The sequence below is a fragment of the Lissotriton helveticus genome, chromosome 1_1, assembly GCF_964261635.1.
Source record: "Lissotriton helveticus chromosome 1_1, aLisHel1.1, whole genome shotgun sequence".
Lineage (NCBI taxonomy): Eukaryota > Metazoa > Chordata > Amphibia > Caudata > Salamandridae > Lissotriton > Lissotriton helveticus.
This window is the reverse complement of record NC_136057.1, coordinates 67,630,780-67,919,137: the sequence shown is the minus strand read 5'-3', so window position 1 is coordinate 67,919,137 and position 288,358 is coordinate 67,630,780. Positions and strand designations below refer to the sequence as shown.

Sequence of the window (288,358 nt, the reverse complement as noted above, 5' to 3'; positions counted from 1 at the left end):
AAAGAAGCCGGCAACCCTAGAAGAGGGGTTGTCGAAGGAACATTAATATTGACCACAGGAGGTACAGGAACTTGATTCAGGGGAGCGGGAACAGGGACACCAGGTTGTCCAGCAACCGGTAATTGAACATTCGGTATAGGTGGAGCCGTAGCACCCTGTGCATACGGTGGGGGTGATCGTAACAAGTAAGACAACAGGGGATCCTTTTCAGGGTCCTCTACTATCTTAGCCGTACTCGATGGCAAAGCAGGATAGCACTTGTCTATCGCTAAATTACGCTCTCTATCGGCCACCTCCACCGCTTTCTCAGACTCGTTGAGTTGCAGCTGCCTAGCAGACTGTTCTAAAGTCAACTCTTGCTCTTTCTGTTCTTTCTTCAACTTTTTATTTTCTCTCTGTTTAGATTCTTTTCGCCAATAACGGAAAGAATCAAACATTGCCGGCCGGGCTTTCTTCTTAAACAACCTTCTTTCTAGATTATCGAGAACTTCAGGTTCAAAACTACCATGTAGTGGCCAACTAAGGACACCATCTTTCTCTGTGAAGCGGATCCATACCTCATTATAAGAGATAGGGCCCACACCAAATTTGCAATATAGATCATAAAGGGGAGTTCCAATCGGAGGAACCAAACACGAGTCCTCCAACTGGGAATCACTGTTGCAACTAAAACAAGACAACATACAATTTTTCCGACTTACCATTTTATAATCCGGAACATAAAACAAACAAGACACAAACAGAAAAGATGCGCACTCGAACCAAGAACTTAGGCCTACCAGAACTGACAAATGTATCGATACCTGAACTGAACAGAATGATTATCGTAACCAGAATAACCAGTGATAATCTTACAGAACTGAACTGAACTGAGAACTAAAAGGATTATCCAAACAGGAGCAACCCTCACAAAATACTTAACTGAGGTACTGAAGACGTCACCAAGGAGAAACCCGTCACGTCTCGCCGTACTAAGGACTGCACCTCGGGTCCAAGACAGGGCGACGGTCAAGGCAACGGACCACTGCAGCCGTCTGAACGGGAACCCTCGTGGAAGAGAACGTCGGGGCCACTTTTGCGATATGCCGGGATCGATGAAGTGGGGCGCCTCCCTCTGAAATCTTCACACGAAGCTCCTCGAACTCTTCAGGCTTTTGGACCGGTACCGAATGACGTCGCCCCACGTTGGGCGCCAATTGGAGTTCTGGACTTTTTGGTTCCGTCCAGAGGTGTCAGGGATAACACCCGAAGACCCCGGAGTTCCACCTGTCTCGGTGCACAAATCAAACAGAAACACGGGCTTCTCGATGGTGGCGTCAAAGACCAAAGGTTTATTACTGCAGGGACACAGAAGTCACAGAAACTACACATGGGCAGTATCTAGGAGCCTGTTCAATTTGTACAAAGAGGGTTGCTCCTTATATACTAAATATTGGGCTTCAGGCAAATTCTTTACATGTTACCACAGTTCTAAACATTCGTGTCTTAAACAATAAATATTTGGCGTTGCACAGGAATCGTCAACAGTATCTGATGTCAAAACATTACGAATGAGGGGTTCCCACTAGTCCATCATAATCCCATGTCAATTCTTCATTCAAGACCCGGACCGCCTCATCGTAAATTTCGTTACCTCCCCCTAATAAAGGCCCAGAAGGAAAGGAGCAGAGCCAGGTGCAGAAGATAGAAAGACAGGATAAGAGGTGTTTGTGGGTCGTAAATGGGCACGGTTACCAGCTTCGGCCGCCTAATCATGATCAGGCCAACGAACACAAGAACCAGTATAGCAGGACTGGCCTCAGGCTGGGGAGGCAGCTCTTGCCGAGTCATGCTGCCACAGCGTTGCTGGCCTAAGGTGCACGTGTCACTAGCAAGGTGAATCGCCGGTTAAGGCCTACGTGTCCTTAAATAAAAAGAGGTCATTGCGTGTCCATTGACTATGTGAGGGCAAGGAATACAAAATGGCTTCCGTGTTCTAAGATGGATGTCATGGGTAAATCACAAATGTGTTGGTAACAGGAGTGCTCTTGCTCGTAGCATAGCGAAAACACCAGGATATACTAAATGGATCATTTGCGGTTCACTGATACCGAAATTATGTATTTACGACAATGTTTACAAACACGAGTAAAATCGTCACGGAACCTCACCGTGCTAAAATTAGCCCGGAAGCCCGACTGAGAGTCGTGCAGAATGTTATTACTCTCTATGAAGGTGGAAATAGAGAGATGCACGTGCTTCTCAATCACTTTAGCCAGCGAGGGGAGGAGGGAGATTGGTCTATAGTTCGCATGTGCAAGGGGGTCTAAAGATGGTTTCTTCAGCAGCGGGAGGATAAGGGCGTGCTTCCATGCATTAGGTACCTCTCCAGAAGTCAGGGAGGCATTAAGCATAGGATTGAGCAGAGTGTTAACTGCCGGTGCAATTTTCCCCAAGCACTTAGCAGGGCAGGGGTCAAGCGGCGAGCCCGATTTAAGCCGAGAGAGCAGATTCAAAGAGGAAGCATGGGAGATAGACGGAAAGTTCCAGAGCAAAGGACCCGCAACCTCTGCAGCTGAAGGCCTAGATGCTGGGTGGTCGGCCAAAGGAGAAGGTGCCGGAAAAGAACCCTGGATGAGTTACAGATTATATATACAGTAATCTAAAACAATGCAGAACAAACAATCTATTACACATGTTTGTTTTAAATCAGAATCACATATAATTGCGGATTATACAAACAAGAAGTAAATGAAATTTCAAAAACATTCACGAAATCTATATTCAATAAACTGATGCATTTTTAAAGACTGCCCGGTGCATTTCGGGTCATGGACCCTTCTTCCGGGGCTTGATCTAAAAAAATAATGAGCACATCCATTTTATTTACATTTGAACCTTGAGTGTTGCAAGCAAAACAACCTTAAAATAACTGTAATACGTTGGGAGAAAGCTTCTATCAACATGTAATATCCTACGTTATACTGGAGACCAAGAAAAATGTGAAAGAAGTAAAGATAGTGCTCTGTGCATGACTTGGAAAAGAGAAAGATCCGCACTTTCCCATCAGTGTTATATGAAAAAACTAAAAAACGAGACCCGTGACTCTCAACCATGCTGTCGTGAAAAAAACTAGCAAATACATCAAAACCTTGTACCTGTTCTCATGTTGTTAGCCAGAAATGCCACACTGAAAAAAACAGGTAACTCTTCAAGCTTTCGAAGAGCAAAAAACGTACACTAACCTGATGGAATCGGTAAAGGTTCCGACACTGATGCCCCTTCAATACAGTCCCCAATAATGAACAACCGTACACTGCAATCTGCTGAGACACAAAGAAAACAAGCTCTAAACTACTGTTCCTCCACAAAACAAACTACACGATATTAAAATATATCAAAGTATCCTGATGGATACCGGGATGCTGTTCCAGATCATGGATTCATAGATGGAAAAGGCCTGCTAACTTGTTTTTTTTGTTACAGTTCTAAGTCTGTAAGCATGGGCGTAAAATCCGTCCCACTCGCGGATTTTGCGGATTTTCGGCAAATTCGCAATCCGTGAACTCTTGCAAACTTGCTGAAAATTCGTAAATCCGTGCGAAGCGGATTTTTTGCTTGGTCACACTTGCCAACTAGAATACTATACAATTTCACGGGAGTAAACACTTGCGAACACGTAGATGCGGCGGGCAGCGACAATCTCGCAATTGCGAGATTGCAAAATTTGCAATTTCGCACAAGAAATCCACCAGCAGGCAGCATAAACCTTGAAAATTATGATTTTTATCAGAATAACTCCTCAGGTTGACATTTGCCTGCACTTTTTTTTTGCAAGGAGTCCATTTTGGGGGTGGGGGGGGGTGGGAGGAAGGAAGTGCCCCACAGTCTCCAACTTCCTGTTCCTGTCCAGCAGGCTCCTCTCAGTGCTTTCTTCATGTGCTGGTCACTTTGATTTGGATCTTGACCTGGAAGGATTACTTTTTGTGGATGCTGCTGGATATTTGGATTTTTGCTAAACTGAAAGCACTCAGCAGGTGCAAAAGTTCAATCTTATCATTAGTAACCATTCCCTGTAGTGCCTGGAAGGATTACTTTTTGTGGTTGCTGCTGGATATTTGGATTTTTGCAAAACTGAAAGCACTCAGCAGGTGCAAAAGTTCAATCTTATCATTAGTAACCATTCCCTGTAGTGCCTGGAAGGGTTACTTTTTGTGGATGCTGCTGGATATTTGGATTTTTGCAAAACTGAAAGCACTCAGCAGGTGCAAAAGTTCAATCTTATCATTAATAACCATTCCCTGTAGTGCTTCCTGAGGGGCCCCTTCAGAGTTCAGTTGCCTACTTGCAACTATTCTATGACCCTGCTCTGACCCTCACAGCAGGCTCAGAGAAAGCAATTACAGATAAGGAAGCAGGTGCCAGCCAGGAAGTTCAAATTCCGTGACACATTAATCAGCCCCTAATTCATTTATGTCAGTTGAGGCAGGGCAGGTGTGCTTTTCCCCTCATAATCTACAGTGGTGAACTAGAGGGTGGCATGGGTGAGCCAGAGGGTGGCATGGGTGAGCCAGAGGGTGGCAGTGGTGAAACAGAGGGTGGCAGTGGTGAAACAGAGGGTGCTGTGATGAACCAGACGTAGAAACAACATGTTCGCGACTGTTGCTACCCGACAAGTAAGTTTGCGTTTGCGAACTGGTAAAAAACTCTTGCGAAATGGAAGAAACACTTGCGAACACACAAAAAAAAAGGAATTCGCGAGAGTTCGTGGATTTTGCGGATTGCGAATCCGTAAATACGCCATTTCACAGATTGCCAATTCGCAAAATCCGCCCATGCTTATAAGTCTGCAGTCTGATGGAGTTCTCCAACCTCACATTTGTTGCACTTGAAAATAAGAGCTGAACTTAAGGACAATGAGAATGATGAACAAGTGATAAGAAAGAGGTAATAGCTACAAAAGAGGAACTTTTAAAGGGAAAAGCAAGACTACTGTCCTCAAAGAGTCTTAAACTTTGTAAGATGATACGAATAAGTAAGGAGAGCAGTAAAAATGACACTGACACAAAGACGACATGAACTTCTGACAGAGGAATCAAGCTCAGAAGGTGACTCAGACGACTCTGCTAGCAACTACCTAGGAAAAAAACCTACTTCCCACTTTTTTTCGCTGAGTAGGGTTTACTGAGACAAGGACGAACAATGGAATATCCACACAAACAGAGGAAGAGAAAGACAGGAAAGAGCACATGAAAAAGATAACTCACCCCATAGGAAGAGAAAATAATTAATTCTCCATTATTAACTCATCACAACATTAACTGACAATGGATGAACTAAATATCCAGAACCTTTGGCTTATATTTCTGCCCCACTAGGGACTTAAATTACAGTTCATGTAGAATTGACATATTTCCGTTTCTAAGATATCAACATAAAATCAGACCCAAGCCAATGAACATGAGAATAGGGGAGCCCAATACAGACAACATGACTTGTGTTCAAGAGACACTGATACTTCATGGCATTGGCTGGTCTGGATAATGGAAATATATGTGCAACGAAATAGCGGGAAGCGTTACTAGGAAAGGGGGCACAGACAGATCAGGGAAGCCTAACTCGCTTCAAAAAGCAAGCTAAATATAACTCCTCCTTGCCTCATGATAATCTGGATGTCTTTAGTGACTTGGTCGCCAAAGACTTGTTCAAATAAATTGTTCACCAGTCCAGGCAAGAAGGGAGGAATCAGATCTAACTTGAGTAATAGACAAAGGGAGGCCATTAACACATTCCGAAATGACAACATAAGTACCAATGTCATCCGATAAGGGGCAAGAATGTGGTTTAAATGATTGTTTGCAATTATGAACAAAAGGCTTTTCAATAAGTATTAAATACGGATTGTTGTGAAATGGGAGTGGCAAAATTTCCATTTGTGTAAAACACTACCCTCTACTGTGTTTTGCAAGAACAAGGGGGGCGTATAGTGCCCTCCAACAATAGGTCACTGGAAAGCACAGCAATAAACTAAAACCATGTATTGCTGATTCTTGTTGGGAGCCTCCCATCATATTGTATAGATAGTGAGAATTATTTTCTACAAAAGATATACACAGAAGACAATCATATTTGACAATTACCTAGGATGTGATCTTGATAATTATGTATAAAACACATGCAAGGTGTAAGAGCCTATGAACATGCTTTTTGCAATAGACCAATATCTCCATATGACTATACATGGATGCTTAGGACCATGACTTTTGCCTAAATAACAATATTTTCATATTTAACAATAGATATTACAGACAAATCTCAGGGACAGCAATGGGCACCTGCTTTTCAAGCTAAGCAAATGTTTTTGTGGTCTGGTGGAAGGAACAAGTGTGTTGTGTAGTTCCCACTAATCCGTAGGACCTGCGCGTTTGTTGGACAATATAAACTTTGGATGAGGTGCCTAGACTGGCTCCGCGCACCTCCGCAGGATGAGTTGGCCTAGAGACCAGCTAGCTCACAGTGCCACCATAAGACTCCCTAACCTTACCAGGAAGCGAATGGTTTCTGGCAACCTCTGAACGTGACAACTCTGACCACTCAGGGATCTTGGAAACAGAACAGAACCTTTTGCTCAGTGACTCAAGCTTACTTGTTCTCAGAGAAATATACAGAGAATACACAGTGGGACATTTTCAATATATTTATTGAACCAACGTTATTCTTGTATAGAATATATAAGCTGAAATAATCAGGAGACCGAAGCAGCTGAAAGCGATTAAAGCACGTAAATAGTAGATATAGTTTTATCACGATGCTAAAACAGTGTTTATATGCAGGCATATAAGCAAGGCAGTAATCAGGTGGACTCCTACTATGCACTCCCTACTCTGCGTGTACCTAGAGTGTGTGTGGGTGTGAAGCCAAGAATTCCCACTAAGAGACATGACAGGAGAGAATGCAGGCCACAAATTGGTTACAAACTGTACTTCCCCTCACGGAGATGCCAGCCCGCTGCATAGTGAAGTCTCAGCCCGCACGGACCCTCTGTGTCAGCTGTAGCGCCTCCTCTACTAATCTATTGGGATGCTCATTATTTATAATAGAAAGCATCTTTGTGATGTACGTATAGGTTAGACAATGCTATGGATATGTAGATAGCCCTCTCACCCTGTGGATGAAGATAGAGATGACATTTGTACATAGTGCATCAAGAGGCCTTGTACATGGTGTTCGAGGCATCGTGGTAATGTTGGGAGAAGGTAGATGTGTAAACAAAGTAGTCTCAGAGAAACTAATCCAACATTGTCATGCATGCAAATAGGTGCAAAAGTTCACAGCTGAAATGTTACTGTAAAAAATAGGACAATATATGAAATGAGCTACTTCGCTACATGGGCCTAGACCGGGCACATAACAGGTGGTCTGGATATCACAAAATGAAAATATGACAAACCATACGCTGATTTGGATCGGGGATACAGATGGCCTTTCCCTGCTGTGGGACGGATGTTAAATGTAAGACGATAAAGATGAACATTGCCGGCTCCATCTTGTATAACGAAAGCCCCCACGAGCATGTAAGCGGCAACCATTTTAGTCTCTGCAGCCTTTTACCACATTGCTGGTCACCTGCGCATCACCCCGGCCGCCCTCATCCCCCCCGCGCTCTGACTGAACCCGAGCACACATACCGGGGTCGTAAAACCATGTCAGCATGACAATACCGTAGAGCCACTTCCCGCACCAAACCCACTTGTCATTTCATCCTCTGCGCACGATCAGGCCCCTCTGATAACCTCCTCCACTGCACCTGGCCACTCAATCCAGTCCCAGGCGCTAAACAACCCCCGTGGACTTAGTTTATTGCCCATGTAACAACAGAACTTGCTTCCCCAACAAAGAGGCCGGAATTTAATCAATGACCCGACCCTTTGATCTGACCTATCCCACGTGTTTTAGGTCCTGTTGGAATGTCCAGCTGCGAGATATCGATCATCTGTAAGGTCAGGGAGGGGGAATATTTGCTGCTGGACTTGAGTGGGAACTATCTTAAGGCGGGGATTCCAAGGATGTTTCACTATGTTGTGGAAAAGTAAATTTTGCCATGTTCTGTGTCCCTACGCGTCATCCATCATATGTTATCTGCGCATGATGAATATGCCTATGTATTCCCCATGTTCGATTAAAGACGCAATTATAGTTGTGTCCACCTCTAGTATGCCAGTTTCCAGTCCTCGTGAATACTACGAATATCAGGCCTATGTAAAGCTACGTCGCCACGTTTCTCAGTGTGCACGTTATTCCATTGTAAAGTCCCCGTTTCTAGGCCTCAAAAGAGCCCGAACATCAGATTTAGCTCCTGTCTCCTGAGCCCTCGCTGAGGAGCGACACAGCCCCCACCTGTATCCTCGACCCTTCACTTACCTCCTGCCTCACAGTGCCCGGTTCAGCCTGGCTCTGCCTCTGAGTCTACCAAGAGTATGTTATGATTCCAGTTATCAGTTCAGTCCTCCTTCTCTGCATTCCTAAGCTATTGAATCGCATCAATAGTTACTGTCATAGTCTAGCTTTTACGTCTCCATGTAAGAGAAATACTGCATTTAATGGTCATTTAATATTCCTCATCACGCACTACATGTAGAATAATGCATGCTTCAGTCTTAGAGTCTGTTAGCTTTTCCCCTCCTGACTTCTAGTTTATATCAACATGTTCCCTAAACATCAGATACTAGATACTGCTTAGGTACATGTCGCCCTGACTCTCCAGACTTCAGTCTCTGCTCCTAGCACAGAGTTCATAGCCCCCAGCTTCTCCTAGTAACACGTCATTGCCAAGTTTGCGCGCACCATCAGGTTAGAGGTCCCGGCTCCTTAGGTAGCCCCCTCCAATGTTTCCGCCCCATTCATGACATATTCTGTTACGTTTGCATCACATGTCTATGTATACGCCCTGTTACACCTCTTTTCACCCTTATCTTTCGCGACTGCTACGCGTCACACCCCTCTGCTCCACCCACTGCTACGCCTATTGCAATGTAATGCCATGTGTTTGCGTTATGTATATATGCTCATGTACTGTTATTAAAAGTTAGCTTGTCCTTTTCCCCGATCCTGACCCCGGCAGCGCTGCCAGGGCTTGCCATCCTATTCCTGTGCAGGTTGTCCTGTTCCTGTCCTTTATGCTGTATTAAACCTGCAAAACTCCTACTACCTCGAATCTTGACTCTTATTTATTGAGCTATCTGTTATTCATTTATGCATTCAAAAATAGGGTATTATTTATTTATTTACCACATAATGGCGCCCGAACAGGGACTTGCCCTCTCCCCACGCGCCGGTGAAGCCACGCCGGCCCCCTGACCCTCTGCAGCCGTGACGGAACCATACCGTGCACGTGCAGATATTTCTGCTTCAAGTATCCCTCAGGCCCACGGAGGAGACGGAGGAGGCGGTCCAGCATCCAGACGAGGCGGTGGAGGAACGCGGCGAGTCCCGACCAGAGCCCAAGCCGAGAGTCCAAGGTCCGAGGTATCCGGAGGTCCACCCGTAACTGAAGTCCGAAGTTCGTCCGTCCGGCGTCGAAGCAGTCCAGTCCAGTCCGAGGCTTTCCGTTCTTGCTGCCCGGTGAGTACCGTTACTGGGGTAGTATCTAGACAGGGTCAATCTAATTGACTCTGGTCCGTGGGTTGGTGGTACACAGACCCACAAACGAAGTGTCCACTTCGGTGGATGCGGGTCCTGACGTGTCTCTTTATGAGACCGGTAAGTTTCGTACTGTTTCAGCAGTGCATCTAGTTTCTGTTCTAGCCAGTTCTGTTCTCGAGAAAATTCATGTATTCTGTTTTCCGTATTCCAGGTAATATTCTGTTCGAACTGTTATTCATATTGTTCTTCATGTATTTTAATGTCGTGGTATGAGTGCGAAGTGAATCTCGTGGTTATTGTGTATTGTATTGTGTCCAGATTATAGTTCAGTCATGCCACTCTTTTCAAAACTGCGTCAGTTAAAAACCAGAAAAGGTCTGCTGGAGGCAGCAGTTCCGGTCCCGCCTAGGGACAGTCCAGGTCATTTCATGTATCAGAAGCATGGCATAAGCGCCATATTGTATCTAGATTTATGGGTGGAGTATACCAAGGAGTTAGAAGAAAAGTATAGATGGCCCGTATCAGGTACGTGGGATGCCGAGTGCATCATGAGAGTAGAAGAGGCATTATGGAAAAAGAAAGCCAGACAGTCACAGAAAGATGCCATCGAGTTATGGCGCAAAGAATCTCATAAAAGAACCGAAAAAGAAATCAGAAAGTCAGAATTAAGTAGAGAATCCCTAGAACGAGCCCAAGAAAAAGAATTAATCGAGATAGGTGAACGAGTTAAAACCGAACAGTCAGACAGACAGAGGAATGCCCTCATTAAGGGTATGTACCCTCTTCTTGCCGAGGGCTTGCCAAAAGCGACCCCGGAGGCATCCAGTAATTTCCCGCCACCATTAGTTCCGACCAAGCTACGTCACAAACCGACCGCAGCTGATATTTTCATTTCGTCCTATTTGGACGACACAGTCCCAGAATATGCAAATCCTGTTCGCGCTCCGCCAGCCCCTGTAAATCAGGCACTTCCCGTTCCTCCAGACACCGGGGCACCCCTTGCAGTACCTGCTACGGTCCCCCAGGTCCAGCCCGCCACACAAGTTCAGCCCGCATTTCAATTTCCCGCCCTGCCAGGACGAAGAGCATCAGTTGACAATTCTAGTCTAGGGGCCGCAGGAGGAGGTCCTCCTCAGACCCCGCCGCCACATAAGCGTTTAACGTCAGTCGAATTACATGCACAAGCGTCACAGCGCACGCCCAGATATCAGACTGTAGCAGAAATAAGAAAAGCCCTTAATGAATGCGGCTATGATCCAGTCCCAGGCGAGGATAATATGGTTTTATATTCATTACGCGTAAGAAAGGTGGCCGAGTATCTAGTCACCCTACCAAATATGAAGGAAGATCTAGACAGAATATATCGTTTCATCCGTACAGGGGATGATCCAGAAAGCATTGGCGAAGCCATGTCTCAAAGGAAAGCTGAGATCCAGCTTATGATATTAAAGTTTCTGATCAATTGCCTAATAAGAGAACAAGATTACCCGTCCAAAGATCCGGCTGAAATGAAAATCCTGACAAAGTGGAGTGATAATATAGCCGAGGGTAAGCACAAGACCATCGGTGGTATGGAGAGTATGTACAAGAAAATCCGTAAAGAAATAATAAAGTTACACGAACAACGTAAAGCAGCACAAGTAAGCGAGAAAGAAAGTAACTCTGATCCTGAAGAGTTAGACGACGAGAATCCCGCCAGAATAGCGTATGTAGGAAAATCTAGATTTCCAGATCGCCATTTACGCCTAGAACACAAGTCTACTTTCCATCATCCAGCACCAGAACAAGGTTCTCTAGAACAAGTATTTCAAGCTACCGATCACATTCTGAAATCACGAATCGGTTACAGTGAGTTAAGTACTATGCATGAACAAGAACTAGCCCGATCAGCAGTCCAATGGATTACTGATTCTACCACTTTTCCAGACGAAATAGTGGCACAAATGTTTCTGAAACTGCCCCCAGGCGAGCAGCGACTGGTGGGTATGTATATGATCCAGCACCTCATTACTCTGTATGAGGGTCAGCACTCTGATCCAGGTCCGTTACATGATGTCCTGAACGAGTTACTCCAGTATAGATGGAAAGGTCTAGGTACCGATTTAATTAGTGTCATTCTAGAACAGCGCCATAAATATAGAACGTTTCTGAACCCGCATTTTGTTCATGTCTCACCCCCAGAAAGTAAACCATTTTACATGGAGAGACAGAATCCGTTACGAGAAGTCCACCCAGTTAGAGGAACGGGTGGCGAACTAGAACGAGTGTTTGTTTACACTCCGATCACAAAGATGGAACTCCTAGAGATGAAAAAATTAATTCCTTGTCATGATAAAGATCCAGCAGGGTTCCATAGAGAATTAAAAGACATGCTCCGTATGGGAGAATACACGTATCCAGATATAATTAAAATGTTAAAGGTTCTGTTGCCCGCAGGGGTATATGAAAAGCTCAAGGAAAAAGAATGGGAGGTGGGAGAGAAAAAGATTGATTGGGCAGTTCTAGAATCTGAAGACAAGGCACGAGTACCAGGTACCGGTCTTGGAGCGAAATGTAAAGAATTACCTGAATTATTGATTCAAGTTTTACCCAGATTACTAACAACGAAAAAGGAAGACTGGGATGCAATCTCAGCCTGTAAACAGAAACAAGACGAAGACATTAGTGATTTTTATTCTAGATTTGAGAAATGCTTTAGCATAAACAGTGGCCTCAAGACAAGTAGCGAGTCATACCCTCATCTTTTTGTTACCAAATTAGTTGAGAATTCAAGTCCACAAATTAAAAATCGAGTTTTGAAAGTCGAAAGTACCTGGCAAGCTAATACCCCGTCCCAGATGTTACAGATGCTCCAATACCACCAGAATAGAATCAGAGAAGAACAAGAACACGAGAGAAAGCGTATGAAAGACACGAAAATGAAAGTACTAGTTGCACAATCTGTTCCTCAAGACAGCCAGAAGAGGGGTCCGAATCAAGCCAGTCATTCTGCAGCTCCCGTTAAGGGGAATTGCAATTATTGTAAACAACCAGGTCATTTTATAAACGAGTGTGCAGTTCTGAAACACAACATAGCTACCGGTAAGACTAAAGAAAGACCACGTCCGCCTAGACAAGAACAAGTTTCACAGACTCCTCAGCCACAGAATGCACCACAGACAGTTACAGTACCGCAGCCCATTGCTGCAACACAGCATGTTACACAGCAGATGTACCAGTATGCACAGTCCGAGTATCCAGAGTACCAACAGTATTCATGAAACAGCCTAGAGAGGGAGGTAGGCTTGCCTCTCATCGAGATACCTGTAGATCAAGAAGGTCCCTATGTTCACAGTCAAGTATTAGGGAAAGACAGAAAGTTTTTGATTGATACAGGGACAAGTAGGACCACAATTAGTCACGCCGAAGTTCCAGGGGCTCCGCTCTCAGGCTCAAGAAATGTTTCCCTTGGATTTTCAGGAAAGCCTATTGTAAATGAAATTTCAAAGCCAGTTACTCTAGAAGTAGGTCCATTGTCCCGCACTACTGATCTGTTACTTACTAAGTCATGTCCAGAAAATCTATTAGGCATTAAAACACTGAAAGAGTTAGGTGCAGTCATTTGCTGTTCCCCAGAGGGAATACGATTGTTCCTACGTGACTTTAAGGGTCACTATGTATTACGAGATTTTGATCCGAGATTGTCTAATGTTCCGCAGCATCTATGGGCGCAAGGTCCAACTGATGTAGGTTACATGCAAATCACACCCCATCGTGTGACTCTTAAGCCAGGTGTAGTGTTACCACGAATCAGACAGTACAGATTGCCACCTGAGGCTGTAGCAGCCTTATCCAAAATTATTGACTAGCTCATCGCTCAAGGAGTAGTTGTAGAAACTGACTCCAATGTATGTAATTCCCCGATCATTCCAGTCATGAAACGTACTGATCCAAATGCACCCCCAGTATATCGATTAGTGATTGACTTACGAGAACTTAATAAATGTATTATTCCTCAGTACCCAGTTGTCCCAGATATCTCTTCCCTATTGACAGCCATTGATTCCGAAGCCACGTTCTTTACTGTAATCGACCTCAAGAACGCATTTTTCAGTGTCCCCATTCATCCAGACAGCCAGTTTCTTTTCGGATTCTGTTTAAATGGAAGGAGCTATATGTTCACACGAGCTCCTCAAGGTTTCACAGAAAGTCCTAGTATTTACAGTCAAGCACTCAAGAGACAACTAGACAACATTCATATGCCAACTGACACTGCCCTGCTCCAGTATGTCGATGATCTACTGATCACAGCCCGTTCTGAACGTGACTGCGAGCGAGCGTCACTGACGGTTCTGTATTTCCTGGCCGAGATGGGGCACAAGGTGTCCCCTTCGAAGCTTCAATTCTGTGTCCAGCAAGTGGTATACTTAGGACACTTACTGTCCAAGAGGGGTAGGCAGTTGACACCAGACCGTATCCAGTTAATAGCGAGTCTTCCTCAGCCCAAGACCCAGAAGGAGGTACGTGCTTTTATCGGCCTTACTTCTTATTGCAGACAATGGATTCCTCAGTATGCATTTCTAGCCAAGCCACTGATACAGTTAACGACACAGGAGGCAGCCGTAGCAACTGTCCTCCCTTGGACATCTGAACATACACTTAGTTTCAATGAATTAAAGAAAGCTTTATGCCAAGCTCCAGTTCTAGCTACACCGAACTACAGTAAGCCTTTTACACTTTTCGTCACAGAACGTGAAGGTACAACATTATCTGTTCTCACACAAGATCAAGCAGGACAATACAAGCCATGTGCTTATTTTTCGAGCACATTAGATCCTGTAGCCCAGGCTCTGCCTGCGTGCCTCAAGTCAGTTGCAGCCACAGCACTAGCTATCAGACAAAGTGATTCCATAGTATTAGGACATTCCTTGACAGTACAAGTTCCACACTCCGTGGAAGTTCTTTTGAATCGAACACAAACTCAGCACTTGACAATTGCACGTTTAACAGGTTATGAATTGACACTGTTCCAGCCACACATAGAAATCAGACGCTGCAACGTTCTAAATCCTGTCACACTGTTACCATCAGCTAATCTGAATTCTGCCGCACACGATTGTGTGGAAGTAGTCAACATTACGACAAAGCCAAGACAAGACCTGACCGATATTCCGTTACCAGACCCCGACCTGACACTTTATGTGGATGGTTCATGCATGAGAACAAGTACAGGAGAACTAGTCGCCGCGTATGCAGTGACTACTGACACCGAAGTTATTGAGACACACCGTATTGACACCCTGTCTGCTCAAGCAGCAGAGCTAGTTGCTCTGACTCAAGCCTGCATACACGCCAAGAACCTGAAAGTTAATATTTATACAGATTCACGCTACGCATTCGGAGTCGTACACGACTTCGGAGTGCTCTGGCAGGAGAGAGGTTTCATGACTTCTCATGGAACCAAGATTCAGCATGGTCTCCTTATTCAAGCTCTGTTAGATGCCATACACTTACCGACATCCATTGCTATCATGAAATGCAAAGCACATACGAAAGTTACTGACATTATTTCCCAGGGTAACGATCTAGCAGATCGCACAGCCAAGCTTACAGCACAGACTCCAGACATTCCAGTTAATCCGACACCGACACACACTCCAGATCCGATTACATGTATGACAGTTAAGGACCCTACACAAGATGTCATAGACATACAGTTACATGCTACTCCTGAAGAAATCAAGAAATGGTCCGAACAAGGAGGGGTCCAGACAGATCAGGGATGGGTGACGAAGGGTAGAGCCACATGGTTTCTCCCCGACTCTATGGTTCAAGTCATTAATAATACCGCACATAGTCCAGCACATTTAGGAGAAAAAGCTATGTTAGACAGTATCCAGAACATTTGGTTCAACAAGCATTTACGAGCTGCAGCCAAGCAGAAAGTCCGTACCTGTATGATATGTTGCCAGTTCAATCCAGGTAAAAGTATCCCGGTGGAACAAGGGGGATTCCAGCCTCCTGACCACCCTTTTGAAGTCCTCCAGATGGATTACATTCAGATGGAGCGATGTCGAGGTTTCAAGTATGTTCTTGTAGTTGTATGCGCTTTGTCCAGGTGGACAGAAGCATATCCAGTCCCAGATTACACAGCCGCGACCACTGCCAAGCAGTTGGTTCGTGAGTTTTTCCCCCGTTATGGACTCCCTAGAGTCGTATATTCTGACAACGGCCAGCCATTCTCATCTGAACTCATGAAGCATGTTTCCCTGTTGTTAGGGTACCAGTGGAAGTTCCATTGTGTACGCCACCCTGAAGCAGCAGGTCTCGTAGAGAGACATAATCAGACCCTGAAAATCCGCATCGCCAAAGTATGTAAAGAGAAAGGTGTGGACTGGCTGATAGCTCTGCCAGTCGCTTTGTTCTATATGCGCATGGTCGCACATTCCAGATCAGGTCTGTCCCCGTATGAGGTCGTATTCGGCCGCCCCCCTAACATGTGGGGTACACCTAGACCCCGAAGTATTACCGATGTTTCAAGTAATATGCTGACAGATTACCTAGCTTCCTTGATGTCTGCCCTCAACTCTTGTCGTTCACAGGTTGCCGCCGCATTTCCAGACAATACCGAGGTGGCACCGCATGAAATCGTTCCTGGATCCATGGTTTTAGTGAGAAATTTCGACCGATCAAGCCCGCTGGAGCCTCGCTGGAAGGAGCCCCGACAGGTCCTCCTCGCCACCCGTACAGCCGTGAAGTTGGAGGGTCGCAAAGGCTGGGTGCACCTTTCGCACGTAAAGAAATTTTATGGACTGAAACCCGTCTCAAAGAACATTTCCCAGGATTTGAAGGAATGCCAAAGTACTATTCTTAAGGACTGTCCCGCAAAGAACAATGATACTGCACCCCCCCTGTTAGAGAAAACTCCGCAGCAGGAGTATAAGTTGAAACTCCGGTCTAGTAAAATAAGTCAGCCAGTTTGATTGTCTAAGTCCTCCCCTAGGTGAAACGGTTAGACTGTTTCTGACATGTATAAAATAGACCCCCATAGTGAGAGAGTTAGTCAAAACTCAACCCGATGTATCGTTTTCCTAAGTTTTATATTGTTTCTCAGCATTATGATTTCCTGCACCAGTTATGCATTTTACCTGTATCTTCCAGTTTCTCACGTAAATAAGTTTTCTAATGTTACAGTAGAGCACACGTTTAGTGATCTGCCTCCTCATGAACTCTCTTACCGCCTCGCTATGCGAAATAATTCTTTCATCCGCATGTTACATTATTCACACCAGACCAGCAATGCCACTAATTGTTGGGTGTGTGGTCGACTCCCCCCTTTCCAGACACCGAAGGGAGTTCTGCCACTCTTTCCTTATCCGTTTTCACATAATGGTTCGTGTGGAGCATGGTCCACGTTAACGTCATCCTCAACAGATATGTCTTTTCTTAACAGTACATGTTTTCCGGACAAGCAAGGTCTTCCCCACAGAACCGGGTTAGATCTAGAAAATGAAGTGTATAATTTAGGTAATTATTCTTCGAATTTCATGGTCCTGAATGTTCAGTCTGATACTACTCCAGACTTACCTGCTATTTCAGTATTACCAGTCAAAGGCGAATTATGTGTCCGAAATAATGGTTCCGTACATGTAGGACATAGTGATTGTACTACTATTGTCAGTTATAGTGACAGTGGGAAATCTATTTTCAAAGCTTCACGTCATTCATATTTTATTTGTGGTCAAACCGCATATGTTCGTCTGCCCCTCGATTGGGAGGGAACCTGTTACATTGCCTTCCTACTGCCACCTGTTTTCCTAGCCCCATCTGATTATCATAGAAACACACATCTAGTACACATTAGACATAGAAGGGAGATTGAGTCCCCGATTGTCGATTATACTGAAACTGCTCTAGAACAGTATACAGATTTCAATAGAGGTTTCTTCTTCTTTATAGGACCTATCCAGAATAGTAAGCTAATCCATAGGTTAACAAGAACCCTTGAAGCTGTAGTAAATGAGACTGCCTCTGCTCTAGGTAACTTAACCGAAGAGCAATCTGCTATGAGATTTGTAGTTTTGCAAAATCGTCTCGTCCTTGACGTCATATTGGCCGATAGGGGCGGGGCCTGTAGAGTCATCGGATCTAGTTGCTGCATTTTCATTCCAAATAACGCGCCGTCTGTTTATTCAGCTATAACCAGACTTCATAAAATTGCCCATCTGTTACACCAAGATCCAGGCACCTGGACATGGTCCGGTTGGTTCTGGAATATAATTTCCGCCTGGGGATGGAAAGTCTTGTCCTTTCTAGGTATTGCAGTAGCGATCATATTCAGCTGCTGCCTCTGTATACAATGTGGTCCTGCGATTTGCGGCATTTGTGCTACATCATGTATTCCTAGTCCCAAGCCCCGTTCTAAATCCCGTTCAAAAACAATTCGAGATGAGCAAATGATACTGTATGAAATGATAGATGGTATCATGAATATTGATGTTTCCTGATGGAAACGTAGTGACAAGGAGGGAATGTGGAAAAGTAAATTTTGCCATGTTCTGTGTCCCTACGCGTCATCCATCATATGTTATCTGCGCATGATTAATATGCCTATGTATTCCCCATGTTCGATTAAAGACGCAATTATAGTTGTGTCCACCTCTAGTATGCCAGTTTCCAGTCCTCGTGAATACTACGAATATCAGGCCTATGTAAAGCTACGTCGCCACGTTTCTCAGTGTGCACGTTATTCCATTGTAAAGTCCCCGTTTCTAGGCCTCAAAAGAGCCCGAACATCAGATTTAGCTCCTGTCTCCTGAGCCCTCGCTGAGGAGCGACACAGCCCCCACCTGTATCCTCGACCCTTCACTTACCTCCTGCCTCACAGTGCCCGGTTCAGCCTGGCTCTGCCTCTGAGTCTGCCAAGAGTATGTTATGATTCCAGTTATCAGTTCAGTCCTCCTTCTCTGCATTCCTAAGCTATTGAATCGCATCAATAGTTACCGTCATAGTCTAGCTTTTACGTCTCCATGTAAGAGAAATACTGCATTTAATGGTCATTTAATATTCCTCATCACGCACTACATGTAGAATAATGCATGCTTCAGTCTTAGAGTCTGTTAGCTTTTCCCCTCCTGACTCCTAGTTTATATCAACATGTTCCCTAAACATCAGATACTAGATACTGCTTAGGTACATGTCGCCCTGACTCTCCAGACTTCAGTCTCTGCTCCTAGCACAGAGTTCATAGCCCCCAGCTTCTCCTAGTAACACGTCATTGCCAAGTTTGCGCGCACCATCAGGTTAGAGGTCCCGGCTCCTTAGGTAGCCCCCTCCAATGTTTCCGCCCCATTCATGACATATTCTGTTACGTTTGCATCACATGTCTATGTATACGCCCTGTTACACCTCTTTTCACCCTTATCTTTCGCGACTGCTACGCGTCACACCCCTCTGCTCCACCCACTGCTACGCCTATTGCAATGTAATGCTATGTGTTTGCGTTATGTATATATGCTCATGTACTGTTATTAAAAGTTAGCTTGTCCTTTTCCCCGATCCTGACCCCGGCAGCGCTGCCAGGGCTTGCCATCCTATTCCTGTGCAGGTTGTCCTGTTCCTGTCCTTTATGCTGTATTAAACCTGCAAAACTCCTACTACCTCGAATCTTGACTCTTATTTATTGAGCTATCTGTTATTCATTTATGCATTCAAAAATAGGGTATTATTTATTTATTTACCACAATGTAATAAACGGATGTCAGGATTGTTTGATCATGTAATAAACGGGCGAAAGAAACATATAAAAGGCCAGGCCTCAGAGATGCAGTTAGAGCACCTCCTGACGATAGCCCAGGTGTCGGATGCGATGTACTCTCCTCTAGAGCAATAAACTTGTTCTTCGCCTATCAACCCCCAGCGCCTGCCTCGTTATTTTGATCGCTAATCTTAAGGTGAATTAGAGGTGGTTTGCACCAAGTGGCATCGAAAGTCTTGAGAGTCTCGCTGCTTTTCATCACGGAAGTAGGGAAAAGTCTAAAAGATTACTCCAGAGACAGACAAAAACTGATCTCAACCTAAAATTCCCTCATTAGATAAGAAATAAATCTATAAATGATCTGGCTATCCATACTGAGCTAGAGAAGCACATATGGTCAAAAGCCTACATAGAAAGGAAAAAGCAGGGAGTTGTGAATAGCGTGCATCCACAGAAACTGATAGAAAGTATTCCCTATGGTGAAATGCTACGGACCCGTAGAAACTGTGATAGCCAAGAAGTGTATGAGAAGGAAGAAAAAAGTAAGCAGCCAGCAGCCAAGCGAGAACCCAGAACATGAATAAACTACTTTTAAATCAGAGACACCAAAGGAGGGACTTGATATTACCGTAAGGTTCATCACTACATACAATACGAGGTACACAGTAGCAAGACAAATTCTAAGCAGTGGAAAATATTAAAAGCTGATCAGGTGATTAGACACAATATTACCTCACATCCCTCCATCACATATCGTAAAGCCCTATCCTTAAAGGACAAACATGCTCATAGCTATGTAGATAGTCCAATGAAAGAAAGGGGCCATTCTAAAAGGTTTCTGAAAATGAGGGAAATGTATGGCTTGCAAATCTGGTGTCAAAATAAAGGAAGTTATTCTGCATAACAGGAAGGAAAAGCAATCAATTCATAACCTATAGCACAGATTTCTGTGTATATATAAGTGAAAGAATGTACACACAGAAAACAACAACAACTAGATGTTCCCCATTGGCAAGTGATGGAGCACATGAGAGACATCAAACACGCGGACTTAAATTCACCAGTGTCTGGAGATTTAGTAAAATGCCATGATAGCATTGTAGACGAGCTCGGTTTCTTTGGCCTTATATCAGAGGAGGTAATCAAAAGAAGAAATTAAAAAGAATCAATTTAAGATATAATAAAGAGCTGGGTACCGAGGAAGTCAAGGCCCTGAATAAAGATTCAGAATTACATGGGCACATATGATGAATACTGATGTCGAATCTGCAAACTTTCCCACTACTGACACTCTCTGGAACACATGTTAAAAAAAGCCATCATTTTGGCAGGAGATACATTGGGGAGTAGGGGCGCTACGTGGCGCACAAGCGGAATGGCCGCGGTTGTCTGAGGCTCCCGCAGTCCGGTTCCTGATCCTGCATTTATCCTCGCCTGATTGACCCCGCTGATGCTCCAACATGCTCGGCATCGATGGCTGACATCCCTGTGACACTAATGAACTGACATCTGGCCGCCTACATTGCGGAGATTACCCTAATCTGTTGCCGTGTGGCCGCCGCGTACATACGGTTGAGCTGCCCTGTAGCGCTGCGGGACGCCGCCTGCTACGCAAGAGCCGGGGACTCCACGTGGTGAGTGGGCCGCATGCGAGACGGGGAGACCTCTTGGGTGGAGCGGATCCATTCTGGTGGCAGGCGATAAGCGGAGGACCTCGCGGGACAGGGACGCCTTCCTCGGCGCTATCTTTCAAGTCGGTCCTATTTCCTTGCCGACAGCTTCAGGGTACGGGACTCAATAAGTAATATATTAATTTCTGGATGGACGCTATGATAGGTGTCCCTGGATGTAACGCTTTTTCGCGCAGGTTCTGAGCAGGACCGACCCTGACGAGGAAACAGACCTGGATGCTGGATGTTTTCACGGCGCTCCGCAACATAACTCGTTACATTCAGGGACACCTATCATAGTGTCCATCCAGAAATTAATATATTACTTATTGAGACCTGATTACTATACGTACTGGAGGAGAATTAATTTGAAAGTAAACTCCTACGCCAGGACCGTGTTCCTGTTCAATGCATACTGGCATTCCTCTATATAACAGAAAGTTGTGGACCTCACTACTTATAGACAGATTTAATTCAGCACCTGAGAATTAGGTTTGCCACCTGGGTAGCATTGCACTGAAGTGCTGCAGACGCTCAAATCCTCTTTTCTCTGCCCTGAGGAAGCCCAATTTGGGCGAAACACGTTGGCTGCCATCTCTGTCAAGATTGTGTTTGAAGACTGCAATAAAAATATTTGAAGAAAAACTTGAAGGACCGCACTCCTTTTTGAATATATATGAAGATGTCAGAACACAAATACCTGATTAGGCTTGCTGACTCTTGCACAGGAACAGAGATCCTTGAACCCAAATCCCTCTCAGCAATGCTGGTAGGTCTTTATTCAGAACCTCCCATCATTACCTGAAGGGACGGGGGAATTGGATAAAATAAAAAATAAACAGAGAAGAGACTTGTCCAGCGCTGCTTCCTTCAGTCCGCTACTCTTGGATGAACTTGTTTATGGAAACCTAAAACAACAACACAACATTACAGTCTGCCCTTCTGTTAACTATCAATCAATCAATCAATCAAAGACATTTGTAGAGCGCACTACTTACCCGGAGGGTCTCACGGCGCTTGGGGGGGGGGGTGCTGCTACTGCTCGAACAGCCAGGTCTTGAGTTTCTTCCTGAAGGAGAGGTGGTCTTGGGTCAGGCGCAGGTCGGTCGGGAGGGAGTTCCAGGTCTTGGCGGCCAGGTAGGAGAAAGACCTTCCTCCTGTTGACGCTCTTCGGATGCGGGGAACGGCGGCGAGGGCGTGGTTGGTCGATCGGAGGTGGCGTTTGGGAGCGTAGAAGTTGAGGCGGTTGTTGAGGTAGCTCGGGCCTTGGTCGTGTAGGGCCTTGTGTGCGTGGGTGAGGAGACGGAAGGTGATTCTCTTGTTGACGGGGAGCCAGTGCAGGTCTCTCAGGTGTCCGGAGATGTGGCTGCGTCGGGGGATGTCGAGGATGAGTCTGGCTGAGGCGTTCTGGATCCGCTGGAGTCTCTTCTGGAGCTTGGCGGTGGTTCCGGCGTAGAGGGCGTTGCCGTAGTCCAGACAGCTGGTGACGAGGGCCTGGGTGACCGTCTTCCTGGTCTCGGTGGGGATCCACCGGAAGATCTTCCGTAGCATGCGCAGGATGTTAAAACAGGACGCGGAGACGGCGTTGACTTGTCAGGTCATGGAGAGGGAGGAGTCCAGGATGAAGCCCAGGTTGTGTGTGTGGTCTGTCGGTTTGGGTGCGGTGCCCAGGGCTGGGGGCCACCAGGAGTCGTCCCAGGCGGAGGGCGAGGAGCCCAGGATGAGGACTTCCGTCTTGTCTGAGTTCAGTTTCAGGCGGCTGGTCGTCATCCACTCGGCTACGTCTTTCATCCCTTCGTGAAGGTTGGCTCTAGCGGCGGCGGGGTCGTTGGTCAGGGAGAGGATCAGTTGGGTGTCGTCAGCGTAGGAGATGATGTTGAGGTTGTGTTGGCGTGCGATGGCCGCGAAGGGGCTCATGTAGACGTTGAAGAGGGTGGGGCTCAGCGAGGATCCTTGAGGGACGCCGCAGATGACTTCGGTGGCCTCTGACTTGTACGGTGGTAGACGGACTCTCTGTGTTCTTCCGTCGAGGAAGGAGATGATCCATTCCAGTGCCTTCTCCTGGATTCCGAAGTTGCTGAGGCGCTGCACTAGGGTGCGGTGGCAGACAGTGTCGAATGCCGCGGAGAGGTCTAGGAGGATGAGGGCCGCTGTTTCTCCGTTGTCCATCAGGGCTCGGATGTCATCGGTGGCAGCGATGAGGGCCGTCTCGGTGCTGTGGTTGGCTCGGAAGCCAGACTGTGAGGGGTCGAGGGATCCATTCGTCTCGAGGAAGGCAGCCAGCTGTTTGTTGACGGTCTTCTCGATGACTTTGGCTGGAAACGGGAGGAGCGAGATGGGTCGGTAATTCTTGAGTTCGGTGGGGTCCGCTGTGGGTTTCTTGAGTAGGGCGCTGAGTTCGGCGTGTTTCCAGCTCTCCGGGAAGGTGGCGGTGTCGAAGGATGTGTTGATGATGTCCCGCAGGTAGGGTGCGATGACAGCGTCGGCTTTGTTGAAGACGTGGTGAGGGCAGGGGTCGGTTGGAGATCCGGAGTGGATGGAGTTCATCCCGCGGATGGTGTCTTCGGTGCTGATCGGAGTCCAGGCGCGGAGGGTGGTGGTGGGGGGCGGTGGTTCGGTCGTGGCGTGCATCGGTTGAGTGCTGAAGCTGTTGTGTATGTCCGCGATCTTGTTGTGGAAGTAGGAGGCGAGGGAGTTGCAGAGGTCTTGCGATGGGGTGATGTCGTTGTTTCCGGCGTTGGGGTTGGAGAGCTCTTTCACGATGTTGAAGAGTTCCTTGCAGTTGTGTGCGTTGTTGTCCAGCCGGTCCTTGAATGCAGTTTTCTTGGTGGCGCGGATCAGTTGGTGGTGCTTCCGGGTGGCAAGCTTGAGGGTGGTCATGTTGTCCGGTGTTGGTTCCCTTCTCCAGGCTTTCTCGAGGGCTCGGCAGTTCTTCTTGGAGCTCTTGAGTTCGTCGGTGAACCATGGGGCCTTCTTGCTGCCGGGTCTGCTGGGCGGGGTCCTCAGTGGGGCGAGTTCGTCCGCGCAGTTGCTGATCCACTTCGTGAGGTTGTCAGCGGCCTGGCTGGGGTTCGCTGAGCTGGCGGGAGGGTGCTGGCTTAGGGAAGCGGCGAGCTGGTCGGCTGTGATCTTGTTCCAGCTTCTTCGAGCGACCTGTTGCTGGTGGTGGTGGATCGTCGTTCTTTTGAAGGTGAAGTGGACGCAGCTGTGGTCCGTCCAGTGGAGTCCGGTGGCATGGCTGAAGGCGATGTCTTTGCTGGATGAGAAGACGGCGTCGAGTGTGTGTCCGGTGAGGTGGGTGGGGGTGGACACCAGCTGCTTGAGACCGAGGTTGGCGAGGTTGTCGAGCAGGGTGATGGTGTTGCGGTCGTTGTTGTTCTCCAGGTGGAAGTTGATGTCTCCCAGGAGGATGTAGTCAGCGGAGGGGAGGGCATGCGGGCTGATGAAGTCGGCGATGTCCTCGCTGAATTGAGTGCGTGGTCCCGGGGGTCGGTAGATCAGGGTGCCTCTGAGGGTGGTTTTGGGGTCCGTGTGGATCTGGTCTATTCTACTATTTTCTTTTGTCTCCTCTCACCCACCCATGCGCTGCTGGACCTGAGCTCCTCTTCTGGCTTTTGGTTATGATTCTCTTCACCTCTAATTAGTTGTTACTATATAAAAGAGATAACAGAAATATTAATTTCTTTTCTAGTGAGTTAAAGGCTGGTTTATCTATAGGCTTGGGACTCTTACTGTTTTGCGAAGAGGCCATTGACTGCACAGCGTACCAGCTGCATCGGCGTGCGAGGCTCCCAGCTGACTACTCGCCGCACCCGCTTCGCGGGCGCCGCTTCGCTGGGGAGCCCCCGTCTCGTCTGCTGTGTGCGTGTACCGGAGAGGACCTCGGCTGAAAGGCGGTAAGGGGCGTGAGGCACCAGCGGGGCTGCGAGTGTGCAGGGACTTCATTCTCCAGAAGTCCCTGCGAGACCACGGAAGAGCTTCCGGTCCGCTCTCCCTGCTGGCCCGCCCCCCGCCCATCTAAAGTATTCAAAAGTGCACCGGCAATTCCTGCCTAGTGGGACACTTACTGTTTTGCGAAGAGGCCATTGACTGCACAGCGTACCAGCTGCATCGGCGTGCGAGGCTCCCAGCTGACTACTCGCCGCACCCGCTTCGCGGGCGCCGCTTCGCTGGGGAGCCCCCGTCTCGTCTGCTGTGTGCGTGTACCGGAGAGGACCTCGGCTGAAAGGCAGTAAGGGGCGTGAGGCACCAGCGGGGCTGCGAGTGTGCAGGGACTTCATTCTCCAGAAGTCCCTGCGAGACCACGGAAGAGCTTCCGGTCCGCTCTCCCTGCTGGCCCGCCCCCCGCCCATCTAAAGTATTCAAAAGTGCACCGGCAATTCCTGCCTAGTGGGACACTTACTGTTTTGTGAAGAGGCCATTGACTGCACAGCGTACCAGCTGCATCGGCGTGCGAGGCTCCCAGCTGACTACTCGCCGCACCCGCTTCGCGGGCGCCGCTTCGCTGGGGAGCCCCCGTCTCGTCTGCTGTGTGCGTGTACCGGAGAGGACCTCGGCTGAAAGGCGGTAAGGGGCGTGAGGCACCAGCGGGGCTGCGAGTGTGCAGGGACTTCATTCTCCAGAAGTCCCTGCGAGACCACGGAAGAGCTTCCGGTCCGCTCTCCCTGCTGGCCCGCCCCTCACCCAAACCACCACCTACTTAACACCAACTCACTCCCGCAGCGCGGGACGCAGCCCGGGCTAAGACTGGGCAAAGACAGGGCCGTTTGAGGCCGTTCGAGGACGGCAGAGGACGGCCCCGGCCCTGTCACCCTGCATTTTACTTCGTTCCTTCAGATCCGCACGATTCCTGACTTATTCCACCGAGGAACACGATGCGTCCCAAAACCAGAAGTACATCTAAGAAAGCTACTTTGGTGACACAAGTGACCGGTCCCATAGACCTCTTCATATCCAGGGTAAACGATACCATTGATAAGAGCATAATTCTACTGGAGAAAAGAGTTTCCTTGGACCTCATGCAGGCTAAACGCTCTTCGTTAGGTTCACTTGCCACCGCAAACTCCCCTATACACCAGGTCGCTAACAACTGCTCTTTACCAACACCACCAACTATCGTTCCCACGATGACTGTCCCAAACTTTGTAGATTTATCCGTAACCCAAACAGATTCCGAGCAATCATATGTTGACCTCGAAGCGACTCCAGACTTAGAAGCCTGCCAAGCACCAACCGAAAAATTAGACCAGAGTGCCATTAGTAACTCCATACTACCTGATCCAGTAACGTCCTTAGAACCGATAAAAACAAGGAAAACCACCTCCACTTTCACCAAGGCTATGCCAAATATCAAGGAAAAACCTAAAATAAAAATAAAGAATCACAACCTGATCACGCCCACCTCAAATTCCTCGGCAGGTATCCCCTGCTGGGTGGAAAATATGGTAATGGACCTCAAATCAGACCTCGAAGCCACAATTTCAGCACAAATTAAACCTCTAATATCCAAGTTGGACAGACTCACCTCACTAATCAACACGAAATGTAGTTGCAAGATAAGCGGTAATGGCCCCGCACAAACGCATGGGGCAAAGGAAATACTTCAAAAAAAAAACACACCTTGTATTAAACAAACAACAGGCATAACGACCAAGCCTAATACCTTACCACTAAGAAAGGCGTCAGTAACACAACTTTCAGCCAAAAAAGGGAGCAACTCAGATGCTCCCCTTGACACCTCGGTTGCGGTAGATCTCCCCCCCGCAATACAAATAGACCCAGCAGGCCAAACCAAAACAAACAACCGACAAGTAAGAGGTAATAATGGAAACACCACCATTCCAGTAGAGACCCCTCTCCGAGAAAAATCATTAGAACCTAATATCAAGCAGTCTCGGCCCAAAATAATAAATTTACCCCCGGAAGCTTCTCCCTTCGTGGTGGTGCTAACAGCTGTACCCCCACTGAAGGAGGGTGTAAGAGAAACTTTCGCAGAGCTGAGGAATAAATGTGCCCAATGGCTCCAACTCCATAAACCCTTACCCACTCACATCAGAGGTGATATCTTCTCCGTACGTAGAGGAGATTGGGTCGGCAGAAGCACAAAGTCCATAGCGGGGGACGTTATCAGCATTAAATTTAGGGAGATAGGGGTATCTAACTACATCTGCAACTCACCCAATAGCGGACCCGCCACCCAAATAAATCCCCTCCCCCTGTCCTATTTCCTACCCCCATCCTCAAGGCAAAATTTTCCCTGTCCCGCCTTCCCATTAAACACCGGGCCCATAAATCCCTCAGAATATAATACGCATCAATACCACACGCCACGGTTTCCACAAATACCACAACAATCAATCTTCCAGTGGCAACCACCTCCTCAATTTCCTCAATCTCTACATCTCGCTACCCAACCACCTGTTTATCCTCCTCAACACTTACACCACACATCCCAACAGTGGTGGCAACCCCATCAATCCATGCAACACAATATTCACCAATGGCAGCAGCCGCGGCAAGGACGGCTCCCCCCACTCAACCCACTAGGCCTTAATCATCGAGGCAGAGAAAGGGACGAATGGAGTGGCCAGGATCACTGGAGAAAGCACAGGGATCCCACATGTTGGGATGGCTGGAATGATCTTCATTTAGCAAATAGGTATAGCGCCTTAGAGGGCGTTGACTGACTACCACAGCTACAAGAACACCTTCAAATTTACACAGACCCATCGGAACCCACGGTCTCTCCATTAGTCCCTCGAGACCCAGAGATCCCTCCAGCCCCAGAGATCTTTAACGAACCAAAAATTGCAAAAAGCTCAAGGGATAGTCCAACAATCCTGAGCCTGATCTCGTGGAACATCGCAGGGTTAAGGACAAAAATAGAGGATGGGACAATTATGCATCACATGCAAAACCACCAAATAATATGCATACAGGAGACATGGTCATTACAAGAACACCACCTACAGGGTTATAAGACGTACTCCTCTCTCGCAAAGCCGGGTCAGATAGGCAGACCAAAGGGAGGCCTGTGTATCTACGTAGCCAATACTATCCAAAACACCAAAATAAAGGTCATAGAACTGGACTCTAATTCGCAGATCCTTGGTCTCTTCTTCCCAAAAAAAGAGTCAATGATAATTATCAATTTTTATAACAACATGGATGAACTAGACTTTCAGGGAGTCCTGACCCATCTCCACGAAAAACTAAACACCCTCAGAATGAAACAAGGAGAAAGAGGCCCGGCAACAATAATATGGGCAGGTGACTTCAACCTTCACGCCTGTACCCAATCAAAAAGAAAATGTCCTGGCATGGTGACAGAAGAAGGCCTCTCACTCACCCATTTTTCGCATAACAACATGGGCAGACAAATGAACGATCTCCTATCCGACCTGGATCTCCAGATAGCAAACACCTTGGATCATGGAGGTAATTCACTAGCACCTACTTACTTAGGAAGAGGCTATAAAACCACGGTAGACTTCATACTAATATCAACATCCTTACAATCAAGAGTAAAAAACTTTGAAGTCAAGCCGAATCCTCAAAGTGACCATGCAATGCTAAATCTGGAAGTCTTACTAAACCACCAACAATGTTCTCCAGTAACAATAGCCAATGCACTGACCCAAGAAAATATCAATATGGATAAAATAAATGGGTATTCAATAAGATGGGGAAGGATTAACCCAGAAGAACTTACTAAAGAGCTAATAAGATTAGCCCATCCCCAAATCAACATTTGTTTGGACATAGCAACAAAAGACGAGGAGCTTCTTAACAACTTTGCCCAAATTATGGACAAATTAAAGGTTTTACTTACAGCAAAACAAAAACCCGGTCTATCCCGACTCAAAGGCTGGTTCAACCAAGAGTGTACTAAGGCTCACACAAAGCTGAAGCTAGCCTTAAACAAAGATGAAAGGGACCCTCGTACTATAGCCATCCTCAGAAGCGAATATTACAACATAAGAAAAAAGAGGAAAGAGGAACTCAAGCAAGCGCTTTGGCACGAACTCCATACCAGTGCACAAGAAAAAAACCCTCAAGCTTTCTGGAGAATCTTAAGAACTCCCTTCTTGGTAGACGACACGTGCCCAAAAATCGAAGCCGCCATAGATGCTGCAGCTTGGGTATCACATTTTACCAGCATCTTCCAAAAACCATCCTCTGAACTAGAGATGGAAGAGGAGGAAAAAGCATTCTTACCATACCCCATAGACATAAATTTCGAAATCTCCGAGATTCTTTTGGCACTGAACTCAACCAAAAAAGGAAAAGCTCCAGGCCCGGATGGAGTCCCGGCAGACTTTTTTAAATACCAAACAGAACTTTGGGCACCGATCTTAACAAGGGTCTGCACCGCAACGGCAAAAAAAGGAATTTTGGAGTCATGGACAAGGTCCATCATGGTGCCGATATTCAAAAAAGGTAACCGCATGGACCCTGCCTGCTACCGCCCAATTTCCTTGCTGGATTCACTAGGGAAAATAGCAGGTAGAGTGATCCTAGAAAGACTTCAGGATTGGGCGGAAGAGAGAGGCATCCTATCCGACCTACAATTCGGATTTAGAAAAGGACTAGGTACCGTGGAACAAGCCCTAAATCTATCGGTAATTTTTGGAAAATATGTGCATGCAAAGAAAGCAAAACTCTACATGACTTACGTAGACTTGTCTGCGGCTTTCGACTGTGTCTCCCACACAAAATTATGGTCCCTTTTAGCAGAAATGGGGGTAGATCCATCACTCCTGAATTTCTTAAGGGAACTCTATTCCAATCCATCCGCAAGAGTCCGCTACGGCACAAAGGGGGAACTGACGGCGTCCTTCAGAGTAGAGCGTGGGGTTAGACAAGGATGTGTCCTGGCACCCTTCCTTTTCTCCCTCTACACTAACAACCTGGAGGTAGAGCTCCTGAAGGGTGCCCGAGATCTTCCACTGGCCAAACATCGCCCGATCCCCGCTCTGCTCTACGCGGACGACGCCGTCCTCCTTGCACAAACCCCTCGCGAACTCCAAAGATCCATCAGCAGATATTCGCAGTTCATGAGAACCCTTGACCTTCATATAAATGTAAAAAAGACTTTCGTAATGAAGGCCGGGGTTGGGAGAAAACAGCAAAAATCTATCTATCTTGACACCCAAAGAATAGACTCTACAAATGAATACTGCTATCTGGGAGTTATGATAGATAACAAACTCTCCTGGAAACCAGCAGTAGAAGCCAGAAAACATTGCTTTACAAGAGCACTAGCCGCATTGGTGTCGTTTACACAAAAATTAGGAAAACGTCCGCCCAGAGAATTGATGACCATATATAAAGCCAAATGCCAATCTACAGCTTTATATGGAGCAGGACTATGGGGCCATACGGATGTTACCTCTCTGCAAACTGCAGAAAACAACTTTTTCAGATTTCTTTTATCAGCCCCCAAAAGTTCTTCGACCTACGCCTGCCATGTAGAATTGGGTGTTCCATATATCGAAGATCTTGCGAAAATCCAACCACTTCTTTTATGGCGACGTATCTGGGCGTCAGAAAAAAACGACCTTACAAAAACAATACTGGCAGATGCAATGTCTCTGGACTACGCTTTAAAAATCAAATGGCTGGCCTATATCCGGAACTCTCTCTTTGATCTTGGAATGGAAAAATACTACTCAAACCCCGAAAAAATTGGAGAACTCTCAATAAATAACTTAAAAACACGAGCTTTGGACCACTTGGGTAACCTGAGATTACAATCAGAAGCCGGGAAACAGTCGGTACAGCACGCAATAATGGTCCAATCTACTCTTTTAATGCAGCCCTATTTAAATCTCGACATTGGCACCTTCGACCGATTTCTCCTGATAAGATTCAGACTGAACATATTTCACATATTGGTAGCTTTTCCAACGCCAAACGTTTGGGACCCAAATCCACTCCCATGTCCATGCGATGGGAAATCAAGACAAACCACCCTTCATACCGTTCTGTTCTGTAAATTTTACCAGGAACACCGCAAACTTTGGTTACTGACTCTTTTAAAATCTTGGGGTCTTAAACAATGTCGAGTAGCCATGTGGAGTTTGCAGCTTTTGGATACTGAAGCCACATGTTACCATGTTCTTAATTTTCTGAGATGTATATACGGACACAGGAAAAACCTTTAAAATATAATAGTGCTGGATAAACTACCGAAATTCCTTTTGCTATTTTTAAAGTTATCTGTAATTATTTTGCACTACAGATTCATTTTTTACTATGTACTGCTTTTATGGATCTTTGTAAAAAATCCGAATAAAGTTTATTATTATTATTATAGGCTTGAAAGTGCACTTACTTCACCAATCAGGGTGACTGCTTCTAAATGGGTTTCTGTTATTTTCTGTACTTTCAAATCTGTTCTTTAGAGGGACTAATTCAGACCTTTACTTGTCTTTTGCAGGCAGATGAACCATTCCCTCTTAGTCGCTTTCTTGGTGAGTATTACACATGTACTTCGTATTTATTTATTTCCTTACATGACTGAGAACCTTTCTACTGTACTTCCTAGAAGGCCTCTGGCCTCTCTGTTCTCTGTTACAGGACTACAGCACTCTAGATGTTCCCTTCAGGACAGGTAAGTAATCATGAAACTTTTATTCAGTAACTGCGAATGTTCACTTAGCTTTTGTCTTCTCAATGTCTGTGTTCCAGCGCTTTGCGTTTCTCCTCAGACACTCTTTTTAGACTCCTACTCTTCGACCTCCTCACTGTGGGTTCTATTGCTCCTCTACGCCGACTCCCAGCTCAGACGATAAAGTCTTTTGAATGACGGTAAAGTTTAACAGGGAACTCGTGCTTGACTTCGTGCGCCAAGATTCAGAGTTAAATACCTCCGCAGCAAGATTACAAGACAAGCGGATGCTCCACTTATGATTTCTAAAATTACTTCAGCTAATTTGTGTCGCACCGGGAAAACAAACCACTTCTGGCCAGGTTCTTCAGTGAAGTGCGCAGTTCCCTGGGCTCTCGCGCTCCACATCAAATTTTCAGCAGTAACGGTCAGAAAGACTGGAACGTCTACTGCCCTCTGCTCTGGCGTCGACGGCAGCCATCTTAAGTCTCCACGACAGTACCCTATCAGACCAAGTGTTCTTAATAGGTTGTAATCCAGAATGCACCGTAGTTGGACAGAAAAGAATGGAACCAAGGATTCGGGTCCTGACAGAAGGCCATTTGAAAATAACTTGATTCATACTCTGTTTTCTATATTGTTGCCTCTCTGTTCTTTATGTTGTCTGTATAACTAGGGTTCTCTAGCAGTGGACCTAAGAGGTGGGCAACTATGGCAAATAAGGTTTTGCATTGACTATCGTATATATATTAGGGTTGTGCAACTGTCGATTCCATACTGCTATCTTTTGCTTGTTAGGACTACTGAAAAACGCGGCGGGATGATAGCCTTTCCTGTGCATACCCTATGCATTTCTGCTAGATACGCGAAACGTGGGACTGCATGGGTATATGGCTTTAAAGATGCTGTAGTTACATTAACACGCACCGTCTCTCCAATTTTTTCTCAATCCCGGCTAGTATTTGCGACTCCCACATGCCTTTGGCCCCGGTTGAACTGTCCTGTGGGCTGAGTCTGTGAGGGAGCTTCGCGGCTTGGTGCTGCACTACGAGGTGGTCGGCCCCCTGGGCCTGGCGGTAACCAGTGTGGAGCTTCATCCTGTCTGAGGAACTCGAGTGGGGTGCCTTGCTGGGGTCCCGGGGTGCGAGTGGCACAAAGCGACCCATCAGCGTGCCATCTGTCTCTCTGCCCTGACGATCGCACAAGTGGATATTGCTGCAGGCGTAGTATCTGACTATCCAGTGGACCTTGGAGTGTTGCTTGATGTTACACATTATATTGGGCCTTGATCCTTCACAGCGATTTGGCTGTAATTGCTCTATTTTTTCTAGGCTCTCTGGTTGCCTAGCCCTGTGGAAGTGCGAGTCCTTACCCTTGCTTGGTAGTGGTGGGAGCTGCCTCCTCGAGATACTATGGGTCGTCCGGATCCTAGGCAACCACGGATCACTTTTGACAATAACAGAACGGATAAGAAAGCACCGGGGACTGAAGTGGACCGGCCAGAAGATACGGCAACCGCTTCTCCACCTGGGTCGGACACTGACCTGCAAACTATCCTAGTGGAAATGCGTCAAGGCTTCACGATAATTGCAGACAAGGTCGACACCTTGAAGACACGAATGGACAGCATTGTACATAAGCTGGATATACATGAAGGCCGCCTAAAGGACCTTCAGAGATACTCTGTTCCTTTAGGCGGCGGAACAGCGTATCTCTGAGACTGAAGACGTCTCTGAGCAGCTAAAAAAGGCGGTCACTCAAATGGACAAACAGATGCGCATCATTGACGCCAAGAATGAGGACATTGAAGCTCGCAGTCGGCGTAACAATGTTCGTATTCTTGGTATCCCTGAGAGCACCAACATTGGCCGACTAGAGCTGTATGTTGAAAGGCTGCTTCTGGCGGTTGCAGGTGACGGGGCCCTCTCAGCTCAGTTTATAGTTGAACGTGCGCATCGTTCGCTGGGCCCGCGACCCAAGCCGGGAATGCCTCCAAGACCCATAATAGCGCACCTCCTCAACTATCGAGACCGAGATGTGAATCTCAGGGTGGCTCGAGAGAAGAAACAGCTTAATTAAGCAGGCGTATTGTTCACCATCTTTCCAGACTTTACCGCCCGGGTGCAAGAAGAGCGCCGCAAGTTTACCACTGTCAAACAAAACCTACGAGAAGCACAGGTGGATTTTGCTCTCCTCTACCCGGCACGACTTCGCATCACCTATCAGGGGACGCAGACCTTCCATACCACGCCTCACTCAGTGGATAAATTCCTGAAATCATTGAAAACAAGGAAGAAGGGTCAGGCTACGGTGAATGAGGAGGACGAAGGCTCCTTGTCTGGGGTGGAATGAGCCTATACTGGGTGGCTGCTGTGGCTCCTTACCCCGGCAATGAGTCAAGGATTCCAATGCCGGGATGCTGCCTGAGGATGTCTGGGACACTCTAAGATTGTAATGTATACAAGTTCTATTGTTGATTGCCTTTTGAAAGTGATATTATTATATGCCACAGGTTATATGACCATGGGGTCTCATGGATGATGTTTCCTTGTTAACTGGACACCCCTGCTGTCTTTGAAGTTCACTCCCTATTGGGATCTCCTTTGCATCGGCAGGGTTATTGTGTGCCATCTGGATGGTTTATCCAAGGGGAATTCCCCTAAGTACTGATGTTTCCTATTGTTTATGGGGGGATGGTGAGAAAATGGCTGGTTCTGTTCCGTTTGTACTAATTGGTGAGGTCATAGACCCGGCTGGGAGATTTGTTATTGTATGGGGCCGTATTGGTAAAGATACTGTGACTCTGGTGAACTCTTATGCTCCCAATGTTGATAAGCAGTCATATTTCACGACACTATGGGGCAAGATACTGGAAATCGGTTCCCTACAAATGATATGGGGAGGGGATATTAATGTGGCGATACGACCTACACAGGATAGAGCTGATATTTTTCTCTCGTCCTATTTGGACGACACAGTCCCAGAATATGCAAATCCTGTTCCGCCAGCTCCTGTAAATAATGTAATTCACGGTCCTCCAGTCACCGGGGCACCTGTTGCAGCACCTGTTACGGTACCCCCGGTCCAGCCCGTAGTACAAATTCCCGCCACATCAGTCACCTTGCCAGCACGAAGAGTATCAATCGACGATTCCAGCTTAGGGGCCGCGGGAGGAGGTCCTCCTCGTACCCCGCCGCCAAGTAGACGTCTAGGGGTAGTCGAGTTACATGAACGTGCATTACAGCGTACGCCCAAATATCAGTCCATTGCAGAAATCAGGCGAGCTCTTACTGAATGCTGTTATGATCCAGTTCCAGGCGAGGATAGTATGGTTATATATTCCGTACGTATAAGGCAGGTGTCCGAGTATTTGGTCACCCTACCGAATATGAAAGAAGATCTAGACAGAATGTATCGTTTCATTCGTACAGGACAAGATCCAGAAAGTATTGGTGAAGTCATGTCTCTCAGGAAATCTGAGATCCAGTTCATGTTATTAAAGTTTCTGATCAATTGTTTAATTAGGGAACAAGATTCCCCGACTAAAGATCCGAACGAAATGAAAATTCTGACAAAGTGGAGTGATAATATAGCTGAGGGTAAGCACAAGACACTCAATAGTATAGAGAGTATGTACAAGAAGATACGTAAAGAAATAATAAGGTTACACGAACAACGCAAAGAAGCTCTAGGAAGCGAGAAAGAAAATGACTCTCCTACTGAGGAGGTAGACGACGAGCATCCTTCCAGAATAGCGTATGTAGGTAAATCTAGATTTCCGGACCGACATTTACGCCTAGAACACAAGAAAACTGTTCATCTTCCAGCACCAGAACAAGGCTCTCTAGAACAGGTATTTCAAGCTACCGATCACATTCTGAAATCACGAATCGGTTATAGTGAGTTAAGTACCATGCATGAACAAGAACTAGCCCGATCATCAGTCCGATGGATTACTGATTCTACCACTTTTCCAGACGAAATAGTGGCACAAATGTTTCTGAAACTGCCCCCAGCCGAGCAGCGACTGGTGGGTATGTATATGATCCAGCACCTCATTACGCTGTATGAGGGTCAACATTCTGATCCAGGTCCGTTACATGATATCCTGAACGAGTTACTCCAGTATAGATGGAAAGGTTTAGGTACCGACTTAATTAGTGTCATTCTAGAACAACGCCATAAATATAGAACGTTTCTGAACCCGCATTTTGTTCATGTCTCACCCCCAGAAAGTAAACCGTTTTACATAGACAGACAGCATCCGTTACGAGAAGTACACCCAGTTAGGACAACGGGTGGTGAAATGCAACGAGTATTTGTTTACACCCCAGTTACCAAGATGGAACTCTTAGAGATGAAGAAGTTAATTCCCTGTCACGACAAAGATCCAGCAGGGTTCCACCGTGAATTAAAAGACATGCTCCGTATGGGAGAATACACGTATCCAGATATTATTAAAATGCTAAAAGTCCTGTTGCCTGCGGGCATATATGAAAAACTCAAAGAAAAAGATTGGGAGGTGGGAGAGAAAAAGATCGATTGGACAGCTCTAGAAGCTGAAGATAAGATACGAGTACCAGGTACCGGTCTTGGAGACAAATGTAAAGAATTACCAGAATTATTGATACAAGTTTTGCCTAGGTTATTAGCCACTAAAAAGGAAGACTGGGATGCAATCTCAGCCTGTAAACAGAAACAAGACGAAGATACTAGTGATTTTTATTCCCGATTCGAGAAATGTTTTATAATAAACAGTGGTTTAAAGACGAGTAGCGAGTCATACCCTCATCTTTTTGTTACTAAACTAGTCGAGAATTCAAGCCCACAAGTTAAGAATCGAGTTTTGAAAGTCGAAAGTACATGGCAAGCTAGTACTCCGTCCCAGATGTTACAGATGCTCCAGTACCACCAGAATAGAATCAGAGAAGAGCAAGAACACGAGAGAAGACGTATGAAAGACACGAAAATGAAAGTACTAGTTGCACAATCTGTTCCACAAGACAGTCAGAAGAGGGGTCCGAATCAAGCCAGTCATCCTGCAGTTCCTGTTAAAGGGACATGCAATTATTGTAAACAGCCAGGTCATTTTATAAACGAGTGTGCAGTTCTGAAACACAATATAGCCACTGGTAAAACTAAAGAAAGACCACGTCCGCCTAGACAAGAACAGGTTTCACAGACTCCTCAACCACAGAATGCACAACAGACAGTTACAGTACCGCAGCCTATCGCTGCAACACAGCATGTTACACAGCAGATGTACCAGTATGCTCAGACAGAGTATCCAGAGTATCAAGCGTATTCATGAAACAGCCTAGAGAGGGCGGTAGGCTTGCCTCTCATCGAGATTCCTGTAGATCAAGAGGGTCCCTATGTTCACAGTCAAGTATTAGGGAAAGACAGAAAGTTTCTGATTGATACAGGGGCAAGTAGGACTACTATTAGTCATGACGAGGTTCCAGGGGCTCCGCTCTCAGGCTCTAGAAATGTTTCCCTTGGATTTTCAGGAAAGCCTATTGTAAACGAGATATCAAAACCAGTTACTCTAGAAGTAGGTCCATTGTCCCGAACTACTGATCTATTACTTACGAAGTCATGTCCAGAAAATTTGTTAGGCATTAAGACATTGAAAGAATTAGGTGCAGTTATATGTTGTTCCCCAGAGGGAATACGTTTGTTTTTACGTGACTTCAAGGGTCACTATGTTTTACGTGATTTTGATCCGAGATTGTCTAATGTTCCGCAGCATCTATGGGCGCAAGGTCCAACTGATGTTGGTTTTATGCAAATCACACCCCATCGTGTGACTCTCAAGCAAGGTATAGTCTTACCACGAATCAGACAGTACAGATTGCCACCTGAGGCTGTAGCAGCCTTATCCAAAATTATTGACGAGCTCATTGTTCAAGGAGTGGTTGTAGAAACTGACTCCAATGTATGTAATTCTCCTATCATTCCAGTCATGAAACGTACTGATCCAAATGCACCTCCAGTATATCGATTAGTGATTGACCTTCGAGAGCTTAATAAATGTATCATACCCCAGTATCCAGTAGTCCCAGATATTTCATCCCTATTGACAGCTATTGATTCTGAAGCTGTATTTTTTACAGTCATAGACCTCAAGAACGCATTTTTTAGTGTCCCCATTCATCCAGACAGCCAGTACCTTTTCGGATTTTGTTTAAATGGAAGGAGCTATAAATTTACACGAGCTCCTCAAGGTTTCACAGAAAGTCCTAGTATTTACAGTCAAGCACTTAAGAGACAACTAGACAGTATTCACATGCCAACTGACACTGCCCTGCTCCAATATGTCGATGATCTACTGATCACAGCCCGTTCTGAACGTGACTGCGAGCGTGCGTCACTTACAGTTCTGTATTTCCTAGCCGAGATGGGGCACAAGGTGTCCCCTTCGAAGCTTCAATTCTGTGTCCAGCAAGTGATCTACTTAGGCCACTTACTGTCCAAGTGGGGTAGGCAGTTGACACCTGACCGTATCCAGTTAATAGCGAGTCTTCCACAGCCCAGGACACAGAAGGAGGTACGAGCTTTTATCGGCCTCACTTCTTACTGCAGACAATGGATTCCTCAGTATGCCTTTCTAGCCAAGCCACTGATACAGTTAACGACACAGGAGGCAGCCGTATCGACTGTCCTCCCTTGGACATCTGAACATACACTTAGTTTTAATGAGTTAAAGAAAGCCTTATGCCAAGCACCTGTTCTAGCTACACCGAACTACAGTAAGCCTTTTACACTTTTTGTCACAGAACGTGATGGTACAGCATTATCTGTTCTCACACAAGATCAAGCCGGACAATACAAGCCCTGTGCTTATTTTTCGAGCACATTAGATCCAGTAGCCCAGGCTCTGCCTGCGTGCCTCAAGTCAGTTGCAGCCACAGCACTAGCTATCAGACAAAGTGATTCCATAGTGTTAGGACACTCCTTGACAGTACAAGTTCCACACTCCGTGGAAGTTCTTTTAAACCGAACACAGACTCAGCACTTGACAATTGCACGTTTGACAGGTTATGAACTGACACTGTTCCAGCCACACATAGAAATCAGACGCTGCAACGTTCTAAATCCTGCTACACTGTTACCGTCAGTTACTTCAAATCCTGCCACACACGACTGTGTGGAAGTAGTTAATACTATGACTAAGCCAAGACAAGACCTGACAGATGTTCCATTACCAGATCCCGACCTGACACTTTATGTGGATGGTTCATGTATGAGAACTAGTACAGGAGAACTAGTAGCCGCGTATGCAGTGACTACTGACACTGAAGTTATTGAAACACACCGTATTGACACTCTGTCCGCTCAAGCGGCAGAGCTAGTTGCTCTGACCCAAGCCTGCATACGTGCCAAGAACCTGAAAGTTAATATTTACACAGATTCACGTTATGCATTCGGAGTTGTACACGACTTCGGGGTGCTTTGGCAAGAAAGAGGTTTCATGACTTCTCATGGAACCAGGATTCAGCATGGTTTCCTTATTCAAGCTCTGTTAGATGCAATACATTTACCGACATCTATCGCTATCATGAAGTGCAAAGCCCACACGAAAGTTACTGACATTATTTCTCAAGGAAATGATCTAGCAGATCGAACAGCCAAGCTCACAGCTCAGACTCCAGACACTCCAGTTAGCAAGACACCGACATCTACTCTAGAACAGACTACTTGTATGACAGTTAAGGACCCCACTCAAGATGTCATAGATATCCAGTCACATGCTACTCCCGAGGAAATCAAGAAATGGTCCGAACAAGGAGGGGTCCAGACAGATCAGGGATGGTTGACGAAGGGAAAGGCCACATGGTTTCTCCCCGACTCAATGGTTCAAGTCATTATTAATACCGCACATAGTCCTGCACACCTAGGAGAAAAAGCCATGTTAGACAGTATCCAGAACATTTGGTTCAACAAGCATTTACGAGCTGCAGCCAAGCAGAAAGTCCGCACCTGTATGATATGTTGTCAGTTTAACCCAGGTAAAAGTGTCCCGGTGGAACAAGGTGGGTTCCAGCCCCCTGACCACCCTTTTGAGGTCCTCCAGATGGATTATATTCAGATGGAGCGATGTCGAGGTTTCAAGTATGTCCTTGTAGTTGTATGCGCTTTGTCCAGGTGGACAGAAGCATATCCAGTCCCAGATTATACAGCTGCGACCACTGCCAAGCAGTTGGTTCGTGAATTCTTCCCTCGTTATGGACTCCCTAGGGTCGTGTATTCTGATAACGGCCAGCCATTCTCATCTGAACTCATGAAGCACGTTTCCCTTTTGTTAGGGTACCAGTGGAAGTTCCATTGTGTACGCCATCCAGAAGCAGCCGGTCTCGTAGAGAGACATAATCAAACCCTGAAAATCCGTATTGCCAAAGTATGTAAAGAGAAAGGTGTAGACTGGCTAGTAGCCCTGCCAGTTGCCCTATTTTATATGCGCATGGTCGCACACTCCAGATCAGGTCTGTCCCCTTATGAGGTCGTATTCGGCCGCCCCCCGAATATGTGGGGTACACCCAGACCCCGAAGTATTACCGATGTCTCTAGTAATATGCTGACAGATTACCTAGCTTCCTTGATGTCTGCCCTACACTCTTGTCGTTCACAGGTTGCCGCTGCATTTCCAGACAATACCGTGGTGAAACCGCATGAAATCGTACCAGGAAGTCTAGTGCTTGTCCGGAATTTTGATCGTTCAAGTCCGCTGGAGCCTCGCTGGAAGGAACCGAAGTTAGTCCTTCTGACCACCCGCACGGCCGTGAAGTTGGAAGGCAGAAAAGGCTGGGTGCATCTGTCTCATGTCAAGAAATTTCACGGACTCCGACTAAAAACTGTTTCCAAGAACATTTCCAAGGATTGCCAAGATTTTAAAGACTGCCAAGATACTATTCTTAAGGACTGTCCCGCTATTGACTTTGACTCAAAGCCCTCCCTGTTAGAGAAAACTCCGCAGCAGGAGTATAAAAGTAAGCTCCGGTCTAGTAAAATAAGTCAGCCAGTTTAATTGTCTAAGTCCCCCTCGGGTGAAACGGTTAGACAGGTATCTGACATGTATGAGATAGACCCCCATAGTGAGAGAGTTAGTCAAAACTCAATCCGATGTATCGTTTTTCTAAGTTTTATATTGTTTTTGAGTTTGATGATTACCTGTACAAGTTATGCATTTCATTTATGTTTTCCAATTTCTCATGTAAATAAGTTTTCTAATGCTACAGTAGAGCATACGTTTAGTGATCTGCCTCCTCACGAACTATCCTATCGTCTTGCTATGCGCAACAATACATTTATCCGTATGTTACATTATTCACACCAGACCAGCAATGCCACTAATTGTTGGGTGTGTGGTCGACTCCCCCCTTTCCAGACACCGAAGGGAGTTCTGCCACTGTTTCCTTATCCGTTTTCACATAATGGTTCATGTGGAGCCTGGTCCATGTTAACGTCATCTTCAAATGATATGTCCCTTCTGAACAGTACATGTTTTCCAGACAAGCAAGGTCTTCCCCACAGAACAGGGTTAGATCTAAAAAAATGAAGTTTATAATTTAGGTAATTATTCTTCGAATTTTATGGTCCTGAATGTTCAGTCTGATCCTACTCCAGACTTACCTGCTATTTCAGTACTACCAGTCAAAGGCGAATTATGTGTCCGAAAGAATGGTTCTGCACATGTAGGACATAGTGATTGTACTACTATTGTCGAGTATAGTGACAGTGGGAAATCTATTTTCAAAGCTTCACGTCATTCTTATTTTGTTTGTGGTCAGACCGCATATGTTCGTCTGCCCCTCGATTGGGATGGAACCTGTTACATTGCCTTCCTACTGCCACCAGTTTTTCTAGCCCCGTCCGATTATCACAGAAACACACATCTAGTACACATTAGACATAGAAGGGAGATCGAGTCCCCGATTGTCGATCAAACTGAAACTGCTCTAGAACAGTATACAGATTTCAATAAAGGTTTCTTCTTCTTTATAGGACCTATCCAGAATAGTAAGTTAATCCGTAGGTAAACAAGAACCCTTGAAGCAGTAGTGAATGAGACTGCCTCTGCCCTAGGTAACTTAACCGAAGAGCAATCTGCTATGAGATTTGTCGTGCTCCAAAATCGTCTCGTTCTTGACGTCATACTGGCCGATAGAGGAGGAGCATGTAGAGTCATCGGATCTAGTTACTGCATTTTCATTCCTAATAACGCGCCGTCTGTTTATTCAGCTATAACCAGACTTCATAAAATTGCCCATCAGTTACACCAGAATCCAGGCACCTGGACATGGTCCGGTTGGTTCTGGAGTATAATTTCTGCCTGGGGATGGAAAGTATTGTCCTTTCTAGGTATTGCAGTAGCGATCATATTCAGTTGCTGCCTCTGTATACAATGTGGCCCTGCGATTTGCGGCATTTGTGCTACCTCTTGTATTCCTAGTCCCAAGTCCCGTCCTAGATCCCGTTCCAAGTCAATTCGAGACGAGCAAATGATACTGTATGAAATGATAGATGGTATCATGAATATTGATGTTTCCTGATGGAAACGTAGTGACAAGGAGGGAATGTGGAAAAGTAAATGTTGCCATGTTCTGTGTCCCTACGTGTTCCCCATCTTATGTTATGTGTGCATGATTAATATGCATATGTATTCCCCATGATCGATTAAAGACGCAATTACAGTTGTGTCCAACTCTAGTATGCTAGTTTCCAGTTCTCGTGAAAGCTACGAGTATTAGGCCTATGTAAAGTTACGTTGCCACGTTTCACAGTGTGCACGTTATTTCAGTAAAAGTCCCCGTTTCTAGGCCTCAAAAGGGCCCGGACTCAGATTCAGCTCCTGTCTCCTGAACCCTCTCCGAGGAGCGATACAGCCCCCACCTGTATCCCTGACCCTTCACTTACTTCCTGCCTCACAGTGCCCGGCTCGGCCTGGCTCTGCCTGCCAGTCTGCCAAGAGTATGTTATGATTCTAGTTATCAGTCCAGCCCTCCTTCTCTGCATTCCTAAGCTACTGAATCGCATCAATAGTTTCCGTCATGGTCTAGCCTTTACGTCTCCTCGTAAGAGAAATACTGTATTAATGGTCATTTAATATTCCTCAACACGCACTACATGTAGAATAATGCATGCACCAGTCTTAGAGTCTGTTAGCCTTTACCCTGATAACTTTTGGATTCTATCAACATGTTCTCTAAACATCAGATACTAGATAGTGTTTAGGTACATGTCGCTCTGACTCTCCAGACTTTAGTCTCTCCTTCTAGCGCAGAAGTCATAGCCCCCAGCTTCTCCTTAGTAACACGTCATTGCCAGCTTGCGCGCATCTCTAGGTTAGAGGTCCCGGCTCCTTAGGTAGCCCCCTCCATGTTTCCACCCCATTTATGACATATTCTGTTACGTTTACATCACATGCCTATGTATACGCCCTGTTCACGCCTCTTGTTACACCTACTTTCTGCCTTATCTTTCGCGACTGCTACAGGCCCTGCCCACTGCTACGCCTATTGTATTGAATACCATGTATTTTGTTTAAGTATATATACTTGTGCACTGTTATTAAAAGTTACCATGCCATTCCATTCCTTTGTCCCTGCCCCAGGCAGCGCTGCCATCCTATTCCCGTGCAGGTTGTCCTGTTCCTGTCCTTTATGCTGTATTAAAACCTGCAAACTCCAGCTACCTCGAATCTTGACTCTTATTTATTGAGCTATCTGTTATTGTATATCCAGTCAAAAATAGAGGTATTATTTATTTATTTACCACACTCTGTTCTTTATGTTGTCTGTATAACTAGGGTTCTCTAGCAGTGGACCTAAGAGGTGGGCAACTATGGCAAATAAGGTTTTGCATTGACTATCGTATATATATTAGGGTTGTGCAACTGTCGATTCCATACTGCTATCTTTTGCTTGTTAGGACTACTGAAAAACGCGGCGGGATGATAGCCTTTCCTGTGCATACCCTATGCATTGCTGCTAGATACGCGAAACGTGGGACTGCATGGGTATATGGCTTTAAAGATGCTGTAGTTACATTAACACGCACCGTCTCTCCAATTTTTTCTCAATCCCGGCTAGTATTTGCGACTCCCACATGCCTTTGGCCCCGGTTGAACTGTCCTGTGGGCTGAGTCTGTGAGGGAGCTTCGCGGCTTGGTGCTGCACTACGAGGTGGTCGGCCCCCTGGGCCTGGCGGTAACCAGTGTGGAGCTTCATCCTGTCTGAGGAACTCGAGTGGGGTGCCTTGCTGGGGTCCCGGGGTGCGAGTGGCACAAAGCGACCCATCAGCGTGCCATCTGTCTCTCTGCCCTGACGATCGCACAAGTGGATATTGCTGCAGGCGTAGTATCTGACTATCCAGTGGACCTTGGAGTGTTGCTTGATGTTACACATTATATTGGGCCTTGATCCTTCACAGCGATTTGGCTGTAATTGCTCTATTTTTTCTAGGCTCTCTGGTTGCCTAGCCCTGTGGAAGTGCGAGTCCTTACCCTTGCTTGGTAGTGGTGGGAGCTGCCTCCTCGAGATACTATGGGTCGTCCGGATCCTAGGCAACCACGGATCACTTTTGACAATAACAGAACGGATAAGAAAGCACCGGGGACTGAAGTGGACCGGCCAGAAGATACGGCAACCGCTTCTCCACCTGGGTCGGACACTGACCTGCAAACTATCCTAGTGGAAATGCGTCAAGGCTTCACGATAATTGCAGACAAGGTCGACACCTTGAAGACACGAATGGACAGCATTGTACATAAGCTGGATATACATGAAGGCCGCCTAAAGGACCTTCAGAGATACTCTGTTCCTTTAGGCGGCGGAACAGCGTATCTCTGAGACTGAAGACGTCTCTGAGCAGCTAAAAAAGGCGGTCACTCAAATGGACAAACAGATGCGCATCATTGACGCCAAGAATGAGGACATTGAAGCTCGCAGTCGGCGTAACAATGTTCGTATTCTTGGTATCCCTGAGAGCACCAACATTGGCCGACTAGAGCTGTATGTTGAAAGGCTGCTTCTGGCGGTTGCAGGTGACGGGGCCGTCTCAGCTCAGTTTATAGTTGAACGTGCGCATCGTTCGCTGGGCCCGCGACCCAAGCCGGGAATGCCTCCAAGACCCATAATAGCGCGCCTCCTCAACTATCGAGACCGAGATGTGAATCTCAGGGTGGCTCGAGAGAAGAAACAGCTTAATTAAGAAGGCGTATTGTTCACCATCTTTCCAGACTTTACCGCCCGGGTGCAAGAAGAGCGCCGCAAGTTTACCACTGTCAAACAAAACCTACGAGAAGCACAGGTGGATTTTGCTCTCCTCTACCCGGCACGACTTCGCATCACCTATCAGGGGACGCAGACCTTCCATACCACGCCTCACTCAGTGGATAAATTCCTGAAATCATTGAAAACAAGAAAGAAGGGTCAGGCTACGGTGGATGAGGAGGACGAAGGCTCCTTGTCTGGGGTGGAATGAGCCTATACTGGGTGGCTGCTGTGGCTCCTTACCCCGGCAATGAGTCAAGGATTCCAATGCCGGGATGCTGCCTGAGGATGTCTGGGACACTCTAAGATTGTAATGTATACAAGTTCTATTGTTGATTGCCTTTTGAAAGTGATATTATTATATGCCACAGGTTATATGACCTTGGGGTCTCATGGATGATGTTTCCTTGTTAACTGGACACCCCTGCTGTCTTTGAAGTTCACTCCCTATTGGGATCTCCTTTGCATCGGCAGGGTTATTGTGTGCCATCTGGATGGTTTATCCAAGGGGAATTCCCCTAAGTACTGATGTTTCCTATTGTTTATGGGGGATGGTGAGAGGGAGGGCTGGTTCTGTTCCGTTTGTACTAATTGGTGAGGTCATAGACCCGGCTGGGAGATTTGTTATTGTATGGGGCCGTATTGGTAAAGATACTGTGACTCTGGTGAACTCTTATGCTCCCAATGTTGATAAGCAGTCATATTTCACGACACTATGGGGCAAGATACTGGAAATCGGTTCCCTACAAATGATATGGGGAGGGGATATTAATGTGGCGATACGACCTACACAGGATAGAGCTGATGGGTTCGCACTCAACAAACCTAAGTCAATGGAGGCTCTGATGGGGATCTTAGATGGGGAAGCGCCTTGATGCCTATGGGTTTAGTTGCGCTATCTATATATTTCATTTAATAATAATAATAATAATAAGGTGACTTGATAGACGGATGGAGACATATGTAGCCCCATGGGAAGGAAGGCACTCATTTCACCACTGCCACAAACACATGGGCACGGATGGATTACATCCTGCTGTCGAGGGGCCTCGTAAATGGGTTGGACAGAGCAGCTCACTTACCCAGGACGTATTCTGACCACAGTCCAGTCCTGATTCATTTGCAGGTACCAGGGTGGGATAGCCCCAGGCCACAGTGGAGTTTACGCCCTCTGGCCTTGCTAGACGAAGTCTTTAGGACAGAACTTGGGGAGGAAATTGCTGATTTCTTCCCTCGCAACAAGGACACTGTTGATAGTGTTGAGATCATTTGGGAGGCTTTCAAAGTGAAGATACGAGGATATTGTATCTCCAAGAGCTTTGGTGACCTCCGGGACATACAAAGGACGATACGTACCCTTGATCGTGAACTGAAAGACCTTGAGCGACGGATGGCAGGGGGGACAGGGTCACAGATACATGCCGCCTTAAGTGCTAAACTAACGCAATATGAGGAAGAAACAGAGAGCGAATCCAAGTTTCGAGGTAAACACTGGATGGCTAGGAATTATTGTGAGTGGGAACGACCTGTAAAAACTCTTGCCGCACTGATACGCACCCCGCGCTTTAACAACACAGTGTTAGAACTCACCACAGCGGCAGGGCAGGTGGTTAGGGGGACTGAGAGTATACTGGAGGCATTTCACTCCCACTACACTACGTTGTATACCACCAATAATGCTCAAGACGTACAGTATGATGCCTTCCTTGCTGAGCTTGCCTTATGCTGGCTTAGCGACGGACATAGGTCCTTCCTTGGTGCCCAATTTGAGTCAGACGAAATCAGGGACGCTATAATGTCCCTTAAGAATGTATTTAGTGTGTTTTATATAGCCCGCAGCTACCCCAACGGGGTGTCCCGGCGCTTTCTGTGTATATGCTGGGTCTCACTCATAGGTAAATTAGCAGAAAAGGAATGTTTTCAAGGCCTTACGGAAAGGCAGCTCCTCCTGAATCTGCCTAATGGAGTGAGGCAGTTTGTTCCATTGATAGGAGGCACAAGCCTGGAAGGTTTTCCCCCCAGAGCGTTCTTTCTTAAATCTGGGGGTACACAGCAAGTTTTTTTAGCTGGATCGAAGGTGTCTTGCATTGCTGTAGGGGCGGAGACAGGAAGAAAGATATGCGGAGCCCTTTCCCTTAATTGTGCGATGTGCCAAGGTGAGTGCTTCGTCGATAAGGAGAGATATGTACCCGAAGGGAGATGCCACAGACCAACCGGACTGCAGCATTCTGGACTATCTGTAACCGGTAGCAGAGGCCCGAAGCAAGGGCAAAGTACAGACTGTTGGCATAGTCCAAATGAGATGTTATTAATGCCTGGACAATGCTTTTCCTGGTATTACTAGGAAGAAAATTAATACATTTTTTAATCATCCTACTTTTGGAGAGGCATGCGGCAGTCACCGTCTGGACTTGGTTTTGGAAGGAGAGGCTGGAATCCCATCTAACCCCCAGGTTTTTTACTGATTTCTTGGGGGAGGGGGGCATGATCAAGTCATGAGGCCACCAGAGGTTTGAGTCCAATGGAGAGGATTGGTGGAAAAAGAGGACCTCAGTTTTCCCCGCTTTTAACCGAAGGAAATTGTTGTCCATCCAGCGGGCGATGTTGCGGAGGCAATCTTTTAGTGGGTCAAAAGTGGTGTGGGTAATAGTGTCATAAGAAAATAAAAGCTGAATGTCATCAGCGTAAGAGGTTGCCTTAATTCCTGACTGAGCAATGAGCTCTGCCAGGGGGGAAAAATAAACATTAAACAAAAGGGGGCTCAGTGAGGAGCCCTGTGGGACTCCCCATTTTATCGGCCGACTTTCGGAGGTGTGGGGGTGGGGGGGTAAACACCGCCTGTGTCCAATTGGATAGGAACGAGGACAGCCAGTCCAAGGCTTTGCCTTGGATGCCTTTAGCCCGGAGACGGTTAAGTAGGACGGATTGAGAGACGGTGCTGATGGCCTTCCAGCAGAGTTCTATAAAACGTATATAGACATAATGGCCCCCGTCCTTCGAGAAGTCTTCGAGGACGCACCGGAAGTGGGGGTACTACTGAGATCAATGCGTGAGGTGATGATTACCTCCCTTCTAAAGCCCGTTAAAGATCCCACCTCCTGTGATGCATATCGCCCGCTCTCCCTTATTAATTGCGATGCAAAAATCCTTGCTAAGGTTCTAGCCACTCGATTATCCCTGTTGATGACCAAAATTATATTGCCGGACCAGTCTGGCTTTGTCCCCGGACGCTCCACTACACACAATTTGCGAACCTTGTTTTCGATGATTCGGACAGTGGCCCCGGATTTTCCCGTAGCGGCGATTTTCCTTGACGCCTCTAAGGCGTTCGATTCCGTTGAGTGGAATTACCTCTTCGAGGTGTTGCGCCGAATGGGATTCCCCACGATATTTATTTCTTGGGTGCTGTTACTTTACACCTTACCGACTGCTAAGGTATTAATTAATGGCCACTTATCCCCTTCGATTGCTATTACCCGTGGTACCAGACAGGGATGCCCCCGTTCCCCCCTTTTGTTTGCCATTGCCATTGAGCCACTTGCATGTCGCATCCGACAGCTTCACCCCAGCGGAGCCTTTCGGTGCTTACAGCGCCAGATAGCTGTGTCGTTATACGCGGACAACCTAACACTGTGGAAAAGTAAATTTTGCCATGTTCTGTGTCCCTACGTGTTCCCCATCTTATGTTATGTGTGCATGATTAATATGCATATGTATTCCCCATGATCGATTAAAGACGCAATTACAGTTGTGTCCAACTCTAGTATGCCAGTTTCCAGTTCTCGTGAAAGCTACGAGTATTAGGCCTATGTAAAGGTACGTTGCCCTTTCCCCCCCCATTCTGATCCAGGTCCGTTACATGATATCCTGAACGAGTTACTCCAGTATAGATGGAAAGGTTTAGGTACCGACTTAATTAGTGTCATTCTAGAACAACGCCATAAATATAGAACGTTTCTGAACCCGCATTTTGTTCATGTCTCACCCCCAGAAAGTAAACCGTTTTACATAGACAGACAGCATCCGTTACGAGAAGTACACCCAGTTAGGACAACGGGTGGTGAAATGCAACGAGTATTTGTTTACACCCCAGTTACCAAGATGGAACTCTTAGAGATGAAGAAGTTAATTCCCTGTCACGACAAAGATCCAGCAGGGTTCCACCGTGAATTAAAAGACATGCTCCGTATGGGAGAATACACGTATCCAGATATTATTAAAAGGCTAAAAGTCCTGTTGCCTGCGGGCATATATGAAAAACTCAAAGAAAAAGATTGGGAGGTGGGAGAGAAAAAGATCGATTGGACAGCTCTAGAAGCTGAAGATAAGATACGAGTACCAGGTACCGGTCTTGGAGACAAATGTAAAGAATTACCAGAATTATTGATACAAGTTTTGCCTAGGTTATTAGCCACTAAAAAGGAAGACTGGGATGCAATCTCAGCCTGTAAACAGAAACAAGACGAAGATACTAGTGATTTTTATTCCCGATTCGAGAAATGTTTTATAATAAACAGTGGTTTAAAGACGAGTAGCGAGTCATACCCTCATCTTTTTGTTACTAAACTAGTCGAGAATTCAAGCCCACAAGTTAAGAATCGAGTTTTGAAAGTCGAAAGTACATGGCAAGCTAGTACTCCGTCCCAGATGTTACAGATGCTCCAGTACCACCAGAATAGAATCAGAGAAGAGCAAGAACACGAGAGAAGACGTATGAAAGACACGAAAATGAAAGTACTAGTTGCACAATCTGTTCCACAAGACAGTCAGAAGAGGGGTCCGAATCAAGCCAGTCATCCTGCAGTTCCTGTTAAAGGGACATGCAATTATTGTAAACAGCCAGGTCATTTTATAAACGAGTGTGCAGTTCTGAAACACAATATAGCCACTGGTAAAACTAAAGAAAGACCACGTCCGCCTAGACAAGAACAGGTTTCACAGACTCCTCAACCACAGAATGCACAACAGACAGTTACAGTACCGCAGCCTATCGCTGCAGCACAGCATGTTACACAGCAGATGTACCAGTATGCTCAGACAGAGTATCCAGAGTATCAAGCGTATTCATGAAACAGCCTAGAGAGGGAGGTAGGCTTGCCTCTCATCGAGATTCCTGTAGATCAAGAGGGTCCCTATGTTCACAGTCAAGTATTAGGGAAAGACAGAAAGTTTCTGATTGATACAGGGGCAAGTAGGACTACTATTAGTCATGACGAGGTTCCAGGGGCTCCGCTCTCAGGCTCTAGAAATGTTTCCCTTGGATTTTCAGGAAAGCCTATTGTAAACGAGATATCAAAACCAGTTACTCTAGAAGTAGGTCCATTGTCCCGAACTACTGATCTATTACTTACGAAGTCATGTCCAGAAATTGAAAGAATTAGGTGCAGTTATATGTTGTTCCCCAGAGGGAATACGTTTGTTTTTACGTGACTTCAAGGGTCACTATGTTTTACGTGATTTTGATCCGAGATTGTCTAATGTTCCGCAGCATCTATGGGCGCAAGGTCCAACTGATGTTGGTTTTATGCAAATCACACCCCATCGTGTGACTCTCAAGCAAGGTATAGTCTTACCACGAATCAGACAGTACAGATTGCCACCTGAGGCTGTAGCAGCCTTATCCAAAATTATTGACGAGCTCATTGTTCAAGGAGTGGTTGTAGAAACTGACTCCAATGTATGTAATTCTCCTATCATTCCAGTCATGAAACGTACTGATCCAAATGCACCTCCAGTATATCGATTAGTGATTGACCTTCGAGAGCTTAATAAATGTATCATACCCCAGTATCCAGTAGTCCCAGATATTTCATCCCTATTGACAGCTATTGATTCTGAAGCTGTATTTTTTACAGTCATAGACCTCAAGAACGCATTTTTTAGTGTCCCCATTCATCCAGACAGCCAGTACCTTTTCGGATTTTGTTTAAATGGAAGGAGCTATAAATTTACACGAGCTCCTCAAGGTTTCACAGAAAGTCCTAGTATTTACAGTCAAGCACTTAAGAGACAACTAGACAATATTCACATGCCAACTGACACTGCCCTGCTCCAATATGTCGATGATCTACTGATCACAGCCCGTTCTGAACGTGACTGCGAGCGTGCGTCACTTACAGTTCTGTATTTCCTAGCCGAGATGGGGCACAAGGTGTCCCCTTCGAAGCTTCAATTCTGTGTCCAGCAAGTGATCTACTTAGGCCACTTACTGTCCAAGTGGGGTAGGCAGTTGACACCTGACCGTATCCAGTTAATAGCGAGTCTTCCACAGCCCAGGACACAGAAGGAGGTACGAGCTTTTATCGGCCTCACTTCTTACTGCAGACAATGGATTCCTCAGTATGCCTTTCTAGCCAAGCCACTGATACAGTTAACGACACAGGGGGCAGCCGTATCGACTGTCCTCCCTTGGACATCTGAACATACACTTAGTTTTAATGAGTTAAAGAAAGCCTTATGCCAAGCACCTGTTCTAGCTACACCGAACTACAGTAAGCCTTTTACACTTTTTGTCACAGAACGTGATGGTACAGCATTATCTGTTCTCACACAAGATCAAGCCGGACAATACAAGCCCTGTGCTTATTTTTCGAGCACATTAGATCCAGTAGCCCAGGCTCTGCCTGCGTGCCTCAAGTCAGTTGCAGCCACAGCACTAGCTATCAGACAAAGTGATTCCATAGTGTTAGGACACTCCTTGACAGTACAAGTTCCACACTTCGTGGAAGTTCTTTTAAACCGAACACAGACTCAGCACTTGACAATTGCACGTTTGACAGGTTATGAACTGACACTGTTCCAGCCACACATAGAAATCAGACGCTGCAACGTTCTAAATCCTGCTACACTGTTACCGTCAGTTACTTCAAATCCTGCCACACACGACTGTGTGGAAGTAGTTAATACTATGACTAAGCCAAGACCAGACCTGACAGATGTTCCATTACCAGATCCCGACCTGACACTTTATGTGGATGGTTCATGTATGAGAACTAGTACAGGAGAACTAGTAGCCGCGTATGCAGTGACTACTGACACTGAAGTTATTGAAACACACCGTATTGACACTCTGTCCGCTCAAGCGGCAGAGCTAGTTGCTCTGACCCAAGCCTGCATACGTGCCAAGAACCTGAAAGTTAATATTTACACAGATTCACGTTATGCATTCGGAGTTGTACACGACTTCAGGGTGCTTTGGCAAGAAAGAGGTTTCATGACTTCTCATGGAACCAGGATTCAGCATGGTTTCCTTATTCAAGCTCTGTTAGATGCAATACATTTACCGACATCTATCGCTATCATGAAGTGCAAAGCCCACACGAAAGTTACTGACATTATTTCTCAAGGAAATGATCTAGCAGATCGAACAGCCAAGCTCACAGCTCAGACTCCAGACACTCCAGTTAGCAAGACACCGACATCTACTCTAGAACAGACTACTTGTATGACAGTTAAGGACCCCACTCAAGATGTCATAGATATCCAGTCACATGCTACTCTCGAGGAAATCAAGAAATGGTCCGAACAAGGAGGGGTCCAGACAGATCAGGGATGGTTGACGAAGGGAAAGGCCACATGGTTTCTCCCCGACTCAATGGTTCAAGTCATTATTAATACCGCACATAGTCCTGCACACCTAGGAGAAAAAGCCATGTTAGACAGTATCCAGAACATTTGGTTCAACAAGCATTTACGAGCTGCAGCCAAGCAGAAAGTCCGCACCTGTATGATATGTTGTCAGTTTAACCCAGGTAAAAGTGTCCCGGTGGAACAAGGTGGGTTCCAGCCCCCTGACCACCCTTTTGAGGTCCTCCAGATGGATTATATTCAGATGGAGCGATGTCGAGGTTTCAAGTATGTCCTTGTAGTTGTATGCGCTTTGTCCAGGTGGACAGAAGCATATCCAGTCCCAGATTATACAGCCGCGACCACTGCCAAGCAGTTGGTTCGTGAATTCTTCCCTCGTTATGGACTCCCTAGGGTCGTGTATTCTGATAACGGCCAGCCATTCTCATCTGAACTCATGAAGCACGTTTCCCTTTTGTTAGGGTACCAGTGGAAGTTCCATTGTGTACGCCATCCAGAAGCAGCCGGTCTCGAAGAGAGACATAATCAAACCCTGAAAATCCGTATTGCCAAAGTATGTAAAGAGAAAGGTGTAGACTGGCTAGTAGCCCTGCCAGTTGCCCTATTTTATATGCGCATGGTCGCACACTCCAGATCAGGTCTGTCCCCTTATGAGGTCGTATTCGGCCGCCCCCCGAATATGTGGGGTACACCCAGACCCCGAAGTATTACCGATGTCTCTAGTAATATGCTGACAGATTACCTAGCTTCCTTGATGTCTGCCCTACACTCTTGTCGTTCACAGGTTGCCGCTGCATTTCCAGACAATACCGAGGTGAAACCGCATGAAATCGTACCAGGAAGTCTAGTGCTTGTCCGGAATTTTGATCGTTCAAGTCCGCTGGAGCCTCGCTGGAAGGAACCGAAGTTAGTCCTTCTGACCACCCGCACGGCCGTGAAGTTGGAAGGCAGAAAAGGCTGGGTGCATCTGTCTCATGTCAAGAAATTTCACGGACTCCGACTAAAAACTGTTTCCAAGAACATTTCCAAGGATTGCCAAGATTTTAAAGACTGCCAAGATACTATTCTTAAGGACTGTCCCGCTATTGACTTTGACTCAAAGCCCTCCCTGTTAGAGAAAACTCCGCAGCAGGAGTATAAAAGTAAGCTCCGGTCTAGTAAAATAAGTCAGCCAGTTTAATTGTCTAAGTCCCCCTCGGGTGAAACGGTTAGACAGGTATCTGACATGTATGAGATAGACCCCCATAGTGAGAGAGTTAGTCAAAACTCAATCCGATGTATCGTTTTTCTAAGTTTTATATTGTTTTTGAGTTTGATGATTACCTGTACAAGTTATGCATTTCATTTATGTTTTCCAATTTCTCATGTAAATAAGTTTTCTAATGCTACAGTAGAGCATACGTTTAGTGATCTGCCTCCTCACGAACTATCCTATCGTCTTGCTATGCGCAACAATACATTTATCCGTATGTTACATTATTCACACCAGGCCAGCAATGCCACTAATTGTTGGGTGTGTGGTCGACTCCCCCCTTTCCAGACACCGAAGGGAGTTCTGCCACTGTTTCCTTATCCGTTTTCACATAATGGTTCATGTGGAGCCTGGTCCATGTTAACGTCATCTTCAAATGATATGTCCCTTCTGAACAGTACATGTTTTCCAGACAAGCAAGGTCTTCCCCACAGAACAGGGTTAGATCTAGAAAATGAAGTTTATAATTTAGGTAATTATTCTTCGAATTTTATGGTCCTGAATGTTCAGTCTGATCCTACTCCAGACTTACCTGCTATTTCAGTACTACCAGTCAAAGGCGAATTATGTGTCCGAAAGAATGGTTCTGCACATGTAGGACATAGTGATTGTACTACTATTGTCGAGTATAGTGACAGTGGGAAATCTATTTTCAAAGCTTCACGTCATTCTTATTTTTTTTGTGGTCAGACCGCATATGTTCGTCTGCCCCTCGATTGGGATGGAACCTGTTACATTGCCTTCCTACTGCCACCAGTTTTTCTAGCCCCGTCCGATTATCACAGAAACACACATCTAGTACACATTAGACATAGAAGGGAGATCGAGTCCCCGATTGTCGATCAAACTGAAACTGCTCTAGAACAGTATACAGATTTCAATAAAGGTTTCTTCTTCTTTATAGGACCTATCCAGAATAGTAAGTTAATCCGTAGGTTAACAAGAACCCTTGAAGCAGTAGTGAATGAGACTGCCTCTGCCCTAGGTAACTTAACCGAAGAGCAATCTGCTATGAGATTTGTCGTGCTCCAAAATCGTCTCGTTCTTGACGTCATACTGGCCGATAGAGGAGGAGCATGTAGAGTCATCGGATCTAGTTGCTGCATTTTCATTCCTAATAACGCGCCGTCTGTTTATTCAGCTATAACCAGACTTCATAAAATTGCCCATCAGTTACACCAGAATCCAGGCACCTGGACATGGTCCGGTTGGTTCTGGAGTATAATTTCTGCCTGGGGATGGAAAGTATTGTCCTTTCTAGGTATTGCAGTAGCGATCATATTCAGTTGCTGCCTCTGTATACAATGTGGCCCTGCGATTTGCGGCATTTGTGCTACCTCTTGTATTCCTAGTCCCAAGTCTCGTCCTAGATCCCGTTCCAAGACAATTCGAGACGAGCAAATGATACTGTATGAAATGATAGATGGTATCATGAATATTGATGTTTCCTGATGGAAACGTAGTGACAAGGAGGGAATGTGGAAAAGTAAATTTTGCCATGTTCTGTGTCCCTACGTGTTCCCCATCTTATGTTATGTGTGCATGATTAATATGCATATGTATTCCCCATGATCGATTAAAGATGCAATTACAGTTGTGTCCAACTCTAGTATGCCAGTTTCCAGTTCTCGTGAAAGCTACGAGTATTAGGCCTATGTAAAGTTACGTTGCCACGTTTCACAGTGTGCACGTTATTTCAGTAAAAGTCCCCGTTTCTAGGCCTCAAAAGGGCCCGGACTCAGATTCAGCTCCTGTCTCCTGAACCCTCTCCGAGGAGCGATACAGCCCCCACCTGTATCCCTGACCCTTCACTTACTTCCTGCCTCACAGTGCCCGGCTCGGCCTGGCTCTGCCTGCCAGTCTGCCAAGAGTATGTTATGATTCTAGTTATCAGTCCAGCCCTCCTTCTCTGCATTCCTAAGCTACTGAATCGCATCAATAGTTTCCGTCATGGTCTAGCCTTTACGTCTCCTCGTAAGAGAAATACTGTATTAATGGTCATTTAATATTCCTCAACACGCACTACATGTAGAATAATGCATGCACCAGTCTTAGAGTCTGTTAGCCTTTACCCTGATAACTTTTGGATTCTATCAACATGTTCTCTAAACATCAGATACTAGATAGTGTTTAGGTACATGTCGCTCTGACTCTCCAGACTTTAGTCTCTCCTTCTAGCGCAGAAGTCATAGCCCCCAGCTTCTCCCTAGTAACACGTCATTGCCAGCTTGCGCGCATCTCTAGGTTAGAGGTCCCGGCTCCTTAGGTAGCCCCCTCCATGTTTCCACCCCATTTATGACATATTCTGTTACGTTTACATCACATGCCTATGTATACGCCCTGTTCACGCCTCTTGTTACACCTACTTTCTGCCTTATCTTTCGCGACTGCTACAGGCCCTGCCCACTGCTACGCCTATTGTATTGAATACCATGTATTTTGTTTAAGTATATATACTTGTGCACTGTTATTAAAAGTTACCATGCCATTCCATTCCTTTGTCCCTGCCCCAGGCAGCGCTGCCATCCTATTCCCGTGCAGGTTGTCCTGTTCCTGTCCTTTATGCTGTATTAAAACCTGCAAACTCCAGCTACCTCGAATCTTGACTCTTATTTATTGAGCTATCTGTTATTGTATATCCAGTCAAAAATAGAGGTATTATTTATTTATTTACCACACTCTGTTCTTTATGTTGTCTGTATAACTAGGGTTCTCTAGCAGTGGACCTAAGAGGTGGGCAACTATGGCAAATAAGGTTTTGCATTGACTATCGTATATATATTAGGGTTGTGCAACTGTCGATTCCATACTGCTATCTTTTGCTTGTTAGGACTACTGAAAAACGCGGCGGGATGATAGCCTTTCCTGTGCATACCCTATGCATTGCTGCTAGATACGCGAAACGTGGGACTGCATGGGTATATGGCTTTAAAGATGCTGTAGTTACATTAACACGCACCGTCTCTCCAATTTTTTCTCAATCCCGGCTAGTATTTGCGACTCCCACATGCCTTTGGCCCCGGTTGAACTGTCCTGTGGGCTGAGTCTGTGAGGGAGCTTCGCGGCTTGGTGCTGCACTACGAGGTGGTCGGCCCCCTGGGCCTGGCGGTAACCAGTGTGGAGCTTCATCCTGTCTGAGGAACTCGAGTGGGGTGCTTTGCTGGGGTCCCGGGGTGCGAGTGGCACAAAGCGACCCATCAGCGTGCCATCTGTCTCTCTGCCCTGACGATCGCACAAGTGGATATTGCTGCAGGCGTAGTATCTGACTATCCAGTGGACCTTGAAGTGTTGCTTGATGTTACACATTATATTGGGCCTTGATCCTTCACAGCGATTTGGCTGTAATTGCTCTATTTTTTCTAGGCTCTCTGGTTGCCTAGCCCTGTGGAAGTGCGAGTCCTTACCCTTGCTTGGTAGTGGTGGGAGCTGCCTCCTCGAGATACTATGGGTCGTCCGGATCCTAGACAACCACGGATCACTTTTGACAATAACAGAACGGATAAGAAAGCACCGGGGACTGAAGTGGACCGGCCAGAAGATACGGCAACCGCTTCTCCACCTGGGACGGACACTGACCTGCAAACTATCCTAGTGGAAATGCGTCAAGGCTTCACGATAATTGCAGACAAGGTCAACACCTTGAAGACACGAATGGACAGCATTGTACATAAGCTGGATATACATGAAGGCCGCCTAAAGGACCTTCAGAGATACTCTGTTCCTTTAGGCGGCGGAACAGCGTATCTCTGAGACTGAAGACGTCTCTGAGCAGCTAAAAAAGGCGGTCACTCAAATGGACAAACAGATGCGCATCATTGACGCCAAGAATGAGGACATTGAAGCTCGCAGTCGGCGTAACAATGTTCGTATTCTTGGTATCCCTGAGAGCACCAACATTGGCCGACTAGAGCTGTATGTTGAAAGGCTGCTTCTGGCGGTTGCAGGTGACGGGGCCCTCTCAGCTCAGTTTATAGTTGAACGTGCGCATCGTTCGCTGGGCCCGCGACCCAAGCCGGGAATGCCTCCAAGACCCATATTAGAGCGCCTCCTCAACTATTGAGACCGAGATGTGAATCTCAGGGTGGCTCGAGAGAAGAAACAGCTTAATTAAGAAGGCGTATTGTTCACCATCTTTCCAGACTTTACCGCCCGGGTGCAAGAAGAGCGCCGCAAGTTTACCACTGTCAAACAAAACCTACGAGAAGCACAGGTGGATTTTGCTCTCCTCTACCCGGCACGACTTCGCATCACCTATCAGGGGACGCAGACCTTCCATACCACGCCTCACTCAGTGGATAAATTCCTGAAATCATTGAAAACAAGGAAGAAGGGTCAGGCTACGGTGGATGAGGAGGACGAAGGCTCCTTGTCTGGGGTGGAATGAGCCTATACTGGGTGGCTGCTGTGGCTCCTTACCCCGGCAATGAGTCAAGGATTCCAATGCCGGGATGCTGCCTGAGGATGTCTGGGACACTCTAAGATTGTAATGTATACAAGTTCTATTGTTGATTGCCTTTTGAAAGTGATATTATTATATGCCACAGGTTATATGACCATGGGGTCTCATGGATGATGTTTCCTTGTTAACTGGACACCCCTGCTGTCTTTGAAGTTCACTCCCTATTGGGATCTCCTTTGCATCGGCAGGGTTATTGTGTGCCATCTGGATGGTTTATCCAAGGGGAATTCCCCTAAGTACTGATGTTTCCTATTGTTTATGGGGGGATGGTGAGAGGGAGGGCTTGTTCTGTTCCGTTTGTACTAATTGGTGAGGTCATAGACCCGGCTGGGAGATTTGTTATTGTATGGGGCCGTATTGGTAAAGATACTGTGACTCTGGTGAACTCTTATGCTCCCAATGTTGATAAGCAGTCATATTTCACGACACTATGGGGCAAGATACTGGAAATCGGTTCCCTACAAATGATATGGGGAGGGGATATTAATGTGGCGATACGACCTACACAGGATAGAGCTGATGGGTTCGCACTCAACAAACCTAAGTCAAGGGAGGCTCTGATGGGGATCTTAGATGGGGAAGCGCCTTGATGCCTATGGGTTTAGTTGCGCTATCTATATATTTCATTTAATAATAATAATAATAATAATAAGGTGACTTGATAGACGGATGGAGACATATGTACCCCCATGGGAAGGAAGGCACTCATTTCACCACTGCCACAAACACATGGGCACGGATGGATTACATCCTGCTGTCGAGGGGCCTCGTAAATGGGTTGGACAGAGCAGCTCACTTACCCAGGACGTATTCTGACCACAGTCCAGTCCTGATTCATTTGCAGGTACCAGGGTGGGATAGCCCCAGGCCACAGTGGAGTTTACGCCCTATGGCCTTGCTAGACGAAGTCTTTAGGACAGAACTTGGGGAGGAAATTGCTGATTTCTTCCCTCGCAACAAGGACACTGTTGATAGTGTTGAGATCATTTGGGAGGCTTTCAAAGTGAAGATACGAGGATATTGTATCTCCAAGAGCTTTGGTGACCTCCGGGACATACAAAGGACGATACGTACCCTTGATCGTGAGCTGAAAGACCTTGAGCGACGGATGGCAGGGGGGACAGGGTCACAGATACATGCCGCCTTAAGTGCTAAACTAACGCAATATGAGGAAGAAGCAGAGAGCGAATCCAAGTTTCGAGGTAAACACTGGATGGCTAGGAATTATTGTGAGTGGGAACGACCTGTGAAAACTCTTGCAGCACTGATACGCACCCCGCGCTTTAACAACACAGTGTTAGAACTCACCACAGCGGCAGGGCAGGTGGTTAGGGATACTGAGAGTATACTGAAGGCATTTCACTCCCACTACACTACGTTGTATACCACCAATAATGCTCAAGACGTACAGTATGATGCCTTCCTTGCTGAGCTTGCCTTATGCTGGCTTAGCGACGGACATAGGTCCTTCCTTGGTGCCCAATTTGAGTCAGACGAAATCAGGGACGCTATAATGTCCCTTAAGAATTTATTTAGTGTGTTTTATATAGCCCGCAGCTACCCCAACGGGGTGTCCCGGCGCTTTCTGTGTATATGCTGGGTCTCACTCATAGGTAAATTAGCAGAAAAGGAATGTTTTCAAGGCCTTACGGAAATGCAGCTCCTCCTGAATCTGCCTAATGGAGTGAGGCAGTTTGTTCCATTGATAGGAGGCACAAGCCTGGAAGGTTTTCCCCCCAGAGCGTTCTTTCTTAAATCTGGGGGTACACAGCAAGTTTTTTGAGCTGGATCGAAGGTGTCTTGCATTGCTGTAGGGGCGGAGACAGGAAGAAAGATATGCGGAGCCCTTTCCCTTAATTGTGCGATGTGCCAAGGTGAGTGCTTCGTCGATAAGGAGAGATATGTACCCGAAGGGAGATGCCACAGACCAACCGGACTGCAGCATTCTGGACTATCTGTAACCGGTAGCAGAGGCCCGAAGCAAGGGCAAAGTACAGACTGTTGGCATAGTCCAAATGAGATGTTATTAATGCCTGGACAATGCTTTTCCTGGTATTACTAGGAAGAAAATTAATACATTTTTTAATCATCCTACTTTTGGAGAGGCATGCGGCAGTCACCGTCTGGACTTGGTTTTGGAAGGAGAGGCTGGAATCCCATCTAACCCCCAGGTTTTTTACTGATTTCTTGGGGGAGGGGGGCATGATCAAGTCATGAGGCCACCAGAGGTTTGAGTCCAATGGAGAGGATTGGTGGAAAAAGAGGACCTCGGTTTTCCCCGCTTTTAACCGAAGGAAATTGTTGTCCATCCAGCGGGCGATGTTGCGGAGGCAATCTTTTAGTGGGTCAAAAGTGGTGTGGGTAATAGTGTCATAAGAAAATAAAAGCTGAATGTCATCAGCGTAAGAGGTTGCCTTAATTCCTGACTGAGCAATGAGCTCTGCCAGGGGGGAAAAATAAACATTAAACAAAAGGGGGCTCAGTGAGGAGCCCTGTGGGACTCCCCATTTTATCGGCCGACTTTCGGAGGTGTGGGGGTGGGGGGGTAAACACCGCCTGTGTCCAATTGGATAGGAACGAGGACAGCCAGTCCAAGGCTTTGCCTTGGATGCCTTTAGCCCGGAGACGGTTAAGAGAGACGGTGCTGATGGCCTTCCAGCAGAGTTCTATAAAACGTATATAGACATAATGGCCCCCGTCCTTCGAGAAGTCTTCGAGGACGCACCGGAAGTGGGGGTACTACTGAGATCAATGCGTGAGGTGATGATTACCTCCCTTCTAAAGCCCGGTAAAGATCCCACCTCCTGTGATGCATATCGCCCGCTCTCCCTTATTAATTGCGATGCAAAAATCCTTGCTAAGGTTCTAGCCACTCGATTATCCCTGTTGATGACCAAAATTATATTGCCGGACCAGTCTGGCTTTGTCCCCGGACGCTCCACTACACACAATTTGCGAACCTTGTTTTCGATGATTCGGACAGTGGCCCCGGATTTTCCCGTAGCGGCGATTTTCCTTGACGCCTCTAAGGCGTTCGATTCCATTGAGTGGAATTACCTCTTCGAGGTGTTGCGCCGAATGGGATTCCCCACGATATTTATTTCTTGGGTGCTGTTACTTTACACCTTACCGACTGCTAAGGTATTAATTAATGGCCACTTATCCCCTTCGATTGCTATTACCCGTGGTACCAGACAGGGATGCCCCCGTTCCCCCCTTTTGTTTGCGATTGCCATTGAGCCACTTGCATGTCGCATCCGACAGCTTCACCCCAGCGGAGCCTTTCGGTGCTTACAGCGCCAGATAGCTGTGTCGTTATACGCGGACAACCTAACACTGTTTGTCACTGATCCTCTTACTAATCTTAACCCCTGGCTTCGTGAATTTGTTATTTTTGGCAGAATGTCTGGATTTCAGATTAATTGGAATAAATCCCAGTTTTTCCCATTAACTGACGCTGTGGCGGAATTTCCCTTAGACTACCCATTACAATGGTGCCACTCAGACCTCAGGTACCTGGGCATACAAATGTCCAGAGATCGCGAAGAGACACTTCGTCTTAATTACGGAGTGGCTATTACAAAATTAACAGCTGAGATCGACAGATGGATTTCCCTTCCTCTGTCTATGGTGGGGAGAGCCTCCCTCATAAAAATGGTGGTGCTACCTCGTTTTTTATACCTTTTTTTAAATATTCCTTATTACACTGGTGCCTTTTTTTCAGAACTCTTCGCATGGAGTTGATCAGGTTGTTTTGGGGGGACAAGCAGCCCCGACTGCGGTGGTCGGTATTGACGCAATCCTATGCTAAAGGAGGTTTCGACCTGCCTGATTTTGAGGCCTATTATATTAGTGCCCAGGCGCATTATGCCTACTTCTGGATGAAACCCGTGCCTTTCATGCCACAATTGGCGGCAGAAGACTGGATAGCTAACCCGATCCCCTTAATTGGCCTATTATAGGCCTCTGTTGCGGCCATTGAGACACCGTACACGACGGTAACGTGCACTATAGATGCTTGGAAGCGTATTGCTAAAATCCTCTGTTCCCCTCTGCTATACTCAGCGAAAATGCCCCTTACTTATCATCCGCGACTGGCACTCCTCCAGGAGACGGGTTTCCAAATGTTGTGCAAACGCCTACACATGAGCACGTGGGGTGGCCTATTTACCGAGGGACACTCCACCACAATGGATAGCTTTTTCAAGGAATACAGACCTACTCCTCTTGATACCTTTTATTACATACGATTGCGACAGGGGATGAAGGGGATTTTACCGGACTTCCTGCAGGAACCTGCTAACCTAGCACCGCTGCACTACATGTTGGGGTCTAAGGATGGTACACATCTAGTTTCAGGCCTTTATAGTCAGATCAGGGAGCACCGACCAGGAGTAGATGGGTCCACCCGGCTCCATTGGGAGGAGGATCTGCATATTAAAATTACGGATGAGCAGTGGCTTTATTGTTGTAATATTACCGCCAGAATATCTGCTAGTTGTAGGCTCAAAATAATACATTATAGATTTTTGCAACGATTGTACTATACACCACTAAAAAAATTCAAATTCCGTCTATCTGACAATGATAAGTGTGAACGGTGTCATGCGGAACATGCTGGTTTTTTATTTGGCGTGGGAATGCCCTGGTGTCTGGGAATTCTGGCAGCATGTACATGAGGCCTTGGAGATTATGGTAGGAGCTCCCTTGAATGTTGACCCCTTACTGCTTTTGTTGGGTTGCACAATGTCTGTCCCTAAAACTTATAGGAAATGTCTCGACGTTGTCACTTTGCTAGCAAAGAGAAAGGTGGCATGTCGCTGGGGGAGGGGTAGAGCCCCGAAATTTAAAGATTGGTTGGATGATGTCATATATTGTCAGGCACAGAATGCAATCTACGCTGATTCGCAGCCGCTCTCATGCAGACAGAAGGACATTTGGGGGCCGCTGACTGTATATCTTATCTCTCAAGGAGCAAATGATGGTGACTCTATATGTAATGATATGGGCAGCACTGATGTTGGGGGTCTGGTTATGTAAACGTATTCACAATATATCATTTTTCAAGTTTGACACCTTGCGAATGTACTGCTTTGAGATATAATTGCTTTCGCTTTACCTTTGGATTGCCGTAGTGCCTTAATTCGACTGCTATGTTTCCACTGTTATTATGATATGCTCCTTCTACAGGTTATCGGTGATGTCCTGGTATGAGTCTATGGTTGGCACCTGATACATTTGCTTTTCTATGTCATTACCACTGTATGATGCTTGTCTTATTGCTCAATGATCTGTCTTAAATTGATATGCTTTCTTCTTACCTTGCATGGAACACGTACTATTATACCCTTGTACTGTTGTTGTATATCTATGAAAATACCAAAATAAAGATTTAAAAAAGAAAAAAGAAAAAAAGGCATCATTTCCTTGCAAGATTAAAAATATAGAATTTAATCTACATTTCACAGTGCACTACTTAGGGTAAGGGGGGTATACCTCACAATCATACTAGATTGATAATGCCCACTGAAGGCACAAAAAGTTGAACTTAAAAATCAGTGATGCCACTGCGATCCCCTGCGGCTACAAAATCACCCGCAAAAACAGCGTCGACCGACCAGGAGAAGGCAATGCCATCATCCGCAAGAACACCCACCAACTGACCACTTACTTGAATGACTCAACGACTACCATGAAACACCTCCCCTTCCAGATCCAGAACAACCCCAACACCACCCTAATCTACAAGACCCCCAGCCCCCACCCGACCTACAATGAAGCCACCGTAGACCTCATCGCACCCCAGGCTCTAGCATCCACCGATTACATCCCACTCGGAGACCTCCACTTCCACTTGGACAGCCCCAGTGACCAAAACACCGACTCCCTACTGGAGAACCTCGCCAACATTGGACTTAAGCAGCTAATCACTACATAGACCCACGCAGCCAGACAAACGTTAGACCTCGTCTTCTCTGTCATCGGGAACATCATCTACAGCCACACTACCGAACTCCTCTGGTCCAACCTGCACTGTGTGAACTTAGCAGTTCCCACCGTTCACCACCACCCTCACCCCCCTCCGCCACATCTGTTGTAGCTGAAGCAAGGCCACCGAAGGACTTCTTGTCATCTTATTCAGCATGACCGCACTACCAGAAGATGCCAACACAGCAGCACACAACCGTCATCAATGGATCTCCAACTGAGCAGACACACCAGCACCCCTCAAAAAGACACCAGGCAGGCAAAACTTCAAGAAAGCCACCTGGTTCACTTCAGCCCTCCACAAGTCCAAACGTACCAGCAGACAACTCGAGAAGAGATAGAGGCACAACAAAATCCCAGAAACCCAAGCAAACCGCTGTCAACACACACCACCTTCTCCTTAAAACCACAAAGAAAACGGCCATCAAAGACAGAATCAACGCCTATGCACACAACAGCACAGAAGTCTTTGCCATCGTCCAGGAGTTCTTCAGGCCCAACAGCGAGACCACAGACGTTTCACCCTCCCTAAGACCTGTGCAACAAACTCAGCACATTCTTCACCACAAGATCAGGCAGAACTACGACAGCTTTGACACCCAAGACCCTGCTACAATGCCTGCCACCACCCCACACAACAAGGCCTTACCCCAACATATCTTACTCAACTGGACTCCACTCACCACAGATGACACACTCAAGCATCCATTCCAGAGCCCCACTGGATCCTTGCCCGTTTCACATCTTCCATTGAGCAGCCGCAGCACCATCAACTGCGCCATCAAAACTGCCACATTCCCTGCTGCCTCAAAACACGCCAAGATCAACCCCCCTGCTGAAGAAGCCATTTGCAGACCCGACAGACCTCAAGTACCTCTCCCTTGACAAGGTCATCGAAAAGGCCCTCAACATCCAACTCTCCAAGTTCATCGAAGCGAACCATGTCCAGAACAACTCCCAATCTGGCTTCCAAAGCAATTATAGCACCGAGCTCAGACTCCTCGCCGCCATCGACGACATTCGCTCCCTCCTCAACTGGGGCGAAACCGCCACCCTCATCCTACTGGACCTCTTGGCCACCTTTGACAACATCTCCCACCGCACAAGATTCCAGGATGCTGGTATCCACAACAAATGCAGCTACAAGCTACAATGCACGGAAACCTGTAGGGATTCAAAAAGGCAATAATGTATTCACCAGACGTGACACTGACTGAGTTCAAGGCCGGGGTCTACGTGACCCAAGGGGCACCAGATACCTGCTGTTGAAAGGGGACACAGCACACAGCTTCTCGAAGAAGCAGAGACGGTGACAGGCGGACTCCCAGGGACCACAAGTCTTGGCTGCAGGGGTCCGCAGCGTGCACCCACAAGGATACCGGCACTCTGGGACAGGCGGTCTCTCATGCGGCTGCGAAGGCCCGGGCTGGTGGTGGCGATTACTCTCGTCTTACAGCTCTGTGGTGGGCTCACAGCGGCAGCAGCTCTCTCTTAGCTGCAGCGGCCCACAAGACAATAGCGAGAATCCTCGACAATGGTGAGCAAGATGCGGGCAGACAGCGGCAGCAGCTCTCCCTTAGCTGCAACGGCCCACAGGACAAATCACAATGAGGCAACGTTGGCAAAGGTGCGGGCTCTCAGTGGCAGCAGCTCTCTCTCAAATGCGGCGGCCCACAGGACAGATCGCAATGATGCAAAGTTGGCAAAAGTGCGGGCACTCAGTGGCAGCAGCTCTCTCTTAGCTGCAGCGGCCCTAAGGACAAATCATGATGATGCAAAGTTGGCAAAGGTGAGGGCACTCAGCGGCAGCAGCTCTGTCTTAGCTGCGCCGGCCCACAGGACGAATCACGATGATGCAAAGTTGACAACGGTGCGGGCACTCAGCGGCAGCAGCTCTCTCTTAGCTACGGCGGCACACATGACTAATTACGGGATATAAAATTGGCAAAGGTGCGGGCACTCCACGGCAGCAGCTCTCTCTTAGCTGCGGAGGCCCACAGGAGGAATCACGATGATACAAAGTTGGCAAAGGTGCAGACACTCAGCGACAGCAGCTCTCTCTTAGCTGTGGCGGCCCACAGGACGAATCAAAGTGATACAAAGTTGGCAAAGGTGCGGGCACTCAGTGGCAGCAGCTCTCTCTTCGCTGCGGTGGCCCACAGGACGAATCACGGTGATACAAAGTTGGCAAAGGTGAGGGCACTCAGCGGCAGCAGCTCTCTCTTAGCTACGGCCGCCCACAGGATGAAGGATGGTCTCGACAAGGCTGGCACAATGCTGGTCACTCAGTGGCTACAGCTCTTTGTTAACTGCAGCGGCCCACACAGATTCAGCGAAGGTTCTGAAGGTGCATATTCAGGCAGGCTCTCAGCGGTGACAGCTCTCGCTTAGCTGCAGCATCCCACACAGATTTAGCAAAGGTTCCCAGTCCGCGTTCCTCATAGTAGAACTAGAGAATCCGGATTGCAAGCAGAATTCCTCACACAGGAATTCCGACGGCTGACGGGGTGAAGTCTAATATCCCTGAGACTTCGGCAGGAGGCGCTCTCGATTCAGGCCCTCGAGTAGTTTCTTCAGAAAGCTTGGTGAAAGTTTCAAAAGCCCTTTCCTCTGTTCACTCGGACAGAGTTTCGTCTTGACATCCAGAAGGAACACACCTGGACGAGGTTCCAGGGCCGTGTTTTATACCTAAAAAGTCTTTGTTCTCTAAAGCCACAAATCACTCAATCCAGTCAGAACCAGTTCGGTGGGGTCGGGGAGAACTTAGTTTATGAGACGGCATCTTGCCCTTTCAGAATGCCGGGGTCTCCTATCAGACGCCCAGTGTGTGGGGGGGGTGGAGCCATCATTCACCTTGCCAGGCACGGCCTTGCTCAGATCAAAGAGTCACCCCTCCCCATGCTCTGAATACTGATCTCTCTCTCCAGCCAGGTCTGACCCAGCTGGTCCCGCTGCTCCAAAACCAGACGGCCAATATATATACTAGCAAAGCCTACAGGAAAGCTCAGGCAAGAAAACACCATCATTTCCAAAAGAGCCGTTTTCGAACATGGGATATATAAATGGTTCTTACTACAAGGTGTATCTCAATGTCCTGAGCATAAACATATCAAACTTGATGTTCCTATCAGGTTCTGGGGGTTAGATAGGATTATAGAAGGTTATCGTCAACCTGCCCATTCTGGCTTATGAGAACGGATAGCTTCACGATGGTAACAGTGAAATGGAGGGTAACTCGCTATTAGAACATGCTACACAGAGCTGGGCATTATGGTTATCCTAATTCATACAGTCATCTTTACACAGGGAGCATTTGTGCTGTGGCACAAATGATTAGCAGTAGCACGGTGTCCAGAGCATCTAAATCCAGCCAACATAAAAGATAGGAAGCGAAAAGAGGAAGGGAGACCCACACCAATGATGCTAGGTCTAACAAAACATAATTGAAGCAGCGGTTTAAAGCAACAAATGGAACGTTGATTTTCTTTCTTTTGCTCTATTTTGCTAGCTTACTGTGACAAACAGAGAGAACACGATTATTTATTCAACTCCTTAGATAGAGGAAAGGTGGAATCATGGAATCTTTCTGCATGTTTCTACATGTTCCGAGGTACTGCAGCTTTTTTTTATGACTTGTATTGAACTGTTTCTAATATCTGTGTGCAAAAATCCCACAGGTTTTTGATGTGTGGAGAAGTGTGGCTCAATGGGTGGAGAAGTGTGGCTCAATGGTTAGAGCGGCAGACCCTGATGCAGAGGTCTAGCCCGGGACCAGGGCTCAATTCCCCGCCTCGGCGGGTCTTGGGCTAAAAAATTCCACGGACCTGATAACTCTCGCCTCGGGGCCTATTCCAATCATGGAGTCCCACTCTGCAACTCTGGGCAATAGCTTGCTTAATCTCCACAACAGCCCCCACAACTCTAAGGATGCCTGGCCTCCACCTTGGGGGTGCCCAGGAGTGGACACCTCACAGGGAAAGCCAGGATGGGTTCCACAGCGGTATTCGTACAAGCGCCTTGAGAACCTTGTGGGTGAGTAGCGCGCTATACAAGTATCAATTTACATTTTTTTTACAATTTACATTTATGTGTTTAATTTTGCACTAGAGCCTTTATTTTTATTCTTCATGTTTGCAAACGTAATTGCTCTTTCATATGAAAGAGCTGCGCACAAGGTTTTAAGTGGTTTGTGGTAAAGGTGATGGTGTGAACATGCATTATATGAGCTAAAGTACCACCTGGCGCACATTATAAGATTACTGCAAGTCACCTCGGAGTCACATAACCTTATAAATTAACTCTGCCTTCGGCCTCGCTCCTCTATATAGTTATGGAACGCCTCGCTGACATGCAATATCCTTATAATGTGTGGCCGGAGGTACTTTATCCCTAATATATTTTCACTGAATAAGGTTAAAGTGAAATTATAGTTGGTTTTGTTACACCTTAATGGATCTTAAAAAAAAAAAAATCGCTTAAAAATCAAGGGTAAAGAGCATTTATAGTTAAAACTTAAAACGGATCAAACCACTGCAATATGCAAGTTCTAGTTAGAACCACAATCCATAACTCGCACTACGGGTGTGTAAACCCTAACTCATGATGCGATGACATTTTACATAAAGAGTTTGCTGCCTCCTCTTAGCAATTAGGAAAATCACTATGCAGTGGAAGTCCACGAGGGCGCCTAGGATAGAAACATGGCGAGCGGATGTTATGAAGTGGGGCAGAATAGAAGGGGCAGCCCTCAGGAAGGAGGAAGAAGGTGGTAGGAGGAAAGCCCCGCTAGCGATGGACTGGGAGGTCATGCTATTGGAAATGGCGGACAAGGACCAGCCGCCGTCCCGGGACACCTGAATGCATTGAGGCCATGAGGGAAGTGGGTGGATTAAAACGGACCCACGGATTGCACCAGGGGGGTTGGTAGAATCGCGGCTCAATATTTCTGGAGGGGAGTGGATAAAGCAGGGGAGTAAAAACTAGACCGGCTAGGAGAAATGGAGCACCATAGTTGGCAGGGAAGGGGAGGGATAGTTGGGGAGCGTGTGGGTGGGCATACATAAACCCTGCAGTAAACAGAGTCACTCCCCACTGTATGCACAACTGGGAAGTTATGTACTAGACGGGGATGCTACGATATGTGTGTGGAGTTGGGGAGAAAAATGAAAAACGTGTTGTACTGTAAATTTGCCATAATGATTACACTCAACTGTGATGATTGTACATTCACGAATAAAGTTCGTTTAAAAAAAAAAAAAGAGTTTGCTAAAGGCAGGATGTTGCTGTAGGGAGATCGCTACTTTTGTCTGCGCATAAAACAATTCATAACACACTTGAGACTGAGCTAGAGGTTGGGAGGGTGAACTCACCAGTGACACATAACAAATCACTTTGTGTAACTGTCTATCAGGAGAAGGTGTGCACTCCTAGAGAACTGTTGAGGCTGAATACAGGCTAGGATTTTTATATCAGGAACTGGAGATGAGTGAGTTTTACCCACTGTAACTGTGCAACAGGAAACAGTTTCCTCTCTAGACTGCGCATGTCTGCTATTTTCAATGAACACCACATCACTTGCATCAGACTAATAAGTTTGATTCCAGCCAATAATTCCTCCCATGAATAGCGCCGTTTCCAGTTCCTCAGCCTGGAATGGGGACGAACAAGGAAGGACGAGAGCTACTGGCCTATTTGTCTCATGCAGAGTCCCATCACCAGGCCTGTTTCTGCACAGGAAGGATGCAGTCCTGGGTGGAACCAGAGAAGTGTGCAGGGACACATCTGCACCCTGTGTACTCTGGGGGTCAGTATCTCTCAGGGGGTTCCACCCACCCAAACCATATTAATTCCCTCGGAGACTTACTAAAATCTGCCCATATGCATTCTAAAGAGGTTACATGTGTTAGTATGCCTTCCGCGTGTCCATTTATAGTGAAACACATACCTGGGGTGGCTTTGGATGGCAATAAATGTGACTGTGTTGGTCCTGTCTCCATTGAGTCTGAGGGGGCGTCTTCATCTGCAGTAATTGTGTCCAGTTCTAGGTATGATGGAGGCACAGGCTGACCCTGTTCTTCAGGACAGAGCAGTTCTGCCTTGCAGTTCTGATGTTGATGCTGTGATTCAGGATGGAGTGGTTCGAGTATGTAGCTCGGATCTGAACCCTGTGCATCAGTACAAGCTGGTTCTAGCTTGCAGTTCTGATTTGAATCCTGCTCCTCAGTGTGCAGTGGTTCCACCGTGTTGTTTTGATCTGTTTTTTGTGCTTCATGAAGCACCGATTCTCTCTCTCGATCCAGTGCAGCAGTGTGCAGTGGTTCCACCGTGTTGTTCTGATCTGTTTTTTGTGCGTCAGGAAGAACCGATTCTCTCTCTCGAAACACTGCAGCAGTGTGCAGTTGTTCCACCGTGTTGTTCTGATCTGTTTTTTGTGCTTCAGGAAGCACCGATTCTCTCTCTCGATCCAGTGCAGCTGTGTGCAGTGGTTCCACCGTGTTGTTCTGATCTGAACCCAGTGCATCTGCACAGGTCTGTTCTAGCTCATCTTTCTGCTCTCGTTCCAGTGCTTCAGGATGCATAGATTCCAGCTCGTAGTTCACATTTGGATCCTGCGCATAAGGACGTTCCTGCTTCAAGCATAGGTGTTGCTGTAGGCGCTGGGTTTGTTGTGACCCCAACTCATCCAAGGACAATAGCCCAGACTCTATGTGTTCGTCTGATGACATCCCATCAGGTGACACGGGTTGTAGGCTGCGGTTCTCCTGGGAAACTTGGAAAACAAAACACATAAATTCTTCCTCCAAGGGATCATCATGTTCCTTCCCATCTGGTAGCGCAGGTTGTATACAGTGGTTTTGCTGTGGTTCATGTCCTTCAGGAAATACTGGGTGTGAGTAGAGGTTCTGTTGCTGGTCCCAGCTATTAGCAGACAACGGGGATGGTTCTTGCTTCAGGTGCCCTTCTGGTTCTCTCTCTTCTGGGAACGCTGACTGTATGCTCTGGTCTTGCTCTGGTGCCTTGCCAAGCACAAATTCTGAGTGAAGACACGGGTTTGCCTCCAGTGATCTGCCTGGAGGATCCATCTGAGAGCATCTGGATTTAGTACAATCCAGCTGTAGTCCATTTCCATCTGGAAAACCAGGTTGCATGCACTGGTCCTCCCGTGGGTCACGTTGATCTGGAAACACTGGCTGTAGACAAAGGTTTGGCTCATATGGACGCACTTGAACATCGGTCGGAGAAGAGAGCTTACAGTCCTGCTTTGGTGCATGCCTATCAGAAAACACTGTCTGAAGACACAAGCTCAGATCCCCTGGCCTGTCCAGTTGAGGTGTCGCAGGAGACCGGCTAACAGTACAATCTCTAATGCTCGCTGAAGAGACCATCTCCAAAGACACCATATCATTATCTAGGTAACATTGATCCTTTTCTATCCAGATTTTCTTAATCAGCCCAGCGACTCTAGAAGGTACGTCCTCCACAGCATTCATCAAGTTATCCAGTTTGGCTTCCAACTCCTCCAGCATGGATAGAAGGATAATGTGGGGCAGGTTCTCCGAAAGCGGTTCCAAGTCCTGGTCCCTCTGAGCATCATTTCGGGATCCTGAAGTTGAGATGTCATGGAGAGATTCACGTGAACACTGCGCTGTCACTTTCTTTCCTGGAGCCCGTCTTCTCTCCATTCTGGTACTCTGATATTCAAGTCTCAAGTGCCTACAGAGGAGAGGAAAAAAAAAACGACAACACGTTATCACAGGACCACTAGGCCAAAATATTCCTTCCTGTCTCACCAACCTCAGTGTGATCAGAGGAAATTGCGAATTTCTAAAACCAGAAAATAATTAAATCATTAAAATATAACAATATCCATAACATAGTTCATATATTATGAAACGCACTGATTTGAAATGTATTTCCAACACTATGTGTGTTCCTTGGTCTGCTCAAATTTCACACATTTATGAAAATAATTTATACTGTAACAGCCTTGCAGCAATGAAAGGTTTATAATACCCTAGCAGACAAGACTGCTCTTTCATTCTCACTTGCACTGTACACCTCTCTTTTGCAATATTCAGTTCAGTGACGGAAGCACGCACCAACATACCAAACCTCTACAGGATTTACAAGATGCTTATTATGTCTCCACATATAAAGAGAGCATGTTCAACCTGGGGTTTCTTGGAACGGAATCAGAAATATGCAAAAGAGAAGACAACAAATCAGACCAGGGAAGAATGTGGTATGAGCAGGCTTGTGGGCTGTTAGATTTCTGGGAAAACACTTGAAGTTAGATTCAAATGGATTTAGCTGGGAAAGAGCTCCGTATGGAAGGAGCTTGTACCACAAAGCTGCGTCCACCTGATCTGATCTTCTGTAATTTCGGAATAGCAAGTAAATTCAAGTGAGATCGTAAGTTTTTTGCGGGTGTATCTTGCAATGAAGTGAGGGGCTAGACCTCTCAACCCTTTAGGGCTGAGGCAGAGGGTCTTAGACTGGATTTGTTATTTCAATATAGGTGTGACGTGTGTCCACCTCGGTAGATGATGTAGTAAACAAGCTGCGTCGCTGTGAATTACTTGTAGTCTATGAATGGTGTTATTGGGTAATCTTACATATACTCGGTTGGCATAATGCGATCTAGATAGGACTGCTGCCGCCGCAATTGCTTTTCTTGTCTAAAGTGGGAGGAGTGGGGTTAGTTTCTTAAGCAGTTTCAGCATAAATCTGCATGTAGATCCTACTGCTCCAGCAGCTGTTTCTTGCTAAGAATACTTTCGATTATCACTCAGTAGCTTTTAGCTGTGGGTTTAGGCTCCAGTGTCAATCTCATTTTTGTTGGTGAGTAAAGTTGTTTCCAAACGTTGGTCTTATTCTTTTGAATTACAATCTCAGTTTGGTCAATATTCAGTTTTAGCTGATTCAACCTCATCAAGTAATCATCAAATTGCATCATATTTTGAGACTGGAGAGGTGAGGCTGACATTCCATTGATAAGAATTATCTGAGAGCTGGAGTATTTATAAAGCCTGGAACCTCTTGAAGACAGTTCTCTGACCAATAGTTTTTGCAGGTTAAGGGAGCAGAGGTATTACCTGATAATTCTTGGTTAAATCCGGGACTTCTCCCTGGTTTTTCAGTATCGTGAGCTCTACAGAATTTTGAAAAACACTTGGAACGACAGCTTGAGCTGCTGAATTGATGAAAACGCTCTGCAGGGGATTGCTCAAGACCTCGCTTTTCGACGGAGACACAGCAGCCTCAGCGTCCAGATACCATTAGGGGTGTGCCTTATAAATGCTGATTGATTGATTGATTGGGAGGTCAGAGATTCCATGACTGCTGGAGGGCAAGGTCATTGGTGACCCGGATTTGACCTTGATCACAAATACATGAAGCTTGTTTATTTCTTCAAACAAGGATAAGGTGGTTGAGTTCTTTCAGACTTGACTTCAGAAAATATAGCCTTACATAAGAAAGTAAGAGATAAGGAGATAAATAGGAAATGTAGGAAGCTGTACAATGAAGCTAGAAAAACTAGGATAAATGAAATGAAAGAGAAGGCTTGGGAGAATCTTAAAGAAGCTTCCACAAGTAAAGACAGCTCCCTATTTTGGCATGGCGTGAACGCACCTTTTTTTACTAACAAGCCCCATGCGCCTTCTATTGAGGTAGCAATTGATGAAAAAACTTGGGTGGACTTCTTTTCAAATGTTTACTCCCTACTGAATGCCACAGAGAAGGAAACAGACTGCATGCTAGTGCTCGGGGGGGGTGAGGGCTGGGGGGAGGGGGCTGCGGACCACCAGGGTTTTCTGCCTATTGACTTTTATATCATGCTGGAAGATGTAACCATGGCCACAAATGCAAGCAAGAGTGGCAAGGCCCCAGGCCTGGATGGGGTACCAATTAATGTATTTAGGTCAATTCCGCAGCTGTGGTCCCCAATATTAACACAGGTTTATGAGCATGCTGTGTAAAAGCATTTATAGATACATGGTGCGAATCGATCATTGTCTCACTTTTTAAGAAGGGGAATCGGGAAAATTGCGCCTGCTACCACCCGATATCCTTATTAGAGTCACTTATGAAGGTAGCAGGAAGGATTGTTTTAGATCGGTTGCAAACACGGGCAGGAGAAAACAATATTTTAAGTGATGTACACTGTGGTTTTGTATCTGGTTTCAGAATCAACGAGCAGGCTCTTAATCTTAGTATTTTAAGTGGAAAGTACACTCAGGCTAAATCAGGGACATTTTATTTGGCATTCGTCGACCTTAGAGCCGCATTTGACGGCATTATACACAGTACACTGTGGAGCATTCTTAGTGATCTCAAGGTCGACCCAACACGAGTTTCTAAGACATTTACACTCTGGTGCCACAGCTAAAGTTCGTTATGGACTTAAGGGAGAGTGTACCGCACTGTTCAAAGTGGAGAGGGGAGTGAGGCAAGGATGTGTTTTGGCACCACTCCTGTTCACTCTTTATACCAACGCATTGGAACAGGAGTTGGTGTCAAATGCTGGGGACCCGCCATATGTAAATAAGCGTCCAATAGTCTCCCTTCTCTACACGGATGATGCGTTACTTATGGCACATACACAGATTGGTTTACATGGGGGTCTTACTTTTTATACTAGTGTTATGGACATCCTGGGTTTGAAAATGAATGCAAAGAAAAGCTTTATAATGACTTGTGGGAGAGGGAAACAAAAGTGTAGAAGCTTTCAAACTTCAGGGAGCAGGGTGGAACCTATTAACTATTTTACATATCTGGGTGTCCTATTTAACCGTACTGGGTCTTGGGCTCAAGTGATCAAGAATAGGAGCCTTTTGTTTATGAAGTCTACTGCGGCCTGAATTAATTTTATGAAAAACTTGACAAAAGGCCGTCCGAAATTCTCCTGAAAATCTACCAGGATAAATGCGTGAGCATAGCAACCTTTGGGACAGGAATATGGAGATTTCACGATTGTGCACCAATCCAACATGTCGAAAACGCTTTCAGATTTATATTGACAGTTCCCACCAGCACCCCAGTTTTTAGCTGCCACACGAGTTAGGTGTATCATACATCTCAGACTTAATCAAGGTACAACCTGTGCTGCTCTGGCATAGAATTTAGACCTCTACCAGCACAGGCCTAAATAAGGAAATCCTAACTGACGCATTAAAATTAGACCATGCCAGCAAGATTACTTGGCTAAAATACGTTAAAACCTTTATGCAGGATATTGGGCATCCAGAATACTTTTCCCTACCTGAAGCAATGAATTCCATACATCGGAAGGAATTCAAAAAAGCTTGTATGACTTTCCTGGAAGAGAACAGGTTAGCTCTGGAAATGAATAAACGTATGGTGGTTCAGCACCAAATAATTACTATAACGTATGTTAGAAATGGGATCTCTGGCTGACTAGGGCTCGCGCCAAAACAAGTCAGAGACCACCACTCTAAGTCAGGGCAAGGGAGTTACACGCCAAGATAATCCCTGCTCACCCCCTTAGTAACGTGACACGAGCAGTAAGGCTAAACTCAGAGGCTATGTAAGTTAAGCATTTGCGCGCGCACCCAGCAACAACACCCAAGGCCCATCACAAAGGAAACTCCAGACAAGGTTATGTATAATAATAGCCTTTGTATTGTAGCAAACACATTAGATAAAAACACACACTTTACAATGTGCCAACAGGCACGGGCAGAATTTACAGGGGATGTATGTACAGGACAGGGCCACATGGACCACTGTCAGGAATATGCACTTGTAGATTTAGAATACTTGTAGAAATATCACTTGGCACATAGAATAATAATCACTGTTGTACAAAAATAGAAAATAGGGCACACAAACAGTAACTACCGGTAACAGGTAAGTACCACCCACGCAACCCTAACCACCTTAGGAGAATATTACGCAGGGAACCAGGACCTCACTAGCAACACCTGTACTAGGAAGAACAACCACCTAAGTATCGCTATACATTTAGGGGTGTAGGCATGAACACATTACACATGATGCATCACAACATTCAGAGGTGTAGGGAAGAAAACACATGATTTATAAACATACATTCAGCGGTGTAGGGAAAAGCGCATGACACATAAAAACACATTCAGAGGTGCAGCAAAGAACAATTGCACGGAAATTACATATACCACAACCTGTGACTGTTCCCAGGTCAACTGACCTCTCTGGGGCTAGGACGCCCTGTGTCCCAAATGTCAGGGCAGGCTTGTGGGTTTGAACAACCACTGGGGCCTTAGGATCTTCAGGGGCTCTAGAAACAAAATGGTGCCTTCAGGGGGGTCCCTCTCGGGGGACTCGAGATAAACAAAAATGACCTGAGCCTCTAGTGGGCTCTTAAGAAATGCCTCAATGCCCCCTGAAGCCCTCGTGGGCTAAATCAAGAATGTGCCCGGAAGCCTCGTGGGCTTTCAACAATAATGTCCCCCGGGAGCCTCTCAGGGCTTGGAAGAACTGTCCCACACGTTGGAGTCCCGCTCGGGGGACTCTGAATCTAAAAATGCCCAAGAGCCTCTCCCGGGCTCTGAGTAAAGAATGCCCCCGAAGCTGCTGGGTTTAAGGGGGGGGAGCGGCCCGCTGTCTTCCGGGGCCGCTCCAGGAATATGCTAGGGCCCCCACGGGGCCTTTTAGAACAATGCCCCCAACGTCAGAAGTGCCTCGACAGGCTCTGAATCACAAGTGCCTTCCCACAGAGAGAGCACACTTGGGGGGGGCGGGCAACGGCAATGTGTCCCGACGCCCCCCTCTGCAACTACCAATACTGGGCCCCACTCACCGGTCTTTCCTGGACTTTTCTCGTCCTGCGGCCGGCTGTTCTCGGTGAGTGGACACGCGCAGGGCTCAACCGCCGATGCGGAAGCCCTGACTCCTCTCTCCTTCGCCGGCTGACTTCCTCCTCTCCACACCGGAGCGCGGGGTGGGCTCCCGTCGACTTCCGGTTTTTGGAGGCAGTACTTCGGGGTCGCCGGGGGTAACGCAGCGGCCCTTCCAGGCACTGCAGGCTGGGGCATCGATCAACCGAGGGGTAGGCTCCCTCGAGTTAAATAATAAACTGGGCCACACGAGGGGTAGGCTCCCTCCTTAATTTAAATATAAAGTGGGCTGGCCACCCGCTAGCTAAATTATGCCACGAGCGGCACAAATGCGAGGTGGGCACTCGCTTGGGGGCACAAAGTGGGATCCCCACACCGGGGAATCCCTCGAGGTAGGGCTTTGCCGCTCCGGGCTACAGGAGCTAACAGCAGCGTTCCTGGGTAGGCAGAACCAAGCGTTGGTAGGAAGTAAAAGTACAGTGCTTCCAGGCGCTAGGGCAAAGTCCAGTAAGGTTTTTAGGCAGGCAGGGGATCACTCAGAGCTGCCTGCAGAGCGCCCCCAGGTGCTACAACAATAAGGAGGTAGGGGCACAGCGCTCCCCAGCGCTAGGATGCCCCAGAGTCCAGCAACAAGTCCTTCAGGAGGTGGGGGGCAAGGCTGGGCCCAAGTGCCAGCTCACAGGGTCCTCCTAGGCAGGAAGGCAATCCCCAGTGGCAGTCCTCCTGGCACCCAGCAGCAGCAGTCCCTCTCTGGAAAGGATTCAAGAAGAGAACATTTTCATGGGGTCACAGCCCCTCTTTTATACACCTTTTCCCTTTGTCTTTGTGTGCAGGATGGGGGGAAAACCAGTCACAGCTGGTTTTGGAGCACTTTGTTTTCCTCAGCCACCCTTTCCATTTACTAGGCAGGCTAGGGTCATTAGGCGCACCACAGGGGGCGGAGCCAGCATTGTGTGGGAAAAGCCCAGCCCTATTCAGGTCCCAGGTGTACTCCTCCCTCACATCACTCATGCTAATCTCAACACTCACCACCGTGGCAGACCCATCATGACTCATGGAGCCAGGCTCACCAACCAGCTCCAGCCAATCACAAGCCAGACACAAATTACACAAACATGCCAACTTCTAGAAGTGGCACTTCCACACTAGACACAATCATGCCGCACACATCATTGCGCAGCATTTAATCAAACGAGTCCGCACATACCAAACTCGAGCCTGCACACCCCACGCATCAGGAATTACCCCAGGGACACATACATTCTCCATGCATTCCTATGGGAGGGCAGGCCAATGTCACCACACGCACTCAGAGTGCGCACGCACTTTCCACTGGGACACAGTGAAAGTGCGCAGAAGCCAAAAATCACTAGCACCAAGTCACATATAATAAGCAAAAAGTTATGGGGTGAACCTGCCAGAAGGGCCAAGTCCAACAACATATAACATCCAACCGGTTTTTTTGTGCTGTATAGGGGGATACCATAGGAACGTGTTAACATGTTTTAGATTTGGGACCTTCCATCGTTTGATTAGTCACCCAGACATGAACAATTGGTCAAGGGAATAATGCCTGTGCCCCTGCGATAATATTTCTTTGTTAGACCTGTCTGGATTTTTTTCGCAGTCCCTCCTCATTATTATTTATTTTGTCCCCTTTTTGCCCCTCATACACTTACTATTTTTGTGTCTACTATTTTTTTAGGTGTTGGTCAAGGGGATAGGTGTTCTTTTTTCCCCCCATAATCTTTTACCTCAGGCCCAGAGGCCTGTTCTGACAGGAAAGTTGGAACCACCCAAAATGGTGGCTTCCAACTGCCCCAACTGTCGCACCTAGAACTTGGCCATAGCTTAACATAGGGCATTCCAGAACCTTCTGGTCCATGCTGGACCATTGAAGGGCAGCCTATAAAAGGCGGAATGCGGGGCAGCCATTTTGTCTACCTGTGGAAGTCAGCTGGAGGACAGGTGGTAGCTGAGAGTGGGAAGAGGTTAGACTTAGGGTTGACCTCCTGGACTGGGAAGCTGCCTTATTGGCTCAACCCACTACTCCCCTGTTGGTTACTTGTCCTGGCCCCGCTGTGGGAAGTTACTTGGAGACCCTGGGCGCCTAGCTGGCCCCTTGTCTAAAATTATACAGGGACAGCTTCTGGAGAAGGAGACTGCCGCGCTGCGGAGCGCAGTCCTCTGCCCAGCTGGTGAGACTTATTAAGGAGTGCGCCTTCTTTCACCCCCAGCCCCTGTCCAGGAACTGCCAACTGCCCCAGGACTGCTAATTGCCCCCCCTGGGGTTGATGTGTGCCAGTGGGCTTGGATTAACTCAGCCTTTAAATTGCCTTTCCCTCTCACCATCTGCCCCTCACCTGCCTTTGCTGCCGAGTGCTCGCTATCCTGGTGAGGCGTGGGAGGAAGGTGACGCGATCGCCTTGAGGAGGTGGCTGGGCTTGTTGCCCTCATCCTGATAGTGCAGACAGGGGCTGGTTGACCCATCGACTGAAGAGGGAAGAGAGCGCCTGGAAGGAATAGCGACTGAGGAGGGAAGAGAGCGCCTGACTGTGGAAGCGGCCCGGAGTCTACAGCGGTAGTGTGGTAGAGTCGCTAGCTCCCCGCTCATGCTCCGTGAGTAGGCCAGCGAGTGAAAGCGAGGCGGCGCTTCCTCAGAGCCGCTAATCCCCTGCGCTTGCCCAGTGAGCAGGGGATCGGTCTGAAGAGAGAGGCGGCGCTCGCGTAGAGATCTTATCTCCCGCGTTTGCTTTGTGGTGCGAGCGTCTGGAACCCCCAACGACCCCCTCCCTTACTGAAGAGCCTAAAACCCCCAGCGGCCCCCCCTCCCCCCTTTTCTGAAAAACATCGGCGGGAGGGAGTGGAGTGAGGCCGGTGGGACCTCGAGAGAGCCTGAAGTCGTCAGCGACGCGTGGGGACTGGGACAACATCGTCCCCACGCTACAGTAAGGAGTGGGGCTCTCTATCTCTGGGGAGTTCTGAGCATAGGGGTGAATTCTCACTTTTGACAGTTGCCCCCCCCTGAGTGGAATAGAAGCTCTGAGGAGCAAAAGACAAATAAAATACATATTTAGCTGGCCTAAGAAGGTATGAAGATTGCCTGCCTGTTATTGATATAGTGCCTGTTAAATGTAATGAAATACAGAAAGTCATTGATAATTTGCATAGTAGATTAAACGTGTTATTGCAATTGCTGAGACCAGTGATAGAGTGTAGGTCCTATGTAGAAACTATGCCTGATTAAATGCTAGGATCTCTAGTGATGTAAAGCGGATGACTTAAGCTAGCACCTTAGTGGAGATTATAGTATTGTCCTGATTAAAAGGTATTGTGCTTTCTTCTCCAAAAGGGAATCTGCATAAAATGTAATTCAGTAATGGTAAAAGCCTAAGCATAATTACAAGTTACATGTATTGAGTTGTAATTCTCTTTCCACAGACAAACAGTGTTATAATTTCTCCTGAGCTAAATGTAAATTTTTCCTGTGTGAATATTGAGAGTTAAACCAAAGAGAATATTATTTTTTATAAAGCAGTACTTATTTTCCTACATTTTTGGTGTAGCGTTTTCTTTTGTGTGATATTGTGTGGTTTTACTTTTGGGTGGTCTGCAACCTTAACACTGTGCCTCTGAAGTTTATGTCTTGCCCTAGGCCAGGCTACCCCAGGTTCTAACATTTGGTGCCTAGCGGTGGGATTACTGACTTGGTTGCAGCTACTCACTAGTAATTCAACGCAATACACTAACCTACACCAGGAGTTTTCTCCCTGCAGCCCTCCTAATTTAAATTTTGTTTTTTCTAAATTTATTTCTGGTGGTGGGTGGAGGTTGACCCCAGGACACTTTTGGTTTCCTCCTGTGTGAAAAGCTTATACTCTAGTAAAAATGGAGATAAATGTGGAAGAGCTGGATAACTATACTGTGACCCAACTAAAGGACTGGTGTCAGCAGCAAAAAGTGTTTTTTAAAAAGGGTGCCAGGAAAGGCGAGCTGCTGACAAGCATACGGGCATGGGTGGAGGCTCATTCCGGGGAGGTACCAGAATCAGAGGGGAGTGACAGGGACACTGTCATTGAGACTGCAATGCTGTACCAAGCGGGAGGGGGGAATCTACTGACAGGTCCCAGGACACCTCCCAGGGTGGGCAGCAGCGTCTCGGAGAGGGGTTTGACCCAAGCCGAGCTAGAAGATAGGAGGGAGGAGAGGAGGATGAAGTTAGAACTAGCCAGAATGGATATGGAAAGGGAGGACAAGAGGTTAGCTCATGAGAGAACCATTAAAGAGATGGACTTACAAGCTCTCAACCGTAGGTCTCCCAATCCAGACAATGGTGGCAGCGAAAAGAAAGTGGACACCAGGGAATCCAGACCCTATTTACCTAAAGATGTCATCGCTAGTTACACCCCAGGTGATGACATTGCCAAATGGTTGGCCGCCTACGAAGTTTCTTTAAGGGCTCACGGGATCCTAGAAACTCACTGGGGAGGTGGGCTGTATAAATACATGCCACCTGCTGGCAGAGACACCTTGTTGGCTCTGGAGCAGGATGAGCAAACTCACTACCCTGCCATGAAGGTGGCACTGGTGAAAAAGTTTGGACTTACCCCTGAAAGGTACAGACAAAAATTCAGGGGAAGTCACAAAATGAGTACCCAGAATTGGGTAGACTTTTTAGACTACGCCAAGAAAGCTTTGGAGGGTTGGGTCAAGGGCAGCGAGGTAAAAGACTATGAGGGGCTGTACAATCTATTTTTGAAAGAACACCTCCTCGAGAAATGTTTTCCCGAGTTGCGCCAACACCTGGTGGACAGCAAGCTGACCGATCCCCGGAAGCTTGCAGAGGAGGCGGACACTTGGGCAAGTACCCGGGTGTCCTCCAAGGGGACTGGAGGGGATTCACAAAAAGCCGGACAGGGCGCCCCCCAGAAGAAAGAGGGAGGAGATAAAAAGAAGGAGTTCTCCAAAGGTCCCCAAAATAATTTCCAAGGTAAGGGAGCAGGTTTCACCCCTAGGGCAAACCCGCCCAGAAACCCTAATCCTGGCCAAAGCCAGCAGCCAAGGGTTCTCCACTGTTTTGAATGCGGTGGTGTTGGACATTATAAGGGAGATGTCAGATGCCCAAAGAGACCACCCCCTCCCACCGGAGGAAAGTCACCGGGAGTAGCTAGAGTAGCGCTCGGGGAGGAGTTGCCCTTAGATAAGGGGGGTGAGTGGGCGGGTGTCACCTTAGTGTCCCTGGGAGAGCGGGAGATGGTGCCAAAGATCCAGGTGCCCCCAAATACTACAAAGTATGGGCAATGGGTTACCATCAATGGCCAAAGAGGGGAGGCTCTGAGAGATACAGGAGCCAGTATGACTATGGTGAGAAGTCAACTGGTGTCTCCAGAGCAGGTTGTTCCTAATGTACTCCACCCCGCCGCGATGGCTGATGGCAGAATGGGCCACTATCCAGTGGCTGAGGTTCCCTTTGAGTGGGAAGGGGTTGCAGGTTCACTTCGAGTTGCCGTAAGCCCTGCCGTGCCAGTTGATTGTCTGTTGGGGAATGACATGGAGCACAACACTTGGAGAGAGGTGGAATACCGGACGCATTCTGCGATGCTGGGTACACCTGACTGGGCCTGTGTAAGCACACGGTCTGCGACTGCCCGGAGAGGGAGTTCGCCTGGGTTGGAGCCTGGAACAATGGCCCAACCCGCTGCCAAAAAGGGTCAGAAACGGAGACAGGGACAGCCTGCTCCGGCTTCCACGCCCCATGTGACAGATCGGCCACCTGCGGTGGTAGGCCAGGAGTCCGTGGAGGGGGGAGTAGACTCTCTGGAGGACTTACCCATCCCTGCTGAATGGCACGTGGAGGGAGGTCCTACCAGAGAAGAATTCTGTAAGGGGCAGAGGGAGTGCCCTACCCTTGAGGGACTGAGGCATCAGGCTGAAGCCCAGGCAGCAGGTGATGCTACGGGACACCACCATATTTACTGGGAGGATGGCCTCCTCTACAGTGAACCCAAGGTACCTCTACCTGGCTCATCAAGGGCCTTGGTGGTCCCGCAGCAATACCGAGCCTTTCTGCTGGAATTGGCTCATGCGATACCACTGGCAGGACACTTAGGCCAGGACAAGACCTTTGCACGGCTTGTCCTCCACTTTTACTGGCCTCAGATGAAAGTGGCGTCCAACACATACTGTAGGACATGTGTATCCTGCCAGGCCAGTGGGAAAACAGGGGTGAAGCTAAAGGCTCCTCTGGAACCACTTCCTGTCGTTAGCACCCCCTTTGAAAGGGTGGGCATCGACATTGTAGGGCCATTGGATCCACCAACAACAGCTGGTCACAGGTTCATCCTGGTTCTGGTGGATCATGCCACACGGTACCCAGAGGCCATCCCTCTGAGGACTGTTACTGCACCTGTGGTAGCTAGGGCCCTGATGGGAATCTTTACTAGGGTAGGATTCCCGAAGGAGGTTGTGTCTGACAGGGGGACTAACTTCCTGTCCGCTTACATGCGGACCATGTGGAAGGAGTGTGGGGTGACCTACCGGTTCACCACTCCTTATCACCCCCAGTCCAATGGACTGGTTGAGAGGTTTAACAAGACCCTGAAGGGCATGATAAGAAGTCTGCCAGAGAGCTTACGGAGGAAGTGGGACGTCCTCCTACCTTGCTTGCTGTTCTCCTACAGAGAGGTGCCGCAGAAAGGAGTGGGCTTCAGCCCTTTCGAATTGTTGTATGGGCACCCTGTGCGTGGGCCTCTCAGCCTGGTGAAGGATGGATGGGAGAAGTCTCCCAGAAAACCTCCCCAGGATGTGGTGAGCTACATGTTGGCCTTCAGAAGCCAGATGGCCAAGTTGTGGAAGCAGGCTGCTGACAACTTGGAGGCCAGTCAGGCAGTCATGAAGGAATGGTACGACCAAAATGCTCACCCGGTGGAGCTGGAGCCTGGCCAGAAAGTCTGGGTGATGGAACCTGGAGAGCTAAGTGCCCTTCAGGATCGTTGGACAGGCCCATTTGAGGTGTTGGAGAAGAAGGGTAAGGCCACTTACTTGGTGGATCTTAAGACCCCGCGGCAGCCCCTACGGGTGCTGCATGCCAATCGCCTCAAACCCCACCATGAGAGGCCAGAGGTCATCCTGATGTTGGTGACTGATGGTGCTGAGGAAGCAGAAAGCGAGCCTCTCCCAGACCTCTTTTCATGTCAAGAGAAGGATGGGTCGGTGGAGGGAGTGATTCTCTCCCCGTCTCTCACTCCTGAGCAACGAGAGGATTGCCAACAGGTATTGGGGCAGTACTCTTCACTGTTTTCCCTTGTCCCGGGAAGAACCCACCTGTGTACCCATGATGTGGACACAGGAGACAGCCCCCCAGTGAAATCCAAGACCTATAGGCTGTCGGACAAGGTGAAGGCTAGCATCAATGGCGAAGTTGCCAAGATGTTGGAGCTAGGAGTGATAGAACCGTCCAGCAGCCCTTGGTCCAGTCCGGTGGTGCTAGTCCCAAAAGCCGCCCCACCGGGCACCACACCAGAACTGAGGTTTTGTGTGGATTACCGAGGACTGAACTCAGTTACCAAAACTGATGCTCATCCCATCCCCAGGGCGGATGAGTTAATTGACCGGCTAGGAGCTGCCCAATACCTAAGTACCTTTGACCTCACTTCAGGGTACTGGCAGATCTCCTTGACAGATGGAGCAAGGGAAAGGTCAGCCTTCTCCACGCCTGAGGGACACTTCCAGTTCTGTGTGATGCCCTTTGGGCTCAAGAACGCCCCTGCCACATTTCAGCGACTGGTGAACCAGGTCCTCTCTGGAATGGAGGGTTTCTCGGCTGCTTACCTGGAGGACATTGCTGACTTCAGTAGCAGTTGGGAGGACCACTTGCAACATTTGCAAGCAGTTCTCCAGGCGCTGAAGCAAGCTGGATTGACCATCAAAGCCAGCAAATGCCAGATTGGGCAGGGGTCGATTGTGTACCTTGGACACTTGGTGGGTAGGGGGTCAGTGCAGCCCCTGCAGGCGAAGATTGAGGCAATCATGGCCTGGGAACCCCCCAAGACACAGACTGAGGTCCGAGCTTTCCTGGGCCTCACAGGTTACTACCGTCGCTTTGTGAAGGGGTATGGCACTATTGTAGCGCCCCTCACAGAGCTCACCTCTAGGAAACAACCTCGACGGGTAGTTTGGACAAAGGCTTGTCAGCAAGCCTTTGAAAAGTTGAAGCAGGCAATGTGTGAAGCACCGGTCCTGAAGGCTCCCGATTTCTCCAAGGAGTTCATTGTTCAAACAGATGCATCCGAACATGGCATTGGGGCAGTGTTATCGCAACTAAATGAAGAGGGCTTGGATCAGCCTGTAGTCTTCTTATCCAGGAGACTGCTTCCCCGGGAACAGAAGTGGAGTGCAATTGAGAGGGAAGCTTTTGCGGTGGTGTGGGCTCTGAAGAAGCTGCGGCCATACCTCTTTGGCTCGCACTTCCTGGTTCAGACTGACCACCGCCCCCTTCGTTGGCTGATGCAAATGAAGGGGGAAAATCCCAAGCTGTTGAGGTGGTCCATCTCCCTACAGGGAATGGACTTCCGGGTGGAACATCGGCCCGGAGTGGACCACGCCAATGCAGACGGTCTCTCCAGGTATTTCCGCCTTAGTAAAGAGGACTCCCAAGGGGTTGGGTAGTTCTCCCCACTTTCAGCTGGGGGGGACGCGTGTTAGACCTGTCTGGATTTTTTTCGCAGTCCCTCCTCATTATTATTTATTTTGTCCCCTTTTTTCCCCTCATACACTTACTATTTTTGTGTCTACTATTTTTTTAGGTGTTGGTCAAGGGGATAGGTGTTCTTTTTTCCCCCCATAATCTTTTACCTCAGGCCCAGAGGCCTGTTCTGACAGGAAAGTTGGAACCACACAAAATGGTGGCTTCCAACTGCCCCAACTGTCGCACCTAGAACTTGGCCATAGCTTAACATAGGGCATTCCAGAACCTTCTGGTCCATGCTGGACCATTGAAGGGCAGCCTATAAAAGGCGGAATGCGGGGCAGCCATTTTGTCTACCTGTGGAAGTCAGCTGGAGGACAGGTGGTAGCTGAGAGTGGGAAGAGGTTAGACTTAGGGTTGACCTCCTGGACTGGGAAGCTGCCTTATTGGCTCAACCCACTACTCCCCTGTTGGTTACTTGTCCTGGCCCCGCTGTGGGAAGTTACTTGGAGACCCTGGGTGCCTAGCTGGCCCCTTGTCTAAAATTATACAGGGACAGCTGGAGAAGGAGACTGCCGCGCTGCGGAGCACAGTCCTCTGCCCAGCTGGTGTGACTTATTAAGGAGTGCGCCTTCTTTCACCCCCAGCCCCTGTCCAGGAACTGCCAACTGCCCCAGGACTGCTAATCGCCCCCCCTGGGGTTGGTGTGTGCCAGTGGGCTTGGATTAACTCAGCCTTTAAATTGCCTTTCCCTCTCACCATCTGCCCCTCACCTGCATTTGCTCCCGAGTGCTCGCTATCCTGGTGAGGCGTGGGAGGAAGGTGACGCGATCGCCTTGAGGAGGTGGCTGGGCTTGTTGCCCTCATCCTGATAGTGCAGACAGGGGCTGGTTGACCCATCGACTGAAGAGGGAAGAGAGCGCCTGGAAGGAATAGCGACTGAGGAGGGAAGAGAGCGCCTGACTGTGGAAGCGGCCTGGAGTCTACAGCGGTAGTGTGGTAGAGTCGCTAGCTCCCCGCGCATGCTCCGTGAGTAGGCCAGCGAGTGAAAGCGAGGCGGCGCTTCCTCAGAGCCGCTAATCCCCTGCGCTTGCCCAGTGAGCAGGGGATCGGTCTGAAGAGAGAGGCGGCGCTCGCGTAGAGATCTTATCTCCCGCGTTTGCTTTGTGGTGCGAGCGTCTGGAACCCCCAACGACCCCCTCCCTTACTGAAGAGCCTAAAACCCCCAGCGCCCCCCCCCCCCTCCCCCCTTTTCTGAAAAACATCGGCGGGAGGGAGTGGAGTGAGGCCGGTGGGACCTCGAGAGAGCCTGAAGTCGTCAGCGACGCGTGGGGACTGGGACAACATCGTCCCCACGCTACAGTAAGGAGTGGGGCTCTCTATCTCTGGGGAGTTCTGAGCATAGGGGTGAATTCTCACTTTTGACAGTTGCCCCCCCCCCCCCTGAGTGGAATAGAAGCTCTGAGGAGCAAAAGACAAATAAAATACATATTTAGCTGGCCTAAGAAGGTATGAAGATTGCCTGCCTGTTATTGATATGGTGCCTGTTAAATGTAATGAAATACAGAAAGTCATTGATAATTTGCATAGTGGATTAAACGTGTTATTGCAATTGCAGAGACCAGTGATAGAGTGTAGGTCCTATGTAGAAACTATGCCTGATTAAATGCTAGGATCTCTAGTGATGTAAAGCGGATGACTTAAGCTAGCACCTTAGTGGAGATTATAGTATTGTCCTGATTAAAAGGTATTGTGCTTTCTTCTCCAAAAGGGAATCTGCATAAAATGTAATTCAGTAATGGTAAAAGCCTAAGCATATTTACAAGTTACATGTATTGAGTTGTAATTCTCTTTCCACAGACAAACAGTGTTATAATTTCTCCTGAGCTAAATGTAATTTTTTTCTGTGTGAATATTGAGATTTAAACCAAAGAGAATATTATTTTTTATAAAGCAGTACTTATTTTCCTACATTTTTGGTGTAGCGTTTTCTTTTGTGTGATGTTGTGTGGTTTTACTTTTGGGTGGTCTGCAACCTTAACACTGTGCCTCTGAAGTTTATGTCTTGCCCTAGGCCAGGCTACCCCAGGTTCTAACACTCTTCATATACAACTATCCATGTAATCCTATTCTGTAAATGTTACCTAAATGAACGACGTAGATGGATTATACCTCTATTAAAACAGGGGGGATGGAGACAATGCCGTCCTGCTCTTTTGTATTTACAGATGTTGAATAACTATTATCGCATTGGAACGATGGTGGGTTTCCTAAAAAGCATACTGACAGCAAGGAACATTTTAAATGCTAGGTGTCTGACAGAAAATATATGGTATGTGTTATTTATGTTGACTAACTAGAAATAGCTACAGTAAATGAACTGTTTTATGAACTTGTACATATTTATGTTTACCATTGTATTTTTAGAAGTGAGATGAGATGTTTTTAATTGACTGCTTTGATGATTTTACATTTTCTACTTGTGGATCAAGTTAGAAAAATCTACCGGAATACGCTGACCAAATACTGATTGGACCATATGCAAGGAGAGATGATTATATTGGATTGATTCAAATTATACACCCAGATCAGATCTAAGGGATTTTGGGGCATATTACCAACAACTAGCGATAATTTTTGTCTCTAACTTGTTTAGAGACAAAAATTATCGCCGCACATCGGCGATATTTATCGCAGATAAACCTTGCTATTAGCAAGGTTTATCGCAAATGCGATAAAAAACGGCCGCAATGCATGAATATCGCTGAAAAGTCAGCGATATTCATGCATTATCGAGCAAATGCTCTTAGCCATGTTATCCACCTCCCATTGGATAACATGGTGAAGAACTGCTCAGGGCAGGTGTTAGCTTTTGGAGATATTCGCGCTTAGCGCGAATATCTCCAAAAATTGGTAATAGGAGATAGCGATGTTAGCGACTGTTTCCAGTCGCTAACATCTTGGCACGCCCACTTTGCATGTCATTAGTGATAAATATCACTGACATGCAAAGCGGGGCCCAAGATGGTCGCTATCTCCTATTAGCTGTCACTAACTGGTGTTAGCGACAGCTTGGTAATAGGGAGATAATTTTATCTCCGCTTTCTTGGCTTTTAAAGCCAAAAAAGCGGAGATAAACCCCTTGATAATATACCCCTTTGTTTTATGTGAGCTGAGAATGTAATGTGTTGGTGTAAACTTAACATTATTCACTCAGCAAAATCATTATGTTTAGGGACCGAGTTGAAGTCATCAATTCCAAAATTGAGAAAGGGAGCAGATCTACCCCTTCAGTTTGAGTCATTTGTTTCAGAGATACGCGGATCCACTGGTGAATAATTGCTGCTATCTCACCTCTTTCTCTGAGCTCGTTCTCTTTGGGTTATCTTCGGGTATGGCTTCTGGAGATCTGGAGTAGATTCCTCTGACAACCAGGTTTCAGTTAAGAACAGGATATCCGGCATAGGAGATTCTAATAATTTTAGTATTTCCACCTTATCTTTGCCTAGGGTGGGTGGGTTTAGTTAAGCCGCTTTTAACGAGTCCTCAATCTGAGGATGTAGAAGAGTCTTATTGTTTGTTTGTCCGCAGTGAGGGCTGTTGGATACCAGATTACTCTATATATGTGGCTGGCATACATGCCATTTACTTCTAAAGTTGAGACAAGCATAGGGGATACTAAAATCTCTGTACCTGAAAGAGAATAGATCTCATGCTGAATATGCAACATTTTGAGTATACTACCCGACTCCTGGTCCGAGCGGATGTGGCTAGGAATGCCTGGGAGCAGACAGGCTTGTCTTTGGCAAAATGCTTGCAACACACACACAAAATGTTTGCAACACACACGCACACAAAAAAATTGCTCTTTAAAAACTACATTCAACTGTATACTCACAGATGTGACACAAACTCCAAATCTTCTTGCACAGCCTCACACCTCATTTATAAATGAATTAATGTAACACACCAGATATCTCTCAAACAAATCAAAAATCTTCAGTTCCACGCAATGCTGCACAAAGACATACAATTACACAGACATGCAGCTCTGCCGTGCACACACATTTCATGAAACACAATTCATACACAGATTGTACCCCAGGCACAAAGACGTACACATTAGAAAGAAGCAAATGTTTTTATCAGACTGATCAGTCGCTTTCAGACTGATATATTATTTATCCAGCCAAGACGACCAGTCACACAAACAAACACATACACACACACAAATCACTTCCATACATTTAGTCACGGAACATTAGGCTCATTTAAGCCATTCACAGCCATCACCTACTCCCAGAGATCTACACACAGGGCGGGCAGAAGGCGGGCACAGTCCTGCACAATGACATGCAACTGCCCAAATAATCACGGCTCACAAAGTTCTTGCAGCCTGTTCAACAGAGCTGTGACATCCCAGAGTCTCTGAGGCAATGTGGATTGCTGTTGAGGGAGTTGGAAGGTGTCAGTATCTGAGGAGGAAGCAGATCTGTGGATGGAGCATTCTGTAAGGAAATAAACTCCTCCTTTCTATCACCACCATGGACATGCAATACTTCATATATTAGCAACGCGCGGAAATATGGAAAAATGTACAGTGCTTCAATATAGCATTGTGAGAGTACTGAGGATCTGTGAATTTTATGTTAAAAAAGCCACCGAAGCGGGTGATAACACAAAGAAACTTTGTCACTTCTTCAAACACTCCACACATTGCATGTGCGCTGCACTTCACAGCACAAACACAACCTGCGGATTGTGTAAGGATTACTTTATGTATAGGATTTTGTACTGGAATGGTGTGTTCCCAGTATGAATCCTATGCTGGACAGCACATACGCCTGTGTCCTACGGTGTAAAGGTTTGGCGTGGCACTAGGTAGACTGTGTACTTGTGCTGGGACAGTGAGCAGCAGCGTGCAGTATTTCATAAATCTGGCTCAGCGCTGTTTCTCCCCCTCACACATCATCCTGCTCCAACTAATTGATGCACTGTGTTGCACTAAAAAATAATAAATCTGCTCAGTAGTGTGCATGCTTGGTCTGCTCAGCCTTAACCCTCACATTCTCTAGTACATGCTTGGTCTTCCCAGTCTCAACCCTCACATTCTCTTGTGCATGCTTGGTCTGCCCAGCCTCAACCCTCACACTCTCTTGTGCATGCTTGGTCTGCCCAGCCTCAACCCTCACATTCTCCTGTGCATGTGTGGTCTGCCCAGCCTCAACCCTCCCATTCTCTTGTGCATGCTTGGTCTGCCCAGCCTCAACCCTCACATTCTCTTGTGCATGCTTGGTCTGTCCAGCCTCAACCCTCACATTCTCTAGTGCATGCTTGGTGTGCCCAGCCCTAACCCTCACATTCTCTTGTGCATGCTTGGTCTGCCCAGCTTCAACCCTCATATTCTCCTCTGCATGTGTGGTCTATGCAGCCTCAACCCTCACATTCTCTAGTGCATGCTTGGTGTGCCCAGCCCTAACCCTCACATTCTCTTGTGCATGCTTGGTCTGCCCAGCTTCAACCCTCAAATTCTCCTGTGCATGCGTGGTCTAAGCAGCCTCAACCCTCACATTCTCTAGTGCATGCTTTGTCTGCCCAGCTTCAACCCTCATATTTTCCTGTGCATGCGTGGTCTATGCAGCCTTTACCCTAACATTCTCTAGTGCATGCTTGGTGTGCCCAGCCCTAACCCTCACATTCTCTTGTGCATGCTTGGTCTGCCCAGACTTAACCCTCCCATTCTCTTGTGCATGCTTGGTATGCCCAGCCTTAATCCTCACATTCTCCAGTGCATACTTGGTCTGCACAGCCTCAAACCTCACATTCTCTAGTGCATGCTTGGTGTGCCCAGCCCAAACCCTCACATTCTCTTGTGCATGCTTGGTATGCCCAGCCTCAACCCTCACATTCTCCTGTGCATTCGTGGTCTGCCCAGATTTAACCCTCACATGTTCTTGTGCATGCTTGGTCTGCCTAGTCTTAACCCTCACATTCTCCAGCAGCTAGTGACAATTGCAGTGAAATGAGTGTGTCTTATCACTCTCTCCGTACTTCACCTCACCGTCCTGCTTAACATATCTATACTTCTCTGTGTACCTCCACCCTTGCTTTTATCTCTGAAATCTTTAGCTCAGCTTCATCTACCTCACCTCTCATCCAATATATGTCACTCTTTTCACCCTTTGTATACCTCTTTCTCATGCCCTTGCCTCTCTCTCTCTTTAGTCTCTGTACCTACATCTATATCACTCTTAATCCTCGCTCTCTTACTCAACTCCATCTACCTCATCCCTATCTCTGTACCTCACTTATTTTGTTTCTCTATTACACCCCTGTTTCTCTCCTCCTTCCATTTCACTTCTCACTCAAACTCATCTCCAGCTTTACCTCACTTCCATCCTCTCTCCATGTTCTACTACATTACCCCCCTCGCCTTCTCTCTCATCCCTTTCCATGCCTCACCATTCTCCTCTGCTCTATAGCTCATTTCTCTCTGCCTCACCTCTCTCTGCCTCACCAACTCCTCACTCACTGAATATATTTTAGATTTAACTAATTATTAATTTACTACCTAATCTCTCCAACTCCCTTTCTCACCCTCTACCTCTGTTCCATTTCCTTCACATCTCGAAATATCTTACTACTTGCTGGCTACCTCAATTGCTCTACCTCAACCATTAACTGTTCTCTCTTTCTCTCTCCATCACTTGCTCTTTCACTCAAACACACATCATTCTCTGGACCTCCTTCTCCATTTCACCTCACCCCCTCCATCTCAACTATCTCTCTCAAACTTTATCTGTCCGGATCGCTCTACCTAACTGTCTCTTCCTCTTTAATTTTCCCACAACTCGATATCTCCATTTTGACATCACCTATCTTTCTCCAGTTCATATATGTTTTCAAATTCCTTGTTTCACTCTACAGCGGATTCCTCTTTCTACACTTCACCCCTCTTTACTCTTGTAACCTGAAATGTTGTGCTCTATCCCTTCTCATCTTGCACTCTCTATTGTGCATCGTCCACTTCTTGCTGCTTGTACCTCTCTTTAATTCACCTTTTATCTACATTGCCTCTCTCTTTACCCCCCCCCTTGGAAAACTGTCCTCATCTGTCTCTTTACATTACCTTCTCCATAAACTCTACCTATTTTTCTACCTCTCTTTCACATCTTCCTCTATCTACGACTCTTCATCTTTCCATCTAGCTACCTCACATTTTTCTATATTCTTTTCCTCTCGCCGCCTCCCATATCTTTCTACATAATTTCCGTCTCTCGCTTCCACCTCTACTTCATGTATCTGGCTCTACTGTTCTCTTTAAGTCTCAGTGCACTTCCTGTATCCTGGCCGGTCCCATTATCTTACTCAGCAGGGTCACACGTAAGTGTCTAGCTGGAGAGGTTTACACATATATAGAAGTGATGATGGACATGGCAGAGGAAGAGAAATAAAGGGAAAGTTATTAGATGGGACTTTGAAATTCCGCAAAGCAGAGCTTTGATTTTTCATTGCTGTAGCAGGAACGCCAATGGTGAAAGGGGCTATATTTACGGTAACATATTTTCTGCAACTAAAGCTACAATTTCCTGTGCTATATGCATATGTCTTTTTATTGTAATATTATGCACTAGTCCACTAAACGTAGCAGGTTTCCCTGCAATGGGAATAACACGCTGGCTGGATATCCACTTAAAATGTTTTTGCAAGTAAAAGATCTAGAACCAAACTCAAAAATAAATATCTTTATCAATGTTTGTTCAAGCTTCTTTTGATATTACTTGGCTGGTGGACTATAGCCAGCTTGGGCTTTTAGATGCTTTTGCCGGCCCCGGGTTCTGAAGGTTTAACATGATTCAGTCTTTTTTTGGCATCATAGGGACTTCAATTGAGCCTAAAAGTGGTAATAAATTCAAATGTATTCCAAATAGGGAGCTCCAAATATATGTAGCCCGGGGTTCTACGAACCCTTAATATCTCAATGAACTGTAAGTTATAGTTTTATAAGCTAGTTTGAACAAGCATCGCCAACTGAATGCAAAACGACTGCCTCAAACTCAACACAGAAAAAACAGAAGAACTGATCTTCGGGAACACCGACTCTTGGTGGTTTGCTGAACTAGGACCCTCACCCACTCCTACAGACCATGCCCGGAACCTCTACATCCTCCTGGACAAACTCACTGAAAAACCCCATCAACGCAGTCTCCTCCGCCTCCCTGTCCCTCACCTCCCTCCCACTCCTTCCTCCTCTGCTCCAGCCCCTCCTCCCTCCTCTGCTCTGGGCTCTCCTCCCACCTCTGCCCTGGGCCCCTCCTCCTTCCTCCCCCTCCTTTGCCCCTCCTCCCAATCCTCCCCCTCCTCTGCCTTCTTCCTCCCCTCATCTTCCCCCCTTCCCCCCTTTCCCCCCTCTTCTGTTCCCCCCTACCTCGGGCCCTCCTCTCCTCACCTTCCTCTGCCCCTCCCCCATCTGCTCCCTCCTCCTCCCTCTGCCCCCTCCTCCCTCCACTTCTGCCCCTCCCTCCTCTACCCCCTCTCTGCCACCTCCTCCCCATCTCTGTTCCTCCTCCCCCCTCCTTGCCCCCTCCTCTTTCTCCTCCTCTGCCCCTCCCCCCTCTGCCCCCCTCCTTCCCCCTCTACCCTCCTCCTCTCTCCACCTCTGCCCCTCCCCCCTCTGCCCCCCTTGCCCCCCTATTGGTGCCCCTCCTCCCCCCTCTAGTCCCCTCCTCCCTGCAACTCTGCCAATACCCCCTCTGCCGCCACCTCATTTCCCCCCCCCTCTATCCCCACTCCCCTTCCTCGCCCCCTCCTCTCTCTCCTCCTCCTCTGCCCCTCCCCCCTCTGCCCCCTCCACCTCCCTCTGCCCCCTCCTCCCTCCTCTGCCCGCCCTCCTCCCTCCACCTCTGCTCCTCCCCCCTCTGCCCCCCTCCTCTGTTCCCCCCTCCCTCGGGCCCTCCTCTCCTCACCTTCCTCTGCTGAAGAAACTGAACAGTTTCACTTCCGGGTCAGCACACGGTGCTTATCCCTGGCCTGTGAGTCTAGGAATCACTCCAAGCTTGTTCAGATGTTTCAAGAATATTTATTGTAGAACAAGAGTTCATCAGTAATACAGCCCCACCAGGAGCAGCCAGCAAGGCCCTCAGAACTTCTCCAACTGCGGTTTTCATACAACAACATTCCATGTTACATCATCCTTACAGGGTTCCACTGGTAGAGAGATGGATGATACAATCTACAAGATAGCTAAAATGTAATCTATGTTACATCATCCTTACAGGGTTCCGCTGGTGGAGAGATGGATGATACAAACTACAACGTAGCTAAAATATAATCGATGTGACATCATCCTTACAGGGTTCCACTGGTGGAGAGATGGATGATACAAACTACAACATAGCTAAAATATAATCCATGTTACATCATCCTTACAGAGTTCCACTGGTGGAGAGATGGATGATACAAACTACAACATCGCTAAAATATAATCCATGTTCATCATCCTTACAGGGTTCCACTGGATGAGAGATGGATGATACAAACTACAACATAGCTAAAATATAATTCATGTTATATCATCCTTACAGGGTTCCACTGGTGGAGAGATGTATGATACAAATTACAACATTGTTAAGATATAACAGAGAGTAATAAAGACAGAGTCAGCACATGAAGAATTTCACTTCCGGGTCAGCGGTGGCAGCGACAGTTGAGCTCTGCTCAGGTGTGATAGTGTGGGGTAATTTGTGGCAGAATCAGCACCAGCAGCGGAGGCTGAGCTCCTCTCTTCAAGTCAGTGTGATCGTGTCCGAGTCAGCGGGGGCAGAGTCAGCACCAGCAGTAAGTCCTGTCCAGTCCCAGCCTCCTGCAGGGGGAGGGGCCTCTGAGGGTCTATGCCCCCTGCAGGGGGAGGGGGCCCTGTGGGTCGATGTCTCCTGGAGGGGGAGGGGTCCCTGAGGGTCTGTGCCTCCTGCAGGGGGGAGAGGGGCCCCTGATGGTCTGTGCCTCCTGCAGGGGGGAGGAGCCTCTGAGGGTCAGTGCCTCCTGCAGGGGGAGGGGCCCCTGAGGGTCTGTGCCTCCTGCTGGGGGGAGAAGGGCGCCTTAGGGTCTGTGCCTCCTGCAAGGGGGAGAAGGGCCCCTTAGGGTCTGTGCCTCCTGCAGGGGGGAGAGGGGACCCGGAGGGTCTGTGCTTCCGTCTGTGCCTCCTGTAGGGGAAGGGACCCCTGGGAGTCTGGGCCTCCTTCAGCAGAGAGGGGCCCCTGAGGGTCTGGGCCTCCTGCAGGGGGAGGGGCCCTGAAAGTCTGTGCCTCCTGTAGGGGGAGGGGCCCCTGAGGGTCTGTGCTTCCTGCAGGGGAGAGGGGTCCCTGAGGGTCTGTGCTTCCTGCAGGGGGGAGAGTGGCCCCTGAGGGTCTGTGCCTCCTGCAGGAGGAGGGGCCACTGAGGGTCCTTGCACTTATCCTCATTTTCAGACCCTCACAGACCTCAGACCCCAGGGGGAGGAGAGGGCCTGTAAATGTCTGCTCAGGGAGGAGACTGTCAGCCCCTCCTCTTGAGTTTAAAGAAAAGACTGATTAATCCTTGAGCAAATCTATGAGTGCTGACCCTGGACCTCACGCCTTTGACCCCTAACCTCATGCCTTTGACCCCTGACCTAATGTCTTTGACCCCACTCTTTGTTGAACTGTGCTTAAAATGGCCGCTGAGACTCCATTTTGTGTTGCCATGCTCTCGGCAACCTGGTGAAGGATTGATTTCTGTGTCCCTGTTAGAACTTGCTTAGCCCTCCCCGCTCCTTGCGGTTGAGCCGATTCCGAGAAGCTGCTTGTGCACCTCTCCCCTGGTTGTGCCAAAGACTTAGCCACATCCTGTGCACTGTCAGTAGTTCAGCCTCCCACGACCAACGGCTGTGCTCCGTGACTACGACATCTGGGCGCGGAAGCCAGAGGCTTTGTACATTGTGCAATCAGAGACAGATGCTCCCTGGCCACGATTACGCCACCAGAGACGGATAAGGAACTTGTATTCTGATTGGATATGTAAAGGGTGTGGCTAGTGCTATAATTGTGTGTGCGCTGCGGAGTGAAGCAACAGTCTCCGTAGAATTATCTTTGTACCATTCTCCGACCGTGTCCTTAGCTCAAGCTAATAAAGTAACTTACTTTCCTCCACAGCTAAGTTGCCCTGGTCTCTTTGGTAATGTATGAGTAAGGAAGGTGAACCCGTAGATTCTAGGTGTCCCCTGCACCACTGGCTTTGACCCTCCAGTGGGGAGGGGTCTCCAAAAGCCGGTATCTCCACAACTTGCCTCTATTTCACTTCACTGACTCAAAAGCATATGTTTTAAAATGTATCTTTTTAATAAATGTTTAAACATATCTCCATATACAAGAAAAAGAACAAGAGAAACTAAAGACTGGCAGTTCCATTTATAAATGTAAATATAAGGAGTGACAGCCAAAGTTGTAAAAAAGATATCCAACTTTCCATCACACTTAATACATCTGTCAGTTTCCCAAGTCAGCCTGCAGTATCAGGTTGGTAGTTTTCTTCTTTAGGGCCAGGTGTGGTGCAGCGGCCAGGGCAGCTGACTCCGGCGCACAGGGCTCACTGCTTGAGCCCCAGCATTGGCCGCAGCTCAGCATCATGTGACTCTGGGCAACCAGACGGCCCCAGCACCTGGATACCCTTAGGGGTGATCAGTCACACTTTACAAATCTGCAATTTAGGGACATGCTTGAGTAAAAGGAGGAATTTGCTGAATTCTTTCATGCTTACGTGCATTTATTTAATCTTGAGGGAAACAGCTTCTGTATTTAATGTTACTGGTGTTTCTTTTTCCTAGGCTGTTGTACTTTATAGGGCGTGGGTGCTGATGGCTTCTTCCACTTATCTTCTAGGGATCAGAGAGTCTGCCTTTCTGTATTTAAAGTAGGTGAAAGATATTCTTTGTTGATTCTGTTTTTCACTTTCGGTTTTAATTTAGGTGCAAGAGTTTTCATGATGTTCCACCAGGGAGGAGGCATTTGCAAGTATCGGCCGTGCCAAGTGCCACGCATCAGGGGTTAGTGTATCACACCTTTTTAGTATTTCTTGAGGTGTTTTGCTTTAATAGAGGCTTGAGTGCAGCCAGCCTGTATTTGTTTAATCTTATTGCAGTCTTGGCTGGGCCAAGAGAAGGGACTGGGTTGTCATGGAAACGTCTTCTGGGCTCAGCTTATTACAACATATGGGCATTGTTTCTAGCGCACACGTCCAGAAACAGTAATGAAAGCGTCTCTGATCCTGAGCACATGCTCTGTTCCTACCACCAGTCCAGTCCAGGGATGGACCAGCCTATAGGACACTGTGGCTGTGCCAGGACTGATCACACAGGTCAGTATGAGAGCCATTGTTTTGGCCACTTGTGGGTCTGTTTCATGGACTGGTGGGAAATTTATGTACTGTAGACTTTCCTGATATTATCACATGGACTGCAATTTGTATAGCAACCAGAAGTCTGGTCACAAGCACATTACCTGTATCCATTGGGGTGTTTCAGCACCCCCTGCATGCCTTAATGATTGTGCACCCCTTCTATTTACAGACAGTGAGGCTAACATTTCAGCCAACCATGGCCTGGACACCGCTGGTGCTCCAGATTAAATCCCCCACCCTAAACTACTCCCTAAGGGTTTGTAACAGTCAAACTAAATCAGATACACAAGGGAAGCACACTATTAATCGACCAGGACACTCTTCTATCATAGACTACATCCTGATATGTATCAGAATGGCACCAGGTGGTGGACGTTGCTGTTCTGACCCGACACAACAGCGACCACAATGCTCTAATCTTGGACTTGGAACTGCCATTTAACAAGGAAGTCTCTGGTCTGAACATACTGAAAGATGAGAGATTAACCTAGACCAACAACTGAAGAAGAGTCCGGTGGTCAACCATACAGCAATCCCATGTTAGGATGGCATCCCTACACAACTCAGTGATTCTGTATCTAGTGGCAGCGGAACAGTCCATTCTCAGTGATGGTACATTCATTTCCTTCACTCGAGTTGCAGAGACCTATGAGGTGCTGATTTCCACTCTGGCTGATATATTTTTTCCCCCGTCATACCCAAGTGCATGTAAAAAGACCAAACACCCCTGGTTTAAGGACATGTTGTCAGATGGCCAAGTGAGCATTGATGAAGGCAATCAAAACCAGAGATAGACCCCTAATCAGAGAAAAGAGGCAGCTGTTTAGAGCTAGCATCACCGAAGCAGAAAAACTGTGGGAGCTGGACAAGTGGGATACTTTGAAACAGGCCCTATCCACCCATGACATGAAGGCTTTTAGGTGTATAGTTTATACAGGTAGCAGGTAAAGGGAAGCAGGCAATCAAACCAAAAATTACAGCCAATGTCTGGAAACAACATATTGAGGCCCTGTATCTTAGGTTGGAGGATGAGGGTACTAGTAAAGTTAAAGATTTCTTTCCACCAAAGGACATCTACTCCGAGGCCCCTTTGATAACGCTTACAGAAGTTATCAATGCCTTAAGCAAAATTGCCTCTTCCAAACTGTTTTATTTTGGCAGTGATCGGTGTTAGCATTTAGCTGAAAACATCTTGTTTTTGACAGCCATCTTGCCTGCCATGTGCTCACCATGTGCTCTGTCCTTCCTTGCTGTCGTTTACTCTTGTACTCTGCTTACAGACAGACTATATTTAGGCTCTGCTACTCTGCAAACGCGCAGAAGAAACTGTAACTGTTCATACACCTGTTCTAGTATGTAAGTGGCAGGGTATTCTTCTTGGAGTCAGCAAACTGCTAGCTCCTCCCTACTGTTGACTGTGCATTTCTGTATGACCTTTTATATATGTAATATTTCTCTTCTGTACTTGTACGGCCTTCTTCTGAGCCCCTGTGTGGGTATAAAAGGACCATGTTCCTTCTGTTCAGTGTGCTACTTCATACACTACCGAAGGGTGTTGTGTGAATGTAGTTCCACCTCATGAAGTTAATAAAAAGCTTTGCTTTATATTACAGTCCCCGTGCCAACTTCTATTCTTTTGGTCTGAGGACTTGTGTAGAGAAGGGCGAACCCCTAGCACCGGTAGGCCTAGCTGAGGCTCACATGGCAGACAAGATGGCAGACAAAACAAGATGGCTTCAGCTAAATGCTAATACAGATCGCTGCCAAATTACAACAGACGACCCTTTTAGCATTAGCTGAAAACATTCATTCATTTAGGAAAGTCCGAATTCACATCTTGTACGTTTATTAGCATAATTTCGGTAATCTCTTTATTCAGCATGTGTTGGGCTTTTATTTCTGCAACATTTCGCTTAGTTGGTGTACAGGCAGTGATACAGATGGAGCAAAGTATTGGACCACATTGTATACATATACAGCATGTAAATAGGATTACAAGTATCACACCTAGGATGGTCAATATCTTCCAGCCCCAAGTGACAAATAGTTTCCAAAACCAGCTGGCAAAAGTCCAGGTGCTAGTCTCTGGGTGAATTTCAAACAAAATAGGTATTAGGTGAGGATATAAAACTGCTGTTATTGGACCTTCAATAGTCAGAACCACAGTACACTCACTTCTTCCTACTGGAATTCTCCCAACACTGCCTATACACAAGTCTGCTTTTGCTTTAGTAACAGAAATCACAAATGGTCCTTTGTTCTTAATAGTTCTCATATTTGGGAAAACATATGGTGTGAAAATATTTTCAGGTCGATACTCCTCCCATTCCTATTTAGACCCCGCAGCTCGAGGATAAACATCGTCATCTGGATAACACACTTTATTGAGGTGATAGTTAATTAATCCTACTGCCGTACCAGAGATGTTAGCCTTTCCAGAAGCAATTAAAAGCGCAAACTAGGGGGCGTGGCTAGCAGCCAGACAAGATGGCCGCACACTAACGGAGCTCTGTAGCTGACGAGCTCTCCCGGGAACAATCCGAACACTGATCCGCATTACCGCAACATTCCAACAGTATCGCCTGCCTACGCTAAGCCTCCGGTCCACAAGAAGTCGACTCTCGACTCGGAGAGTGGGACACTGACGTAGTTACGTCGAGATCAGCACTGAGGCCTAATCCCGCGCCAGAAGCCGGGGACTCGGGTAAGTGCCGGGCCGACCGGACAGACACTTAGCGCAGCGTCCGGACGCTTGACTGGTCCCGGCTGCGCCGCGGTCCGTAGGCACGACAGCGGCCCACCTGTCATCGGCGGCACCCCCGCTTGGCCCCCCCCCGGTCCCCCACCGGAGCAGTCCAACGTCTGGCGGCCCAGGGGACAGGGAGGATCGTGAGCGGCCGCGTCCTCCAGCGGTGAGCTGCGGTCGCCTGCAGCACCCGGGTCCCGCAGATCACCGCAGCGGGTTCCTGTAATAGCGCGGGCGAGGGTGTAGGAGCCTACGTCCACCGGCCTGCACCCGAACTGATTCCTGGCCGACTGGGACGTGTGGATCGAGTGATTCTAACAGTGGCCCCTGCGCACTTCACCCGGCACTCTCTGGCCAACACTCTCCGGACCTACAGGGTTCCATATCCTCACGCATCGACTCTGTCACTGCCTGCACACCAGCACAAGTAGAGAGCCTGACCGGCCGCCATTCACGGCGCTGCCCCACCACTCCACCGAGCCCAGATATACCTGCGGACAGCCACCGTCCCCGCTCTAAAGGGACAGTCCTGTCAATAACAATATGAGTGGGAGAGGGACACGGGGTCAGCAGACCCTGAAGCTGGACAAATTCGCATACGTTAAGGACCCGCCGGATGCCCCAAGAACTGACACACAGCGTACGTCACCCCAGCCCAACGGGGCATCTACTGACACCGAGAAGATTACCCTCCACGACGTGATGGCGACCCTGAAAATGATGCAGTCCTCCATGGGAACTATTTCTACCGACGTGTCCCTGATAAGGGCTGATTTGGCGAAAATGTCGGATCGCCTCGGAGAAGTGGAGAAAACCACCACGGGACTCGTTGGGGACACGTCAGACCTACAACGCAGGGTCTCACGACTAGAACACGATAACACCACGCTCAGAGCCAAACTGGATGACCAGGAAGGACGCTCCCGGCGCAATAACGTCCGCTTGATTGGCGTACCAGAATCTGAAGGTGGACCAGCCCTGGACCTATATGTCGAGGACCTTATCCAAAAACAGCTCAAACCCAGAGGACTATCAAATTATTTCTCGGTGGAAAGGGCCCACCGTGTACCAGGAGGCAAGGCCAAAACCGGGGCTCCACCCTGGCCCATCTTGGCGCGCATTTTCAACTTTAGAGACCGGGACGCCATTTTACAAGCCGCCCGAATGCACCCGCCGATCAGGATTGACAACTCCGACATTAACTTTTACCCCGACTACACGGCGGCCGTGGCTCAGCAAAGAAGAAGTTTTACTGATGTAAAGAAGGAACTGAGAGCCCGAGAACTTAAATACTCGATGCTCTTCCCGGCAAAGCTTCGCGTGGAAGCGGAAGGTAAAACATGGTTTTTTGAAGCACCACAAGACGCACAGGATTGGCTGGAAGGTTGGAGACCAGCTAAAGGACCAAAGCATCGTGACCCACGCCGGAACAACGGGGGAAGGAGCCCTCAAACAAATGCTGATAATGACTGAGTAGACGCCGCTATACGACCTATGCAACAGCCATCTCCGGGAAGACCGATTTGGACACCGAGGGTTTAGGCTATGCACCACACTCTTGCACTCAGGAATGGCAAAACACCGCCAATGGTAGGAAGACGGTCTGCTCATTCCTGATGTTGGCGAACAGGGTAAGACTCAGACCTGAATCGTAGACTTTCAGCAGGTAAGAAACCCTGAGCTACCGAACTTTGCATATGGTTTGCGATGGGAGAGACTCAAGGAAGACTACAGTGTTCTCACCCCCACGAACAATGATCTTAAGTTGGGACACTAAGCACTCTGCTCAGTTGGGGGGGTGGAAAGTTCTTTATCCACTGGGCAGGGAGGCAGGGAGGGGGGCAGGGAAGTTACACGCAATATGTTTGTTCTGTTTCTGTTTTAGGTTTTTGGCTTGGCTGGCCGTAGCATGCACACAAGATAGACTTGACATGGCGCTTACCTATACACTCAGGAATACGGCCGCAGATGAGGCCAGCCCGCACTATGTTTTCAGCAGTGCATTCATACACTTCGTACACACATTGGCACAGAGCTTAGAGGCATGAGGCACTTCATGGGATGGCGGCCTATTACTGGCCCAGTCGCGGAAATATGCCGCATCACTCCGAAAACCCCTTTATATTGATCATGATGGGGGAAAATAGCTTGTCGGGCGTAAACCACCAATTGGAAAGAGTGACGTCCCCAAACCTATCGATTATTTCCTGGAATGTGAATGGCCTGGGGCATAAAATAAAACGGGGTTTGGTCCTACAATACCTAAAGCGAAAGGCCCCCACCATTATCCTCCTACAGGAAACACACCTCGCAGGAAACGCCAGCCTAGCCATGAATCGCTGGGGTTTCAAAATGGCCATCCATGCAGAGTTTTCCTCCGGGTCCCGGGAAGTCGGCATATTAGTGAGTAAAAAGGCACCACTACTAATCAAGCACACGTGGGCGGATGAACAAGGGCGCTTTGCGGGGATCACATGTCAGTGGGAGGGGAAGATTTACAACATTCTGTCGGTCTATATTCCCCCTTCATTGCACCAAGGAACACTTCAAGATCTGGGGACACTACTACTGAAACTGCCGGAGGGACGCCTGATCATCGGGGGGGACTTTAACGCAGTGCTTGATGCAGACATAGACCGCCAACCTCCCCGGGATCCGACCAGATCGAGCTACCTCTTCAAAGAATTTCAAGACGCAATAGGGCTTATAAATATGTGGCGGATTAAACATGGCACTGAACGTAGCTACACATTTCATTCTGGGGCACACAACAGTCTCTCCCGCATAGACTACGTCCTTACCTTAGACATACCCCCGGAAACGGTAACATCCCTCGACCACCTACCACGAGGGATATCGGATCACTCTCCAATCCATCTCACCTATACCACAAACCTCACTAGGCGTCAAAGAATCTACCCGATTTACCCGGGATATCTGAAAAACCCCAAAATCGCAAAAGCCCTGGACAATACAACCACGCACTACTTTGAAGAAAACTATTCCTCAGTAAACTCACCCTCCATATTGTGGGAAGCATTTAAAACTGTTCTCAGAGGCCAGGCCATTTCCTCCATTACGAGGCACAAAAAGGAACAAAGGGAAGCCATAGAGAAACTAGAATCTGCGGTCCTTCTGGCGGAGTCAGCCCATGCAGCAGCCCCTACAGACGCCACGACACACACACTCACCCTCACCTCACACGAATATCGGGCATACGCGGAAGAGATGGCCAAAGAAAGACACACTAATACCATGCATAGGATTTATGAGCTGGGGGATAAAACGGGGAAAATGCTCGCGTGGCTGGAAAAAAAAGAGAGAGCAGACAGATGGATAGCCCAATTAACACTAGCCGATGGGACGCACACTACCTCCCCACAGAGAATAGTCGAAGAACTAGCCACACACTACGACCAGGTGTACACAGCACGAGGCACCGTCACAGAAGACGCCTGCGAGCAATTTCTCGATGACATACCACTTGCCACTCTGTCCCCAGAGGACGCACAAACACTGGAAGATGACATAACGGTAGATGAATTAGGAAAAGCACTGACGGCGTTACACACGGGCAAAGCACTAGGGCCCAACGGTATGCCAGTAGAACTATATAAAACAATGGCAAAACATCTCCTCCCCCACATGCTTCCCATGTACGATGACTGTCTCGCGAGAGGTAGTCTGACAGAGGAGCAACGCTTGGCCACTATTGTGGCCATACACAATCCTCCTACAGGCCCATCTCCCTGATAAACGCGGATGCCAAAATTCTGGTGAAACTATTGGCGTCACGCATTCAGCCGCACCTCATGACATTGATACACCCGGATCAATCGGGGTTCATGCCTGGGAGGAACACCTCCCTCAACTTGCGACGCCTTCATGGCGTACTACACCGTATTCCGATGCTAAATGAGGAGGCGGCCATTCTATCCCTAGACGCAACAATGGCATTCGATCTGGTGGAATGGCCCTTCCTGTTTGCGGTGCTTCGGAAGATGGGGTTTGGCCCAAAGTTCTGTGGTTGGGTTAAGCTGTTATACACTAGGCCCCTGGCACAGGTAGTGGCAAACGGACACATTTCACGAACGTTCACTTTAGGTCGCGGCACGAGACAAGGATGCCCATTGTCCCCGCTCCGGTTCGCACTCGTGCTAGAACCACTGGCGGTGAAAATAAGAACGGAACCGAGGATCCGTGGAATCACATGGGAACCGGGGTGGGAGGACCGTATTTCACTATACGCCGATGACGTGCTGATCTATGTCATGTCCCCAACCACGTCCCTCGCAACCCTATTAGACATCCTAGAGGAACACAGGGAAATATCAGGATACACGATTAATTGGACTAAATCATTGTTATACGTACTCCGCGGACAAACACCCACACTGCCCCCTACATGCACACTACAGATAGCGACTGGGGGATTCCGATACCTCGGGATATATGTTACACCGCAACAGACTGTCTTTATGGCAGAAAACCTACTGAAACCATTACATAGGCTTAAATCAGATGTAAAACACTGTCGCTCCCTCCCACTGACACTATTAGGAAGAGCAGCACTTTTCAAAATGCTTTCCCTCCCCAAATTCCTATACGCATTACAAAATACCCCGTTCAGACATGCCCTGCAGGGCGCCATTCCCCCAGGGACCACACTAGCGGACTCCTCCCCACTGGAGGATCGGCTCCTTACTGACCACTTGGACAAAAAAGCAATCTCACCTACATATCGTAAGCTCATCAATAATCTTCCAGACCCAATGGTAATACTTCGAAGCAAATGGGAGGTGGAACTGGGAGATATAGACGATGAGGATTGGCTATATGCGTTGGGTTCGGCCAGAGACGCAGCCATACCGGCCCGTTTGAAACTTATACAGTTAAAAGTGTTACACAGGGTGTACTATACACGCACACTTTTGTACAAACTAGGACGCATACTGCAGCCAGACTGTCTACGAGGCTGTGGCATGCGGGGTACATACTATCACACAATTTGGGAATGTCCTTCCATACAAACATACTGGAGGTCCATCATGTCGGAGATATCGGAAGCGAGTGAAGTAGACTTAGCACCAGAACCGAGATGCTGTCTACTGAATATCTGGTCACCTACGGACCTCAATCGTGGATTGCAAACATGGGCCACACTGGGTATGACCTTAGCAAAACGAAACATTGCTGTGGAGAAGCGTGGCTCAGTTGTTAGAGGCGGCAGACCCGGAAGCTGAGATCGGCCGTGGACCAGGGTTCGATTCCCCGCCTCGGCGGGTCTCGGGCTCAAAATTCCACGGACTCGACAATTCTCGCTCCGGTGCCTACTCGACTCACGGAGTCACACTCTGCAACTCTGGGCAATAGCTTGCTTAATCTCCACTACGGCCCCTCACGGCGGGATGCCTGGCTTTCACCTTGTGGATACCCTGCCGGGGTATCTCACAGGGGAATACCAGGACGGGTTCCCTAAGCAAGCGCCTTGAGACCCCTGGGTGATTCGTGCGCTATATAAATCGAAATACATTTACATTTACATTTACATGGGGAGCTACCTCCACGCCCTCAGGGACACAGTGGGGGAATGATATGGACGCAGCAATGGTAGCGGAGAAGGCAGTGTATGTGAATAGGGGATGCCCAAAAAAGTGGTCCCGGATATGGGAGAAGTGGAATATATACCGCGATAACATATGCGAACCCCCACAAGACCTGCCAAACCCGGACACAAGTCCATAGAATAAGGATGGGAATACATGAGGTACGTGAGCAGGCCACGCTTAGTAATAATGGAAAACCCGTGAGAAATGTACATAATGCTTAGATGATTTAAAGAAAAGATATATGAATAACTCTAGGACCAGTGATATACATTGTTATGTAATAGGTTGCGAACTGTCTTAACGAGCCTTTGTTGACCAGAAAATATGTTATTGAATGAGACTATACACTATCAATATGAGCAGTGAACACACTCCAAGGTAAATGATTAAGTAATTGATGTCAATGTCTAAATGTATTGTGATAATGCTACAAAAAAGCCAAATAAAATTGTTTAAAAAAAAAAAAAACGCAAACTAAGCTTGGCAGGAACCATTGTGCGAGAAAGGAAAAGGAATAAAAGGTGTTCCTCCTTTCTTCTGGTGAGCAGGTATCATCCGACACACCAAACAGTCAGTAGTATTCGTGGCATTGTGAGTGTGATGCAACATCTGAATAAACGTATTGTTCAAATAGGATTGTCGATGCTTCTGCTCATGGTATGGAAGCGTAAAGTAATGATGTTCAGGTGGAACTGGGGTAGTGGCGATCAGCAGTTGCCTAGCAGGAGCCACTTTCTCAACAAACCTGGTTGTCACTGCTACAACAACCATAGCAACAACAAATCCTACAGCACAAATGGTGTTCTTGTTACAAATCTTAGCAACAGTTGATCTCCCTGCAGACATGATCATTTCGTCATTAAATCAATCGTTGGAGCTCTAAAGTCCTGGGCAGCCGTTGGTTTCTTCACCGAGGGTCAAGACGGGTGTCACTATGTAGGACTGATTCCCCCCCCCTTGCCACATCAGCTTCGTTTCACAAACCCAGGACGGTAGCTCAACCAGTCTTTTTCAACAATGCAGGCTCTTTCCGTGGTCTCAGTTGGTATCGGGATACTCCAGGGATCGTATGGGCCGTGAAGACTTCCTCAAGTTCGTCAGCTGATATAGCTTGGCCTTTCTCTGTATTCAGAATCTCTCAATGGTCAGCCAGCACAGAAGGTTCCACCAAAGTAGGTGACACTCTTTTACAATGAGTGCTGTGAAATCAGTTCTTCCTGTTCGTCACTCGAACCGCTGTCCTTGTAGCTAGGAGCACCTGTTCCGGTCCTCGCCACCTGGGGTCCAAGCTGTTCGACCTCTCGAAGACCTTGACCATTACGTGGTCACCGGGTCGGAGTTCATGGGCCTCAACTGTGGACCTGTCAGGAAGAGCTTCTCGAACCTGTTGATTAATAGAAATCAAACTGTCAGTCAACTGTGATAGGTAGTCACTCATCAAAACTCATGGTGCATCATGTATGGGGTGTGGCTTAGGGACTCCCCAAATGTTCATAGGTCTCCCAAATACCACCTCATATGGTGTAAGTCCAGATCGTGAATGTGGCACTGATCTAATGGACAACAATGCCAAGGGCAACGCATCAGGCCATTTCAAAGACGTGGAAGCCTAAATTTTCGCTAGTTTCAACTTTAGGGTAGCATTATACCTTTCCACTAGCCCTGCTGATTGTGGGTGGCAGACTGCATGGAACTTCTGTTTGATCCCTAATCCTTTCAGAACATACTCAACAACTTGCCCAATAAAATGAGGTCCGTTGTCACTCCTCAAAAATTTGCAAACACCAAATCTATGGAAGAATTCTTTCAATAGAACCTTTGCTGTAGTAAGAGCCGTATTATCCTTTGTAGGATATGCCTCTGTCCATTTACTAAAGGCACATACCACCACTAGAACATACTTCAAGTTATTGCAACGTTCAAGCTGAATATAATCCATTTACCAAACGTCAAAAGGTGTGGTTTTTTGTAGCAAATCCTCCTCTAGGAGTCTGTGTCCCTTTACCAGGATTGTACTGCAAACAGATCAAACAGGACTGTACTAGCCTTTGAGCTGTGTCGGCAATTTCTCGATGCTCCCAAACTTGCGTAAGCAATTTAGTTTTTGCTGAAGCTCCAACATGTGTCGCCCATGTGCCATATGAACCATAGGCTGTAAATAGGTGATAGGCAGTTTCCATTTATCCATCTCTTTATCGTGCCAACAGCCCTCATCATCCAACATTCCCTCTTTAGACCAATGCTCAAGCTCCTCCACAGAAGCAGATCTCTGTATGCCAAGCACTTCTTGTCTAGCATCATGCCAACGCTCAGCTTGTGACTTCACTACATACATAGATGTAGTGCTTCGCTGCATCGCAGTCTCACAGGCTACGCGATCTGCAAAGGCGTTGCCTTGTCCTGTCTTGTCAGTCACTTTCTTGTGTGCGCTAAACTTGATAATAGCTATTTTCTTCGGATATGTCAGTGCAGTCAGACGATTATGCACTCGTTTTCCATGCATTATCTGCATCCCATGGCATGTAAGAAAGCCTCTTTCCTTCCAAAGAAGGCTAAAATCATGGCCCCCTCCGGAAGCAGAGCGGATATCTGTATAGATGTTCACACACAAGTCAGTACTAAGCTCACACGCTCTGTAGTGTAGTTCCTATATTCCCAATAGGCTCTGCGCATTGGAATAACATAAACCGCAGTTTAGACGTAGGACTGAGGTCATCAAGGTCTCTACTGAATATGTTAGACTTAATTATGAATGCCAGCTAGCTCAGAGGTCACTAGAAACTCTCTCGAATGAACAGGAAGGAGTTAACTTTCCTGTTTGGAGAAGAAGGGATTCGTTTCTGACAACAGCATAAACATGACAACTTTGCTCCCCCAGAATAAGGAGTATATCTCCAGAGTCGTGTGAAAACAATAGATAGCTATTTCACTCAGTCAATCGTGCATGCTTAATTTCACCAGGAGTGCAGAGAAATAGAGAGACGGGCGTTTTCAATAAAAGTTGTTATTTATTGAGCAGTCTACTTTCTCATGCAAGAGAAGTGAGTTGCCACAATTTCAATACTTATCATGAAGTAAAGTGCGTACAGTAAAAGGAGTATTATGAAATAATACTGTAAAAGCATTGATATGGTTTCTGAGCCATATGATACTTTAAAACGGATAAAATATATACATACATAAAATCATTTACTAAACGTACTCAACTGGTGCTTCTAAGATACGCCTACCCCGGTGTACCTGACCTAAGCCTAATACGTGGGAAGGAGTAAGCAAGTTGCAGTTTAAGTTAAGTTCGTTTTTGCCAAGAATCTGAATCAAGAATTCTCTAAGTTTATAATCAGCTCCGTACCTTGGTCATAGAATGAAGGAGGTCTTGTATCTCTCTCTCAGGACTCGATCTCCCAGCAATCCGCAAGGGTGCCTGGAAACACTGGAGCTGGAATTTCTCGGCTGGAGAAAAGACAGCGTCTCTCTCAGTGCGTCAAATGGGAGGGTTGGCTTCCTTCGGCACTCGCATCAGCTGGGCGTCGGGCAAGTAGATAGCCGCTCTGCTCCAAACCACCGTGTGTTTGCTTAAGGCAACGTTGGTATATTTATACCTGGAAGGTGCCGGGTTTGATGTAAGGTTGGACATAAGACGTCACTAAGAACTTACAGTTCTTTCTGGACTCCAGGAGTTCTTGTGCAAATCAAAACAAAAGCAGGGGGAATTCCCGGGCTGCTGGAGGCTTGGTTTGTTTAAAGAACGCGTTGTACTTTCTAGGAGTCTATGGGAGGAGCCTTGCCATATTTGGTCTGCCTTGGCTATGACTAAATATGGATATGATTCGTATGCCTTTATAAGGATATGATTTGTTATAACCACATAAGGGCATAAATCGGGAATATCTAATTAGAGTCCTAGATACATTCACAACACCCACTCCACGTATAATGTCCATCATTACTAAATATTAAGCAATACTAAACATATAACGATGCATGTGTTTTCCAACCCACCCCAAAATACATAAATTGCATTTGAAATGGTGTATGGTATATACACGAAAATGAGTATTTATACTGTACGTTTTTCAAGCAGTGGTATTATTCAGATAATGCATATATAAATATCGGCTGAATGAATTGCAAAAATTACATTTATGAAATGGCTCTTAATACAGAAAAGAAGGTCGAGACCATTTCATCACATATTTATACAATACTGTACATGTGCTAGAGGCTGAGTTTTAAAATATTGTCTCTAGTGTCTCTAAAAATAGAAGTTCCGTTCTCTAAGAATATCTCTACTTAATGCAGAGTACCATGTGCCAGAAAAAAGGTAAATATTTTGGAAATGGAAAAAATAATTTCGCTTTCAGGGGAAAAGATAGTTCCAATTGTTTTCAGTAGTGTTGTTTATCAAAAATTGAAGGCCAAATTCAGAGTTCAGGGAACGCTGTGTGCTCGTTGTCTTAAAAGTTATTCTTGTTGTTAGGAGAGAACATCAAATCAGACAGGCTTACAAAAAATTGGTCTACAACAGTAGGGGAAAGTTCGACCAAGTTCGAAAAAGCTGAAATAGTGCATATGTGAGAATCATTGCCATCATCGATGTCTGGATCAGCAATGCTCACAGAAGGTTGTACCTGTGTGGTGCTGCTTTCATCTCGTACTTCACCGCCACCTAATCGTAATGGTGAAGTCTCAACGAATACCGTAATCAGAATAAGTAGCCGCTGGGGACAACACGTTGCATGAGCCGCTACCGAACCAAGCAAAGTATTGATATCCATAGGTACTGCTGATGGTAGTGTAAGACAGACGTGCAACACGCATTCTTCTCCGCATAGCAGACATCGAAGCATAGGTAAGATGCAATCTTGCCAGATTGGTCTGAATGAAAGAAACCAAGTTGTATTCAGATCTCTTAGCCGGGCCAATCCGAGGACTCTAGTGATTCGGTCTTGGTAGCGTATTGCTAGGATCGTTTCTTCCATCATTGCTGGAGTTTTGTCTGGGGCTTGGCTTGCCATATCGGAGCAGAAGGATCAGAAATAAAATTCCTGCTACGAGTCCCAAAAGAAGAGGCAGGCCGCCGAATAAAGAATGCACAAAATTCAGGAAAATGCCCAGAACTGTTTCAAAGGGTGCTAACAGTCCCGAAAAAATTGTCTTAAATACATGTGCGATGCCACTGGTATCAGACATGTTTAAGATTTGACCTAACATTTCTACGAAATGCACAGGGCATTTTGTCGTTAATAGGGTATGTATCTCTGCCGCTGTCCTTGCAACTTGCAGATCATACGTCTCTTTCTACGAGGTTAAAGGCACAGTTGTCTGTAAAAGAATAGACTTCATTCTGCTTAAAGTATCAATTCGAATAGAAGAGATATTCAGAGAAAGCCATATTGTTGCCTCCTTGTCTGGTTTGCTGTTTGGATACAATACTTGCATACAGCAAATGACCCTGGAAGTAACGGTTACGAGATAGGCTTTTCCTGGCATCATGCCACAACAGCTGTGGTCACTTATTAGAACGTAGCTGCCGTTGGAAAGCTGTCTGAAAAAAGGCTCTATCTGTGTTGCAGGAGTGCCATGCAGGTAACATGAAAGGTTATTTGATGAACCTTCGCAGGCTCCATGCAAGTTAATACCTTAACACAGAAGTGTCCCACTTAGTGATTTTTACAATTGTTATCACTAAGAAATACTTATTTTTTTCCCTTCACTATAGCATTTATGTGTATAAGGTAAATTCCAGGTTGACTTGATGTATCCTTTACCCAACCTTTCATACAGGCCTGCTGGTATATACTTTTGGCAGTACTGAAACTCAAAAGTTGTTATCGGAATTGTAATTGTTCCATGTATTATCCATTCAATGACAGGTCTCTCTGACATTGTCAATGGTAATCTCTCAAGTTTTTCAATGCTCAGAATCGTATAGTCTGCTCCTTTTTGTGCCAAACTGATTTGTTTATCAGTAAGGTTAAAGATAGAAAATAATGACGTTGTGTTGATTAGACGCCATGGCAAGTAGCCTGAACGCAGGTTTTGCAACGTCCAGCCTAGCTGTACAATAGAACGCAATTGGGACTTACCATGTTGTAACATTATCAAGTCCTGCTCTATTATATCAATAGCAGATGATACAATGCTGGCCAGTGAATAAATTCTGGAGGACAGAGTCGTTAACTTATTGTCCACTACAGAAAGGGATTTTTCCAAATGAATACGATCAATTTCTCGTATTTTTTCAGCAGTTTCAATTTGCTTCACTTTCCAGGCTTCGTTGTAAGCAGCGTATATACCGGCGTATATGAAAAGTTTTTGACGCGGTTTGCGAGGTCCCAGTATGAAATCTCGCAAGTCAGCATCTTCTTTAAGTAAAGTCAAGTGTTGCTTAATTTCAGCCAGTGTGGATTTTTGTAGCCACTCAAGGCATAGTTTCCCTACACTGTATGTTGTATCTATCCCTGGATGTTGTCTCTGGGAATATCTTGGGTCTGGCCTGGTCTGTTTGAAACCCTGTATTTTGTTCAGGAATCTATCTTGACAGTTATTTGTGTCTGTGGGCCAGATCAACCATTTTTTCCAATCAGGATTTGTTCTGTTTTGGTGTAAAATATGGGATACGTCTATCCCCACATCTGTAGTGCTATTACTATCAGGTATGGGCTTTGGAATAGACAGTTTATTTAAGTCTTTTATCTTGGCTAAACCAAGACAGTTTGTTTGTTGAATGGTGTCATTCAGCAATATTATCTGTTCTGGGATCATGCAGGCTCTAAATAATGATTCTAAACCTTGTACCTGCCAGTCTTTTGTACCCCAGATGGTTTTTGTTTCAATGTTGTTTTTCCAAAATTCAAAACCAAATGTAGACATTTTATCATAACATTTTTCAGAATAAATCAATTTAGCATTTGTCAACATTGTTTTCATTCCTGTCTTATTTAACATTTTAAATTAAAACCTTTCTGGATCACTGTTGTTAAACCCTGAGAAGTATGGGAATTTCTCATTTTTAGCTGCCTTTTGGCGGAGTTGGACAATGTTCCCATTGGTTATAAGTAAAAACAATTCTAGGTTGAGCAGATTTATGCAAATAGTGATGACCATAATGATTATAACAGTACATTTCTTCATAGTTTGATGAACCCTGCAAATAATCCCGTTCTGTGAATTTTGCTGACATTACTAAATCTGACATCATGTTATTAATATTTTCAAAGTCCCAATCATCAGAGAAAGTACTTGGTGTCACAAAGTCACTTAATGAAACCTTGAATTGATGTGGATATTTCAAGAGCTCAATCGGGCCATAGAATTCGTAATCAGTTTTGTCCCATGCTACACCCCCAGGTATAGGATTGGCTGTGATGTTCACTGATGACAGTTCTCTTTTTTCGATGTGAGAGGATCTGTGAGGCTTTAGGACCAAGTTGATGTTCTGACTTGCTGTGTCCATTGTACTATATTTTCCATCAATAAATCTACCCAAACATAAAACCATGATGAGCCAAAGTAGGAGGAAAAACACACCTAACACAATCCATAATTCAATCCATGGTGAAATCAGATATGTTTCTTTGAGTTGATGAAAGAGCTCAGTCATTTTTTCTTTGAAAATTCTTGTTGCTGGCGTTTCTTCATGCTCGCTTGGATCATCAGAAAAGTCATCGAAATTGATGAAGTAGCCAGATGCAGATCTGTGAATTGTTGGAATTGCTTCCGGATTTTCATTAGTCTTTGTATCTTTCTTTGTTTCATTAGCATAGTCTGATGCTACATCATTTTAGACTGGTGTTTCTTGACGAACTATTGCAATTTGGGTCTCAAGAGGCACAAGTTCCATGGCTTTGTTGCATAGTCCTTTTTTGTTCACTGCAGGTTTATCAAAAGTGATTAGTCTCTCAGTTTGAACCTCTTTGATTGTAGCAAGATTTGGTCTTCTGCTATTTCTTGGGAGTCCACTGGGCCTACTACTTATTATTGGCCACATGATTGTGGTTTTACCAGGTCGATTGATACAACTCTGTTCTCCTTTTTACCAGCAAGGGGCGGTAGTACTACTGATCTTGTTCCGCTGACAGCTAAGACAGGTACTGCTTTTCTGTAAGAAGGCCCAAATTCCTTCTTCACCGCGATCTTTTCTCTGACCAGATCCCCAATCTTTGGAATCCAGACAGGTCTTGCTGGGACAGGTGGTTTCTCTTCAGTGGTCGTTGGGTTTAGCTTTATGTTACTTAGACTTCTTCTTGTTTCATTTAAGTCCTGTAAAACAGCCAAACGATCTTTGATATCAAAGGTTTTTTCTTTCACCACTGAAGTCTGACAATCTAAGTCCTGGATTATCATTCTAGTACCGAACAATAGTTCGTATGGAGTGATACCTCTTAGAGAATTTCTTGGCAGATTGTTAAGACTACGTTGGACACTTGTTAGATGTTTGACCCACCCATCACCCGAACCTAATACCCTCGCCGTTATAGATTGCTTTATGTCACGTTTTTTTCTTTCCACTACCGCATTCCCTCAGGATGGATGGGAGAAGAGTACCGCAATGCAATGCCCATGCTGGCCATGGCCTCCTTGTAAGCTCCAGAGCTAAACGCAGGACCCTGGTCAGAATGTAGCATGCCAATTGCGTATGTGCCGATAAAGACTCGCAAATCTTTTATAGCAGTTCTGGCGTCAGCCGAGCGCTGGGGCCACATCCAAATGAATCTCATGCAGGAATCCACTGCGACCATGATATATTTATAGTTGCCATCCCTTTGTAAGGGACCACAGTGGTCCAGGTAAACACATGCTAATGTTTTATCTGTGCTAGTCGTTTCACTGTTGATACTTTCATTCTTTGGCATATTTCACATTCTAGAACATAGTTCCTAGTTTGTTTTCTCATGCGCGGCCACCAATATCTCTGTTTTAATAATGATACTGTGGCGGAAATACCAGCATGTGCAGAAGCGAGCCCTTCGTGTGCCGCTAAAATTAGTCCTAACCTGTGTTACATGTTTGAATTGCCCTATCCCCCACTCCAGGGATTTGAGCAAAAGTAACATTATTCGCATCAGTTTTGTATGAGTACTTTACTGGAAAGCCTTTCGGGAGTGTCTTACCACTGTCTTTTACTGAAGCACTGACAGCCTGCATTATATCGCTGTCTATTTTTGTTTTTGACCGGGTGATGGCAGCTACGGAAGCCGTTTGCACGGCTGCCTTCGCGGCCTCATCAGCCAATGAATTCCCTGCAACGTGAACGCCATCACGTTGATGACTCAGTGTATGTATCACGTGAGTCTTTTGTAGTTCTTTCTGTAAAAGAACTACTTGTTCACAGAGCATTTTATGCTTGATTGTGCCACCTTTTGCATCTTTGATGCCATTTTGAACCCAGTTCTGCAAGTATTCATTGTAAAACTGAACGCAATAATATGAATCGCACACTATTAGTGTGGGGAATTCACGATCGGTATTTTCAAGCGCCATCTTGAAAGCCAGTAGTTCAGCTCGCTGAGCTGTACAATCTCCTAGAGATTGATTTTTAGTGACGAGTGGCCTAAATTTTCCTTCATGCCAACGACTTTTAACAATCGCGCACGCAGCACTATATGCTTGTTTACCCCCAACTGCGGGTTGTGCTGATCCGTCTGTATATATTATACAGCCGTAATGTTCCAGAGGCAGGATTTCAGTCGGCAGAGGACATTCATATTCATATTGGAGAAATTCTTGTGTTTTTAAATTAGGACCAAATTTGTATACTACGTCTGATGCAGCAAGAGAATTAACCCATTGTATCCATCTCGGATGTAGAGCTTTAGCATTTGGAATGCTTGCTCTGGTTACTGCTTCTAGGGCAGGTACTGGTGTAACGATTATTATTTGTTTACCTTGTGTGAGGGCTCTTTCTTTTGCTACAGCAGTTTGAACAGCAGTTAGAATTGTTTCAGTAGAACTGAATTTCATTTCCGCTTGTGTGTACAAGTGTGATTTATAAGCTATTGGTACCGTTTCTCCCTCATTAGAGGTCAGGTACGTGAATCCACATCTTCCTGGGATGACTCGAATTACAATGTTGCGTTCGTTTAAGCGTGTTTGCAGTTTTGTTTTAGTTAACATGTCTGTTTGTAATGATCTTAAAATTTCTGTGTGTTTCTGAGTCCAATTAATTGGTTTGAAACCAGGTTTTATTAATTCATATAGAGGTTTAACCCTCTCTGCATAATTTAGAATGTATGTTCTTCCGAAATTCAGGAAACCTAGTATTGATTGTAAATTCTTCAGCGTTTTTGGAGCTTGGAGTACTGCACACTTCTCTAAGAAGTTGTCTGCTAGGCTTTTGCCTTCACTTGATAATTCATATCCTAAAAACTGAACAGTTAGATGGGCAATTCATGACTTTTTAAAGTTGAATTTGTACCCTTCAGCTGCGAACCCAAGTATTATGGTGTTCACTCTTTTCAAGTGTGTCTCCAGGTCGTCGTCTGTAAGATAGATGTCCTCGACATAAGATAATGCCTCATCATCATACATTTGTAGTAACTCTGTTACCCTTGCTGAGAATAATCCCGGGCTATTCTTGAATCCCTGTGGGAGTTGATAGAATTGTTTTTGCACCCCCATTGTTGAGAAAGCAGTCAAATACCTGCTTTCAGGTGCTATGTTTTGACAAAAGAAACCATTTGAGATGTCTAATATCGTTTTATATTTTTTGCGCACGATGTTATTCATTAGTGCTGCACTGTGTGAGTTTTGTACTGCAAATGTTTTGCAGCAGGAGTTTAGGTGTCTGTAGTCCAAAACTAGACGATATGAATCGTCTGACTTGGAGACAGGAAACAAAGGATTGTTCATTTGCGAGGTGCATGTTTCAATCACGTTGATCTAAGATCTCCCTGACTTGCTTTTTAGCATCTTGCTTAACTGGGTACTGCCTTTGTGCAGTGGGTTGATTTTTTAACTGTATTTTGTGGTGAGGAGAATCCTCATCCCATCCTACGTGATTTTTATATAATGCAGGGGCTTCGGCCACTGCCCATTTTCTTGCAAATGTGTATTTTTTATGAATTGGAATGTGATTTGAGAAGGCAGGCATAATCATTTCTTCGCCATGTGGGCACTCCCTGACAAACTCTGATGGCCAGTCTTTTTCTGCTAGAAGGATATCATAGCCTTTCGATAAGTTATCTGTGATAAATAAATAAATAATACCTCTATTTTTGACTAGATATACAATAACAGATAGCTCAATAAATAAGAGTCAAGATTCGAGGTAGCTGGAGTTTGCAGGTTTAATACAGCATAAAGGACAGGAACAGGACAACCTGCACGGGAATAGGATGGCAGCGCTGCACACGGGCAGGATCGGGACAACAGCTAACTTTTAATAACAGTGCACAAGTATATATAGTTAAACAAAATACATGATGTTCAATACAATAGGCGTAGCAGTGGGCAGGGCCTGTAGCAGTCGCGAAAGATAAGGCATAAAGTAGGTGTAACAGGAGGCGTGAACAGGGCGTATACATAGACATGTGATGTAAACGTAACTGAATATGTCATAAACGGGGCGGAAACATGGAGGGGGCTACCTAAGGAGCCGGGACCTCTAACCTAGTGGTGCGCGCAAGCTGGCAATGACGTGTTACTAGGGAGAAGCTGGGGGCTATGACTTCTGCGCTAGAAGGAGAGACTGAAGTCTGGAGAGTCAGAGCGACATGTACCTAAACACTATCTAGTATCTGGTGTTTAGAGAACATGTTGATAGAATCCAAAAGTTATCAGGGTAAAGGCTAACAGATTCTAAGACTGGTGCATGCATTATTCTACATGTAGTGCGTGTTGAGGAATATTAAATGACCATTAATACAGTATTTCTCTTACATGGAGACGTAAAGGCTAGACCATGACGGAAACTATTGATGCGATTCAGTAGCTTAGGAATGCAGGGAAGGAGAGCTGGACTGATAACTAGAATCATAACATACTCTTGGCAGACCAGCAGGCAGAGCCAGGCCGAGCCGGGCACTGTGAGGCAGGAAGTAAGTGAAGGGTCAGGGATACAGGTGGGGGCTGTATCGCTCCTCGGAGAGGGTTCAGGAGACAGGAGCTAAATCTGAGTCCGGGCCCTTTTGAGGCCTAGAAACGGGGACTTTACAATGAAATAACGTGCACACTGTGAAACGTGGCAACATAACTTTACATAGGCCTAATACTCGTAGCTTTCACGAGAACTGGAACTGGCATACTAGAGTTGGACACAACTGTAATTGCGTCTTTAATCGATCATGGGGAATACATATGCATATTAATCATGCACACATAACATAAGATGGGGAACACGTAGGGACACAGAACATGGCAAAATTTACTTTTCCACATTCCCTCCTTGTCACTACGTTTCCATCAGGAAACATCAATATTCATGATACCATCTATCATTTCATATAGTATCATTTGCTCGTCTCGAATTTTCTTGGAACGGGATCTAGGACGGGACTTGGGACTAGGAATACAAGAGGTAGCACAAATGCCGCAAATCGCAGGGCCACATTGTATACAGAGGCAGCAACTGAATATGATCGCTACTGCAATACCTAGAAATGACAATACTTTCCATCCCCAGGCAGAAATTATACTCCAGAACCAACCGGACCATGTCCAGGTGCCTGGATTCTGGTGTAACTGATGGGCAATTTTATGAAGTCTGGTTATAGCTGAATAAACAGACGGCGCGTTATTAGGAATGAAAATGCAGCAACTAGATCCGATGACTCTACATGCTCCTCCTCTATCGGCCAGTATGACGTCAAGAACGAGACGATTTTGGAGCACGACAAATCTCATAGCAGATTGTTCTTCCGTTAAGTTACCTAGGGCAGAGGCAGTCTCATTCACTACTGCTTCAAGGGTTCTTGTTAACCTACGGATTAACTTACTATTCTGGATAGGTCCTATAAAGAAGAAGAAACCTTTATTGAAATCTGTATACTGTTCTAGAGCAGTTTCAATTTGATCGACAATCGGGGACTCGATCTCCCTTCTATGTCTAATGTGTACTAGATGTGTGTTTCTATGATAATCAGATGGGGCTAGAAAAACTGGTGGCAGTAGGAAGGCAATGTAACAGGTTCCATCCCAATCGAGGGGCAGACGAACATATGCGGTCTGACCACAAACAAAATAAGAATGACGTGAAGCTTTGAAAATAGATTTCCCACTGTCACTATACTTGACAATAGTAGTACAATCACTATGTCCTACATGTACGGAACCATTATTTCTGACACATAATTCGCCTTTGACTGGTAGTACTGAAATAGCAGGTAAGTCTGGAGTAGGATCAGACTGAACATTCAGGACCATGAAATTCGAAGAATAATTACCCAAATTATAAACTTCATTTTCTAGATCTAACCCTGTTCTGTGGGGAAGACCTTGCTTGTCTGGAAAACATGTACTATTCAGAAGGGACATATCATTTGAAGATGACGTTAACATGGACCAGGCTCCACATGAACCATTATGTGAAAACGGATAAGGAAACAGTGGCAGAACTCCCTTCGGTGTCTGGAAAGGGGGGAGTCGACCACACACCCAACAATTAGTGGCATTGCTGGTCTGGTGTGAATAATGTAACATACGGATAAATGTATTGTTGCGCATAGCAAGACGATAAGATAGTTCGTGAGGAGGCAGATCACTAAACGTGTGCTCTACTGTAGCATTAGAAAACTTATTTACATGAGAAATTGGAAAACATAAATGAAATGCATAACTCGTGCAGGTAACCATCAGACTCAAAAACAATATAAAACTTAGAAAAACGATACATCGGATTGAGTTTTGACTAACTCTCTCACTATGGGGGTCTATCTCATACATGTCAGATACCTGTCTAACCGTTTCACCCAGGGGGACTTAGACAATTAAACTGGCTGACTTATTTTACTAGACCGTAGCTTCTGTTTATACTCCTGCTGCGGAGTTTTCTCTAACAGGGGAGGATCTGGATCAGAGTCATTAGCGGGACAGTCCTTGATAAAAGTGTCTGTAGAAGTGTTATTTAAAGTTTTAATTCTTAGTCCGTGAAATTTCTTGACGTGAGACAGATGCACCCAGCCTTTTCTTCCTTCCAACTTCACGGCCGTGCGGGTGGTCAAAAGGACTAACTTCGGCTCCTTCCAGCGAGGCTCCAGCGGACTTGAACGATCGAAATTCCGGATTAAAACCAGGGAGCCAGGAAGGACCTCGTGTGGCTTGACTTCAGTATTGTCGGGAAATGCAGCAGCAACCTGTGAACGACAAGAGTGTAGGGCAGACATCAAGGAAGCTAGGTAATCTGTCAGCATATTACTGGAAACATCTGTAATACTTCGGGGCCTGGGTGTACCCCACATATTCGGGGGGCGGCCGAATACGACCTCATAAGGGGACAGACCTGATCTGGAGTGTGCGACCATGCGCATATAAAATAATGCAACTGGCAGGGCAACTAACCAGTCTACACCTTTTTCTTGACAGACTTTGGCAATACGGATTTTCAAGGTTTGATTATGTCTCTCTACGAGACCGGCTGCTTCTGGATGGCGTACACAATGGAACTTCCACTGGTACCCTAACAAAAGGGAAACGTGCTTCATGAGTTCAGATGAGAATGGCTGGCCGTTATCAGAATACACGACCCTAGGGAGTCCATAGCGGGGGAAGAATTCACGAACCAACTGCTTGGCAGTGGTCGCGGCTGTATAATCTGGGACTGGATATGCTTCTGTCCACCTGGACAAAGCGCATACAACTACAAGGACATACTTGAAACCTCGACATCGCTCCATCTGAATATAATCCATCTGGAGGACTTCAAAAGGGTGGTCAGGAGGCTGGAATCCACCTTGTTCCACCGGGACACTTTTACCTGGATTGAACTGGCAACATATCATACAGGTACGGACTTTCTGCTTGGCTGCAGCTCGTAAATGCTTGTTAAACCAAATGTTCTGGATACTGTCTATCATGGCTTTTTCTCCTAAGTGTGCAGGACTATGTGCGGTATTGATAATGACTTGAACCATAGAGTCGGGGAGAAACCATGTGGCTTTTCCTTTCGTCACCCATCCCTGATCTGTCTGGACCCCTCCTTGTTCGGACCATTTCTTAATTTCTTCAGGAGTAGCATGTAACTGGATATCTATGATATCTTGAGTAGGGTCCTTAACTGTCATACAAGTAGTCTGTTCTAGAGTGGATGTCGCTGTCTTGTTAACTGGTATGTCTGGTGTCTGTGCTGTAAGCTTGGCTGTTCGATCCGCTAGATCATTTCCTTGAGAAATAATGTCTGTAACTTTCGTATGTGCTTTGCATTTCATGATAGCGATAGATGTCGGTAAATGTATTGCATCTAACAGAGCTTGAATAAGGAACCCATGCTGAATCTTGGTTCCATGAGAAGTCATGAAACCTCTCTCTTGCCAGAGCACTCCAAAGTCGTGTACAACTCCGAATGCGTAGCGTGAATCTGTGTAAATATTAACTTTCGGGTTCTTGGCACGTATGTAGGCTTGTGTCAGAGCGACTAGCTCTGCTGCTTGAGCAGACAGGGTGTCAATAAGGTGTGTTTCAATAACTTCAGTGTCAGTAGTCACTGCATACGCGGCTACTAGTTCTCCTGTACTTGTTCTCATACATGAACCATCCACATAAAGTGTCAGGTCGGGGTCTGGTAATGGAATATCTGTCAGGTCTTGTCTTGGTTTTGTCATGGTGTTAACTACTTCCACACAGTCATGTGTGGCAGGATTTGAAGTAACTGACGGTAACAGTGTAGCAGGATTTAGAACGTTGCAGCGTCTGATTTCTATGTGTGGCTGGAATAGTGTCAGTTCATAACCTGTCAAACGTGCAATTGTCAAGTGCTGAGTCTGTGTTCGGTTTAAAAGAACTTCCACGGAGTGTGGAACTTGTACTGTCAAGGAGTGTCCTAACACTATGGAATCACTTTGTCTGATAGCTAGTGCTGTGGCTGCAACTGACTTGAGGCATGCAGGCAGAGCCTGGGCTACTGGATCTAGTGTGCTCGAAAAATAAGCACAGGGCTTGTATTGTCCTGCTTGATCTTGTGTGAGAACAGATAATGCAGTACCATCACGTTCTGTGACAAAAAGTGTAAAAGGCTTACTGTAGTTCGGTGTAGCTTGAACAGGTGCTTGGCATAAAGCTTTCTTCAACTCATTAAAACTAAGTGTATGTTCAGATGTCCAAGGGAGAACAGTCGATACGGCTGCCTCCTGTGTCGTTAACTGTATCAGTGGCTTGGCTAGAAATGCATACTGAGGAATCCATTGTCTGCAATAAGAAGTAAGGCCGATAAAAGCACGTACCTCCTTCTGGGTCTTGGGCTGAGGAAGACTCGCTATTAACTGGATACGGTCGGGTGTCAACTGCCTACCCCACTTGGACAGTAAGTGGCCTAAGTAGATCACTTGCTGGACACAGAATTGAAGCTTTGAAGGGGACAACTTGTGCCCCATCTCGGCTAGGAAGTACAGAACCGTAAGTGACGCTCGCTCGCAGTCACGTTCAGAACGGGCTGTGATCAGTAGATCATCGACATATTGGAGCAGGGCAGTGTCAGTTGGCATGTGAATGTTGTCTAGTTGTCTCTTAAGTGCTTGACTGTAAATACTAGGACTTTCTGTGAAACCTTGAGGAGCTCGTGTAAATTTATAGCTCCTTCCATTTAAACAAAAAACGAAAAGGTACTGGCTGTCTGGATGAATCGGGACACTGAAAAATGCATTCTTGAGGTCGATTACGGTAAAGAATATTGCCTCAGGATCAATAGCTGTCAACAGAGATGAGATATCTGGAACAACTGGGTACTGGGGAATGATACATTTATTGAGTTCTCGAAGGTCAATCACTAATCGATATACTGGGGGTGCATTTGGATCAGTACGTTTCATGACTGGAATGATAGGAGAATTACATACATTGGAGTCAGTTTCTACAACTACTCCTTGATCCATGAGCTCGTCAATAATTTTGGATAAGGCTGCTACAGCCTCAGGTGGCAATCTGTACTGTCTGATTCGTGGTAACACTACACCTTGCTTGAGAGTCACACGATGGGGTGTGATTTGCATAAAACCAACATCAGTTGGACCTTGCGCCCATAGATGCTGCGGAACATTAGACAATCTCGGATCGAAATCTCGTAAAACATAGTGACCCTTGAAGTCACGCAAAAACAAACGTATTCCCTCTGGGGAACAACAAATAACTGCACCTAATTCTTTCAGTGTCTTAATGCCTAACAAATTTTCTGGACATGATTTCGTAAGTAATAGATCAGTAGTTCGGGACAATGGACCAACTTCTAGAGTAACTGGCTTTGATATCTCGTTTACAATTGGCTTTCCTGAAAATCCAAGGGAAACATTTCTAGAGCCTGAGAGCGGAGCCCCTGGAACCTCGTCATGACTAATAGTCGTCCTACTTGCCCCTGTATCAATCAAAAACTTTCTGTCCTTCCCTAATACTTGACTATGAACATAGGGACCTTCTTGATCTACAGGAATCTCGATGAGAGGCAAGCCTACCTCCCTCTCTAGTCTGTTTCATGAATACGCTTGATACTCTGGATACTCTGTCTGTGCATACTGGTACATCTGCTGTGTAACATGCTGTGTCGCAGCGATAGGCTGCGGTGCCGTAACTGTCTGTTGTGCATTCTGTGGTGACTGAGAAGTCTGTGAAACTTGTTCTTGTCTAGGCGGACGTGGTCTTTCTTTAGTTTTACCAGTGGCTATATTGTGTTTCAGAACTGCACACTCGTTTATAAAATGACCTGGCTGTTTACAATAATTGCATGTCCCTTTAACGGGAGCTGCAGGATGACTGGCTTGATTCGGACCCCTCTTCTGACTGTCTTGTGGAACAGATTGTGCAACTAGTACTTTCATTTTCGTGTCTTTCATACGTCTTCTCTCGTGTTCTTGCTCTTCTCTGATTCTATTCTGGTGATACTGGAGCATCTGTAACATCTGTGACGGGGTATTAGCTTGCCATGTACTTTCGACTTTCAAAACTCGATTCTTAACTTGTGGACTTGAATTCTCGACTAGTTTAGTAACAAAAAGATGAGGGTATGACTCGCTACTCGTCTTTAAACCACTGTTTATTATAAAACATTTCTCAAATCTGGAATAAAAATCACTAGTGTCTTCGTCTTGTTTCTGTTTACAGGCTGAGATCGCATCCCAGTCTTCCTTTTTAGTGGCTAATAATCTAGGTAAAACTTGTATTAATAATTCTGGTAATTCTTTACATTTGTCTCCAAGACCGGTACCTGGTACTCGTATCTTATCTTCAGCTTCTAGAGCTGTCCAATCGATCTTTTTCTCTCCCACCTCCCAATCCTTTTCCTTGAGTTTTTCGTATACCCCTGCGGGCAACAGGACTTTTAACATTTTAATGATATCTGGATACGTGTATTCTCCCATACGGAGCATGTCTTTTAATTCTCGGTGGAACCCTGCTGGATCTTTGTCGTGACAGGGAATTAATTTCTTCATTTCTAAGAGTTCCATTTTGGTAACTGGGGTGTAAACAAATACTCGTTGCATTTCACCACCCTCTGTCCTAACTGGGTGTACTTCTCGTAACGGATGCTGTCTATCTATATAAAACGGTTTACTTTCTGGAGGTGAGACATGAACAAAATGTGGGTTCAAAAACGTTCTATATTTATGGCGCTGTTCTAGAATGACACTAATTAAATCGGTACCTAAACCTTTCCATCTATACTGGAGTAACTCGTTCAGGACATCATGTAACGGGCCTGGATCAAAATGTTGATCCTCATACAGTGTAATGAGGTGTTGGATCATATACATACCCACCAGTCGCTGCTCGGCTGGGGGCAGTTTCAGGAACATGTGTGCCACTATTTCGTCTGGAAAAGTGGTAGAATCAGTAATCCATCGGACTGCTGATCGGGCTAGTTCTTGTTCATGCATGGTACTTAACTCACTATAACCGATTCGTGATTTCAGAATGTGATCGGTAGCTTGAAATACTTGTTCTAGAGAGCCTTGTTCTGGTGCTGGAAGATGAAAGACTTTCTTGTGTTCTAGGCGTGACTGTCGGTCTGGAAATCTAAATTTACCTACATACGCTATTCTGGCGGTATTCTCGTCGTCTACCTCTTCAGTAGGAGAGTCATTTTGTTTCTCGCTTACTGGTGCTGCTTTGCGTTGTTCGTGTAACCTTATTATTTCTTTACGTATTTTCTTGTACATACTCTCTATACTATTGAGTGTCTTGTGCTTACCCTCGGCTATATTATCACTCCACTTTGTCAGAATTTTCATTTCGGTCGGATCTTTAGTCGGGGAATCTTGTTCCCGTATTAAACAATTGATCAGAAACTTTAATAACATGAACTGGATCTCAGATTTTCTGTGAGACATGACTTCACCAATACTTTCTGGATCTTGTCATGTACGAATGAAACGATACATTCTGTCTAGATCTTCTTTCATATTCGGTAGGGTGACCAAATACTCGGACACCTGTCTTATACGTACGGAATATAGAACCATACTATCCTCGCCTGGGACTGGATCATAACAGCATTCAGTAAGAACTCGCCTGATTTCTGCAATGGACTGATATTTGGGCGTACGCTGTAACGCACGTTCATGTAACTCGACTGGCCCTAGACGTCTATTTGGCGGCGGTGTACCAGGAGGACCTCCTCCCGCGGCCCCTAAACTGGAATTGTCGATTGATACTCTTCGTGCTGGCAGAGTGACTGATGTAGCGGGGATTTGTACTACGGGCTGGACCGGGGGTACCGTAACAGGTACTGCAACAGGTGCCCCGGTGACTGGAGGACCATGAATTACATTATTTACAGGAGCTGGTGGAACAGGATTTGCATATTCTGGGACTGTGTCGTCCAAATAGGACGAGAGAAAAATATCAGCTGCGGTCGGTTTGTGACGTAGCTTGGTCGGAACTAAAGGTGGCGGGAAATTACTGGATGCCTCCGGGGTTGCTTTTGGCAAGCCCTCGGCAAGAAGAGGATACATACCCTTAATGAGGGCATTTCTCTGTCTGTCTGACTGTTCGGTTTTAACTCGTTCACCTATTTCGATTAATTCCCTTTCTTGGGCTTTTTCTAAGGATTCTCTACTTAATTCTGACTTTCTGATTTCTTTTTCGGTTCTTTTATGAGATTCTTTGCGCCATAAATCGATGGCATCTTTCTGTGACTGTCTGGCTTTCTTTTTCCATAATACTTCTTCTACTCGCATGATGCACTCGGCATCCCATGTACCCGATACGGGCCATCTATACTTTTCTTCTAACTGTTTGGTGTACTCCACCCATAAATCTAGATATAATATGGCACTTATGCCATGCTTTTGATACATAAAATGACCTGGACTGTCCCTAGGCGGGACAGGAACTGCTTCTTCTAACAGACCTTTTCTAGTTTTTAACTGACGTAATTTTGAGAACAGAGGCATGACTGAACTGTAGTCTAGACACAATACAATGCACAATGAACACGATACTTACTGAAGATACACCACTTTCATACCACGACATTGAAATACATGAATGACATTTAAAATAACAGTTCTGACAAAATACTACCTGGAATACTGAAAACAGAATACATGAATTTCTCGAGAACAGAACGGACTAGAACAGAAACTAGATGCACTGCTAAAACAGTACGAGACTTACCGGTCTCATAAAGAGACACGTCAGGACCCGCATCCACCTAAGTGGACACTTCGTGTTGGATCTGCGTACCCAAACCCACGGACCAGAGACAATGCAATTGACCCTGTCTAGATACTACCCCAGCAACGGTACTCACCGGGCAGCAAGAACGGAAGGCCTCGGACTGGACTGGACTGCTTCGACGCCGGACGGACGAACTTCGGACTTCAGTTACGGGTGGGCCTCCGGATACCTCGGACCTTGGACTCTCGGCTTGGGCTCTGGTCGGGACTCGCCGCGTTCCTCCACCGCCTCGTCTGGATGCTGGACCGCAACCTCCGTCTCCTCCGTGGGCCTGAGGGATACTTGAAGCAGAAATATCTGCACGTGCACGGTATGGTTCCGTCACGGCTGCAGAGGATCAGGGGGCTTGCGTGGCTTCACCGGCGCGTGGGGAAAGGGCAAGTCCCTATTCGGGCGCCATTATGTGGTAAATAAATAAATAATACCTCTATTTTTGACTAGATATACAATAACAGATAGCTCAATAAATAAGAGTCAAGATTCGAGGTAGCTGGAGTTTGCAGGTTTAATACAGCATAAAGGACAGGAACAGGACAACCTGCACGGGAATAGGATGGCAGCGCTGCACACGGGCAGGATCGGGACAACAGCTAACTTTTAATAACAGTGCACAAGTATATATAGTTAAACAAAATACATGATGTTCAATACAATAGGCGTAGCAGTGGGCAGGGCCTGTAGCAGTCGCGAAAGATAAGGCATAAAGTAGGTGTAACAGGAGGCATGAACAGGGCGTATACATAGACATGTGATGTAAACGTAACAGAATATGTCATAAACGGGGCGGAAACATGGAGGGGGCTACCTAAGGAGCCGGGACCTCTAACCTAGTGGTGCGCGCAAGCTGGCAATGACGTGTTACTAGGGAGAAGCTGGTGGCTATGACTTCTGCGCTAGAAGGAGAGACTGAAGTCTGGAGAGTCAGAGCGACATGTACCTAAACACTATCTAGTATCTGGTGTTTAGAGAACATGTTGATAGAATCCAAAAGTTATCAGGGTAAAGGCTAACAGATTCTAAGACTGGTGCATGCATTATTCTACATGTAGTGCGTGTTGAGGAATATTAAATGACCATTAATACAGTATTTCTCTTACATGGAGATGTAAAGGCTAGACCATGACGGAAACTATTGATGCGATTCAGTAGCTTAGGAATGCAGGGAAGGAGAGCTGGACTGATAACTAGAATCATAACATACTCTTGGCAGACCAGTAGGCAGAGCCAGGCCGAGCCGGGCACTGTGAGGCAGGAAGTAAGTGAAGGGTCAGGGATACAGGTGGGGGCTGTATCGCTCCTCGGAGAGGGTTCAGGAGACAGGAGCTAAATCTGAGTCCGGGCCCTTTTGAGGCCTAGAAACGGGGACTTTACAATGAAATAACGTGCACACTGTGAAACGTGGCAACATAACTTTACATAGGCCTAATACTCGTAGCTTTCACGAGAACTGGAACTGGCATACTAGAGTTGGACACAACTGTAATTGCGTCTTTAATCGATCATGGGGAATACATATGCATATTAATCATGCACACATAACATAAGATGGGGAACACGTAGGGACACAGAACATGGCAAAATTTACTTTTCCACATATCCCAAAAGAGACCCCTTATTTTCCTAGTTTTGTCCCCCTCTATACGCAATGTTATTTCGTATAATTTATGGGGTTTGCTAACTCTGGTGTCTGCAGTTTCCACTTGAATGTATTCATTCGTGTCCACTGTCTCCAGAAGATTCATCAGGATCTTGCGACCTATGGTCACTTCTGCTGCGCTGTCTAGCATTGTCTGGGCCCACTCTCTGTTTTTCAGTTGTGTCCTCAGTATCCTCTGCATGTTTTATTTTAATACTAGCTACCTTCTTTTTTGTAAATTGTAATTTACTTTGATGAGCAGGTTCCTTGTCTTTGGACTTGACGTGCTCTTCTTTGTTTTCTGACCGTCCTCTTCTTTCCGATTTCTGTGAGGAAGTCTGAAAAGATCGAGAGAGACGTGTATCAATATCTTGATATCTGTCAGGTTTTCTCAATTTATCCCTATCTCTAAGGTTGTATCTTTTCTCAGAGGGCTCGCTTTGGGGAGACTTGCCTCCTCGTTCTGGAGATCTATCCCTTTGTTGAGGAGACCTTCCCCTAGACTGAAACCGTTTTTCTCTGGGAGTGGATTGTTTATTACCCTCCCAACTCGTTTTTGGAGTGTTGAGATTATTTTTAATAAATGTTTTTTCAGGATTTTCAGTTAGTTGGGGTTTTAGGGGTTTCCCACCCAAACTATCTCTACCTAGTTCTTCATAGGATTTTTCTATGATTCTGGCAAGTTCAAATGGTTGTTCTGCTATATCTGTTTCTTTCAATTTCTGGAGGCAGGTTATACCGTCAATTGTCAATTGAACTAATTCTCTATAAGCTTTTGTTAATTCTTTTAGTTTAACTAAAAGTTCTTGGTCTGACATTTTTTCAATGTCGGGATGGGGTGTGTAGCTGGCTAGAACCGGCCACGTGGCTCCTGGTCTACCTAGTGGACCGAGCCTGGTAATGTGATTTTGATGTTTTAGGGCGCCATTCAACCAGAGCAGGTGCTCATGGTATGTTAGTAGAATGTCAACGTCCTCGAAAGGGGCGTATTCATCTGGAGGTTCCTCTATTTTGTAATAGTGGAAATCTTGTGTCACAGCGTGTGCTGCTGGAAAATTTATCCATGAATAGAATACCTCTGTCTGCCGATATTCATGGGCCTCTACCACAAATATGACTGTACCACCTCTTGATGATAGTCCATTTTCTATAAGTTTAAGAGTTATAGTTCTTCTTCCATTTACCGGAATGATTATAGCATTCGGGTCTTCATCTCGGAGACTTGTGTCATCCGTTAGAAGTTGAGCTGCTATTTTAGCTCTCTCCCTTTCGTCGTCACTTTCCGTCATTTTTCTGACAGAAAGTTTTTTTGTTGCAGAGCAAGTTTCAAGGAAACAAAGATTAGGTGCACAATATTTTGGAACACTGTATCCTTCAACGTTGACTGAACCAAAAACTAATACTTAGGAATCTCTTCCTACTAAGTTCCGGCGGATATTAACCTTTTACCCACTCCAGACGTCTATTGGAGTTTTTACGGGAAAAGGGGTCTGTGTGAAAAGCACAATTGAGTTACTCTAGTATCTTACGTTAGATTATCGCCTTACCAAATGTTGGGCGCCATGTAGTGTAGTTCCTATATTCCCAATAGGCTCTGTGCATTGGAATAACATAAACTGCAGTTTAGACGTAGGACTGAGTTCATCTAGGTCTCTACTGAATATGTTAGACTTAATTATGAATGCCAGCTAGCTCAGAGGTCACTAGAAACTTTCTCGAATGAACAGGAAGGAGTTAACTTTACTGATTAGACAAGAAGGGATTAGTTTCTGACAATCGCATAAACATGACAACTTTTCTCCCCCCAGAATAAGGAGCATATATCCAGAGTCGTGTGAAGACAATAGATAGCTATTTCACTCAGTCAATCGTGCATGCTTAATTTCACCAGGAGTGCAGAGAAATAGAGAGACGGGTGTTTTCAATAAAAGTTGTTATTTATTGAGCAGTCTTCTTTCTCATGCAAGAGAAGTGAGTTTCCACAATACTTATCATGAAGTAAAGTGCGTACAGTAAAAGGAGTATTATGAATTAATACTGTAAAAGAATTGATATGGTTTCTGAGCCATATGATACTTTAAAACGGATAAAATATATACATACATAAAATCATTGACAAAACGTACTCAAATGGTGCTTCTAAGATACGCCTACCCCGGTGTACCTGACCTAAGCCTAATACGTGGGAAGGAGTAAGTAAATTGCAGTTTAAGTTAAGTTCGTTTTTGCCAAGAATCTGAATCAAGAATTCTCCATGGTTCTAATCAGCTCCGTACCTTGGACATAGAATGAAGGAGGTCTTGTATCTCTCTCTCAGGACTCGATCTCCCAGCAACCCGCATGGGTGACTGGAAACACTGGAGCTGGAATTCCTCAGCAGGAGAAAAGACAGCGTCTCTCTCAGTGCGTCAAATGGGAGGGTCGGCTTCCTTCGGTACTCGCATCAGCTGGGCTTCGGGCAAGTAGATAGCCGCTCTGCTCCAAACCACCGTGTGTTTGCTTAAGGCAACGTTGGTATATTTATACCTGGAAGGTGCCGGGTTTGACGTAAGGTTGGACATAAGACGTCACTAAGAACTTACAGTTCTTTCTGGACTCCAGGAGTTCTTGTGCAAATCAAAACAAAAGCAGGGGGAATTCACGGGCTGCTGGAGGCTTGGCTTGTTTAAAGAACGCGTTGTACTTTCTAGGAGTCTATGGGAATAGCCTTGCCATATTTGGACTGCATTGGCTATGACTAAATATGGATATGATTCTTATGCCTTTATAAGGATATGATTTGTTATAACCACATAAGGGCATAAATCGGGAATATCTAACTAGGGTCCTAGATACATACACATCAGCTTGTGACAAAGCTATTAGCTCTGCTGCTTGTTCTGACTTCTGTGGTATACGAGCTGTCTCCACTACTGTCTGAAGTGTCATATGCAGCTGAGGTCGTGTCATCTGGTAACTTCATACAAGACCCATCAACCTATAGTTCCCCATCTACATCTGAAGGGGACGTATGTTGCAAATCGATGCAACCCTTTGTCTGTTCCTCAGTAAGGAATATAGAATCAGGAGACTCCTTTGATTGAGTCTGAGTCGCTGGATACGGCAACAAAGTAGCTGGGTTCAGAGTCGCACATCTCTTTAGGGTAATGTGAGGGGCCAACAGTGTCAACTCGTATCCTGTCAAACAAGCACTAGTCAAGTGCAAAAATTGCTATTCTGCACAAGAAATCCAAGGCAGGCAGCATAAACCTTCTGAAAATGATGATTTTGATCAGAATAACTCATCGGATTGACATTTGGCTACACTTTTTTGTGCAAGGAGTCTATTTTTGGGGGTGGGGGGTGGGAGGAAGGAAGTGCCCAGAGTCTCCAACTTCCTGTTGCTGTCCAGCAGGCTCCTCCCAGTGTTTTGTCCATGTCCTGGTCACTTTTGATTTGGATCTGGAGCTGGAAGGATTACTTTTTGTGGCTGCTGCTGGATATTTGTATTTGAGGACTTTTGGGACTTTGGAGTTTGGATCACTTTTGGATTTAAGATTTTACAAGTAAGTTGGTGTTATTTGTTTGGGGCATTGCAGTTGCTGCAACTACAACTTTAAAACGTTTTCACAACTTAAAAAAAATATATATTGTGGGTAGCCACAGTATCCAGTAGGCCCAGGGTTAGTCATGGGTGCATGATACAACTGTTTCTGTGAGTTTTTGAACTTAAATCTCATTTATGTAATGGAATTTTAGCTCACTGTTATATGTGGATTTTTTATTTTTTTAATTTTGGGGTGCCTGTAAAGCCTCACTAGCCTGGAGGCCCAGGGGTAGTGAGTGGTGCATGTACCAAGTCTTTCTGTGGGGTGTCTAGAATTTAAAGATCCTGCCTGGTGTGCAGCCTGGGCCTCTCCTGTTAATAAGGGGCCAAAAAGAAAGGCCATTTATGTTCTGCCCACCCTGACGCTCGAGCGGCCTGTTCAAAATTTAGTAAAAAAGCATCTGGGTCCTCTCCTGCACTATACTTCTGTAAGGGTATGGCCGGAAAAGCAGTTTGGGCTCCTGGTTTGTTGGGAACAAGTTTGTTGACATCGTCCTCTTTGTCAGATACCCTATATAAATTTTCAAGGTGTGATTAATGGTTCTGCTGAATAGTTCCCTATCATATTGGGCTGATGACATGTGTCTTTCTTCAGCCCATTCTAATTGTTCCTGACCTTGTATGAGTTTCTGGATGAGGTTCTCCATTACAGCAGTGTAATGGAATTATCCCACTTCTGACACCACGTGTGGATAATTATGAATAAACTCGTACTATTAAGTGGTCAGAAAAAGGGTTTTATTTAAGGGTATTCTCTAAATCCACACATATAATATTTGATATCAATATGATGTGTAGGACATCTAACCTGGGCTTCTATTGGAATTCTATAGCGCATATTAGCAAGCCCATTATCGCCGTTTTAGCGGCAGTTTCCTGCAGCTAAAACAGCGATAATATTAACGAAGTTCTTGCTCATATGCCCCATAGTTCTCTCAGAAATATCACCAAGTCCGAGAACACTTTTACCATGCACTTATTTGGTCTACCCCTCAGCTACCACTTACACCGCTTCGTTTGGACTTGGGGGTTAAGCCAATTGCAGACGAAATTGCCCTTAGACCCCTGATATATTGGCGCCACGTATGGGTAAACCCGGAACTGGCTATGTATAGGGATGAGTTAAAGGAGATACTGGGCCTGCAGGGCGCAGGGAAACTACAGTAAAAAAAAAGTAAAGTCCACATTTGTAAAGCGCACAATCACCCGTAAGGGTCTCTAGGCGCTGGGGGCCGTCGGGGAGATTAAGCGAGCTATTGCCCAGAGTCACATGGTGCTGGGGATCGAACCGTGGTCCCCAGATTCCAGCGTCAGTCGCCCTGGCCGCGGCGCCACACCTCTCCCTAGCATATGCCAGGAACTCATTTTTGGAGCTGGGCAGAGCGAGGTTATGGCATAACTCTGAGGAAGCTTGTACTACAATCGCTAGAAAGGAACTGGTTTGGAGCTACAGGGAGGTCAAACTTGCCTGTTTACGGGGGCATGGCTTAGCAAGCCATCATGGCGGACGTGTGCTGAGCGAGCTCCATCTAGCCCGCTTTTCATCCTGCAATTATCCTGGTTCCTCTGACCCCCGAGTGATCCTGGAGGAGTCTCCGCAGTGCTGACTCACCCCTGAAGGATGCCCGGTGTGATTTTGAAGTGCCCACGCACGCTACTGGCGGAGAGATCACGCCGTATGAGGGACACGGCCTGGTTGCCAGCAGAGGAGCCGGAGCGTTGCGTGTTGATCTCCAGGGGGCGCTGAGTGCCTTGTGACTATCTGGGTCCCACCCGCAGGCGGAGTCGACTATCATGCGGGCCTAAAGACATCGGGGGCGGCAGGGTGGCAGGAAGATTGCCTGCCGTACTGTGGCCTTGAAGTGAGGCCGGCGGCAAGACTACAGGGAGATGGACGGCGGCCGGGTCGGGCCGCGCTGGTGAGGAGAGCTGTAGCGAGGCCGGACCAGTGGCTGTGGCCTGGACCCCTGATTATTGGAGCGCTTTTCAATGGATGGCACCATGGTGGGTAGAGGCCTGCGATGCGGGTGCTGGGGGCAGCCTGCAAGGATTCCCCCCCCCAGGGGCCACAGTGCGGGATCGGCAGCACAGGCTGCATGGGGATGGACTGAGTTCTTACTTTTGGTCCCCCCCTCCTCTTGAGTGCTCCCAGGCCGGGAGCGCACATGGCGGTGGCCTGTAGGATCTTGGCCCCTACCCGCACATGTGGCAGATCACCCGGGAGGCCCTGGAGACATCGCGGCCTCTGGGATTGACTGCCACATCTCGGCATTGTAGTACGGCCTGAGTAGGACCGGAGAGAGAGGCACGGAGGTTAAGCTGGGCCGCGCAATTGAGGAGAGCGGGGAAGAAACAAGCGCTGTGGCCTGTCGTGGAGTCTTCTGGTGTGGGTGAAGAGACGGCTCATCGCAGCAGTTCCCCCCATACGTAGGGCTGCAGGAGGGGATCGGCGGCGTAGCCTCCCAGCGGGGGATTGGCGGCACAGCCAGGCCGCATGGGGTGAAACTGGGTGCTCCGCAATCACGTCCGCAAACCACAAGGGCCCCCCCGGGACACCTACATCAGCGGCTAATCAGACCACAGGGCCCTGGAAATTGGTGGTTGATGTGATCAGTGGAGGCACACGGCTGGGATGTACTTGGGCCCCCTCCATCACCTCATAAGGGTGTACAACCTTTACAACGCAACTTTTACCACGCAGTGCATTTACGACGCAACTTTTACAACGCAAACCATTACAACGCATTGCGCTGGGGGGCGCTCTAGGATAGGGAATATATTTAATTTAGTATCCAACACCTTCCCTACTATCCACGGGGACTGGAGTTGGAATAGTAAATTAAATAAATCACTAGCCAGCGCCTAAAAGCACTATGCGTTGTAATGGTATTCGTTGTAAATACCGTGTTGTAAAGGCATGCGATGTAAAAGTATGCGTTGTAACGTCATACATCCCCTCATAAGCGTACTAACATTGGTGGTTGGTCGGACCGCGCACACATTGCGGGGGGCCCCTAGCGGACTCGAGCCCCGGGGGTGACTCAGCGGCCCTGGTTCCGTGGCGACCCTCATAGGCGCCGAACGGAGATTCAGATCGGACTGTGTGGCCTGCCCTGAAGAAGATCTTTGTGTTTGTGCCTGGCACAGCTTCTCCCAGGTCTGCAACAGGACCCATGGGGCAGCTATGACAAGGGACAAGGGTGGCAGCGGCTCGACCAAGCATGGGCCCATTGACAAATTCAACGGGCCTGGAGCGGCGGCTGGTGCTGCTGGGGGGTCAACCGGAGGCTGTTCCGGACAACGCAGCCATCATGGCAGCTATCACCCAATCCAGGGAAATGCTGAATGCTAAAATCGGGGCAATAGGGTTGGATGTTATGCTACTGTGACAGGACTTGTGTAATGCAGTGTCCCGTATCACCGAAACTGAGACTCGCATGTCGGAAGTGGAAGACGACGTCACGATTCTAAAGCAGAAAATGGCGAATATGGAGACAGCTCAGAAGGGTCTAGCGCTCCGCGTTGAGGATGGAGGCCCGGCATAATAACCTGAGATTTTGGGGATTTTCCTGAGGGATCCGAAGACGGCAATATGGAATGCTTCCTCATGCAGTGGTTGGAAAGTTGGCTCCCCCCAGAAGCTATGTCACGGTGTTTTGTCATGGAGCAGGCCCACAGAGCACTCATGCAGAGAACTCCGCCGGGGGCTCGCCCAAGTCAGTGATAGCAAAGCTCCTGAACTATCTTGACTGGGATGCCATACTGCAGCAGGCCAGGGCCAAGGAACCTCTGCTCTATGACAATGTAACAACAGCACCAATGGTTCATGTCTGCGAAGGCACGCCTGAGAGACCTTAAGCTCCCATAAGCCCTCTTGTTTCCTGCTCGCCTGCGGGTGGTATACCGTTCCCGCACCCACTTCTTTGACACCCCGGAGGAGGTCTTCAAATGGACGGACAAAACAGTACGAGTGAGGGCGCACATGCCGCCCAGGAGAGAGTTGGATTCCTACTCCAGTGAAGTGGCCCGGAGGGACAGAAGCAGAGGGGCATTAGACGGTCGCGATCCCGTAGGCGCTCCTTGTCCTACGGGGCCTCCTCTAGGGGGGCCCTACTCCTGGGTGCCAGACATTGGAACCCTGACATCCGGGGCTGATGTAGTGCTGTGGAGTTCTCTTTGGTTCAGCGTGTATTCTGATATATAATTGTCAGGGGAATCGTAATGTGGGCTGGATCTATGCCAGTCTCGTGCTTGTCGGGGTCATGCCAGAAGAACATGGGCTGTAAGTTGGGGATCCATTGGCTGGCGCGGTACTCGTTCCCCCATTGGGAATCAGGATCTAGCCCTGCCACAACAGACACTTCAGTGTTTTTGAGGTATTGGGTGGGGGGTTTGTTGAGGGGGAGTTGTTTGAGGTTACGCGTCGCACTTCCGCTATGGGTCCGTTATTCTACACACACACGTTGCCACGGTCTTCTATCAGTGCTGCAGGAAGATTCCCTCCCCTATGGCTAACGCACGTCATAGGGATTGGGTAACCCCGGGTACTCTCCGCATTATAAGCAGGAACGTGCGAGGGGCTCTGGACAGAATCAAACGTGGGGCTATGCTTCATCAGGCAAAGAGGGCTAGGGCCGACATCCTTATGTTGCAGGAAATGCACCTCATGGGCACGAAGGCACTCTGCTTGCAGCGTTAGGGGTTTCAGCAAGTCTTTCATGCTGGGTTCACGAGGGGCTAATGGGGAGTAGCGATTCTGGTACACCACAGGGTCCAATACATACACGCGCAACAGTAGACTGACACACGGGGACGGTACCTGTTTATCCGGGGCAAGATTGGGGAGAACCCCCTGGTTCTAGGCTGTGTATATGCCCCCTCCTTACAGTGGACTCTCGTGGAGAGGTTACTTGCCCTATGGGCTGATATACCCGATGTGTTCTCCGTGGTGGGCTGGGACTAGAATGAGGTTATGGACTTGGCCAGGGACAGATGTGGGGCTGGTGGGGGCATAGGGAGTGGACATCCCATGAAATTACACTGGCTGGTGACAGGCCTTGACTGGGTTGATGTGTGGCGGCGTGTCCACGGTGACAGGCGGGAGTACACATACCTCTCAGTGGTTCATAGGTCCTTCTCCAGGCTCGACTAACTCTTTATTCCCCGGGCGATGGTTAGTAGAGGGGCATTGGCTGAGATTCTACCCCACGGCCTCTCGGACCACTCCCCGGAGTCCCTTGAGCTCCATATGGGCAGGGGGCGACAACCCTTTAGATGGCACCTCTCGGTGTGGCAACTACAGAATGCCGAGTATGAGACGCATATGACGGAGGCTATTGCTCAATACCTAACCTCAAATGAGGGGTCGGTGTCCAGCACCGAGATTTTATGGGAGGCTCTGAAGCCCACTCTGCGGGGTGTAGACATATCATGGTGTCCGCAGGAATCGAAAGGAAGAGTTGACTTGGGTGGAGGCCGACATAGAGGCACTTGAGCGCCGGACTCAGGAGGAAGGAGGAGGATGGTATGTGAAACAACTGCTCCTAGCTCAACAGTCCTGTTCCGCTCTCCTGATGGATGAGGCCCGCCAAGTTTGGCTAGCGACGCGCAGCAGGATATACCAATGCGGGTGACAAGTCTGGCAAGATGCTACATCGACTTTGTCAGGGCAATTTTCACTCCCAGGCCCTTACGGGCATTCTAGACGAGGTGGGAACACCGATTACTGACCCTACCGCTATAGCAGAGAGCTTCGCTACGTACTATGTGGATCTATATGCTCCCCGAGAATGTTTGCCAGAGTCCACCGTTGATAAATTCTTAGCCGATCTACTGCCCAAATCGGTGTCGGATGAGGTGCGTGACCAATTGGAGCTACCCCTGACTGACGAGGAGCTGGGCACGGCCCTGGGGGAGCTCAATTCCAGAAAGGCGCCTGGACCCAATGGGTTCCCGAGTGAATTCTTCAGACGCTATAATACGCAGCTGGCCCCCTATTATCGGGCAGTGGTAGAGGAGGCCTGGGAAAAGAGCCTGCTCCCCCTGGATTGGAGGCACGCGGAGGTGGTGGTGTTTCTTAAGACCAGTCGGCCCCCGGAACAACAGGCCTCATATCGCCCCATCTCCCTCCTAAACGTAGAGACTAAAATCTTGGCCAAGATGTTGGCCAATCGCCTCCTGCCTCACATCTTGACGCTTATACACCCGGATCAGACTAGGTTCATGTCCCAGAGGGCGACCAGGCATAATATAAGGCGGGCACATGTGGCAGTAGCGGTGTTTGACAGACGGGGGAATCAGCAGCACTCCTTTTGGACGACATGTACAGGGCATTTGATTCCCTAAGTTGGGTATATTTATTTGCATTACTGCGCAGACAACCTTGGCCCACGTTTCCTTTCTTACCTAATGCTTCTAAATACAGATCTGACGGCAGCGGTACGGGTGGCATGTGCGGTCTCTTCCAACTTCTCCATTCGGAGGAGCACACAGCAGAGATGCCCCCTGTCTCCATATTTATTCGCCCTAGCCATGGAGCCTTTGGCGGCATGGGTGCGCATTGATGCGCAGTTCGGGGTTTAGAGTGGACTCCAGGTCTGTCCGACAGGATCGCACTATATGCAGATGATGTCCTGTTTTTCCTTACAGCTCTGGACAAGAAGGGGCCGCGACTCCTGCGGGTCATGCAGATCTTTGGAGAGAAGTCGGGATTATATATGAACCCTCACAAATCTACACTGTGGGTTCTGGTCGACTGGGCGACCACGATCCAGTTGGCTGTTAAGGGTCTGAGTTCCTCTCAGACATGAAAGCCAATTCCTGGGAGTGGAAATTGGCCCCGGTATGGGAGCGAGTCCGTGCTGATCTTATGTCCTGGGCACGTATGCCCTTGACATTATACAGCAGATCAGCAATTTTCAAGATGGTGGTGCTTCCTTGGCTGCTTTACCAGCTACAGAATCACCCATACCCGATCCCGCTCAGATGTTTCCGGCTGGTGAATTATGTGCTTGGGCACTTTCAATGGGAGGGGAGCCAAGTGTGTGTGGCTCTACGAACATGCTTTCTATCCACCTATTGTGGAGGTCTCGCATCCTCAGACATTCGCTTGTATTACCAGGCTTCACACCTCCTTATCCTCAATGAATGGTGGTACGGCGACAGGAGGTACCCGGCATATGCGCTGGAACGACGACTCATTGGGTCCAATACACTGCATACTATCTTGTACTCGGCGCCACTGCGAGGCGGGATGCCATCAGCCACGCGTGTGGTATTCCGGATCTGGAGGCAGGCGCGGCGCCGCATGGGTTGGTGGGATACCCTGACTAGGGAGACCCCCCCTTTGGACAATGGGTGCCTGCCCGAACTGGCGGCCTTGCAGGGCTTCCGGGGATGTGAGGATATTGGTATTTCAACTCTGGGGGATGTTATGAGGGGCACGACGCTCAAGTCTTTCCGAGACCTACAGAGGGAATTTCTTATACCCCAGTCACAATTCTACTGATACCTCCAGTTTCGCCATGCTCTATCCCCTAGTCTGGAAGGTTTGGAATCTCTCCCTGAATTCAGCCCACTGGAGGCGAAAGTCTTTATGGGGCATATGGAAACCAAAAAGATCTCCCGGATCTATCAATCTCTAGTTACGCATTGTTCCACACACTTCAGAAGCTGCGGGGGGACTGGGAGAAAGAAAAATATAGCAACTGGCCAACATACAAATTCATTTAATAATATTTTTGGGAACGAAAAAAGAGTACATTGTGTCTCTCTTTTTTTCCCCTACCTCCCTTTTGTATCTCTGTCTATATATATATAGGTTTAGATCCGTGGTAGGACTGTCGCCACTCGAATTTTGTCCAAGTGAACGAGGCGGCATATTTGGCGTTTATCACTTTGAAGATATAAAAATGAATCCTCTATTTATATAGGTAAGAAGAGTGGCTTTAGACGGTAATTGCAGTCCAAACCCATTGAAACAGCACAGTGTTACCGTTGTATGACGTAGTTGTTTTTCCCTCGTTATTGTTGATTTGGTCTCCATTTAAAGGAATAAATGGTTTCTTTCTCTTTTTTATTTTTATTTTCCCACTGTCCTATATAAATTACGTTTTAGAAGAAAAGTGGACAGGTGTATATCCAGAAAATATATATACCCTACAAGTCACGACTCCCGAAATCCAAGTTGAAAGTTTTTTGCCAAGTAATGGTATGTGCATTTTCAATACACGTTATAGTGGTCTTAGCACACACCATAATATACACTCTGGTGGTTTATGTGCAGGTTAAGTGACACCTCTTAGATAACTCGTTGCACGCACAGGTGTTATATACAATAATTGCACTGGTGGACACAATAGTTGGAGTCTTGCTTGCTGCCACTCCAGGATATGTTTTGCAGTTGGTGCATATACTTGGAAATGTGTAGATATGTATTTAAGGTACTTTTAGGTATAGATTGGTCCTGTTTGTATGTTTTTTCTAAATGTCTTTTTACAATTGTACAGTATGTAGATATGTAATAAGGTTATTTTGATTGAATAGGTGCAACATAATTTTGAATGTATGCCCAAGCCCAAGTCCTGATGAGGCCCAGAATTTAAAGGGGGCTGAAACGCGTCGACAACTTCGGAAACGGACACCCAATGAATTTAAATTTGGTGATAATTAAGAAAAGAGCAGTTTAAAATAGAAGGGACAAAATAATCTATTTGAAGGAAACTGCGAAAGTAGGGTGTACCAGTAAAATTACGGAATACACTTTAGATAACAAGGTATAGAGTATCCGTCTAAAGAATAGGGGCTATTTTTGAAATGTTATGTAAATAATGTAGTACATTCTTCACTGATTCATTTTGAGATTTATATATATTGTGTGATAATTTTGTATATATTGCTTTTTTAGATTTTGAGAACCCAAAAGAATTGTTTTTCTGTTTATAAAAAAAGAAATGTGGAAAGTAAAAGAATAAATATACAAAAAAAGATATGAGTGAATAAAACGCATTATACAAAGAATATATATTATCTTTGGATTGGTTTCTTTAGGTTTCAGGATATAAATGAAATATATAACTGAGTTGATTTATTTTTTGAAAAATTATGTAAGTCCAAATGGGTAATTGATAGACCTATTTGTGAAAAGTGCTTATACATATTGGTCCCATAGCATCATTTTGTTATTGAAGTATATTGTTCCCAGATGCATTTTGGGTTATAGAGGGAATACCCCTTATTGTATTGGGAGAAAGATGTGGGCACACTGGAGGAGGAGGATTGGAGGGAGGCCCTGGCAGCCCCATGGAGAGCAGCCATAGCGATACGCCTTCGCCTCATCCAGATTAAATATTTGCACATGGTCTATTTGACCCGGCTCGACTGTGCTGAGCGGGTCTGTTTGCCTCCCCGGAGTGTCTTAGATGTGGTCGGGAGGAGGGCACATCATACATACTATCTGGTAGTGCCTTTCGCTGGATCGTTTCTGGAGGGGGGTGTTCTGCCTGCTGGAGGTCCTGGGGTGGGAAATCCCACGTACGCCGTGACTAGATCTGCTCCATGTAATGGAAGGAATAGGGGGTTAAATTTACAAATGACATCTCACGAAACTAGGCGTCACATTGGCAAAGCCAAACATTACAAAATTTGGAAAAGATGGGCAGATTATCGGGGTCTGTGGCTGGAGCCGCCAACTGTTGTAGAGGCTCATCCATTGGGATCATTTCTGATGTACACGGGGATGTGGTGGTGCAGGGCAGGGGAGGATCCGGGGAGGTGTGTGCTATCGTGCTAAGACTCTGTTGTTCTGTATAAAGGCTGTGGCCAGGACTATGCAGACTCTGTGCGGCTTCAGGGAAAGGGAGAGGGAGGGGGAAGTTGGGGGGGCTTTGTTGTATTACTTTGTTTATTTTCATTATGTATCTTGATGTCACTCACAAAAGTCGGTTGCTCCTGTGGTGATGTATGCTTTGATTCTGCAGATGTCTCTGGAGTGCAGAGCCCTGCGACGTATGTGCAATTGACAACTAAAATATGTTAACAGGGGTGCGCAGCAACAGGTACAATAACAGTTGTGTTTCTGAGAATAAAAGACCAGTACATCTTAGAGTCTGCCCTGGATGAGATACAACCTGCGGTAGCGAGGAAACTGTGTATTCAGTTTAGACATGAGGTTCTCCCGCTGCGCGCTTTCTCTACAAATGGCCATATACACTCTCTCCAGGTTGTCCGGCCTGTAACAATGCAGTGGAGTCAGAGCTGCATGTATTCTTTTTCTGCCATGGCTAAAGAAAATCCAGAAGCCATTGGCTGATCCAAATATGTAGAAACCTCGGGACCAAACACTATGTAGAGGCTTTTAGATTGCTGAAATACAAAACTCTATCCCCAATTGTATTTGCGGTATCACGGTTCCTACTATCTATGTGGTGTATGCACAAGTCACTTCTGAAAATTAATGCACAGGATTAAGCGGACAAGACTCTTTTTCTATTTTTAATTGGGCTCCCTCTATCCTTCTTAAAGTAATTTTTATTTGTGATTTTAAAGAGTGGTTTTTAATGTTGTATTATTCTGAGATGTATCAGATCTATTTATGTGTATTAACTGTATATTTTATTAATAATGCACTACACCCCCCCGCCCCATACTGGCCAGACTCCTGAACTATAGAGACAGAGACCTAATTTTGCAAAAGGCAAGGGTGACACCTCCAATACTGCTTGAAAACTCAGAGGTCAGGTTCTTTCCGGACTTTACCCAAGTGGTACAAAGACAGCGTAGATCATTTCTTGAGATCAAGAAGCGCCTGAGGGACAGAGGCCTAAAGTATGCCATGTTGTTCCCGGCGCGGCTTCAAGTGGAGCCCGAGGGAAAGACCAGGTTTTTTTGGCACTCCGGAGGATGCTGCTGGACGGATGGAGGTATCCGGCGGAACAGGGCTCCCAACGTGATTAGGAGGTACAGAGGCTCTGCAGATTGACTTTGGGATCATTGGGTTCCGTCCGGGGTGTCTCCCAGTTGTACTCCATATGTAGAACGGGACAAACAGGGAAAAAAATGTAACCGAATGGTACGGGGTATCCATTTCATAATCACCATGGGAGGGGGGGAGAGATGAAACAGAGTGTACCCCCGATTTTGTTCAGTTAGTCTACGTTAAAGGGCGACAGGCACTCTGCATAGTTGGTAACATGGGCAGTTTGGACCCTTGGGTGCAGGGGAGCAGGGAGGGGGCAGTTGGGCGGGGTTCATGTTTAGTAATTTTTTGTTTTTAAGTAATCATCCAGGCACCGCAACCCGGCGACTTAAACACATAGGAGATACATGAATGTCAGGAATGGCGCAATGGGATAAAGGGTTCAGAATGATGAGCTGGAATGTCAACGGCTTTGGGGACAAAGTCAAGAGAACGGTGGTGCTACAACACATCAAAAGGCAAAATGGATAAACACGTTCCTTCTGTTTACCATAGAAATTTAATTTTCAATCCATTCATTATTTCATTTTTTTTAAAGTATATTCATACGTGAAAAAAGATAGAACATTGTCATTTCAACATAAACCACAATAACATAATTCTGTGATCAATTGTGCAAATAATGAAAAAAATTATATCAACAAAGACCATAAATTATAATAATAAACAATTCATATACAAAAGTGAATTGGTATTTGTCAAAAAACACCTAATCGTTAATCAGAAATTAATTCAAAGACATGAAATGAAGAATCATCATCAACATCGTTTGTTCTATGAATACAACCATAAAGTTTTTCCCAAACAAAAGAACAGTTTGTCGGTTTTCACTTGAATATTAATCACCGCGCCTTGGTATACTACGAGGCTTGTGCCGACGCGTTTCGAGTCCAGGTATTGGATCACCGGACTCTCTTCAGGGCTTTGCTATTCTGATCTGAATGACTGTGTTGTCATGACTTGTCTTTTTTAATGTTCTGCTGAATTTTCAAATGCAGGAGCCTGCCACTCGTTTCCTTAGGAAGATAAAATGAGTCTTGCCAGACTTCACTTCTTATTATGTATTTGAGCGCACGGGATCGTGTATTTTCAGGATACTCTCTCTTAGTGGGCTGTTGGTCACTCGTTAAATCCAATCAGCTTGTCGGTACAGTGCAGTTTGAACGCACAATGTATCCGTAATTCGATTCAAAGCTTGAAAAATGGGTCTCCCACACTTGCTCACATGCAGCGAACGCCAGAGCAAAAATTACATCACATCAAAAGGCACGCCCCTGACATAGTACTCCTACAGGAGACACACTTGGTGGGTAATTCCTGCAAGGCCCTCAACAGGTGGGGGTATAACATGGCAGCACAACGCGGGCTTCACCTCAGGATCGAGAGGCACGGGCATACTATTGAGAAACTCCTTTCCCCTCATGATCAAATCAACATGGGTGGACACGGGGGGAGATACGCGGGCATCACGGGCCAATGGGAGGGGAAAGTACTCACTCTCATGTCGGTCTACGTACCGCCAGCCCTCCAGGAACTAGCATTCAAGGACCTAGGATCTATCCTGATGACGATCCCGGAGGGACTGTTGATAGTGGGAGGACACCCGCCCAGAAGACTTCGCCCATCTAACAGCTGGTTGCCTAACATTTTGGGGGCGCTGGGGCTACAGGATGCATGGCGCTCACTTCACCCAAGCACCACCCAGTACACTTTTCATTCAGGTGCCCACAATTCACAATCCAGATTGGACTACATGTTGGTCCTCCCTGACCAGATAAAATATGTCCAAGAGGTCAAACACATGGCGAGAGGCATATCGGACCATTCCCCGTTGTGGATGCAACTAGTGGTGGGCCAACAGAAAGTGGGTAGAGTGGCACCCATCAAACCCTGGCAGCTCCGTACCCCAGTGGTTCATAAAGCGGTCCATGCCTCCATCAAACACTACTTCCTAGAGAATGAGGGATTGGTAAGTTCACACCTGACACTGTGGGAGGCTTTTAAGACTGTGGTCAGGGCTTAGGCCCTCTCCCAAATAGCCGGGGTGAGGAAGGAAAAGGTCAAGGAGGTGGAAGCACTAGAGACGGAAATCTGTAGACTAGAGGAAGAACAGGCGGATCGACCTAACCCAGACACCTTACACACCTTGCAATTCAAACAGGATAGCTACAGGGCCCTGGTAACTAATAAGGCCAAAGAGCTGGGGAGAGACTCGTTGGGCAGAATCTACAATCAAGGAGAAAAAGCCAGGAAACTGCTTGCTTGGCTCGACAAACAAAAACTGGCAAATAGACTGGTTCCAGAGATAATAGATAAAGACAAACACATAATTACAGACCCCCAAGACATAGCAAACACATTTGCCCTACACTTCCAGGAAATATATGCTTCCCACAACCCATACTCAACGCCGGACTCTATTGCCCTTCTACGAGACGTAACAATTCCTAAGCTCTCGTCAGAGCTTGAGTATCTGGAGGGGGCACTCGCACCAGATGGTCGCATTAGCAATCAGAGGTCTCAACTCAGGGAAAGCGTTGGGGCCCAACGGGCTACCGATTGTACTCTATAAACTTGGGACAGATATTGTTGCCCCTCACCTCTGCAATATGTTCAAGGAGAGTAGGGAAATAGGGGAACTGTCAAGGGACCAAAGACTAGCCACTCTGGTGATGATCCACAAAGAAGGTAAACGCCGGACAGATTGCTCCTCCTATAGGCCGATCTCCCTATTGAACGCCGAACCAAAGATCCTAGCAAAACTCCTTGCTAATAGGTTAATTAAGGTCATCAATAACCTTGTACACCCAGATCAATCGGGCTATATGCTTCAGCGCAACACGGTGCTGAATTTGCACAGGGTACACAGAGCAATGGGGAGGGCGACTACAATCCAAGAAGGGGCGGTCCTGGTCTAGCTGGACGCCTCTATGGCATACCGCATACAACATGCTTGAATGGAAATGCCTATTTGCAGGACTAGAGAAAATTGGTTTTAGACCCCAATTCATCTAGTGGGTATGACTCCTTTACACGAAACCACTAACCCAGATAGTGGTAAACATTTAAAAATCTGACGTGTTTGAACTAGGCAGAGGCACGAGGAAGGGTTGCCCTCTCTCCCCCCTCCTGTTCACCTTAGCCCGGGAGCCCCTGGCGTCCTGGATACGGAGGGATCCGATGATCCGCGGATTCAGATGGGCAGAATCCTGGGAGGACCGCATCCCCCTCTATGCGTACGACATACTGCTGTTCCTAACTTCTCCGAAGGTCTCGCTCACGGCAGCACTTGACATCTTTGCCACCTTTGGCAGATACTCAGGGTACACCATAAACTGGCTCAAGTCAGTTCTATATATCCTCAAGGGACCCCTCACAGGCTTACCCAGGGGCTGCCCGATACAAATCACCACTCAAGGCTTCAAATATCTTGACATCTATATCACCGCCAACCCTGTGGAAAGATTCACGAGGAATCTGCTCCCACCTCTGCTGAGACTTAAAAGAGACTCTCACTCTCACTGCTAGGTAGAGCCTCCCTGTTCAAAATGAGGTCCCTGCCCCGATTCCTATATGTCCTACAAAACTCGCTAGATTTGGTTCCCACCAGCTATTTTAAGGAGATCGAAACCCTACAACGCTGTCTGCTCTGGAAAGGGAAACCGCTCATTGCGATATCCAAACTCAACCTCACCTGATACGACGGAAGGATCGCTCTCCCTGATCTCAACAAGTACTATTGGGCTGCCCATCTGGCAGCTATCATCCATGGCACATATAGGCAAGCCGGCGACCCGGGCTATTCAATGGATCGCTGGATACTACCTGGAGGGAACTATAACCGGGCACTTAATTCAAAGACCGGGGGGCACCTTTCTACCGGGCCGACTAAACAATCAGTATAGGTGTGGAGGGAAGCCTCCAGGAGCATGGGATGGGACAATAAAGTAACCCTTGCAACGCCACTGTGGTACTCCGAAAGACTGGGGAACCTATGGTCCACTAAAGGCTTTGACAAATGGGACCTCATAGGCATATCAAAAGTAGGCGACCTATGGGTGAAAGGGGAGGTCAAGTCATTTTCCATGGTACCAGGTACATGCAAGTCCGCCATGCCCTGTACTCATGTCTTCAGAGGGGAGATGCCCCTCCTGACGCGGCACCCCTCGAAGATAGGCTCCTTGATGGATACTTACTGACAAAGGCAATCTCGCTCACATACAAAAAGCTTGTGAATCACACAGGAGACCCCTTAGTGAAATTGCAAGAGAAATGGGAAGGGAACGGCATAATTCTAGATGATGAGGACTGGGTGGCGGCAGTGTCTTTGCTACGAGAGATAGCCATCGTAGCAAAGTTGAGGCTAGTACTACTTAAAATATTGCACCACATCTATATCACGGGACCTGGGCTGGTGCTCATGGGTAGGGCAGCTGATGGTAAATGCAGAAGGGGTTGTGGAGGCGAAGGTACATTCCTTCATATACTATGGGACTGCCTGTACGTCCAGAGGTACTGGAAGTCAATAAAGGAGACTCTGAGTGAAGTGTTAGATCAGACACTGGAGGCCAAGAGATGTCTCCTGAACGTGTGGGATCCGACAGACTTGAACAACTCTCGTGTCACCTGGGTTACATTGGGGCTTAGGATCGCTAAACATAACATAGCCCAGAAGTGGGGGGCAGCGCGGACACCGGCTGTGGGTGATTGGAAAAAGGATATGGACTGGTGCATGTTTCGTGAGAAATATGAGAAATATGTCTATGATGTCAGGGGATGTCCCAGGAAGTGGTCCAGAATCTGGGAGGGCTGGAATGAATATAGGGGGAATCTCTGTACCCCGCCGCTGGTGCCAGCTCAAGATGAACCGTTGTAGATATGAAATGTGTCACCAATAACTACATTGGGTATTTGTAAACGTCAGAAGACCTTCATTCAGATAAGCAAAGCCATTGTACTTGTGATTGATTCCTATGGTTAATAAAAAGAATTTAAAAAATGATGTAGCTTGCTTATTTATCGGGGTGCGGGATAATAACTTGCAATAGTAATATAGGACCCTGGGGCCTTGAGTTTAGGCCCTGGTGGATGCTTGTATGTATTATCATTTTTATGCACTTGCGTTTTTATGGTCTAATGACCGCAATAAAGTATTTGAATGGAATTGAATATTAAGTTTCTACTAATTCGCCAAATGTTTCACCAACATTCTGTTTTTTTTGCCTGAAAATATATTGCTCATAATAAAAAATGTGGCATTGGATTGAATTTTATATTCAGCCCCTCTTTGATTTGATGGTAAGAAGCCTCTTTAGTTTGTAGAATTTTCTTTATCAGTTGCTTCACTCCTTCACCTGCAAGGTTCTTGAGGTATTGGATTATCTTTTTGTTATCTACTTCTTCCAGTGCATTAATGAAATCATCAAACGTTTCAATGCAGGCAGTCCACAATGCGCCAATATTTTGTTTCTTGGCTGTATGAAATGGAAGAGGTGGTTTTATGAATGCATATGCTGTTCAGTGTAACCTGGGACTGCCGGATAAACTTATAATAAACATTGATGTTGGAGGTAGACGGATATGGAACCAAGATGATCAAAACCACACAAGTACCAGTCAAAATGACAATGTATTGTTGTGGTTACCAAACAACTTAAATGGGCACACACATGAAAAGGCTGCCAAGCTTCCTTTTTAGCAACAGCTCCACTATCGTCTCGTGGAACATAGCGAGTTTAAACCTTGATAAAATATCTCAGTTCCTAGGTATCCAACCTTCAATAGTATGCCTACAGGAAACTTAGTTAGTCGATCATTTTGACCAAAAAATTACTTTGTCATCAAAACTCCAGCCACAAGGACCAGACAAGGACATCCAAAGGGAGGCCTGGCTATCCTGTTATCAGAAGAATTAAGCTGGGACCAAGAAATAATTCACCTAACTAGCCCTAATGTACAATGTCTTAACCTGAAGCACTTAGATAAAAATGCTCGTACTATGTCAATATTTCTGTGTAACATTTTTGTTCCTCCTGGGTTTGAACATGATACAATACTCAAACATATTAAACCAAATAAATATTAAGTATGGGCGAAATTTGCGAATTCGCGTTCCGCGAATTTGTGCGAAATCGAATTCGCAATCCGCAAAATCCTTGAATTCGTGCAAATTTGCGGATTTTTGTTTTTTGCATGTTCGCGAGGTTTTTTGCATGTTCGCTGGGGCTTTTTGCATGTTCGCGGGCCTCTTGCATGGCGAAGTTACCCATGCAGTCGTGTATGGGCACAGCACCCTCTGGTTCACCACTGCCACCCTCTGGTTCATCACTGCCACCCTCTGGTTCACCACTGCCACCCTCTGGTTCACCCCTGCCACCCTCTGGTTCACCACTGTCACCCTCTGGTTCAGCACTGCCACTCTCTGGTTCACCACTGCCACCCTCTGGTTCAGCACTGTCACCCTCTGGTTCACCACTGCCACCCTCTGGTTCACAACTGCCACCTCTTGTTCATGATAGCACCTCTGGTTCACCACTGCCACCCTCTGGTTAACCACTGTCACCCTCTGGTTCAGCACTGCCACCCTCTGGTTCAGCACTGTCACCCTCTGGTTCAGCACTGTCACCCTCTGGTTCACCACTGCCTCCCTCGGGTTCACGACTGCCACCTCTGGTTCATCACAGCACCTCTGGTTCACCACTGCCACCCTCTGGTTAACCACTGTCACCCTCTGGTTCACCACTGCCACCCTCTGGTTCACCACTGCCACCCTCTGGGTCACGCCTGCCACCCTCTGGTTCACCACTGCCACCCTCTGGCTCATCACAGCACCCTCTGGTTCACCCCTGCCACCCTCTGGTTCAGCACTGTCACCCTCTGGTTCACCACTGCCACCCTCTGGTTCACGACTGCCACCCTCTGGTTCATCACAGCACCTCTGGTTCACCACTGCCACCCTCTGGTTAACCACTGTCACCCTCTGGTTCAGCACTGCCACCCTCTGGTTCACCACTGCCACTCTCTGGTTCACCTATGCCACCCTCTGGCTCACCACTGCCACCCTCTGGTTCACCCCTGCCACCATCTGGTTCATCACTGCCACCCTCTGGTTCACCCCTGCCACCCTCTGGTTCAGCACTGCCACCCTCTGGTTCAGCACTATCACACTCTGGTTCCCCCCTGCCACCCTCTGGCTCATCACTGTCACCCTCTGGTTCATCACTGCCACCCTCTGGTTCACCCCTGCCACCCTCTGGTTCAGCACTGCCACCCTCTGGTTCAGCACTATCACACTCTGGTTCACCCCTGCCACCCTCTGGCTCATCACCGTTACCCTCTGGTTCATCACTGCTACCCTCTGGTTCACCACTACCACCCTCTACCGAGACCTTTTGTGACGCAGCGGCAGCACAAAAGATGCGCCATGGTGCTGGGTATTAACAACGTGACGCATCGAGAGATGCATCACGTTGTAAAGCTCTGCGCCATCAGGAGGCGTTCCAGCGCAGGGGAGGGCGTTCCTGCGCAGGAACGCCTCCTAAAAGTGGCTGAGTGAAATCTACAAGATTTCACTCAGTCACTTTTAGGCCAATGCTGCGTCAAAACTCTCCGCCTGCTTGAAGCAGGCGCAAGGCTTGGTGCAGCATAGGGGAGATAGGGCCCCTCAGAGCATTGCTGGAGCGGCGTCGAAAGCGCGACGCAGCTCCAGCAATGCGCTGCTGTGCCGTTTTTGCCACATGTGCGCACCATGGGTGGCGGAGCTGCGGCGCACAATAACTGGCGCATCCCTGGGGATGCGCCAGTTATTGTAAATCTGCCCCTATACATTTAGCCAACGAGGGAGCACTTACTGATTAGACAGTAGAAAGTACTCCAATTGAGTAGAGGTATTGCACAAAAAGGTGGCATCTTCGTGGACAAACACGCAGGGCGGGATTCATTCTGCCCCCTGTTAGACTCGTTTTTTGTGCCCTTCTGCCCTCTGTTAGAATCATTTTTCCCTTCTTTTTCTGCCCTTCTGCCCTCTGTTAGACTCGTTTTTTGTGCCCTTCTGCCCTCTGTTATTCCCTCGTTTTTGTGCCCTTCTGCCCTCTGTTAGACTCGTTTTTTGGGCCCTTCTGCCCTCTGTTAGACTCGTTTTTGTGCCTTTCTGCCCCGTTAGACTTGTTTTTTGTGCCCTTCTGCCCTCTGTTAGACTAGTTTTTCCCTTGTTTTTCTGCCCTTCTGTTCTCTGTTAGACTCGTTTTTTGTGACCCTTTGCCCTCTGTTAGACTCGTTTTTCCCTTGTTTTTCTGCCCTTTCTTAGACTGCTTTTTGTGCCTTTCTGCCCTCTGCATCACCACATCATCACTCAGCGCTACCCCAGCATCACTCAGCACCACCACATTATCACTCAGCACCACCACATTATCACTCAGCACCACCACAGCACCACTCAGCACCACCACAGCATCACTCAGCACCACCACAGCATCACTCAGCACCACCACAGCACCACTCAGCACCACCACAGCATCACTCAGCACCACCACAGCACCACTCAGCACCACCACAGCACCACTCAGTGGCACCACAGCATCATTCAGCACCACCACATTATCACTCAGCACCACAACAGCACCACAACAGCATCACCACAGCATCACTCAGCACCACCACAGCACCACTCAGCACCACCACAGCACCACTCAGCGCCACCACAGCATCACTCAGCGCCACCACATTATCACTAAGCACCACCACAGCACCACTCAGCACCACCATAGCATCACTTAGCACCACCCCAGCATCACTCAGTACCACCACAGCACCAATCAGCACCACCACAGCACCACTCAGCGCCACCACATTACCACTAAGCACCACCACAGCACCACTCAGTACCACCATAGCATCACTTAGCACCACCCCAGCATCACTCAGCACCACCACAGCACCACTCAGCACCACCACAGCACCACTCAGTGGCACCACAGCATCATTCAGCACCACCACATTATCACTCAGCACCACAACAGCACCACCACAGCATCACTCAGCACCACCACAGCACCACTCAGCACCACCACAGCACCACTCAGCGCCACCACAGCATCACTCAACGCCACCACATTATCACTAAGCACCACCACAGCACCACTCAGCACCATCATAGCATCACTTAGCACCACCCCAGCATCACTCAGCACCACCACAGCATCACTCAGTACCACCACATTATCACTGAGCACCACCACAGCATAACTCAGCACCACTGCAGCACCACTCAGCACCACCCCAGCATCACTCAGCACCATCCCAGTATCACTCAGCACCACCACAGCACCACTCAGCACCACCACAGCACCACTCAGCGCCACCCCAGCATCAATCTGCGCAACCATTCAACAACAATTGGTTTAAATATGTTCTCTAAATGTTTCAAACTTTATTACAAATTTCACAAAAAGATGTTAATATTTCACTTCTGTTCTTGGATTTTCGTCACAATAAAATGCACTGAACATAATCTTCACAAAGGTTATTTACAAAAGTTTAAGCTATTGCCATTATAAATTAAAATCACTTTTATTTAAGTATTCATTATTTTAAAAAAATGTAAAAGCCATTGTAATTTGTAATATCAATACAGCTAAGTCACGTAAATACAAAACATGTTGCATTACAAATGCTATAGGTGTCACATTTGCGAAAGTTATAACTATTGGCATTGTAAATGAAAAAGCTATTAATTTAGCTATTTTCAAAACCAACACATAAATAAAAAAAATTGTCATTTACAAGACCAATAGCTCAAACTTTCCTAATGCAAGACCTATTGCATTGCAAATGCTTGTTTTTATATCTCTCAGTGCTTCCTGTTGAGGTTTAATTTTCGTGACAGGCGCCTCATTGCCTACTTGTAACTATTCTCTGACCCTGCTTCAAAGGTCAGAGCAGGGTCAGAGAATAGTTGCAAGAAGGCAACGAGGATCCAGGAAGCACTTGCAGGCTTACAGCAGCAGGTGCCCAAGTTGAAGTTAATTTCTTTGTAACCCTTTTGCAAAAGGTTACAAAAAATTAGCTTCAACTTTTGCACCTGCTGCTGTAACCCTGTAAGTGCTTGGCGGAAAATTTGTCCCCGATGATTTGCGGATTTTACAGCGATTTTGCGAGATTCGCGGATTGCGAAATCACGGAAAATCCGCAAATTCCACGAGCGGAACGAATTTTCAGCCCATGCTTAATTAATATCACCCTATGTTCAAATGAGAATGCACAGATACTCCTAACAGGTGATTTTAATGCAAACATTTCTAATTCTTTACTGCATGCATTTCGGAATTCCATCCTGCTCTATCCCAGCGGCAGTTTTCCCAGACCATATCAAAACTAATAAAAGAAGGAAAATCATATTGGAACGAATCAATGAAATCAACAGGATAATTTTAAACGGAAGAACGAGAGGAGATGTGCTAGGTTCATATACGCAGAAGGGTCCATCAGGGCTATCTAGATTGAACTATATTATCAGCGGTTACGACTAATTCAATACATTTTGCAGTTTATCAACACAATTTGTCCAAATCAGTGACCACGCAATACTTCGTCTGGAAATATACCTCCGTCTTCAGCCAGTTTCTACATGGTCTCTATCGCATGGTAGGGGAGAGGTATTAGATAAAGCCAGCCCGAATATTTTGGAGCAGCGAGAATTTGAACCAAATTAACAAAGAAATGAATAGGATAATTGAGTTCCTGTCGCTTGAGCAAACCAACGAGAGAGGCAATCCAATCTCCTAGTTTGAAAGTACTAAAATCTTGATATCGAGTACTATGCGGAGGAAGTCTCTTACCATTAAAAATAGTCCCTTAAAAAAGAAAGACTTGATAATTAACCTCCTTTCTAGGAAAGTAAGTAAGCTAACCAAGCTGCAATTTACAAATTTATCTCCGGCTAGGAAGGCCAAAATTTCCACCCTGAAGGAAAGACGAAAAAGGCTCTGCATGAAAGAAAATAGAAGAAGAATGGACAGATACTGGGTAGACCTGTAAGAAGCCATTTAACGTAACATAACATACGCCTCCCTCTCCGAGTAGGGGTGGTAGTGGAGGTGACTCGGCCATTTGAGGGCAGGTTCACGGCTCTTAGTCTGAGAGGGCTTTCTTCGGTCAGCCAGGTCCAAGCCAATTCCAGGGTGTCAAAGAAATATGTATTATCCTGAAAGACAATGCGTAGCCGAGCCGGGATGAGCCGTCTATATTGTAGGTTAAGAGTGCACAACTTTTGCTTGACTTCCATGTACGAACGTCTTTGGGTCTGGACCTCCCTTTTGTAGTCTGGGAATATCATAATAGTATGGTTTTGGTAGGATAGGGTTTTCTGAATGCGGGCCTGTCGTAAGATCGAGTCACTGTCTCTGAAATTGAGGATCCTGGCAATGATGGGCCAGTGCAGGGCACCAAGGGGGTTTGATGCCAGGGAGCGGTGGGCCCATTCTACTGGAAACTAAGATGATAAAGCATCTTTGGGCATCCATGAGGTGATCCATTGCTGAACAAAGAACTCCACAGGGCCTTGTTCTTAGCCCTCTGGAAATCCCACCAGGCGCTGATTGTTGCATCCAGATCTATTCTCAGCCCGTTTATGTAGTTCCTTGGCTTCGGTTTGTAGTTGGGTCATCTGTTCTTTCAGTCTCTGGGTGTAGTCTTCAACCGAGGAGATGCGGGATTCAGTTTCAGTAATGCGGGCTGTAGCATTGCGGTGATCCTGTTGTGCTGTCGGAGCAGGACCTTATCCACCTGAACCTCCCCAATCTTATTGCCAACCGAGGGCTGGGAGGCGCTAATGGCTTGCAGGATCGTATTAAAGTCGCATCCTGCCGGAGCGGGCCTCTCGACGGTCCCGGACATGGGCCTAGCATCGTTGCCAGTGTGTTGGTCAATTTTGGTCTGCGGTGCAGGAGGTTTTGGATAGCAGTCTTTCCCCATGGATCGCGGAAAAGAAGGGCAGGCAATGGATATTGTTGAGGCTACTTAGAGTCGGGTGGTCTTTACAGTGATTCCCGTGGTTGGTTTAGTCCAGGCTTCTTGTGGGTTCACGTGAGTCCTTCCTGGACTTTCGGGCGGTGGGGGGGATCCCGGTATCGCCCATGTGGGGCCACGTGGTGGTGCTGAGGTAGGTCCCAAAGTCAGGCAGAGCGGGTCCCCACCGTCGATGCCTCAGAGCCACAATAAGGATGGGGGTAGGCGAGTCCTTGGGATATGGCCACTTCAGCCCGAAGTTTCACTAGATTCTCCGATACTTGAAGTGCAGGGCTGATTGGGTTTGCTGGGGAAAGACAAGGTCCTGGAAGAGCTCGTGCAAGGGTTTGCCGCCATCATCGTTGTGTGCGTTTCTCTTCAGGGCTGAGCCTCCAGTGGCCGGGCCCGATGGGCATCGCCAGGGGTGGTGGTGGGGGGAATTGAACTAATTTCACTCAATGTCGGGCCTTTCCCACTCCACTTTGCCTCCCCCCCGCCAGCAGTCAGGGCGGTCCAGATCAGTCTGGTGACAGCTGCACACCTGGCACAGGATGCGGTTTCTGGAAAGCAGGTGCTCCCAGGGCCAAGTCAGGGCTTCGCCCCCCAGTCTGCTTTGCTTGGTGACTGCTGCCTGTAGGATGCGGGAGTAAGGGTTAAGGTCCACAGCCTGTAGGGCGCAGAAGGGATGTACTCTGTTCCCCCGGGCATCCAGAGTTGGGTTGGGGTTTTCTGGTTGGATAAATGGAGGCGATAGTGACCATTAGCCAGGTGAGGACGCCAGAATGCGGATCTTGGGATTTTGGGGGGGGCTCCGGCCCTGTTGCTCAATGGGGAAGGGAGGGGGGACAGAGGTCCACCGCTACATGAGCTAGCAGCCGATCTCCCTTACCTGGAGGCAGTCAGGTGTCATCCTGCATCGCTGCACAGTAGGATGACGAGGCCGGCTCTTCTCCTCTGGCGGTGTCGAAGCGCTGGCTCTCCAACCTAGGGCTCACCAGCCCCTCAGGCCCAGGGCCAGTGCCCCCTCCCGGGAGGCCCCCCAGTCAAGGAAGAGGGGCTCCCATCAGGATCCGAGCTTCCCAGAGCAGGAGGCGGCAGCAGCTGAGGAGTCCCAAGGAGATTCGACGGTCAAGAGAGATAGAGGGGGGGTATCTCCACCTGAGGCCCCACTGCGCTACCACCGCAGCCGATCCTTGGCCTTCAATAGGTGCGGGTGGGTAAGTCTTCAGTCCCAATCTCCCTCAGGGTCAGCTCCGGCGCACGATCTGGCACCAAGGGCTTGGAGGCCGGCGGTCTATACGGATCCTCAGATGTGATTGCTCCAGTCATGGCATGCTCCGGCCAGGAGGGCCCCTGCTCTGGAATGCGTGTAGGGCCCAATCACTCACAGGTCCATAAGAAAGGTGGCGCCGGGTGAGGGGCTCCTGCATCACACCAGGCCGGGACCAGGACACGGGAATTCCCGCGGGGCAGAGCGCGCTTCTGGGCCCACCTCGCGGGTCGGATGACTCAATCATTGGGTAGTTTTGTCCCAGGTACTCCCGGGGCCTCCGATTGCTGCTTATGTTTGATGCGGGGGCCTCAGGAATGTGTTGGGCCACATCTACGTCGCTATGAGGTGGGAGGGTGATCTCTGGCCTTTATGATTTGCTGTGGTGATAGCCAGCCGCCATTTTGTCAGGGGTGCAGTCGGGAGGCCGGGGCAGATCCGACTGCTGCACTTCACGTTTCTTGGGTCTGCTCCATGCCAACATCCACTCCTGGCTGCGGTTAGATGGGTATCTTCGCTGGAAGAGGAGGACAGCAGCCGATGGTGGCGGATACTCGGAGCGGATGACATAGGGGTCCGGAGCACTCTCAGAATGCGACCGCCATCTTGATGCTCCAAGCCACACACTCCGAGAAATTTTGATCAAGAATAAATATCTAAAAAAAGATTATAGTACCGTTTAATCTACTTACATTTATTTAGGGAGAGTTTTCTCCCAGTCTATTGGAACTGCCTTGCATTTTCAATGGACTGAATTCAAAATATCCATGCAAGTGCTATAAAAAATATTTATTCATCTACTGGGAGGCAACATTTTTCAGCCCACTTAGAAATTTATCCAACAAAGATTACCCCTATTTTAAAGTATGGTTTAGAATATATTTCTATAAAATCGCTTTTTTTTAATCTCAAGAAGGGAAAACTTTTATGTATGCTTACTACTACAAGTCAAGCCACTCCTGTTCATGTACTCCGACTGGAATTATGGGTAGTGAGTGCATATACAAGAGCCTTGGCAAACCTTGTCATGTGGTCTTATAACAAATTACATGCACCTGGAGGTACGTTGAAAGCAATTATATGTCAAGAAACTTTAAGGCTGGGCCAGGAATAAATATGTTTAAAGGAAATTTAGAGATTGCTTTGGAGCACTCCCAGTGCTCCAAGAATCTTTTACAAAGTTGTTCTCCAGTACTTCTAAAGTTTTTCCAGAAAAAATCTACTCAGAGCTTGAGATATGAAATGAATAAACTTTATTGTCAACAGTTATCACATTATAAGCGATCACTAGCCAGGGTGAGTATAAAGAGATCCCAAAATATTTGAGTTTACACTGGTCCATAAGGGTAGGCATTGCATTCTGATGCTTAGACTGAGGACATTACCGCTAAAAGATATAACAAAAAAATGGGGCAGTAATTTTGAAAAAACAGCCAATGTGATTTGTGTGGAGGAGGAATCCAAGATTTGGTACATGTCCTATTTATCTGTCCAAATAGCAGCTTGGCCGATGCCCGCAATCAATTCTTAAAACCGATTTGCACAAATTATAATATTTTTAGAACAATGGATCTGCCTGAGCTTATAAGACCCCCGCCAGATGAATTTGTATGTCACAAAGTTTAATTTTTTTAAAGCGTTTCTCCCACTATTTTAGAGATGTTTAAATTAAGAATAATAATCTCTTTTGTATATAATGTATTTCGTGATATATCGTGGTACTATGGAATTGGAAATATGTATAAACTATTTTAACATATTCTGGTTCTCAGGAGAGGTCTATACCAATTAAATTAAATTTAATTTCACTAGTACTCCATCAACTCTCCTGATATTGTCACACCTCTTATACGATCCCACTCCATTCCCCTTCATCATTACCGCTGGCCGCTCTCATACCACTGCTGGCCTGGACAACCCCATGAGCCTCTGCAGTCTCTTTACACATTTGACCCACTTGGGCTTTAAAACTTCATGTTTATGCTCTTAACTTCATTTCTCAGAGATGACATAAAAACCCTAACGTCCCCCAGGTCAGCAGAGCAGTCCCCATTCACATTTCACATGCTTTCATCCATCTTGCATTTCCTAAGAGAAAATCGTTTTTTCAGATGATGTGTTTTCTGTGTCTTTATTGTCATACAACATATGACTCTAATGTATTTCAAATAGTGAAGCCGTCCCCCTCAGGTCTGGGTGAGCTCCGACTGTGGCTGCCAATGGCGCATTCAGAGTGAATGCAAAGTTTGGGAATGTATAGCGTGGGTGGGATCCATAACGGGGTTGGTATTGTCTAATTTGTTTTGTTAGGTAGAAGTGTGTATGTTGACAATTTGGCTACTCGTAACTGCCCAGCACACAAAGCACTGAGATCATGGAAGATACAAGAAAAGGAATGATTGATCCACACACAAAGCCGCAGATTAGACTCCTCACATGGAATGTTAGAGGGTGGAATGACCGTAGGAGAATACGGAAGGTGATAGAATATCTCAAATGCCACAGTGTAGATGAAGCGATATTACAGGAGACGCACCGGACCCCCAATCGTGATGAATTGACGCAACGTGGATTGCCAGGTCAATCAATCAATCAAAATATTTTATTCAGTTTTTGTATAAAAAACATAAAAGTCCAAGTTAGATTGTAGCGAACGGATCCCATCTATGAATATCATTGAATAAATAGTTTTAATTCATTATAAAGTACATAAAGAAATGGACATAAAAATGTATCTACATCATATATAAAAATCAAGAATGCTCACACTTTCAGGACTAATTCATATATGAAATTTAGTCGCAGCTAGATCTAAGCCTAACTGTAACCTTTAAAAAGCTAAGAACGTGCCATAAAGTGGACCCCGAAAGCATGGCTAAAAAGGTAAAAGCAGGGCACACTTGGGTAAAGTTTGCTAGTTTTAAAACGGGGATTACAAACATCTCCCTTGGCACCTTATAATAACTACTAAACGTTAAAAAATGACTCATATCCTGAGGGGATTTGCCATCGCAACCACATGGCAACATTCTCGCCTTTTCTACTCCCCCGCGGGTGGACGAGGAGAAGGTGAAATAAATCAAAACGTAATCTTGTTAACCCCTTTGCTGCTGGCGTCGTCCAACGGCCGTCGAGCGCACTATCTTCATAGTGCTGCCCATGTCCGTTGGTCGACGTGGCACCGCCCACTGCGCTATACCGCCGCACCGCGGCTGAATTACCGCAGTGGTTAATAAAAAACAGTCATGCATTTTGAGAAGCCCTAGGAGGTACGGTTCTATTGTGGGTACGTCTTAAGAATAATATATTTACGAACACTGGACTTCATTAACTCACGCTCTTCCCTGTTCACCAGCCGCTGTCTAAAAAAAGTCTCCTTGGCCCAAAGAAGATCTTTTCTTTCTATAGAATTCGGATTACTATAGAGAGCCGCCCTACCAAGAGTCCTATATCCATCCCGGATGTATTTTAACCAAGGAATGTAATGGGCATGGTCCATAGCCATACAATCCCTTAGGATCTCTCTATTTAGGGCGGTACCCTTGTTCAACCAGACTTTGAGCCAATGAGAAAGGGGGCGAAACGACAACCTGTCAATTTATTGCGTCTGGATTTACCTCACATCTTAGAGGGGTCCTTATCTGGGCCGACAATAAGGCAGGTGTGAGGATAAAAAATTTACACATTGACCCAAGCGGTAGATTTGTGGTGTACCGCTGTTATAAGGAAGACGTAGCCGTCCTGTTGGTTGGACTCTACGGTCCTAACTATGATGACCTACCTACCTGCACCAGGACGATGGCCTGCTCAGATTTGGAGGGGCGACTTTAATTGCTTCCTGGACCCTGCTAAGGATAGATCAATGGACCCAATCCGCAGACCGGCAGCGGCTGCCAAAACTATCACAGATATAATGGACTGTTTGGGAATGGTGGATATTTGGAGACATTGCTTAAATACGGGTCAGGTATATGCACTATTCCACCGTACATGACATACCCACTAGGATGGATTATTGGTTAATCTTTAAGAGGCTAGTGCCTAGGGTTACCCAACGTGAACCTCTCCCCGTACATATTCAAATCACTAGCCAGTGATATTCACCATGGAGCTCTGACAATGCCAGACCTCTGCCTTTACTTGGCGATCCCCACCATTCTCTCTCCTAGACTCTGCCTTTAAAGTAGAATTGAGCCAGCTAATAAGTGAGATATTCTCAGACAATGTAGGCTCAGTGGATACATTTGCTGCGGTCTGGGAAACATTCAAAGTTTATATCGGGGGGTGGTTATATCAAAGCACTCAGGGGTACTGAAATCCCCCGGAGTAGGTGAACACTCCTAGAAAAAGAAATATCAGCGCTAGAAACGAAACAACAAAGGTTGGGAGATAAACAAACATTAAGGTACATCCAGGTTAGACTAGAAGAGGACAATGAAATAGCAGCCTAGGAGTTTCAGCATATGGGACAGTATGCAGTAGCCAGAGGATACGGAGAAGTTGAACACCCAAGGACAACGCTAGGGGCATTGGTGCACCCTAGGAGAGAGGTCGAGACTCTGTTGTAAGAGTTAGATGAAGATGACAAACCTCTACATGAGCCGCACCATATAGCCGAGAGATTTAGCAAATACTATGCTGAGTTAAATAGGTCTTAAATAATCCCAGATGAGGCAGCCATGAATGACCATTTGGAGCACATTAAAATGACGTGGGAGCATCTGATGGCTTCGCTGGACGCGGAGGAGATCCATGCAGCACTGGCGGGTATGCAACCTGGGAAAGCCCCGGGGATGGATGGCCTAACTGTGGCTTTTTATAAAGCATATCAAGATGTCCTGATACCACACTTAGTCACGCTCTATGAAGAAATGGTACAGACCGGAATAATGCCCCTATGATGCGCGAGGCCCTCAAAGTTGCAATACCTAAACCTGGCAAACCTCCCAATGCCTGCTCCTCCTGTGGGCCTTTATCGTTATTAAATGTTGACGTGAAAATATACGCTAAAGTACTTGCCAATAGACTGGCGTTGATATTACCAAGGGTGGTGGGGCCAGAGCAGTCGGGATTTGTCCTGGGTCGGAGTCTGAATACCAATCTTAGGATGCTGCTGGAAGCAGTACAGATCCTGGACCCAGAAACAGGAGCGGCCGCAGTCTTTTTGGACGCCGAAAAGGCGTTTGACTCAGTCGAGTGGGTATTCATGAGAGCAAACTTGAGACGAATTGGAGTGGGAGAAGTATTTCAACAATTGGTTAGGACACTGCACAAAAAACTGGTAACACATATTCGTATTGGTGCAATAACCTCGTCCCAAAGTCCGATTACAAGAGGCACCCGTTAGGGCTGCCCACTATTGCCCCTTCTTTATGCTCTCATAGTGGAGCTACTGCCGTGCGCACTCCGAAAATATCATGATCACAGATGGGCTGCGATCCCCGAGCTACAGACTAGTCATATCAGCATACACTGACAACATGTTGCTGTATGTTCGGGAACCAGGGAAGAATCTTACGCCTATGTTAAGAGAAGTGGTGTGATTTGGGGGTCTTCAGGGCGAAAGGTTAACTGGGATAAGTCCATCATTTTTCCACTTACCCCATCCACAACGCCACCAGTAATGGAATTCCCCTTACGATAGACCACAGAAGCAGAACGATATTTGGGAATACAGATTCATACAGACCCAGCAATAGTCATACTTTAGAACTACGGTAAGGCAATACAAATGTTAGAAGAAGATGTGAACCGCTGGGTCAAACTACCACTCTCTCTCATTGGGCGCATAGCTCTTATGGAAATGGTAGTCCTCCCTAGATTTCTGTTTCTGAACATACCTATTCTCCTACCTAAAGCAATTTTAGCGACATTATGCAGTTTTCTGACAAAATTAGCATGGACGGGAAAGCAGCCAAAGGTTCGGTGGGAGGTCCTCACTCTACCTTATGACATGGGGGGGGTCTTAATGCGCCAGACCTAGAATTGTACTATAAAGTGGTGCAAAGCTCATTCACCTACTACTGGATTCATGGCCCACACGATCTGCCTAATCAGTGCTTGGAGTGAGACGCCGTACACCCCCACACACTCCCACAGAAACTTTGAAGGCTCCAACCCGCCAAATTGGAGTCTTTGATCTACTGAACACTACATCACATGCACGGTGGAGCTTGTGAGATAAACAAGGGGCACACTCTTGTATTCCCACATGTTAAACTGGAGCTGTGCACCTGGCTCTCGTTAGTACTGGAAACAAATACGAGAACTGCCCTGCAAACGCAAGGGGTAACAAAGATGGGAGATCTTTTTGACAAAGTAAAGTTTGGGAATTGGAGGAATATCCCTGAGCAAGGCACCCGCCATCAGCCCTGACTCGATATCACTGCCATGAATTGAGAGAACTATTAGGACAAGACTTGCAAGAGCCACCAGACATGCCGGCACGTTCTGCTGTGATACAGAAGAAGCCCCTGACAAGTTAGTAAGAGTGCTCTATGCTTACGCACAGGCAGGCGCAGACCCAGTGCGATTGAAGCAAGATCGGAATAGCCGAAAGACTTGGGTAGGCCTGTAGAAGAAAAGATATGGCAGTCCTGCTGCGCTAGAACGAAGGAGGGATCTGTAAATGGGAACACCAGTGGATACACTTTAAGTACATAAACCATGTGTATTATACGCTGGAAAGATTGTACCGATATGGCCTATGGGAATCTGCAAACTGCCTGCGATGCAGTGAGCAGGAAGAAGGGTTTATACATGCTGCTTGGTACTGTCCAGCGATACTTCAATTCTGGGAGGGAGTTTTCCAGGCATTGACGGCTAGAACAGCCTCACTATACAGATGGAACCAATGCTTTTTTGGGATACGATAAGGACCTAGGAAAATTGGTCAGGAAGCTAGTAGTTATTGGACTACTATTAGCTAAGCGCAGAGTAGCGATGCGCTGGGCAAGGGGCCCTGCCCCAGAATTGGGGGATCGGCACTCGGACATGGCATACTGTAATGAGTAGTTGGACACTTCTAATGAGCTTCAGTCTGTGCAAAACCGCCCTAGGGACTACTGGTCCATTTATAAGGCATACTTAGTGGACAAAGGTGAAAATGCAGAGGAGGAAGGGTACGCAGAGGGGCGATGCTGGACACAGGATACTAAAAGAGGATTGCAGGCTGCAGCGTGGTGGGCTATGGAATGGGGCTGCGGTAACATCAGACCCCTGCAAAGGACAAACGAATGTATGCAGTTGAAGAATGTACGGGCGACAGGTCCTGTGGGGCAGATTTGTGGGGAGAGGTCTATCGAATGATTGTCAGCAGTAGAAAGGTATACTGAAGAGCGCCACTTACCACTGAATGCTTTGTGCTACTTTCTGTATCATACAAGAACTATGTTGTGCAGTGGGACTACGAGGTGGTCAAATGTGCACGTGTGATCTTTAAAATGTTAATAAAAAAGAATAAATAAAAAAAAACAGCAGAGAGGAGTTGGACACGAAAAGAAAGGAATCCCCTGAGAGTGTGAAACATTTTTCTGGACTATACAGCTATTTCTGATATTTCAGGAATTGTCTTAAATGAATGGAAGATCCAAACTACCTGCTTGTGGAACGGTGGAGGATGAGTGGAGCCTGCAACCTGCAACCAATTCTCAATTGCATTTTGTTTTCGGTGGACTGGTAATGGTGAGCCGCAGCACAGTGAACATGAAATGCAAAGTGCCACAGAAAGAAAGTGCTTGTAGCTACGAAACAAAAAGGTTTAGGTGATCCTCTAAACCAAAATGTTTGTTGATCCTCAGTTACAATTGACATACATACACTGTTATTCCTGTGTCTTAGTAAGCATGTAAGGTAGCGCAGATGGTTAACGCATCCACTGCGGACATCTGCAGCACGCAGAGCACAGGCTTGAAGCCTTTTAAGATGCAACACATCCTCGACCCTTCTTTTGTGAAGGCGTCCCCTCCCTATGATGGGGAATGCTATACAACACGTGAATTGGAGTATAATGGACATAAGGTGTGGATATTCTTAAAAGGGTTGATGCGTGTGTGTGTCTGTTTTGTATTTCAAAACGCTTGCAGGTATAATTCTATGTGCTGTTCATCCCACTAAAATCTAACTTTGCCGTTGCTTTTAGGAACCAAACTGTGTTGTTAAATGAAACACACGGGAACCTTATTTTAGGCAGAATGAAGTCCCGCATGAACCAAGCAGAGGTAGAGGAAGGGTTCCTGCTGCTCAGGTGTCGGCAGTGCAGTGACTCGTAATAATGATCATTTTATCTGAGCATGGTCCTGAGAGATCGACTATCCTTCCAAAACGTACAGCCCTCCATCAGTGCTATCAGTAACGTCCTGCTCGGGTTTATGCATATTTGTGGAAAGACCGGGATGCCATGAGCTCAGGTGCAAGCAAAGGAAATCACCAATTTGACTGTTGTTGGGCTGCTAATATACAGTAATTTACAGGGTCAATGAGCCCCTCACAGTCCTGGGCCCCGTGCCACTGCACCTGCTGCACCAATGGTAAAGTGACCAGAAGCATGAAGAGTCAGCAAGCACCAGCAGGAGTGTGTGATGAATGGACCAAGAACAGCAGGAGCATCTGCCGTCCGCTGGTAAAACGCGAACATGGACTTCAAACAAAATATTATCTCCAAGCCTAAGACTGAAAGAGATATCTTCAATCATGAGGAGCACAAATAAACGAATGCTTGCAGTGATTAACTTTTTGTAATTTTAAAAACCTAAGTGCCTGTGCTCATGCCACCGCTGTTGCTGCACACGTGCAAAGCTGATGCTGCACCATTAGTTTAGTGCCCTATTGGGCCTCTCTCCTGTGTGAGTTCTTTGATGCAGTACAAGGTAAGACTTACGAGAAAAGCCCTTTGAACACTCAGTGCAGTGATAACGCTTCTCTCCTGTGTGTACAATTTGATGCCGTACAAGGGTACTCCTATCAGCAAAGCGCTTGGAACACAGAGTGCAGTGATAAGGCCGCTCTCCTGTGTGAGCTCTTTGATGCAATACAAGGTTTCTCTTCTGAGAAAAGGTTTTGGAACACACAGTGCAATGACGAGGCCTCTCTCCTGTGTGTACGCTTTGAGGCTTTACAAGGGTCGCCTTACAAGAAAAGCGCTTTGAACACACAGTGCAATCAATGATAAGGTTTCTCCCCTGTGTGTTTTCTTAGGTGCTGTAGTAGATTTGCCTTTTGACTGAAGGTCTTCTCACACATGGTGCAGTGATAAGGCTTTTCTCCTGTGTGTATGTGTTGATGCTGAAGAAGATTTTCCTTTCGAGTGAAGCTCTTGGCACATACAGTACAGTGATGAGGCCTCTCTCCTGTGTGAGTTCTTTGATGCAGTACAAGGTGTGCCTTCTGAGAAAAGGTTTTGGAACACACAGTACAATGATGAAGTCTCTCTCCTGTGTGTACGCTTTGATGCTGTACAAGGGTTGCCTTCACAGAAAAGCGCTTTGAACACACAGTGCAGTGATAAGGTTTCTCCCCTGTGTGTTTTCTTTGGTGCTGTAGTAGATTTGCCTTTTGAATGAAGCTCTTCTCACACATGGTGCAGCGATAAGGCCGCTCTCCTGTGTGAGTTCTTTGATGCAGTACAAGGTTTCTCTTCTGAGAAAAGGTTTTGGAACACACAGTGCAGCGATAAGGCTTTTCTCCTGTGTGTATGCGTTGATGCCGGTGAAGAATTTTCTTTTGAGCGAAGCTCTTTGCACATACAGTACAGTGATAAGGCCTCTCTTCTGTGTGTACGCTTTGATGAGGCCTCTCTCCTGTGTGTACGCTTTGATGAGGCTTCTCTCCTGTGTGTACACTTTGATGTCGTACAAGGCCTTTCTTATGAGCAAAGCGCTTGGAACACTCTGTGCAGTGATACGGCCGCTCTCCAGTGTGTGTTCTTTGATGCTGTAAAAAAGTTGCCTTTTGAGTGAAACACTTTTTACACGTTTCGCAGGGATATGGCCTGAGGCTGGTGTGTCCTTTTTTGAGCCTCACAAGAAGTGTCTCATTGATAAATCCTTTGTCACACACATTACAAGCAAAGCGTCTCTCCCTCATGTGCATTCTGCGCTGTTTTTTTAAGTTGATATTTTGAGTAAAATTCATCTTGCTTCTGGAACTTTTATGGATTTCTTTCCCATTCATATTTTCTAGATGTGATTGTTGTTCTGCAAAATAGAAAAAACATTGAAAATTACATGAAGAAAATATTTCTTGAAAAAGCTGCATTGATATAATATGGAAAAGTGAACAGTTACAATTCAGGGGAAAACATGTATGTTCTAGGAAAAAGAGTCACACTTTCCTTTGAGACACAAATGGAGGCTAGTCCTCCTACACAAAGTGCGGTGACCTGGTTCTGCAGCAGGAGCATGCTGGGAAATCGAGTGATTCACAAGAACCACTGTTGGACATGGGGTTTCTGGTTGGCTAGGGTAGGCAACTAAGCCAGGCAGAATCCACCACTCTAGTCAGGGTACGCCAGATACACACCTGAGAAAACCTGCGCTCACCCTCTGGTAGCTTGGCACAGAGCAGTCAGGCTTGTTTAAAGAGGCAGTGTGCAAAGCATTTGTGCAAAACACTCGCGCAGCAACACAGTGAGTAAACCACAAAAGGGAATCCACGCAGGATTATGTAAAAAAAAAAATCTATATTGTAAATCAAACAAGACCAAACTGACTTAAATCACACCGTTAGTGCAAATAATGCAGGTTTGACAGAGACAAACATAAAATTACTATGAAAACATAGGTCACAGCGCACCTGCGCTCCTATTACACTTCATATGGTAACTGTAGTGAACGTGGTTGAAGTGACTGCATTTAGAAACTAAACGTATGGCGCAGGAGCACCTACTAAACGCTAAACAGTAATTGAGCTCGAGTCTTCCAGCAGTTCTCCTCTATGGACGGCCCTGCACCATTCTTGCGGTCATCTCTAGAGCAGAGACAATGCTGAACAATAAATGCCCCTCACGCTCTTGTGAATTTGGAGCCTGCTGGGGCCGCTTGACTTGCATTTCTTTGCCCAAGGGAAACCAAGCCACCCGTGAAGGAGAGCAGGGCGGATTTACCACTCTTCTGGACCCAACCCGTCTCACAGTCCCTTTGTGGGTGCAGGGTCACTGTCCTCAGGGCATCTGTAACTTGCTAACAATGTTGTCATGTCTCGGGAGTGGGACCCGATGTTGTGAGCTTCTTGCAGTATATGCGTTAAACCCAGAGGGCAAGGCTGGCTGGAATGAGCCTCAGAATGCTGGCCCGCCACATGTTACAGAACAACGTGTTGTCGAAAGGCCTGCCTTGAAGGCTTTGTGCAGCTCCTGTAGCTCTCCAGCCTTAGACTCTGCACAGTACCACCTCAGAGCAGTACAAGTCTTCAGGGGGCTGTTCCTCGAGGCTTACGACCAGAGGGGACACACTAGTTTGTTCTTGGTGGCATCTGACGGTGGAGCTATCTTGCCAGACTCCGGGGGTGAGGTTCACAATACAATTCAGCTGCAGTGAGCACGCTGGCTCAAGGACGTGTTTGTTTCTCTGGTAATGCCTCCAGGGGAAACAACGCTGTTCACGCTAGAGAAAAAACGCTCACCACATGCTGGTTTGTAAAACATGGAGCACTTCCCTAGAATGCACAAAGGCACTCCCCTGGTCAGAGCGCTGCACTGTAGGCCCATGCTGCACTGTCCTGTAATGCACAAAGTTTTACCGTAGCAATATATACTATTCAGTTTGTGTCTATCCTTACCTTGATCCCCCAAACTACTAGGGTCCACTGTTTTTTGTAATAAGTTAACGCCCAAGGTCCCTAGTGTATTACCTTTGGGTTTCCTTGTTTCTCATAACTATATGTAGCGCAATCGCACGATTGCAAGGGATTGTGAATCCTCATCCCTGTCTCAAGGGGGTTTTCCCAGCACCAGCCTTTTGTTCCCTCCTTCCGCCCTTCACACACACTCTTGGGTTTCTTGTTGCTTAGGCTAGGCATGTCTGACCACCCACCTCTTTACACTCTTGACTATATTAACAAAATCCTAGAGGGCCCCTCCCTTCTGACAGACTCAGTAGATACCCCAAATGAACCCAGTACCTCAGTGGTAGAAGAACTGGAAAAAATAAGAAAAAAAGAAATAAGACTAACTCTGATGATAAAACTCTTGACAGATTACCTAAAGGCTAATACCATCCCAGTTGGCCTGCAAGTTCGCAATATTCCGGGTGTCTTCACAGATAACCCGAAATAACTTAACCGCTTCAGCTATATCAGCACAACATACTCCCGGCACTGGACGGTGCTGCGGATTCATATTGCCACAGAAGAGCTACAAAAAGGAATTACTGAAATACTCGAACTTGAGAAACAACTCAAGGATAAAAACACTAACACTGAGGCCAAAAAAATTCTTGAACAAATACAGAAAACTATTGAGGACTTCCATAAATTTGAACTCAATAAAAAAACTATAAAAGTTAAAAAGGATATTAAAAGCGTCTCCCAAGAGAGAACATATCCATACCTCAGTAAAGACTACTACATCAACCGCTCCTACAGTGGACCTCAGAACCAAAGACCCTGGGGTCGGTTCAATCGATGCCAAAACTTTGTGGGATTCTCCGATAGCTCGGTAGATTCATCTGAACACTCTGACCAGAGCGATACCCCAGGCCCTTCCCACAGGAATTTTTTAGGCCGAGGCAGAGGCCAGCACGAAACTTTGGGAGTCGGGAGAGGAAAACAACCACAGAGATGGCCAAACCCTCCCAATCCCCCGGGCGAACGCTTTACCCGTCGGCAACACTACTGATGGTAACCAATGAACCTGTCAGTCTCAGTAATATAACTGAACAAGATAATGCACTTCTCCCTATTTTCAATCTTACCCAGCAGACACTGTCCAGTGGTGAAATGTCACTGCTCAACAAAGGACTCTCATTCGTTCCTACCATTCGCCCGAACCACCTTGATACCCAAACCGAGCTACTTAGATTTTTCAGAAAAATCAGGCTTGACAGCTTTTTTCTTCTGAACCCATCACCCTTGAAGCATGCCAACACACCCTTCAAACCACCCTTGAAATTTTCTCCCACTGGAGGAATGGTTCCACCTGAAATTCCCACCTTCGAGAAACTGGTTCTGAATGACCTCACCACCCTGGAAAAACAGAAATCATTCATTCCATATAACATTTCCATCAATGAAAAAAACGCCTTTGCATCTCTTAAAAATAACCCATCCCTTGTCATTAAACCAGCTGACAAGGAGGTGGAATTGTGATTCAAGAACTAGACAACTACTGGAATGAAATCTTCCGTCAGCTCAAGAACACCGAACATCACTGTAAACTTCCACGCAACCCGACAGAGGAAATACAAAAGATGATTCATGATGTCACTAACGAGGCACTCGAATCAGGATATCTATCCAAAAAGGAACATGAATTCCTTAACACAAGGGCCCCCAGAATAGCGGTGATTTACTGCCTCCCCAAAATTCCTAAAAATTCCGACAGTACACCTGGTCGACCGATTGTCTCGGGGTGTGGCTCCGTGTTAGATCCCCACGGACATTACATTGACTTCTTCATTAAACAGTTTGTCCCGGATACCAAATGCTACATAAAAGATAGCATGTCCATGATAAATATGATTGAGGACCATCCATTTGAAACCACATCCAGCACCATGTGCACGCTGGATGTGGAGTCATTAGATACCAACATCCCTCAATTTGAGTCTCTTCGGGTAATTGAAAAAGTTCTGAATACACGACCGCGCCCACATAATGTCCCCTCACTATTCATTTTGCAACTACTAGAAATTTGTCTAACTAAGAATTTCTTTCTTTTTGAGGGCCAATTCTATGGCCAGGTACGTGGAACTTCTATGGGAGCTATTTTTGCTCCCAACCTGGCCATTCTGTACATGGACCACATTGAAACATCATGTATCCTGAACCCCTCGAATTCTTTCCACAGTGACATAGCCCTGTGGAAACGGTACATAGACGATATCTTTCTACTATGGACTGATTCTACAGACTCTCTCACCCACCTACTACACTGGCTCAACAACAGTGGTGGGCTAAAATACATGCTCTCCATGAGTAAAGACTCCATACAATTCCTTGATCTTGAAATTAAACACACAGATGGCCGCCTGACCACTACTCTCCATCGTAAACCCACTGAGCGTAATACTCTGTTAACCTTCCACAGCCATCATCCCCGTGCCTTGAGAGACTCCCTCCCTTACTCACAGTTCCTGCGTATCCGAAGGAATTGTTACTTTAAGGAAGATTATTTTAAGGAGGCTAAAATTCTCAGCGATAAACTCGGGAACAGAGGGTACCCGAAAAAATTGGTACGCCGCTCTCTAAAAAGAGCTTGGTACTGCCCCGTGAGGTCTTGCTAGAACCTAAGCCCAAGCAGATCCAAGACAGACTCATTAGCGTAACTACTTTCTCACCAGCCTCAAACTCTATAAGGAAAAGCATACTGAAGCACTGGCCAGTACTGAATGCAGGGCAACTACAATTAGAACGCCCCATGTTCACTTTCAAACAGGCCAAAAATATCAAAGACCACCTGGTACGAGCGTCCCTCCTACAACCCACACCCAAAGTTACATTAAATGATGTATGGGGACTACCCGCACTAACTGGCCACACGAAATGTGGCAACTGTGTAGCCTGTGACTCCACTATTGAAGGCAAAACATTTTCATTTGACTCAATCAAGTTTGAAAGAAAACAATTTACTAATTGTAATTCATCAAATGTTGTGTATGAAATCTTTTGCCCATGTATGAAAATATATATAGGTCAAACCACCCAGAAAATAAAGCTTCACATTGGGCAGCACCGGAGCAGAATAAGATGCAACACGGAAAACGCCCCCTAGGTGGAACACTTTTTGGAAAAGACACACAATGAAAGAGACTTGACTTGGACAATTATCACACAGATCAAACCACCACCATGTGGTGCGGATGTGTCACAACTTCTAAACAAGGAGGAGCTCCATTGGTTACTAAGGACTAACAGTATCCGCATGGGACTCAACCGCCTTGAGGATTGGACAACACTCCTCTAACTGAATGTGCAAACATCTCCACGATATGTCTGGTTAGAAATCACTGTGTCAAAGAAATGTTCTGTCTCCATCTATGGATAGAAAATACTCTCTCAATGCGATCATCTGTCTCCATTTCCTAATAGTTGAATTGCCAATTTGAATGTACATTGTTAATACATTTTTGAATTTTTCACTGTAACTCACGTCACCACCACTACCACTTCACAACCTCTTATTTCTCCACTCCAAGATGGCCACCGTGTCCTAGGTACCCAATTCCCAATCCAAAATGGCCACCACACAGTTATCGTGAGTCCCTCCTCTATTTTCCCAGACCACATGCCCAGTGCTAGCTTTTTTAACCGGCTCTCCCAGTACAGTTTAACAGCGATCCCCGCCAGAGATGCCGTGCCCTGCAATCCTGCAACCGGTACAACTGTAAGTACACCAACCCTACCTCGCATAGCCTTGCTCCGGCCCCACTGTTACATAAATCTGAATTGTGCCCGTGCTTCCTTTCCCTAGCGAGCCGTGATTTGGATGGTTTCTTGACAAATACGCGGGATATCCTGACATTAACGCACTACCATTGGTAAATATACTCTGCCCATTTTTCTCACGCCCAATCTGCCCTAACTGCACTATACTTATGCTTGCTACCTTCCCCATAGGTCTTAAATCAAACCACTTCTCTCGACATGAGCCACCTTCCCCGCCTTAAGGATCAGCCTTGGTAAAAACTTTTTTCCTCAAATGTCACCGTGCCGCTTTCACTAAATTGCTCATTGTATAGACACAAATGTCACTGCGGCGTTTTTATAAAATTGCTCATTGCATAGACAATTCTACTGCCAATGATCAGCCACTTTAATACCTTCTCCTCATATGTCACCGCGCCGTTCACACTAAATTGTTCACTGAAGAGACCACTGTGTACTCAGGAATGTGAAGTCTCCGCTAATGCACAGACCAATTTTGATCCTTTCACTACTACTCTAAATATTGCCTCACACCGCGCCATTTATATAACGATCTGTTTTTTAATTCGCCTTTATCCGAAATTTTCCCGTATTGTTCCAAACCTGAACTCTGGTTTTTAACTCAAACATCATTTCACACTGCGTCGAGCACCGATCAAAGTTCCCAGGCAAACGTCACTGCACCGTTGTTTAGTGCACAGCATGACATCCTTGTTCTAGCACTAAGTATGCCAGAAAAGAACGGTCCTTGAGGTGCGAACAGTTAACTGTACCACTATGTGTATTCATGTCGCTTCTGTTCTAATTTAACATGCCTGGCCACGTATTTACAGTCTCTTTCCCTTCTCTCCCTCATTTTTTTCCCACAACTGTCGTTTGTATGTAGCATGAAAGGCAACTGTTTATAATTCCAAGACAAACATGATTTATATATTTGTCCTGAAGATGATGCCATGTATCTTGTTTTTCGGCATCGAAACGTCGTCGACACAATAGGATCATATGTACTGAATATGCTTGTGAATACTATGTACAATGGTCACTCAAACTATAATCAAGTCTGTTCACTGATTATAAGTATACAGACCGATTTACTCGCTCTTGCCTATATTTGTTGTTCTGTCTTGTTCACTGTAGGTCACGGGCTGTGCCCCCTTCACATCACTTTCAGATTTTGTGCATCGCCAAATAAATTCCTGTCCGGCTGGACAAAGGACATAAATACTATTCAGTTTGTGTCTATCCTTACCTTGATCCCCCAAACTACTAGGGTCCACTGTTTTTTGTAAGAAGGGAGCAATGGCAACATGCTAGCCCTTGTAAAATGGGCTCACCCAGCAGAAGTCTTGGAGAAAAGAGGCAACAAGGTCTTTGATGGCGCTGAGATCTCAAAAGAACAGGGGGCAAGCAAACAAGCCCTTGGAGAGCACTTCGGGGCACAAAATGAGGTGGCAGGCAGCAGATAGCACATACAGTTAGGTTGAAAATTGGCAGCCCCTTCTGCAGCCCAGCAGCAGCAGGTCAACACAACAAGGCAGTTAGTCGTAATGGTGGTTGCTCCTGGCAGCACAGCAGTCCTCATGGCAATGAGCAGTTTATAAAGCCCACAGTGTCTGTCTACAAGTCCCAAGCAGCGTCTAAAAACATGGGATGAGAGCTCCAGTACATATACTCAAAAATGTCTTTGATGAACAGGTGTTTTCAAATGAACCTTCAGAAGTGTGCAACAGTCCCTTGCAGCCCATTCCTGGCTCCAGACGATCAGTAGGGGGTAAATCAGCCCTTTGAGTGAGGGCAGGACACAACCTATTCAAATGAAAGTGTGAATCACCTCTCCCCCAGCCCAAGAAGACTATCAGCATGCAGATGAATGCAGATATATCCCCTGTCACACCCAGCCCCTCCGATTTGGAAAGCTTGGTTGTCATGTCTCTTCCAAACATGATAGTTTCAGGGGTTTCCTTGTGGTTGAGCACTTTATACTCTTTTTCATCTATTGCATCTATGAACTCTTCAAAAGTCTCTATCCATCCATCTATCGCCAATATTCTGTTTTTTTGCAATTTCAAACGCAGTTGGCGGTTTTAAGAATGCAGTAGCCGTGTATACATTAGAGGACAGTAGTGGTCTCTCAGGCACTTCCTGTGGAACTTGATCAGACAGAGTTTCTCTAGCGCCTCATGATGTGCTGGCTTCGGGGTCAGCCTCAATGACTTTTGGAGCTTGGATCTCGTCCTGGCTCTCCATCGGAGCTCTGTATGTTATGGCTTTCTAAGGAGTTGTTCTGGGCACCTTATGCAGCAGCTTTGGTGGTGGGCCGCTTCGTCTGGGGAAACTCGGCAAACCCAACCCGGCCCTCTTTCTGGGACTGCTCTCCAGCATGTTGCGAGACGATGATTTGTTGATGGTTTCGGGAAGGAGATAAATCTTTGTACACTACAAGTACATGAAAGCAGATAACGTTGGTAGATTGTGTGCTTAAATGTTTTTTCTCAAACAACTGGTTAATCTCTGCTTCATAGCATGTGAATTTCAGTGTAATGTGTACTGAACTATTTCTGTGTGCTTTCCTTGTCCACCTTTAGTTTTCTTACTCCGCATAGCATAATAGTATTAATTTGCGTAATGTCGCCATATATTCTATTAGAAGCTGTTTCATTCAGTTCCTGTCCAGCGACATGTAGACTTTCAGTATCGCTGTCTTTATCTTTAAGCATTTTAAGCAGGCTGGCACTGTGCTGAGACTCCACCAGTGCCAGCATCGATTCGGCACTTAAACTGAGGCACACGTGGCACGCACGAGCAGTGTCACGGCCCACAAGCAAATTCTCTGGAAGAGCGCTTTCAGTGTACGTGCTTTGTCTCCCTTATCTTGTCACCAGTTATAGCTTCCTTCCAGCCCAAGTACTCGCCAATAACCAAGCCACACATGGAGAGTAGTTGAACACGTCTTGATTACACTGCGTGTACGTCAGAACTCTACATTCTACGCCGGCATTTATCTCATCTCTCCAGCGCTTACGTGTTTACCGATGATATACCTTGGAAGTCATTCATGAAGGATCGAATTTGTTTCAGTTAGCCTTAGGACACCAACCTGTTCTACGCCACTGTGAACCCATGTGGTACCCTTTGTAAAAGCTTTCACGACCAACTAGGCTACCCCACTGGTACTCCATAGCTGTCTAACTAGGCTACCCCACTGGTACTCCACAGCTATCCGCGGCCAGAACCAGGCCCTAGACCACCCAGAAGCCACTGGTCCTTGCCCATCCAGAGAGTGGGGGTAGTTACCCCTGGCACATAGTAGCCATTCTCCACTCTTCCCCTCATCAGGGCAGTTCTGGACAGCCACTGATCCTCCAGCCTAGGGTCCGCACCCTCAGACTGACCAGAAGTCACGGGCGAGGCTCTTCCCCCCATACCTCTCCTACTAGGGTTCCACACTCTGCTCCTTTGAGAGGTACCCTTAAAACACAACTCTCCCCCCAGTTCAGGAACTCTCTCCAGCAACTGGTCTCCCAACCTAGTGTCTAAACCCTCAGGTTGCACCGGGGTCAGAGGCAAGGGCTCCCTCTCTCTGCACCCCCCTTCCAGAGTTCTGCACCCTCCCAACTGGAGTGGTACCCCTGGAAGCCAAACTGGTCAAGACACTTGTTACAGATGTCCCTCCCTCCAGGTCAGGCAGATCCTGAACCTGTTCTCCCAACCCAGGCACCAACCCCTGCGGTTGAACACTTGTCGTGTACGTAAGGACTTCTGGGGGTGCACACAGCCTGAAACCCATGAGGGTAACACATGACTCATGTGTCATGTGAAAGTCTGCCTGGCGCAGATCTCCCGACCCCTGTTCATCTGACAGCACGTGAAGATCCCCCAGGACAGTAGTGGTGTCACCATTGCCATTCATCAGTTACTCAGCCCTTTTGACTGGCCCCTGACCCACTGGTTCTTCCACTGGAGAACACATCCCCTTCTCAACCCTCAATCCAGACTTCTGCACCCTCCCAACTGGAGCGGGACTGCCAGACACGAGAACCACTGGAGCTCCATTTACAGACGCTCCAGGGTCTCCTGACACTAGGAGATCCCCCTCAAATGGCTTCCTAGTACAGCCTAGGCCCTCAACCTGGTGTTCCCTTAGGGATCCCTCCGGGCCCTGAGACTGGGTTTCGGGCACCTGGGGACACACAGTCCCACACTCACTCCTACTCCACTGCGACAGGACGTGACCACCTACACCCCTCCCACTACACTGGGACCTAGCTGGGCTACACTGAACCTCTTCCCCCACACAGGACGGGAAGATACTCAAGCCACTACTTTTGGAATCACTCTCTAAGGCCTTGGCAGAACTTCGGGCACTTACCCAGAAGTGTGCCTCCTGAGCAAGTTCCCAAGGATTAAAGGACTACACTCCAATTGGTGTTGGCACAACCCCAGCAAACAACGACTGAGCATGTGCTCTTTGATAATCATATTGATCAGTCCCTCAAAATCATGTTCCGGGTTAACCATCACCCAATCAACCAATGCATCATAACATTCATCCGCAAACTCACCCCAAGACTGGTGAGACAGTTTCTTACTGCCACTGAACTTCAACCTGTACTCCTCTTCTTGGGAACCAGGTACCATACTTTGGGAACTAGGAATGGGACTTCCTGCACTGGACTCCACATTGCTGCCACCACTGGACCCCACCCTCACTGGTGTATCCAGAAAACCACAACTGCACTCAGGGGATAATCTACCCTCCAGAGCTAATTTCTCCCTGGCGAAGGCCCTCTCAGCATCTGCCATCTTCTCCTGCACTAAGACCCTTTAGTTCTCTAGCTTTTTCTCCTCCACCCTCAGCTGCGCTATCTCCTTGGTATGCTCTAACCTGAGCTTCTCCAAAGCCAGCTGATGCTCCCGTTCTTCCCTCTTATCTACCCACTCCTCTGGGGATAGGGAAAGGGATGGGGCACTGCCCCCGACACTGGACGCAGCTAGAGACTCCCTATCTATGGGGTCCTCACTATCTACTAGCGTCCCGGTCCTGTCATTTTCTTCCTCCCCTTCAAACTCCACAGGGCCCCCTCAGACCCACCACCCTCTTGGCTTGCAACCAGGGCCCTCATCTCCTCATTGCGCTCACGTTCCCATTCGTCCTTTTGCCATTGGATCAGGTTTTCCAAAAGTTTTGACGTGGTGTCTGACCCACTCACTGCTATGTCTCTCTCCTCACAGAATCCCACCAACTCCCACATACTGTATCTAAACAGACCATAGAAATTAAAGGTAGACTCCAATTTGGCAGGATGCTCAGACACGTGCAACACAGGAGACCTAGGTGCAATAGCTGCAACAGGAGTACATAATTCAAAAATGACACTTTTAAAAGAAAAAAATAAAATACAACTCGGAAACAATAATCCCCAAACACGTGATTATCTAAATGCAGGGTTTGTAGTGCAACCAGTTGTCGCTCTGGTACTGCGCAAGCGCACGTCCTATCCTCACCGCTGACCACCAATGTTAGAAACATTATCTCTGGTTGGCTAAGGCTTGCGCCAATGCCAGGCAGAGACCACCACTCTAGTCGGGGCAAGGGAGTTACACGCCAAAGATAACCCCTGCTCACCCCCTTGGTAGCTTGGCACGAGCAGTAAGGCTGATCCCGGAGGCAATGTGTAAAGCGTTTGCACAACACACACACAGCAGCAACACCCTAGGCACAACACAAAAGAAACTCCACACAAGGTTATATAAAAATTAGCCTTTGTATTGTCAGAAACACATTAGAAACATAAACACATAATATACACTGTGCCAACTGGCACTAGGCAATATTCACAGGGAATTATATACAGGACCAGGCCAATCGGGCCCTGGTCATAACCATCAGAACATGTAAGTAAAACACAAATAATGAAACAATCAGTAACTACTTGTACCATAATGACCTCAGCATTATCACCTGTAATAAACACATTATGTCTGCATCACTTTGGGCATATACACATTACACTATCTCCTTAGGCAAAAACACATTAGGATAGACCTCATACTCATAAATCACCTTAGGTCCTCCGCCCTCAAACCTATTGGTCCCCCTGGCCAACTGGCCTTCTCAGGGGCTCAAATGCCTTATGTCCCAAATGTCAGGGCTCCTGCCAATGCAGTGGAATTCGCAGTGCGCAATTGCGCTGGGCAGAGGAGTGCATCTCACTCCTACCTCACTCAGAAATGCCCCCAAAGGAATTGCTGGGCTAAATGTGGCAGCTGCCCACTACTTGCTGGGCAGCTGTGAAATCCAAAAAGATGGGCACTGGCACGCTCTGTCCCCCACTGGGACTCTAACAAAATAAATGGGCCAAACGTTGCAGCTGCCTTCGCTTCGCAGGGCAGCTGTGGGAATGCACTGGCAGTCCTGCCACTCACTGTGCCTCTGTCGCCCAAAACAATGCCCGACAAGCAATGAGGACGGGCACAGTGCACATGGGAGTCTCGCCCTAGGACTCTGAAAATAAACCCTGCCCCAAATTTTGCAGTTGTCCACTGTCACGCGGGGCAACTGTACCAAAATGTTGCCAACACGGGGAAGAGCACGGGCCTCTCGTTGGAGATTAGACTGGAGAAGGGCCCAAAACGTTGCAGCTGCCCGCTTCTGTGGCGCAGCTGAGAAAATGCCAAAAGCACCGACAATGTGCCTCAAGCGGCACCAACACTGAGGTGTATTCAGCCCCCACTCACTCACTGGGGGCGCACTGGCATATTTCTCTGGGTCCCGGTGGGTGGGGGCAGGCACCGACAACGTGCCTCGTCTCTCTCCCACCCCTGGGCCTCTCCTCACCTGGTCGGGCGTCTCTCTCTTCTTTTGGTCCAAGTAGGCTTCCGTCTCCTTCCTATCTCCTTTTTCCACAGAAGCGCGAGGTAGGCTTCAGTCTGCTTCCGGCGTCTTGAGGAGCACCCCGCCCACAACCAGGCCGCTCTTCCTGGCTTCCGGGTCGCCGTGGGCAGCACTGCGACCCCTCTTGTAGCTCCTCTGTGTTCTCGGCGGCGGCCTCACGAGGGGGCCCAGAACCAGCGGGGTGGGCTCCGCATAGTTTTTTTTAAAAAGTACTAATACGTGGAAACAGCGGCAATGCGTGGTGGGCACCCACTCTTTCAATAAAGATGATTGTGGGGTGGGCACCCGCCAGTAGCACACATATATGCAAGGTGGGCTCCTGCTTCAATAAGGATCTCAGGGGGAATCCCACATGCCAGGATTCCCTAGCAGACGCGCGCTGTAGCAGGGCCTGCTCCTCTCCCTTTAGGCGACCCAAATTCAGCGCTCACGAGGCGCTAGGCCACAAAAGTCCTCAAAAAGGCAGAAATAAGAGAGTCCTTGGTGCTGGGGAGACCCCAGCAAAGTCAGGCAGGCCAGCACGCAGGGATCCCCAGGAAACAGCAGCTGGGTCCCACGGCGGTTCCTCCTGGCAGAGTGTCCTCCCAAAGTAAGAACAAGCACAACACTTTCATGGGGTCACAGCCCCTACATTTATAGGACAATTTCATTTGTGTTACAGCATTGGGCTTGGGAAACCAGATGCAATTGGTTTTGGAGCACTCTGTTTACCAGGCTCCTCTTCCCTATTGTTAAGTGGGGGCTCAGTGATCAGACGCACCACAGGGGGCAGAGCCAGCATTGTGGAGGGAAGGCACAGTCCTATTCAGGTCCCAGGTGCAACTCCCCCCTCCTCTCTGCATGCAGCTCTCTCTATTCATCACTGGGCTGACTCACCCTGTCTCCTGGAACCACCCACACCACCCAGCCCCTTCACTCACAAGCCAGACATGCAATTCACATCAGGCAGGCAGACACACAGCAATGCCAACTTCTAAAAGTGGCATTTCTCCCCCAGTCACCATAAATATGTGCACACCATTGCGCAGCATTAATTCTCACGAGTTCATTCATACTAAACTCAACCCTGCACTCCTCTCATACCAGGAATTACCATGGACACACATATTCCCCATGCATTCCTATGGGAGGGCAGGCCAATCTCACCACTCGCACTCAGAGAGCGCACACACTCTACACTGGGGCACAGAGCTAAAGTGCCCAGAGGTCTAAAATCACTACAACCATGTCGGAGCTTAAGGCAAAAAGTTCAGGGGTGAACCTGCCGAAAGGGCCAAGTCCAACACAGATGAAAATTGGGTGGAGTCTAGGGAAGAGCGAGCGCCGCACTCAGCTTTAAAGTTACAAAATAAACCTTAAACGGCATGGGTGAAGTGGCGAAAGGAGAGGGCGTTGTTTGTAGTGTAGCTTCTGGTGTATGCGCACAAGGGTGGTAGGGTTGATGAAGCAATAAGAAAAAAATGTGAGTAGACTGACAACAACATACTGGTTACCTTGGACTTCTGTGTATTATATACTAGTATCCCCAAATCTGGGGGGATTGCCACCATACAGCATTTTTTGGAAATCGGAGACGCCACTCTACTTGAGCATTCTGAAATGCTAATAGATTTGATTACTGTTGTTTTGGCTAACAATGACTTTATCCAGGGAATAGTATGATTTTACAGCAAGTTGCAATAACTTAGCATGGCCAGATTATTAGGCACAATCTGTTTTAGGACTTCACCCGATGCACTTAACTCTTCACAGGGTATCCTTCAGGGTCACAATGGTGTTCTTCTTTTTCTATCTGGTGGTGGTGACTTAACTGCTGCATTTCGTATCCCTATGTCATTGTTACAATTGTGTAAGATACTTTCTATATCCTCTTGCAGCCTTGAAAAAGTCGCTATGAGGAAACACGTGACGGCTGCCTGTCTGTAATGGAGTTTACATCTCTGACGCAAGAAAGGTGAATAATTGTGGAAACAATAAATCACAAAAAACTTCTCTGATCTTGCAGTACTTTACTGGCCACAAGGCATGGCCATTGGACTTCGCTGAGTGCTTCAGTATTCCTCTGCTCATTTGGAAGCGAAGTGCTGGCAGGATAGGCCTCTTTGACTTAACGAGGGGGAGCAGCTGTCACTTATCACAGTTGCACATCACAAAGGCTCTGCTTGAGCACTCTCACAAAGGAGTTATCACTAGTCTTATGTGACTCCAGGCAAGCTGGATCCAGGGCAAGGAGGAAGCGGATGCCTGACACGTCATGGCGGTGGAAGCCTCTAGAAACTAATACTAGTGGGTGCCAGGTATAAATTATGAACTCCAGACCACAAAAGAATAAATGAGGTCCCAGTGCCACCTACTGTCCCTTCTAATACTTCATGCCAGTAAAAACAACTCTCAACAAATTCCCACAAAATTATAGTGTCAGACAATTTACATCAATGACACCTAGAGACCCCTCCTTTCATATCTACCCGTTAAAACTCTCAACGAAGTTCCACAATGCTAAAGTGCAAGATTTTATCTTGCGAGTATACTGCGTCTTTATATCTACGCTGTTTTTCTAAGCCTACATGGGGATTGTTTTGCCCATCTTATTCCAATATTATCTCGTGCATATACTGTTATCAAGTTGATGCTGCTTCCTATCCTACCATGTGCCTATAGCAGTGACCCATCCTTTGTGATGTCTACTAGTCTATGCTGATATTGGTATACTACCTATGATGTGGGAGTATAACTTATATATATGCCCTCGAATATAAAGGACGTTTCTGCAGACTGACCAATAAACTCCATCACAACCACCAGCTCCTAGATACCATGGCCACTAAGAACCCAGTGACATGAACAGGCCCACTGGCGCTTTTCGGCTTTCAAGGCCCACTTTTCCTCTAAGGGATCCTACCAGATCGCCTTGGTGACCTTTTTCACACGCCTCTGACACTCGCATCCCAATCTTCCAAAGAAGTGCCCACCAACCGTCCATTGAAAGGGCCCAATGTTACAATCAGGCGGCCATCTTAGCTGTCGGAGGCCGCCTCTTGACCACTACGCACACCTCTGAATGCTTCTCCTGAAGTCTGACTTTGGTTATCCCCAGAAACAACTTCTGAGTATCACTTCAACTTCGGGAGCATGGAAAGATACGCCCGCAACTCGTTTCTGCAAAACCTCTCTAAACATGCTGCTAAAAAGTACAAACAGAAAATCCTGAAAGAACACCCAGAGACACTAATACCAGACATCTTCTACAATCCAACACACGCAAGTCTTAAAATGGATTCATCTTCTACACTACGAAACCCGCCAAAAGGAGAGAAAACGTCATTCAACACTTTCATGTAACTAATGCTACCAATGTCCCTTATGGATCTAAACAAAATATATCCCTATCCCAGAAATTTAGCGGAGATCTGTCCATAACTATATACAGAAATTGGAACATCCTAATCCAAGCCACTGAATAAAATTATCTATTTTCCACTTTTCGGCTCTCTGCGCCACCATGCCATTCGCTCCCACCACCACCCCTCCACTCTCTCCCATGCATGCCCTCATCTACTAGCCGAACCTTCTACTCCCAAACCCCCTCGCACTGCCCCCACCTCTACCTCCCCTACAGACTCTCTGATCACCCGAAGAAGCACTTAAGCTTCTGTTTCAATACCAAAACTACTTGCCCCCTCGGCATGGCTCACCTCCACTGCCCAGCTTGACTTATCTATTCCACAGGAATCCTCTCAGTCCTCCAACCACAGCAGGCTGGATACTACATAAGCCGAGGAGCAGCCTGTGCAGGTAAGAGCGGTGGGGGGCCGGGGGAATGCGACAGACGATGACAAGGGAAAAGTAAATAAATAATTTACCCCTCGTTGTCGTCTATTGAATCCCCCCCACCTGGCCCCACCGCTTTTACCTTCACAAGCCGCTCCTGCATTAGCCTCCGCCCCAAACTCAGCGGAGCTCCATCACACTCCACTTCCTACCACTGACCCAACCGCCACTCAACTGATCACTAGAACAGCCCAGCTTGAACTCACAATCAACACTATTCTGGATGAAATCTCGTCACACACTATGTAAGAACGCAGAGATTACTTAATTCCGGCCCCAGCTTCACGCATCTATAGCGAACACTGATCCTGCCACAAGCATACACTCTAATCCTCTATCCTTTACCCCTAGACAAACTATCTTTAATATCCATCACCAACTCAATCATAGATGCACCACGACTGAAATCACGCAACAGGAAGCTGAAATTCTGAGCAACACGTATGACAATGCCCCGAGCAAGCCTTGCCGCCGCAAGATCCCGGTCATCCTTGGCACGAGTAGAACCCTGAACACCACTCGCCCTCCCAGGCGGCCTACCCAAATAACAACCATCCAACCCTGTCAGCCTGGTCCAAGATCACTACCTACGCGTTGCTGCATGCTACTAAACTGTCAGTCAGCAGTCAAGCATGCCACTCAAATAGCCGGAACCATCCTAGGACACAAAATTGACTTCAGCTTTCCAACTGTAGCCCGGCTGAACGACCACTCATCCTCTTTTATCAATTTCCTCAACCCACAGGGCTTCTCAATCATCCGTACGACCGCTAGGATAGTATTGGCCGTGGATTAACCATCATACACAAAAACTATCTGTGCTTAACTCCATTCCTCAACACGAAATACCCAACCTTTGAATATGTAGGAGTTCAACTCTCGTCCAAAGGCCCCAACTCTATCAAAATTCATGTCATCTATCACCCTCCTGGTGAAAAATGACAAATCTTTGAGGACTAAACAAACTTATTAACGCAAAACTACCTTAAAGGCAGCGCAGACGTTCTACTAGAAGACCTGAATCTGCACTTGAACAATGCCGATGATCCAACAGTACAAGCCCCATCCACACTTCTGGAAGTGAATGATCTCACCCAACACTGCAATAAACAAACTCATACCAAGGGCTCTATCCTTGTGTTGTAAATGACTCTAGGACCCTAGTTTAATTTTCCCGATTCATACTCATATATAGGTATAAATTACCCTATCCTTATATAGGCATAGAAATCATAACCATATTTAGACTTAGCCTATGCAGCCGAAATATGGCATGGCTACTTCCACTAGTTTCGAGAATCCACAACGATTTCTTGGGAAAACCTGCCTTCAGCAGCTAGGGACTTGCCCTTGCTTGAATACTAATTTATCTAAGAAATCATGGAGTTTTCAAACAACTGGGTATTTGATGACTTTATTATGTCCAATCGTACGTCAAACTCGGCACCTTCAAGGTATAAATAGGCCCATATTTGCCCATACAAACACACAGTGGTTTGGTGCAGTTCGACTATCTACTTGCCCGACGCATCACGCCGCAGCAAGTGCCGAAGGAAGCCGACCCTCCAGCAGACGCACTGAGAGACGCTGTCTTTTCTCTGGCCGAGAAATCCAGCTCCAGTGTTTCCAGGCCACCCTTGCGGGTTGCTGGGAAATCGAGTCCTGAGAGAGAGATACAAGACCTCCTTCATTCTAAACCAAGGTACGGAGCTGATTAGACCCTTGGAGAATTCTTGGGATAGATTCTTGGCAAAAAGAATACTGAAACTAAGCTACACCTCACTTACATCTTCCCTTGTACTAGACCTAGGCTGGGTACACCGGGGTAACCGTATTTTAGAAGCACCAGTTGAGTACTTTTAGTCACTATTTATTAATGTATGTATTTTATGTTATTTTATATGGCTTAGAAACCATACCATGCTTTTACAGTACTACTTTATAATACTCTTCGTATTATATGCAGTGTACTTTATAACCAGTATTACGATTGTAGCAGTTCATTTATAGTGCTTGAGAAAGAAGACTGTTCAATAATTACTTTTATTGAAAACGCCCGTCTCTCTATTTTCTCTGCACCTCTGGTGAAACGAAGCATGCACGATTGACTGAGTGAAATAATTATCTATTGTTTCCGCGACTCTAGAGACTGCTTTCTTATTCTTGGGAAACAAAGTTATCATGTTTATGCGGTTGTCAGAAACAAATCCCTTCTTGTTTATTCGAGAATGTTTCTAGTGACCTCTGAGCCAGCTGGCACTCACAATTAAGTCTAATATATTCGATAGAGACCTAGTCGACCTCATTCCTACGTCTAAACTATAGTATATGTTATTCCAATGCGCAGAGCCTATTGGGAATATAGGAACTACACTACATGGCGCCCAACGTTTGGTAAGGTGATAATTTAACGCTAGATATTAGAGTAACTCAGTCGTGCTTTTCACACAGACCCTTTTTCCCCGTAAAATACTCCAATACGTCTGGAGTGGGTGAAAGGATATAATATCTGCCAAAACTGAGTATGACGAAAATCCTATGTATTAGTTTTTGGTGTGTTCAACGCTGAAGGATACAGTGTTCCAAAATATTGTGTCCCTAATCTTTGTTTCATTGAAACTTGCTCTGCAAACTTTTGGTTGACAAAAATGTCGGATAGTGACGAGGATTTGGATAGAGCAGCTCAGGTCTCCAACAAAATAACCTGGATGCTATATTGATCCCGGTAAATGTAAGAAAAACCATAACTTACAAACTAATAAATAATGGAGTATCATCGAGAGGTGGTAAAGTAATATTTGTCATAGAGGCACATGAATATCGGAAGACAGAGGTATTCTATTTATGGATTCAGTTTCCTGCAGCAAATGCAGTAACAGATGAGTTCCACTACTACAAAGTAGAGGAACCTCCAGCGGAATACGTTCCTTACGAGGACGTTGAAATGCCATTAACTTACAAAGAGCATCAGCTCTGGTTTAAAGGCACCCTACAAATTCAAAATCACATTACCAGGCTCGGTCCACTAGGTAGACCAGGAGTAACATGGCCGTTACTAGCCAGCTATACACCACATCCTGACATTGAAAAAAATGACAAGTCCAGAACTGTTAGCTCAGCTGAAAGAGTTAATCAAAATACATAGACAATTGGTTCAATATGTCATGAGGACTTTAACAGTCCAGCCTGCTGTAAGGATTCCACAGCACACCCTTCACCAGGGGAACACAAACAAAATTACACCACAGACTATACAATCAGTCATTGGTAAATTGCCCGCAAAGAGGGAACAAATTCCGTTCTGGTTAGATCAGAAAATTACTCAAATTGAGGCCGTATTCCCTGATAGTGCACCTCATGAGAAACACAGAATTCTGACAATCTGCTTACCAATGGGGATAGCACCACATGTGGACGACTGTGACACTTGGGGTACAGTCTTTGCTTCAATCTACACAAAAAAACATGGTGTTCCGTCTATGGCGGTAATACCAGACGTCCTAAGACAGCTTCAAAATGAATAGGGGCCTGAACCTGCTTTAAATCTTGGTATGAAACTGCTAAAAGATTTCAAACAGGTCTCGGCTATTCTATTAGCCAACATTAGAGGTGAAGCAGCATCAGTGGCAATCCGCCAAAAGCTAAAAGAAACAGATAGACATCATCTCCTACGCCGACGACACCCAGCTGATCCTCTCCCTCACCAGGGACTGTGGTTCTCAAAATCCGGACCCTGTTGTTCTCCCGATATCGAGGTCCAATACCCGTGTCACAAAACCTCAACGTACCGAGACGATTTTTGTGTCTACGAACCGATAATGATTAGGACATCATTCCTATGTATTTGCGTTACAATCGAGGGTTGCCAACACCCCTAAATCACAGTTTCCGTCCCATCCCTTAAACTCCATTTTGTGAACGGCATCCATCTTGCATCTTGCCCTCATGATAAGTCAATTAAAGGTCGAGCTTGATCCAAATAGACACGTCCACCTTTCGTGACTTTCCCCTGACCTGTCCCAACTGACTCCACTGTCTTCGGCCAAACCTGTTTAGGCAGCTCCTCGCCCAGTGGCCGAATGCGATAGCATCTACGCATAACATTCCACGAACCATTCACTACATACAGACCATGCTTTCTGCAAACATGCACCTGTCCACGTTCCTTGTTTATGGCCAGGTTTATGACTGGGTTACACCTTTCTTTATTGAGGTTTCATCGATATCTGATGGGAGTTCCAGGCCTAACTGGGTAATCTATCAACGAACTGGACATCTAAAATATGGGCTTGCTTACATGACTTCGCTCTTTGTATTATTGTAGAAATATGTATATTGCCATACCATAAACTCAAGAATTCTTGCTTGAAGCCATGTATCTTGTATATAAGGAGAAGGCTGGTTCTGTAAAAACGAACAGTCTCCCAAGAACCTACCCTCCGTGTTGTGTACTTCTGGGACACGTGTTACTTGGTAGCTACCAATAAAACTTGATCTTTGACTGCGACTAGAAGACTCCGTGTTTCTGTGGTCCGGAACAAGGGAGAACTCAGAGGTCTTCGGGTGTTATCCCCTGACACCAGCGGGTTCCTAAAAACCCGTTACCTCAGTTGGCGCCCAACTCGGGGCGATATCAAGCGGTGACGGTCCAAGCCACATGTTCGTGAGGAGCTTCGTGTGAAAATTCCGGAGGACGGCCAGCCACTTCAGCGACCCCTGTATGTCGACGTGGTTCCGAAGGTCTTTGCTGCGAGGTTCCCCGTGTCCCGACGGCTACGAAGGACTGCTGCCCTGACTATCGCCTTGTTTTGGACCCAGTGATCCTTGGTAGAGCGAAACGATAGACGAGTGTTCTAGCGACGTCACAGATCTTCAAACACTTCAGTTAAGTATAAGTGGAGCGTCTCCCAGTCCTTAGTTTGTCCTTAGTTTTTGGTATCCTTGAGATACGACTTGATTTGGTACTTGCAAGCCCCAAAGCCGAAGGACTCGTGTATTCACGAGAAATATCGTAACAGATAATCCTTTGAAGTTTGAAGCTAGACTAGTGAGCGAAGATGCCTGGTTTTAGCAGACTTGGAAACTTGTTTTGTCTTGGTTGTAGTAAGGACTCCCAATTGGAAGATTCTTGTCCGGTTCCTCCAATTGGAACTCCAACGTATGAACTCTATGTGAAGCACGGCGTAGGTCCTATAACATATAACGAGGTATGGATAAAATACACCCGCAAGGATGGTGTTTTAAAATGGCCCCAATATGGTAGTTTCGACCAAGAAATATTAGATAACTTAGAGGTCAAATTGTTCAAGAAGAAAGCCCGGCCGGCGATGTTTGACTCTTTCCGCTTATGGCGCAAAGAAGCCAAACAGAAAGAAATAAGATTAGCAAAAAAGAATAAAAGAGGTATGTCAATGGTGCAAGCTGCCGTTGCATACAGAGATAACGAGGAAGAGCAGGAGAGCGAACAGATGCTTAGGAGCAAGAAACTAGCGATAGATACATGTTACCCGATGCTGCCAAATAGAGGAAAAGGTCAAAAGGAAGGATCCGAGAAAGACCCATTAATGTCCCACCTATTAAATTCTCCGCCACCCTATGCACAAAATGCCACAGCACCTCCGCAACCTTTAGTTGCACCTTTGGTAGCTGTAATACAGGCTCCTTTACCGCACCCACCGGCTACTCTTCAGCTGGCTCCTGTTTCTTTGGCACAGCCTCCTCAAGGCTCACCGATCACGTCTACTTCTCCTACCGTTCCTTCTAAAATTTCACCTAGCGCACCTTCTAGTCTCTCTGATACTCGTTCTACGAACATTTCTGTTTCTGCTTTGCGTGACTCTGTTCTACTACCAGTTATTCCTCCACTTTCACCTTCCGTCTGGCATAAAATGGCCAGCATTGTTACTAACTTTCCTTCACCACTTTTTCGGTCGCCTAAAACGACCCCTAACACGGAACGAAGACAATTACGAAGCCAAATGCCTGATTATCAGGAAAGGGAGTCATTGAATAAGTTAGCACGAAATTGGGCTATGGATACAGCGAGATATGATGTAGAGTCTGTCATGAACGTCTTCCGTCAATGGGATGAACCAACGCAAAGATACGTCTTTGAGCAGATGTGTGTTTTCCTGTGTGAGGATTTGGAAGATAATGGTCAGAAGAGCAACCAGCAAGAGTTGTGTAGTGTGCGATTTAAATTTGGGGAGGGTATGATAGTTGGTCCCGATGTTGAAAAAGCAGTTGAGATATTATTATCACATCGAAGTACGGGTGGTAATTCTGGGTCATCCTCTGACAGTGGTACGTCTAGTAGGAAAAGAGCGAGACAGTACCCCATGAGAGAGGTTCCTCCGGTTTGGAGGGAAGGTGATGCAAACGCAGTTCCACCGGTTCTGCCTCATTTCCAGCGTGTATGGGTACATGTCCCCTGGAAAAGATCCGAAGTTTTAGCACTCAAACAGACACTACCCGATCCCCGTAAAAACCCGACTGGGTATTATAAGGAGTTGTCCCAAACTGCAAGCTCATGTATAATGAATTTAGCGGATATAGACATGTTGTTTGGGAACGTTGTTCCACATCCTTTATGGAGTAAGATACGTCATACGGATCATGACCAAGAATTAGGTGACTCATGGGCGAACATTGCGACTACAGATGCTAGACAAATCGGTGGTTTCAAGCCTGAGCCGTTAATAGCTGAACTTCCTGGTAGAATTATTGCGTACATGAAGACAATTATGCCTGAAGTACGTGTAAACTGGGACAAGCTATCCGCGTGCAAGCAAAAGAAAGACGAGAATGTGTCTGACTTCTTCACGAGATTTGAGGAAACTTTCACTGACCATAGTGGTCAGGATATGGCTACCGAAGGTGGCCAAAGACTGTTTGTAGACAAGTTTGTACACAATTTGCTTCCTGAATTGTGTGCTAAACTAAAAGACTCAGAAAGTGCTTGGGCTGTCTCTACGTCAGCGCAGATTCTAGCAACAGCCCAGTACTATGAAAATAGGCGTAAAGACGAGTTAGACAAGGCAGACAAAAAGACGAAAGATTTGAAAACTAAAGTTCTTCTCCAACAGGCCTATCCGCCTCGTATGGCTAGCCAGCCCAATTATCAACAGAATCAGCAGTACTCTAGAGACGCGCAAGGAAACGAGCTTTCCCATCAGCGTCCTACGTATGGCCCGAATCAATGTGCGTATTGCAAAGAAGAGGGTCATTTTAAAGGTAATTTTCCGGCTCTTGCACGACGTTTAAACGGTGCCCAAGGTGTAAGGGGAAGAGGTGTTCAGCATGCCTCTAGAGGTAGAGGCCGTGGAAATTTCACTCAGAATATAACTTCTTTTCCGCCTCAGAAATCCATGAATAGCTTTGATCAACAGAGTAATTCATCGTCCAAGTCAGCTCAGTACTATGCTGACGACTATTACACCGAACACGACAATGAGGGTAACGATCGCTAGGACAGCCATGGACAAAGAGAGGGAGTTGTTTCAGTTCCAGTAGATCAGGATGGACCTTATGTCGAGGTAATTACCTCAGGAGTGTCAGAGCCATTTCTGCTGGATTCTGGTGCTACAAAAAGTTCTATTATGCACTCAAAACTTCCTAGCGCACCTTTGTCTGGCGAAATGAATGTCTCAGTAGGCTTCTCTGGCGCCCCTGTTAGAAACCCGATCTCTAGTCCTGTTTCCCTTTCTGTTGGCCCCTGTGAATTAGAAGCACCCCTCATTCTTACAACAGGTTGCGGTGAAAATTTGTTAGGATTGGATTTACTAAAGAGGTTGTACGCGACTTTGTACTGTTCTCCCTCGGGAGTACAGCTTACTTTAGGGAAAAAAGTCATTTCTCCAATGTACTTGTCAAAAGAAGGTATCCCAACCGAATTGTCATCACTTCCGGATATACTGTGGGCTAATGGTTCCAATGACGTAGGTCGTTTAGAGATAGCACCGTATGTCATAACTTTGAAAGCCAACATCAGATTGCCACGTATTCCCCAATACAAAATATCTAACGAATGCGAGAAGGCATTATTAACGATCATTTATGATTTGATCGATAAAGATGTTATCGAAGAAACAACAGGAAACGTTTGTAACAGTCCAGTTTTACCGGTCTTAAAACGTACTGATCCTTCACAGCCCCCTGTGTATAGGTTTGTGATTGACCTCCGAGAAGTAAATAAGGTAGTTATACCGCAGTTTCCAGTTGTCCCCGACATTACTGCTTTATTGACAATGGTTCCAGCTTCAGCAGCTTGGTCGTCGGTGATTGACCTGAAGAACGCCTTCTTCAGCGTCCCGATCGCCGAAGAGAGTAGAGACCTTTTCGGCTTCAATTTAGGAGGATGAAGCTTCCGCTTCAAATGCGCTCCTCAAGGCTACTGCGAAAGCCCATCAATATTCAGTCAGGCTCTGAAAACACAACTAGACACAATTGTACTGCCAGATGGGTCAACATTGATTCAGTACGTAGACGATCTACTGATCGCTGCAGACGCTGAAGAGATTTGCAAGGAAGCTACGTTGTCGCTATTACGTCACCTATGTGACATGAAGCACAAAGTCTCCCTTTCAAAACTGCAATTTTGTCGACAAGAAGTAACCTACCTAGGTCACATCTTATCGAAGGAGGGAAGGAGACTGACACCAGAAAGAATACAGGCAATCACAGAACTAAGTGCCCCAAGGACACAGAGAGGGGTTCGAGCTTTTTTGGGCATTACATCGTACTGTAGACAATGGATACCGAATTTCTCACTACTAGCCAAACCCTTACTGTCACTACTCCGCAAAGACACGCCTAATCCTATGCCTTGGTCTGAAGATTGTCAGACGAGTTTCCACGAGTTGCGCGATGCATTGTGTTCGGCTCCTGTGTTGGGAAACCCCAACTACAGTAAGCCTTTTACATTGTATGTCCACGAAAAAGAAGGTTGTGCATTATCAGTCTTAATGCAACTCTTTGGGGACAAACAGCGCCCATGCGCGTATTTTTCGGCAACTCTGGATCCAGTGGCTAAGGCACTGCCAAGTTGTCTAAGAGCAACAGCCGCAGCAGCTGTCTGCATTCGACAGTCTGCTGGATTAGTCATGAATAACACTTTGATCGTTATGGTTCCGCATGCAGTAGACATTTTGCTAAATAGGACAAAGACACAACACCTTACTAGCGCTCGACTATCCAGTTACGAACTTACCCTGCTAGCAAGTCACATCCATATAAAGAGGTGTGATACACTCAACCCCGCTACGTTATTACCCATCCCGACAGAGATAGACAAGATTGACAAACATGACTGCTGTTTCAGGACCGAGGAAGAGACAAAAGGGAGAGTAGACTTACAAGACACTCCCCTTCCCGAATGCAATGATACTCTATGGGTTGATGGTTCATGTTTCAAGTTGCCGAATGGTGATACGACTAGAGCATATGCCGTAACGACGTTACACACCATTGTAGAGACTGCACGCATTTCCCACAGTTCTGCACAAGCTGCAGAGTTGATAGCGCTTACTAGAGCATGTGTGCTGGCGAAAGGAAAGCAAGTGAATGTGTACACTGACAGCCAATATGCCTTTGGTGTGGCTCACAGTTTTGGGAGATTATGGCGTGAACGTGGGTTCCTTACGTCCCTTGGTGCAAAGATACAACATGGCCAGCTAGTCAATGAGCTCCTTGAGTCACTCACCTTGCCCCTACAAGTCGCCATTATAAAATGCAGTGCACACAAAAAGATTCAGGATGATGTTGGCCGGGGGAATGCATTGGCAGATGAGGTTGCGAAAGAAACTGCAAGGAACACAATGAGTCGGATGTATGTCATGGGTCCCGCTAGATGGATTGCTGATGTGGGAATGTGTGAGGACACCATTGAAAGCGTAAAATCGATACAAGCCGAGGCCACTGAGAACGAGATGAATGAATGGAGAGGAAGCACAGGTAGATTGGATGTGAATGGTTGTTGGGTCGAATTATCGGAACACCAGCGATGGTTATTACCTAATGCATACGTACTTGCAGTAGTAACGATGGCTCACGGAATGGCACACATCAGTTCGAGAGGAATATGTAAACTATTGGCCCCAGTATGGCAGAATAGCAATATCCCAAAATGTGCAAAGAATGTGGTCGAAAAGTGTATGGTATGTTTGAAGTACAATCCCGGTAGGGGAACCCCAACTCCAGCTGGTCATTTTGCGCCTCCAACGTATCCGTTCGAGGTTTTGCAGCTCGATTTCATCCACATGGAGAGGTGCAACAATTTGAAATACGTTCTCGTTGTTGTTTGCGCCTTTTCAAGGTGGGTGGATGCTTACCCCCTTAAGGACAACACCGCCTTATCAACTGCCAAAGCCCTTGTCAAAGAGTTCTTCCCTAGGTTCGGTATGCCTAGAATCGTCTGGAGTGATAACGGAAGTGAATTCGTAGGATGCGTGATGAAGAGAGTGTGTGAGTGTTTAGGCATCCACCAGAAATTCCACTCTGCAAATCACCCCCAATCAGCTGGACTAGTAGAGTGCTACAATGGCACTCTAAAACTCAAACTAGCCAAGATCCAAGCCAGTACAGGTCTTAAATGGCCTGACGCCCTGCCTCTAGCACTTTTGTCAACCAGGACGACTGTCCACTCCAGGTTAGGACATGAGATTGTGTTTGGCCGCCCAGCCAACGTCTGGGGCGTGCCAAGACCCAAGAAACTAAGCGAGATAGAACACCCCGTACTGCTTGACTATTTGTGCGAATTGACAACTAAATTGCGTGTTTTACACCAACAGGTTCACAGTTCTTCTCCACCAGCCTCTGACGATCCAGGTCACCTCATCGAACCCGGTTCGTGGGTTTTGGTGCGGAATTTCCAGCGCACCAACAACGGACAGCCGAGGTGGACCGGACCATACCTGGTGTTGCTTTCAACGAGATCTGCTGTTCGGGTTGAAGGCAAGAAGAACTGGGTACATGGGACCCACTGCAAACGGGTCCCTCTACCCCTTCCATACGACCGGTGGGTCAACAAAGGACTTGCCGACTCTGAGACAGAATCCGTACCTCGCTTCATCCCTTTCAGCGATGCCCGTTTGAAAGAAACTAGTACCGAAAAGGAGAGTGATCATATTTTGCAAGGACTTGTGTCACCATCTATGCAATTGGACACTACTGAACCTGAAGATCACACCGTACCTGGGAAACGACGATACAACCTGCGGTCTAGACAAAAGAACTAATAAAAGTTTGATCTAATGTAATTTCCTTTTTCCCCTAAGAACTATTTTTGGATTTTCAGCTCTCTCGTCCCAAGGGAACTAGCTCATTTTTGATTTTTCGAACCGCCATCCGGTTCTGCTGCTAGGGTCGCGGTTGAAGTCTGGGGAGTGCAACTGGGAAGTTCTAGGTCCACGGTTCTGATTGGTCCACGGGAGTTACCCCGGACTGAGCAGAGCGCGCTCCCTGGGAGAATCAATCAACCACCGCGGGCAGCAACTAGAGGATGGAGTTTCCAAGGGTAGAGAGACCTGTCAGGCTCACGAACTTCAGAAAACAGTTATGCACGATACTGTCCAGAAGAAGATTCCTGATACTATGTGTTTTAATGTTATGTAGCATACTTGTGTTTTTTACTAGTTATACACTATTCGTTTTTAAAGTTACCTTTTCGAATGACACCCAGTCACCACCTCCTCCCACTATTTCTCCACACTACTTTCACCCTTTACCTGAACACGAGTCTGCCCGAAGACTCGAATTTGTAAACAACTCTCTCATCCAGCTTCTACACCAACACCAGTCCATAATGAACACGTCAAACTGTTGGATATGCGGACTTATGCCACACACAACCGATAAGGGGATCCCATACTTCATTTTGCCATTCAGCTACTATGGTTCTCTGTGGGCTTTCCAGACCATGTTCTTATTCGCCCTAGAACCATACCCGACCCGTTCCGCTGCGAGCGATTCCAGTAACAAGGCACTAATTGCAGGGATAAGGAACATGAGTAGGGATATCGACACATATCTGACAATGCCCAAAGATGAACTGAGTCCCTACACCCGTCGGAACGTGACTAAACATGGGGTTTACCTGGTCAAGAGCCAGGCAGCACAGAAATCTCGCCCAGTTTGGATAGTGCCCCACCGAGGTCACTTATGCTTACAGGGTATTGGTAGGAACCCCACAGCACAGTTGGGATAGAGCGTTTGCACGGAAACATATGTATTTGCTTCCCGAACATCCCCTATACTTTTGGCAGCCAAAGGCACGTATTTCGTTTGCCACGACCAAGCCTACACGTGGTTACCCTCTGATTTCTCAGGTACATGTTTTATTTCATTTCTGCTGCCTCCCACCTATACGGCCCGAGCAGATTACCATCGGACAAGGACAGCTAGAGGTGTCGTGAGTAAATACGACACCGCGGGTCAGGAATTCGCTGACTTCGCAAAGGGTTTTCTGCCATTTTGGGGGCCTATGGTGAACAGCAGGAATATTCGCCAGTTATCGAGGATAGTTGAATCCGCCGTGACTACTACGGCCGGAGCCCTTGGCAATTTGACAACAGAGCTTCAGTCGGATCGACTTATGACCCTTCAGAACCGAATTGCCTTAGACATCATACTCGCCGATCGTGGTGGTGTGTGTAGAGTCATCCAATCCAGTTGCTGCATATTCATCCCTGATAACGCACCGACAGTATACCAGGCCATCTCCAAACTGCACGAAATATCTGGTTCCCTTCACATTGAGAAAGGGGATTGGTCCCTGCTGGGGTGGTTCTGGGAACTGATCACTGCCTGGGGATGGAAAACTTTGATTTTCATTGGGATGATCTTGGCACTTCTGTTCATGTTTTGCTTGTGTATACAGTGTGCTCCTGCACTATGTGGCCTCTGTGCTACCTCGTGTGTACGGAAGCCTGTGTCGCAGGACGAGCTGAGTAACAGAATGATGCTACAGCAACATCTCCACGAATTTCTTCATACCGATTTGGACTCAGATTAGCATGAGTTATTGCCTTATATGAGGGCAAAAGGAGGGTCTGTGGTTCTCAAAATCCGGACCCTGTTGTTCTCCCGATATCGAGGTCCAATACCCGTGTCACAAAACCTCAACGTACCGAGACGATTTTTGTGTCTACGAACCGATAATGATTAGGACATCATTCCTATGTATTTGCGTTACAATCGAGGGTTGCCAACACCCCTAAATCACAGTTTCCGTCCCATCCCTTAAACTCCATTTTGTGAACGGCATCCATCTTGCATCTTGCCCTCATGATAAGTCAATTAAAGGTCGAGCTTGATCCAAATAGACACGTCCACCTTTCGTGACTTTCCCCTGACCTGTCCCAACTGACTCCACTGTCTTCGGCCAAACCTGTTTAGGCAGCTCCTCGCCCAGTGGCCGAATGCGATAGCATCTACGCATAACATTCCACGAACCATTCACTACATACAGACCATGCTTTCTGCAAACATGCACCTGTCCACGTTCCTTGTTTATGGCCAGGTTTATGACTGGGTTACACCTTTCTTTATTGAGGTTTCATCGATATCTGATGGGAGTTCCAGGCCTAACTGGGTAATCTATCAACGAACTGGACATCTAAAATATGGGCTTGCTTACATGACTTCGCTCTTTGTATTATTGTAGAAATATGTATATTGCCATACCATAAACTCAAGAATTCTTGCTTGAAGCCATGTATCTTGTATATAAGGAGAAGGCTGGTTCTGTAAAAACGAACAGTCTCCCAAGAACCTACCCTCCGTGTGGTGTACTTCTGGGACACGTGTTACTTGGTAGCTACCAATAAAACTTGATCTTTGACTGCGACTAGAAGACTCCGTGTTTCTGTGGTCCGGAACAAGGGAGAACTCAGAGGTCTTCGGGTGTTATCCCCTGACACCAGCGGGTTCCTAAAAACCCGTTACCTCAGGACCCCGACACCGCCAGAACCTGCCTACACGAAGGGATGAAAGACGTCGCCGAGTGGATGAAGGACAGCCGCCTGAAACTGAACTCGGACAAGACGGAAGTCCTCATCCTGGGATCTTCGCCCTCTGCCTGGGATGACTCCTGGTGGCCCCCAGCCCTGGGCACCGCACACAAGCCAACCGACCACACACGCAACCTGGGCTTCATCCTGGACTCCTCCCTCTCGATGACCAGACAAGTCAACGCCGTCTCCTCATCGTGCTTCAACACCCTGCGCATGCTTCGCAAGATCTTCCGCTGGATCCCGACCGAGACCAGGAAGACAGTCACCCAGGCACTCGTCACCAGCCGACTGGACTACGGAAACGCCCTCTACGCCGGAACCACAGCCAAGCTACAGAAAAGACTCCAGCGCATCCAGAACGCCTCCGCCCGACTCATCCTGGATGTCCCCCGACGCAGCCACATCTCCAGCCACCTGAGGAACCTGCACTGGCTCCCCGTCGACAAGAGGATCACATTCCAGCTCCTCACCCACGCACACAAGTCTCTCCACGACCTGGGCCCCAAGTACCTCAACGACCGCATGACCTTCTACACGCCCACCCGCCAGCTACGGCCCACCAGCCTCGCCCTCGCAGCCGTACCACGCATCCGAAGAGCCACCGCCGGAGGAAGATCCTTCTCTTACCTGGCTGCCAAGACATGGAACTCCCTCCCCATCCACCTCCGGCTGACCCAGGACCATCTCGCCTTCAGGAGACAACTCAAGACCAGGCTGTTCGAGCAGTAGCATACCCCTTCCCCTAAGCGCCTTGAGACCCTCCCGGGTGAGTAGTGCGCTATACAAATGGTATGATTGATTGATTGGGATATCAAATCAAATCAATATCTTTATTTAGATATAACACAGATATCTTTAAAAGAAGAATACAATGTTCACGTTATGTACCAAATATTAAAAAAGGAAAAAAAGGCAATCAATTATTGACAGTCGTAATAAAAGTTGAGATCGTCCACATCTTGAGCCTCCTTGTTCCATAACATTTAAAAATAAGATTTAAAAACACAAATATATAGTGAACCAAAGGGAAAGTTGGTTAACTCGTAGTGTACAAAACTCTTCACCGCTTTTATATTACTCTCGCAGTCAATAGCATCCTGCATTTAGAAACAACCCAATATTTTTAGGGATACTGCGCACGCTCTTTTCGTATTGTTCTCCTTGGAGTAGGTTGTAAGGTGGGTTAGGTGGTTAAAAAGAGTAAGGGGGAAGCTTAATGGGACCTCATTTGCTTAAAATTACGGTATGCTTGCTGAATGAAATTTGCTAGTCTTATATTTAGGGCTGTATTTTCAGGATCTAAAGCCACAATAATGGCTTGCCTACAGGTCAGGGCACCTAGCCTGTTTCATTCAGCTTTTAGTTTGCACCTGCGTTGGAAATTAAAAAGTGGGCAAAGGCAGACCACATGCAGCAGGGTTTCAGCCGTTTTACCACACCCTCTACATGTTGGATCTTCCACCGTGCGTCTCCAGGAAGGCAGATCTTGCAAAAAAAGCCAGTCACCCATCCTAATAGCAATAAGGCTATGTTTTAGGTACAGTGAATACGTACAAGACAGATAAATGGCGGGGGCTAGCCATCTATACGAGTTTATGAGAGCCCAGGCATGACTACGTTTCGCAAAAAGTGCTTTATCTGTGGTGAGTGATCTCATTCTCACACATTTTTTGATGGCCTTTTTAAATGCTGTCTGACTGGGGTTAAGTGCCCATAGGTCACTCGCTGACATTTGATGAAATTTGAAAAGGCGACCAAACGTTCCACCTGGGTTTTTCTGGGTGATTTCTAGCCATACTAAAGATTCTAATGTGCCTGGGTCCGCTTGTCTCAGTTTATGACAAAGGTTTAGGTAAGAGCCGACGTTGGAAGCCTCATAGTTTGATAACCCCATCTCTAATCTTATCTGTGCTGCGGATGCAGAGTTTGGCAGCTGGAGGACTCTTTTATATATTCTGGTCGTATGTTGGTTTAAAGCGATGTTCAATTTGCCTCTGTATATCTCTATGCCGTATGATAGAGTGGGGCCAATTTTCGCTCTCATAACTTCCAAAAGAGGAGTTAGTGTTGGGCCTGAGAGATTTTTGGAGAGCTTCCCTAACGAAACAGCAAGGGTCGTAGCTTTAATCACAATCTCATTCCGCTGTTTTATTAGATTACATCTGGAGTCCAGGTGGACACCTAGGTATTTATACTACTGACCTATAGCGAGACTTGTATTGTTGAATGACCACCCGCCACCGGCGTGTCGTTTTTTACCAAAGAGGACAACTTGCGTTTTCTTAAGGTTGACCTCTAGTTGATTCGTGATTGTATAACTAAACAGTTTGTCAAGGAGCCTTTGCAGCCCGACCCTGGTGAGGCTAAAGAGAACCAGGTCATCGGCATACAGAAGGTTACTTAAAGCAGTGCCTCCCACCTTTGGGGGGTGACTGTTTGTATCGTCCACAGTGCCCGACAGATCTGATATGAACAGGATGAAGAGAAGTAGGGCCAGCACACACCCCTGCTTCACACCTCTGGTTGTCATGATTTTCCACGAGAGATGTGGGCCAGACCCCAACTTCACCCAAACCCAAGTACGGGAGTGTAGTTAAATGATTGCCTCCAGTAGTTTATTGGGGATCCCCAATTCCTTAGTTTTTCCCATGGAGCCACTCTGGGGACCCTGTCAAATGCTGCTTTGAAATCGACAAAGCAGCAAAGCACTGACCTAGATGTTAAAAGTGCTTTGTCGGCAATGGTTGACACTGCTAATAGGTTGGTCATGGTCCATGAGTTGGCAACAAACCCTGTCTGGTTCATCGGTATCAGGTTGTTTTCCTTTGCCCATAGCCTCAGGTCCTCCAAGAGGAGGCCTGCGTAATGCTTAGCCTCTATGTCCAGAAGGGCAATGAGTCTGTAGATGTTCGGCGAGGCACGGGATCCTGATTTATGGATTGGGTGGATTATGGCTCCCTGCCATGAGTCAGGGATTGTAGCACTTTTCAAAGCATAATTAAAAAGGTTTGTTAATATTCCTGACCAGAAGACTATGTCGGATTTAAACAGACTCTGTGGAAGGCCATTTGGGCCCGGTGCTCCATCTGATCTTACTTTTGTCACTGGTGTAGCAACCCTTTCTTGAGTCACCTCAAGGTCCTCGTTGACAGAATAAAAGCGTGCGGACTCTCTTGGGGGGCTGTGTCCTGTTGGTCCTGGATGTTCTGGAGACTTGAAGTGGTCAGTGAGGAATGTTGCCCAATCCGATTCTTGGATATTTGCTGATCCAAAACTCGATGTACTCGGGTTTGTCCGGTTGATTAAGGCCCAAAATGTTCTTGAGTTTTTATTCTTACTCTCCCACACCAGTTTGCACCAGAATTGGTTTTTGTGCGACTGTTAATCATCGCCAGCCTGAAGGACTTTTGGGCGGTTTGGTAATGGTTTAAGCATTCACTGTTCCCCGGGCATTTTGCAAGTAGCCGCAAGGCGTTGTTTCTGGCTTTCTTAAGTAACTTTGTCTGTATTGACAGTGTAAACTTGCGACGCTGGGTTGGCCTTTGGGCCTGCTGTTTTGCTGGGAAAAGGTTGGTCAGGTGGGAGCAGAGCGTCGACCAGGTCGCAATCATTGAGGCATCTTGGTCGATTCCGCCTCTTATGACGTCCATACTTTCTTGTAGGATGTTCGGGCTGATGTCTTCACTCCACTTGAGACGCTTTAGGTTCTCCGTGTGTATTCCCCGGCAGGTTAAAGGAGCAGGTTTATGGTTCACTTGTTTTATGTTGAAGGATATGACCTTGGGCCTGTGGTCACTTTCGATTCGTGGATGAATACGGAAGCTAGCCAGGCAGTGAAGCAAGGCAGAATTGCAGATGGTATAGTCCAAGTAAGATTGCTTTCTGCCATTTGTCCAGGACCAGTTTGGAGGGGTGTCACCCGCCGACCTGCCGTTGATTACCAAGTAACCAGCACTGTAAAATCGCATCACACTGAGTTCGCCCAGTCCACAGTGTGCTTGATTCGAAGGTTTAGTTTGTGTCACGGCCTCTGTGATCGGAAATAAAAAAGGCCCTTCAGTGTCTAATAATTTGCCCTGAAATAGGTTAGTGTTAAAATCTCCCGTGACTATACAGTCTGCGCTGGGGTATTCCGCGGCTATGTCGCTCATAATTTCCGTTAGATGAGCCAGGTGGTCTTTTTTTGTAGGTGTACTTGGGTTAATGTACACGTTTAGAAGGAAAAGTGAGCGCTGATTCCTCCATGAGCTAATTTTGACCCCAAGTAGCCAGTCTTCGTCTATGGATAGTCGTAAAATTGGGCCTTTTTAGTTGTTTGATATGTATATTGACAGGCCCCCTTTAGAGTGACCATAGCGGCTGTCCCTGAGTGCTGGTTTCCATAGCTCAGTAAAGCCAATGACGGGACATCCTTGTAAGGCCCAGGTTTCCTGCATGGCTATTATTGCGTGCTCGAATAGAAAGGAGAGGGTTTCAGGGTGCATGAGCTTCTGCTGGAGTCCGCTTATGTTCCAGGAACACATTAAAAAGGTGGAATCTACTTGTGGGTTAAGCACAGTTGTTGGTGAGGCCACTTGGGAGATTGACTTTACCTGGGTTTTGTGATTGGGGCCCCTGCGCTCCACTTTGAGCGGTCATTCTAGGCTTTTGGTTGACAGGATGGCTGGGAGCCACTCCCATCCTTGCTTTGTGTCGACGTAAGAGACCACTGTTGGAGGGGTTTTATACTGTTCTTCGGGTCCTGACGCGTTTTTTAAAATTGGTCTGGAGTGTTTCTCTGGTCTAGTGATTCCGGCTTTACAGGGTGGGGTTGGCTGGGGTGGAATATGGGTACACTCGAATGCCCCAGTCCCGCAGAGTGGCCTTATGGTCCAAAAAAGCTCCTGCCCAGCTGGCCGACTTGAGACACACCAGGGTAACCTCAGATGGTTGAGTGCCTCTTGGTGGAAAAAATTCGATGGATTCTATGTCGTCCGAAACCAGGCCTGCGAGCCCCGGGATGCCGTCCACTAGTTTTATTATGTTCGACCTGTTAAGGATGTCTTGCTGGCCCTTTGATTTGTATTACGGTGCCAGTAGAATATAAAAATGTGGTGGATTGTTTTTGTTCTCGTTATTTTTTACACTTGGGGTCGTCTTATTAAATTTATTAGGTAACAGGCCTGCGTCTTGTTCCTGCTCCTGTTGCATCGGGCGATGTGAGGCATTCCACAAAGGCTGCCTGTTTTCAAGGAGAGTTATTTTTTGATTATGAATTGTTTTTGTAAGGTTCATTCTTGATATTATGGAATCCGCCTGTGTCGGAATTGAGGCTAACACTGGTTTAGGTTTTGCTTGGGTCACTATAGACCCAGGTAGGCTTAGTTCGTCGATTTTCATCCTTGGCTTTTCTATGACAGTGCTGGGCTCATCTACTGCTATTCGCACCGCACGTTCAGTTGGATCATGGGAACTCCCCGCGGTTAGTTGGGTGGTGGATGCAGGTGGATCCCCTTTAGGGTTGTTGACGCTGTTTTTTGGGGGGGGGGTAGTGCAACTGTCTCACTTGGAGCTTTTTTACTAGCCGCCATTTCAAAGAGGGGAAACAATTCTGAGTGGACAGCAGTTGCTTTTACCCTTGTTTTGTTTCTCTGTTTGCGCAGGCGTTTGCGCTCTCTCTTACTACAGGGTGGTTGATGGGCTGGTAGCCCTTCCGAATTAGAGGGGGCCGAGGTCACTAAACTGGCCGCTCGCAAGCCGCAACGCGATAAGGGAACACTGACTTCCTGATTTTTACAGCCCACGGACGCCCTTGGACCATTTTGGCAGTAGCTTTGGGGCATTAGGACGGGCGCGGGACTGCGAGGTCCAGCACCCTCAGCGGTTTCACACTCGCCGCAGCTGGAGCATCTTCCCGCCCCCTTCTACTTAGCTCCACCCCCACACGCGAATCGCGGGCCGCGCGCGGGAGTAGCGCGGGCGCAGCCCGGGCCAAGGGCGGGCCCGTTGTAGCCCGTTAGAGACCGCGTAAGGCCGGGCCGGGCCTCCCCTCTAACTTCTGAGCCCGAGTTGGACTGAACGTACGTGCACGTATCATATATTATTGTTTAATTGTCATTTGGGTTTCACTTTTAATATTTTTGTTCGATATTTGATAATTATGTGCACGCGAGGGAGCAGAAGTAAAACGGCAGCGGGGGGGGGGGGCACTACAAACAGGCACTCTAGATAACTTCATAATAAGGGCAAACACCTTCATAGAGCAAGAAATTTCATCAATGGAGCGCAGAGTATCCCAAGACCTTGCCCTGGCAAAAAGATCATCTATGGGCCACTTTGCAACAGCTAAAACTCCCGACCAACCAAAGGGCATGGTCCCTTTGGAAACCCCCGTAGTAACCCATGCCGATATACATGTTCACAGACAGAGTTTGCCTGGCACAGTAGATCTATCAGTATCTCGTCTATCACTTGAATCTCAATTAAGTATAGACTTAGAAAAAACTCTTGACATAGCTGCTATTACTTCACCTGATGATCTGAGTGCTAGCCAGCTGAAGGGTAAGAAGGAGGGAGCTATCCCTAAAAAACTCAAGCCAAAAAAAGTAAGGGATAGGGGTAAACAATTGAAAAAGACTCGTGGGGATTCTGTTTTAATCCTGGATATAGAGCACGATGCCTCTCGTAATGTCTCCTCCAAAGAGGCCTTCAGTAGAGCGAATGCAGAGGCCCCGGAAAATCTGGACAGGATTAGTGTCAGGGATGACGAGGTCAATATTTCACTCCTACCTAGGATAGCTGAACTCTTCAAACTATATCTTACGCCCATTGAGATAAGACTAGCCCACATTGAAAAACAGCTAGGCGACCTGTGCGCTGTGCCCAAAAAACAAAATCCACAGGGGGCTCAAAAAATAGGGGGAAACAAATCCAACACCAATAAACCTGCCGACCAGGCTACCAAAAAACCCCCAACATTAGTGATCAACCCAAAACCTAAGTTGGTATTGGCCCCCGAGAAGTCAGCTGCAGCAAAAACTAAAACCTGTGCCACTCCCCCCTCGAGATTGGGCAGACTTCACCCAGGGTATATACCATGCAAGTAAATAAGAATAAGAACGATGGAGGTTCACTTAGGAGAAGAGCGGTGAACCTGCCCCCCGAGGCAAGTCCCTACGTTGTGGTTATGACGGGGGTCCCTGAATTGGGTGAAGCCAACGAGGAAGCTGACTGGTCATTAAAAAACAAGGTCCAACATTTGCTTAACTCAAATCGACCCTTACCCCCTAACCAGACAAGCAGGATCTTGACGGTGCGCAGGGTAACATGGGTGGGACATGAGAGGAAATCGGTTCAAGGTGATTGTGTCCTGATTAATTTTGCGGATCCTCACACGGCTGACCATGTTTGCGCATGGAACACTCAGGATAGATATGAGGGAATTGCAACTAGACGAATTTCCTTCTTTTATCCCCCTAGGAGTGGACCAACACGTGATTGGGACATTGACAGAAATTGGCATATAGTAGGGCATCGTGAGCGGAGCGGAGATTGGGGGATGTGGGGGGCGCAGCGCCCTAGGGAGCCAGCTTACAGGGAAAATTGGTGTGGTTTCCAAACTGCAAATAGATTCAGTTGCCTGGAGATGGTTGACTGACAGCTAAATCCTACTAGTTTATTAGAGGGTGAGAGGATTGATCCTGTAGTTTTAAGGGGGGGCGGAAGTGGGCTTGGTGGGTCTATAAATGGTGGTTCTGTAGTATTAGATGTCCAGGAGGTTGGGGGAGAAAGTGTGGTCCATATCACTCGTGGTCCGGCATCCATAGGAACAGACAGCACCGCTGAATTAGGGTCAATTCCCATAAATAATGATAGTGAAGTAAACATTTTGAATATGACTTGTCATACTTGCCCAGTTGTAGTAAAGGAGGTTGTGGGAGAACCTGTAGGGGGTGGCTTAGTAACGTCATCCCAGCTGGATGGTATCCGAGACGTAATCCGTCCAGTATCAACAATTGTAGCCCCATTGAACGACCATGGGGACAGACTGGCCTTGTTATCATGGAATATAGCGGGTCTGGCTAGTAAAGTGAAGGATCCTGACTTCCTGGCATTCATAGACAATTTCGATGTAATTTGCCTACAGGAATGACGGAACTATCCGAGATACATCTCAATGGTTTTCGCACATTTTTTACGCCAGCGCGGCATTCTAGCAGGGGTAGGCCCTCAGGCGGATTATGTACTTTTATATCTAACACTGCAAATGTGTCAGTTAAATGTCCACCTGATAAGGGCAATCATCACTTTTATCAGACATTAACACTCATGACGGGAGGAAACCAGTATATCAATCTGATCAACCTTTATAATAACATTCCAGGGGAAGATCGGATTAGGATAATGGACGACCTAAAAGCAGACCTGAGTAGGGGAACTGGCCCAGAACAAGAGGGTAGGTGCACTTTAGTGACAGGAGATTTCAATTGTCACCTTTGTCCTCTTAGTAATCATGACATATGGTTAACTTGAAGGGAGATCCCTGTACTCACTTTGAAAACTCCCCGTTTGGGAATCTATTGAATAGCTTGCTATTTGATTATGATTTAGGTTTTGTAAATGAGCTCTGTAACCCCCAGGTTGAGTTTTTACCAACTTTTATCGGGAGGGGCTCGAACTCGGTGATTGATTTCATGTGATCACTACACGTCATCATTGTAATGTCCGATCATTTAATACAGAGAATATTGCTCTTAGCGATCATTTTCCAATCTCCGCAACTTTCAGCAGGGTAGTGGGACGAGCCAAAAGATCCAATTTTATAGAAAATCTACATAGTCATGGGATATACCTAAGTCGAACAAATGGCTATGCAATAAAATGGAGCAAGGTTGACCCTTTAGGTTTTCTACAAAATTTGGTAGCAGAGCATTTACAAGATTTTATGATCTGCCTTGCGGAAAATCTAAATTTCGTAGAGGTCGCGGCAGCTTTCCAAAACATAGCGCACAAGTCCTTAGCAAATTAACAGGGATTGCTCGGGGGGGGGGGACAGTCGCAAAGCGAAGGGTTGGTTTAATTCTGCTTGTAGTATGGCGCACGCCCTTCTTAAAAGAACTTTAAAAGCAGTGCCAAAAATCCCCCTAGAAATAATGTCTGCTAGAGCAATTTATAAACTTGCCCTCGAAAAGCGCAAAAAAGAACTGAAAGAGGCGGCATGGGGAGATCTACTTAAGGCGTGTACACTAAGAGACAATACTACATTTTGGAGAGCAGTAAACGCTCCTTTCTTTGTGGACTGAAGTTGTGATGTGATGGAGATCGCCATAGAGGAGACGATCTGGGTTAGCCATTTTACTGAACTCTACAAAATAGACAACACTGTCAGAATAGGCAGGACAAATACAAATGAGCACGTAACATTAGAGTCTACTTCCCATGAATTATTTCCCCTAGAAATAGTTTTCTCCCTAGCAGAGGTGGAACTGGCTATTGTACAAAGTTCTAATAGCAAGGCCCCAGGACCAGATGGGATTCCCATTGATATTTAAAAGGAAAACACCTCTTTATGGGCACCGCTCCTGACAAATGTGTTAAACAGCTATAATAAAGTTGGATTTCCGTCCACTTGGCAGGATGCGATAGTAGTGCCAATATTCAAAAAGGGCGATCGTAATGATCCCAAATGATACAGGCCCATTTTACTGCTTGACTCCCTTATGAAGGTGGCAGGTCGAGTTATATTAAACAGACTACAGGGATGGGCTAAGGATAAAGGCATTTTATCTAAATTTCAATATGGGTTTAAGTCCGGTCTTGGTACTGTTGAACAAGGACTCAACTTGGCATTGTTGATAGGGAAATATAAGACCGCAAAAAAGGGACTTATTTATGACATTTGTTGATCTTAGTTCAGCATTTGACTGTCTAAATCACGATGTTTTGTGGGATACCCTGTCACGGCTTGGAGTGGATCCAAACATTCGATATTTTATCATGGAACTATACAGAGGGGCAGGGGCGAAGGTGCGTTACGGTAAGAAAGGCGAATGCTCAGATAAGTTCCCAATAATGAAGGATCCTGGCGCCCTTTCTTTTTAACCTTTATATTAACAGTGTAGCAGATCACTTAACACATCTGGCCGTGGACTTTCCTCAAATCGATGGCACGGCGGCACCTATTTTACTTTACGCAGATGATGCGGTTATTATGTCAAGAACTCAAGTAGGTCTCCAGAAGGCGCTAACTGGATTCTCAGCATACATGGGTTCTAGGAGCCTACAAATAAACATAGGGAAAACCTACACTATGTGCTGCTCATCAAAAAATAAGGTTTCTTGCTACACATTTTTAGAGCAGTCAAAGATAGAAATGACAAACACTTTTTAATATTTGGGGGTTGTTTTTAATAGTAATTGCTCATGGACTACAGCCATTACTACCAGGTGTTTAGCTTTTTCGCGAGCCATTGGGGCATTAATGCAGTTTGCAAACAAGCTGGGCGGCAGGCCAGTACGCATTTTGCTTGACATTTATAAAGCTAAGTGCGTATCGACCGCCATATATGGAGCTGGGATCTGGGGTATCTCAGATTGCCAGGAAATACAGGTGAAGGAAAATGGATTTCTTAAATATTTGTTAGCTGTTACTAGGTCTACCCCAACCTATGCCTGCCATAAGGAACTTGATTTGATTTATATTACTGATTTAATTAGGATCAGTCCAGTACTGCTCTGGTATAAAATATGGACCTCCACAGAAACTGATCTTAACAAGGCAATCATCACAGATTACATGAGGCTTGTGGGGTCAAAAAATATAGAGTGGCTTTCCTACGTGCAGGATTTTTTAACAAATATAGGGCACCCAGAATTTTATCACACGCCCTTATTAATAACTTCCATTTCCAAAAAGACTCTCTAAGAAAAATGTACCTCCTTCTTGGCCGATCAACGCTGGTATGTTGAGGGTAAGAAGGCTTCAGTGCTTCATCACCTTTAATTATTGCAGGAATCTGGTCTAAGTAATTGCCCATGCGATGATCGTTCTGCACAGTCTACTATTCATTGTGTTCTTTTTTGCAAATTTTATGGGTGGGAGAGGAGAAGATACCTAACTCCATTATTAAAGCACTGGGGTTTAAGGCAGTGCAGACCAGCGCTCTTTAAGATTCTCCTACTCCAGGATGAAAAACACATCATTACTGTAACAAAGTTCTTAAAATTCATCATTAGATGTAGAACTTCAATGAGCCAATGAATTGTGAACTGTACTATGCACTTTTTGTAAATAGTCTGAAAATGAATTGATGTAGTGGAACTGAAATTGTTTATCTTAAATCAAAATGTTAACCTTAAACATCCTAATGTTTTTTACATGTGCTTTTATGGTTTTTATGGAATCGAATAAAGCTATCTTTGACTTTGACTTGACACTAAACTGGCCGTTGGGCCTATCACTTGACGGTCCATGCAGATTGTGCACCCACTTGGGGCCCCGGCGTTTTCAGTCATCGCTTTGATCGAGTCAAGGCCCGTTGATGCTGATTGAGGTTGGCCTGATTTTGACTGCTCGCTCGGCTGGTTTGGACAAAGAACTGTTCCCCCGCTTGACTTGGTACCTTTGTTTATAATAGACCACGGATTAGCACGATCTTGGATCGTGTCTGGCATTTTTTGCAATTGCGAACAGGGGGTTATGGGTGAGTTGCTTCCCTTCAGCTGTTTGACTTCTTTTATTACACTAGTTAGGAAGTCTGGAAGCGAGGAAAGTGAATCAATGATTGGGGAGCAGCAACAGACCGACTGTATGAGCTTTGTCGAGGCTTGCGCTCCTAGTATTAAATTGTTCAGTTTATCGAGTTTATTATCAATCCCTGCCGTAAACAGCGCTAGGGTATTCAAAAGCTCGACCTGTGCATCCAATTTATCTGAATGGTAATTTAATGCGTTAACTGTTTGTTGGAAGGTTTGAAGAAGTTGAGGCCAGACCCCGGTTACTGTGGGTTCTTCTTAGTTAGGCTTTTTGTTTGGCGTGTGATTGGCGGGGTGTTGATTGTCTTTGAAAAAGAATGACAGGTCCGCTAAAAGCTGGTCATTAGGATCGGATTGTTTGGGCGATTTTTGTGGAGATGTCATTATTGCTGCTGGCGGTGAATATGCAATGTGCTGGGGACTTGACGCATCCAGGGGTTCCTTGGGTGTGCTTTTGATTTGAAGTAAGTTGGACAGTTGAGGAATGATATTATGCACCTGCGTATTTTGTGCATGGATTTGTGCAAGTGTTAGTTGACGATGGGAAACCATTGTGGGTTCCTTTGGCACGACTGGATCTTGTCGGGGGGATGATATTGGTATTTCCGGTTTCTGAATTTGATCTGTAGAAAAGCTTGGATTATGCTGTCAACTCACCGGAGAGGGTTGCAGCGGGCAAACTCCTTGCATATCCTCTGCAGTAGGTGAGAGTTGCTGGCCGAGTTGCGGCTCTAAGTGGTGACTAAAAAGGTTTTGTTTGAAGCTTGCACCCCCCAGTCGGGCCAGAGCCAAGTCGTTAAGTGCTGATCCAAAGATGTAAACTCCCGGAGGTTGAGTTGACTCCTTGGTTTTCGTTGGCCGCCGTAGTGGGGATGGCAGTTGTAGGGGGGGCGTACTTATTTCAGCTTGCTGGTCCGAGGCTACAAAATTGGTTGACTCCTGGGGCTGGAACTTTGGAGGAGCGTTGGTCGTGGTTGGGATTTTTTTTAAGTAGTTCAACAAGTTCGAAGGTTTTAAGGCATTTGACGTGGCAATACTCTTGCCTTTGAGACTGGGGTTGCAGCATCCATCTGGCGAAGATTTTGCTGCAACCGCTGCTTCCTGACAGGCCATGGGGGGGTTGTGATTATCCGGATGGAGCTCTTCATTGGTTGCCAGCTGTTTTGATTTCCACCGTTTTAGTGCCGCTATGGTCTTTCTTACTTTCCCTGATCTCATGGGGTTGGTTGACTTGTTGAGGCCAATGCTGTGCTGAGGTGGCTGTGGTGACTAAGTTGAATGAAGTGGCACTACCGAAGCTATTACAAGTCTGAGAGGGGTTGCGGTGCCTTAGGGCTCTGATGAGTCTGGTGGCTCTGATGGCTCTGATGGGTCTGGGAATGCTGCCAGCTCTGACGTCGCTGACTGGCTGAGTGGTATTGTGCTATTGATTAAAACTCTAGGCTGTCGGAGGGCTTTCAGTTGTCCTGTTTACAAAGGGCTGCCGGTTGGTTGATGGTTGGCAAGGTGCACTTTTTAGCACTGTTTGCCCTTTTGTGGGCGCATGTCTCGTTGTTAACTAAGTCGAGGCACCCCCCGCACTTTTGACTTTTACCGACCCCAGTGCCTGTCAGCGGTGACCCACACACGCTGCACCACTCGGACCTGGACCGGACTGGGCCGGACTGGCTGAACAGGGAGTCCAGACCTCGCCTCTGTGTTAACCCCCCACCAGATGGGGTCGCACAGATAGTAAAAGGTCAGTCGACTCGACCGGTCAGCTAATCTGCCAGCCAGGCGACTACCCGAGCAGGCAGTGAGGCCGGCCGTCACTCGGCAAACTCGGGGGGGGGGAGCGGCCCCAGAGCTGGAAAAAGCAGACGGCTGCACAAACAGCTGGCTGGCTAAGCGGGTGGGTGAAAGCGGTGCAGAAGCGGGCACGGCAGGCCAGGGCAAACGCGGGACGTAGCCAACAGGGGGAAAGATTAGTATGCGACAACGTGCGGATCAGAACGGAGGGGGGGCTGAGCAAGGGCATACGTTTACCGTTTACCGTTTGAACTAACCAGCCAAGCACCCCTCCCACTACCGGCATCGGCAGCGGCGGGGGTGGTGGAGACGGTTGCACGCCTCACCTCTCCTCACCCTCACCTCCTCCCCGCACTTTCCTCGTCAGCTTACCGGTGTTCCATCACTGCCACTGCCGGTCCTGACTATGCCGGCAAATCCCCCGGAGGGAAACCGAGTCAGCTTCCCGACCGCAGCGACGTTTCGCCTCGCCTCAACCTCGCTGCGATCACCATCCAGCTCCGCCCACCTCACCTCACCACGCCTTGCCTGACGACACGTCCGGACAGCAGCTACAGTTCCGTTAGTGGGACGCGGCCAATAGCTCATCCAGTCAAGAAACAGATATAGCAGAGCAACCATATGAACTTGCAAGAATTATTGAAAAATCATATGAAGAACTAGATAGAGATAGTTTGGGTGGGAAACCATTAAAACCCCAACTAACAGAAAATCCTGAAAACGTTTTTATTAAAAACAATCTCACTACTCCTAAGTGGGAGAATAGTAAACAAACACTTCATAAAGAGAAGCGTTCTCAGTCCAGAGGAAGATCTCCCCAACGGGGAGGAAGGTCTCCCCAACGGGAGCCCTCTGAAAAGAGGTATAACCTCAGAAATAGGCATAATTTGAGAAAACCTGATAGCTATCAAGATACTGATACACGTTCCTCTCCTACCTTTCAGACTTCCTCACAGAAATCCGAAAGAAGAGGACGATCTGAACATAAAGAAGAACGTGTGAAGTCCAAAGACAAACAGCACGTTCCAAAAAAAAAGAAAACTCAATTCACCAAAAAGAAGGTGGCAAGCGTAAAGACCAGACATGCCGAGGATCTTGAGGACACAACTCAAGAACGGGGAATGGGCCCAGATAATGCTAGACAGCGCAGCAGAAGTAACCATAGCTCGCAAGATCCTGAAGGATCATCTGGAGACATTGGACTTGAATAAATGCATTCAAGTTGTAACTGCCGACACCAGGGTTAGTGTACCCCATAAGTTATATGAAGTAACGCTCTGGATGGAGGGGGACATACCTAGAACAATAAAAGCACTCTTTTGGGCGAAGCTTTCTAATAGTTATGACATTCTTCTAGCTGAACAAGACTGGCCACCTGAATTTGTCAGGGACGGCCACATGGCAAAGAGATAATGATGCCAGCCTTCTCAAATCGCATTCCAATACACACAAAATACACATATGCCAGAAAATGGGCAGTAGCCCATGCTCCAGCATTATATAAAAATCATGTAGGATGGGATGAGGACTCTCCTCACCATCAAATACAGTTAACAAGCATTGGAAATGCAATAGGTCTCGGATTTATTTGAGTTAGAGCTAATGGCATTGTAAATGGCAATGTCTTTTAGCCATGTGTTATGGAGTGTATGCATGTGGTGTGTAGTGGAATTATGTGGGTTGGATTGGACTTGTAGCAATGGTGGCATGCTGTGCTTTAGATGAATATGTTTAAAAGTAAAGTGCACCACTCTGCTCTCACTCATGCGGTCACTCTCACTCTGCTGTCACTCATGCAGTCACTCTCACTCTGCTGTCACTCATGCATGCAGTCAATCTCACTCTGCAGTCACTCATGCTGTCACTATCACTCTGCTGTCATTCATGCAGTCACCCTCACTCTGCAGTCACTCATGCAGTCTCACTCACTCTGCAGTCACTCATGCTGTCACTCTCACTCTGCAGTCATTCTCACTCTGCAGTCACTCATGCTGTCACTCTCACTCTGCAGTCATTCTCACTCTGCAGTCTCGCATCCAGTCACTCTCACTCTGCAGTCACTCATGCAGGCACTCTCACTCTGCAGTCACTCATGCAGTCACTCTCACTCTGCAGTCACTCATGCAGTCACTCTCACTCTGCTGTCACTCATGCAGTCAATCTCACTCTGCAGTCACTCATGCTGTCACTATCACTCTGCTGTCACTCATGCAGTCACCCTCACTCTGCAGTCACTCATGCAGTCACTCTCACTCTGCAGTCCCTCATGCTGTCACTCTCACTCTGCAGTCATTCTCACTCTGCAGTCACTCATGCTGTCACTCTCACTCTGCAGTCATTCTCACTCTGCAGTCTCGCATCCAGTCACTCTCACTCTGCAGTCACTCATGAGGTCACTCCCACTCTGCAGTCACTCATGCAGTCACTCTCACTCTGCAGTCACTCATGCAGTCACTCTCACTCTGCTGTCACTCGTGCAGTCACTCTCACTCTGCAGTCACTCATGCAGTCACTCTCACTCTGCAGTCACTCTCACTCTGCAGTCACTCATGCTGTCACTCTCACTCTGCAGTCATTCTCACTCTGCAGTCACTCATGCTGTCACTCTCACTCTGCAGTCATTCTCACTCTGCAGTCTCGCATCCAGTCACTCTCACTCTGCAGTCCCTCATGCAGTCACTCTCACTCTGCAGTCACTCATGCAGCCACTCTCACTCTGCAGTCACTCTCACTCTGCTATCACTCATGCAGTCACTCTCACTCTGCAGTCACCCTTGCTGTCACCCTCACTCTGCTGTCACTCATGCTGTCACTCCCACTCTGCTGTCACTCTCACTCTGCTATCACTCTCACTCTGCTGTCACTCTCACTCTGCTGTCACTCGTGCAGTCACTCTCACTCTGCAGTCACTCATGCAGTCACTCTCAGTCTGCAGTCACTCATGCAGTCACTCTCCCTCTGCAGTCACTCATGCTGTCACTCTCACTCTGCAGTCATTCTCACTCTGCAGTCACTCATGCTGTCACTCTCACTCTGCAGTCATTCTCACTCTGCAGTCTCGCATCCAGTCACTCTCACTCTGCAGTCACTCATGCAGTCACTCTCACTCTGCAGTCACTCATGCAGTCACTCTCACTCTGCAGTCACTCTCAATCTGCTATCACTCATGCAGTCACTCTCACTCTGCAGTCACCCTTGCTGTCACCCTCACTCTGCTGTCACTCATGCTGTCACTCCCACTCTGCTGTCACTCTCACTCTGCTATCACTCTCACTCTGCTGTCACTCTCACTCTGCTGTCACTCATGCTGTCACTCTCACTCTGCTGTCACTCATGCAGTCACTCTCACTCTGCGGTCACTCATGCAGTCACTCTCAATCTGCAGTCACTCATGCAGTCACTCTCACTCTGCAGTCACTCATGTTGTCACTCTCACTCTGCAGTCACTCATGCAGTCACTCACTCTGCAGTCACTCATGCAGTCACTCTCACTCTGCAGTCACTCATGCAGTCACTCTCACTCTGCAGTCACTCATGAAGTCACTCTCACTCTGCAGTCACTCTCACTTTGAAGTCACTCATGTTGTCACTCTCACTCGCTGTCACTCATGCTGTCACTCTCACTCATGCTGTCACTCTCACTCATGCTGTCACTCTCACTCTGCAGTCACTCTCACTCTGCAGTCACTCTCACTCTGCAGTCACTCTCACTCTGCAGTCACTCTCACTCTGCAGTCACTCTCACTCTGCAGTCACTCTCACTCTGCAGTCACTCTCACTCTGCAGTTACTCTCACTCTGCTGTCACTCATGCAGTCACTCTCACGCTAGGGTCACTCATGCAGTCACTCTCAATCTGCAGTCACTCATGTTGTCACTCTCACTCTGCAGTCACTCATGCAGTCACTCACTCTGCAGTCACTCATGCAGTCACTCTCACTCTGCAGTCACTCATGCAGTCACTGACACTCTGCAGTCACTCATGAAGTCACTCTCACTCTGCAGTCACTCTCACTTTGCAGTCACTCATGTTTTCACTCTCACTCGCTGTCACTCATGCTGTCACTCTCACTCTGCAGTCACTCTCACTCTGCAGTCACTCTCACTCTGCAGTCACTCTCACTCTGCAGTCACTCTCACTCTGCAGTCACTCTCACTCTGCTGTCACTCTCACTCTGCTGTCACTCACTCTGCTGTCACTCACTCTGCTGTCACTCTTACTCTGCAGTCACTCTCACACTGCAGTCACTCATGCTGTCACTCTCACTCAATTCAATTCAATTTATGAAGCTTTATTCGGTACAAATGAATGACCATAAAAGCACAAGCATAAAATATACAGTAATTCATAAGAAGTATTAAAAGTAAGAAATATTTACAGATAAAATTAACAATCAAGGTTCATTGAAGCACATACTTTTCCTGGAATTAATGCACTTATTTAAAAACGTTGCAATATAAAAGCTGATATCCGCAGATTGTAGGTTAAAAATTAAGTCCATAGCCTGTTTAACTGTACGTACACCATACTTGACAAACATGGGTTTCAGGAAGGTAGTACGAAAGTTCATGTACAGTTTGCAAAACAGCAGAAAGTGCAAAGTGCTCTGGGTAGACACGCCATCACACATGCATAGCCCCGTCGGATGTTTCCTGATGTTCGGGTGGGCCACTAAATAATGTGCCATACCAAGTCTAAGTCTAGTGAGCACAAATTTATGTGACTGCCTAGTCACCATGGTTAAGTAAAAAGGAAATCCTTCCCCCAAGCTGTATCTGTTGTAAAACTTAACAGTGGACAGCAATCCAGAGGCAAATGCTCGCTTCTTCCCTACAAATGCCAAGAATTTGCTTTTCATCTCAGCTTTTGGGATCTTCGATGCTGCACTAGGATCAGTTAAAATATTCAACTCGAATATGTTCGAGAAACAGACAACAACATATTTAACCCAAGGAATCTCAAGATATTTGTCCAATAATAAACAATCCTCGATTATAGATCTGTTAAATGATTTCTCCTCCTTAAGCCAGATAGAGCGCCAAACCATCAATGGTCTAAGGGATAACAGATCGGTTAAGTGGTTGATGACTAATTCTCTGTGGATTAATTCGGTTGGGGCAGATGTTGGCAAACACAGGAGCTTTTTTAAGAAGTGGTTTTCTTCCAGCTGCAAACTATAATTGCAGCTGTGGCCCCATACTCCGCCCCATATAATGCTAAGGACACACATCTAGCCTGGTAAATCTTAAGCATATCCAGTGTACGCCTTTCCCCAACTTTCGCATCGAATCTGAAGACACCATGGGCATTCTTAGCCATTTTATTCCGTATATTGATCAATTTGCTAGTCCATTTCCTATCCTTGGAGAAGGTAATACCTAAACAACAACATTTTTCAACCTGTTGCACCTTTTCACCGTCAATAAAAAAGGCGTTTAAAAATTCGCTTTTGGCCCCACAGGTCATTGTATGTGTTTTCCCTTTAATTGATTACTAATTTTCTGTCTTTGATAAAGGAAGAAAAACTATCCATTAGTCGCTGTAATCCCACAGGGGTTCTTGATAACAGTACAGCGTCATCGGCAAACAATAACACTGGTACTGGGGCACCTTTAATCTGAGGGGCATCTGCATTAACTTTTTTTTAAATAGCATCAATTCCATTAATAAATAATATAAAAAGGAGTGGGGCCAGGACACAGCCTTGCCTAATTCCTCTTTTAACATTAAATTTCGGAGTGCATTCTCCTCTGGTTCCAAAGCGTACACTTGTTTACAGTTTCTCATACAGACTTGTCAGGAAGAAAATTATGCCATCAGGAGCTCCTAGCATCAACAGGGTTGACCAGAACATGGAATGGTCTACCATGTCGAAAGCACTATTCAGGTCAGCAAAGCAGAGGTAGAGTGAGCCGGGTTTCGTTTCGGTGTATTTCCCGATCAGTAGATCAAGATTGATGCACTGATCAAGTGTACCCCGGCCCTTCCTAAATCCATACTGGCTGTCAGCCAGAATGCCCTCCTGTGCGGCCCAATCCTCTAATCTGACAAGCATGACTCGACTCATAATCTTGACCGACGAGTCAAGAAGAGAGATGGGACAGTAATTCTTTGCATCAGACCTACTTCCTTTTTTATAGATTGGCACAATGATAGATTCACCCCAGGTTACAAGTGCCTTAGAGCACACGGCTGCATTAAAGACGGAGGCCAAAAGAGGCCCCCAGATCTCTGGTGCTGTTTTATACACATCAATGGGCACCCCATCTGGGCCCTGAGCCCTCCCTCCCTTGCTGATACGTAAGCCTTGTTCAACCTCGCTAGGTGTAATGTTCAATGGCAAAACATCCCATCCGTTGGGATCAGTGTCCACCGATCTATTAGAATCAAAGATATTAGAAAAGTGGGCTATCCAGCCATCACTCAAGACATTAGAGGTTAACTCAGGTGTCTTTTCATCCTTAAGGAAAGAAGAGTTATTCGTGGCCCAAAACAAAGTACTATTTGATAGCTCTGCTGCTTGATTGAGGGAATCCCATGCCTGTTGCTGCAATTCCCTCTTCCTCTGTTTAAGTGCACATTTATATTGCAGTCTTGATTTAATAATTAGATCATTGTCCCTGGGCTTTTTAACTAAAGCCTGCTTCAGGTCGTTTAAAGTGGCAGTACAGTGATGATTGAACCAGCCCGGTTCCTTCCTTTGGTGGGCATTACTACGTCCAGTGAACTTAGCGTTTATAACTTTATTGATTCCATTAAAAGAGAACAAAACCTTCTCATGGTCATTTCTATTTTCTAAAATGGATACAATATCCACTAAATTCTCCTTTACGATGGAACTAGTCAATTCATGGGCCCTTTCTCCTGCCCACCTTAGCCTGACACCATTGGTCCTGTGGGGTTCTACATTAGTGATCGTCAAACCTACATTAACTGTGGTTCCAGCCCAAAAAGTAGTATCCAAAATAATGCAATTATGGTCACTTAATGTAGTTACAATAATTCTGGGGGGAGCATAGCGAGAGATAATATTAGAGAACACAATCACAAGATCAATTATAGAACTGGTATGCCGGTTTTTAAAAGTAGGGATGGGTAGACCATTTACGTCTTTACTATACTCCAGAATTTCCAGGTCATAGCAGCCCATAAGCTTGCGCAATTCTTCCCCAGAGCTGTTATGCCCGAAATGCAAGACGTTCCATCCGGCATTATTAGTGACCCCACAGACCTTTAGCGATGACAGTTCACATAGATTAATATTAAAATCCCCTATCCATATAAAATCAAATACAACATTCCTGTCTGGACATAGATTTTCGATAGCACCAGCTAAATCTATAACTACTTTAGCCCTGGTGTTGTCAAAGATATTATTATAATAATTAATCAATAGGATGTTACGATCTTTGTCCTCAAAAAGCCAAAGAATCTGCTCGTGTTCGCCCACGGGCAGGTACTTTCTAACCACAATTGGGCGTGAAATAGAAACTAGAGTTAATAGGCCCCCTTTCGCTCTGCCTGGTCCCACACCCTCAGCCGGTAAATTATAGGAGACAAATCCCTCATAACTAATTTCGTCCCTGCACCATGTTTCTTGGAAACATAAAATGTCGTAAGTATTAATAAAGTTTGACCAACCTGGATCCCTCTCCTTGGATTTTAATCCTGGCACATTCCAGCTGACAAACGTGGTGCCTTTATCAATTATGCCAACACTATCAGACATTAAACTCTGTTTTTGACCCAATCCATTTTTCTAAGAGCTAATACTTGTGTCCCGATACTCTATAATCACACTTGGATCAGCCACTGGTTCGGGCCCAAGTGTGGCATTTAACTTCGATACCACAGTATTAACTTTGATATTGTCCACACTGGTACAGGTAGTAACCTGGGGTTGCGGCTGACCATTCAGTTTAAGTCAATCATTTACGTCCAAAGCGCTTAATGCCTGAAAACGATTTGGCATAGTAATATCAAAAAGTGGCCTGTGAATAGGTGAATAAGGTCTACTTCTTTTAGTATCTTGAGGTGTAGTATTAAGGTGTTTTTAACAAAGGAAGGAGAGAGAGAGTATATGGATTCGTTCTCCCTGGGTAACGTTAACAAAACAAGAGGAATCCATAAAGTTATGGGTTGACGATGTCCCTACTGTGGTTGGGAGCACGTCTGGTGTTTTTGGGTACCCCTCACACACCAACAGGCCCCTTGGTGTCATGCTTCATCATCGGGGTCATCGTATCCCTCTACGGGATACGGCGTGCTGCGACCAGCGAGTACGCGGGAGCACTTTTATGGCTACGTGTGGTGTATAGTGAGGGTTGTTTTATCATATAGTGAGTGAGTGTGGTGGTGGGGTCGGGATAGTGAGTGGAGATTAAAAAGGACCTGACTCGTGGGTGGGCTCAAAAATTTTTTAATGGTTCCCCGAGTTGGTACTATTAAAAGGTATAAGAGGAAGGGCGTTTATGTGCGCTGCCTCTGGGTGTGTGTCAACATGTTTCGATGTAAGAACATCTTCTTCAGGACAGGGTTACACAAAATCCCCACCTTACTCACGTTTTTCTAATTTGTGTATATACAAAAAAGTGATATTTATTAGTGAAGGTCTATTATTGTACCTCAACTTTAGCCGCTATTTTGCAGACCTGTAGAGAGAAAGGATAAAAAAAAATTCTGGTAGTCCTTACTTTCAAAAAAGACCATGGGTTAAATACATCCGTGGTATTGGTCATGCAGAAAAAGTGCGGTCTTTAAAATTTTTAAAAAATAATCATGGCACGAAGTGTTTACTCTATACAACTATTTTTAACGTGCCTATTGTGAAAAAATACTATTTCCAAAGTATTCGAAAAATATTCGAAAAAAGAGGACACATACAAAACAAACACACATACAACATAAAGCACACACTCTAGATTCGGGCCATGTTTGGTGCCACCTTTACTTTTCAATGGTGGTAAGGTGACTGTGCTGTAAACAGTGAAACCGCTAAAACATACTGTAAAAATGGGAGTTCAATGCTCCATGAGACCGTGTCTAACGTAGGGGTTACCCGGGCTTCCTTGCTGCCTGTGAATAGGAAAAAATGCACAAGATATATACATTCTGCTGTTGGTTTTGTTTGGTACTTACAATGCCGTCTGGAAATGTCCGTTTCATTCAATTACTCACGGGTCTATGAGGAGAATCCCTCTTCGCTGCCCCTTACGCCGGCTCCGCTGTGTCTAAGAGTGTGTCTTAGACGAGCCCTTTTATATGCTGGGTACACGCCCAGGTCTTTTCTTAATTAGCGGCCGGTGTGCACGTATTTTGTCAATTAGCCGCCGGGGAGCCCATATTTGGTCTACCGGTGATCAGTCTTTTAATTGGTTTGAGGCCGCGCGGTTGTCTTACGCGCATGCGCATAGAAGTGGCCTTCCCCGCGTGTAACGTGAGGGTGCGTCTCTATTCATGCGCATGCGCAATGCATCAAAATGGGATGCGTTGTTGTTTATGACGATCAGAGAAAATCCGTCTCTGTTTTGCGCATGCGCCTCGCAAAAACCCGGGATGAATTGTTTTTTGAAACAATATCATGATTTCCAACCATTCGTTTCACTGATGTTTATTAATGGGGCAGCGTCCCGGCCCCTGTTATTCATGCTGCTCTGTGTATGCTCGTTTCGTCGAGCTCACGTTCCTTCTTATCTATGTGTTTAGGCGAGCAAGGTGTCGGCAACCTTTTACAGCACAGTCCCAAGGTGGATATAACACTGTGTGTGTATATACAGAAGTGTCTTAATGTCAACTCAGTTTCTTAACTGCCCCCATGGTATGTCATCGTTGAGGCCTGATATATGGGTCCCCAAACGGAACACCCAACGTTGCTCCTTCTCAAAAAGGCCATGTTCTGAAGGCAACTGTTCAATGATGGTCCAGTGGATGTCATTGACACAGTGTCCCATCTCCAGGAAGTGGTTGGCCATTTTAGTGGTGCTTTTCTTGCACCGTATATTGCTCTTATGTTCATTGAGTCTTGTTTTTATTGCTCTTGTTGTCATGCCAATGTATTCCAGACGGCAGGGGCACGTAATCATGTAGACAACGTTTTTGCTGTTGCAGTTTGTCAACCTTCTCTGGTCCCATTTTGTACCATTGGCGAAGGTAAGTTGTTTACTCCTTTTTGTCAGGTGACAGCTGGCACAGTTGCCACATGGGAAATGACCCTGTGTCCCATGTACAGAAGGTTGGTGTTGTGGAGAAGATCTGGGGCGTGTATGTACAAGGATGTCCTTAAGGTTCTTCCCGCGTCTGTGGGAGAACATTGGTTTTTCGATCTCCAAATCACCGCAATTCAGGATGCGCCAATGCTTGTTCACTATTTTTGACACCTCATTTGAATGGGTGTTATATGTGGTGATACATATTGGCCTGGTTTGTTTCTCACTGGTTACCACCTTGTTTTCAAGGAGAGCCTCTCTGTTGTTGTTCTTAGCTCTCTTCATTGCTGTGTTGATTACTCTGTCCGGGTACTTCCTAGCTTGCAGTTTCATTTTTAGGTCTTTGGCCTGTGATTTGTAGCTGTCCATCTGTGTGCAATTCCTCCTAAGCCTCAGGAACTGGCCATAGGGGAGGTTCATCCGGAGGTGTCGCGGATGAAAACTGTCATACTGTAGTAGACAATTCCTGGCCGTGGGTTTAAAATGTGTAGTAGTTTCCAAACCTCCATTCCGATGGTAAATATTGAGGTCAAGAAAAACCAGTTCCTCTTTAGAAACTGAATGGGTGAATTTCAGGAAGCGATCTTGGGTGTTTAGCCATTCCATGAACCTGGTCACTGTCTCTATGTCGCCTTCCCAGATGATGAAAATGTCATCGATGTATCGCTTCCAGGTGAGTATATTGTCCCTGTAAGGGTTCCGTTGGGTCAGGATTTTGTTGGTTTCCATATGGTGCACATACAGCCCCGCCAGACTCGGCGCAAATGTGCTCCCCATGCTCGTGCCATGGCTTTGGAGGTATATGGTGCCATTAAACTCGAAAAAGTTTTTAGTCAGAGCTAGTGCAATGCATTCCATTACCACTCCTCTTGGGGTGTGGTACCGCCAGCTTGCACTGTACAGAACTTCCTCAATTATGGCCAGGGTTTCGTCATGGGGGAGGCTGGTGTACAAGCTCTCTACATCCAGGCTGAGTAGTAGTTGGTGGTTTGGATCAAATGGTAGGTCTTGGAGTAATTGTAAGACAGCTTTTGTATCTTTCAGATAGGTGTCTGTGGCCTGAATTAGAGGTCGTAAGAATGCGTCTGAGAATTTCGAGAGTGGTTCGAGGATTGAACCGATACCCGAGACAATGGGTCTCCCGGGTGGGTTGTCTATGTTTTTGTGGATTTTGGGTATGCAGTAAAACTGGGGTGTCCGAGGATGACTCTGTATTAAGAATTCAGATTCTTTTTTGGACAGCCAGTCATGTGTCACAGCCTCTTCGATCATACCACCTATGGTTCTCCTGAGGGATTCGGTAGGGTCTTGGGCAAGTACAGTATAATTGCGTCTGTCCGATAGGAGTCTCAGGCATTCCTGGTTGTATGCCACTGTTGTTTGCATGACAATTGCTCCGCCCTTATCAGCGGGTTTCATGGTTATGGCCTGGTTTTCGGTCAGTTCACGTATTGCCAATTGTTCCTCTTTGCTGGTGTTATGGAAAACTGGTCGTACTGTGGAATGCAAATTCTTCAGGTCGTTCATTACCGCCTTCTCGAAGGTTAAAACTTCGATGGGTAGCAGGGCATCTGGTGGTGTAAAGGATGATAAGGGTCTCAAACCCGTGTCTGTCTCTGGGATACTTTCTTTGTCCTTAAAGAAGACCTGCAACTTAATTTTTCGCAGAAAATCTTGTAATTCCGCGTGTAGTTTGAAAGAATCCAATTTGTTGGTGGGGACGAAACTCAGTCCTTTGTTCAGTACTGCCCTTTGTGTTGTTGTCAGTTCCCAAGGTGTAATGTTTACTACTAGGTCCCTCTGGAACTGGTTAGGGGGTTCGATAGTGCCCCTGTCATGCTCCTCGTGTTCACTCTCGGGTCCTCTTGGTTGGGGTCTTGCCACATCACTGTGTTGCCTTTTCTGTTTCGCCCTCTGTTGGTGCCCCGGCGGGTGCCTAAAAAAGGCTGATTACTGTAAAAATTTGGGTCATACTCAGGCATCCATGGTTGGTACATTGGGCCGAACGGGCCTTGACCATAGTTGAATGGCGGGAAAGGTGTCGGCGCTGAGAAAGGAGGCTGGAACGGTTGTGCCTGATAACCCCGCCACCCTCTCTGTCTCGGATAAGTTTGGCCTTGACGTCTTTGGTAACCTCTTTGCCGCTGGTTGTTGCGGGTGCTTGAGCTAGAGGAACTGCTGTCTGAGCCATCGCTATCCTGGTCATTGTTGGCGTTGCTTTTGTTGTAGTCATCTCTCGTGTATGGGTAGGCCGTCTCCCGAGTGAAGCGATCCTTGTCTTTACCCAGTTTCTTGAATTTACTTTGTTTTAGTGTGGCCTCGAAATCTGCCATTTGTTGGTTCAGTTCTTCCAGCCTTTTTTTGAGTTCTGCGGGTTTAATATATGCCTTCAGCTGGACCTCAATTTTTTGTATGTCCACTTTAAGCTCTTGTGTTATTCTCGTTTCAGTTTTCACTATGAGGACCAGCCAGTCCCGAGTGCAGTGCCACGAGATCAATGACCACTCTTTTTTGAAAATTTTATCATTTTGAAAGATGAATGGTTCATTTTTGACTAGTAGGCCCTGTGGTGCTATCTTGTTTCTTAGATACTGAGTCATCAAGAGGCCATGTAATGCTGCCCTTATCTGTGATTTTCTTAAGTTGACCAATTCATCCCAGTCAGCAGTGCTGGGCCCAGGGTCTGTGTTGCTCAATCCTTCGAAAGGGTTGAGGGCTGCCAGAATCGCGTCCACATCTTCCTCGCCAAATGTGAGACCGTGTTCTGAATCCATGGTTGTCTAATCTGAGGTGTGCTAAGTGTGTACGATGTGATGTATGGATGTGCCTCTTGGGAATAGGGGAACTCCCGCAGCTGTGCGCTGCCTATAACAGAATTTTTAACAAAGGAAGGAGAGAGAGAGTATATGGATTCGTTCTCCCTGGGTAACGTTAACAAAACAAGAGGAATCCATAAAGTTATGGGTTGACGATGTCCCTACTGTGGTTGGGAGCACGTCTGGTGTTTTTGGGTACCCCTCACACACCAACAGGCCCCTTGGTGTCATGCTTCATCATCGGGGTCATCGTATCCCTCTACGGGATACGGCGTGCTGCGACCAGCGAGTACGCGGGAGCACTTTTATGGCTACGTGTGGTGTATAGTGAGGGTTGTTTTATCATATAGTGAGTGAGTGTGGTGGTGGGGTCGGGATATTGAGTGGAGATTAAAAAGGACCTGACTCGTGGGTGGGCTCAAAAATTTTTTAATGGTTCCCCGAGTTGGTACTATTAAAAGGTATAAGAGGAAGGGCGTTTATGTGCGCTGCCTCTGGGTGTGTGTCAACATGTTTCGATGTAAGAACATCTTCTTCAGGACAGGGTTACACAAAATCCCCACCTTACTCACGTTTTTCTAATTTGTGTATATACAAAAAAGTGATATTTATTAGTGAAGGTCTATTATTGTACCTCAACTTTAGCCGCTATTTTGCAGACCTGTAGAGAGAAAGGATAAAAAAAAATTCTGGTAGTCCTTACTTTCAAAAAAGACCATGGGTTAAATACATCCGTGGTATTGGTCATGCAGAAAAAGTGCGATCTTTAAAATTTTTAAAAAATAATCATGCACGAAGTGTTTACTCTATACAACTATTTTTAACGTGCCTATTGTGAAAAAATACTATTTCCAAAGTATTCGAAAAATATTCGAAAAAAGAGGACACATACAAAACAAACACACATACAACATAAAGCACACACTCTAGATTCGGGCCATGTTTGGTGCCACCTTTACTTTTCAATGGTGGTAAGGTGACTGTGCTGTAAACAGTGAAACCGCTAAAACATACTGTAAAAATGGGAGTTCAATGCTCCATGAGACCGTGTCTAACGTAGGGGTTACCCGGGCTTCCTTGCTGCCTGTGAATAGGAAAAAATGCACAAGATATATACATTCTGCTGTTGGTTTTGTTTGGTACTTACAATGCCGTCTGGAAATGTCCGTTTCATTCAATTACTCACGGGTCTATGAGGAGAATCCCTCTTCGCTGCCCCTTACGCCGGCTCCGCTGTGTCTAAGAGTGTGTCTTAGACGAGCCCTTTCATATGCTGGGTACACGCCCAGGTCTTTTCTTAATTAGCGGCCGGTGTGCACGTATTTTGTCAATTAGCCGCCGGGGAGCCCATATTTGGTCTACCGGTGATCAGTCTTTTAATTGGTTTGAGGCCGCGCGGTTGTCTTACGCGCATGCGCATAGAAGTGGCCTTCCCCGCGTGTAACGTGAGGGTGCGTCTCTATTCATGCGCATGCGCAATGCATCAAAATGGGATGCGTTGTTGTTTATGACGATCAGAGAAAATCCGTCTCTGTTTTGCGCATGCGCCTCGCAAAAACCCGGGATGAATTGTTTTTTGAAACAATATCATGATTTCCAACCATTCGTTTCACTGATGTTTATTAATGGGGCAGCGTCCCGGCCCCTGTTATTCATGCTGCTCTGTGTATGCTCGTTTCGTCGAGCTCACGTTCCTTCTTATCTATGTGTTTAGGCGAGCAAGGTGTCGGCAACCTTTTACAGCACAGTCCCAAGGTGGATATAACACTGTGTGTGTATATACAGAAGTGTCTTAATGTCAACTCAGTTTCTTAACTGCCCCCATGGTATGTCATCGTTGAGGCCTGATATATGGGTCCCCAAACGGAACACCCAACGTTGCTCCTTCTCAAAAAGGCCATGTTCTGAAGGCAACTGTTCAAGGATCGCTTCACTCCGGAGACGGCCTACCCATACACGAGAGATGACTACAACAAAAGCAACGCCAACAATGACCAGGATAGCGATGGCTCAGACAGCAGTTCCTCTAGCTCAAGCACCCGCAACAACCAGCGGCAAAGAGGTTACCAAAGACGTCAAGGCCAAACTTATCCGAGACAGAGAGGGTGGCGGGGTTATCAGGCACAACCGTTCCAGCCTCCTTTCTCAGCGCCGACACCTTTCCTGCCATTCAACTATGGTCAAGGCCTGTTCGGCCCAATGTACCAACCATGGATGCCTGAGTATGACCCAAATTTTTACAGTAATCAGCCAGGCACCCGCCGGGGCACCAACAGAGGGCGAAACAGAAAAGGCAACACAGTGATGTGGCAAGACCCCAACCAAGAGCATGACAGGGGCACTATCGAACCCCCTAACCAGTTCCAGAGGGACCTAGTAGTAAACATTACACCTTGGGAACTGACAACAACACAAAGGGCAGTACTGAACAAAGGACTGAGTTTCGTCCCCACCAACAAATTGGATTCTTTCAAACTACACGCGGAATTACAAGATTTTCTGCGAAAAATTAAGTTGCAGGTCTTCTTTAAGGACAAAGAAAGTATCCCAGAGACAGACACGGGTTTGAGACCCTTATCATCCTTTACACCACCAGATGCCCTGCTACCCATCGAAGTTTTAACCTTCGAGAAGGCGGTAATGAACGACCTGAAGAATTTGCATTCCACAGTACGACCAGTTTTCCATAACACCAGCAAAGAGGAACAATTGGCAATACGTGAACTGACCGAAAACCAGGCCATAACCATAAAACCCGCTGATAAGGGCGGAGCAATTGTCATGCAAACAACAGTGGCATACAACCAGGAATGCCTGAGACTCCTATCGGACAGACGCAATTATACTGTACTTGCCCAAGACCCTACCGAATCCCTCAGGAGAACCATAGGTGGTATGATCGAAGAGGCTGTGACACATGACTGCTGTCCAAAAAAGAATCTGAATTCTTAATACAGAGTCATCCTCGGACACCCCAGTTTTACTGCATACCCAAAATCCACAAAAACATAGACAACCCACCCGGGAGACCCATTGTCTCGGGTATCGGTGCAATCCTCGAACCACTCTCGAAATTCTCAGACGCATTCTTACGACCTCTAATTCAGGCCACAGACACCTATCTGAAAGATACAAAAGCTGTCTTACAATTACTCCAAGACCTACCATTTGATCCAAACCACCAACTACTACTCAGCCTGGATGTAGAGAGCTTGTACACCAGCCTCCCCCATGACGAAACCCTGGCCATAATTGAGGAAGTTCTGTACAGTGCAAGCTGGCGGTACCACACCCCAAGAGGAGTGGTAATGGAATGCATTGCACTAGCTCTGACTAAAAACTTTTTCGAGTTTAATGGCACCATATACCTCCAAAGCCATGGCACGAGCATGGGGAGCACATTTGCGCCGAGTCTGGCGGGGCTGTATGTGCACCATATGGAAACCAACAAAATCCTGACCCAACGGAACCCTTACAGGGACAATATACTCACCTGGAAGCGATACATCGATGACATTTTCATCATCTGGGAAGGCGACATAGAGACAGTGACCAGGTTCATGGAATGGCTAAACACCCAAGATCGCTTCCTGAAATTCACCCATTCAGTTTCTAAAGAGGAACTGGTTTTTCTTGACCTCAATATTTACCATCGGAATGGAGGTTTGGAAACTACTACACATTTTAAACCCACGGCCAGGAATTGTCTACTACAGTATGACAGTTTTCATCCGCGACACCTCCGGATGAACCTCCCCTATGGCCAGTTCCTGAGGCTTAGGAGGAATTGCACACAGATGGACAGCTACAAATCACAGGCCAAAGACCTAAAAATGAAACTGCAAGCTAGGAAGTACCCGGACAGAGTAATCAACACAGCAATGAAGAGAGCTAAGAACAACAACAGAGAGGCTCTCCTTGAAAACAAGGTGGTAACCAGTGAGAAACAAACCAGGCCAATATGTATCACCACATATAACACCCATTCAAATGAGGTGTCAAAAATAGTGAACAAGCATTGGCGCATCCTGAATTGCGGTGATTTGGAGATCGAAAAACCAATGTTCTCCCACAGACGCGGGAAGAACCTTAAGGACATCCTTGTACATACACGCCCCAGATCTTCTCCACAACACCAACCTTCTGTACATGGGACACAGGGTCATTTCCCATGTGGCAACTGTGCCAGCTGTCACCTGACAAAAAGGAGTAAACAACTTACCTTCGCCAATGGTACAAAATGGGACCAGAGAAGGTTGACAAACTGCAACAGCAAAAACGTTGTCTACATGATTACGTGCCCCTGCCGTCTGGAATACATTGGCATGACAACAAGAGCAATAAAAACAAGACTCAATGAACATAAGAGCAATATACGGTGCAAGAAAAGCACCACTAAAATGGCCAACCACTTCCTGGAGATGGGACACTGTGTCAATGACATCCACTGGACCATCATTGAACAGTTGCCTTCAGAACATGGCCTTTTTGAGAAGGAGCAACGTTGGGTGTTCCGTTTGGGGACCCATATATCAGGCCTCAACGATGACATACCATGGGGGCAGTTAAGAAACTGAGTTGACATTAAGACACTTCTGTATATACACACACAGTGTTATATCCACCTTGGGACTGTGCTGTAAAAGGTTGCCGACACCTTGCTCGCCTAAACACATAGATAAGAAGGAACGTGAGCTCGACGAAACGAGCATACACAGAGCAGCATGAATAACAGGGGCCGGGACGCTGCCCCATTAATAAACATCAGTGAAACGAATGGTTGGAAATCATGATATTGTTTCAAAAAACAATTCATCCCGGGTTTTTGCGAGGCGCATGCGCAAAACAGAGACGGATTTTCTCTGATCGTCATAAACAACAACGCATCCCATTTTGATGCATTGCGCATGCGCATGAATAGAGACGCACCCTCACGTTACACGCGGGGAAGGCCACTTCTATGCGCATGCGCGTAAGACAACCGCGCGGCCTCAAACCAATTAAAAGACTGATCACCGGTAGACCAAATATGGGCTCCCCGGCGGCTAATTGACAAAATACGTGCACACCGGCCGCTAATTAAGAAAAGACCTGGGCGTGTACCCAGCATATAAAAGGGCTCGTCTAAGACACACTCTTAGACACAGCGGAGCCGGCGTAAGGGGCAGCGAAGAGGGATTCTCCTCATAGACCCGTGAGTAATTGAATGAAACGGACATTTCCAGACGGCATTGTAAGTACCAAACAAAACCAACAGCAGAATGTATATATCTTGTGCATTTTTTCCTATTCACAGGCAGCAAGGAAGCCCGGGTAACCCCTACGTTAGACACGGTCTCATGGAGCATTGAACTCCCATTTTTACAGTATGTTTTAGCGGTTTCACTGTTTACAGCACAGTCACCTTACCACCATTGAAAAGTAAAGGTGGCACCAAACATGGCCCGAATCTAGAGTGTGTGCTTTATGTTGTATGTGTGTTTGTTTTGTATGTGTCCTCTTTTTTCGAATATTTTTCGAATACTTTGGAAATAGTATTTTTTCACAATAGGCACGTTAAAAATAGTTGTATAGAGTAAACACTTCGTGCCATGATTATTTTTTTAAAATTTTAAAGCCCGCACTTTTTCTGCATGACCAATACCATGGATGTATTTAACCCATGGTCTTTTTTGAAAGTAAGGACTACCAGAATTTTTTTTTATCCTTTCTCTCTACAGGTCTGCAAAATAGCGGCTAAAGTTGAGGTACAATAATAGACCTTCACTAATAAATATCACTTTTTTGTATATACACAAATTAGAAAAACGTGAGTAAGGTGGGGATTTTGTGTAACCCTGTCCTGAAGAAGATGTTCTTACATCGAAACATGTTGACACACACCCAGAGGCAGCGCACATAAACGCCCTTCCTCTTATACCTTTTAATAGTACCAACTCGGGGAACCATTAAAAAAATTTTGAGCCCACCCACGAGTCAGGTCCTTTTTAATCTCCACTCACTATGTTATGTTATGTTATGTTATGTTAATTGTTTATTTCTATAGCGCGCGGCTACTCAAAGAGAGTGTCCCGGCGCTTTATTGGAGAAAGAGATCCCACCACCACACTCACTCACTATATGATAAAACAACCCTCACTATACACCACACATAGCCATAAAAGTGCTCCCGCGTACTCGCTGGTCGCAGCACGCCGTATCCCGTAGAGGGATACGATGACCCCGATGATGAAGCATGACACCAAGGGGCCTGTTGGTGTGTGAGGGGTACCCAAAAACACCAGACGTGCTCCCAACCACAGTAGGGACATCGTCAACCCATAACTTTATGGATTCCTCTTGTTTTGTTAACGTAGTATTAAGGTGGCCATAGAAAAAACCTAGCGATCGGGCACACACATTGTAGTCAGTGATCGGTAAGGAGGCTGCTCTAAGAAGAACTGTGGCTGTGTGTTGTGGATGTTTGAAATTTACAATAACACAGTCTCCCCTGCAGCTCTTCCTCACACTCCCTATCCAGCCAGCCCTTCTGGTAGTTAGAATTTGATCAGAGAATGCAGTGGGGAAGCCACATTGTCTGTTTAACCAAGATACCGTTTTATTTTTTAACCTCTACCACGCTACCGCGTTTTCCCGCTGTGTGCTGAAATTTAAAAAATGCGCGGTTTGTGACAAAGCAGGCTCGTCATCCGCGTAGCGCAGGTAACGCCCATGACGAGCTCGCTTTGTCATCCGCATCGAAGGGGTTAAGGAATCATGGGTTTCCTGGTGGCTCTCATTCCCAATTTCAGGTACATTAGTTAAGACTACGACGTATGGTGCACACTCAGGGGGGAGGTTAATAGAGCGCCTTCGCCTTACTTCAGTCCATCCCTCCTCCTTCCTTACTACTGTTGATACAGCCTGAGTACCTTGGCATACTGGAGGGGCTGGATTCTGAACAACAGTCTCCCTAACACATGCCCCTCTCTCAGGGTGAGCGTCTTGGTTAATGTTACCACTCTGTGCAGGGGTTATTAAACTGCCTGCATCATCCATATACTTGTTCGGAAGTCCTCCTAATCTATTTACCTCCGCAGACATCTGGTCAAGTTTGTCCATTAGAGGTTTAATAATACCCTTTATCTTTCGGTCAATGATGCTGACTAAAAGTTTAAGTTGTTCAGCATCCAATTTTACACTGACATCATTAGTCATAGCATCGCTATCCTTGACATATTCTATAGAGGGGGTAACTGCTCTTCTTCTAATTGTACGAGTACCCCCTGGTTTAGGCAGGACTTTTCTACACGCTCTAACCGCTCTAGTGGCAGGGGTCGGGGAACACTGTACTGATGTGCATATAGAATCATCCATTTCGGTTTGGGTGGGAACTGGCTGCTCAGACATTATCTCGACAGACACGTCCAGGTTATTGGGGTTACAAGTATCACCCATTACTAGTGGGGCAGGGGAAATGCACAATGCAGAGGGTAAAGGAGAGCTATTTAATCCTAGCGACGATCGCCTCTCACTATTAATTTTATGGACAACCTTGACTAGGTAGTTGTCCAATGTGGCTGATGCTGGTGCTATCTTATTTTTAGACATATTTATGAGAATAAAATATTCAGGTAGAGATTAAAAAGACAGTGTAAGCTATCATGAATTGTCCAGAATTGTATAATCCACCAAATAGTGGCACGAAAACTATTATTATATGAACACACAAAAGTAATATGCTAAAGCAAAATTAAAGACAAAATCTCACTGTAAAATGTGGGAGTCCAAAATCCAAATTCCATGGCCCTGCCCTGCCTCGGTCTGCCCCGGACGGCCACAGACGGCCCACCCTTTGCCCGGGCTTAGCCCGGCGCACGCCCGCGCGCGGTCCCGCGGCGCGGGGGCTCCGTCCCTTTTTAATGCGCCTCCTGGTGCGACGAGTGCGTGTTGCGGCTTCCACTGCCGCTGGGGCGTCTGGGAGCAGTAGTCCGGAATAGATCCCCCTCCGCACTGCGGCCGCTGGTGGCTGTGGGCTGCGGCGGTGGGAGGGAGGGAAGCTGGTGACAAGTGTGGGAGAATCCGGGGCAGCAGGTAGGACACTCGGCTTGCCCCCAAAAGTGTAGCGTAGGCCCCCGCTCCACCGAGGCTGCATCCCATTTTAATGCGCCTCCTGGCGCGAAGAGTGCGTGTTGCGGCTTCCGCTGCCGCTAGGGCGTCTGGGAGCAGTAGTCCGGAAGAGATCCCCCCTCCGCACTGCGGCCGCTGGTGGCTGTGGGCTGCGGCGGCGGGAGGGAGGGAAGCTGGTGACAACTGTGGGAGAATCCGGGCCAGCAGGTTGGACACTAGGCTTGCCCCCAAAAGTGTAGCGTAGGCCCCCGCTCCACCGAGGCTGCGTCCCTTTTTAATGCGCCTCCTGGCGCGAAGAGTGCGTGTTACGGCTTCCGCTGCCGCTGGGGCGTCTGGGAGCAATAGTCCGGAAGAGATCCCCCCTCCGCACTGCGGCCGCTGGTGGCTGTGGGCTGCGGCGGCGGGAGGGAAGCTGGTGACAAGTGTGGGAGAATCCGGGCCAGCAGGTAGGACACTCGGCTTGCCCCCAAAAGTGTAGCGTAGGCCCCCGCTCCACCGAGGCTGCGTCCCTTTTTAATGCGCCTCCTGGCACGAAGAGTGCGTGTTGCGGCTTCATCTGCCGCTGGGGCATCTGGGAGCAGTAGTCCGGAAGAGAACCCCCCTCCGCACTGCGGCCGCTGGTGGCTGTGGGCTGCGGCGGCGGGAGGGAGGGAAGCTGGTGACAAGTGTGGGAGAATCCGGGCCAGCAGGTAGGACACTCGGCTTGCCCCCAAAAGTGTAGCGTAGGCCCCCCTCTCACTCATGCTGGAACTCATGCTGTCACTCTCACTCATGCTGTCACTCTCACTCATGCTCTCACTCTCACTCATGCTGTCACTCATGCAGTCACTCTCACTCTGCAGTCACTCATGCAGTTACTCTCACTCTGCAGTCACTCATGAAGTTACTCTCACTCTGCTGTCACTCATGCTGTCACTCTCACTCTGCTGTCACTCATGCTGTCACTCTCACTCTGCTGTCACTCTCTCTGCTGTCACTCATGCAGTCACTCTCACTCTGCTGTCACTCATGCAGTCACTCTCACTCTGCTGTCACTCATGCAGTTACTCTCACTCTGCTGTCACTCATGCAGTCACTCTCACTCTGCAGTCACTCATGCAGTTACTCTCACTCTGCAGTCACTCTCACTCTGCAGTCACTCATGCAGTCACTCTCACTCTGAAGTCAATCATGCTGTAACTCTCACTCTGCTGTCACTCATGCTGTCACTCTCACTCTGCTTTCACTCATGCTGTCACTCTCACTCTGCTGTCACTCATGCAGTCACTCTCACTCTGCTGTCACTCGTGCTGTCACTCTCACTGCAATAACAAAATAAGGGGACCCCCTCTAATAATACTTGAGGCCAGGGAAAAGAGGGGAATTACAAACTATACAGTGCTAAATATTTCCCTCAAGGCCTATATACAATTTGATTCAGACATTGTTCAATTACATTTGAATATATACCAAGGTACAACAGTGACACATATGATCATCTCATTATTATTTTTTTATTTTTATCAAAACTTGTTTCTCTTTTTCTTAAAAAACACATCTTTTTTTCTTTTCTTTTTAGATAGTTCTTTTCGAAAACATTTTGCACATCAATATTTCTTTAATTTTGAATGGTTATAAACCCATCTATGTTGATAAGAATTTCAATCAGAAAGAAGTCTTTTTCATAAATACACAAAGCAGTATAACAAAAAATATACTTTTATAGAGAAAACATATGCAATCTCCCTGTTTAGAATTTAATAAATACAAACATACTACCAAGCATTCATGCAACCACTTTCACACCAACCACAAACATCCAATATCTGTACATGGTTGAGTCTAATGTGTGGCTAGGAAAATCCCTGCCACAACTGGAACCACAGTGCCAAGTGCAGTCCCTCTCACTCATGCTGTCACTCTCACTCTGCTGTCACTCTCACTCTGCTGTCACTCATGCGGTCGCTGTCACTCTCACTCTGCTGCCACTCATGCTGTCACTCTCACTCTGCTGTCACTCATGCTGTCACGCTCACTCTACAATCACTCGCACCCTGCTGTCACTCTCACTCTGCTGTCACTCATGCTGTCACTCTCACTCTGCTGTCACTCATGCTGTCACTCTCACTCTGCTGTCACTCTGCTGTCACTCATGCTGTCACTTTCACTCTGCTGTCACTCTCACTGCAGTCACTCTCACTCTGCAGTCACTCATGCTGTCACTCTCACTCATGCTGTCATTCATGCTGTCACTCTCACTCATGCTGTCACTCATGCTGTCACTCTCACTCTGCTGTCACTCTCACTCTACTGTCACTCTCACTCTGCTGTCACTCATGCTGTCACTCTCACTCTGCTGTCCACTCATGCTGTCACTCTCACTCTGCAGTAACTCTCACTCTGCAGTCACTCTCACTCCGCAGTCACTCTCATGCTGTCACTCTTACTCTGCTGTCACTCATGCTGTCACTATCACTGCAGTCACTCTCACTTTGGAGTCACTCTCACTGCAGTCACTCTCACTCTGCTGTCACTCTCACTCTGTCACTCATGCTGTCACTCTCACTCTGTCACTCATGCTGTCACTCTCACTCTGTCACTCATGCTGTCACTCTCACTCTGTCCCTCATGCTGTCACTCTCACTCTGCTGTCACTCTCACTCTGCAGTCACTCTCACTCTGCAGTCACTCATGCAGTCACTCTCACTCTGCTGTCACTCTCACTCTGCTGTCACTCATGCTGTCACTCTCACTCTGCTGTCACTCATGCTGTCACTCTCACTGCAGTCACTCTCACTCTGCAGTCACTCTCACTGCAGTCACTCTCACTCTGCTGTCACTCATGCTGTCACTCTCACTATGCTGTCACTCTCTCTGCTGTCACTCATGCAGTCACTCTCACTCTGCTGTCACTCTCACTCTGCAGTCATTCATGCTGTCACTCTCACTCTGCTGTCACTCATGCTGTCACTCTCACTCTGCTGCCACTCATGCTGTCACTCATTCTGTCACTCATGCTGTCACTCATTCTGTCACTCATGCTGTCACTCTCACTCTGCTGTCACTCATGCTGTCACTTTCACTCCGCTGTCACTCATGCTGTCACTCACTGTCACTCATGCTGTCACTCTCACTCTCACTCTGTCACTCATGCTGTCACTCTCACTCTGCAGTCACTCATACAGTCACTCTCACTCTGCTGTCACTCATGCTGTCACTCTCACTCTGCTGTCACTCTCACTCTGCTGTCGCTCATGCTGTCACTCTCACTCTGCTGTCACTCTCACTCTGCTGTCACTCATGCTGTCACTCTTGCTCATGCTGTCACTCTCTCTCTGCTGCCACTCTGACTCTGCTGCCACTCATGCTGTCACTGGGTTACAACATTGTTCTAATAATAAAATAATATTAAATGGAGGCCTAAACCGAACAGATAACGAAAACAGATGTTTTGCCTTGTGTTATCTTTAGACACAGGCCTCAGCACGCCAAAAGACGCAGATTTTCCTGACTGCTGAACTCCAGAGATTGATAAAGGGTAAACTGACAACCTGTTGACTGCACAGCCTGTGTTGAAACCTTTCAAGTATGAAAGGCATCAGCCTGTCAGGGACATTAGCTAAACCTACATCTGCAACGTGGTTCGACATATAGAGATAAAAATAGCACAGCCTCACACACACACACACACACACACACACAATCACATTAGAACCATTTACCCAAATAATGGTACTGCTAGGAAACAAAGGCTGGCATGGGCTGGGCTATGGACATTGACCATAGAGATCAATGAAAAATGTTGAACTCTTTTGTCGCACCTAAACACATGCGTAAAACACAATAAAATGCTTGCGTAGGAAGGACCAAACACATTTTACTTTCATATTAAACAGCAAAAACATTATATCACTAAATAAAACGATTACCAAATCTAACCATACTCAACCAAAACAGGTCGATGGAAATGCCAGAAACATACACAAAGGGCACCCAGACTAAGAAAGGACTATGAAACCATCGTAGCAATATTTAATGATAAAGATATTTTTAAAGTGATAAAACGCCACAACGACGTCTCCTCGCAGCGCCACGGTCACAGGAAGCCGGGGCCAGGGGTGAAATGTGGCCTGCTGTGGGATAACGGTTAGCCTAATGCCTGCTTTGGGATTACAGTCTTGCAAAATAAATGGAGCTTTCGACAGCACACACACAACTTTTTCCATCGTAACCAGGCCGCATCCCGCTGCTTAGGTAAACAGAATAACCAGCCATTTCCTATTTGCTCACAAGGAAAGTACGAGAGAGAATACCAGTCAGTGCTTTATAAAAACTGGAGATGAAGATATATTTTAGTTTCTGTTCAGAAAATCGGGTTTGGGTACATTTTAGAGAACTAAATGCATTTAAGTATATTGAAGTTGTGAAAATTGCGCTCGCTTTGGTAGACGGGCAACATCCCTCTATATCAGATGAAAAAAGGATGTGTATGAAATAAGAAAATAACCTGTGCCCACATCCAAGCTGGATCGCGGCAGAAAGTGAATTTCTGCCCCACACACTGAATCTCTCGCGACATCCGTGCCAACGAGCCCCTGACTGGAAGCTGGTTATGTTGGCGCTCATTTTTATGTAGCATAACATGAGACCGATGAAGGGGAGTTCCTAAACACCATCGTTTTGGAATGTAACCAGCGCCGAAATGGTTAAAGTGGGTCAAGCTGTAGCGGCATTCTCCTCAGAGCAGGCTGTCGCTGCCGCACGTGATTAATCCGGCGGCACATTAGTGAGCGCGCAGGAGGCAGGGGGCTGCAGGAAAAGGTTAACAGGCTGCTTAATAAACTTCTTAACTCATTTGCGCTGCGAGCAGAGAGGGAACCGTGGAGCCATCAAGGCGACTTAACCCGGGCCCTGGGTGCACGCGTGGCGGGCTGTCCGTCAAACGTTCCATGGCCGGGCGCCCACGTGGGGTAACTTCGGCTAAGCAAGCACAAGCAACGAAGAACGGCAACCTTTGCCGCGAGGTAAGTCTCGCGAAATTTCAATGGAGGGAGTTCAATGCGGCTTCGAACGGGTCCAGTTGCGGAATGTGTGTGTGTGTGCATTGCCTACGGTATGTCAAACGGGAAACAAGGCATTGCTGAATGATAAAGCGGAACGCACTGTGATGACGGAAAAAAAAGTGCCGGTCCTCAACCCACAGCTCAAATGAAGCACCGAGTCACAGACGTCAGGATTCTGGATTCCAGCCTCAGAGAGGGGGGTGCAGCCTCAGCTGATGCCCGGCCCCATGGGACTGAGTCACCGTCCCCTCCCGCCTCTGCACACAGTGCAGGTTTCTCTTTCCCAAGAAACGAAATTCAAAACGCTGTAGTTTTGTTTTCAGAGCCGGGCCCTCCTGGTTAGTTGCGGTCACTGTGCAAGCAGAAACAAAAAAAAATTCTTGTGAGTGGTGCGCGCGCCACTGCGAGCATATGTCTTCAATTACTGCGGCCCTGACGGCCGCGATAATTAAAGATATATGGTCTCTTGTGCGCATAACAGACACCAATAGGCCATGGGCGGAGCTACGCGACCGCCCATGGCCTATTGCGTGTTCTGTTTTAAAAACACACGCACGCGAAGGCCAATGAAAATGGACCTAGGAAACAACACGCACGAGCTGCTTGGAATTCCTAGGTCCATTTTCAAAACGCCGAAAAAAGGACTCTCGCTGCGCGACACTGCTGCGCAGTGTACGCTAGGCCAGAGACCTAAAAACTCAACCTACAATGCAAAGGCAATATCCTATTAAGCAGGAAGCTAAAAATCAGGTCAGGGAGATTCTAAATATATTGGAATATAAAGGGGTGATTGAAACATGCACCTCATCTATGAACAATCCTTTGTTTTCTGTCTCCAAACCAGACATTTCATATCATCTAGTTTTGGACTACAGACACTTAAACTCTTGTTGCAAAACATTTGCAGTACAAAATGCACACAGTGCAGCACTGATGAATGACATCGTGCGGAAAAAATATAAAACGACATTAGATATTTCAAATGGTTTCTTCTGTCAAAATATTGCACCTAAAAGCAGGCATTTGACTGTTTTCTCAATAATGGGGACACAGCGTCAATTTTGCCATCTCCTCCAGGGATTCAAGAATAGTCCAGGGTTCATTTCAGCCAGAGTAACATAGTTACTACAAACGTACGATGATGAAGCATTATCGTATGTCGATGATATCTATCTTACAGACGATGACTTGGACGTACACTTGAAAAGAGTGAACACGATAATACTTGGGTTCGCTTCTGAAGGGAACAGATTCAATTTTAAGAAATCACGAATTGCCCACCACAACGTCCTATTCTTAGGATATGAACTTTCAAGTGAAGGCAAAAGCCTGCCAGCAAACTTTCTAGAGAAATGTGTGCTGCTCCAACCTCCGAAAACACTGAAAAACTTACAGTCAATTTGAGGTTTCCTGAATTTTGGAAGAACGTATGTTCTAAATTACGCAGAAAGGGTTAAACCTCTCTACAAACTGATAAAACCTGATTTCAAACCAACTAATTGGACTCAAAAACACACAGAAATTTTGCGCTCAGTACAAACAGATATGTTAGCAAAAACACAATCACAGACACGCGAAAACGTGCGCAACCTTGTGATCCGGATCATTCCAGGGAGATGCGGATTCACATAACTAACCTTTAAAGAAGGTGAAAAGGTACCAATAGCTTATAAATCACACGTGTACACACAAGCTGAAGTGAAATTCACTCCTACAGAAAAAATTCTGACAGCGGTTCAAACTGCAGTAGCAAAGGAGAGAGCCCTAGCACAGGGTAAACGCATAATGATCGTTACAACTGTACCTGCTTTAGAAGCAGTGGCGAAAGCGAGCATTCCAAATGCAAAACCTTTAAATCCGAGATGGATACAACGGGTTAATTCTCTTGCTGCAACAGACGGTGAATACGTTTTTGACCCCTACTTGAAAACACAAGAATTCCTACAATACGAACACGAATGTCCTCTGCCAACTGAAATTCTGCCTCTAGAACATTACGGATGTATAATCTATAAAGACGGTTCAACACAACCCGCAATTGGGGGTAAACAAGCCTAAAGTGCTGCGTGCGCGATTGTTAAGGTTCTAAAACAATGATAGACGCTGAAACAATGCTAGCAGTTAATGCCTCAATGAAAGGCAACTATGTGGCGTTACCACTAAATTATCCACTCGGACATACATACATAATTGATGCAAACTCCGTTCCTTTTGCTCGAATCCCTGGAGTGGGGGACAGAGTAATTCCAAACAGGAACCGGAGAGCTGCTTTGGTTCACAAAGCACATATGGGAGAGGGTCTGCCACATCATGGGATCTTAAAATCTCTAATAGAGTTAGAAGAGGTGTACTGGTGGCCAGGAATGAGCGTCGAAATGTATGAATTTGGAATTAATTGCGATGTCTGTTACAGAGATGATAGCATTGAAAAACACCAAGTACCTGACTACAGTGTAGCCAGCCCAGCACAAACACCACTGTTAGACAGCATTAGACTTTCTACACGCAGACGTCACCATGGACGAATGTGGTCCCACAATTATTAGGACAAGATTCATTTGGATGTGACCTCAGCGCTCGCACTGTTATAAAAGATTTGCGAGTCTTTATCGGCACATAAGCAATCGGCATGCTACATTCTGCCCAGGGTCCTGCGTTTAGCTCTCGGGCTTACAAGGAGGCCATGGTCAGCTTAGGCGTTGCATTGCGGTACTCAAGTCCATTCTATCCTGAGGGAAATGCGGTAGTGGAAAAAAAAAACGTGACATAAAGCAATCTATAACAGCTAGGGTATTAGGCTCGGGTGACGGGTGGGCCAAACATCTAATAAGTGTCCAACGTAGTGTTAACAATCTGCCAAGAAATTCTCTGGGTGGAATCACTCCATATGAATTACTGTTTGGTACTAGAATGATAATCGAAGACCTCGATTGTCAAACTTCAGTGGTGGAACAAAAAACCCTTTGATGTAAAAGATCGTTTGGCTGTTTTACAGGACTTAAATGAAACAAAAATAAGTCTGAGTAACACAACACAAAAGCCAACAACCACTGAAGAAAAACCACCTGTCCCAGCAAGGCCTGTCTGGATTCCAAAGATTGGGGATCTAGGGCCCGGTGTAGGTAAATCTAATCTACCACTTCTAAAATACCGAATCATACCGAATCGGTATTTTAGAAGTGGTAAATTAGAGGGGGGGGAGATGTAGGTATTTCATAATCTGTAAATACCGAATCTGTAAGATTCGGTATTTACCGATTCTGTAAATACCGAATCGGTATCCCCCATTGATTCCTATGGGCCTTGAAGCCCATAGGAATCAATGGGGAATACCGAATCGGTATTTACCGGTTCGGTAATTACCGATTCCTGCAAGGGTGCAGGGAGTGTCACTTTGACACCCTCTAGCACTCCAAATACAGGCATGTGTGCCCTGTGGCACACATACATGCCCTAAGGGCATGTCTGTGTGTCACATGGCACAGGTGTGCATGCACACATGTGCATGCACACCTGGATTCGGTATTTTACCACCCAATTGGATTGGGTGGTAAAATACCGACTCCTAAGGGCCTGTGGGACTCAGAAGAGCCCCACCTACATCTGGAAGGTACCGAATCGGTAAAAATACCGATTCGGTATTTTACAGATTCTGTAAATTTACCGATTCGGTAAATTTACAGAATCTGTAAAATCTGGCCCCCTACATCTCAAGATGCCAAATACCGGCCGAATTCGGCCGTTTCCGACCGGTATTTGCCACCTACATCGGGCCCCTAGTCAGGGAAAAGATCGCGGTGAAGAAGGAATTTGGGCCTTCTTACAGAAAAGCAGTACCTGTCTTAGCAATCCACGGAACAAGATCAGTGTCACTACCGCCGCATGCTGGTAAAAGAGAGAACAGAGTTGTATCAATTGACCTAGTCAAACCACATCATGTGGCCGATAATAAGTAGTAGGCCCAGTGGACTCCCAAGAAGTAGCAGACAACCAAATCTTGCTACAATCCAAGAGGTTCAAACTGAAAGACTAATCACCTTTGATAAACCTGCAGTAAGAAAAGAAGGACTATGCAACAAATCCATGGAACTTGTGCCTCTTGAGGCCCAAATAACAGTTCATCAAGACACTCCTGTCTACAATGATGTAGCATCTGACTATATAAATTTGACAAAGGAAGAAGCAGCTCCAACGATTCCAAACTATCCTGATGCTATTCCAACAATTGACAGAACTGCCTCTGGCTATTTCATCAACTTTGATACCTTTTCTGAGGATCCCAGTGAACCTGAAACAACACCAGCAAACAAATCGTTCAAAGAAAAAAATAACAGAACTCTTTCATCAACAGGAAAAAAATATCTGGTTTCACCTTGGGTTGAATTTTGGATTGTATTAGGTGTACTTTTTCTCCTACTTTGGCTCATTCTTGTTTTAATGCCTTAGATATGTTCAGTACTTATACATTTAGTTTTATTGAACTTAATACAGTGGAGTGGGTGTTGTATATGAATCTAGGACCCTAGTGTAATTTTCCCGATTCATGCCCATATATAGGTATAAATTACCCTATCATTATATAGGCAGAGAAATCATAACCATATTTAGACTTAGCCTATGCAGTCCAAATACGGCATGGCTACTTCCACTAGTTCCGAGAATCCACAACGATTTCTTGGAAAAACACGCCTTCAGCAGCTAGGGACTTCCCCTTGCTTGAATACTAATTTATGTAAGAAATCATGGATTTTCAAAGAAATGAGTCTTTGATGACGTTATTATGTCCAACCGTACGTCAAACTCTGCACCTTCAAGGTATAAATATGCCCACATTTGCCCAGACAAACACACAGTGGTTTGGAGCAAGTCGACTATCTACTTGCCCGACGCATCACGCCACAGCAAGTGCCGAAGGAAGCCGACCCTCCAGCAGACGCACTGAGAGACGCTTTTTTCTCTGGCCGAGAAATCCAGCTCCAGTGTTTCCAGAATACCCTTGCGGGTTGCTGGGAAATCGAGTCCTGAGAGAGAGATACAAGACCTCCTTCATTCTAAACCAAGGTACGGAGCAGATTAGACCCTTAGAGAATTCTTGGAATAGATTCTTGCCAAAAAGTATACTGAAACTAAGCTACACCTCACTTACTTCTTCCCCTGTACTAGACCTAGGTTAGGTCCACAGGGGTAGGCGTATTTTAGAAGCACCAGTTGAGTACTTTTAGTCATTATTTATTAATGTATGTATTTTATGTTATTTTATATGGCTTAGAAACCATACCATGCTTTTGCAGTACTACTTTATAATACTCTTCGTATTATATGCCGTGTACTTTATAACCAGTATCCCGATTGTAGCAGTTCATTTCTTGTGCTTGAGAAAGAAGACTGTTCAATAAATACTTTTATTGAAAACGCCCGTCTCTCTATTTTCTCTGAACCTCTGGTGAAACGAAGCATGCACGATTGACTGAGTGAAATAACTATCTATTGTTTCCGCGACTCTAGAGATTGATTTCTTATTCTTGCGAAACAAAGTTGTCATGTTTATGCGGTTGTCAGAAACGAATCCCTTCTTGTCTATTCGAGAAAGTTTCTAGTGACCTCTGAGCTAGATGGCACTCACAATTAAATTTAAAATATTCGTTAGAGACCTAGTCGACCTCAGTCCTACGTCTAAACTAGAGTATACGTTATTCCAATGCGCAGAGCCTATTGGGAATATAGGAACTACATAACACTTGATGCAATCATCTCTAAGCACAACACCTTATCCCTCCGCTCTATCCTAACCACTGACTGGACTCACCACCACCTAATTCTTTTCAATCTCAATGCCATCGAACCAAAGGCCCACCCCCAAAATACCCGGCACAAGTACTGAGCGAGGAACATACACTGAATCTCCCAGGCAGAGTTAGAAGCGTTAGCCAGTTCCCAAATTCCAAGGTGATGATCTCACTGCCCACTACAACAGAAAAATGGGAGAACTACTTGACATAGACGCCCCTTTGAAACTCAAGAAATCAAGAAGTATCCTTTCCAGATCTTGGTTTAACAAAGACCTTAACAAAGAGTCATCAACTCCGATTGGCTGAAAGAAACTAGAGACAACAAACCTTGTTAACACATCTTGCGATATCGGGGGCTAAACGCATAAAATACAAAACACACATCTTCAGAGAAAAATCCCCCTTCTTCTGAGCCCAACTTGACCCTTCTAGGAACAGACCTAAAGACCTTCTCTACGTCATCAAACAGCAAACCTCCTCTTTCCCTCAACACTCAATAAATGACTCTACCATGCGCTGCAAAGAGTTTGCAACATTCTTCTCTGAAAAAATATCTAACATTGAAATCTCTCTTGACCCACCCATCTCTCCGTCCTACACCAAAGATGTCCCCCTAACAAAGAGGGTCTACCCAAGGCCCTACCTCCAACTAATGGTCATCTCGCCAAACTCACCCTATGCCAGTGGGACTGAATTAGACAATGTCCCTTAAGAAGAAGTGCTCCAATAACTCGCTTGCATGAAACCAACATTGCACATTTCTGATCCCCACCCTCCTGAGCGTGTCAATAATCACAGTCACATCATATCTCGCCTGCATGGACCAAAATCATCAACTCCTCCTTTTCGAGAAGCTCCATGCCAACCTCCCTCAAACTCGGCCAAGTCACCCCCCTCATCAAACAACACAGACGCCGACTAGAACAACCATAACAATTACAGACCTATATTTATTCTCATTTACCTTCAAAAGCATGTCTCATCAAAGCACAAGAGTGCCTGACGAACTTAGAAGTCCATACGCTGGTACTTTTTAGACTGGATTAATGGACCTCTTTCCTGTCTGGCCTTCCTAGAGAAAATTAGCATCACTGAGAGAAATGCTTCATACAGTTATCCACTTTGTGACAGGTCACAAAGTTTTTAAATCACATTTTTTCTATACTTCGCATCCTACAATGGCTTCCAATTGAAGCAACAGACCAATGTAACACTGAATGCATCACCCACAAAGCCCTCCACAACTCCACACCCTCCTACTTGGTAAAAAAACGGAAAATCCCTGGTTCTAAATAAGGATCGCAAATTCGTAAAGTCCTCCTGCTGGAACAAGTGACATTCAGGCAAGAACGCTTTATAAAGCTCGCCTTCTCTGCCAGCGCTACAAGGATCTGGAACTCCCTCCCACAACCACCTTGAACAACCACAAGTCTTGCCACAATTATAAACTCTAAATCCTCCTATTTGAGAGACGCTCTGAATAATAAATCTGTGGTCACTTTTCTGCATCCACTTTTCCAATGTATCCAGATATTAACTGTTTGAACTTTCTCCCCTGACGTGAAATGTGGGATTAGTCTATTGCTTCTCTGTTATTTTATGGCACATCTAATCTGCATTTTGGTCTTTCTTCTTTAGAAAAGTGCTTCAATGCCCTTCAGCAAAGATTGTATCATATAAAACCATAACAATAAACACATTTGGTACCCATGTAGGGATCCAGCCTTATTTATTACTAGAAACACGTTGTTATTCCCGTATGTTGTTGACTAGATTTCGCACTGACTCATTTTACAGACTGGTAACTTTTCCACAATGTAATGACTGGTCTAAAGACCTGGTAAAGTGCCCATGTGACGATACCTTCCATCAATCTAACATTCATTGCATTTTGTTTTGTAAATTCTATCAGATCCCCAGGAAAAGGTTTTTAAAACCTATACTTACAAAGTGGGGCATAAGGGGTTGCAGAGTGGCGTTCTGTAAAATTAAAACAATTAGAATCTGAATATGTTATAAAGGCAGTATCTTCTTTTCTAAAGATACTTATCAGATTCCGGAACACCATATGATGTATGTATTCGTTCATTCTGTTTTTAACAGGAATATCATCTGAACATATGTACACAATGTATATCTAGATTATAATATTCTGAATTGACCGTGTATGTATATGAGTGCTCCCCCCTAACCTTGAGACTGGTAAAAAAAAAAAAAAAACAATTTGGAGATTGGTAAAAAAAAGAAATAATCCATTTGGAGCGATGATTATGGTGATTGACGGGCTTGCATAAATTGTACATCAGTTTTTAAAATATTTTTATGTCTTTTTAAATCATATAGACTTTTTAAAAATTGCTTTTAATATGTGCTTTTATGATTTTGTAAAAAAATATCGAATAAAGCTTATTTGACTTGACTTGACTTGACTTGAACACATTTGGTATAATAAAGAGGAACCAGAAAAAAAAATATTTTTGAAAAGTTTGTGCAAATTTGTCAAAAGATTCCAAAATGATTAGCAAAGAAATAATTGCTTTTCAAAAGAAACTCTTATAACCACAAACTATGTGGGAGGGAAAGAAGGAAGAGCAGAAGAGAGAGAGTGAGAGAGAAAGAGAAATAGAAAGGAAGAAAGATTGAAAGAAAGAGAAAGAGAAACAGAGAAACAAAGAAAGAGTGACAGAGAGACAGAAGGAGAGAGAAAGAGAGACAAAGATAGAGAGAAAGAGAGAAGGATAGAAAAAGAGAAACAGAGAGAGACAGAGAGAGAGAGAGAGAGAGAGAGAGAGAGAGAGACACTATGGTTTAAGTGAGTTTCGAATAATTTTTAAAAAGAAATTAAGATGTTAAAAGCAATCCCAATATTAACTTCATTGTGACCTTTGTGTTTTAGATCCAAGACTACCAGACAGCGCTAAAGACATCTTGGGGATATTCAGAAAGCATCCCTGGGAATACATTCCACCCATTCCTTACCATTGGATTTGAGGTTTGTAACTCACATCCGTCCCTCCCGCTGCCCAAACCTTGTTTACTATATTCTTCCACAAACACACTTTCTATAAAAAGGCCTTTAAATCTTGTTTTTATCTGGTCACATTTGCATTGCATTCAAAGACAGAGGTCAAATGTCAAGCTCTCTCTTTGAGAAAGCTTGGTGTTTACTTTTATTCCTATGACTTCAAAATGAGAGAATGTATGTGACAATTCTGCTGAGTATCCATACAAGAGGAGAAGGTGTAAGATTTTTTCCTAGCACACAACAAAAAACAAGCACTGGCAAAAGCCAATTGGTCTTGCCTTGCAAACCTACTGACTTTGCAAATGACTTTTAGCAGTGTCCCACACCATCAGTCGAAAAAGAAATATCCTACTGTATTTTGCCGGGTTGCAAAGATTAACACGTAGTTACTGAGGCCTACCCTTTGAATTTCAATCAAATGTGGTGGATATGATTAATGAAAATAGAATGCCGGGAATGGAGAGTTATTATTGTGCCATCAATAAGCTCCTTAGGTGCTGCACCTAAAAATGCTGATATTAAATTTTTTTCTGAATGCCGGGAAAGGGGACTATTAGTCTGATAAGAAGCCTGAGATGTCCTGATGATTTTCTGCTTCAACATGGCCACCACGCAGGCAGCGTCAAGGGTGCTGGCATTGCTGCGCATGAAGGTAATTTTTCAGCCCTCACACACCTTCTTCATAGCAGGCACCAGGTGTGTGTAGAGGGGATCTCCCCGCACTCAGGTGTGTTATTTATTTAATAATTCAGTGTTTTATATAGCGCAAACATGACCCAACTGGGTATCAGAGGGCTTCACAATTCTATAGTACTGTACTTCTAACATTTGGTTTGATTAGTCCTTTAAACAAACTACCAAGTATATATATTCAATTTTAAGTGGAAAGCATGTCTACTTTACAAATAATACATGTCCTAAACATTACTGGAGATCAACTTGCATTACAAAAGTATGTGTCCTAAATATTACAACAATTGACATTTTAGAAATACATGTACTAAGAATACCTCATATCATTTAGTACAGTGGATTGTACGTAGCAAACAGACTGGTTACAGAATTTATAGCTATTATCCTATACTGCTTTCGGCCGGGAAACTTTGTACAGATGTGGCAGGGTCGCGTCATGATGCTGCTGGCGAGAGCTGCCAGAAGATGCTTCAATGGCACGGCCCTCTGTACATGCCAATGTCCCCTCCACCCCAAGCCGTCCTTCCAGTACCTTAGGTGCCAACTTTACAGTCGACAGTGAAGTTTCTGGTCGGCAGCAGTAGACATGAGCACTTTAGTTGAAACGGCTGCTACCATTATGCGAAGGGGAGGTGGTGAAGGCAAGAAAATGAAGTCATTTGCTTTTATAAATAACAAGCAAGGAGAGGCAAGCAGCGATGAGTGAGACGGTGAGGAACTGGCTCTCTTACTTTGAAGTCAGAGAAAGAACAGGTTTTGTAGTGTAGTTCCTATCTTCCCAATAGGCTCTGCGCATTGGAATAATACCTACAGCAGTAAAGGCCTAGGCCAGACGTTAACTAGGTCTACTACTGTCGATACTAGACTTAAGTTTTGGGTTTGCCAGCGTAGCTCAGAGTTCGCTAGAAACTTTCTCGAATGTTCAGGAAAGAATTAACTCCCCTGATTAGACAAGAAGGGATTTAGTTTCTGACAACCATAGAACATGACAACTTTGCTCTCCCCTAATCAAGAGTGTATCTCCAGAGTCGTGTGAGCACAAGGCAATTATTTTACTCAGTCAGTACGTGCATTCTTAGTCTCATCAGATTGTAGAGAAAAGGAAGAGACGGGCGTGTTCAATAAAAAGGTGTTATATATTGATCAGTCTCTTTTCTCGTACAAGAGAAATGGATCGATATTATTGCAATACTTATAGTTAAGTAAAGTGCATACATTAAAAGCAATAGTATAAAATAATACTGTAAAAACATTGATATGGTTTCTGAGCCATATGATGTTTAAAATGATTAAAATATATTACATACACATATACATTTGACTAAACGTACTCAACTGGTGTTTCTAAATACGCCTACCCCGTGTACCTGACCTAAGTCTAATGCGTGGGCGGGAATAGAAAGTTACAGTTTAAGTTAAGTTTGTTTTTGCCAAGTGAATAACTAAAGAATTCTCTGTGAGGGGTTATTCAGTTCTGTACCTGGAAGTTAGGATGAAATGAGGAATGGTATCTCTTTCTCTGCTCTCGATATTCCAGGCCGCCTGCGAGGGCTGCCCGAAAGCGCCGGTGCTGGGTCTCTCGGCAGGAGATAGCAGCGCGTCTCTCAGCGCGTCAGGAAGGCGGGGCTGCTGCCAGCGGGGTCTGCTCTGCTCTTGGCTTCGGCAAGTATGGCTGCTCCGTCTCGTCACCACGCGTGTGTTTGCATAGGGCAAGATCGGCAATATTTATACCTTAAAGGTGCCGAGATTGACGTAAGGATGGACATAGATACGTCAATAAAGATGTCATACGACTTGCTCGTTAGCACATTCTTTTACTGAAGTTCTCTGTGAAATCAAAACAATGGCCGCACGGATTTTCCAGGTTGTCATAGGTTTGATTTGTTATGAGAACGTCGTATGCCTTATCAGGGGCTGGAGGAATGTCGCTTGTCTAATTAGATCTAAAGCGTTATGACCTAATCAGATAACACGTTCCTGTGCCGTAGTGTGACTGCGTCAGATAACGGTATCTGCATCATGGGGGCTTTTCTTGCCTCGTGGGCTGACTGTTAGTTAACTTGATAGTTAGTTTAACCAGAATAGGGTCAGGAATAGGGGGATCGATTCAGAACCTATAAGAATACATGACACCCACTCCACGCTAACTATGGTCATATTTACTAATCTATGCATAGTATAACATAGTACAACATACTATAGAGTATAGTGTATACCTTACCACCCCAAAATACATAAATGCTTTTTGAAACGTTCAAATATACTGAAAAATTGCAGTCATATGTATCGTATGCACTCAAGCTATGAATTAAATGCCAAAGTAAACACGCATTTGTATACATTATTGCTTATATGGTATATGAGAAATACACATGAAATGGCTCTTAATATGGCTATACAGAAAGAAAGTTCGAGACCATTTCATCACATAATAAAATATTTGTGAACATACCAGCGGACAACTAAAGTTTATAAAGTAGCTAAAAATAGAAATCTTAGTTCTCTAGGAATAGTTTCTTACTTTAAGCAGAAGATAAGTGTCCCGAAATGTTTTGTAAAAATTAATTTGGGGCTGCTAAAAAAATTGCTGTCCGTGAACTGGTGGGAAAAATTGTTCATCTGACTTTATTTTCAAAGTTGAAGGCCGAATTCAGGGAACGCCGTGTGCGAGCTTGCTCAAAAGTCTCTATTTCTGTTCTGGAGAGAACATCATATCATTAAGGCTTTCGAAAAAACTGTCAACAGCTTCATGGGAAAGTTCCACTAAGTTGGAAATAGGTGTAACCATGCATTCGTGCGCATGATTGTCTCCATTGACATTCTGATTCGCATTGCGGACAGAAGGTCGTACCTGATCGATGCTGCTTTCATCTTGAACTTCACTACTCTTCAATCGTAGTGGTGAAGATTCCACGAATGCCGTCATCAGGATTGGCAGCCTTTGAGGGCAGCACAAAGCGTGAACCTTGGTAGGAACTAACAATGTATCTGCATCCACTGGCGCATCCGATTGTAGCGTCAGACAGGTGTCTAACACGCATTCTTCTCCGCATAGCAGACACCTTAATACAGGTAAAACACACCTTTGCCACATTGGTCGAAATGATAGAAACCAAGTCATGTTCAGGTCTCTAAGCCGGGAGAGTCCCAGGATTTTTGATATCCGGTCCCGGTATCCAATGGCTAGGATTGTATCTTCCATTGTCGCGAGAGTTTGATCTGTGACATGGGTTGCCATAACGAAAAATAAGGACTAAAAATAGGATTCCTGCAATTAGTCCCAGGATCAGGGGAAGTCCGCCAAAAATCGAATGGACGAAATCTGGAAAAATACCCAGTATGGCTTTGAATGGTGTTAATGCCATCGAAAATACTGTCTTAAATACCTTTGAGACCCCAGTGGTATCAGAAATATTTAAGATTTCGCTCAGGATTTCCGCGAAATGTACGGGTGAATTAGTTGATAATAATGTATGTATCTCTGCAGTCGTCCTTGCGACTTGTAGATCATACGTTTCTTTTGATGACGTGAGCCTTGTAGGCGTCTGAAGAAGCACTGTTTTCATTCTGCTTAAAGTATCTATTCGAATAGAAGTAATTTTCAAATTGGGCCATGCCCTTGCCTCCCTGTCTGGAAAGGAGCTGGGGAACAAAGAACGTCCACAGCACTTGACCTTCGCAGTCGTAGTTACTAGATAAGGAGTCCCGGGCGTAAGACTACAACATCTGCGGTCTACAATAAGAATGTAACTCCCATTATAGAGTCTTTGAAAGAATGGTTCTATTTCAGTTGCAGGTGCGCCTTGCTGGTGACATGAAAGGTTGTATGAATTCCCTTCACAGGCTCCATGCAAACTAATTCCGTTACACAGAAGCGTGCCGCTTAGTGACATAGCACAATTGTTGCCACTAAGAAACACTTTCTGTCCTTTATTACTGACACATGCATGTGAATAGGGCAGGTTCCAAGTTGTTTTAAGGTACCCCTTTCCCAATTTCTCGTACATGCCAGCCTGTATATATTTTTGGCAGTATTGAAACCTGAAGGTTGAGATTGGAATATTTATGATTCCGTGTATTATCCATTCACTGACAGGTCGTTCTGACATTGTCATTGGTAATCTTTCTAGTTTTTCAATGCTCAAGATTGTATAATCAGCACCCTTTTGCGCCATACCGATTTGTCTATCAGTAAGGTTAAAGATTTGGAATAGTGACGTTGTGTTGATTAAACGCCAAGGCACATAGCCTGAACGAAGATTTTGTAACGTCCAGCCAAGCTGTACAATAGAACGCAATTGTGACTGACCATGTTGTAATAACAGTAAGTCTTGCGATAATATATCGATTGCTGAAGACACAATGCTGTCCAATGAAAAAATTCTGGAGGACAGAGTCATTAACCCATTGTCCACTACAGAAAGTGATTTTTCCAAATTAATACGGTCAATTTCCCGTATTCTCTCTGCTGTTTCAATTTGATTAACCTTCCAGGCCTCATTGTATGCTGCATATACAGAGGCTGCTATGAAACGCTTCTGACGCTGTTTGCGTGGTCCCAAAATGAAATCACGCAAGTCAACACCATCAGTAAGTAAAGTTAGGTGTTGCTTAATTTCAGGCAGTGTGGAAGTTTGTAGCCATTGAAGGCATAATTTGCCACACTGTAGGTTGTTATTATCCCTGCGTGATGTCTTTGGGGATATCTAGGGTCTGGCCTGGTCATTTTGAACCCCTGTGTTTTATTCAGGAATCTGTCTTGACAGTTATTTGTATCTGTGGGCCAGATCAACCATTGTTTCCAATCAGGATGTGTTCTGTTTTGGTTTAATATATGGTTTACGTCTATCTCTTCATCCGTATCAGAGCTATTGCTAAACATTGTTGGCTTTGGAATAGACGGTTTATTTAAATCTTTGATTTTGGCTAGGCCAAGACAGGTGGTTTGTTGAACAGTGTCATTTAAAAATATAATTTGTTCTGGGATCATGCAAGCTCTAAACAAAGCTTCTAAACCCTGTACTTGCCATTCTTTTGTACCCCAAACACTTTTCAAATCAACATTTTTGTCCCAATAATCAAATCCAAAAGTATTCATTTGTTCAAAAAATGAGTCTGAATATAACAATTTTGTGTTGGTTATCATGGTTTTCATCCCTGTCTTGTTTGATAATTTAAAATAAAATGTTTCAGCATTACTTGTGTTAAAACCTGAAAAATATGAATATTTGTCGTAAACGGTTCTTGAGCTCCCTTTTGGAGGTGTTGCACAATGTTCCCATTGATTATAATTTAACACATTTCTAGGTTGTGCAGATCTATGTAAAAAGTGATTACCATAGTGGTTATAGCAATACATACTGTCATAATTTGTAGAACCCTGCAAATAATCATGTTTGGTAAATTTAGCAGACATTACTAAATCAGACATCATGTTATTAATGCTTTCGAAGTCCCAATCATCAGCAAATGAGTTTGGTTTTACAAAGTCACTCAAGGAGATCTTAATTTGGTGTGGATATTTCAGGATCTCGACCGGACCATAAATTTCATAGTCAGTGTTGTCCCAGGCTACCCCACCAGGTATTGGATTGGCTGTGAAGTTGGCTGAAGAAAGTTCTCTTTTCTCGACGTGTGAAGATGTGTGTGGTTTGAGGATCAAGTTGATGTTCTGACTTGCTGTGTCCATTTTAGCATATTTTCCCTCAATGAAGCGTCCCAAAGTTAATACCATGATGAGCCAAAGTATGAGGATAAATGCACCAAAACCCACCCAAAATTCAAACCATGGAGAAATCAGATATGTTTCTTTCAGTTGGTTCAAAAGTTCATTAGCTTTTTCTTTAAAGGTTTTTGATGATGGCTGTGTCTTTGATTCACTGAGGCTTTCAGAGGAATCATCGAAGTTTATGAAGTAGCCGGATGCAGTTCTGTCAATTGTTCCATTTGCTTCAGGATTTTTGTTTCTTGCATTTTCACTTGGTACTTCATTATAGATTGGTGTGTCTCTGCTAAATGTTTTTATTTGGGTTTTCAGAGGTCTTAGTTCTATTGCATTATTGCATAGTCCTTGTTGTTCTTCTGTAGGCGTTTCGAATGTGATGACCCTCTTCGTTAGGACCTCTGTACTGGTAGCAAACCTTGGTGTTCTGCTACTTATTGGGAGTCCACTTGGCCTACTGTTTGTTATCGGCCACATGTTGTGGTTTTACCAGGTCGATGGATACAACTCGGTTCTCCTTTTAACCAGCAAGTGGCGGTAGTACAACTGATCTTGTCCCGTTGACAGACAAGACAGGAACTGCTTTTCTGTAAGAAGGCCCAAATTCCTTCTTTACCGCGATCTTCTCCCTGACTAGATCCCCGACTTTTGGAATCCAGACAGGTCTTGCTGGGACAGGTGGTGATTCTTCAGTGGTTGTTGGCTGTTGTTTCAACTGTATGTTGCTCAGGTCTTTTCTTGTTTTGTTTAAGTCCTGCAAAATAGCCAAACGGTCTTTGACATCAAAGCTTTTTTCTTTAACCACTGAAGTCTGACTGTCGAGGTCAGAGATAATCATTCTAGTTCCAAATAATAATTCGTAGGGACTGAATCCCTTCAGAGAATTTCTTGGCAAGTTATTTAGACTACGTTGGACACTTATTAGATGTTTGACCCACCAAGCTCCCGAACCTAATACCTTTGCCGTTATAGATTGCTTTATGTCACGGTTTTTTCTTTCAACAATTCCGTTCCCCTCAGGGTGAAATGGACAAGAGTACCGCAATTGCACGCCCATGCTGACCATGGCCTCCTTATAAGCCCGAGAGCTAAAAGCAGGACCATTGTCCGAATGCAGCATGCCAATTGCGTATGTGCCGATAAAGACTCGCAAATCTTTTATAACAGTTCTGGCGTCAGCCGTTCGCTGGGGCCACATCCATATGAATCTCGTGCATGAATCCACTGCGACCAAGATATATTTATAGTTACCATCCCTTTGTAAGGGACCGCAGTGGTCTAGATAAACACAGGCTAATGGTTTATCCGAGATTAGAAGGGGCGTCTGCGCTGGACGTCTCACCGTTGATACTTTCATTTTTTTACATATTTCACATTCTAGAACATAGTTCCTTGTTTGTCTTCTCATTTGTGGCCACCAGTATCTCTGTTTTAATAATGATACTGTGGCTGAGACGCCAGCATGGATAGAAGCAAGCCCTTCGTGTGCCGCTATTATTAGTCCTAACCTATGTTCCATGTTTGGAATTGCCCTATCCCCCACTCCAGGTATTCGAGCAAAAGGAACATTGTTTGCATCAGTTATGTATGAGTATTTTACTGGAAAGCCTTTAGGGAGTGGTTCTATTGAATCCTTTTCTGAAGCGCTGACAGCTTGTAATATTTCGCTGTCTATTTTTGTTTTTGACCGGGTGACGGCAGCTACGGAAGCCGTTTGCACAGCTGCCTTCGCGGCCTCATCAGCCAATGAATTCCCTGCAACGTGAACGCCATCACGTTGATGACTCAGCGTATGTATCACGTGAGTCTTTGGTAGTTCTTTTTGTAAAAGAGCTACTTGTTCCCAGAGCATTTTATGCTTGATTGTGCCACCTTTCGCATCCTTGAAACCGTTCTGAAGCCAGATCTGCAAGTATTCATTATAAGACTGAACGCAATAATACGAATCGCACACAATGAGTGTGGGGAATTCTCGATCGGTATTTTCAAGCGCCATCTTGAATGCTAGTAGTTCAGCTCGCTGAGCTGTACAATCTCCTAGGGATTGTGTTTTAGTGAGGGTTGGTTTAAATTTCCCTTCGTGCCAACGACCTTTAACAATCGCGCACGCAGCACTGTAAGCTTGTTTACCCCCTACTGCGGGTTGTGCTGATCCGTCTGTATATATTATACAGCCGTAGTGATCTAGAGGCAGAATTTCGGTTGGCGGAGGACATTCAAATTCATATTGGAGAAATTCTTGTGTTTTTAAGTAAGGATCAAATTCGTACACCACGTCTGTTGCAGCAAGAGAGTTAGCCCATTGTATCCATCTCGGATGGAGTGCTTTAGCATTTGGAATGCTTGCCTTTGTTACCGCCTCTAAGGCTGGTATTGGTGTCACGATTACTATTCGTTTACCTTGTGCCAGGGCTCGTTCTTTTGCTATAGCTGTCTGTGTTGCTGTAAGAATTTTTTCCGTTGGGCTAAATTTCATTTCAGCCTTAGTGTACAAGTGCGATTTGAATGCAATTGGTACCTTTTCTCCCTCATTAGAGGTCAGGTATGTGAATCCGCATCTCCCTGGGATGACTCGAATCACAAGATTGCGTGTGTTATCACGTGTTTCTAATTTTGTTTTAATTAGCATGTCTGTTTGTAAGGATCTCAAAATTTCTGTGTGTGTTTGAGTCCAATTGGATCTTTTAAAGTCTGATTTAATTAGATCATAAAGGGGTTTGACCCTTTCTGCGTAATTTGCAATGTATGTTCTTCCGAAATTTAGGAAGCCTAGAATTGACTGTAGGTTTTTTAGTGTTCTAGGTGCTTGGAGTACGGCACATTTCTCTAGGAAATTGTCAGCCAGGCTTTTGCCTTCACTTGATAATTCATATCCTAAGAATAGGACTGTCAGATGGGCAATTCTGGATTTTTTAAAGTTGAATTTGTAACCCTCTGCTGCGAACCCAAGTATTATGGTGTTTTTGAAGTCCGCATTACATACTGGACTAATTGTCTATGAATTTTTAGTAATTGTTTTAGCTGTATTAACAGCTCTCCTGTAGACATCCCTTCGATGTCTGGGTGTGGTGTGTATCCGGCTAAGACCGGCCACGTTGCTCCTGGTCTACCTAAAGGACCGAGCCTTGTAATGTGATTGTTATGTATTAGGGCGCCATCAAATAAGAGCAAATGCTCTTGGAATTTGAGTGGTACTTCCACCTCCTCGAAAGGAGTGTAAATGTCAGGTGGTACCTCTATTTTGTAATAGTGGAAGTACTTTGTTACAGCATTTGCTGCTGGAAAATGTATCCATGTATAGTATACCTCTGTCTGCCGATATTCGTGTGCCTCAATTACGAATATGACTGTGCCACCTCTAGGTGTCAGTCCATTTTCTATACGTTTTAAGGTTATAGATCTCCTTTTGCTGACCGGAATGAGTATTATATCCGCGTCTGCATCCTGTAGTGCAGTATCTGCTGCTGCTATTTCAGCTGCTAATCTAACTGCCTCTCTTTCTTCATCACTGTCTCCCATTTTACCGACAGGATGGTATTATGTTTGTTTGCAGATCAGGTTTCTTATGGAAACAGAGATTAGATGCACAATATTTTGGAACTGTTTATCCTTCAACGTTGACAAAACCAAGAACCATACATAAGAGTTCCCTCCTGCGAGGTTTTGGAGGATATTACCTTTCACCCACTCCAGACGTCTTTGGAGTATTTGGGAAAAGGGGTCTGAGTGAGAAAGCACGACTGAGTTACTCTAAATGTCTTACGTTAGTTTTATCGCCCTTTCCAAACGCGTTGGGCGCCATGTAGTGTAGTTCCTATCTTCCCAATAGGCTCTGCGCATTGGAATAATACCTACAGCAGTAAAGGCCTAGGCCAGACGTTAACTAGGTCTACTACTGTCGATACTAGACTTAAGTTTTGGGTTTGACAGCGTAGCTCAGAGTTCGCTAGAAACTTTCTCGAATGTTCAGGAAAAAATTAACTCCCCTGATTAGACAAGAAGGGATTTAGTTTCTGACAACCATAGAACATGACAACTTTGCTCTCCCCTAATCAAGAGTGTATCTCCAGAGTCGTGTGAGCACAAGGCAATTATTTTACTCAGTCAGTACGTGCATTCTTAGTCTCATCAGATTGTAGAGAAAAGGAAGAGACGGGCGTGTTCAATAAAAAGGTGTTATTTATTGATCAGTCTCTTTTCTCGTACAAGAGAAATGGATCGATATTATTGCAATACTTATAGTTAAGTAAAGTGCATACATTAAAAGCAATAGTATAAAATAATACTGTAAAAACATTGATATGGTTTCTGAGCCATATGATGTTTAAAATGATTAAAATATATTACATACACATATACATTTGACTAAACGTACTCAACTGGTGTTTCTAAATACGCCTACCCCGTGTACCTGACCTAAGTCTAATGCGTGGGCGGGAATAGAAAGTTACAGTTTAAGTTAAGTTTGTTTTTGCCAAGTGAATAACTAAAGAATTCTCTGTGAGGGGTTATTCAGTTCTGTACCTGGAAGTTAGGATGAAATGAGGAATGGTATCTCTTTCTCTGCTCTCGATATTCCAGGCCGCCTGCGAGGGCTGCCCGAAAGCGCCGGTGCTGGGTCTCTCGGCAGGAGATAGTAGCGCGTCTCTCAGCGCGTCAGGAAGGCGGGGCTGCTGCCAGCGGGGTCTGCTCTGCTCTTGGCTTCGGCAAGTATGGCTGCTCCGTCTCGTCACCACGCGTGTGTTTGCATAGGGCAAGATCGGCAATATTTATACCTTAAAGGTGCCGAGATTGACGTAAGGATGGACATAGATACGTCAATAAAGATGTCATACGACTTGCTCGTTAGCACATTCTTTTACTGAAGTTCTCTGTGAAATCAAAACAATGGCCGCACGGATTTTCCAGGTTGTCATAGGTTTGATTTGTTATGAGAACGTCGTATGCCTTATCAGGGGCTGGAGGAATGTCGCTTGTCTAATTAGATCTCAAGCGTTATGACCTAATCAGATAACACGTTCCTGTGCCGTAGTGTGACTGCGTCAGATAACGGTATCTGCATCATGGGGGCTTTTCTTGCCTCGTGGGCTGACTGTTAGTTAACTTGATAGTTAGTTTAACCAGAATAGGGTCAGGAATAGGGGGATCGATTCAGAACCTATAGGAATACATGACAGTTTTTTAGGGGAAACATCATCTGACATTTGATCTCGGTCTGTGAATGAACAGCAAATGTGACGAGATATGAACAAGAATTACAGCAATTTACAAAAAATCTTGGACTGAGTGACAAAAGTGCGCATATGAAGTGCTCTTAGACAAAGAAAAAAGAAAAAGTGCCTAAAGCAGTTGATAATATGGGACTATTGCAAGGATACAAGTAACGGGACGGTGCTCCGTGGGAGGGAACAATCTACGAAAAGGAGGGACAAGTTTGAAAGACTAGCCATTTTGAAGCAAGGCTGTTTAAAGGAGATTCAAAGAAACAAATAAAAAGCAATGGATGGGCAGTAAGCCCACAAAGTTAAGCGCTGTTGCGGCAATACCTAAAAAAAAGAACTGTGCTGATGTTTCAGAATATATCAGAATTAGTACAAATGAAGCACATTTGTTTTGTATTACTGAAGTGTGGAGAAAAATATTTGAATAAGATTGAAACACATTAATACACTAGGGGCTGACATTTGCGAACATTATCATTTATGTGCAGTAAACCCATATTTCGGTGTAAATGTAATGATCATTTCAATTGAAAATGTGTTGTCTGTAATGGCAGTGCGCTACCACACCAAGTATACTCCACACTACGCCACTCAACTCCACACCACTCCACTCCAATCGATGCCACTCCACTCCAATTCAATCCACCCCACTCCACTCAAAAGTACCCCAAACCATCCCACTCCAATTCACCCCATTCTAATCAATCCATTCCCAATTTACCTACTGCAATCTACCCCACTCTAACTCAGTCTACCCCATTCCACTCCAATCTACCGTAATACACTCAATCTAACCCAATCTACCCGACTCCACCCCAATCTACCGCACTCCACTCAGATTTACCCCACTCTGCTCCAATATACCCCAGTCTACCCCACTCCACTTCAATCTACCCCAACTCTAATCTACTCCAATCTAACTGACTTCACCCCAATATACCTCACTCTACTTCAGTCCAATTTACCCAACTCCATTTCAATTTATCCAACTGCAATCTATTCAACTCATCTACACTCCTACCACAATCTACCCAACTCCAATCTACCATAATCTACTGTACTCCACTGTAATCTACCCCACTCCACCCAATCTATCCCTCTCCATCCAAACCACCCTACTACAATCCACCCAATCTACCCCATTCCACTACACCCTAATCTACCCCACAACACTCCACTCCAATCTATCCAATTCGACTCCACCCCACTCTACCCAAACCTACCTCATTCCAGTCTAATCTAATCCACTCCACCCTACTCCAATCTACCTTACCCCACTCCATCTCAAACTTACCTATCCCAATCTACCCCATCCAATCTACCCCACTCAAATCTACTCCAATCAATTCCACCACACTCTACCCCACCCCAACCCAATCTACCCTACACCACTCAATATAACTCTACTCGAGTCCAATGTACCGCAATCCAAACTACCCCAATATACTGCACTCTAATCTACTCCAATCTATCCCCCTTCTATCTAACCCACCCGACCATGTGCCACTAACCTTTAGCCATGCCAAACAGCAGTCACACTGGTGTACATAATGGCTAAAACTCGGTGCCAAAGTCAATAGCTTTCAGATAGGAGACACCTATTTGTTTTGCCAATGCTTGTTTTCAATGTTTTCCCCCCCATCATATACACACGCAGCAGTTCCCTGCAGCCAACACCAAGCAGGCACAGCTGTTCAACGGGGCCCGGGCACAGCAGGGGATTCCCTAAAGGGCCTGGCTTATGTTTTTTTATTTTTTATTTTTAAGGGTTCCCGGACACTTTCTTGGGGTTCTCAGACCCTTGCAAACTTGTGTATCCTTATTCGACATCGACAGGGTTTCAGACCGAGCAGCAGGTCTCCGAACATCACAAATGTCCACCAGGGTACAAGGCCAATTACTGTGCCTGCTCAGACACCTGCCTAAGGTTTGCGGACCTCAAGGGTCATGATGTGGAATCCAACCTCTGTTCAAAATCAGCAATTTCTTTCTACATTTTAACATTAGGCAGCCCCTGTGCCAGGGAGAGACAGGAAGGCACCACGGCTCTTTATGGCTTCTTTAGTATTTTTACAGGATGCGGGGAACAAGTCTCTTCATCATGTAATGGTTCAAGATATAGCCAGCCAATCAGGGAGCTTCAGGTCCGCAGGCCCAACTTTGGGTTTACGTATCCGAAATGGATGGACGAAAAAGCTCCCTCATCCAATCAGATCCAATATATTTTTACATTTGTGTCCGCGAGTCCAGATGCACGGACCATTCATGGGCTAAAGGTCCCGCTAGCTCTATCTTAAATGACTAGCGGCTTAATTTGAGGACCACAAAAAAACACTGCATGAAACTAGCCATGCCAATCACAAATAGTTTTGTGAAGATTCATTGAACTGTGCCAAAGTTATTATATGTGTATATATATAATTATATTACATGGGATTCTGTAATCCCTGTATAAATGGCAGTCTCTAATTTCTTTATAATCAGGAATTTGTGATGCACGAAAGTCAGTGATTATGAATAAAAGACGTCAGAACTCAGCTTTTATATATTTTTACAGTCGAGTCCTTAGGGCACAATGCCTGCTGCCAGCGCCAGCAGCTGATGTGAAAAGAAGGTCAAGTCACGAAGCATAATTGAAGCAGCTGTTTACAGCAACAAACATAACTTTGCTTTTATTACTTCTGCTGTATGTTACTAGTTTACTATGAGAAGCAGAGGGAATATGTTTATTAGTTTCCTTAGATGAAGGAAGGGTGGAACCTTTCTGCATGTTTCTACACGTCTCGAGCTACTGCAGCTTTTTGTTTTAAATGGACTTTTATTGAACTGTTTCTAACATCTTTTTGCAACAAATATCTAACAGTTTTTATTTTTACTTTTGCACAAGAGGTTTAAGGTTCATTCTTCATGTTTGCAAACATGTTAGCTGCTGCATATGTAGGAGCTACACACCAAGCTTTGTGGGAAAGGCGATGGTGTGACCATGTATTATACGGGATAAAGTACCACCTGGTGCATATAATAAGATTATTGCAAGTGACCTCAGAGTTCCATAACATTTGTGTATCTGTCTATCATGAGGTGGTGTGCACTCCAGGAGAACCCTGCAGTGACAACAACATCCCTGGTCGGCCCTGCTGTTGAGGCCGAATACAGACTAGTATTTTCATATCAGGAACTGGAGACGACTGCGTCTTACCCAATGTAACTGTGCAACTGGAAACACAGTTCCCTCTCCAGACTGCGCATGCCTGCTATTCTCAATGAACGCCACATCACTTGTATCCAACTATTACGTGTGATTCTGGCCAGTAATTCCTCCCATGAATTGCGCTATTTCCAGTTGCTCAACCTGGAATGGGGACGAACAAGGAACGAGAAGAGCTACTGGCCTGTTTGTCTCATGCAGAGTCCCATTACCAGGCCTGTTTCTACACAGGGAGGATGCAGTACTTTGTGGAACCAGAGGAGGAGAATGCAGGGAAACATCTGCACCCTGTGTACTCGTACTCTGGGGGTCTTTATCGCTCAGTGGGTTCCATCCAAACCCTAATCCTCCCCCTCAGAGACTTCTAAAATCTGCCCATACGCATTTTGAAGAGGTTACATGTGTTAGTATGCACTCAGAGAGACCATTTATAGTAAAACACATACCTTGGGTAGCTTCGAACAGCACTAAATGTGATTTTTTATTTCCTCTCGCAATTGAATCTTCATCTGCAGTATCCAGTCCTAGGAATGATGGAGGCACCCACTGACCCCGCTCATCAGGACAGAGCAGTTCTGCCTTGCAGTTCTGATGTTGATGCTGCGATTCAGGGTGCAGTGGTTCGAGTATGTAGTTCTGATCTGAACCCTCTGCATCAGTACAGGGAGGTTCTAGCTTGTACTTTTGATCTGAACCATGTGCATCTGCACAGGTCTGTTCAAGCTCGTCGTTCTGATCTGGTTTCTGTGCTTCAGGAAGCACTGACTCTAGCTCTCGGTTCTGTGCCACAGTGTGCAGTGGTTCTAGCTTGTACTTCTGATCTGAACGGTGTGCATCTGTACAGGCCGGTTCTAGATTGTCATTCGTATCTGGTTCCTGTGCTTCAGGACGCATAGATTCTAGCTCATAGTTCACGTTTGGATCCTGCGCATAAGGAAGTTCCTGCTTCAAGCATAGGTGTTGCTGTAGGCACTGGGTTTGTTGTGACCCCAACTCATCAAAGGACAATAGCCCAGACTCTAAGTGTTCGTCTGATGACTTCCCATCAGGTGACATGGATTGTAGGCACTGGTTCTCCTGGCGATCTTGAAAATCAGAACACATCAATTCTTCCTCCAAGGGATCATCAGGTCCATTCCCATCTGGCAGGGCGGGTTCTATACAGTGGTTTTGCTGTGGTTCGTGTCCATCAGGAATTAGTGGGTGTGGGCAGAGGTTCTGTTGTTGGTCCCAGCTATTATCAGACAATGGAGATGGTTCTTGCTTCAGGGGCTCATCTGGCTCCCACTCTTCTGGGAACGCTAATTGTACGCTCTGGTCTTGCTGTGGTCTCTGCCCATCAACAAATTCTGAGTGAAGACACAGCTTTGCCTCCTGTGATCTGCATGAAGGATCTGTCTGAGGGCACCGGGATAGAGGACAATCCAGCTGTACTCCATTTCTATCTGGAAACCCAGGTTGCAAGCACTGCTCCTGCTGTGGGTGACGTCGATCATGCAACAGCGGCTGTAGACAAAGGCTTGGCTCCTCTGGACGCCCTTTAACATCAGTTGGCGAGGAGAGCGTACACTCCTGCTTTGGTGCATGCCCATCAGAGAACACCGGCTGAAGACACAAGCTCGGTTCCTCTGACCTGTCCAGTTGAGGTGTCACAGGAGACTGGGTAACAGCACAATCTCTAATGCTCGACGGACAGACCATCTCCAAAGACACTGCACCATTATCTAGATAACCTTGATCCTTTTCTATCCAGATTTTCTTAATCAGCCCAGCGACTCTAGAAGGTACGCTCTCCACAGTATTCATCAAGTTATCCAGTTTGGCTTCCAACTCCTCCAGCATGGATAGAAGAATAATGTGGGACACGTTCTCCGAAAGCGGTTCCAGGTCCTGGTCCCTCTGAGCATCATTTCGGATTCTTGAAGTTGAGATGTAATGAAGAGGTAAAGATGGGACTGTGGCTCTTACGGATTCACGTGAACACTGCACTGTCACTTTCTTTTCTGGAGCCCGTCTTCTGCCCATTCTGGTTAATTGATGTGCAAGTCTCAAGTGTCTGCAGAGGAGAGGAAAAAAGAAAAGACAACACGTTATCACACGACAGTTAGGTCAAAATTCTCCTGATCAGAGAAAATTGCGAATTTCTAAAACCTGAAAAAAAATGTATCATCAAAGTTTCACAATACCCGCAACATAGTTCATATATTATGAAAGGCACGGATTTAAAATGTGTTTCCAACATTACGTCTGTTCCTTGGTCTGCTCAAATAGTACACTGTGCAACCAGAAAAAGAGAATACTGTAACAGCCTTGCAGCAATGAAAGTTTTATAATACCCTGGCAGACAAGACTGCGCTATCATCCTCACTTGCACTGTACACTTCTCTTTTGCAGTATTCAGGTCAGTGACGGAAGCACACGCCAACATACCAAACCTCTACAGGATCTACAAAATGGGTGTTATGTCATTGCATATATAGAGAGCATGTTCAACTGGGGGTTTCTTGGAACTGAATAAGAAATACATAAAAGAGGAGAAAACGAACCATAACGGGGAAGAATCTAGTCTGAATAGGCTTGTGGGCTGTCAGATTTCTGGATGAAAGGAACTTGTACCAAAGCTGCGTCCACCTGATCTGATGCTCTATAATTTTGCAATAGCAAGTAAATTCAAGTGAGGAGATCTCTGCTTTTCTACGGGTGTATGCATTTCCACCTGGTTTGCAATGACGTGAGGGGCTAGACATCACAACCCTTTAGGGCTGAGGCAGTGGGATTGATAGTGGATTTGATATTTCAATATAGGTGTGGCGCGTGCCCACCTCTGAAGATGATGTAGTACACAAGCTGCGTCACTGTGAATTACTTGTAGTCTATGAATGGTGATATGGGGTATTCTTACATATACTCTGTTGGCATAATGAGATCTAGATAGGACTGCGGCCACCGCTATTGATTGTGGGAGGAGTGGGGTTAGTTTCGGAAGCAGTTTCAGCACAAATCTGTAGCCTGCTGGTTCTTGCTAAGATTGCTATTGATTATCACTCAGAGGCTTTTAGCTGTGGGTTAGGCTCCGGTAGCAATCTCATTTTTGTTGGAGAGTAAAGTTGGCTCCAAACGTTGGTCTTATTCTTTCAAATTACAATCTCAGTTTGGTCAATATTCAGTTTTAGCTGATTCAACCTCATCAAGTAATCATCAAATTGAATCATATTTTGAGACTGGAATGGTGAGGCTGACATTCAATTGATAATAATTATCTGAGAGCTGGTGTAGTTATAAAGCCTGGAACCTCTTGAACACAGTTCTCTGGCCAATAGTTTTTGCAGGTTAAGGGAGCAGAGGTATTGCCCTGAAATTCTTGGTTATATCCGCGACTTCTCCCTGGTTTTTCAGTATCAAGAGCTCTACAGCATTTTGAAACGCGCTTGGAGCGATAGCTTGAGCTGCTGAATTGATGAAAACGCTCTGCAGGGGATTGCTCAAGACATGGCTTTTAGATGGAGACGCAGCACCCGCAGCGCCCAGATACCCTTGGGTTGTGCCTTATAAATGCTGATTGATTGATTGATGAGGTCAGAGATTCCATGACTGCTGGAGGGCAAGGGTCAGTGGTGACCCAGATTTGACCTTGATCATTAAATTCATGAAGCCTGTTTATTTCTTCAAACATGGATAAGGTGGTTGAGTTTTTTCATACTCAACTTCAGAATTACTGCTGCTGTATTTGTTTATACTATCTTTAAAGAATGTTTTTGTTAAGTATTTAGATTGTCACAGAATGCCTCAATAGGAGTCAGGGAAGTTCTCATTTCATCTGGGATCGACTAATCATTCAGGATTTCAAAAAACAATTTTCATTTGCTTCTAAGATTTGTTTTGCCTATTAAGAGGACTTTGCATGGAACGGGGTTGCCTTTATATTCCTCAAGCTCAATTTAAAAATGTGATTTTGCTCTCTTTAGCATCACTTTCCCGCGGTTGTATGACTCGATATCGCGGACATAGATATCGCGCGCATTTACATCGCGGCTTTTAAATCGCAACAGCAATGACATCGGCAATTGAAACATCGCGCGTTGTTGCGCCGCTAATGCGGCCTTTTAATTGGATCGCGTGTTACATCGCCATCATTACATCGCGTGACATAACGATGCGATGTTTGTGCCCTACAGCCAATTTCTATTGGTTCTAGTTATTTAACACTACGTTGCTAAGGGGCTATGCCTGCTTCACTCCAATATGCCCTGTAACCGGTACACTGTGAACTGAGTTCGGAGCACTGCACTGCCCTCTGGAATCTGTACACAGTAAACTATGTTCGCTCCACTGCACTGAGCGCTGGCCTGTACACTGTGAAGAGAGGTCGGGGCACCGCACTGCGCCCTGGAACCTGTACACCTTGAACTGTGCACCATGAGCTCCTGACAAGGCTTGCTGTGCTCTTAGATCTGCATACTGCGCCCGCCCTGTGCTCAGTGATCCATGCACTGCTCTCAGTTGTTGAAAACTAGTACGGTTTGGTGAACATTATCTGCGCCATCTTGCCTCTTCCCCTGATGCCACACTTTTGTCGTGCGCACCCGCCATTTTAAGATGCCCTGATCAGAACAAACCCTCTTGCATGCCGCTGGCCCCTGACATAGCCCTTCACCCTCACCAAGCCCGCACGCTGACCAACCCCCCTGCTTGCACCTGCCTTGAATCATAAACCCCTCTTCAGGGCTGCTCTGCCCCAGGCCCTCATCCTGTTCCCAGCGCGACACCTCCCTTCTTCCCTTTCATGATCCCCGGCCCTTAGATGCAAACCCCTTTTTTCCCCGTGTGCCCGTTTGTCTTCCTCGTTACCAGGCCGACACCCAGCTCTGCCGATACTGTTCCTTGCCCCTCCCCGTACAATAGAAAGCTTCCCCCATCAAGGGATCCCCTGGTTGATCAAAGCCCCCACCCCATGAGATCCGATCGAACCCCGCATTCCATGAATTGACGGAATATCCAGCTGCGCGATACTCATCACCTGTTGTGACCAGGATGGGGACCTCTACTGTAAATATGTGTGGGAACGGGCCCGGAGGGGGGTTTCCGGGAATGTCTTTCCGTACATCAAAGCTTTATCATGAGTGTGTAAACTGTAATAAAAACCGCAAACACTGTATATAAGGGGCCAGGCCTCAAACATAAGTTAGAGCACCTCAGAACGATACCTGCTGTCCGTTTTGCTGTGTTCTCCTCCGGAGAGAATAAAAAAACCTTGTTTCCTGCTTTCCAGTCTCCAGCGCCTGCCTCTTCATTTATTAAATAATTCGAGGGTCACAGAGGCAATACCGCCGGGCAAATATCGATTGTCCCCGACTCAAACCTTTATTTTAACACAGTGATCCGTGCACTGCGCACACTGATCCATGCACTGCTCTCTGTGATCCGTGCACTGCGCTCACTGGTCCATGCACTGCTCTCTGTGATCCGTGCACTGCGCTCACTGATCCGTGCACAGCGCTCTACGCTAGTGATTGCCAGTGAACTGCGGCTCTCGGCTGCCATGTGCACTGTTGCTGCATCGTGCAGTGGGGGTGACACTGATAGATGCGCCGCTGCTTAGATGGACAGATCTTAGGGCGGATCCGGCATGTACTTACAGAGCATCCCTGGGAGGGAGGGAGGAGAAAGGGAGGCAGAAAGAGAGAGGCAGGGAGACAGCGCTAGAAGAGAGGACGGGGAGAAAAGAGTGAAAAGCAATAAAAAGAAGCAAACAACGGGGTAAGGCAGAAAGGGAGGGAAGAGGAGAGGGAGACAGGCCCAAGGCAAAAGTGAGACAGTTCAATCAAGAAATCAAGGAAGTGGACACGAATGAAGATGGCTTGAATCCTAAGGGGATAAGTGACCGTAAACGTAAACACACGCTGGTGTGGAACTATATAAATATGGAATGAGCAATGATAAGGGCAATGTATAAGAGAAATGTTAGTAAGAACAAATACAGTCTCAGAGGCCCTATCCTTCATGCAATGGAGCGTTGTGTGAAAAATTGGAGTTTCGCCTTGTGAGAAGGCCGAAAACATGGTGATCCTCAGACTAAAAATGATTGATAATATGCGTGTTGCTCACCTTGAACTGTGTCGCTAAAGCAATCGAAATGGTTCCAAAAACAGAACGTGTGTTTTTGTACGTGGCTTATTTTTTTCATTTGTCAAAGGTATTTCTCACAATGCATGTTGTATGGCCATGCGTGCACGCTCTCACCCCATATGCCTGCTCCTCCTCCCCGTCCCCATCTGCGAGGCTGAGCATTCATTCATCCATCCATCCATTCATCCATCCATTCATCCCCCCCACCCACCCATGCATCCATCCACCATATGGTCCGCCATGCGAGACTGAGCATTCATTCATCCATCCATCCATCCATTCAGCCATCCAGCCATTCATCCATCCCCCCACCCACCCATGCATCCATCCCCCCCACCCACCCATGCATCCATCCACCATACGGTCCGCCATCATCCATCCATCCATTCATCCATCCATCCATTCATCCGCCCATTCATCCATCCCCCTCCATGTGTCAGGCGTCCATGCATCCACCCACCATACGGTCCGCCATCATCCATCCATTCATCCCCCCCACCCATCCATGCATCCATCCACCATACGGTCTGCCATCATCCATTCATCCATCCACCCACCCAGCACCCATCCATGCATCCATCCACCATCCATCCCCACCGCCATGCGTCAGGTGTGCTTCTGTGCTCGTGTCAGGTGTGCTTCTGTGCTGAATTTCTCCTACAATGCTGGGACTAGACTACAGTGATATAATGAACACAAACAGCTACACCTTCGAAAAAGAACAATTAAACAACATCTGATGGACCACAATTCCGCGCCAGGACTAAAATCTACTTAACCAGATGTAACCCATAGACTGCAGTGGACCACCAGACATTTACTTGGCACCGCCATCGACAGTCTATTCTTTGCCAAGTACGCTCAACGTCCAGACCAGAGGCTAAGCAGTGCGTCTACTATGATCTGGTTCGTGCATGAAAGCGTTAAAGAGATGTGCATCAGACAAGATTCTCTTCCGCAAAAGTTCTAGGTGTCGCAAGTAGATTGATACCACATAGATTGTCTTGTGTAAACCGTATGTTTTTCTACGCACTGACAGGGACTTTGAAGTTATTATTTTTGTGTTCCTGAGGTTAGTCTTTATTTGTTTTGGAGTCTGCCCTGTCGAGAACAGTATAGAATCCAGTAAGGCTTCAGAAAAGATTGGTCCAGCATTACACGATCCAGTATTACGTCATCGCAGCTTGCGACATGTCTTAGTGGGTACCTTTTACATTGAGCATGTAAGGAAAATTAAGTGCATATAGACTGAGTTCAGTTGGGTTGTGAAATGTCATATTTTAGCACATGTCGTAGAATGACTGAGTACAATGTGATAGAACAGGTATCATTGTATATAGCATTCATTGGAACTGCATAATACACGCTGCATGTTTGCATCTGATGGAAAAGCCAGTTTCTGCTTTTTTTTGCATTTGTTTAACATAGCATTTTAATTTAATCCGATACATTTCTTTTGGAAAAGCCCGTTTCTGCGTTTCTTTTGCATTTGTTTGGCGCCCTTTTAAAAGTCAACTGTTTGCATCCCTTGAATTTTCTTTCGGAAAAGCCCGTTTCTGTAGCCACCTTAACATCGCATGCGTAGTAATAGCATGCGATGTGAACGACCATGCGATGTCAAAGTCGCGGTGCGACAGCACCGCGATGTTTTGACCCCGATGTGTTGGGTGTTTCCCCTTTCCCGCCAGTGTCGATGCAATGCAGGTTTTGCCTCCTTTAACTCTGGCTTGTACCAGGGCACTGGTCTGGTGAGGTTTATAACACGCTGTTGGATTTGAGGGGTGTGGGTCACTAGCATGTCTGAGCCACAGAGTGGATTATTAAGAGGGGGGAGGGGTTTGAAAGTGTTGATAACACTGGCTCTGTATTAATGTATCACCATGTGTGTATGGTTTCATTTCCTGCTTGTGGATCAAGTTAGAAAAATCTACCGGAATACAAACGCTGATCAAATACTGATTGGACCATATGCAAGGAGGGATGATTATATTCAGTAAATTCGAATTATACGCCCAGATCAGATCTAAGGGATTTTGTTTTATGTGATCTGAGCATGTAATGTGTTGGTGTAAATTCAACATCATTAAATCAGCTAATTCATTATCTTTAGGGACCAAGTTTTCGTCATGAACTCGAAACTTGAGAACGGAAAGCAGATCTACTCCTTCAGTTGGAGTAATTTGGGAGCAATGATGGTTCCGGAGTGAAGAGCGGTCGAGCAGCCATCCGCCTCACGCCAGTTGCGTACGCTTGGCTAGGCGGCCTGCGATGCGCGAGCAGAGGCGCTGGCAGGCAGCGAGGAGAGATGCGCAGCTAAGAAGAAGCAGAGCGGTAGATTTGGAAAGAATAAGTCCTTGGGGCTTCTACTCTCTGCCTCGAGACCCACGCAATCCTCGGGAGCGGGAGCGGACTCAGAGGACCCACTACATACAGACGCTGACCTGGCTGTTGGCAGATTTCTCCCTGGCCGCCCTTATAATTCTGGGAAACTTGGCGACCGGTTGCAGCTCGTGGTGTGGAGCAGGGGAGTCCCGGAGGGGCCTGAAAAACTGTATTAATATGAGCGGCAGGGGGATCAAGAGAGGGAGCAAAGCCAAGAACGCCACGGAGCCTCGAGACAATGCTTCAATGGAGGGCGGCACCTGCAACAGCCGCACCCCAGCAAGAGGTTAGTGACACTAAAAAACAGCTTGGAAAACCCGGTGGGGCCGGGGCAGACGCAGGCGCAGGCAAAGACTGTACTAATACAATCGGCGCGCCCACACTAGCTAAAATCTTCCAAGGGGCCAAAGGGCAGATTAAAGGACAGAGTAAAGGATTAAGTCATAACATTAGTGCAAACAATAACCCTCTGCTGATAGTCTCCGCAGACCTGGACATAACCCCGTCAAAAACTCTTGTACCCACATTAGCCCAGGACCCTGAGATTGATGTAGTACATGGGCTGGAGGTATCGTCTCAAAATAACCCTGTGGCTGCATCAGAATGAGAAGGTGGAGTGGAAGACTTTCCTCCCTCATCTGTCCCAGCGGACACCGACACTGACCAGGCAAGCCAACTGGGTCTAAACGGAACACACAAGGGAGATCTGCTTGCACAGAGGTCTGAGAAGCCTCGAGCCCCACTAAGTACACCCGAGACCGGGATAATCAACTATATCCAGGCCCTGGAAGCAGCGGCTGGCTCTCAAGCACCCTGGACCCCGGACGTAGGGCCCGAACATTTTTATTCTGTCTCTGATGGTACCGGGACATCTTCAGACTAAGGGGGCCTTGGCTCAAGCGAAGGGGATGGCGACAGTGAGGAACAGGCTAAAGACACAGGGACAGTGCGTGCCAAAAAGGGAAGAAGCAAAGGAAAAAGAAGGAGCCAACTGAAGTGGGACTACTCAGACTCGCAAATGTCCTACTCCCTGGATGAAGACGAGAAGGCGCAGCAGACTGACTGGGAAAAGGTAAAGAGACTGCCAGCCGCCATTGATTCATCCGAACCCTCTTTAGCTTCAATACTAGCGTCTATCAAAGAATTCCAAGAGGAGGTGCGGGCGGACAGCCAGGCAGCAAAGAGTGCAGCTAAGAAAGTGCAAGGTGGCCTCAGACGTCTAAATAAAACATGCACAGACATAAGTGATCGTGTTACTATGATAGAGGGGCGCACAGAATATCTGAAGACCGAGGTTACGGCAGTCAAAAAGCAAAGCGAAGCAAACACCGCTTGCCTGGGAGATATAATGACAAAGATGGAGGAGCAGGAAAAACGCCCAGCGAAGGAACAACCTACGCCTGCTGGGCATTCCAGAAGGTAAAGAGGGGGAGGACCCCAGAAGGTTTATTGTGAAGCTCCTACGAGACTCTTTTCCTGATCATCCTACCTGGGACTGGGACCGAGAGGTGCAGAGGGCCCACCGCTTCCCCTTCAACCTAAGGAGTCAGCGCGGCGGCGGCAACAGCGGCACGGAAAGTGGGTACCCAAGGGTGTTTCTAGTTTATTTTGGAAACTTTTTACTAAGACAACTCATCTACGATCAAGCCCCTCCTAACTCCAAAAAAGGGGCAAATGGGATCAGCTTTTTTGCTAAACCAGACTCCTGTCACCAGGCAGTGGAGCGAAGGTGGCGCCTAAGGCAACTGATTTCTCCATTTCAGCAGGCAGGAGCAGAAGCCTATCTCATGAACCCTGCCAGGCTCAAAGTCATCTTTAGCGGGAACTCTCAGGTCTTCTTGTCCGAAATTAAAGCCGGCGAATACCTTGACGAGATTAAATCTAAAAAAAGAAGTACCTAGATTAAAAGCATCAAGAGGAATGCTAAAGGAACTTGTCAAATATAGACATTAACAGATATTAACATGAAATGTCTTTCTTTTTTCTCTAAAAATGTCGTACTAATCTTAGGAATAATTCAGATCACGGTTTTTGCATTTGCTTTTTCACCTTTCCACGTGCGAGATATATTTTATAAGGGGTACTTCTTCAGCTTAGCTGAAAATACTGGCCTCAGTCACACAGGGTGGCACTTAGCTGTTAATTGACCCTATGATTAAAGAGGTGTGGCGGTGGGTGTACTTCACTCACGGCAACCATCACTCAGGTTATACCTGATTGCTCGGGTCTCAAGGAGGGAGGGGGGGCGAGCAGGGGGGGAACACAAAGAAGATCAGCATGTTTCAGGGAAATCCTATGTTTCACAGTTATTCACCTATTTAGATACTTGTAACGAAGACTTCGTCCAGATTCGCTTTAGAGAGGAGGGGGTGAAAGGACACTGGGGGGGGGGGAATTGGAAAGGAAAGGAGGGAGGAGAACAATACAATTGCAGAGATTTTCCGACACGCCATCTCTTTAAAATAAACCATTAATGGCTAGCAAAGGAATTCTTAGGTTTATTTCTGTTAACGTTTGTGGGTTGAATGATAACGGGAAAAGACAGAAATTGGGGCATGGATTAAGGTCTTTAGGAGGGGATGTTACATGTCTCCAGGAAACCCATCTGGAGGGATCACAAAAACAGCTGTTGGACACACTAGGCTAGAAAAATCACAGGAGCTACCACACAAGGAGCAAAAATTAAAGGGGTGGGAATATTGGCTGAAAGAAAACTATTTATTAAGAGCTCAAAGGTGAAATCGGACGCACTAGGTAGATGGGTGATAGCGGAATGTCATCTTCCTACAGGCACTCCCTTCACACTATGCTCAATCTACGGCAGCAATACTGACGACCCAAGCATTATTAATCAGATATCCGGGGAGCTAGCCCGTTGGCCCACTCCAATAATTCTATGTGGCGATCTTAACATCAACTTGCTGCACGATCTAGAACTAGGGAGTGAAAGGAATTACAAAGGCAGGAAGCCTCTAGTCTATAAAGCATTAATTAACCTGGCGCAAACACACATGCTTAGGGATGTTTGGTCTAAACTTAACCCTTCACAACCTGGATACACATATTTCTCATTTCCACATCAAACATTCGCCAGGTTACATTATTTCCTGATCTCGTCTTCTCTGCTAGACAAATGCACAATAGGCCTAGCCCCACGGTTTATGTCAGACCACAACCCACTCATTCTGACGGTTAGGGGGTTCGAGATTGGGAAGGACACCCCCAGGTGGAGCTTTGAGAAAGCACTTCTACAGGATACTAGCTATCGGACCCATATGCAAGCCTGGATTCAGGAGTTTCTTGAAATAAATGTGGGGTCAGCGTCCAACACAGTAGTTTGGGACACGGTAAAAGCTGGTATCCGGGGGGAGACGCTAAGATTCTCAATTAGGAAGAATGAAACAGAAAAGCAGTTAATAACCGACCTACAAATAAAGCTAACTGCAGTAGAAACCGCATTAATCCAAAGGGTCCAGAACGGAGCTGAAACAGAGAATATACAAACAGTAGCAACACTGATTAAGGCTAAAATAGGAGCAATATTCTCGGAAAGAGCTGCATCTAAGTGGACAGCCGCCCGTGAGACACTATATGAGTGTGGCGACAGTATTGGCCATCACCTCGTCGTCAAAACAAGACAAAAAACGGTAAACTGCGAAATATGTACAATCCGTCTATCTTCAGGGATAGAAACCAGTGATTTTAATAAGATACAAGAGGGTTTTCAAGATTTCTATGGAACTCTTTACTCAGAAGGAAACACCCAGCCTGACGACTTAGCAGAGCAAGAAATTACTAACTACTTGCAGGACATCGAACTAAGGCAACTTAATACAGGCGACTCTGCCCAGTTAGAGAATGTGCCGGAATGGGACGATATTACAGCTGCCCTATTCAGTTTACCGGATGGTAAAGCGGCGGGTATAGATGGTATCCCCGTAGAATTTTATAAGGTCTTTGTGACCCAAATAAAGCATTTTTCTTGACATAATCACCACTATTTTGAACGGAGGGCCACCCCCCGCGTCTTGGTCTAATGCAAAAAATTCTATCTTCCTAAAAAAGGATAAATCACCCTTAGAAATGGGTTCTTATAGACCCATTACCTTGATAAACTGCGACTCTAAGATCTACTCCAAGTTGCTCGCAATCATGTAGTACTGAAAAATTCTGGACTTGTGTAATACGTCTGCACTCGAGAATAAAACTTCGTCGTAAATTGACGAAGTTGGTATCAAAAGACCGAGAATGACGAGTACATCATACACAAGTATTTTCAGCATATTCGAGTGACGATTTCACCTCGAAATCATCATTTCTCGTTCAGAACCCTCGGCTTCCATTTTTATGTATGGCAGCCATTTTTGTGAGTTGCCCTTTACATAGGCTTATAAACCAGCTGAATTTGATCCCAGAAGGACACGTACACCTTAATCGACTTTTCCATGACCTATGCAAGCTGGAACCATTGCCCCAGGCCCGACCTGTTAGGTCAGTTCCTCTCCAGTGGCCGAGCAAGATAGCATCAGGGCTCAACAGGCCATAAAACCTTCTCATTGCGCACACACCTGCCGTATCTTGTTCACATCTATCTTTATTTTTTTGCTTCGCTTGCTTTATGATGGGGAGGTGCCCGTTTTTATTGAGGGTCCCCCGATATCTGATGAAGGGTTGGGCCTTGCCGGGTGATTTGTTATGGGCTGGACGAAGTGAAATATGGACATGTCATCATGACTTTGCTTTTTCTTTGTAACCTAAGAATGTGAATAGTATACTGTAAATTCGAAGAATGTTTGCCTAAAGCACAATATTTCGTATAAAAGAATAAGCTGGGTTTTGTGAATTGCGGCAGTCTCCTGAGAACATACTCCCTGTGTGTTGTACTTCTAGGACGCTTGTTACCTTGGTTGCAGCCAATAAAATCGATCCTTGACTTCACCTAGAATACTCTGAGTTTCTGTGGTCTGAATCAGGAAAAGGACTCGAGGTCTTTGGGTGTGTTTCCCTGACACCGCTGGGTTACCGGTTAAGTACCGGTTCTGAAAAACCCAGTACCTCAGTTGGCGCCCAACGTTTGGGGCAATTCCAACGGCACCGGTCCAGCCAGAGGTTCGTGAGGAGCTTCGTGTGAAAATTCTGGAGGAAGGCCAACCACCATCGATCCCTGCATGTCGACGTGGTCCGAAAGTCTTTGCTGCGAGGTTCCCCGCTTCCCGACGGCTACGAAGGTCTGCTGCCCTGGCTATCGTCCTGATTTGGACCCTTGAAGTTTGGTAGAGTGAAACGCTAAGACGAGTCTTCTGGTGACGTCATCGATATCTCAGTTAAGTATAAGTGGAGAGTCTCCCAGTCCTTAGTTGGTCTTAGTCTTGGGTAATCCTTTGGGAACGTTTTGTTGGTACTTGCAAGCACCAAAACCAAGGGACTCGTGTATTCACGAGAAATATCGTAAACGATAATCCTTTGAAGTTTGGAACTAGACTAGAGAGCGAAGATGCCTGGTCTTAGACTTGGAAACTTATTTTATCTTGGTTGTAATAATAGGGACTCCCGATTGGAGGACTCATGTCCGGTTCCTCCGGTTGGAACTCCAACTTACGAATTATATGTGAAGCATGGAGTAGGCCCCATCACATATAACGAAGTGTGGATTAAATACACTAGAAAAGATGGTGTTTTAAAATGGCCCCAATATGGTAGCTTTGACACGGTAATTCTGGATAACCTCGAAGTTAAACTTTTCGAGAAGAAAGCCCGGCCGGCAATGTTTGACTCTTTCCGCCTATGGCGTAAGGAGGCTAGACAAAAGGAAATTAAATTAGAGAAGAAAAATAAGAGAGAAGGGATTATTTCAGTAATGCAAGCTGCTATGCAGTTTAAAGACAACGAAGAAGAACAGATGAGTGAGCAGTTGCACAGGCAACATAAAATGGCGATAGATAAATGCTATCCAGTTTTGCCGCGTCTCAAGAAGGATGCAGCAAAAGACCTTGAGAAAGACCCGTTAATGGGCCATTTGTTAAGTTCGCCACCCCCCTATGCACAAACCGCCACGGCGCCTCCGCAACACTTAGTTGCGCTGCCCATGATTGTTATGCCTGCTCCTCTACAGCACCCACCAGCTACTCTTCAGCAGGCTCCTGCTCTTCTGGTGCAGCCTCCTCAAGGCCCACCGACTACATCTACTCCACTTATGCCTTCTGCGACTTTGCCTAGTGCACCTTCTATTTCTCCTAATGCTCCCTCTGCTATTGCCTCTACTTCTGCCTTATCTCATCCCGTTTTTCCACCTGTTCTCCCTTCAGTTTCTCCTTCCGTTCGACAGAGAATGGCCAGCACTGTAACTAATATTTTCTCACCTCTTTTCGGGTCGCCTACTACGACCCCTAACACAGGACGGAGACAGTTGCGAAGTCAACTGCCTGACTATCAAGAGAGAGATGTATTGAATCGTTTAGCTCGTAAATGGATTATGGATACTGTAAAATATGATGTGGAGTCTGTCACGGAAGTTTTCCTTCAGTGGGAAGCACCAACACACAGATATGTTTTTGAACCAATGTGTGTTTTCCTGTGCGAGGTTTTGGAAGACAATGATTTAGAATGCAACCCGCAGGAGTTGTGTCGTGTACGGTTTAAGTTTGGAGAGGGCATGATCGTAGGTCCTGATGTCAAACAAGTAATTGAGATATTGTTGTCGTATCGGAGTAAAGGGAACACTTCTGGATCGCAATCTGAGCGTGATACATCTGGTAGGAAAAAGGCGCAACAGTACCCCATGAGAGAGGTTCCCCCACAATGGAGAGAGGGTGACGCAAATGCTAACCCACCTATTCTGCCACACTTTCAGCGTGTGTGGGTACATGTCCCATGGAAGCGATCTGAAGTTTTAGCACTTAAACAGACATTGCCTGATCCGCGTAAAAACCCTGCAGGATATTACAAAGAGTTGTCACAGACTGCTGGGTCATGTATAATGAATTTAGCCGATATCGATATGTTATTTGGGAACGTTGTTCCACAGCCTTTATGGGGAAAAATTCGCCATACAGATCATGATCAGGAATTAGGTGACTCATGGGCTAATATTACTGCGGCAGATGCCCTACAAATTGGTGGTGCTAAGCCTGAACCTTTAATAGCAGAACTACCTGGTAAAATACTTGATTACATGAAAACTATAATGCCTGCAATGCGTGTGAATTGGGATAAACTGTCTGCATGTAAGCAGAAGAAAGATGAAACGGTGTCAGATTTCTTCACCAGGTTTGAAGAAACTTTTGTCGACCACAGTGGTCAAGATATGAGCACCGAAGGTGGTCAGAGATTGTTCGTCGATAAATCTGTGCACAATTTGCTTCCTGAGTTGTGTAAAAAGTTAAAGGATTCGGAAAGTTGTTGGGCAGTTTCGTCTTCAGCACAGATATTAGCTACAGCACAATATTACGAAAATAGAGACAAAGACGAAAAAGATAGAGCAGAAAAGAAGACTAAGGAGTTGAAAACTAAGGTTTTACTACTGTGAGAAGTTGGCCTGATAGGTGATGTTTCCAATTCTGGAACCACCTATTATCAGACCAAACAATCCCTTATGGTGTCAGGTTGTAAGTCAACCTTGTTAGACAAGCTATCCTAGGGGTAGCATGGACTAAGCAGCCTAAAGGCTTAACTTAAGAGGTCGTGTTAAGCGAGCTGTTTTACCACATACAATCCTGTAATATCAAATGAAAGGACACCACACAAGTATATATTATGAAAATATATGTATTTATTACTAAAAACAATCCCCAGTATTCTTTATGAATAAAGGGGCACAAGCGTTAAATCAAAAGCACAGTTTAAACATACAAGTGGCACAATTATGGATGAGGGCGGGTGGCCACTCAAACCATATACTAAACAAGTGGTATAAGAGATACCAATCGAACAGTGGTTAGGCCTAGGGCCTAGGGAATCGCTGGGAGCAGTCAGGACAAGCAGTGCTGAAGTCGGGAGAGGCCCGCGGGATTCGGGAGCAGTGCGGAAAGCGCACGCATGCACCAATGTTAACCAATGGTGCGTAAAAGTTGCAAAGTAAAAGTTTAAGGACACTTCCGCTGAACCTAGAGGAACAAAACTTAAGACACAGACCCTAGAGATGTGTACCAGTGTGGGAACACCGGCGGAGCAAAGTTACCTCACCCACAGGAAGCGGGTGCACAGGGTCGAAGTTGAGTCGGGTTTCGTCACGCAGGCTCTTGGTGCTTGGAGCTGAAAGGGCTGCAGGCGGGGTGAAAGAGAAGTGTCCGGTGGAGTCCAAGGGTGGACTCGAGTCAAAAAGTACCTGAAAGCAGAGGGGACAGAGTCTGGGTCACTCAGCAGTGACCAGGGTGGAACCAGGACGGAACCAGGCAATGTCGGGCGCAATCAGGTCGCTGTTGAGGTGCTTCTCTCCGCTGTCACGTGGGCTCTGGGGCATCTACGACGTCCAGGAGCAGGTCACGATCTGTCCCACGCAGGCTCTCGCCGTCGGCGCTGTCGGCTTCAAGATTGGAGCAAACAACACTTGGCAAAAGCAATCCACGCAGAACCGGGAGATTGCTTCTCACTCGAACCAGGAGGGTCAGAGTGGGGGCTCCTTTTCAGGGGAGCTGGTGCAAATCTGGAGCAACCAGATTCACAAGTTGGTTTCAAGTTTTCGTCGGCACAGGGACCACTAGCCGGCTGGCAAGTGACCGGGCCAACGCGTTGAGCCAAAAGTAGCAGAAGGGCCCCACGCAGCACTCGATGAGTGTAGAGGGGTGAGCTTCGGTGCAAGAGTGGCTCAGGGTTGGGGCTTCTCAAACCCCAGTGTACAGCTTCGAGGGTCACTCGTGGGCTGCACAGTCAGCGTCTCGTGGTCAATTCAAGATGGCGTGCCCCACGCTTCCGGTCGCCTCCACGGGTCTCAGCTCTGCAGGGACTGTGGATCGGGCTGTTGGAAAGCAGGCAGGCTTGATCTCGTCGATCTCTGTCGCTCGAGTTCCGGCGGGAACTGCAACAAAGTAGACGTCGATAGCTGGATGGTGCCTGTTTGCACAGGGTGGTCACTCTTTGACCACAAGGGAGATTCTTCGGGCTTCTACGTTGAGTAGGATGTCGAAGGGTCCAGAATTTCGTTTCTTATGTTTCTTCCAGGAAATCTGAAGTGCATTGGCACTGCTCCCACTCTTATTCGAATCTGGGGGGCGTGATTACCTGCTAGGTCCCCCCCTATGGGTGGGACCCAGGAAGGGGGTGGATACACCCCTTTCCTTTGATCCAGGCTGCCCTGGCACGAGGGCTGGAGTGCCCCAGAACCGGTTTGGCCGGATTATGCAAGGGGCAGCCTTGTGCGCCCCAGGCAGTGTCTGGTTTCTTTCAGACCTCCCTGCTACAATCCACTATCTCCTGTCTGGAGGGTGGTGACACCCTCCTGTGGCAGGAAACCCTTTGTCCAGGCCCCATTTGCTGAGTTTCGGTCAGCTGCAGGGGTCCAGACTCTTGTCTGTGGCAGAGGCATCCATTTTGTGGATCTAAGGCCCTTTTAGAAATTAACTGCATGAAAGTAAAGGAACATGTCTTACCCCTCTAGAGGGGTGGAATGCTATCCCCGTCGCCAGAACTGGCGAGGGGATAGTATTCCAAATCGTATGACACCTTACACGACATGTTTTGATAAAGCCAAACCAGAGTTGCTATATAACCGCGAGGATTATAAGGCACTTAAGAGTATATGGTATGGCATTATCCTGAAACAGCTTAGGGAGTTGTTCCCGACAGCTGCAGACAGGCTCAGCTCATGCTAGAGCTCCATCTCACATTAAACCACGCACTCTGCCTCCAGGATTGATGAGGCCTTCCATAGGAGTGGCTCACAGGTTTATATGTGTCCAGATATAGGTTTAGATATAGGTATACTATATCTAAGTAAGGGGTGATTACACCACCTTACCCCAGCTGAGTGATCAGCCAGTTGTGTCAATTTAAGAACCAGCCAGGGGTGGCAAAAGATATGCTGCAGCCCCTGGTAGGCCTTGGTGGCCCCTATGCCCTGGGCACCTATAGTGCATTATACAGGGGCTGACAAGGAGTCCATTTCCAATTGTGGTATGTGCCTATAGCACATGTATCATTAATTTAGGGAGAGAACAGCAGGCTGGGGGTCTGATCAGCAGGCCCACAGCCTCAGTAGTCGAAAACCAGTGAAGCAAAAAGCAAAAATTTGGGGTGACCATAGGATAGCAGACCCTACTCTCCTACAACTACAGCTAGCATATCCACCACGTACTGGTGGTGGTCAGAATAATGGTGGTCAGAATAACTACCAGAGTAATTTTCAGCAGCCTCAAAAGTATCAGAGGAACTCGCAAAGGGTCGAGTATTCTCAACCACGTGTTCCTGTAGGCCCCAATCAGTGTTCATATTGCAAGGAGGAAGGTCATTTTAAATATAGTTGCCCTATCTTGCTACAGCGCGCAAATGGCGTTTCTGGTGTAAGAGGTCGAGGTGCTCAGCAAGCGCCTAGAGGAAGAGGACGTGGAAACGCCCCCCAGAATGCGCGTCCCCTTCCACCTCAAGATTCTATGAATAAGTTCGATCAGCAGAATAACACATCTGGCAGGAGAGCTCAGTACTATACCGATGATTACTATACAGAAAATGAGAATTGGGAAGGCAATGATTGCTAGGACAGCCATAGACAAAGAGAGGGAGTTGTTTCAGTTCCAGTAGATCAGAGTGGACCATACATTGAGGTGATTACATCAGGTGTGTCAGACAAAGAGTTCTATTATGCACTCCAAACTCCCTGGCGCACCTTTGTCTGGCAAAACGAACGTATCAGTAGGTTTTTCTGGCGCCCCGGTTAGAAACCCGATTTCTGACCCTTTGACTCTTTCTGTTGGTCCTCGTGAATTAGAAGCACCCCTTATTCTGACAACAGGTTGTGGTGAAAATTTGTTGGGATTGGATCTGTTAAAAAGATTGTATGCGACTCTGTACTGTTCTCCTTCAGGAGTGCAACTTACTCTAGGTAAGAAAGTGGTTTCTCCAATGTATTTGTCGAGAGACAAACTTCCAGCAGAATTGTCGTTTCTTCCAGATATTCTTTGGGCTACTGGTCCTAATGATGTCGGTCTTTTAGAAATTCCACCATATGTTGTAACATTGAAAGCCAATGTTCAAATGCCACGAATTCCCCAATATAGAATTTCTAGTGAAGGCGAGAAAGCGTTGCTAGCGATCGTTTATGAATTAATTGAAAAAAATGTCATTGAAGAGACGAGAGGCAACATTTGCAATAGTCCCGTTCTACCTGTTTTAAAACGTACTGACCCATCTCAGCCACCTGTGTACAGATTTGTGATCGATCTCAGAGAAGTGAATAAAATAGTTGTGCCACAATTTCCAGTTGTCCCCGACATTACCACCTTATTGATCACAGGACCGAATCCAGCATCGCGGTTACCAAGAAGGGCGGACAGCCATAATATGATAAGGATTATGGGGGAAAGATTGCATATATACACGTTCCCTTTAGCCACTAAAAGATGGCCGCCATCACTACACATACCCTTATGTTGTCACTGCGTATTACCGAATTCCGGCGCAAAGGCGCCGGCGCAGCTATCCCAGGTGTGGACCCTTTACCTAATTGCTGCTAGTATATAACAGTGAAGATGGGCTCACTACATTTGAACACAACGTCGCAGGGGGTGTTTCGCTGTAACGAGGGATGTGGATGGACGCCGGTCGTTTTATCAGGAACGGTGAGTTTGTCGCGCTACTGGGTAACTTGGCTACCCTCCCTGTCAGTATTGGCTTGTAGGATTGGTAACTAGTTTAGGTCGTTGCTCACATTACCTGCTCAGCAAGACCTGTTGTCATTGAAGTTCAAGTGTTTCATTGCTTAGTTTTGGCCTTTGGCTTAGGGGACATGCTTGTTTATAGTCAAAAGTTTTTCTCCTTTCAAATTAGAATTAGCATATCATTATGCTTAGCACCCCTATTTGACATACCTAAATAGCCAGTTCACCAGGTATCTTATTAATATTAGTCACAGTACTGGACCATTATCCAGGTGTGATTATAACGGACTATGTCTAAAGGGTGAGACACTAATTTGTAAATCTATACAGAAATGTATGCCAATAGACTTTTAGTGTTCTAGTCACACCCCACCATAATACAACATCATATTTACTCTTTTATTTGCCAGACCTGCTGTAATACAGTGCCCACACCCTACTCCCATGGACTAATAGGACTTCCAGTCCTCCACTAGATCTATAGATCACTCAGGTAATATTTATTTTCTACCAACCTTGGTTTCTGTGGCTTTCTCATTTTAATTACCGGTTATAGAGTGTGACCATACTTTCCTCTTTAATGTTTTTCAGTAGTTGACCAAAGAAAGGTATATAATTAAGGTGGCAAGACTGTGCTCACCACTCAGGAAGAGTTGATAAACATTGCCATCTTCGCCTATTGGCATGTTTTCAGTAAGTAGACTGTAGAAAAGTAATATTAGATCTAAATGACCGAGGTTCACTGTCCCCCCCTTGTCTGTTACTAACTCATTGAGCATTGAAAATTTAAATACATAGACTCTAAGATTGTGATTTTTGCTTTTTCGTGTCTCCGCCTAAGGTTCAAATATCTTAAATTCGACATTGCTAACACACATCAGGAGTAAAGTTGCTGGGAAGGCAATCCTTGGACTCCAGTTCCCTTTACATTATCCTGCCTTCAAAAGCGACGTATTATAAAACTTAAAGGTAAATGACCTTTGCGTTCGGTTTAACAAGGGTATTTGTTGCTGGACGCAGTTGGTTCCCCCTCTCACTGGGCTCCTTATTATATGGAACTAGTCCACTTTCGATATGGGGTTTCCTCTTGTTTACTCTGTTTTCTTCTTCAATTTTCTCATTCCCTTTCTTAGTCTGGTCCCTCTCAGTGCTTCAAGTATATACTGCAGGCCCACTGTATTTATCTATCCCCCGTCAGATAGAATATGTTGGGTTGATATGCAATTACTACAAAATGATCCTCTGCAAATGTAAATAATGTTTATATATCCGTTTTTTAACATAATAAATTGTTCACACATATGTACATATTCTGATGTTTGGCTGTAACCCTAAGATTATAGACCATCTGTGGGCTAAGGCCTATGGATCAATGTAAATAGCTCCATGTCTATCGTAGGAAGGTTTTAAATTTGTTTGTTGTTATTTTGATTGTCAGATTGTAAGTCATTTGTTGTACACAAAATTGATTGTATGTATATGTTTTTTACCGACAGCCCTGAAGAAGTCCCGGCTTGGGACGAAACGCGTCGGCTGTTTTTGTTTCACCACAAATTGAAAATTAAAGATTAAAAGAAGACTAACAACATTCCTTCATGATATATTTCTTTATTGTGCTTAAATACTTTTTGCACTTATTATTTTATTTGTTGTGGTGCACCTTTGCGGTTGTTTTTCTATTGTATTAAAATTCCCCAGGGGAATAGGCACAGTGATGATGGGTGCCATTCGGTGTGTACACAATCCCCTTCACTAATTTAAGGGATATCGATTATCTTTGGCCGTAAGTTAGTCAGGTGCTGACTCTAGGAAGGGTCCATCATTGCAGTTTGTTGCTTACCACCTTATTGACTATGATTCCAGCTTCTGCCACATGGTTCTCGGTGATTGACTTGAAGAATGCTTTCTTCAGCATCCCGATTGCAGAGGAGAGCAGGGATATTTTTTCCTTCAGTTTAGGAGGACGCAGCTTCCGCTTTAAACGCGCTCCCCAGGGCTACTGTGAAAGTCTATCAATATACAGTCAAGCTCTGAAAACACAGCTTGATACGATTGTTTTACCTAAAAGTACTACTCTTGTACAGTACGTTGATGATTTGCTCATTGCTGCAAATACTGAGGAGATATGTAAGAAAGCCACATTGTCATTGTTGCGGCATTTGTGTGACCTGCATCACAAGGTGTCACTTTCTAAATTACAGTACTGCCGACAAGAAGTGACCTACCTAGGTCACCTCTTATCGAAGGAGGGAAGGAAACTGACCCCAGAGAGAATACAGGCAATAGCGAAATTGAGTGTGCCAAGAACACACAGAGAAGTGCGTGCTTTCTTAGGCATTACATCGTACTGTAGACCGTGGATTCCAAATTTTTCGTTATTAGCCAAACATTTGGTGGCGTTAACGTGTAAAGATACACCCAATCCCGTCCTTTGGTCTGAAGAGTGTCAGAAAAGTTTTTCTGAATTGCGCACAGCATTATGTTCGGCTCCTGTGTTAGGTAACCCCAAATACAGTAAGCCTTTTACATTGTATGTCCACGAGAAGGAAGGTTGTGCATTGTCAGTACTGACTCAGTTATTTGGGGACAAACAACGTCCATGCGCGTATTTTTCGTCGACTTTGGATCCAGTAGCTAGAGCGTTTCCAAGTTGTCTAAGAGCCACAGCGGCAGCAGCTGTTTCTATTCGACAGTCTGCTGGCCTAGTCATGAATCATACACTAGTCGTGATGGTCCCACATGCAGTAGACACATTGTTAAACAGAACCAAGACACAGCACTTAACCAGTGCTCGATTGTCAGGGTACGAATTGACACTGCTAGCAAGTCATGTGCACATACAAAGGTGCAATACACTTAACCCAGCTACGTTATTGCCAATTGTAGAAGAATCAGATGCTTCAGAACAGCATGATTGTCTTTTTAGAACAGAAGAAGAGACGAAAGGAAGAGTAGACCTCTTTGACACTCCTCTTGCTGGATGTGATGGTACATTGTGGGTGGATGGTTCATGTTTCAGCTTCCGAATGGTGACACGACTGCAGCATATGCTGTCACGACTTTGCACACAGTTGTTGAAACTGCACGTATCCCACATAATTCAGCTCAAGCAGCAGAATTGATTGCACTCACAAGAGCATGTGTGTTGTCGAAAGGAATGAAAGTGACTGTCTACACCGACAGCCATTATGCTTTTGGTGTGGCTCACAGTTTTGGACGATTGTGGAAAGAACGTGGGTTCCTGACTTCGCATGGAACTAAGATTCAGCATGGTCAGTTGGTGAATGAGCTTCTAGAATCACTGACTTTGCCTTTGCAAGTGGCGATTGTGAAATGTAGTGCTCACAAGAAGGTGACTGATGATGTTGGTCGTGGAAATGCATTTGCTGATGAAATCGCGAAAGAAACCGCAAGGAATGTGATGAGCCGAATGTATGTTGCAGGCCCTGCAAGATGGGTTGGTGATGTGGGAATGTGTGAAGACACGATAGAGAGTGTGAAGTCCATTCAAGCTGAAGCTACAGAGAAAGAGTTGAGCACGTGGAGAGAAAGTGCGGGTAGAATGGATGCGAATGGTTGTTGGATTGAATTGTCAGAGCATCAGAGATGGTTGCTACCCGATGCATACGTGCTTGCAGTAGTTACGATGGCTCATGGAATGGCTCACATCAGCGTGAAAGGAATTTGCAAGTTGTTGGCTCCAGTATGGCAAAATTCAGGAATTCCCAAGTGTGCAGAGAATGTCGTCAAGAATTGCATGGTGTGTCTGCAACACAACCCTGGTAGGGGAACCCCAACTCCAGCTGGTCATTTTGCACCTCCTACGTATCCGTTTGAGGTTTTGCAGCTAGATTTCATACACAAGGAGAGGTGCAACAACTTAAAATACGTGCTCGTTGTTGTTTGTGCTTTCTCAAGATGGGTAGAAGCATATCCCCTAAAAGACAATACTGCCTTATCCACAGCAAAAGCCCTTGTGAAAGAGTTCTTCCCGAGATTTGGAATGCCTAGAATGGTCTGGTCTGATAACGGGAGTGAATTTGAGGGTCGTGTGGCCATTACCACCCCTGATCCTGAAAATGCTATGATGGCACTAGAAGCAGAGGCCTATAGGTTTGGAAAAATCTCAGGATACGCGCTAAACAGCTCCAAAACTCAGATAATAACTAATTGTGAAATTCACTGGAATAACAGCAGGGTAGTAACAAAAGCAAAGTACCTGGGAGTGAATATAACTGCAAATTTGGACAACCTGGTAGCAGAGAACTTAGTCCCTTTGGTCACTGATACGAAAAAGTCCCTTAAGGCAATTGACAATCTGCACCGTACAATAGTGGGAAGATGCAATGTAATTAAGATGACATATTTTCCAAAATTACTTTATTATTTTCGCTCTATTCTGCTAGAATTCACCAAGATACAGCTAGCAATGTTTCAGCAAATTTTTACACAATTTATTTGAGCGTACTCACAGCCTAGACGGGCCCTGAAACAACTGACACTTCCTAAAGAACGGGGGTGGGCATTGCCAAACATAGTACTCTATTATTGGGCATCAGTCTTACAATATAGTACCGAATTAATCACAACACTTCCTTGCACCTCTTCTACTGAATTGCCATCTCCTTTCGGGATGTTAATAGGAGAGGAAGCTCGCGGCTGCCTTTTCGGACAGCTATCCTACGGATATTACAAGCGAGTTTGGTTTAAGACACTGATGAACTCTTTTAAGGTATTTTCTAGTATACGCAGGATTTATGGTCTTTTTTTTTTTTTAAATGGAGTAATTTATAAAAGGGATGTGTGGATCCACTGGTGAATAATTGCTGCTATCCCACCTCCTTTCTCTGAGCTCATTCTCTTTTGGTCATCTCGGGCATGGCTTCTGGAGATCTGGAGTAGATTCCTCTGACAACCAGGTTTCAGTTAAGAACAGGATATCCAGCTTAGAAGATTCTAATAATTTGAGTATTTCCACCTTATCTTTGCCTAGGGAGGGTGGGTTTAGTAAAGCCGCTTTTAACGACTCCTGAATCTGAGGATGTAGAAGAGTCTTATTGTTTGTTGGTCCGCAGTGAGAGCTGTTGAGTACCAGTATGTGTGGCTGGCATAAACACCATTTGCCTCTAAAAACAAGACAAACATTGGGGAGATACAAAAATCTGTGTACCTGAAAGACTTTAGATCTTATGCAGAATATGAGAAATATTGAGTATCCTACCTGACTTCTGGTCCCAGCAGTGGCGGCCAGATGTGCCTGTGAGTAGACAGGCTTGTCTTCGGCAAAATGCTTGCAAAGCACATGCCAAATGTTTGTATCAAACACGCACACACAAAAAATTGCTTTTTAAAAAGTCCATTCAATTGTGTACTCACAGATGTGACACAAACTCCAACTCTCACTTGTACAGCTTCACACCTCACACCTCATTTATAAATGGATTAATGTAACAAACCAGATATCTCTTAACCACATTTTCAATGCTGCACAATTACACAGGCATTGTGCTCTGCTGTGCACAAACACGTGAAACACAATTCATCCCCAGGCACAAAGACCTACACACTGGAAATAAGTAATGAGATGGATCAGTCGCTTACACGCTCATATATAATGTTCCACCCAAGACAACCAATCACAAACAAACACATACACACTGTCTCGCACACACAAATCACTTCCATACATTTTGTAGTGAAAGGTTAGGCTTTGTCCAAGCCATTCACGGGCATCAACTCCTCCAAGAGACCTACACAGAGGGTGGGCACAGATCTGCACAATCACATGTAACACCCCAAACAATCACGGCTCACTCTTCTCACAAAGGTGTTGCAGTCTCTTCAACAGAGCTGTGTCATCCCAGAGTCTCTGAGGCAACACCCAATGTGAAATGCTGCTGAGGGAGTTGGAAGGTGTCAGTATCGGAGGAGGAAGCAGTTCTGTGGGTGGAGCATTCTGTAATATATAAATTCCTCCTTTCTATCACCACCATGGACATGCGATACTTCATATATTAGCGACACACGGAAATATGGAAAAATGTACAACGCTTCAATTCCAAATAGGGAGCCGTAAATATGTGTTGCCTGGCCCCCACAAATCATTAGTATATCAACGAACTAGAAGTCAGCTTCATATGCTAGTTATGAATAAAACAACCACCTTACTTTAGGGAACAAAGTGCAGATATCAAAGGATTCAATGTACAGAACTGTGGACAAAGGTGCTTAATAAAGACATGTATTCTGAGAGAAGAAACTAATATTGTTCTGTAAAAATATGCTTTTGATTCCTCCTAGCATACCTCTTAATCCATTGCAGAGACAACCTCCCACTGAATACAAACATCAAAGAACAAGGGGCCTTATTTATGAAGACCTTGCGCCGCCGATGCGCCACTTTTAAAATGGGAAAAAGTGACGCACCGGCGGCGCAAAGCCTTCATAAATAAGGCCCCAGGTCTGAGCAGGTATTGGTGAAAATCAGTAACAACTCCAAACGGACCCATTATGGACGAATGTATGACGTTACAACGCATACATTTACAACACATGCACTTACAACGCAGTTTTTATATTGCAACATCCACTACAACGCATTCCATTGGATCGCATTTTAAAAAACTACCTTTACAACGCATTTCATTACATCGCATACTACCTTTACAACGCAAACCATTACATTGCATTTAAGGTACGTATTGGATAGTATGGGGATACAAATTACTACTCCAACTCCAGGGGGTGCAACAGTAGGGTAAGTGTTGGATAGTGGAGGGATAAAAATTACTATTCTAACTCCAATGGTATGCATTGTAATGGTATGCGTTGTAATGCCTGCGTAGTAGTGAATTGCGATGTAGTATCATGCGTTGTAATGCCTGCGTTGTTGTGTCATGCCTTGTAAAGGATGTTGCGATGCAATGCCTGCGTTGTAAGTGTAGTGCGATGCAATGGTTTCGTTGTATAGGTTGTTTCCATTTTTCCAGATATAAAGGTGTTAAGACCACACACTGAGGCCACACTAAATCTTTGATGTATTATAACAAGGTCACAAAGTGACCCCCTTGCACAGTACACCTCAAGTCCTGAATTTCAGCAAGGATACATAGCATTCTGGGACATATAGCTTGGATCTAAACACTGTTAATATGGGTGCTTAAATATCATAATACAATGTTCTTTAAAGAGCCATGGCTAAATGAAGGGATTCATATACAACAGTGGGCCATGTAGTCTCACAATTATTAAACATCACACACACACCTGCAGGCTGCATTCACAGCCCCCACCTCCCCCTCTAACGCCTCACTGACCTGCTGAAAGTGAAGGGACCTGCAGACAGGCTCCTCCTTGCGCTGGACAGACGGACAGAGCACCAGGGCTTCTCCCCCTCTGCTACAGGCTGGGCCCCACTGCTGCTGCTGACCCGGAAGCAGAGACGTGTGAGAGGGCGGGGCTTCATGCCGCCTCCGCTGCTGGTGCTGATGCTGCCCCCGGTGACCCGGACACTGTTCTTCTCTCAGGCCTGAGGAGAGCTCCATCGGCTCTGCTGCTTCTGCCGACTCTGCCTCGGGTGACCCGGAAGTGAAACTGT

The 288,358-nt window shown here is 46.2% G+C and overlaps 2 protein-coding genes across 2 annotated transcripts in view; both read right to left on the bottom strand.

Annotated features, from left to right (window-relative positions):
- LOC144767556 (uncharacterized) overlaps positions 1–94,827 on the bottom strand; it is a 107,086-nt gene extending 12,259 nt beyond the window's left edge. Inside the window, exons 1-2 of the mRNA XM_078650984.1 lie at positions 94,691–94,827; positions 70,144–71,912 (exon numbers count right to left, since the gene is read on the bottom strand). Of these exons, the coding sequence (XP_078507110.1) occupies positions 70,144–71,881 (1,738 nt within the window). The 5' untranslated portion in view covers positions 71,882–71,912; positions 94,691–94,827. The remainder of the gene's footprint in view (positions 1–70,143; positions 71,913–94,690) is intronic.
- Positions 94,828–148,745: 53,918 nt separating this feature from the next.
- Positions 148,746–262,471, bottom strand: LOC144758410 (uncharacterized). The gene is made up of 3 exons (XM_078646425.1): positions 260,893–262,471; positions 166,842–166,973; positions 148,746–148,981 (listed from the first exon to the last, which is right to left on the bottom strand). Exons 1-3 carry the CDS (start codon positions 262,469–262,471, stop codon positions 148,746–148,748), a joined length of 1,947 nt encoding a protein of 648 aa, XP_078502551.1.
- Between the last annotated feature and the right edge of the window lie 25,887 nt (positions 262,472–288,358).

Excerpts from the sequence above, each read along its gene's own strand:
- LOC144758410 (XM_078646425.1), bottom strand. The coding sequence starts at position 262,471 with ATGGGCAGAAGACGGGCTCCAGAAAAGAAAGTGACAGTGCAGTGTTCA. Across the intron at positions 166,974-260,892 it reads GCTGTTCGAAGCTACCCAAG|AACAACAATCACATCTAGAA; the intron begins GTATGTGTTTTA and ends TCTATTTTGCAG. Across the intron at positions 148,982-166,841 it reads GAGGGAGAGACGCTTTGCTT|CCAAGAAACAAAATATTGGC; the intron begins GTAATGTGTGTG and ends CATTTCATACAG.